Genomic DNA, 255,582 nt, shown 5'->3' with positions numbered 1-255,582 from the left:
CCAACAGTCTATGGGAGTTCCAGTTGCCCCACACCCTTGCTACCACTTGCAATTGTCAGCTGTAAATTTTAGCCATTTTGTTGGGTGTATATTGGTATTTTATTGTGTTTTTGATACTCATTGCTCCCGCAATCGTTGAAGTTGAGCACGGTTGTATATGCTTATTGGCAATTTGGATACTCTCTTTACATTTTCAAAAATTGGGTTTTTGTGTTTTATTGATTTGTAGAATTTCTTTATTCTGAATTTGAGTTCTTAGTTGTGCTTTTGTGTGTACACATAGTAAACAGACACACAGGTTAAAATAATTAATTGGGAGATCATTAGACCAAGATGGCCCCAGTGCCTTGGGTTTCAACTCAAGCAAACCAAAGTCCATCTCAGTGTACATGGTTATAGTTCAGGTAAGCAGAAACCACTGGCTGATCTCTAACACGGGGCTTTCCACTGGAATGATTTCTTTCCCTTTCTTTCTCTTTCTCTCTTCCTCTCCTCTTTCTTTTTTTCTTTCTTCCTTTCTTTCCTATCTTTCTGCCTTTCTTTCCTTCCTTCCATCCTTCCATCTGTCTCTTTCTTTCTTTTTCTTTTTTCTTTCTTTTCTTTCCTTCCCTCTCTCTTTCTTTCCTCCCTCCCTCCCTTTCTTCCTTCCTTCCTTCTTTCCTGCCTTCCCTTCCTCCTTCCCTCCCTCCCTCCTTCCCCTCCCTCCCTAAAATTCATAGAATAAAAAATGCCTGAATAGCCAAAGTAATCCTAAGCAAAAAGAACAAAGCTGGAGACATCACATTACCTGACTTCAAATTATCTTACAAGGCTATGGTAACCAAAACAGCATGGTATTTAGGATTGTTTTTCCAATTCTTTGAAAAGCGATGTTGGTATCTTCATAGGAATTGCACTGAATCTGTAGATTGCTTTGGGTAGTGTGGTCACTTTCACAATATTGATTCTTCCAATCCATGATCATGGGATGTATTTCTATTGGTTTGTGTCATATACAATTTCTTTCAGCAGTGTTTGCTAGGTCTCCTTGTAGAGATATTTCACCTCTTGGTCAAGTTATTTCTAGTTATTTTATTTTACTTTTTGCAGCTATTGTAAAAGAGCTCAAGTTCTTGATTTGATTCTCAGCTTGGTCATTATGGGTGTTTAGCAGTGCTACTGATTTGTGTACATTGATTTTGTAACCTGAGACTTCACTGAATTCATTTATCAGCAATTCACTCATTTTTAGAGGATATTTGGTCCATGCACATGTCAGAGATTGTTGTAATGTTTCTTTCTTGCAATGATCTCATCACATTTTAATCACAAAGTCAGGCTAGTCTTTTAAATAAAGTTGCAAAGCATTACTCATTTTTTCTCTTCTCTGGAAGAGTTTGTGTAAGATTGGTGTTTTTTGTCCCACAAACATTTGGAAGAATGGTTTGCTGGTGGAGCCAACTGGACCTGAAGTTTTCTTTGTGGGAACATTTTAAATAAGATTATTCAGACTCATAAATTTTTCTTGCATCAGTTTTGGCAAGTTGTGTTTTTCAGAGTTTGTTCAATTTTTCTAAATTGTCAAATTTATTGGCATAAATTGTTCAGCATATTCTTTTATTATTAACTTAGTATCTGTGGGATCTTTAGTGATGTCTCCATTTTCATTTTTGATATTGTTAATGTTGGGAGAAAAGCTGAGTGTTGGGAGAAGCGGCGGCAGGGCTTGCATGTCTGACATAATGTAAAAGAGTCTTGGAACATGTCTGGGGTCCAGGGTCTAAAACTCCTCGTGGCCTTTGGAACACCAAGCTCTGTGCTAAAGGGTGGAAGGCTACCCTGATGCACCATAATCTAAGCCCAGGGCATAAAACCCCTCGTGGCTTGGATAGAATCCAGGGCTCATGGCTCTGGAATGTGTATAGACTTGCTGGCTCCTTGCTCCTTGCTCCTTGCTCTCCCAGGATTGATTGTATCTTGAGTTAAAAGAACCTGCTCTCCATTATCTCAGGTAGCAGAGCATATGCTAAACCATCACAGCTGTAAATCATGTGCTTAATGCAACACTCCCTTTCAACCCCACATTCTCACCACCTGTTTCTTTGTTTGATCACCAATAAATAGTCTGGGCTTCCAGAGCTTGGGGCCTTCACAGCCTCCATACTCGCGTTGGCCCCCTGGACCTACTTTCTGTCTCAAACTGTCTTTTCTCATTCCTTTGACTCCGCCAGACTTCGTCGCCCCCACCACCTGGTGTTGGGTCTGATCACCCCAATGGTTAATTTGTGCTTCTTATTTTTTAATCAAACTTTTTAGGAGTTTATAATTTTATATTTATTATTTTATTTCTAGCAAACAATTTTTGGCTGTTGATATTTTTTCTCATGTATGTCTCCTATTTCATTAATTACCAACATTATCTTTATTATTTTCTTCCATCTAATGTATTGAGTTTGATAGTTCAAGTTTGTGTTCTTTTCCCAAGTTCTTGGGAAAAATACTTAGTTCTTTGATTTCAAGCATCTTTTCTAATATACACATTAAAGGCATGTGTCTTCTTCTCAACACTGCTTTAATTACATCACATAAGGTCCTTACTTCATATCGTTATCTTCATTCAGTTTAAGATATTTCCTCATTTTCACTGTGGTCTGTTTTTGACTAACGGATTGTTTAGAAGTTTATCACTTTATTTCCAAACATTTGGGATTTTTCTATGTATCTTTTTGTTCATGATTTCTAGTTAAATTTCACTGTGGTCAGAAACTACATTCTGTATGTTTTCAACACCACCAATTTTGGGGGAATCTTTAATGATCCAGTGGGCCATTAGTTTTGGTAATGTTCCTTGTCTACTTGGAGAAATTCATAGGCTGAAGTCAGTCCCCACACGTGGGGCTCTGTCCATGCCTACCAAGTCAAATTTGTTTATCATTTTTCCCAAACATTCTGCTGGTTTTCTGTTTGCATGAGACACCTTTCCTATCTGTTGGGAGCGGGCCCCCAAAATCTGGTCATAAACTGGCCCCAAAACTGGCCATAAACAAAATCTCTGCAGCACTGTGACATTTCATGATGGCCATGACGCCCACGCTGGAAGGTTCTGGGTTTACCGGAATGAGGGCAAGGAACACCTGGCCCCCCCTGGGCGGAAAACCGCTTAAAGGCATTCTTAAGCCACAAACAATAGCATGAGCGATCTGTGCCTTCAGGACATGCTCCTGCTGCAGTTAACTAGCCCAACCTATTCCTTTAATTCGGCCCATCCCTTCATTTCCCATAAGGGATACTTTTAGTTAATTTAATATCTATAGAAACAATCCTAATGACTGATTTGCTGTTAATAAATACGTGGGTAAATCTCTGTTTTGGGGCTCTCAGCTCTGAAGGCTGTGAGACCCCTGATTTCCCACTTCACACCTCTATATTTCTATGTGTGTGTGTCTTTAATTCCTCTAGCGCCGCTGGGTTAGGTCTCCCAGACTGAGCTGGTCTCAGCACTATCCTTCTGCCTTTAGGCACTTGCACTACCGAGTATCATCTAAAGGAACATAGCGTTTGTTTTGTTTTATTTTTATAATCCAGCATGACAATCTTTGTCTTTTAGTTGGAGTATTCATGTAATTTATATGACTACATTAATTAACGATACTTCTGTGCTTAGATTTACCACATTACAGTTTTCTTCATTGTGACCTCATTAGCTGTTTTTCATCTTTTCCTGTTAGTTTTTGATGAATCAATACTTTTTATTTTTCTCCACTAAGCTTTTAGTCATGTGCATTTTAAATCATTCTCTTAATGACTCCTCACCTGCATCGGTGATGTATCAAGAGTTAGCACACTTGCTCCTGGAGGCAAGCACGTTATAATTCTTTAACCTCATTTTCCTATCCTGGCTTTTGCATCGTTTTTCTGTATCCTAATTGTATGCATATTTAATTCTACAATATATCATTATTTTTATTGTTTTCAGTGGGTTTGCCCACACATTTACCTTTTCTATTGTTTTTCAAATTTTCTCCTATTTTCTTGTTTTAGAAAACAAGATATTTTTCGATAATTTGCCTTCAGCCTGAGAAAGTTCCTTTACATTTATTTTAGTGAAGATTAGTGATGATAAATTCCCTCAAATTTTTCATCTGAATACATCTTCAGTTCATGTTTATTTTCATAAAAATATTTTAACTGGATATAAGATTCTAGGTGAGCTGTTATTTTTAACGCCAGAATTTAAAAATACATCATTCAGTTGTCTTTCAGCTTCCATTATTTTCTGTTGAGAAGTAAACCATCAGCCTATTTACTGTCACAATTTTTCTCTTCCTTTTTATTTTTGACTGTAAGATGCCCAGGCATGGTTTTCTTTGCATTCATTTTGCTTCATGTTTGCAGAGCTTCATAGATATGTGGTCTGATGTCTTTCATTGGTTTTGGGAATGTCTTAACCAGTGTTTCTTTAAATATTCTTCTCCCCATTCTCTCTCTCCTTCTTCTGGGACTCCAGCCCATACATGTCATGCATTTGCATCATGTCTCATATGTTGTCATGCCCTTTTTTCTACTTTTTTCCTTTTAGTTTTGATTACATTATTCTTTATGTGTTCTACCTACCTAGCTTCTGGTTCACTGATCTTTATTCTGATGTTCAATCAGTTGCTAACCCCATCTTTTAAGTACTTTCAGTTAATACAGTTCTTAGTTCTAGTATTTCCATTTGATTTTCAAAAAACAAAAGACTTCAGTTATCCTGTAGTATTGTTCATATTGTCATGTGATTTTAATTAAAGTTAATTTAAAGTCATATTTGGTAAGTCCAACATCTGCTCCTAGTCAGTTCTGTTTATATTTCCTTTTTGTCTCTTGGTGGTTGGCCTTGTGGTCTTTGGCATAGCCAGAAGTTTGTATTTTGGATGCTATACACGAAAATAGAAGTTGTGGAGGATGCATCTTCCTCCAGAGGTGATTAAACCCACTTGTAGAGGAAGGTGAGCTCTTGGGTCAAGGGAACTAAACACCCAAGCAATTTAAATATCACAAAAGAGAAAGCCACAGACTGGAAGGTGTATAACATCTGAGCAGGTGTGTTAGAATAGACACATGACTTAAAATGAGTAGGATGCTCATATTTAACATGATAAGAAAAGATGTTAGCGGTGTGAAAAAGAAAAATGTCCGAAAAAAGAACAAAGTGGAAATAGTGGCTGTAAAAAAATACGATAGTTGAAAGAAAGAAGTATTTTGAGGCTATAATAAAAATAGTCTCATAAGCCTTCAGAAGATTTGCCAACAAAACCCACAATGAAAACACTTATGGAGAAAACCTCAAAATGAAAAGAAAAACAAATCCAGGAAAAGCTGTAAGAGATATGAGAAGAGAGAAAGAAAGATGAAAACTAAACTCTTGTAAAGTTTGTTGCCATCATTAAAAAAGGCCAGGACCAAAGAAATGTGCATAGACAAACACACAGACACATACACACCACACACTACACACACACAGACACACACACACCACACATACACACACCACACACACCACACAGACACACCACACACACCACACACAAACACACCACACACAAACCACACTCACACAGACACACAAACACCACACAGACACACCACACACACACTACACACACACCACACACACACACTACACACACACCACACACAGATACACACACACCACACACACACAGACACACACACCACACACACACTACACACACCACACCCAGACACACACACACCACACACACAGACACACACACCACACACACACACTACACACACAGACACACATCACACACAGACACACACACACCACACAGACACACCATACACACCAAAACCTAAAAACCACACATTGCCCCTGTGATGCACATGGGCTGCTGGACCCCTGGGATCTGGTGGGATGGGGCAAGGCTGCTGGACCCCCCTCTGTCCCCACTTGGGCTGCTGTCCCCCCACAGCACGTTCCATCTCCCATGTGGAATGGGGTCCGAGCCTCTGCTGTGGACGAGCGGCGTGGGTCAGTGGTGAGGGGTCCTTCTGCTTGCTGCCATGCCCCCGCCCTCACCCTGGACCTCTTCACCAGCCAGCTCCCCTCCCAGAGGCCCCAGACTCCAATTTGGAGCCTCCTCTATCTCTGCCCTGGCGCCCATGAGCATGTCCCCTCGAGCTCACAGCCAATGCCTCACGTCCCTCTCAGGGCTCTGTCCCCCAAACCCGCGGCCAACTCCCTGGGCTAGGAGGAAAACCCTGGACCCCACCTTCCCCTCCCACTCCACCCCCAGCCATCCAGGTCCCCCTGCTGCCCCCAGACCTTTCTCCAGGGTGCCAGGGGCTCTGAACAGGCAGAGGCACAGGGAAAGCATGGGCCAAAACAGCAAGACCCAGCCCTGCGCAGCCCACATGGCGCCCCCTTCCTTGCGGGCGGGAGTCCCACAGTGCCCCGGCCTTGGCCTCTTTGTAGCCCTGCTGCCCATTCAACTCGAGCTGCGGGTCCTGCCTCTGGGCCTCTGCCCGCCAGCCCCTCCCTGGAGATTCCTCGACGGCCTGCTCCAGGGCTGCTGAGTGGCCGCAGCTTCTCATCCTGGCCAGCACAACACTTGCAGGGTGGGCACCCAGTGCGAGGGGTCTTTCCCCTCCCCGTATCCAGCTCCCTCTACCCTCCCTCAGCCTCTGTGACCACCTCCCCCAACATCTCTGCATCAGAGACACCGTCCCGGTCCGCTAGGGGACATCCCTGGCCCCTCCCCACAACACAGCCCCAGCCCAGGTGCCTCCTCCACACCCGGGCATCCTCGCCAGGTTACTGCCTCTCTCCATGGCACGGGCCGAGGGAGGCCTGGACCTCACTTGCAGCTGGACCTGGAGCTGGGGAAAGGCCCTGGCACAGGAGTGCTGGGAAGCTGTGGAGAAAGGAATGGAGACCAATGCAGTGAAGGGGACGGGTGGGCTGAAGTAGGCCGGGGGCTCTGGACTGGTGGGGCTGATGCTGGCAGGGATCTTGGGGTCTCTGCTCAGGGTGGGGCTGAGGCAGGCAGGGGTCTCTGGATAGGTGGACTGAGGCAGGCCGGGGTCTTGGGGTCTCTGCTCGGGGTGGGGCTGAGGCAGGCAGGGGTCTCTGGACAGGTGGACTGAGGCAGGCCGGGGTCTTCGGGTCTCTGCTCGGGGTGGGGCTGAGGCAGGCAGGGGTCTCTGGACAGGTGGACTGAGGCAGGCCGGGGTCTTGGGGTCTCTGCTCGGGGTGGGGCTGAGGCAGGCAGGGGTCTCTGGACAGGTGGACTGAGGCAGGCCGGGGTCTTGGGGTCTCTGCTCGGGGTGGGGCTGAGGCAGGCAGGGGTCTCTGGACAGGTGGACTGAGGCAGGCCGGGGTCTTGGGGGTCTCTGCTCGGGGTGGGGCTGAGGCAGGCAGGGGTCTCTGGATAGGTGGACTGAGGCAGGCCGGGGTCTTGGGGTCTCTGCTCGGGGTGGGGCTGAGGCAGGCAGGGGTCTCTGGAGAGGTGGACTGAGGCAGGCCGGGGTCTTGGGGTCTCTGCTCGGGGTGGGGCTGAGGCAGGCTGGGGTCTCTGCTGGGGGGAATGCGATCTGGGGGTGGTATGTGGTTTTATTGTTGCTCTTGTCCATAAGTTTTCTCTGACCCCAGGCAAAAGGCTGCGCTGTGCGGCGCCCCTGGCTGGCCCTGGGGGAAGGAGCTCCGATAATGAGGGCGATCAAGAGGGCCCTAGATCCTGGCTGGGCCCTGGCGTCTGTTCCAGCTGCCTTCTTCCCACTCTGCCCCCTCATATGGAAATAATATTGGACCTCATAAAAGATCCAGGTTCTTGTTTCAAATTATGAAACAAACATTCTCCTTGGATAGTACCATGTCAAGCCACCAGTGAGGTTTTTAATTCCAACTTCAAGGGGAAGTTAAAATTAGTTCTAAACCATTGCATGTAAGTTTGTAATAAATTGGGGGCCGTATTCTGCTGCCAATTAAAAGTAACTGTTGGATCCATTTCTTGGAATTTTTTGGATTTACGCTTATTTTATGCCCTTCACAAAGTCTTAGAGTTGTGAACAAAAGTATAAATTTCAAAAATAATTAATGCAATTTAATGACAATAAATAAACTTCAAAGTCCCGCCAAAACCAGCAGAACCTCATCAAAGCAAAAGAAACAAGCTTCTTTCCAGCTCAGAGGTGAAGCGCTGCAGATGGCCGGCGTTTCATCTCGAGGGGAGGGTTGGGAAAGGCTGTGGAATGAGGGGTGTGGCTGGCGCTTTGTCCTCTCCCCACAGTAACAAAACTGTCATATGGAGACGCTTTGTGTCCGGATGGAGTACTTAATGTTTTTAATTTTCTGAAAAGAGAAATGCCTCTTGGAGTAAGCAGACCTCAGACAATAATTTAGGAGTCCACGTGGAGACACCTCCCAGAATGTAACAACCTGGTGTTTAGGTTTTTGTTTTAGTTCTGCTACTTTTAAAAGCAATCAGCTTCTGAATTTTTAGACGTTTCTGATAACTGCAGCTCCAGGCTTTGCCGTGACAAATGTGCCTAAACAGAAACGGAAACCAGAACACTAAAAATATGCTGAAAAGATGATTCTGATTTTATGAGATATTTGTTAAAAAGCATAGAGATTGATTGTAAATGTTTAGAATCTGGAACCTTATGAGACCATGTCCTGTGTTTTGTGACTGGCTACTATTCTAGAAAACACGCAGAAATCATGGTTGTGATTTAGTGCACACATAAATTGGGCAGTGGGCCGTTGCTTTAGTGGCCTCTGGTACCCCAAATCGCCCAGCCTCAGAGGCCCCCGGGACGCCTCCCAGCCTCTTTCTCTGGCCACGGAGGGGACTGCCCAAGGCTCCCCCAGTGGCCTCCTTTCTCCTTGGGAAGAACAATGCCGCTTTCTCTCGGCGCCCTCCAGGAAGTGTCTCCATGACATCCACACAACACACAAAGTCAATTCCGCAAAAACCGAATCACCCGCCCACATGTTGTGTCTGTGTGGGGCTGAGCAGCTGTGGACTGGCGCTGCCAGGGACGCGAGGCTTTGATTATCACTGTCCTCCTAGACCAAGTGTCTCAACAAGCGCTCCTTGGATGTAACCTGGACCGGTTTTTCTTCCCCCAAGTTCAAAAGGCGAATACTGAGCCCTGGGGCCCTCGCGGAGAGTTGGCTTCTCTGTTGCGGCTGAGGAAATGGGAACTTGAGAAGTCTCAGGACGCCCAGGCCTCGTCCACACTCACACCACAATCCCTTGCCCAGGCTGGGCGGGAGGACCTGTGTGGTGAGCGAGGAGGCCCCACGGTGGCCAGGAGCTCTTGGCTGAGGCCCGAAATCTCTCCTCTTTATGGCTTCTGCCCTTGCCGGTGACCGTTCACTCCACCAACATTTATTGAGCGCCCACTGTATACCAGGCACTGGGATGGGAGTGAGGTCATCAGGAAAGACAGTTCCTGCTGCAAACAATCAGGAAGCTCAGAAGGAGAAAAGCAAAGAAAGGAGGGAGAAAAGGGTGGGGCCCTGCCCGCCTTTGCCCGCCTCTGCCCACCTCCTTGTGCGGTGGCCCTGCACTGCGCCCAGCATCTCCTGGACCGCTTCCACCGCGGGAGGACCAGCACCATCCAGGGTCCCAGCCACAGCTGCTGCCCTTGACAGCCCGGAGTCGACTCACTCACCCCTTCCTGGAAGCAAACTGAAGAGGTTTCACTTTGAATCCTCCCTGCAATGTGGGGACACCTGCTGGCTGTGCACCCCAGTCCCCTGTCATTACGACGTCAGGCCAGAGGAGTGTTGGGCTCTGCCAGGGCGGGGCGAGCTGGGCACCCCCAGCCCCGGTCAACCCGGAAGGGCTGCTCCTACCTCGGGCACATCCTGATGGCCGGTCACACAGCTTCCCAGTCAGCATCCTTCAACTGGTTCCTTGTCAGGAGGATCACACAACCCATCACACAATTGTGTGGCTGCAGACTTACGGTTGTGTGGCTGCAGACTTACAGTCATGGAGACAGAACTCAAACCTCCCGGGCTTCTCATCCAGCTCACTTTTGACAAAGTGGGAAGGGGAGGTTGGAGTTCCTGCGTGTGCGTGTGTGTGTGCGTTTGCGTGTGTGTGTCTGTGTGTGCGTGCGTGTGTACGTGTGCGCATGTGCATGTGTGTGCGGGTGTATGGATGTGCGTGTGTGTGCATGTGTCTCCGTGTGTGTGTGCGTGTGTGTGCATGGGTGTGGGAATACAGTTCTTCTGACACTTGCTATCCATTTGCTGTTATTTCACAGCCAGCCCACTTTCCTTTGTCACAAAGGCCACCAGATGAGGGTTCATGGACACCTGGCTGTCGGGGGACAGTGAAGGCCGCCGTGTCACTGGGTTTCCTGGAGGCCTGGGGTTCCTGTAGGGAGTCACAGCAGAACCCAAAAAGGTGTCGTTGCCAGGGGTTCTGGCCTTCCTCAGTGCAGGCATCATCCCACCCACGTGCTCCCAGCTCCTCTCTGTCTTCCCTTCCCCTCTTCTCACCTCCTCTCAGCTCGCGAGGGCCTGGAGCCCACATTGCGGATTGTAGCCAATCTGTCTGTTTCCTATCTTCTTCTAGACTGTGTCTCTTGGGGGTGGGAACAGGGACATTCCCCATTTCCCTAAGGAGACCCACAGGAACCTTCCATAAGCTGTGTCTTCAAATCCCGCCTCCCCAGAGCATGAGCCAGCCCCACCTACTTCCACCCAAAACAGCGACCCACGCCTTCAGCTTACAGGGAAACAGTCACAGCGTTCAGAGGTTTTCTTCAAGAACTGCTTCTAAACCCAGTTTTACAGACTTTAATAAAGCGATTTAAAAAAAACAGAAAATGTGCTGGCCGGGGTGTGGAGAAAGGGGAACCCATGAGCACCTTTGGCAGGGAGGTGACGGTGTGGAGGCTCCTCAGAAAACTAAAGACTGAGCTCCCACAGGGCCCAGAAATCTCCTGCTGGGCACCCATCCAAACGAGAGAAATCCGTGGAGGGATGTCTATGCCCCTGGGTTTACTGCAGCCTAATCTCGATAGCCAAGATGCGGAATCAGCCTGGGCGTCTGTCCATCAGCAGATGCGTGGACAGAGAAAACGAGGTGCGTGGATGCTGTGGGGTACTCTCCAGCTGAAAAAAGCGAAATCCTGCCGTTCGCGGCAGCGTGGATGGAACTGGAACGAAGCCAGGCGCAGAAAGACGAACGCCCCATGCCTCCCTCCTGCGGGAGCTGAGAGTGGGTCTCATGGAGTAGATTGGTGGCCACGGAGGCTAGGAAGGGAAGGGGGAGATGAAGGGCTGCAGGCATGCTGCCAGGCTGAAGAACTAGGACCTGCTGTTTGGTGGTACGGTAGGGTGACTATAGTTAATAATTTATCATTTATTTCAAAATAGCTAGAAGAGAGGATTTGGGATGTTCCTGACAGAAAGGAATGATCAGCGCTCGAGGTGATGGGTAGCCCAGTTTCCCTGGCCTGATCGTTAGGTGTTATGTGCACACATCACAATAGCACACATACCTCATAAATATGTACAACTGTTATGTATCCAAAAAATTAAAAATAATTTTAAAAGGCATGGTCCTCCCTTGGGTCCTCTGGGAAGGATGGGAAGGGGAAAGTCTGGAGTGGGGGCATGGGGATGGGGCAGCTCCCAGCCCGCCCGTGTGCCCTGCTCTGACCACCACTTCCCTGCGTGCAGAGGGCCAGAAAGAGGGGCTGCAGGTGAGGTGGCCTGTGGGGGCCTGGCAGCCCCTGCCTCACTTCCTGGGACCTGACCCTCCCACTGAGAGCTGTGCTCAGGCAGCCGATGCCACCCCACATGCCACAGGCTCCACCAGGTCCAAGAGGGAAGGGCCGGCCCCTGTGCTGACCCCCACAGAAGAGGGTGGCCTGAGCCCAGGGCCTGTGTCCACAGAGCCACCACCCTGGCCCGTGGCGGCTCCTTCACGCGTGGTATGTTCTGGAGCTGGCCTTTCCCGGTCAGTGATGTCGGTGTCATTGAGACGTGCTTCAGGTTTCACTGCAGGGAGTGGCTCTGTGGGCTTCACTGGGGGTCACAAGAGCCACAGCTGGAGGGTGGGCTCAGCCTCTGGTCCTGGGCAAGGGACCAGCGCCCACGCTGAGGATGTGTGTGGACGGAGTGAGTCCCTGGTGGAACCAGGAGTGAGTCCCTGGTGGAACCAGGAGTGTGGAGTGGGCCGTGGGGCCTCTGTGGAGAGCAGGCAACAGTGGGGCCATGGAACCCCTGAGTCACATCCACGGCTGCTTCACGCCCTGGGCCCTAGTCCTCTTTCTCCAGCCACACAGCCCACATGTCCTCGCAGGGCGAAAGCCTCCCAAGGACCCAGCAGTCCAGGCCCGCGCAGCACAGCTGCCCAGAACCCCCAGCCTACCATCTCCCAGTGCCTCCAGCTTCCCATGCTGAAAGACGCTGCCCGATGTAAGGAGGTCCTAGAACCTGGGAACCACCCACCAGGCCCCAGAGGAGGGGCCACTGCCTCAGCTCCATCCTGCTCTGTGGGTCCTGGCCCTCCTTTCAAAGGAGAATTCAAATGGACCCGGCTCCTGGGCCCTTGGCTTGCTGCCCCCAGAAACCCTGTTCCTTGAATAGCCTATGGCCCTCAATCAGACCTTGTCATTTTCTGTGTAGAGGAAAGTTTAGCTAGATTTACCATAGCATTTTATGCAGCTGAAAATGTGATATTTTCCCATTTTTTAAATTTTGGTAAAATATACATAAACATAAAATTTACCATCTGAATCATTTTTAAGTACACAGTTCAGTGGCATTATTATTCCATGCAACCATCACCAACAACCATCTCTAGAACATTTTCGTTTTGCAAAACTGGAGCTCTGTCACCATAAATGCTAACTCCCCATCCGCCTCCCCAGACCCTGGCACCCACTATTCTACCTTCTATCTCTGTGAATTTGACAACCCCAGGGACCGCCTGTGAGTGAAATCATGCAGAATTTGTAGTTTTGTGACTGACTCATTTTACTCAGTATCATGTCCTCAGGGTTTGTTCATGTGGTAGCCTGTGTCAGAATCTCCTTCCTGTTAAGGGCTGAGCAACGTTCCATTGTGTAAACAGACCACAATGCACGTACCCATTCATCCATGGATGGAGAAGGGCTGAGTGACATTCCATTGTGTGAATAGACCACGATGCGTGTACCCATTCTTCCATTGATGCAGAAGGGCTGAGTGATGGTCCATTTGTGAATAGACCACGATGCATGTACCCATTCTTCCACTGATGGAGAAGGGCTGAGTTACGGTCCATTGTGTGACTAGACCACGATGCATGTACCCATTCATCCATGGATGGAGAAGGGCTGAGTTATGGTCCATTGTGTGAATAGACCATGATGCGTGTACCCATTCTTCCACTGATGGAGAAGGGCTGAGTGATGGTCCATTGTGTGAATAGACCATGATGCGTGTACCCATTCTTCCATTGATGGAGAAGGGCTGAGTGATGGTCCATTGTGTGAATAGACCATGATGCGTGTACCCATTCTTCCATTGATGGAGAAGGGCTGAGTGATGGTCCATTGTGTGAATAGACCATGATGCGTGTACCCATTCTTCCATTGATGGAGAAGGGCTGAGTGATGGTCCATTGTGTGAATAGACCATGATGTGTGTACCCATTCTTCCATTGATGGAGAAGGGCTGAGCGACATTTCATTGTGTGAATAGACCATGATGCGCATACCCATTCTTCCATTGATGGAGAAGGGCTGAGTGATGGTCCATTGTGTGAATAGACCATGATGCGTGTACCCATTCTTCCATTGATGGAGAAGGGCTGAGTGATGGTCCATTGTGTGAATAGACCATGATGCGTGTACCCATTCTTCCATTGATGGAGAAGGGCTGAGCGACATTTCATTGTGTGAATAGACCATGATGCGCATACCCATTCTTCCATTGATGGAGAAGGGCTGAGTTACGGTCCATTGTGTGAATAGACCACGATGCGTGTGCCCATTCTTCCATTGATGGAGAAGGGCTGAGTGATGGTCCATTGTGTGAATAGACCACGATGCATGTGCCCATTCTTCCATTGATAGAGAAGGGCTGAGCGATGGTCCATTGTGTGAATAGACCACGATGCGTGTACCCATTCTTCCATTGATGGAGAAGGGCTGAGTGATGGTTTATTGTGTGAATAGATCACGTTGCATGTACCCATTCATCCATTGGTGGACACTGGGGTTGCATCCATCTTTCGGCTATTGCAAGTACTGTTGCTATTAACATGGGTGTGCAAGTTCTGTTCTAGACCCTTCCTTCAATTCTTTTGGGTACAGACCCAAAGCAAAATTGCTGGATCATATGGCAATTCTATTCCTAATTTTTTGAGGAGCTGCCATACTGCTTTTCACAGAAGCTGCACCATTTGACATTCCCAGGAAATGTGCACGAGGTTCCAGTTTCTCTACTTCCTCCCCAACAGGTATTATTATTATTATTATTATTTCTTGCCTTCTAATGGGCATGAGGTTGCATCTCATTGTGGCTTTGATTGAGTTTCCCTCTTGACGAGTGAGGCTCAGTGTCTTTTCATGGGTTCACTGCCATTTATAAAACCTTACATTTTAAAACACTTTCTGTTTGCTTCTGCTCATCTTTAAAAATACACCTTGTATGTTGACCTTGTACTCAAAAACCTTGCTAACTGTATTAATTCTGAGGATCTGTAGATTCATTTGGATTTTCTACTGGCACGGTTGTGTTTTCAACAAGTGCTAGTTTTATTTTGTGCTACTTCTTTTTCTCTTTGTCTTACCTGTCAGCACTGGCCAGGACCCCAGCACCCTGCTGGGTGGACTAGGTGAGAGCCGACCAGTCTCAGGGAAAGCGCTCTGTGTCTTCCCATCGCACCTGCTGCAGGGCTTTGTAGGTGCTTTTTATCAAATTAAGGCAGTAACATTCTATTTCTAGTTTGCTTAACATATTTTTCATGAGTGGTGTTGCCTTGTATTAAATGCTTTTTAAAAATCATCAGTTGACATGACTATATGATTTTTCCCCTCTAGTCTATTAATATGTTAAATTGCCAACCTTGAATTTCTAGAAAAATATGTCTTGGTTATTATATATTATGCCTTTTATGTAAATCTGACTTCGGTTTCCTAATATTTTGTTGAGGATTTTTGCATTCATGTCCATGAGAGTGATTGAGCTGTAATATTTTTTCTTATAATTTGTCTAGTTGTTGGACATGGAGGTATGTGAGCCTCATAGAATTATTTGGGAAATATTTCCTGCTTCTGTTCTGTGGAAGCACTATTCAAGTTTGGTGTTACTTCTTTCCTAAATGTTTAGAAGAATTCACTAGTAAAACCACTTTGGTCTAGAGTTTTCTTTGTGGTAAAATTTTAAATTACAGATTCCATTTCTTTTCTTTTCTTTTTTTCTTTTTTTTTTTGAGATGGAGTCTTGCTCTGTCCCCAGGCTGGAGTGCAGTGGCATGATCTTGGCTCACTGCAACCTCCACCTCCCAGGTTCAAGCAATTCTTTTTTATGGCTGTATGTCTTCTTTTGAAAAGTATCTGTTCATGTCCTTTGCTCACTTTTTAATGTGATTGTTTGTTTTTCTCTTGTAAATTTGTTGAACTTTCTTATAGATGCTGGATCTTAGATCTTTGTGGGGTGCAAAGTTTGCAAATATTTTCTCCCATTCTGTTGGTTGTTTATTCTGTTGTAGTTCCTTTTGCTATGCAGAACTACCAAGTTTAATTAGATCCCACTTGCAAATTTTTGCTTTTGTTGTGATTGCCTTTGGTGCCTTTGTCATGAAATCTTTGCCTTTCCTATGTCCAGGATGGTATTGCCTAGGTTGTCTTCTGGGTTTTTATAGTTTTGGGTTTTACATTTAAGTCTTTAATCCATCTTGAGTTGATTTTTGTGCATGGTGTAAGGAAGGGGTCCAGCTTCAATCTTCTGCACATGGCTAGCTAGTTATCCAACATTCATTTATTGAATAGCGAATCTTTTCCCCGATGCTTGTTTTTGTCAGCTTTGTTGAAGATCAGATGGTCGTAGTTGTGTGGTCTTATTTCTGGGATCTCTCTTCTGTTCCATTGGTCTGTGTGCCTGTTTTTGGATCAGTACTATGCTGTTTTGGTTACTGTAGCCTTGTAGTATAGTTTGAAGTCAGGAAACGTGTTGCCTCCAGCTGTGTTCTTTTTGCTTAGGATTGCCTTGACTATTCGGGCTCTTTTTTTTTGGTTCCATATAAATTTTAAAATAGTTTTTTTCTGGTTCTGTGAAGAATGTTGTTGGTAGTTTGATGGGAATAGCACTGAATCTGTAAATTGCTTTGAGCAGTATGGCCATTTTAATGATATTGATTCTTCCTATCCATGAGCATGGGATGTTTTTCCACTTGCTTGTGTCTTCTCTAATTTCTTCGAGTCTTCTTTTATTCAGTTTTGAAATAAACAGTTCTGAAAAACTGTTTATTTGGAATTCATTCATTTCCTCTATATTGTCAAATATAATGGCACATTATTTCAAAATAAGCTCATTATTTTTAAGTATCCTCAGGATATACAGTAACATTTCTCTTTTTATTTTTAATATTAATACTTCATGCCTTTTCTCTTTTTCTTTTATTACTTTTGGCAAGATTTTATTAGTGTTTTTGTTCTTTTCAAAGAATCATCTTTTATTTTTAAGTTGCTCTATTGTGTCTCCTTTATTTTATTAGCTTCTGTTCTTATCTTTATTGTTTCCTTCCTACTGCTTTCTTTGCTTTCTTTATCTTTTTAATCTACTTTTTTTTTTTTTTTTTTTTGAGACGGAGTCTCGTTCTTTCGCCCAGGCTGGAGCACAGTGACACGATCTCCGCTCACTGCAAGCTCCGCCTCCCAAGTTCATGCCATTCTCCTGCCTCAGCCTCCCGAGTAGCTGGGACTACAAGCGTCCGCCACCACGCCCGGCTAATTTTTTGTGTGTTTAGTAGAGACGGGGTTTCACCATGTTAGCCAGGATGGTCTCAATCTCCTGACCTCGTGATCTGCCTGTCTCGGCCTCCCAAAGTGCTGGGATTACAGGCGTGAGCCACTGCGCCCAGCCAATCTAATTTCTTAAGATGGGTAATAGGTCACTATTTTTAAATCCTTTTTTTCCCCTAAATATTTATTTAAGGCTATAAAATCACTACATCTCTCAAGTTTTAATTTGTCATGTTCTTATCGTTTCATTCAAATATGCCTTAATTTCTGTTGTGATTTATTTTTTAACCCTTGAACTATTTAGAAGGTCATTGTTTAATTTTCAAACACTGATTTTTTTTTATGGTTTTTAAAAATTAGGTTTTCATTATTGCATTGGGATCAGAGAAAATATCCTAAATGGTTTTAATCCTACAATGTCGTCTTGCTTCGTGACCAGATTGTTGTCATTTAGTTTAAATGTTCTGTGTGCACATGAGCATTTCATTTGATGCATTCAATACAGGGCCTTATATTTGTTGATTATGTAAATGATGTTTTACAAATCAGTATCTTTTGGCAATTTCTTAGCAGGTTTAACAGTTACTGAGAATCCTGTGCTTAAAACTCCCATAATGATTGTGGATTCTGTTAAATTTTACATCCTATAATAAGGCTACGTGATTAGGTGCACACGGCTTGGAGATTGCTATGCCTTCCTAGGGTACCGGTCCCCCATCACCATGAATGCCTCTTGTCCTAATGTCAGCTTGGACAGTGGTGCAGCTGTGCCAGCTTCCCTTTGACTGGAATTTGGATAGCATGTCTTTTTCTACCTTCTTACTTTTCGCCTTTAATATACTTATATTTAAAACATATCTCTCAAAAGCCATGCATAGGTTTTTGTTTTGTTTGAAGTCCAACCTGACCTTGGAGATGTTTACCTCTTAAAGAGAGTATTTAGTGTAATTCCTAATATATTTGTATTTAAATTGATCATGTGACTTTACTAAGTAGAAAGAAACTCTGTCATGTTTTACATATTCCAGTTTCCCTCCGTGAACTCATTAGTTAAACACAGCTTAGTGCCTTCTTCACAGAGCCCGGCTCATGCAGTTGAGCTCATGGTGTCCAATGTGTGCAGCCCCTTTCGTGCTTTGGTGGCTGTGTGCTTTAACTGCCCCATTTCTGCTCTTGGGGAGCCTCCATCAGTCCAAACGCCCCTTTGTAGTTAATGTGCCTTAAAACAATTGTGTTTTTTTGCTTGAAAGATCTCAGTCTTCCATGTTTTGTGGTTTCACTACAATGTGTCTGGATGTGAGTTTGTCTGTCTTGTTCTACCCACTTGGACTCTGATGCACAGAGTTGCTTTGGAGCTCTCGCCAGCGTGTGGGTTTGTGGTGCATTTGTCCTCCTGCGCTTTGCAGTCCGTCTAGCACTTTCTTGCTTCCATCTGTGATACATTTCCTCTGCCTGAGTAACTTCATATCGCGTCTCCTTCAGCGCAGGATCTTGCCAAAGAGTTTTTTCTGTTTTTTGTTTTGTTTTTTAATCTGGAATGTCTGCTTCACCTTCACTCGTGAAGCCTGTTTGTCTTGGGCAGGGAAGCCTGGCTTGGCAGTTGTGTTCTCTTCGCGTTAGGAGGATGGAGGTCCATTCTCTCCTGGATTCCATTATTTTATTGCTCCTTATACAATGGCATTTCTTTTCTTTGAATGCCTTAGGGATATTTCCCCTGGCCTGTGGTTCCCAGCAGTTCTCCTGTGATTTGTCTACGCTGTTCTCTCTGCTCTTATCTGGCTCAAGGATGGCTACACTTCCTGGCCGTCTTTCCAGGATGCCACAAACACTTCGCTGCTGCTAGTCGTTTCCAACATGTCTTCCATCTTTTAATTTGTTGGATTTTATTTTAGGGTTTAGGTTTTTCTCTGTGTTCTTCTGTCTGGATATTTTCCACTGCCTCATGGTCTGGCTTCCCAGTGTCCTCTTCAATTGTGTCAAATCTGCTGTGAAGCCTGTCTGTTAGGGTTTGTCTTTCTTTTCTTCTTCCTTTTTTTTTTTTTTTTTTTTTTTTTTTACAGCCCTTATGCAGGAACAACTGGCATACAAAAGCGATTATATTGAAAGGCTACAATTTGGTAGGTTTTGAAATATAGATATAAACCCATGAAACCATTATCACAATCAAGATAATGAGAAAAACCTCTCACCCCACAAACCAGGTGTCGAATTTGAGGCTCACTGCCATTCCCCCACTGTGTGGAAGGGACTTTGCGTCTCTGTCCTGCTTCTGCCCTTGGGAAGCCTCCATCAGTTCAAATGCCCCTTTGTAGTTAATGTGCCTTAAAACAATTGTTTTTTGCTTTAAAGATCTCAGTCTTCTGTGTTTTATGGTTTCATTGCAATGTGTCCGGATATGAGTTTATCTGTCTTGTTCTATTATTGCCAGCCCATAACATTTGATTTCCTGTTCCCCTGTGAATCCCGTTAACAACCAGTGGCAGCTTTTCATTCTCTCCTCTGTGTGTCTTCATCTCTCATTTGTCCGCACCTCCTTCACTCTCTGTGTGGACATTGTGGGCTATTTTGTAGGCGAAATCTTTCAGCTATGCTGAATCTGTTGCTTTTCCTATTAAAAATCACAGGGAAACTGCTGAAAACCCACAGACAAAGGGAACTACCCCCTTCAGCCATTCAAAGAAAAAAAGAAATTTCAATAGCTGTACACTTCGTTTTTAGAAGCTTTATTTTATTCTTTTAAAATTCTTTGTATTTTTCATGGTGTCCCATGTTTTCTCCTTTGATTTTGGACCCTTCTTCTACAGTTAATAACTTTAAAGATGGTGACTATAGATTAACTCTGGGGCTCATGTCTGGGCACAGGCGGCTTCTGGCAGCTGTCACTCCTGGGGCTGGCTTCCCTGGGTGTTTCATCACTAGGACTGTAGGATCGTCTTCAGGGGAACTCTGACTGTGGGAATCCCAGGAGGCAGGTGGGGGAGTCCCCCTTTGGAGCAGGTGGCCCTGGTTTTTGGCAGGCAGTCTTGGCTTGTCACCAGCCTGGGACCGTTTCTGTTTGTCTTTTTACCCTGGTAGTTCTGGCTTCACAGAAATAATGTAAATATGGATCCCAGACTGTGTGACGAGCAGGTTCATCTGTGGTCAATTTATCTCATTTTATCTACAGGTGGGTATTTTTTCAAAATCTGTTCTTTCTTTCTTGTAAACTTAGAAGTTTGTTTTAAATGTTTGCTTTTGTTTTGCTTTGAGTCATTCAGCATTTCTCCTTGCCTCTGGGTGTCTCTCCGTTTTTCATGTGTCACAGCGATGTACACACAGGAAAACACCAAGAGGCATAGCCCCTGCTGTAAGTTAGATACATGTTCATTTACATTTAAATTATTTCTTACAAGGAGGAAGCGTCATACTCAACATCCATCTTTTGAGTATTTTGAATAATTCCTCCTTCATTCATTCCGTCATTTACCCATCAATAAATATATATTAATAATTATAGGCTAATTTGCTATTCACATTTCTCTTTGCTCAGCGACACCCCAGCAGCAATGAGCACAGTTAGTGCCCTGACCTTGGTCTCTAAAGCTCATTCTCCAGTAAAAAAGAGCAGGGATCCTTGGAGAAGTGATGGATTCCAGGGCTGGGGGAAAAACCAGGGCAGCCTGGGGTTATGCTGGAAAGCGAGAAAGTGCTCCCGAAGGATGGGAGGGTCCCAAGGGCCCGCCTGGAAAAGCCCAGCGGCCAGAGCTGGGTAAATTTTAGCAACTAAGTAAATAATGACAGTGTGGGATGATCACCCGAAGCATAAATATGCACAAGTCCACATGGAGAGACACACAGGTGATTGAATAAATCAGTGAGGGGAGGGTGGTCCTTCCTTCAGAGGAATTCCAGCAGAGTAGCGAGGAAACAAATCATCTTAGAACACCACAGTAGTAATTGTTGCAGACAAAACCCACCAACCCATGCTAAAATTAGCAGAAAAGACTTTGAGGAGAAATAGGATACTCTTGTAGTCTCAAAGTATCTTCCCCGAGAGGCCAAGGCGGGTGGATCATCTGAGCTCAGGAGTTTGAGAGAAGCTTGGGCAACACGGTGAAACCCTGTCTCTAAAAAAATACAAAAATTACCTGGGCGCAGTGGCACATACCTGTAGTCCCAGCTACTTGGGAGGCTGAGCGAGTGGATCGCTTGAGCCCGGGAGGTAGATGTTGCCGTGAGCTGAAATTGCACCGCCGCACTCCAGCCTGAGGGACAGAGAGAGACCCCATCTCAAAATAAGTAAATACAAATAAATAAATTACAAATGAAGAATAGTAACGTTACAGTGGGGGAAGCTGGCAGATCCCACCATAACCAGGTGACCAGGGCCAAAACAACCCATAATGAGGCGAAGCACAGGGCCCGTGAGTCGCTACTATGGATGCTGAGCAGGGCATGGGGCTTCTGCCAGCTTCTTGGCACAGACACGTAACTTCGATCCAGACATGATGAAATAACAAACTCAAACTGAGGGCTGTTCTTCAAAACTCCCAGCCAGTGCTCTTCCAAGTGGCCACGGGAGGCAAGGAAAGACAGGGCCTGTCGTGGGCTGGAGCCCACAGCGAGATGACACCTGCGTGCTCATGGAACCCAGTGTTGTGTCTAAAGCAGGAGGTGGATGTTACCAGAAACTGGAGGAATCTGAATCAAGCTACTGTGTGGTTAATTGCCCCGTGTTAATTCTTAGCCTCAATCCTTGTGGTCAAGATCGGGTACGCAAGGTGCTGACGCGGGAGGAAGCTGCCTGAAGGGGGCGGGGACTCCTGGATGATCTTGGCAACTCTTCCATAAGTCTAACATTATTTCAGAAAAAAAAGTAGAGTGAACATAGGTTTAAAAAAAATAAGTGTAAAAAAGCTGAAAAGCAACAGTTAATCCTATGTGAGAGACAACCATGGTTGACTGTTTCTACACTTGGTGTTTCCCCAAGAATGAAGATCCTGGATGCCAGGGTCCTTCCCGTTCTAGACGTCAGCACGAGGCCGCAGCTCGCTCCCGTCATCCGGTTCTAGACGTCAGCACGAGGCCGCGGCTCGCACCTGCCATCTGGGAGTTTCTCCCGCCTCTCCTGCCCACAGGACAACTTCTACTTCCGCTTTGGAAGTTCTGAACACAGGAGGCCCTTCTCAGAAGCTCAGCTCTGCCTTCGCCCGCCAGGGCTGTTTCTCCCCTCGAGCCTCTGCCTCCACACCTGTGAAACGGGACGATAAGGGCCCCTTCATGGTGCAGAGGGAGGGCTAAGTTCATAAACGCGTGCAAACGAGGTGAGGACTGGCCGGCACGTAGATACCCGGTGATGGCTGTCGGCCACTAAACAGACATTGTCCGTGCTCTTCATGCTCTTGCTTATGAGGAGAGACGCTGTGAAGACAAGTTTAAAAATGGCCATGCCATGACAGTTCACAGATAATATGACTCCGTCTGTGAATGCCCTTACCTTCTCTGATGACATTTGTTTCCTATCACCATCAATTTCTGTTGGCTTTCATGCCACCCTCTCTGAATAAGAATTGGGAAGACCAATGGCTGTTTTTAACCCCATATTTTTCTGTTCTGTAAACTTCTGTTCATTGCCAGGCTTTGTATCTTCCTTCTTTTAAAAGTGAAAGTGTTCTTTCTCTTCTTGTTTGGAACCTAGAATTGTGTATCGATGCATTTTTGGTGATTTCCCAATAACTAGCTGTGATCCTGCTCCACAATTTAGAGCCACACAGACCTAACGCTTGAGCTCAAACTGTCCAAACCCAAACTGCACTCCTTGGAGAAAATGAATGCAGCCTGAATTCTGCTGCTGAGAGTGCCTGGCCATCCTGGCAGTCACTGGCTCACCAGGGTCTGGCCGTCCTGGCAGCTCCTCAGGTCACCGGACTCTGGGGAGGCACAGTGCTGGTGCTGCCTGTGCCCAGTGGGACTCCCTGGTTCCTGGCACTATCTGGGCCTCATTCTAAGAGATGACTCCTTCTCACCATTGGTCACCAGACCTGGGCCCTCGGCCACTCGTGGCGTGGCTGAGATTTCAGGTCTCAGGGTACTGTCACCCCCTTCCTCCTATTCAATTTCTGCATGAAGTCTCTAAATCAATAACAGAGAAGGGGAGAGGAAAAAGGAAAGAAAAACTCCCACCTAATGGCCATTTTCAGAGCAGCCACAGAACCATGTGACACAGCTGACCGAGGCAGCATTGCAGATGCATTTGTGTGCCTGCAGATCTCAGGCACACGGACCCATCTCCATGCTCAGGGGGCCTCTACAGGGGGTGCAGGCTTTGGGGGCAGAGCAGAGGGGTGTAGGATTCTGGGGAGGCCACGACCACCGAGGGAAGGACCTTGCTATCTCACGAGGCCGAATCCTCCCCAAGGTGGCTGCTGTCTCCCTGGACCCTGCGTTCTGCACCCCCGGGGAGTAGGGAGTTGGATCTCGTACCAACGATGAATGCGTGGACACGTGTGGATGCCGTCCGCTTCCCAGAGTCCCCAGCCGGGCTCCCCAGGGCTCTGCGGGACCCTCTTCCGTGCACCTGTGCTGTTTGCTCTCAGGTGGCTGCAAGCAAGTCCCTTTTCCCAGCCAGGCAGGAGGGAGTGGAGGAAGGGCCTGTGTGTCTCCTCAGTTTCGAAGAAACTCCCACGGCGGAGCATGCTCTTGAACTAAAGCTTGAACGAATCAGAAACATCTGGGCTGTTTTTTCTGTGCTTAAGATACAGGAAACAGGCCCATCCAAAGCCGTTTGGGGTTTTATCAAGGGGTCATTTAAGATGCAGAGCAACTTGAGATCGTCCATCTGTTGGAGAGCCGTGCGTGCTGACGGAGGGTAAGAAACTACAGCCCGCGCAGCCGCGGTTTTCACATGGTCGCTGCGCGTGAGGGTTTGCCGTTATCTGTTGCTTCCAAAGGCAAGGGTGAAGGGAGCGGAACTGGGTGTTGCCTGGATCTGCCGTCAGACCAGGCACTGGGGAGGGAGTCCTGTGGGGAGGTGGGGGCCAGGCCTTGTCTTTGTGAACGTCCCTGTCCATGTTGGTGTTTCTCAGACAAGCCACCTCCTGCCACCCCCGCGGTGGTGCAAGGGGAGGCTTTAGTCCAGGATAACAAATTCTGAACCAGCTGCTGCATCTGGAGCCCCCGAGGGCTTATGCACTGGTGACCAGGGAGTTTCCTGGCTTATCACATCCAAGGCCGACTTTCGGGCTGCAGAGGGGCGTGTGAGCCCCTGGAGTAGACAGGGGAACTGCTTCTCTGCCAGGCGCTGTGTTGAGGTGAGAGGGAGGGCAGGTCCTTCGGCTTCTGAAACATGAAACAACCCCACACCTAGGGCAGGGCGTGCAATGCCACCATGGTCTGGAAGACCCACGAGTGATGAGTGCTGAGCGCAGGCCAGGCCCGGGGCTGTCATGGGCAGAGCCGCTGGCCCGGCGTGCGGGTGGGAAGGAGGTCTCAGTAACTCAGCATTCGCATGATTCTGTCCTCTGAGGACTGGGGCAGGTGCTTCCTCTACCTCCCAGCAGCCTCCCTAATTCCAGAAGAATAAGAACAGAGGAGAGGAAGCCAGTGCAAGGGCTCCCATCTGCTCCCTCCAGGCCAGAGGTGCTGCCTCGGTTCTTCACTTCCAGCCAGGCCATGCCTAGCAGGCCTTCGTCCAGTCCACGTGTGGCAGCACTTGGCCTGCCTCAGGCCTGTGTCCTTGGGCACTGTCCCCTCCTGTGTCTGCCCTTGTCTGGGGAGTGTTTTCCGTCCTCGCTTCAAGTCCCTGAGAGTCTGCCTGGCACCCTGACCCATTCTGCCAGCCCAGCCAGTCCATACCAGGGAAGCTCCAAGGGTGGGCCTGGGTGGGCCGCGCCCTCGAGGAACACTTCTCGTGGCCTAGATGAGAGCCGTGGGTGTGGGGGCCATGTGGACGGCGGTGGGTGAGGCCGGGGTCCCCACAGCAAGGGCTTGCAGGTCTTGGTGCTGCTTCCATGTGGAGGGGAACTGAGGTCCAAGGTATGGCCCAGGCCCCAGGCTGGGTCACCCCCATTCACCCTGCCTGTCTGCTGCATGCTTGGAGAAGTGGAGACAGCCCTGCCGAGGCCCCCATGTCCTCTGTCACCTTTGCAGACTTTGGCACCCCGTGATGCTACCGTCCTGAGTGCCCCGGGGCCTGGCTGGTGTAAGCGTCCCCCTGAATTCCCTCTTTCATTCAAGCTCTAGAATTGGGCGCCACTCTGTGCCAGGCAGCTGGGGCTGGACCCCGCTCCCCAGCTGACACTGTCCTGCCCCGGGGATGCCTGGCCAGGTTCTTGCTGTGCCGACCACGCTCCATCCACACCCCCCATCACATTTCACCAGGGGCCCGGGCCAGAGACGCATCCGAGATCCCATCAGGGAACAATGGCCTCAAAGAATGGGGAGCAGTGAGGGCCGCCGGACACCAAGTCCTGGATCTTTCTGGCCAGGCTTCTCCCCTGGCATCTGGGCTCAGTGGGGGGTGGTCTACCCCCGCATTCCCGCAGACCCTGGCCCCTGGTAGGGGCCCCAGTCCCACCTGCCCTGTCTGTTTCCTCCCCAGCGTAACTATGCTTTAGAAATATATTTTGGCCACGCCCTGCATGAAGGTTCCAGTCTCTGTGTCTGTGGGAAGGGCTAACCTGCAGCAAGAAGTGGTCCCTGGGAAGGAAAGATCCAGACACAGTGGAGGTTTGTGTCCTGCTCATGAAACGGCTCTGCCAGGTGCGAGCCTGGGTTCCTGGCACTCACACCCTTGCGGTTTCTTCCACGTTGTCCCAGGTGAGTCTGTGCAGCCAACAGCGTGGGTCACTTCCGAAACTGGGCTGGACACGCCAGGTCTCCCTCTTGGTTGCTCTGTCTCCTGGGTCATGGGCTTTGGGTGAAGCCAGCAGCCATGCCGTGGGAACTCAGGCGACGCGAGAACAGAGCGATCTCCCAAGGTGCACGGGACTCCAGACAACAGCCCCCAAGGACCAAAGCCTGCCAGCAGCTGCGCAGGACCCTTGGAGGGTCTCCTGGGGCCAGTGGAGCCCTCGCGCGGCAGCAGACTCTGGGGGCCTTGGGAGGAGTGGCTGCGTTTTGCTGGGAGAATCACAGACTCTCTGGGGCCTGAGGGCCTGGGATGGCCCAGAGACAAGGAGGTACTCAAAGCTGTGTCTCGTCCTCCCATGCCGGGCCAGGTGTGTCAGCATGCAGAGCACAGGTGGATGCCACTCCCGAGTCCAGAGCCTGAAGGACCCTGTGGCTTCCCTCTGGGTCACTCTCTCTGCCTTGGGTCACTCGTCCTGAAGGAAGCCAGCCACTGTGTGCGGGGCCCTGCGTGGAGAGGCCCTCATGGTGAGACGTCCGGCCCACAGCCACGAGGAGCCGCGACCTGCCAGCACTGGAGGTGAGCTTGGACCTGCCCCTCCAGCCCTGTGGAGGCTTCAGAGGCCATGGCCTGGGACAGCTGCTCAGCTGAGCCAGACCCACCCAGCCAAGCCCTTCAGAAACCCTGTTGAGTTTGGGAGTCATTTTTATGTAGCAGTGGACCGCTAGGAAGGACATCCTTCACTCAGACCCGCCATGGCAGAGGCTTCACAGTCTCTGGGGCTGTCGTCTCCCCACCAGCTGGCCCAAAGATCCCAGAGGGACATGCAGGAAGACTCTTTCGCCCGTCGGGAGTGGCTCACCTCCCGTCCCCTGGCTTCTCTGGAAGGACAGTGGCCTCATGGCCATGCCCCTGTGTGGAGGCTGCTGAGGAGAGCAGCCTGGCTGGGTTCCAGAGGACGAAGCAGGTCAGGAAAGAGACGGAGAAGGGAGAGCAGCTTGGCAAGTGGCCCCACGGTGGGCCCCCAGGGATCTCCCTGGAAGCTGCGGCAGCTGTGCCGCCGTGGAGGGTGCCTTGTCCTCACCAGACCCTGTGGCCTCCCTGGAGGGTGGACTGTGTGCTGGCACCAAGGCGATGGAGCCTCCCTGGAGGGTGGACTGTGTGCTGGCACCAAGGCGATGGAGCCTCCCTGGAGGGTGGAGTGTGTGCTGGCACCAAGGCGATGCAAAGGCCACCCTCCATTACAGCATTGCACACATTTTTAATGGGAAGATACAAAGTGGTGTCAAAGGCCCACTGAGAAGACAGCTGAAGCTTGGCCACCCCATGTCCCACGCAGAGCCAGGCACCAGGTCGGAGGCTCCGGCTCTGAGTCCTGGCACCCCTGGGCCCTCCGTCATCATCACATGGGTGACATGGGAGGAGGTGGCCGAGGTGAGAAGCCCAGCCCATGTGGCCACTGTGAGTTGTGGGTGGGGAGGAGGCCTCTGCAGGAGCGGCACGGCAAGGGCAGGCAGCAGCAGAGTCGCAGCCCCGGGGGTGGCGTGAAGCAAAGCAGCAAAATCACATTATTCAGTTGTTTTAAAAAATAACAGCATTTACAGGGCAAAACGGGGTGGCCCAGGTTTAAAAGAAACCACCTGTCTGTTCTGACAGTCAAAGCCTGAGGGAAGCCAGTGGTCCAAGCAGATGGAGGTGTCCGGGTCTGGGCAGGAACGTGTCTGCCACGTGCGGTCTGGGCTCAGGTGAATCAGGGAAGAGGAACCCCAGGGGCAGGAAATGCTGGGGATGCCCCTGTGTGGCTCTGGGTCCAGCCTGCTGAGAAGGGGGTTGTCAGGGGCTGGGGCAGTTGCCTGGACTCCCTGAGAATCCTGCAGCCCAGCTGACCTGGGTGCTCACACCAGGCAGGGTGGGGTGGGGAGAGCACACTGGGCGGGCGCACACCCAGCGGGGAGGGCACACAGGGCGGGCGCACACCCAGTGGGGAGGGCGCACTGGGCGGGCGCACACCCAGCAGGGAAGGCACACTGGGCAGGGCAGGCACACCGGGCAGGGCAAGCACACTGGGCAGGGGGCACTCACCGGGCAGGGCGGTCACTTACCAGGCACGGCAGGCACACTGGGGGGGCATTCACCAGGTAGGGAGGGCACACCGGGGGGGGACACTCACTGGGCAGGATGGGCACACTGGGTGGGGCGGGCACACCAGGCCGGGTGCGCATGAGACAGTGGCCGCTCTGGAGAAGAGCAAAGCCTTTAGCATCTTAGCGTGATCTCACGTGTGGGTTCACGAGTCCTGTCCCATCCTGGTCATGGTGTCCAGAAAAACAGGACGGTACGTAAGTGGCCCTGTTGCTTTTGTGAGGATGAGGGAGCTTCAGGGGGTGAGAAGGGAATGGTGGGTGTGGCGCAGGAGATGGGCCAGCAGAGGGGTGTCCAACCTGGGCAGCAGGCAGGAGAGCCCCAGAGGTCACCTCCATCGGAGACGCAGGCACGCCCTTCCCCACCTGCAGCCCTGGGCTGTCTCCCTGGCATCGGAGTGTGAGGGGAAGAGCTGCCTCTGAAACCCCCCACTGGCCCCACCATCTTATGATGGTCCCGCTGACCACTGGGGCCATGGTGCCCCAAGCCTTGGCCTTCGCCTTCAATTTGGGCCCGGCTGGCAGTGCCCTGACTTGGCAACGAGACGCTGCCCAAGTCTCAGATATTCGATGCCTCACATTGCCAACATGGAGCCATTTCCCACATGGGGAAACTGAGGCACAGGGGAGCACCCGGGCATTGGGGCACCTTGTGACCCAAGTCCCCATAGCGACTTGAGGTCTACAGTCATCTCTGTCCTAGCCCCATGGTGGGGAAGTGGCCACTTGGGCTTTGGAAAGGGTGCTCATTTGGAAAGAGGCTTGCCTGCTGTGTGAGTGTGAGGTCAGATGGACTTGGGGGCCGATGGGGCCTTGTCATGTGGGGGGCAGGGCTGGGGGTGGGGAGCCGAGCTCGGCCCTTGGCAAAATGCCCAGAGATTTGTCAAGCGCCAGTACTGGCGTTCTCTGTCCGTTATGTTTACGTTATTTGAATAGAAGAAGTCCAATCACATCGCTTCCCCAGGTGTGAATCACTGCCCACTTGGCAGGGACCGCAGCCTCGGTTTGGCCTTTGGACACCACACGCAGGTGTCATGACCCTCCTGGCTTTGGGAATGTGGTGTCTGGCTTACGGCTGAGGGTCCCCGTGCCGGGGAGCACTGAACGCAGCCGCCCACATGTGGATTCATCGGACAGAGCGCAGCTGCTCCGTTTCCCATCCACGCTGTTTTTTGTTCCCCTGGACAGCAACGCCATGGCGGGAACACCCAGTCCCTCCAGAACCGCCGAAGCCTTCCCCCGGCGCCTGCTCCCGGCCTGCGGGCTCCCAGCGCCACATCCTCCCCCAGGCATGGCGAGGCCCAGCTGGGTTGCCAGGCATCTGCACGGCCCTAGTCCTGAACCAAACCACAGCCGCAGAGCTGAGCACGTACCTGCGTCTGTTTGGTTTGTTTCCCAGGAGTCTGGCTCCAGATTAAAGAACCGTGTGATGCCGCACTTTGCTTTTCGGGTACACGCCTCTGCACACTGTGTGTCTGGTGGAGGGCAGGGTCCTGTGGTTTCCAGCAAAGCCGACCTCCATGGAAACGCAAGTGGAAAATGCTTTCTTGAGAAAGTTCCAGTCAATGACAAAATGGCCCTTCCCCAAGTGCCGTAGTCTCTCGCTGAGACCCTGTGCCAGTGTGGGGAGGTGACCTTCCCTGAGTGCCGCAATGTCCCCTGTGCTGAGACCCTGTGCCAGTGTGGGGAGGTGACCTTCCCTGAGTGCCGCAGTGTCCCCTGTGCCAGTGTGGGGAGGTGCCCTTCCCTGAGTGCCGCAGTGTCCCCTGTGCCAGTGTGGGTGTCCTCAGGGCTGAGCAGGGGCCCCGTGGCTGGAACTTGGTCACCTTTCGAGCCAGACAGCCTGCGAGGGAGACGCCCGTGGTCACCACCACAGCAGGTGGCAGCCGTGCGCCAGTTCTCAGCCCCGTCCACACCTCATAGTGTTAGGCATGAACTCTTCATCCTGCTCCAAACAGAATGAGAATGTCATGTCGCAGCCTTGTCTAGAAAGCTCACCAGAGAAGGAAGGTAAAAGCAAGCCCCCGAAAAGTCACAAGAAGACGACCCTGTGTGAGCGGTCCCTGACCCACTGATTTGACGTCCAAAATGGCTTCCACACTGGATTTCCTGCTTCCCCACACCCTCGGTTTTGGCTTAGGGCCAAAGCCATTCTAGCCAGAGCCATGGGTCCTTCCCATTAGCAGGCCTTGCTTCCTGCTTCCCGCACTTCAGAGATGGGCGCCGACCACACAGGGCAAGGGACACGCTGGGTGCCCTCAAGAGGAGTGGGTGGAATGGCCCAGAAATACCCCAAATAAATAAGGCTGGGCATCGGTGGCAAGGATGGCAGAGGGGCCAATGAGCCACTGCTGAGCGCAACCCGGGCTGGGCTGGACAGAAGCTTGAGGGGGCCAGGCGGGCAGGGACGGGGGACACAGAGGAGGCTGCGGTGCTCAGGGAATGAAGCCAGCATGACCGGACGTCACCCCTTGGCCAGGCTGCACTGGGCCCCCCGCCACATCCCCTGCGAGGTCAGACCACAACCCAAACAGTTGTTTGATCTTAAAACTAAGCCTGTGTTTGTAACAGGAAACCAGCCCCAGCATGGCTGGGGTGAGTTGGATTCAAATGTGGTGAGTGCCACAGAAAACCTCACAGGAACGAGGGTACAGTCCAGGGATGCTCCCTGCTCGGAACAGGAGCTCCGGGCCGGGGTGCGCAGGCAATCCCAGAGGCGTCCAGAGGAGGCGCCACACCTAAACCGACCCTGGCGGGGTGACCTCAGCCTTTGAGGGTTCTCTTGGCCCCGAGGTCAGTCCCAGGGCACAGATCCATGGGGCTGCCCCGAGCCAGCTCTGAGGATTGGATGGGCTTCCCCCATTGTCTGGGGACCCTGACGAACACCACAGTCATAAAGCGCCTTTCATTCTCCTTTCAGGTCTTTTCGCTAAAATGCCACAAGAAAGGGGACTACGGCCCAGTCCCAGGCTAAGCGCGCTGCACAGCCCCCACCGGGCCTCTGCTTGGCCCAGACAACTGGAAAACATTCCAGGAATCTCAGCATTGCAGTTTTGTTTTCTCTTGGCTTTGCGAGAGTTTAAGGAATGTGTAATTATTTATGAAATGCCAGCGTCCTGGCTGCGGAAGCACCGATTGAAGAGAGAACCAGGCAGATGCAGGGCCGTTCCTGGCTGGAGCTTTGAGCCCCACCGACTTTCCCTGCCACAATGCTGGGAATTTCTGCTCCACTCATGGGCATCGGAACTCCAAGGTGGAGCAGGACCTAAACAAACTGTAAAGGGAGGTGGAACCGAGATCTGTGTGCGTGTTCAGAATTCAAGCAGGGTGAGTGGGTTTCCTCCCTTCATGTCCGCCCCCAACCCTGAAGAGTCCTTTGAGGAGTGCCGGTGTTTCCTGCAGGGAGCCCGCCTCCCCTGGCCCTTCCGAGGTCCTGAGCCATGCCGGAGGGTCTTCAGCCCTCAGCCCTGCTGGGCTTCAGCTACTGTGGGACTGCAAGGTGGGGTGGAGTCGCCCTCAGAGGGTGCCAGGTCTTCACGGGTGAGTTGAACACCCCGTGGACGCCTCGTGTCAGAGCCCTGGGAGGGGGTTTCTGAGGTTCAAGATCTCAGTGGAGCTGCCGTCCTTTCTGGGACATCTCTGGGTACTTGGCGAGAGAGCAGAGGTCAGTCAGAGGCGCCTTGGCCAGCACCAGCCCCTCACTCCCCGGCTATGCGGTAGGTAGCCCCTTCTGGTCCCCCGCTGTCACCTCCACTTGGGGCCCAGCTGGCACTGCCCTGAGTCCCAGGTCTCCAGCCCAGATCAGCAAGATGGACCCTTTTCCAGATGAGGAAGCCAGGGTGCAGAATGGAGCCGGACGCAACGTGCTTTGTAAACGGTGCCTTCCAGGCGGGCTCAGCGGTGAACACAGACAGACCCGCCTTCCTGGAGCTCACGCTAGCAAAGTCAAGAAGAAAACCACGTGGCCACCTTAGCAAACACAGAACAACATCTGGGAACATTCAACAGCCATTCATGAAAAGGTTCTCAGCAGGCTAAGAATAGAAAGGAATTTCCTTAACTGGATAAAGGGTCTTCAAAAAACCTTCAGCAAATACAGTACGGCACTAAATGGCAAGACAGAGAAACTGTCCCTGTCAGACCAGAACACAGTAGACAGGCCTTCTAACAACATTTCCGTTTAGCATCCTAAGAGAGGCTATGGCTGTCATTCATAGGAGGGAGAGACCGAGAGACAGAGACAGAGACGTAGGGAAACAGACAGAGACAGAGAAATACAGAGAGAAACAGAGAGATAGAGAAAGACAGAGAGAAACAGAGACAGAGACAGAGAGAGAGAGAGACACTCACAGAGAGAGACAAGGCATTTGCAGGGAGATAATGAAACTATCTGGAATAAAAGAGAAATGTTCTTCACAAATGGCATTTGCTGTGGTTAGAATGTCTCTCCCAAAACTCATGTTGAAACTTAATTGCCATTTTCCAGATGAGGTGCAGAGTGGAGGCAGACGTGTTAAGAGGTGAGGCCCTCCTGAGGAATTAATGTGGTTGTCGAGGGAGCTCGATAACAACTACAGCAGTATAGTTATAAGAGGGAGAAAATGAACAAAATGAAAAGAAAATAACACAGATAAGAAACGAGAGATAAACATAGAAATTTAAAAGGATTTACATGTATATTATTAGATATAATAAAAAGTAGCAGCTGGGCGCGGTGGCTCACGCCTGTAATCTCAGCACTTTGGGAAGCAGAGGCGGGCGGATCATGAGGTCAGGAGATCAAGACCATCCTGGCTAACACAGTGAAACCCCGTCTCTACTAAAAATCCAAAAAATTAGCCAGGCGTGGTGGCAGGCACCTGTAGTCCCAGCTACACAGGAGGCTGAGGCAGGAGAATGGCGTGAACCCGGGAGGCGGAGCTTGCAGTGAGCCGAGATTGCGCCACTGCACTCTAGCCTGGGTGACAGAGCGAGACTGCGTCTCAAAAAAAAAAAAAAAAAAAAAAGGTAGCAAGTATGTTGGATGCAAACCCAGCATTCACAATCCATCAATCATAATTCCGTCATCCAGAAAAAAAAGCTTTTTTTTTTTTGAGATGAGGTCTCGCTCTGTCACCCAGCCTGGAGTGCAGTGGCACAATCTCGCCTCACTGCAACCTCCGCTTCCCAGGTTCAAACGATTCTCCTGCCGCAGCCTCCTGTGTAGCTGGGATTATAGGCACCCGCCACCACACCCAGCTAATTTTTGTATTTTTAGTGGGAGACGGGGTTTCACCATGTTGGCCAGGCTGGTCTCGAACACTTGACCTCGTGATCTGCCTGCTTTGGACTCCCAAAGTGCTGGGATTACAGGTGTGAGCCACCGCGCCCAGCTGACAAAAGCATTTAAAATTTAAAAATCAAATAAAAGATGCACAGAACAATTGAGGAAAACATCATAAAACTTTACTGAGAGACCTATTCACTGTCTGCCCTCCCTCTACCACATCACTCCTGACTGATGGTGTGGATGGAGCTCCTGTCTATTGTCTGAGTTTTCTGATGTGGAGCGCGTCATCTCCACCAAAGCATGACTTTGCATCTCTTTTCCGCGTCACCAGCTGTTACCGAATGGATGAAGGAATTAATTTTAAGCGACGCTTGCTCCTTCTGCTGTGGGTGCTGGTACTCTGGCACAGCCCATCTACGTTTTTTGCTCTTTTGAGTCGAGGGTCAGCCCTGTGCCGTGCGAGGTCGAGTTGTTTTGTGTGTGTGTGTGTGTGTGTGTGTGTGTGTGTGTGTGGTGTGTGTTGCATTCTTACTCTTTACTTTATCCTATAGTCTGGGCCTCTGCTTCCCACACATGTCCCCTGACTCACCCTGTGGAGAGGGGCGAGGGTCCTCCAGAGTATGGGCTCACTCTTTGGGGGACCCATCTAGCTCAGGCTTGGTAGCCAGGCCAGCACTCTCTCCACCTCAGCCACATGTTCTCAAAGACCCTCCATGATGGCAACCTCAGGGTCCCACAACCCGAGAGCGTCTCTAACTCATCAGAGAACATGAGAGGACTTGGCTGGGGGCGCCTGCCTTCTCTCCTAGTCACCCCACTTGAGTCTTGCAGAGCCTGAGATGGAATCAGCAGCCCTGGGCATGGGCTCCCCTTGGGTTCCCTTCCTTGGAGCCTCTCAGCAAGGCCGCGTGCTTGTGGGCCCTGCTTATCTGACTGCCCTGGACACCCTGCAGGGGAAAGTGTGTGCACACTCCCTGCTGGCCAGCCTTGCCTCAACGTACAAGTTCTTATGAAAGTGCACATAGCGCTTGCATCGTAGTGAACTTGTGCCAGGAGTTTCCAGGTGGGACTGCACACCCTCAGCAAAGCCTCCGTGCTTCCTTCCTGCTGTGTCCCTTCACCCACAAATCACAGGTGAGGGGGATTCGATGCTGCCCAGATGGTGTTTCTGCTGCACTAGGATTCATCCAGTGGAATATGCACTGCCAGCTACATATGAAATTTTACATTTTCTAGTAGCTAAGTAACACTAAGAAAAAAGAAATAGGTATTAATTGTAATATGTGTTGTTTAACCCAATGTAACAAATATTATTCCAGCATGTAAGCAAAACGTAAAGGGTGTTGCTGAAGCATTTTGCCTTTTCTTCCCCCTCCTGCCTCTTCCCACCCAGGCCTCTGCTTTGCACTTGTAGAACCTGCAGCTTTGAGTAGCAGTTTCAGGGGCCAGCAGCCCCCGTGTCTTGTGGCCTCCACACTTGACACTCAGGCCTAGGCTTGTAACCCCAGACTCAGGAGCTGCTAAGCCAGCCGCAGGCTCTCTAAGTTGGCTTAGGGGGCCCTGGCTGGGAGACGAACTCTGCCTTGCACTGAACATTTTGCTCCCTGGCATGGCCTGTGAGACCCAAACCTCCACTCGTGCCCAGGATGTGCGCCTGTTCCCTGTGCAGAGACCCTGCAGGCCTGTCCTGGCTCAAGGACGCCTGCCCCTGTGGTACATTCTGCATGCTCAGAGCCACAGGGCTGTCCTCCCAGAGCCCTCTGTGCTTCCAGCCCCGGGCCTGTGTTCACTGGACAGGAGGGCCATTGCCATCAGGGGTGTCTCAGCTCCTGCCCTAAAGAGGCCCCAACGCCCTGTCCAGGCGTCTGTGCTGAGTGTGAGTGACAGTCTCTGGTTCCCTGCCCATGTTTAGAGGGGAACAGGCAAACGAGAACAGGGCTGAGGAAGTAATCATGAAGACAGAGTGGGCATAGAAGGTGGAGCCGCCTGATCTTTGCAGGGCAAAGCCTCGGTGGGGGGCAGACCCTGGACCCCAGAAAGCAGGTGGAACCGCCCTCGGCTTCTCCACAGGACGTCCAGGGCAGCAGGCCTGTGCTCTGGACTCAGCGGCACCAGGTTCAGGGAGGCCCTACAGGGGCAAGGTCTTTCCCACCACTCGCCTGGGACCTTGGGAAGAGGATCATTCTCACAGCTACCCACAGCCACAGCCGAGGCCCTGGGAACTGCAGGTGCAGGGTCAGCTCTGGCCCAGGCTGCAGGTCAGAAGGGCCCGTGTGTGGAGGAACCACCAGGAGATGTGGAAAAGTCAACAGCAGTGCTAGGGAACAGCCAGGGGCAGGGGGAGGTGGGAGGTGGCCAAGACTTCTCCTGTCCTGCTGCCAGCTCTCCCAGGGCCACATGAGCCCATGCAGGGGTCAGGGGCATGCCAGGACAGCAGTGCACACGAGTAGCTCAGCCCCAGTCACGGTGTCTGAAATGAAGACTCCTCAAGCAAGCCTGTGGGAAGAGCCCGTGTCCCTGACTCTGCCCAGGGAACGCAGGGGGTGGGAGCGGGGCCTGTGGGAGGGGGCTGGCAGCCTCTGGGCTTCCTCCCTCTCCTCAGGAGCTGACCGTTAGGAATTCACAGGGAAGGGGCCAGCTGAGCCGGGAGGGGGCTCGTTTTCCAGAACATTGTCCAAAATTCTGGGATGAACTTTCCCTTCAGCTCCAACACGTAAAGAGCTTGGAAACCACAAAGTGAGAATCATCAATTTGTCTTGGACCCATCAAAGAACCAAGGTCAAAGGGCAGAGTGCCAGCTGACACCTGGAGAAACAGGTGAACACAGAGTGTCACAGCTGAGATCTGCCCACCTAAAGCCAAAGCCACTGGACCCAGAAACTAGTGCACACATGTAAATGATGGCTTTGAGGAGGTGGCAGAGGCCGGGCGTTGGCCATGTGAGGGTGACCATCTCCCTGGAGCTGCAGTCCTGGGGCTCTCACATTCATGAGTTTTACTTTCAGGAACCCCACTGGGTTCTCAAAGATCCAAAAAGACCCCCTCTGGGTCTGGCAGGGGAGGAGAGGAGTAATCACTGTGGAACACAGCCAGGGCATCTGCCACAGCATCCACCTTTCCAGGGCAAACAGACCTTACCAGGGCCTTATCCCACCTGGACAAAAGGCACTCCTCCCACGCCAGCTCCCTGGAGCTTTCCTGTCTCACCCCAGTGGGGGACCCTATGCCACTGAAAAAACACTAGTGAAGGTCACAGGCCAAGAAGCAGACCCAATGAAAGACAGAGGCTTCATTATAAGATTGTATAGCATGCTCCCTTCCCACACACCTGACTACCACACAACCAGGGTTCTATTATGACCAGGTTGCAGTGGATTACAGCTGAGTGAGCTACCAGATATGGATTCTATTTAAAGAGGAGGACCTAGGGAAGTCCAAAGTCAAAAGAGGAGACACACGCAAGGACATTAGGGGAATTTGAAGTCTCTGGCACCTAGAGCTATGGAAAATATTACACGTGGCCTAACTCTAGCCAGATTAAAATAAAACTTCAATCTAAATCCCCACTTTCCGCCATTCCTATTACTCAATGCATCACGTATGGCTTTCAACAAAATATTGCAAGGCATGCCAAAAGGTAAGAAAAAACTGAAGAGCAAACACAATCATCTGAACAATACTCAGATGTGGCAGAGGTTTTGGAATTACCAGGCAGGGAATGTAAAGTAATACGTTAAAGGCGCTCATGGAAGAGCGGACAGCATGCAGGAACAGGTGGAAGCTCTAAGAAGGAATCATAAGGAAAGGCAGGAATCAGCTGTAACAGAACCAAAGAAGGCCTTTTCTGGGCTCATCAGTAGATGGGACAAAGCTGAAAATGAATTAGTGCATTCGACAATAGGCCAACAGAAATGTCCCAAACTGCAGTTTAGGAAGAGAGACAAGAATGGGGAAAATTCAGGACATCCGAAAATTGCAGAAGAATTGTAAAAAGTGTAGCACATGCATAATTACAATACCAGAAGGAGAAGAAAGAGAGAAGGGAGAAGAAACATTTGAAGTAATAATGGCTGAGAACAGTCCATAACTAATGAAAGACACCAAACCACAGATCCAGATCCAGGAAGCTCAGAGATCAACAATAAATCAATAAATCTCAAGAAATCTACACCTTGGTATATCATATTCAAATGACAGAAAGCCAAAGACAAAGAGAATATGGTGAAAGAAGCTGGAGGGGAAAATGCCTCACCATTAGGGGGACAGAGGCGGAAGCGACGCTGGACTTCTCCTCGGATGATGAGACGTAGTGAAATTGGCACTCGCCTCTCGGGTGTTCCCCCTGAAAACACTTACCTCTAGTCTAATCATGAAGAAACATCAGACAAATCTTATTTGAAGACCATTCTACAAAACACCCAACCAGTACTACTCACAATCATCAAAAACAAGGAAAGCCTGATAAACTGTCACTGCCACAAGGAGCAAGGAGCCTAAGGAGGCGTGACCACGACGCGTCACATGGGATCCTGCACGGGGTCCTGAGGCAGAAAAGGGACATGAGGTGAAAACCAGGGGAATGTGAATGGGCTACGGACTTTTGTTAATGGCAGCGTGTCAATATTAGCTCACTAATTAGGACACATCTAGCAAATGAATGTAAGACGTTAGCAGTAGGGGAATCCTGAGTGCCAGGAGTATACAAGCTCTCTGCAGCATCCTAGCAGTTTTTCTATAGCTTCAAAACTGTTTTAAAATAAAAAATATATTTTTAAAATATCAGAGAAAAAATATTTTTAAATATATAGATGAAAAGTTGGCAAACTATTTTTAAAGAGAAATGAACGAGCTCAAAAAGAAATAAAAATTCTAGAAGTGAAAATGAAATAAATGAAAAAATATGTTTAAAATTAAAAATTAGAAAAACAACCCTTAGGATAACCAAGATGAGGCATGCGCGGGACTGCGCTGGGTGAGATAGGCCACCTGTCCATATGGAAGGAAAAGGCTCAAACAGAGCAGTGGACAGGAGGACCCAGGCCCTGGGTCCAGTCGTGGGACCTTGACAGCATCTCCCAAGCCCCTTGGGCCTCAGGTTCCTCATCTGTGGAAAACGATAACTGGATAAGCTGGTCCTTGGGCACCCGTCCAGCTCTGACCCTGGATCATGCTAAATGGCTGCCCTGACCCACCAAGGTATTCAAAGCATGCCGTTCCTTACATTTAATTTCTCCTCCCAGGCCAAGCCTTCTTTTGCTCAGTTTACCTCTTGGGGGAGCAATCATCTGCCCCCTCACCTGGGAACCAGGTATCCCCAATACTGGAGCCGCCCTCAGGCCTGGTCTGCCTGGTCCTTAGCCCTGCTCAGAGCTCCCCACCTCCTGTTCACTCACCCAGGTGCTCTGAGGGGTGACTTCACTCGGCTCTCCTCAAAGCCCCACTTCCATCCCTCCTGTCTCTCAGCCATGGGCGTGGTGCCTGTTCTGGGGGTGCAGGTGGTGGCAGAGGCACCGGCCAGTGAGGAGGGGCCCACGGGGGCCACAGCTCTGCATCCAAGGATCAGGAGAGGATCACGCACGGCAGGGCCAGCTCAGGGACGTGAGGTAATGGGAAACGCAGTGAGAGACCAAGGCCTGTGCCAAGCTCATGTGTGGCTCTGGATGAAGGGGCCTAACTGGGGGCAGAACCTGAACCTGCACTATCCACTCCTCACCCCCTGAAAACCCGAAGTTGAGCAGAAGATGCTGGATCCCACAACATGCGTCAGCCCCCCGCCTCCCATGCTTCAGAAGGAACTCTGAGCCCCACTGGGATTTCGTTTTAAAACCATGGTCTTTGGGCCGATGATGCAATTCAAGACAAGAAAGGGCAACTTTCTGAGATGATGACCAGCCTGGGAGGCCCAGCAAGTCCCCCAGCTCCAGGCCAGGGTGAAGGATGCTTATGAGAGAAACAGGCATTGCCGGCCTGCCTTCATCAAATAGGATCAGAATAACTTGTTGGTCGTTATTTTGATAGAGCAGAGAGGTTTCTCTGGCTCCCTCTGGAGTCTGCTAAGAGACCTCGAGATCGGAGAAGAGCTGTTGCCATTTTCCACTGAGAAGCCTGCATTCCTGGGTGCAAACGAGTGACGCCCACAGTGACACCCCGTGGGGCACATCCAGTTCCCACCAGGCGCTTTCCTTGCTGTGTTTTAAGTGCCACTGGTGAAGACCCGTAGGGGCCCTCTGGGGGTGTGGGGGTCCCACCCCTCTTCTGACACTGGGCTGCCATCTGTCAAGCCCAGCCCTTCTTCCTCCTTCCCACGCCTGGGCCGCTCCCTCAGGCAGGACCACACGAGGCAGGACCCTCATCCAAGCCCAGCCGTGGGAACCCAGGCCCCCCTCCCCGCCCCGCCCTTTCAATCCATCCTCAGGGCAGCTCGGAGCCACCCTGCTCCCCCCAAAAGCCTCACAGTATGAGGAATGAAGCTTTTCACATCCTCCTGGTGTGTGTGTTGACGGGGGGAGTGGTGGGGGTGGGGGGTTGCCACAGGTCTTGGTGGCTGAACCAGATTCCTGGGAGGGATCTGTGTGGTTTCTGCAGAGGCCACAACAGGGAAGCGGTTATCAGCAGTGCCCATCACAGTCCCCTAGAGATTCAGGCGCTGTAGACATGTTCTGCCACCCACACCCGTGTCTGGAAACTGGCCCAGATTTTGAGGACCAGATGTTATAACTGAAACATTCTCCTATCCACTCCCAGGCTGTGTGGCCCCAGAAAAAGTCGATCAACCTCTCTGGACCTCCATTGACACCAGAAAGATACAATCTTTGAACTAAATCAGCCTGCAGTCCCTGCCTGCCCCAGTATCCCGTGGTTCCTCTTGAGTTTTGATCGGACCCCAGCCCTGCCCCTGGTGCTAACTCACTCCTGTGGGGAAGAGAGTTTGGACTGTGGTGGACTCGGGGGTGTAACCTGCGGGGCTGGAAGGGACCTGAGACAGCAGGCATGGCAGAGACTCGACGGTCCTGGACCTCAGAGAGCCTAGGGAGCCCAAGGCTCTTGTCCTGGCTGTGTGACCACAGGAAGCCACGTCTGTCTCCAGGCCCCACACCCACGCCTGGAGGGTCAGTGTGTGTCCAGTGCTGTACACACTGTGTGCCAGGAGTCAACAGAAAGCTCAGAGCAGGCTCTGGGGCCCAGCAGACGGCTTCCACCTGTGAGTTCCACGCTGGATTTTACAAGAGGCTGCGGGGGCACAGGGGAGTCATACAAGGCACCAGAGCCCACAGAGCCAGCAGGCATCCAGGCTTGAAGGTCAGCCCGGCCCTGAGCTGGATCCTCCATGCCTACTGCCTGCTTCACTTCTGAGACATCAGAACGGGGACTGGGCTGGGGCCAGGAGCGCAGAGCTGGAGCTTTCTCCATCATCCCTGCTGGCCTCGCTGGCTTGACCAAGGTCACGCTGAGGAGCGTGAATCCACATGCAATCCTAACAGCACGGAAGCTGCCGCCTGCCCTCACGAGACCCAAAGGCACAGGCTGAGCACAGGCGGTTTCTGCAGCAGCTGCAAACCTGACCCGAGAGAAACACAGCCTCAGATGCCCACCTCCTGGTGGACCAAGGGGACCCCAGAGCCACTCCCAGCATGGCGCTGTAAAGACCCCTAGAGCTGGAAGGAGAAGCTGAGTCCCAGGAGGGCTGAGGGTGGTTCCCTTTGAAAGGCCCTCCTATGGCCCTCATTTGGAGAAAGAGGCTTTAAAAACCATATAATTGGATGCAGGAGTCTATTTTCATTAAAGCAGTTTCCATGATGTAGCAAAGAAGCACTACAGCTCTCCAGTTACCAAAGCAGCCTGGGAACAATGGGATCATCTTAAAAAGTCGCCAAGGTACATTTCAGTGCCTGCAGCGGGCTGAGGACAACAGCTCTCAGAACACATGCCCCCAATCTGCTTTGTGTTTACCCAGGTTTACCCACCTCCAAAACGGTGCAGAACAACGCCTGGCTCTAGCGAGGCGAGGCTGCATCCGCCAGCTCTTGTTATTTCCTGTCCCAAAGCAGCCTATGGTGGAGGAACCAGGGAAACCAGGCTGTCCCGTGCATCTCTCCCCAGGAGAGCAGCCCTTTGCTGAGCATGACAGGGGAAATCAGTGAGACCACATTTTTTATTGAAAGCTCTGCGTCTGGCTGCTGTTTTCTGCCCTGCGATTGATTACAGAGCCTACTGGACGCGCCGGACAGCTCCAGGGTGGCGGGTGTGTTCCTGGCACAGACATGTGAGCTTGGGGTCATGAGGTTTAATGAACACTTTGCACCCTGTTGGCGCCTTGAAAGTTGATGCTTTCACAGGCGGCTGGGGCATCTGCCGGCAGGTTTTCCAGTTCAGCATTTTTCATTTTGCAGTCAAGGCAGGAGATGGGGGGAGAAGTGATAAAGTGGGACCTGGGGCATCTGCCAGAGCTATGCTGATGCTCCTTTCTATGCTCCTGGCAGAAGCCACAGCCAAGGGGGACACTGGTCAGCCGGCCGCCGCCCTGCACCCTGACAAATGGAGCTGAAGCCACAGAACACGTGGGCTGCTGTGTGGAGCTGGCATTCCTGCCGGGCTGTGTCTCCAACCCAGTAGCTCAGGCTCCCCAGGAGAGTTCCAGCAGCAGCGGCCAGCCAGCCTAACTCCATCCTGGAGCACACCTGGTCTCAAATCTCTGCAGACTCACTCTCCGAGAGAAGCGCCTTCGTGGTGGGTTGAATCGATGCCATTGGGACGTCACCAACAGCAACACACAGTACATCAAGTTGAGAGGAGGGCTGGTGCCCCACTTTTGGAGGCTGATGCCTCCAACAGACTGCCCTTGTGGTCAGCACCCTGCAGTCTCTGTGGGTTCCCTCTCTCAGGGTCAGCGTGGCCAGGAAGCATCTGCCAAGCCCTGCGCAGCACCAGCCAGATCCCCAATCTGAGTCTCAGATAGCAATGTGGAGTCCACATTTTCCTAATAACCTTAGTTCACATTAATGGCGATTGACCCTTTGGAACCTGCTTTTTATGGGGCATTTATGCAAAACCACAAAGACCAGAGGCTGCACATGTGCAGGTCCTGGCAGGGACCTTAGCAAAGTGTTCCCATAGTTACATCCTGGTGATGAGCAAAAAAGAGAAATTTTAACCAGAGTCAGACAAGACCGCACTCTCCTTCCACTCTGATTCCTCCCTGGTCCACATCCCCTGTGGCAGGAGCAGTCAGAGTCAGAGGAGGCTGGAGGGGCATGGAGAGTGATCATGGGAACACAAGGAGCATGGGGCGAACAGGGAGCATGAGGAGTATGTAGAGCACAGAGAGCATGGAGAATATAAGGAGCACTGGAAACACAGGGCACACGAGGAGTATGGGGAGCATGAGGAGTACGAGGAGCACCAGGAGCACAAGGAGCAGGGGAGCACAGACAGCACGTGGAGCATGAGGAGCATGGAGAATGTAAGGAGCCCTGGAAGCACAGGGCACACGAGGAGCATGGGGAGCACAGAGCAGGGAGCACGCAGAGCAGGAGTGTGCAGGGCACTTGAGGAGCACAAGGAGCCCTGGGGTTGCCCAGGTGGGGAACATGAAAAGCACTAGAAGTTACAGCCCTGGGCACATGTGTGTCCTCCACCACCCGGAGGGCACAACAGCTGTGGCCTTGGGGACCCTCCCCACTGGCCCCAGGCAGTTCTCTACAGCCCATGGCCCTCCTGATCCCCAGATTGTGAGGGCTGCTCATCCGCCCGGGTGACACCTTCCCAGGGCCCCACTGAATTCTGCTTCTACCTTGAACCTCTGTGATTTGAGATTGTGCTTTTCTCTCAAGGAGCCAGATCCTTAAACATCAGAGGGAGTTTCTTCTGAATGAGCACAAAGTTCCCTGAATTTTCCTGCCATCCTCCCTCCCTCTCTCTGTGTCTGCTTCCTGCTTCTCCGGAGCCACCTCCGCCCCTTGTCACTAATGAGAACCTCCAGATGCCTGCTTCAGGCCAGGTCACCCTCTTCAGCCGCTTCTTAAACTCTCTGCTTTGATTCTGTCAGTTCTGAATTATTTTTGTGCTTCTTTTCTTGGTTTGCTATAACCTCTTTATGCAGATATTTTCAGTAGAGTTTCTTCTTCTCAGAAGCATTTACTCTTGTAAGACAGTTGCTTCTTCCTGTGCTGCTTGTTTCTTGAACTTAGGAAGGAATGTCTGGTCAGGATGGCTTTGATGGTCTCTGCTTTCAGGATGCCATCTGTTTCACAAAAAATGCCAACAGCAGATCGAATTTCAAAACATTAAGCCATGAGAGACTTTCATTCATGCACTATTACGGACTAGATATCTAGAAAAACACCCCTGGTATAAAACATGTAAAATACTGAATAAAGTTATTTTTTTCCTGTTTTAATGCATGGCTGAGCGGGCAAGAGTGAGCAGAAGTCCAGAGAGGGAAGTGGGGTCAAGGCGAGAGGAGCCAAGGCAGTCCCCTGTGGCCAGGCGCACTGGATGCAGAATGGCATCAAAATCTGAGACCACGCAGGATGGAAAATCAGGCCTGAGAGTGCCACAGGGAGCTGGCACCTCCACAAGGTGAAACCCTCCATGAACAACTTAATAAAAAATGCTTATCAAGGGAGATAATAAGGAAACTTGCCTGCCTTAGCCCTGGCTCTGGGAAGGTGCAGGGAAGGTCTTTTCTAAGAATTCCTAACTATAAGCCCATATTCATGCAGCTGCGCATCAGAATTTAGGTTTGCTGTGTGTCCTAAACTCAAGCTGAGAATGAGGCTAATAGAAGCTCTAGTTTGTCATGTTCCAAGGCATCCGGCAGCCTATGTGAGTTGTTTCTGGAAGAACCCACCCCAAGCCAGACTCATAGACTCTTACAAACAGAACTCTATTCAACAAGAATTCCTCTTCAAAAAAATCACAAAATACATTGATAAACTGCCCAACATGAGTGAGATTCACCAGAAGGAGCAAACAGCAGAATAAGACCTATGAACATTGGATACAAATTACTTTTTAAAAAATAAGTATACTTTATATATTTACACGTGGGAGGGGATATAAAAAATATGACTAAGGAATACAAGACTATCCAAAATAACAAATCAGATTTGAAAGAGAGATAAATAGAACTTACAACAACGTGTGTGTGTGTGTGTGTGTATGAAGAAATTATAGCTGAAATCAGAAGTGAAATGGTGTGTTTAACAGAGGATATGACACTGTTTCAGGGAGAACTAGTGAACTGGAAGACAAATCTGCAGGACAAAGAGACTTCTAAACAGGTTCAAGATAAGCGGCATGAAGAACAGAGCAAGGAGGTAGAACGTGCATTTACTCAGACTTCTAGAAGAAAATAGAGGATAGCCATGTTGAAGAGACAATGGCTGAGAATTCTGAAGGTTGATAAACCCCAAACAGGGTAAATAAAAGAAAGTCAAATTTAGACACATTTTAGTGAAATTACAGAATACAAACAAAGAGAACATCTTAAAAGTAACCATAGAGAAAAGACACAGACCTCCTGGAAAGAATGCCAATTAGACTGACAGCAGACATTTTTTTTTTTTTTTTTTGAGACAGAGTCTGGCTCTTTCGCCCAGGCTGGAGTGCAGTGGCTGATCTCGGCTCACTGCAAGCTCCACCTCCCGGGTTCGCGCCATTCTCCTGCCTCAGCCTCCTGAGTAGCTGGGACTACAGGCGCCTGCCACCGCGCCCGGCTAATTTTTTGTATTTTTAGTAGAGACGGGGTTTCATCATGTTAGCCAGGATGGTCTCGATCTCCTGACCTCGTGATCCGCTCGCCTCGGCTTCCCAGAGTGCTGGGATTACAGGCGTGAGCCACTGCGCCCGGCCAACAGCAGACTTTTCAACAGAAAAAACAGAGGTCAGCATAATACCTTCAAGGACTGAAAGGAAATGCTTTGACCTTGACCTCTATATCCTGCAAAGCCATTTTTCAAGAATGAGCGCCGAAGATAATTTTGTTTTTCAAAAAAAAAAAAAAATGCAAGTTTACTATCAATAGATATTTCATAAAGGAGTTTCCAAGGGCAAACTTCAAGAAAGAGAGAAAGATCCCTAAATGATAATTGAGATATCAGAAGCAATGGCAAAGAATAAAATTGGAAACTGGGAGAACTGGCTAGTCATACGCAGAAAATTGAAACTGGATACCTTCCTTACATCTTATACAAAAATTAACTCAAGATGGATTAAAGACTTAAATGTAAAACCCAAAATTACAAAAAGCCCAGAAGAAAATCTAGGCAATACCATTCAGGACATAGGCACAGACAAAGACTTTATGATGAAATTGTCAAAAGCAATTGCAACAGAAGCAAAAATTGACAAATGGGATCTAATTAAACTAAAGAGCTCTGCACAGCAAACAAAACTATCATCAGAGCAAACAGACAATCTACAGAATGGGAGAAAATTTTTGCAATCTATCCATCTGACAAAGGTCTAATATGCAGAATCTACAAGGAACTTAAGCAAATTTACAAGAAACAAACAACCCCATTAAAAAGTGGGCAAAGGATATGAACACACTTCTCAAAAAGAGACATACATGCAGCCAAGAAACATACGAAAACAAGCTCAACATCACTAATCATTAGAGAAATGAAAATCAAAGCCACAATGAGATACCATCTCACACCAGTCAGAGTGGTGATTATTAAAAGGTCGAGAAACAGATGCCGGTGAGGCTGTGGAGAAATAGGAATGCTTTTACACTGTTGGTGGGAATGTAAGTTAGTTCAACCATTTGGAAGATGATGTGGCTATTCCTCAAAGATTTAGAACTGGAAATACCATTTGACCCAGAAATTCCATTTCTGGGTATATACCCAAAGGAATATAAATCGTTCTATTATAAAGATACATGCACGTGTATATTCATTGCAGCACTATTCACAACAGCAAAGACATGGAATCAACCCAAATGCCCATCAATGATAGACTGGATAAAGAAAATGTGGTACATATACACCATGCAATACTATGCAGCCATAAAAAGGAATGAGATCATGTCCTTTGCAGGGACATGGATGAAGCTGGAAGCCATTATCCTCAGCAAACTAACACAGGAACAGAAATCCAAACACCACGTTCTCACTTATAAATGGGAGCTGAACAATGAGAACACATGGGCACAGGGAGGGCAACAACATTTACTGGGGCCTGTCCGGGGAGGGTGGGTGGGGAGAGCACTGGGGAAAAGAGCTAATGCATACTGGTCTTAATACCTTGGTGATGGGTTGAAAGGTGCAGCAAACCACCATGGCACATGTTTGCCTCTGTAACAAACCTGCACATCCCGCACATGTAGCCCAGAACTTAAAAAAAAAAAAAAGAGAGAAAAAAACCCACACATGGTCAATGTCATTAAACATTAGCTGTACGGCCAGGCACGGTGGCTCATGCTTGTAATCCCAGCACTTTGGAAAGCTGAGGCAGGTGGATCACAAGGTCAGGAGTTCAAGACCAGCCTGGCCAACATGGTGAAACCCCGTCTCTACTAAAAATACAAAAATTAGCTGGGCTTGGTGGCAGGTGTCTGTAATCCCAGCTACTCTGGGAGGCTGAGGCAGGAGAATTGCTTGAACCCAGGAGGCAGAGGTTGCAGTGAGCTGAGACCATGCCACTGCACTCCAGCCTGGGCAACAGAGCACGACTCCATCTCAAAAACAAACAAACAAACAACATTAGCTGTACAAAACAATAGAAATTAAACATATTATTGGAAGTTAAAGAAAACAAAATAGAACTAAAATACTGGACATTAACAGCATATAACTCAAGATGAGTCGATTGGAAATAAACAAGGGAGAGAATTAAAATATACTTTTTTAAACCTCAGAATGCTCAAGTTATATGTATCTTATAATGAATGTTAGAGTAGGATTTTACAAGCAGCTCGGTAGTATCTTCTCATGTTAAATATATGCATATTCTATGACCCAACAACTCCGTTCTTTAGGTACATCCCAGTAAAAACCTTTATTCACCAAAATACTGTGTAAGAACGTTCATAGGACGACTCCTAATCACCCCATACTTAAATAGTCCAAATGTCCATCAAAGGCAGAATGGATGGATAGCCACGTATTCACACCACGGCAGCTTTGAGAATGAACAGAACCCACTTACATGCAAAACCATGGCTGGATCTTACAAAGGAGCAAAGGAAGGTTTTTGCATGACCCTGTTTACAGACAGCCCCAAGCAGGCCACACCCATGGACAGTGTCAGAAGTCAGAGGGGCGCTCCCCTCACTGCGGGGTGGAACAGGACCACGGAGTGGGCTGGGCCCTCCAAACTCTGTGTGCTGACTCCCTAACCCAAAATGTGACTGTCTTCAGAGACAGGGCTTTTGGGAGGTAACTGACAAATGAGGTCATGGGGTGGCCTTAACCCTATAAAACTGGTGGTCTTATAAGAAGAGGAAGAACTCTCTGTCTCTCCCCACCCTCCACGTGCCACTGAGGAAAGTCCTGTGAGGCAGGAAGAGGGTCCTCACCATAACCCAACCCTAGCAGACCTAGACCTGGGACTTCCAGCCTCCAGAAACAGGAGAAAATAAATTTCTGCTGTCTAGAAGTCCCCCAGGTGTATTTTGTTATGGCAGCCCATGCTGACTGAGACAGATGGTGACCGGTAGGAAGGCTGGGGCAGGGGCTTGTAGGGGGCCAGTCATGTTCTCTTTTGGGTCTGGTTACTACAAGTGTGGTTAACTTTGTGAAAATTAAACAAGTTGTAAACTTGGGAGATGTACACTTTTTTTGCTATGTATATTATACTTCAAAAAAGTTTACTTTTTATTTTAGAAAAACATAAACAATCCCTGAAATATGGTAAAGAGACAAATTTCATATCTCTATATTGCTCCCATGGACCAAATTCAGAACAATTTGGGCAACAGAAAAAAAATGAAGATAATGGATTATAAAATATTGAATTTCTAAAAATCTATGCATTCCTAGAGATCCAAGAGGGGAGAAGTAGAGGAGAGAGAGGAAAAGTGTGAAAATGAATTGCAAAAATAACTATTTGAAATGCTTTCTGAAATCGTAAAATACATTCAAAATAACTCCTGGATCAAAGCGACCATAGTGGAAATGAGAAGATTCTGGAATTGAATGATAGACTCCCCCACTCTCGGGCATGTGGGAGGCAGCAGGAATGGCTCTGAGAGAAATGTGTTAAACACTCACATGGAAAAGAAGAAGAGAGCTCAGTGAGCAAAGCATCTAAGTCAAGAACCCAGAACAGGAGGTTGAGCCCAGGAGACGCAAAAGGGGTAGACCGCGGCAGAGGCGACCTGGCCTCCCTTCTCCCTGCCTGGTCCTCTTCAGTCTTGCTCCAGCTTTGGTCTGGCATTCGGTCTTCTCACAAGAACGTGGAGCTCTGGCCACCCGCCTCCATCCTCTGTCCCTGCCCTCCCCCTGAGCCTTCCTCTCCTGACGAGAGGCCTGGTCCAGAGGAGGTGGTCTGAGTGCCACACCACGGGTGGGTGGGCTGCCGCCAGCCTCAGCCCTGACCCCAAAGCCAGGGCCACGGGGCTGAGGTCTGTGCTGGAGGTTGTGGGTCCTGAGTCCTGGGCCTGGAGTCAGGCATACATTCCCAGCCCAGCTCAGAACATGGGGCCACCTCTCTGCTTGTTCAGCAGTGACCCTGCTGGGCCAGACACCTCCACGGACAGGCAGTGGCCCCGGCATGCCAAGAACATGGACATGGGACAAAAAGGAAACTTTTTCTTTTTTTGAGACGGCGTCTTGCTCTGTCGCCCAGGTGGAGTGCAGTGGCACCCTGTCAGCTCATTGCAACCTCCGCCTCCCGGTGTTAAGCAATTCTCCTGCCTTAGCCTCCCGAGTAGCTGGAATTACAGGCACGCGCCACCAGGACCAGCTAATTTTTGTATTTTTAGTAGAGACAGGGTTTCTCCACATTGGCCAACTGTTCTCGAACTCCTGACCTCAGGTGATCCACCCACCTCTGCTTCCCAAAGTGCTGGGATTACAGGTGTGAGCCACTGCGCCCAGCCACAAAAGGGAAACTTTAAGTGAAACAAAACATAAGCATCCACAGTTGATCCTGCTTTGGGTCACCAGAGTGAGAATCTTCAAGTGTGCTCCACACCTGGGAGCTGCAACCTACAGCTGTTGGTCAAGGAGCCTCTCCTTGGGTCCTGGTGCTGCCCTGGGATGCCAGCCCCTCCTCCCCAGGGGTGCCAGGTCTCGGACACTCAGTGGCCAGGTGCAGTCCTGCCACCACCCGCCATGCTTACAGTGTGTGCTCAGGGGTCCCCTTGGCCCAGATGACCTCTGACTTTACTTCTGACACCCAAGCCCTGGCCCTTGCCCCAGTTTGGGAGGATCTCAGCCCCGCTGACTTGATGGCTTTCAGCTGCCTGAACTCTCCCCTAAAACTCTGCCTTAAAGCTCAGGGTGGCTTTGCTGAAGCAACACCCTCCCTCTTGAGGAAGGAGCCAGTCTGTCCCCTTTGTTTTGCCAGAGGCTCTGTGTCACCTAGCGTGGTGTCTGGGATTATGGCGGTCAAGACACTGAATCCTCCAGCCTACTCCGGGCGGATCAAGGCACAGGCCCACTGGCCCCAGCAACCTCACACAGCCTCTGTTTTCCCTTCAGCACGATGGGAGAGATTGCAAAGCTTCCCGAGAGCTCAGGTCCAAGCCTCTCCAGGAAGTCAACCACTGAATGTTTTTTCTGGAACAAGTTCCCACTGCACTCCTCTTTTATCACCCCTCCCCAGTATCTTGTTTTTCCCATCACAATCCCCAAGCTGGGGAAGAAGCTTTTCTTCCTGAAAGGCAGCCTGAAGTAGAAGCGTGGCCTGCTGAGCTCTGCAGAGCCTGGGTGTGTTTCAGCATACGACGGAGGGGCCATGCAGCGGCCATGGGTGCACCAAGGAGAGGGCCACAGACATGCCACGGGAGGCGGAGGCTATGGGGATAGGGGCCCACAAAGCGAGCACCGAGGAGGCCTCAGACATACCATGCGGGGGCTGCAGATGCACCAAGAAGAGCGTCATGGACGTGGCATGGGGGGCACAGGCACACATGTGGGAAGCCACCAACACACCACGAGGCCACATTCTGGAGCCACCACAGAGGGGGCCTCTAGGGGGCCACAGAACCACCTGTGGGGTCGCAGACTCCACCTTCCTCTCGCCAGAGAATTCTGTTTCACTTCATTTACAGGGTGGGCTTCTAGGTAAGACTTCTTCTAAAGGAAGTTTCTGTGGATTTCAGGAAAACAACTGGCATGAAGGTGACAAGCAAAGCTATCCAAAGACGTCATAATTCCCACCCTAGCCTCTCCCTGTAATGGCACCAGCTTGAGAGGGCAGCCAGGATGCCGACTGGCCCTCTCCGTGCTGGGGTGGGGTCAGGGCTGCAGCCCACAGAGGAAGCCAGAGGGATAACTTTAAAGTGGGGCAAAGTCCCAGTTCCCCAGTCCCATGGGAATGAACCCCAATCGGGAGAAACAAGAAGAAACTTTCCTAGACGCCTTCTCATGAAGGTGCAGAGCAGGACCCAGCAGCGGCTGGAGACAGGCAGATCCAGCGTCAGGGCACAGGCCTCGTGACAACAGACCACGGGCAGGAGAGCACACAGGAATGAGGGTGAAGTGGAACATTCCAGAAACACCACCGCTTGCCACCATGGGGGACAGTGTGGGACTGCCAGCGCCAAGCATCTGTGAGGAAGGGTCCAGGCTGCCCCTGGGCTTAGAGGCTTCCAACTTCCTGAGGACCCGACGACTAAAGTGTTAGAGCCATATAATAGGTGTCAACTCCACTTCTTCACGCAGGCGAGAGAGGGTCTGCTTGTAGTCACACACGCAGTGTAAGACCAAGCCTTTGACTGTGTTGAATGGACAGCTTGTCATCTGCTGGCTGGAAGTTTAAGTTGCAGCAATTCACTCATTCCTCAGGCTGTGCAAACACTGAGCTGCTGATCTCGCCACAACGGAAGATTAGTGATATGGTTTGGATTTGTGTCACCCCCTAAATCTCATGTCAAGTTGGAAGAGGGGCCTGGTGGGAAGTGATTGAATCCAAGGGGCCAACTTCCCCTTGCTGTTCTCATAATAGTGAGACCTCACGAGATCTGACGGTTTAAGTGTGTGCAGCATTTCCCCCTTCACTTGCTCTCTCCTGCTCCACCACAAGAAGATGTACCTTGCTTCCCGTTCTGCCATGATTGTAAGTTTCCTGAGGCTTCCTACCCATGCTTCCAGTTAAGCCTGTGAAACTGAGTGAATTAAACCCCTTTTCTTCATAAATTACCCAGTCTCAGGTAGTTCTTTATAGCAGTGTGAGAATGGATGAATACAGAAAATTGGTACCAGGAAAGTGGGGCATTACTACAAAGATACCTGAAAATGTGGAAACAACTTTGGAATTGGGTCATGGGAAGAGGTTGAAACAGTCTGGAGGACTCAGAAGAAACAGGAAGATGTGGGAAAGTTTGGAACTTCCTAAACTTGTTGAATGGTTTCAACCAAAATGCCGATAGTGATATGGACAATGAAGTCCAGGCTGAGGTGGTCTCAGATGAAGATTAGGAACTTATTGGGAATTGGAGTAAAGGTGACTCTTGCTATGATTTAGCAAAGAGACTGGTGGCATTTTGCCCCTGCTCTACAGATCTGTGGAACTTTAACTTGAGAGAGATGACTTAGGGTATCTGGTGGAAAATATATCTAAGCAGCAAAGTGTTCAACATGTAACCATGTGACCTGGCCATTTCTTTGTTTTATTATATTTATTTATTTATTTACTTATGGAGATGGATTCTCGCTCTGTCGCCCAGGCTGGAGTGCAGTGGAGCGATCTCAGCTCACTGCAACCTCCACTTTCTGGGTTCAGGCAATTTTCCTGCCTTAGCCTCCAGAGTAGCTGGGACTACAGGCACACATCGCCACACCCAGCTAATTTTTTTTTGTATTTTTAGTAGAGACAGGGTTTCACGTGTTGTCCAGGCTGGTTTCAAATTCCTGAGCTCAGGCAATCCACCTGCTATGGCCTCCCAAAGTGCTAGGATTACAGGCATGAGCCACTGCACCCGGCCAACCTGGCTGTTTCTAAAAGTGTATGCTCATATGCGTGAACAAAGAGATTATATAAAACTGGAATTTATATTTAAAAGGGAAGCAGAGCATAAAAATTTGGAAAATTTGCAGCACAGCCATGTGGTAGAAAAGAAAACCCATTTTCTGGGGAGAAATTCAAGCTTGCTGCAGAAATTTGCTTGTAAAGATGAGGCAAATAGCCAAGACAACGAGGGAAATGTATCCAGGGCATGTCAGAGACCTTCATGGAAGTCCCTTCCACACAGGCCCAGAGGCCTAGGAGGGAAAAATGGTTTCATGGGCCAGGCCCAGGGCCCAGCTGTTCTGTACAGCATCAGAACATGGCATTCTGCATCTTAGTCGCTTCAGCTCCAGCTGTGGCTAAAAGGGGCCAAGGTACAACTTGGGCCATGGCTTCAGAGGATGCAAGGCCTAAGCATTGGTGACTTCCACATGGTGTGGGGCCTGCAGGTGCACGGAAGTCAAGAGATGAGGTTTGGGAACCTCTGCCTAGATTTCAGAAGATACATGGAAATGCCTAGATGTCCAGGTATAAGTCTGCCTACAGAGCCCTCATGGAGAACCTCTACTAGGGCAGTGCAGAGGAAAATGTGGGGTTGGAGCCCCCACACAGAGTCCTCACTGCAGCACTGCCTAGTGGAGCTGTCAGAGGAGGGCCACTGTCTTGCAGATCTCAGAATGGCAGATCCACCGACAGCTTGCACCATGCACATGGAAAAGTCACAGGCACTCAACACCAGCCTATGAAAGTTGCCATGGGGGCTGTACCCTGCAGAGCCACAGGGGCAGAGCTGCCCAAGGCCATGGGAGCCCACTCCTTGTGTCAGTGTGGCCTGGATGTGGGACACAGAGTCAAAGGAGATCACTTTGGAGCTTTATGGTTTAATGCCTGCCCTGCTGAGTTTTGGACTCGCATGGGGCCTGTAGCCCCTTTCTTTTGCCCAATTTCTTCCATCTGGAATGGGAGCATTTACCCAATGTCTATACCCCCATTATATCTTGGAAGTAACTAACTCTTTTTTATTTTACAGGCTCATAGCTGGAAGGGACTTATCTTGTCTCAGATAAGACTTTGGACTGTGGACATTTCAGTTAATGCTAAAATGAGTTAAGACTCAGGGACTGCCCGGCCGCCCCCTCTGGGAAGTGAGGAGCGCCTCTGCCTGGCCGCCACCCCGTCTGGGGGGAAATGAGGAGCGCCTCTGCCTGGCTGCCCCATCTGGGAAGGGAGGAGCGCCTCTGCCCAGCCGCCACACCGTCTGGGAAGTGAGGAGCGCCTCTGCCTGGCCACCCCGTCTAGGAGGTGAGGAGCGCCTCTGCCCGGCCGCCCAGTCTGGGAAGTGAGGAGCGCCTCTGCCTGGCCGCCACCCCGTCTGGGAGGAAGTGAGGAGCACCTCTGCCCAGCTGCCCCATCTGGGAAGTGAGGAGCACCTCTGCCCGGCTGCCACCCTGTATGGGAAGTGAGGAGCGCCTCTGTCCGGCCGCCCCATCTGGGAGGTGAGGAGTGCCTCTGCCCGGCCGTCACCCCGTCTGGGGGGAAGTGAGGAGCACCTCTGCCCGGCCGCCCCGTCTGGGAGATGAGGAGCACCTCTGCCCGGCCACCCCGTCTGGGAGGTGAGGAGTGCCTCTGCCCAGCCACCACCCCGTCTGGGAGGAAGTGAGGAGCACCTCTGCCCGGCCGCCCCCTCTGGGAAGTGAGGAGCGCCTCTGCCTGGCCGCCACCCCGTCTGGGAGGAAGTGAGGAGCGCCTCTGCCTGGCTGCCCCATCTGGGAAGGGAGGAGCGCCTCTGCCCAGCCGCCACACCGTCTGGGAAGTGAGGAGCGCCTCTGCCTGGCCACCCCGTCTAGGAGGTGAGGAGCGCCTCTGCCCGGCCGCCCAGTCTGGGAAGTGAGGAGCGCCTCTGCCCGGCCGCCCAGTCTGGGAAGTGAGGAGCGCCTCTGCCCGGCCGCCCAGTCTGGGAAGTGAGGAGCGCCTCTGCCCGGCCGCCCTGTCTGGGAGGTGAGGAGCGCCTCTGCCCGGCCGCCACCCCGTCTGGGAGGAAGTGAGGAGCGTCTCTGCCCGGCCGCCCCATCTGGGAAGTGAGGAGCGCCTCTGCCCGGCCGCCCGGTCTGGGAAGCGAGGAGCGCCTCTGCCTGGGCGGCCCCGTCTGGGAAGCGAGGAGCGCCTCTGCCCGGCCGCCCCGTCTGGGAGGAGAGGAGCGCCTCTGCCCGGGCGGCCCCGTCTGGGAAGTGAGGAGCGCCTCTGCCCGGGCGGCCCCGTCTGGGAAGCGAGGAGCGCCTCTGCCCGGCCGCCCTGTCTGGGAGATGTACCCAACAGCTCCGAAGAGACAGCGACCATCGGGAGCGGGCCATGAGGACGATGGCGGTTTTGTTGAAAGGAAGAGGGGGGGAAGTGTGGGGAAAGGAAGGAGAGATCAGATTGTTGCTGTGTCTGTGTAGAAAGGGGTGGGCATAGGAGATTCCATTTTGTTCTGACTAGGAGAAATTCTTCTGCCTTGGGATGCTGTTGATCTATGGCCTTTCCCCCAGCCCCATGCTCTCTGAAACATATGCTGTGTCAACTCAGGGTTAAATGGATTAAGGGCGGTGCAAGATGTACTTTGTTAAACAGATGCTTGAAGGCAGCATGCTCTTTAAGAGTCATCACCACTCCCTAATCTCCAGTACCCAGGGGCACAAACACTGCAGAAGGCCGCAGGGTCCTCTGCCTAGGAAAACCAGAGACCTTTGTTCATGTGTTTATCTCCTGACCTTCTCTCCACTATTATCCTATGACCCTCCCATATCCCCCTCTCCGAGAAACACCCAAGAATCATCAATAAATACTTCATAAATTAAAAAAAAAAAAAAAAAAAAAAAGACTCAGGGACTGTGAGAAGGGATAATTGCATTTTGCAATGTGAGAAGGACGTAAGCTTTGGGAAGGGCCAGGGGTCAAATTTTGTGGTTTAGATTTGTGTACCCACCCAAATCTCATGTTGAATTGGTGAGAGGCCTGGTGGGAGGTGACTGAATCCAGGGGGCTGACTTCCCCCTTGCTGTTCTCATGATAGTGAGTGAGTTTTCATGAGATCTGAAAGTTTTAAAGTGTGTGGTACTTCCCCCGTCACTCTCTCTCTCCTGCTCCACCATAGGAAAATGTGCCTTGCTTCCCTTTCACCTTCCACCATGATTATAAGTTTCCTGAGGCCTCCCAGTCATGCTTTCTGTTAACCCTGCAGAACTGAATCAGTTAAATCTTTTTTCTTCATAAATTACCCAGTCTCTGGTAGTTCTTTATAGCAGTGTGAAGATGGACTAATATAATTAGAAAGTACACAGAGACCTAACTTTAGGTTCATTTCCAGAAGAGGGCCTGACCTGCTCCTCAGGGGTATTTCTTGCTTAGTCTTGTCTTTCTCATGGAGACACAGGCATACACAGTTTCTCCATCTTCACAGCCAACTTCACTAATGGGTCATACTTTCCTTTCATTCTAAAATTTAAGCCAAATAAAAACTAGCCAGAACATTGGGCAATTGTTCTCCAAAAGGGAAATAAAAGAAGTCATTTACCTCAGCAGAAAGTATAACAACTCTGTTATGAGTTTATGGGTGAACCCAGGAATTGGCTTCCCTTTGGATCACCCCTCATGGCTCTAGCTCTGCCCAGAAACAGAAGGTTCAAGCCCTGGCCAATCAAAGCCAAGAGCTGCCCTCAGTCCTCATTCCTTGCTGGAAAACGGGCAGCCATATCCTTTTTCACAGAGGTGCAGAGGTCAAGTTAGTCACAGCTCAGCTCAGGATGTGGTCCTGAGGAGGCGACTGACAGGTGGCAGTCGTCACTGATGCCTTGTTGCTGTTCTTCTCCAATGACCATCGTCAGCCTCTGATTTATTCCCAGGCACCAGCAGCCAGGCTTCAGTCATCAGCCTCGCCCAGCTGAACGCAGCTCCTGCTCTTGGACGGAGGAGGGTGGGTTTCAGGAGGGTAGCCACTCAGTCCCGCAACTCGAGCCCAGGCTACCGTGCTTCCTCTGGGCAGAGCACTCTGTCCCTCGGTGAGCAGAGGGCTGGCATGTTAATGTCCCACTTGGAATTACTGAATTGACTCCCATCACCCTCCTATTCCTCTCTCTGTTCCTTCCCAGGACATAGCAATGCCTGAAGGGAGGAGCCTGTCCATGCCATCTGCCCCCCAAATACCAGCTCCGGCAGCGTGGATGCTGCTGCCTTCCAGGTGGCTCGGAGCCCGCTCTCATGTTTGGGGGTTAATGTCTGTGGAAATGGAGAGTGCCCAGTTCACATGGGATTTTGCTCCCCTGACAGAGAACACAAGGATGCTGTGAGCTGAGAGTGAAGTCATTGTCCACCTCCCAGGGGCCACACTGCAGGTCCAAGTACAGAAAAGAGAGTGTCTTAAAGGAAGCCTTTGACTCTCTTTGGCCGAGTTTACGGAAAGGAAAATGAATCAAGCCCAAAATAGCCAGTAATAGCAGGGTCATTATTCCTTAAATGAAGCTCCACCTGCCTTTCCAACGAGGCAAGAACCAAATGCATCCTTTGAAAGGAGGGCTCAGAGGTGCGGGTGCAGAACCCCATGCTCTCTTGAGGGGGTGTGGCCTGTCCCCAAACTGAGAGTCCCCATCTTCAAAATGGAGAGTTTGGTCACTTGAGTTTTGTTGATATTTCTTACCTTGGGAAGCAGCCGGCTTTGTGTTGTTCGAAGTTGACCTCCTTTGCTCCAGATGGGAAGTGCCCCCAAAGCTGGCATGAACAGCTGTCACTCCCTGAGAAACTGCAGGTTTTTCTGAGGGCAGGAGCAGGTGCTCACCGATTTCCTTTTGTGGTGTGATCCTGAAGGAGCTAAGAGCCCGCCACCCCAAATGCATTGCTCTGGCTTCAAGCTGATCTCCATTCCGTTTCTTAAAAGCAGGAGATGAAATTCTCATGGGAAAGATGCTCTCCCCATACCTTTGGGAAAGCATCTTTCTTATCAAGAGTGGGAGGCCCAGACCCAGAGAGATTTCAGCATAGACCTCCTTAAAATCACTCTTCTTGCAGCCTCCACACACAAAGTATTTTTCACAGCTTACTACTCCACCTCCAATTCTGGGTGCACAAAAGTTCTTTGAAAAGGAATGTAGAGGAAAGACTATTCCTATGAACAGTTTGTGAAGTGGGAGATGCTGCCTTCAGCGTAAAACCAGGATGCTTTCCAGAGAACAAAGAGAGGGTCCAGCTTTTATACCAAAAGTTCTCACATAGGTTCGCTTATGCAAATGAAAGATTCAAACTTCCTGTGTTCTGATGGGTTGGTTCAGGTGAGCTCTGGAAGTCCCAAAGTTTAACAGAGGTATGGACTTTCAAGGAACTCTGGGTATCCGTGTGACCTCTAGTCAGCAAACGGCCACTGGGCTCTATGAGGATTTAGGCCCGGTGAGCCACTAGAGATCCACCCGTCCACTTCTTGCAAGTCCTGTTTGCTCACATGGGTGTGAGTGTCCAACTCTGTGGCTTTAGGGCATTCCTTCCATGGGAGGCTCTCCCACCATACAGAGCTTCCCTTAAATAAACTTCCGTGCTTTCCTCCTGTTGATCTTTCTGTGTCAGTTAAATTCTCCAGTGCAGCCTGCGAGTGTGTACACAGGTGATCATATTCACAGGTTAATGTGCTCACAGGTGAATGTACGGGGAGGTGAATGTGTTCACAGGTGAATGTACTGGGATTAAATGTGCTCACAGGTGAATGAATGTACTGGGAGGTGAATCTGTCACAGGTGAACGTACTGGAAGGTGAAGGTGATCACAGGTGAATATACTAGGAGGTGAAGGTACTCACAGGTGAATATACCAGTAGGTTATGTGCTCACAGGCGAATGTACTGGGAGGTGAAGGTGCTCACAGGTGAACACACTTGGAGGTGATGGTGCTCACAGGTGGAAGTATTTGGAGTATACCTGTGTATTAGTCTGTTCTTGCAGTGCTCTAAATAAATACCTAAGAAATCTTACAATCATTGTGGAAGTCTAAGGGGAAGGAGGCACATCTTCTCTTGGCCAGAGCAGGAGAAGAAAGAGAGGGTAGGTGCCATATGCTTTTTAACAAGCAGATCTCATGAGACCTCGATGAGAACATCAGCCAAAGAAGAAATCAGCTAGCAGGATCCAATCACCTCCCACCATGCTCCACCTCCAGCTTTGGGGATTACAATTCAACATGAGGTTTGTGTGGGGACACAAATCCAAACCATATCATTTCACCCCTGGCCTCTCCCAAATCTCATGTCCTTCTCATATTGTAAAATAAATCATCCCTTCCCAACTGTCCCCCAAAGTCTTAAGTCAGCACTAACTTAAAAGTCCAAGTCCAAAGTCTCATCTGAGACAAGGCAAATCCCTCCTTTCCATGAGCCTGTAAAATAAAAAACAAATTAGTTACTTCCAAGATACAACGGAGGCACAGGCACTGAATAAATGCTCTCATTCCAAGTGGGCTAAATTGGTCAAAAGTAAGGGGCTACAGGCCCAATGCAAGTCTGAAACCTAGCAGGGCAGTCATTAATATATTAAAGCTCTGAAATGATCTCCTTTGACTCCATGTCTGACATCCAGATCATGGTGATGCAAAGGGTGGGCTCCCATGGCATTGGGCAGTTCTGCCCCTGTGGCTCTGCAGGGTACAGGTCCCATGGTTGTCTTCACAGGCTGGTGTTGAGTGCCTGCAGCTATTCCAGGTGCATGGTGCAAGCTGTTAGTGGATCTACCATTCTGAGATCTGCAAGACAGTGGCCCTCCTCTGACAGCTCCACTAGGCAGTGCTGCAGTGAGGACTCTGTGTAGGGGCTCCAACCCCACATTTCTCCTCTGCACTGCCCTAGTAGAGGTTCTGCATGAGGGCTCTGCCCCATACCAGACTTCTGCCTGAACATCCAGGCATTTCCATACATCTTCTGAAATTTAGGCAGAAGTTCTCAAATTTCAACTCTTGACTTCTGTGCACCTGCAGGCCCCACGCCATGTGGAAGTCACCAATGCTTGGGCCTTGCACCCTCTGAAGCCATGGCCCAAGTTGTACCTTGGCCCCTTTTAGCTACAGCTGGAGCTGGAGCAGCTGGGACACAGGGCACCATGTCCTAAGACTGTACAGAGCTAGCTGGGCTCTGGGCCTGGCCCATGAAACCATTTTTCCCTCCTAGGTCTCTGAGCCTGTGATGGGTGGTACTGCTGTGAAGATCTCTGACATGCCCTGGAGACATTTTCCCATTGTCTTGGTTATTAACATTTGGCTCCTCTTTACTTATGCTATACAAATTTCTGCAGCAGGCTTGAATTTCTCCTTAGAAAATGGGTTTTTCTTTTCTACCACAAGGCTGGGCTGCAAATTTCCCAAACTTTTATGCTCTGCTTCCCTTTTAAATACAAGTTCCAGTTTCAGATAATCTCTTTCTTCACACATATGAGTGTACCCTTTTAGAAACAACCAAATCACTTCTTGAAAGCTTTATTGCTTAGAAATTTCTTCTGCCAGATACCCTAAATCATCTCTCTCAAGTTCAAAGTTCCATAGATCTCTAGGGCAGGGGCAAAATGTCACCAAGTTCTTTGCTAATGCATAACAAAAGTGACTTTTTCTCTAGTTTCCAATAGGTTCCTCATCTCCATCTGAGATCATCTCAGCCTGGACTTCATTGTCCATATCATTATCAGCATTTGGGTCACAACAATTTAACAAATCCCTAAGAAGTTCCAAACTTTCCCTCATCTTCCTGTCTTCATGTGAGCCCTCCATACTCTTCCAACCTTTAACTGTTACCCAGTTCCAAAGTCACTTCCATATTTTCAGGTATCACTACAGCAGTGCCCACTCCTAGGTACCAATTTTCTGTATTAGCCATTCTCTCATTGCTATAAAGAACTGCCTGAGACTGGTTTATTTATTTATTTATTTAGAGATGGAGTTCTGCTCTTGTTGCCCAGGCTGGAGCACAGTAACATGATCTTGGCTCACTGCAACCTCTGCCTCCTGGGTTCAAGTGATTCTCCTGCCTCAGCCTCCTGAGTAGCTGGGATTACAGGCATCTGCTACCACACCCAGCTACTTTTTTGTATTTTTAGTAGAGACAGGGTTTCATCATATTGGCCATGCTGGTCTTGAACTCCTGCCCTCAGGTGATCCACCTGCCTCGGCCTCCCAAAGTGCTGTGATTACAGGCTACAGCCACCATGCCCGGCCAAGACTGGATAATTTATAAAGAAAAGCAGTTTAATTGGCTCATGTTTCCACAGGTTGTAGAGAAAATATGGCTGGCGAGGCCTCAGGAAACTTACAATCATGGTGGAAGGTGAAGGGGAAGTAGGCATGTCTTCACATAGCCAGAGCAGGAGGAAGATGGGGAGACAGGCACGTACTTTTAAACAAGGAGATCTCAGGAGAACTCTATCAGAACAGCACCAAAGGAGGAAATCAGCCCCCATGATCCAATCACCTCCCACCAACCCCCACCTCCAACACTGGGGATTACAATTCGACATTAGAGTTGGGTGGGGACACAAATCCAAAGCATATCAACCTGTCTGTAGTATTCCGCTCCCCGCACATCATGAAGGCAGGTGTGAAATTCTAACACTAAAGGTGGGTGATGGTCTTCAAGGACTCGCCTGTTGGTTGACTGGAGCAACTTTTAAGCATTGTAAATAGAGATCTGTTGAGGATGTCAGCGATGACTTTACCCAGTACTCTCTCTAGCCCCAAACACAACTGGATATAAGTTTTATAAGTTCTTAGATGGCTGTTGAGCAGCAGCAGTAGTTAAGATATCCTAAAAAGGCTCCTGGCTTAAGCACATTTTTTAAAAAACTAACAAATCAATGTAAAATAATATTTTGTTAGTACTCATCAGTAGCTAAACCGGCTCTGAGCGGATTCTCCCAGTGAAGGCATCCTGCTCTGGCTCCCGAGAACGTGAAGGCTGCGGGGGCAAAGGCCGGAAGGAGAGGCTGCCAGAAAAGGCCAGCGGAGAGGCTGGGAAGAGGGAGGCCAGGAGGGGCTGGAACAGCATTGCCGGTGCAGTCAGTCGCTGGCCCAAGGGAAGCCCCAGGTTGCTGGGCTAGGATTGTGTCTTGGATTTGGGGTCCTGGCCTGGATTTGGGGTTGCAGGTTGGATTTGGGGTCCTGGGCCGGATGTGGAGTCCTGGCCTGGATTTGGGGTCGCCCCAGCGCCACCCGCGCCCACCCAGAGCCGCGGAGAACAGGGCTTCAGGACAGGTCTGGAAGCCGGTGAGGCTGGGGGCGAAGGCTTCGTGGACTCGGTGCGCGGGGTGGGGCCAGTTCCGTGGCTTCCAGGGTCCTTGGCGCGGGTGTAGACGCAGCCTCCCGCACTAGGGGGCGGTCACACCCTGCCTGGCCTGGGGCAGGGCCCGAGTCCCCGCGAAGCCGCCCTCAGAGCGGCGCTGACGCACCCCCAGGCTCGCCCGGTCCCTCCTGGCCTCGGGCACACGGGGCTGCCAGGCGCAGGCGCCATCCAGCCATTCCTCCCTTTCCGCCGGTTCCCGCCCGGTGCCTCGCACGGCGGCAAGTCCGTGTTCCCGGGGAAATATTCGGAGAGCGCTTCTCCAGCTGATGGCAAAAAACACAAAGTGAGGAAAAAATAAACCTGTGCGACAGGGAAGCCGAGGGCGCGGGAACACAGCGCCGCGTTCCTCCGGAACCATTGGGTGCCTTCCTTCCCCAGGAAAACGCCGTCGAGGTAGGGTAAAAACATTAAATAAAAACCATGTGTGGAGCGTGAAGAGCTCTGGGAAGGTTTTCATAGAGGACACCAAGATGACAGACGCAGCAAAGTTTCAGTCACAAAGCTCGGGTGACAAGGAAGGGGGACGCGAGGGGGCCGGAAGGGCGGGCGGGGAAGGAGCGGGCACGGCGGCCCCTGCAGGGCAGGAGGAGGAGGCTGCGGCCGCGAGAACAGCTCGGACGGGGGAGAGAAAGGAGGTTTCCAGTAAAAATAATAACGCCAGAGAGAAAACCATAACTCACGTGACACAGACAGAAATTTCCAGTAATAATAATCAGGTGATAGAGAAGGAAGGCTTCCAAAATGAAGAACAAGTGAAATAAAGGTTTTAGTCATGAATTTCAGCACGTGCGATGGATGAGTGGTGATTTGTCATCATAAATGGTAACTCAGGAGATAGAGAAAGGTGTCCAGCCCTAAACTACAACAGGGTTTGGAGAGAGGTGCTGTCATAAAGCAGAACTCAGGGGATGGGGAAGACGGCCTCAGTCCCAAATGACAACTCAATGACAGAGAACAAAAGATCCAAACTAAAGTGATAGAGAAAAAGGGTTTCCAACCACACACAAATGAAGAGAAAGACTGATCACATAATGAAGTACTCAGTCATTAATACATGATAAACCCGGTGATAGAGAAAGAGGTTTAGTCATAAATTACTCAGATAATGGAGAAAAAAGCCTTATTCATGTATCACTCAGGTAAATACATCAAGGCAGGTTTCCTGCCATAAAGGATAACACAGCTAAAAGAGAAAAAAAGGTTTTAGTAATAAGTGACAATTCATATAACAGAGAAAGAAGGCTTCTGGCCATAAGGATAACTCATGTAATAAAGAAAAGTTTTAGTCATAAATAATAGAGAAAGAAAAGTTTCTGATAGAAAATGGTAGAGATAGAAAGGTTCTAGGTAACAAATGGTAACTGAAATGATAGAGCAAGGTCACAAATAATAACTCAGGTAATAGAGAAGAAAGATTTCTAGTCATAAATAATACATCTGCTACAGAAATAAGGGTTTTGATTCATAAAGTTATGTCATAAGTGATAGGTGGTAGAAAAGGAAAGGTTTTAGTTATAAATTATGATTCAAGGGATAGAAAAACAAAGGTTTCAAGTTATAAATGATCATTTCAATGGTCAAGAAAGGTTTTCAGTCATGAATGAAAACTGGGTGAAGTTTTCCAGTCACAGGTTATAACTCAGGCAATGGACAGAGAAGGAAAGATTTTTGTCCTCAATCAACTCAGGTGGAGAAGGAAAGGTTTTTCAATAAGAAATAACTCAGTTGAGTGAAAGAAGGCTTGAGGTCATGAATGATAATTAGGTGATAGAGAAAGAAATGTTCCAGTCATAAGGGTTAAATCAGATGCTAGAGAAAGAAAGGTTTTTAGTCATAAATAAAACTCAGCTGCTAGAAAGAATAGGGCTACCAGTCATAATTGATAACTCAGGTGAGAGAAAGATTTCTGGTCATAAATTGTAACCCAGGTGACAGAAAAGGTGTCACTCACACATGATAATTCAGGTGATGAGGAAGGTTTCCAGCCACAGTTGTAACTCAGGTGGTAGGGAAAGAAGGTTTGGGCAATAATGATAACTCAGGTAATAGAGAAAAACGATTAGTCATAAATGACAGAGAAGGAAAGGCTTTTATTCATAAAGGATATCTAGGTGATAGAGATACAAAGTTTCAGTCATAAATGATAGCTCAGATGATAGAATGCTTCACTCAAAAATAATTCATGTAATACAGGGAGAAGCCTTCCATCATAAGCAACTCAGGTGAGAGAGAAGGAAGTTTTCCTGTCATAAATGATAACTCAGGTAACAGAAAGAAGGTGCCAGTCATAAATGGTAATTCAGGTGATAAAGAAAAAGTGGTTTTGTAAGGCTGGGCACAGTAACTCACGTCTATAATCCCAGCACTTTGGGAGGCTGAGGCAGGAGGATCACTTGAGGCCAGGAGTTCAAGACCAGCCTGGGCAATATAGCAAGACCGTGTCTCTACTAAAAATAAAAGGATACCCAGTGTGGTGGCACAGGCCCCTGGTCCAATCTATGCAGGAGGCTGAGGCTGGAGGATTGATTGAGCCCAGGAGGTGAAGGCCAAGCTGTGATGGCACCACTCACTCCAGCCTAGGTGACAGAACAACACCCTGTCTCAAAAACAAAACAAACAAACAAAAAACACACACAAAAAAACAACCCCCCGCTGCCACCCAAAACCCAAAAAGGCTTAGATAGAAATTTGGTGGTAGAGAAAAAGGTTTCCATTCATACATTTTTCCAGTCATATGTGATAATTCAGGTGATAAAAAGAAAGGTTGTAGTCATAAATCACAATTCAGGTGATGGAGAAAGAAAAGTGTCCAGCCATAAGGAACTCAGGTGACTGAAAAAGGTCTGAATCATGAATGACAACTAGATGATGGGGAAAGACATTTTCCAGTAATAATTCAGTTGATAGAGAAGGAAAGGTTTTAGACATAAATGATACCAGGTGAGAGAGATGCAGGGTGGCCAGTCATAAATAAATGATAACTCAAGTGCTAGAGAGACAGATGCTGTAGTTGTAAATAAGTCCAGTAATACAGAGAAGCCTTCCATTACAGGTAACTCAGGCGAGAGAGAAGAAAGTTTTCCAGCCATAAATGATAGCTCAGGTGATAAAGATAAAAAGATTTCACTCATAAATATAACTAAATTGACAGATAAAGCTGCAAGTCATAAATGATAATTTATGATTCTTGTAGGTATGATAAAGAAAAGATGTTTCAATCAAAATTAAATAACTCAGGTGATAGACAAAGGTTTTCAGTCACAAGTGATAGCTCAGGTGATAAAGGTTTTAGTAAAAAATGACCCAGAGGCAGTAAGAGAAAGGTTTTAGTCATAAATGGTAACTCAGGGGAGAGAAAGAAGGCTTCCAGTCACAGATAACTCACATGAAAGACAAAGGTTTTGGTCACAAATCATAATTCAGACGACAGACACTAGGACTTGGAGCTGAGGCCGCTGCAGAGTCAGCGCAGGGTCAGGGCAGGGTCAGGGCAGGGCCCGGGCAAGGCCCAGGGCCACTGGTGCTGGGGCCTTGGCTGAGCCGCCGGCTGTGTGTCTCTGGGGCGGCGCCGCCCTCTAGCGGGCAAGGGAAAGGGGTCCTGCGGCAGAAATGCCACAATGCGCTTCCTATCTGGGCCTGTCGGGGTCCGCCTGTCTGTCCGCAGGCCCCTGTCTCTTCCTTCCTCCCCTCAGCCCCCAGGCCTCCTCCTTCCACCTGAGTTCTAGGACCTGGGCAGTGTGGGGTACCCCTTATCTCCTGTGAGAGCCCTCAGACCCCTCTTTCATTCCCTTGGGGGGCACGGGGACCCCCCCCCGTGCATCCCATTTGTTCTCTGGCTGGCATCACTGTCCTCACAGGCGGCAGTGCCAGGGGCTGGCCATTGGCTGGGAGGGCCTGGGTGCAAGTTGGCTCTGGTCCTCAGGCGCATGCATGGGGACCTGGGGGCTGGCCCTGCCTTAGAGCCCCCCAGCACCCCCTTCTCCTCCCCCTCCTCAGGGCACACCCACCTCCCTCTCAAGGGCAGCCGCTCTGGACTCCTTCCGGAACTGCCTGGACATCCCCAGGCCACTCTGGCAGGGCCTTCCTTAAGGACCATGGCCTCAGCAGCGTGTCCCTGAGGTCTGAGGACGTGACCTTGTCCCTGACCAGGGACCACAGGGCATGGTGGGAAAGGTGTGGCTCACCCTGTGCACTCCAGGGCAAATGGTGCAGATGGGCCTTGGCTGCAGTGGGAGGTGGAGGGGCCGGGAGGGAACGGGCACAGGTGTGGCTCTGGATGGCAGCTCTTCTGAGGCCACGCTGAGGAACGGGTGCCCAGTGGTCGCCCACGGCCTTCCGTGACTGTGAGCATTGTTTACCAGGTCTCTCTCTCTGTGGTCACAGGTATCTACCGACTATGAGGGCCAGCTGCACACCTCTCTCCATGGCAAAAGTAACCCGGCAGAAGCATAACCCTCAGGGCCTCAGGTCTGTTGGAACCAGCACTGCCCCCGCCCTCCGCACCACCTGCCCAATCCCCATGCCCCAGACCTGCCCAGTCTTCTGACCGTCTGCAGTGAGGATGGCACAGGAACAGGCCCAGTAGCTGACCTGGACCAGGGGAGATGTCCTAGAGCCTCTGGAGCATCACACAGAAATCCTCACCCTGGTCCTGGAGTTTTGGTTTGGAGTCCCCCTCTGCCAGCATGTGGACATGACATCTCTGAGCGTCAACCATCCCGAAAGTGCACAGGGCCTCACCAGTGAGGTTTGGGACGTCAACCAAGGAGCAGAGGACCCCTGACCCCATGGTGAAATCCCACTAAGAGCAGGCGAGCTGGGCAGAGGTGGTGTTGGAAGAGGAAACCGTGTCTTCAGAGGCCCTCTGTGGCCTGGCCTGAGAGGGGTTATGGGAACCTAAGTTACAGGAACTGGGACAAGGGACCCCTGGGCTGACCAGGGTCCCAGGAGCCACCAGAGGCCTCACTGCCCTGACCCAACCTGGCTCACGGCCAGGCCACCCACCCAGGCGAAAAGCTGATACTGAGAAAAGCGGCACCCACAGAAGGTACCTGGAACCTGTCTGTGCTGGGGTCTCCCTGAGATACTGGGGTCTCCCTGAGACACTGGCGTGAGCAGTGCATGATGGGTTTCTCTCAGTGTTCATGACATCCCATCCTGTCTGGTAGGCCATCCACTTCTGGGAATTGGTCAAGCCTGGGTTTTGGCAAATGTTTCTTTAAAGAGCCAGACTGCAGACAGTTTAGGCTTTGTGAGCTGTGGCTTCTATCAGCCCCTCAACCCTGCTGCTGTTGTCCAAACGAAGTGTGGCTGTGAACAGAAAACTTTGCTCATGGAACCAGCTCCACCCTGGAGTCACCCAGACAGAGAAGCTACTTGAGACTTCCCAACAAGGCTTGAAAACAAGACTTAAGGGCATACACGGATCCACAAGTAACCAAACTACCTGCTAAAACTAAGCTGAACACTCTTTAAAGGAAGACAAAACTAGCACTCAACAATATAAGGTTCACAATGTCTGGCATCCAGTAAAAAATTACTAGATATGTGAAGTAGCAAATTGTGATATGTAAACTGAAGGAAAGAAAAATCAGTCCGTAGAAATAATCCAGAAATGATAAAGATGATGAGATTAGAATACAAGAACATTACAGAGTTTAGAGAAATGCTTGTTTTATGCTCAAGGATATAAAGGAAAACATGAATGTAAGTAAAAAGGGAGATATAACAAAAAACCAAACAAGTTCTAGAAATGAAAAGCAAACTACACAAAATGAAAATCTCACTGACTTACAAAGCAGCAGATTAGACATTGTAGGGAGAAAAAAGATCATGAACTTGAAGACAGGAATAGAAAGTATTCACACTGGAAGCAAAGAGAAAAAAGACTAAAAATAAATGAACAACATTTCAATGACCTGTGTGACAATATCAACTGGTAGTTGTCAGCCACATGTGAGCATTTCAAGTGTGGCTAGCATAACAGAGAAATTGAACTTAAATTTAATTTTAATTAATTTATGCAGCTACCTGTGGCTAGTGGCTACCACATCAGACAGTATAGTCTTAGAGCAACCACGAAATAATACAACAAGATTTATAGGAAGTAAATCCATAGTAGAGATAAAATGGAATACTTTAAAATATTCAATTAATACAGAAGGCAGGAAAAGAGGAAAAAGGTAACAAAGAACAATGAATAGCAAAACTGGTGAAAAAATAAAAGGCAGTCTGTCAGACTGGATAAAAATATGAGACCCAACTATATGCTGTCTACCACAAACTCACTTAAAATATAAAAGCACAGATAGGTTAAAAGTCAAAGGATGGAAAATGAGATACCATGTAAATGCTAATCAAAAGCCAGCATGGCTAACCTAGTATCGAAGTAGACATCAGAACAAGGGATAAAAGAGGAAATCCCTTGATAAAGCACCAATTTACAATGAAGACAATAATCCCACAGGTTTATGCCCCAGCAGCTCCAGAATACAGTACAGGGCTCACAGCGCTGAAAGAAGAGGCAGTCAAGTCCACACTAACAGTGGAGGTCCCAGCTACTGACAGAGTAGGGAGAAGAAAATCAGTGACAGGTCATGAGACCGGACTGGCACGTAGAAACCACTGTGCCCGACTGCAAGAGGTGCATTCTTTCCAGAGCACACCACGTGCTGAGCCACCAAATAAGTCTCAATTCATTTAAAAGATTTAGAGTAATACAACATATGTTATTTGACCAGAACCAATTTAAAGAAAATCAGTAAGAGACAGCTATCTGGAAAATCCCCAAATATTTGGAAACGAAACAGTTCTCTTCTAAATAACCCATGGGTCCAAGAAGAAATTACATGGGAAATTAGAAAATATTTTGAACAGGATGAATGAAAAGTCACACATTTCCATCTATCTGTGGGAAGCAGCTATGCAATGTGCAAAGAGAGAATGTTTTCAATGCTGAGAAACAAAGCTCTCAACCAAGGGGCTCAGCTTCCACTTTAAGAAGCTGGGAAAAGGACAAATCTAACATACGTAGAAGGAAGAAAAGAAAGTTAAGTGCCAAATTAATAAAATAGAAAACAAATAATAGATAAAATCTGTGAAACCTAAAGCTGGTACTTGAATGAAAGTGGCACATTGCTCCAGAGCTCACAGACAGAAGAGGCCAAGACATCCACTAAGGCATTTTTACTCCACCTCATACTTGCCATGGCCTGTGCAGCAAGGCAAGAAAACGGGGGAAAAGCACACAGATTAAAACAATAAGCAAATTGTCTTTATTCACAGCCGGCACAATCAAGTGCAGAAAAAATCCTAAGAATGCTATCAAAAAACTACTAGAATTAATATGTTTAAAAGTCGTATTTCTATACTGAAATTGCCATTTTCAACCTCTATTTCTTAGTAAGGTTGTGCAAGTACTTTGTTATCAGCTGATCTCTTATCCCCATTTTGCAGAAGTCACGCAGTTAAACACAACAATCATCCTACTGTTGACATGTGAAATTCCCTGAATTCTCACTCTGGTTAATAGCCTGAAGGGACTTCAAGGACACAGCCTGGTTTCTCTACCACAGGTATCTTATTTTCAGGAACTTGACACCTGCGATGAGTCCATGAGAAGTCCTTGCCACTGCCAAGTCCCACCACATCCAGTGGGCCTGCCTGAGACGCATGAGCCAGCGGCCTCCAGAATTCAAGTGTGGTTTCAGAAGTGGTGTAAATGAAATGGCACGTTTATCACTTATCTATCTTTTGATTGATTGATTTTATGTAACAAGCAAATCAAACAGCACAAACTCAGATGGCCTGAGCTGTTTGGACCCACAGATCTCATCTGAGTGCAGCATGGGCTCCATAAGGCTGACCTCCGTGACCTTGGTGTCCTGTCAAGACTTGCCCAGTGATACTGGAGCTGGGGTCCACAGCACCTCACCCATACTCATCCTCCACAACTGCAGGGAACCTTCTGTCATGCCTTCCAAGCTATGTCCTTCACGGCAATTAAGGTTTGGCGATTTTTTCTTTTCTTCTACAGCAAGAATATTGTACCTTTTGTCTTCTAGACATGTATCTGCCTGTGATGGTTAATACTGAGTGTCAACTTAATCAGACTGAAGGATGCAAAATATTGATCCTGGGTGTGTCTGTGAGGGTGTTGTCAAAGGAGATTAACATTTGAGTCAGTGGGCTGGGAAAGGCAGACCTATCCTTAATCTGGGTGGGCACCATCTAATCAGCTGCCAGTGCGGCTACAATATAAGCAGGGAGAACAATGTGAAAAGGTGAGATGGGCCTAACCTCCCAGCCTACATCTTTCTGCTGTGCTGGATGCTTCCTGCCCTCAAACATCGGACTCCAAGTTCTTCAGTTTTGGGACTTGGAGTGGCTCTCCTTGCTCCTCAAGCTTGCAGATGGCCTACTGTGGGACCTCGTGATCGTGTGAGTTAATACTTAATAAACTCCCCTTTATATATGTATCTATCTATTCCATTAGTTCTGTCCCTCTAGAGAACCCTAATACACTGCCTTTACTCTCAGATGAGTCTTTTGCCTTATTCACTATACCCCACCCCAACTGTTTTAAAAAGCTCAAATTGTTTCTTGAAGAACTTTTGAGTACAAGGGCCACATGCCACTGTGGACCCCAAGCTGACTCCCGGAGAGTGGAGGTGGGGGAGCTATTAGGGTTTTGCCTACTGGTGAAAAGATCCTTTAACAGCACTGACATGCAAGGACTGGGCCCACTCCTCAACCTGCCACCCCCAGAGCCAGGCTCTGCTTTCCACGGCAGGAGTGGCTCCAGGTTCTGAATCTGGAGTTAAGGCCCAGCAGATGACGCGGTGACCAGAACCTGCATATGCCTTAGCCTTGGTGATCCTCCTCCTGAATCTGCACCTGGGCCACTGGCACCTTCCCAGTTTCTTCTGGATGACGCAGTTACACCATAAGGTCCTCACAGCATAAATTAGGCTTAAAGTTAAGTAATCATGTGAGTAATTTTTAGTAAAATTAAAAGCACTTGGAAGAGATACTTAGAATCAAAACAAGAAAATTCTAAAAAATATTTTAATACTTAAAAAGTTCTAAAACAAAAGGTAAGGTAATATGTTCTTTCAAAAGCGAATTTCACATGCAAAGTATTAATTATATTTATTTTACTGTGAGATAAAAGCAAAACATAGTATTCGGAGAAAGAGACCAGTAACTGACCTATTTATTTTATATTATACTAATGTGAATCCTCATTAGAGATGTGATAACGTTATTGCACAAACAAAACCATGGGCAGAAACGTTCCAGCAATGCAGGGGCGCCCATACCGGGTTACAAGGGACGTCCAGCATGTGTTTCCTTGGAACAAAGTCTGCACTTTTCCTGCAAATGGGACCATGTCTGATTATTTATTATGAAAGAACACTTTACCGACCATTTTTTTCTCAGTTGGTATAATGTAGAAATAGGCTTTTTTAATCCATTAAATAGTCTTGAAAACATTTTTGCACTAAATCGAACGAGCTGATATCAGAAAGCAATTGCCACCCTCGACCTGGAGTAATGTGTGCATTTTTTAATGCTATGATTATATGCTTCTTTAGGGTGACACAGTTTCTCTTCTGGCTTCTATAACACCTGCATTAATCTTCCTTTTTTGCTGTTAAACAAAACTTGCTGACATTATACATCCCATCCACTGGGGGTGGGCTGGGAACAAACAGGTTTCGATGGTTCTTCACAAGGAGACAAACAATCTGAATTATCTTTTACAAACAGTGAAAATGACAAGATGTTTGTCTCTCAGTATGCATTTTAAAACAACATAAATAGAACACACTTCTTTTAACAAAGCCTGGCCTTGGTGGCTTTCTAGCTTGCAGTCTAAGTAACGTTTGCAGAAGGGATTCCCTGGGAGACGGCTGTGTGGGGCCACCTCACTTACTGGTTGTGTGTTCTCCATGGGAAAAGCACCAGATGGGGAAGCCCAGGATCAGATGTAAGCCGCAAGCTTCTTTCTCTCTTCAAACTGCTTGTCCACTGCCAGAGATAGGGCCTGGAGGAACCCCTCTATGGTGACGGTGGGGGCCTAGAAGGTACACGGTCATTGCTGGAGGGGCTCAACTCATGTTTGGTGGGGCCATCTGGCATCCACAGCCCCTGCCGCCACCCACAGTGCAGACAGCACAGAAGGGGGTGGTAGCTGATGGGCTGAGCAGTGAGTGTGCACCACACACGTGCAGGGTGCAGATCAGCCAAGCTCTTTACTTCAGAAAAGGCAAACAAGGTGGCTGCGTGACCCCCCATGTCCTGCATGTCAGAAACAGCTGCGGGGGTGGGCAGGGGGGCACCAAGGCAGCCACCCACACACTGAGAAGGATAAGAAGCTGTAGGGAGCAGACCCTGGAGGGCCCACCCTACGTCCCAGGCTTATAACCAGAGAATTCCCATGGCCCAGTGCCCAGAGCTGTCACGGGCCCTGCAACGAAAGGCTCCCACTCATGACCCACGTCCACGGCCACCTCTGTACTGAGCACCGTGTCCAGCGCAGAGGCTGCTACTGATCAGACAGAGCCCGAGTCACTTCTGATTGGAAAGGAACCATTCCAAGATGGGGGTTTTCTCTTCTCAGATGTAAGTGTATCTGCTCTGCCAGACACTCAGTCCTTACCCCAACCAGCTGCTGGGGACAGTGCAGGGGAGGAGTGAGTGCCCCGGGCCGAAGCGTCTGCAACAGGCCCAGCACCCAGTGGGTGAGGCTGTGGATCCAGGTCACTGTTCTACATGAGCTGAACCCAGACTGAAAGAGCACAAACCTCTGGTGAGGCCAGCGAGGGCCCTGGCCACGAGTTCAGCACACCACAGAGGCGGACGTGCATGTGTGTGCATGCATGCGTGTGAGCAGAGGCACGTGGCATAGCCGCCTCCTCCCAGAGGACTCGAGACAGCCCCTGTGTTTCAGTGCCAAGGTCAGCTCCTCCTCCGGCCCCAGGACCCTGTGGTTTAGAAACTGAGATAAAATAAGGCTGATACCCTAGGGCTACTAAGTGGAATCTCCAGCGAGGCTGAGACCTGTGGACAGGGTGGGTGCTGGAGGACAGCAGTGGAGACTCACCTGGACATACAGCGCATGAGCCAGAAAGGGGAGTTTTCTCAGGACCCGGCCGCTGAGGCCTTCGCTCTTCCTGTGTAAAGAAAACCCAGTTCAGAGACAGCAATTTATACAATCACACGTTTCAGGACTAATTTTCCTCATTGGCCGAGGCATCCCTGGGAACACAAGACGAAGCGTCCCAGGCACACCCTGGGTTCACAGGGCACTTCCTGCCCCTCACCAGTCTCCTCAGCCTCGTCCTCTGAATATCCCTTTGCCCCCCGGCCTCTTGTATGGGGCCGATCTCTCCCCATCCTCAGCTCCTGCTCTGGGAGGCAGTGTCCTCACTGCTCTGAAGCACACCCAAGGCACACCTTTGTGCTCTGCCCCAGGGCCAGCATCCTTGCGCTCAAGGAATGCATCACCTGCCTGGGAGCACCAGGCATAGGGCACGATGCAGCGGGCACATGGTCAGTAGGCACAGATTCCCCAAATAATGGGTGGGTTCACATCTTCAATTTTTGTAGAAGTCTCCGAACTGTTCTTCGTTCCCATCTTAACTGATTTAAATCTCTTCAACAGATAATCCAAATCCTTAAAAAATACTACATTCTTCATGTTATCCCTTGTTTAAAGCCTTCCACACTCTTGCCAACTTCAAAATAAAATTCAAACTCTGGCCAGAAACCTGAGGCTCTGTCCACTCCACCCCTCGCCTCTCCGGCACCTCCCCAGCCTCCGCACTGCAACCCACTAGAAGGTCACCTGAACACACTGCTCCAGCAGCCTTCCTGATTTCTCTCCAATTGGAACCAAATTCTATCCTTCAAGGCACCGTTTGATTTTCCTACCTTCCCTTCCACCCTCCCCGGACCCCCAAAACCATTTCCTTTCTGGGGACTCTGTGAATCCTTGTAAGTGTTGTCAGCCGTAGGGTCGCAGGCTTCCAGCACATGAGCCAGCGCCCTCCCTGCGCAAGGGTTACATCTCCTTTGGAAGGAGGTGGCTGTGCTGCGTGTTTCTACTCATATGCACACACACACACGTGTGTACATGCACCTATACTGTTCGCACCTATACTGTGTTGAGAGTTCACACCCAGAGCCCTCTCTGGTCTCCTCAAAGGAAACAATGACTCCCTAGTTAATATCATAAATGGATTCTTCTTGATTACAAAAATGAGGTCAATTTGCACCTTGAAATTTCATTCAAAAGAAGGCTCAATTTTGACACGTTGTTTTCAATGAAGCCGATCATCTCCAGCTCTCGGAGGGTCAGCAGCTGCTGGCGAGGGTATATGATCTGACACTGAGGAGACAGAAGCACAGGCGGTTAGCTGAGTCCAGAGGCCTGACCGTAGGCACCGTCAGCAAGAGGGACAGCACCTGCAGGTCAAATGTCAACCACGTCACGTCTCACAGAAATCCAGACAGTGACGACTCAAGATGCACGGGTGCACTAGGGAACAAACTTGCTCTCTCATGCCTCTCAGCGTACACATTCTGCTTTTTCAAACAAATACAAATAACAGAACATGCCTCAGAAACCAGTAGCAACATACCCTCTTCTGTGTTTCGGGCCAAAACTTTTCCTCCCTGTGTGTCAGGAAGGGAAGGGACCTGGAGGCACCCAGTCCAGTCTGTTATGCCACCTTCGGAGACGTCAAAACCCACAGTGGGCAGAGGTGGGACTTAGAGCCAGGACTTCCACTGACTTCCAAAGCAGGATCCTAGTTTGTCTGTTTTAAAGGTGAGGCTTGTTTGGCAGCACGACACAGTGTCTGACTGACCGAGGAGCTGGGCACCAGAAGTTCCCCTCAGAGATCATTTGTCTGGAAGTCATGCTTTTCCAAGCAGCCTTGCCAACAGTCAGGTGGGCACACTGACTTACTATGACTGAATTCTAATATGAACCGTTCTGACTCAGGAACCAGGAGAAGGAAGAAAATAGCATTGTCTGAACATTTTGGAGGTTTGTTGAGGGGTGTGAGCAAAATTAAGACACAGTTTGTGCTTGTGCTTGAGGGGATATTGAGCTTTTGAGACCAGTTCAATATCCACCGTGACATCTGCATGTCTTAATTTCATATAAACTGCCTAAAATAAGAAACTACCCCTATCACTGGGGGCGGTGGCTCACGCCTGTAACCTCAGCACTTTGGAAGGCTGAGGTGGGCGGATCACTTGAGGTCAGGAGTTTGAGACCAGCCAGGCCAACATGGTGAAACCCTTTCTCTACTAAAAATACAAAAATTAGCCAGGTGTGGTGGCACGCGCCTGTAATCCCAGCTACTCACGAAGCTGAGGCACGAGAATTGCTTGAACCCAGGAGGCGGAGGTTGCAGTGAGCCGCGATCACACCACTGCACTTCAGCTCTAGGCAAGAGTGAGACTCTGTCTCAAAATAAACAAACAAACAAAGAAAAAACTACCCCTGTCCTACACTGTCCCAGAAAAAGTCATCCCTCTTAGCTAAAACTTTAAACATCCTCTAGATTCACAGCACAAGTGTACAAGTGTATAAATGTCACATTGCGAGGGCTGGAACCCACACTGAAGGTGCGTGAGGACCTCCAACACACACGACTTCCTCGCAGGATCTGCTATCACGTGGGGCTCCTTGGCAGCAAAACTGCTGTAGAATCAGTCTTCAGATCACTGGCATTCTCCAGGCAAAGCTCCACAGAGCTCCGTCTCCTTTCCCCAACCCCCGAGAAAACCATGCCTGCACAGTGCTGACCCGGGCAGGCCCAGTGGGTCCATGGCTGCTGAGACCAGCTCTCCCATCCCCAACCAAAGCAGGCTGTGCCATCCCTGTTAACGCCCCTGCTCTGTGGTACCAGCAGGTGGCAACAACTGCATTAAACTCATCACTGTTTAAATCCCCATTCACTGGTTTGCTTGGTTACCACCCAACTACCGTAAACAAAGTCCCCTGCAGGATGATTTGTCTGGGACAGGTCTGGGACAGCCCCACAGGGGCTAGAGCAGCAGAAACACAAGCATGGGGCAGGTCCCTGCTAGCCTGACACACACACACTGCACGCGTCACTGCCCATGGCGACGGCGTTCCTGACACACACACACTCCCCGCACGCATCACTGTGCCCATGGCGACGGCGTTCCTGACTATCATCACAACAGGCGACTCAAGAACATGACGTCACATGGACCCCGTGACCACAACCACCAGTCCATACTACGCCCATGATGTTTCCTCTTTCAGGCCCCCGAGAGGCAGGGCATTGGAAAAGCCCGGGGTAAGCTGAGAACTAGGATTTGTGCAGCCAGCCAGGTGAGCACAGCCGGTCACTGACGTCCCCTACACTGATTCGTACCTCAAATAATGAACAATGATGACTGTATTGTGCCAAAAGAACAAAAATATTGAGTCAGTGGCCCTAGTTTCAACTATCAGCTCAACCTGTCACATACAAAACTAGTTTTCAATTTAAGAAGGGAGTTAATGTGTATGGTGAAATCCTCCATACTGGAACAAGCTTATTTTAAGCTATCTTAATTAATTAAGAACATATAAGAAATCCATTTGTATCAAGAGGAAAAAAAAAAATAAAGGTACCTTCATCAGTTCTTCCAAACAAGAGAGGTAGATTTTGAAGATGGCTGCTACAGAGGGCGGCCCAATGTACTGCTTGATGTCAGCCCTGTCCACGAAGGCCACGTCGATCTTCTCAGTGATGTTGGAAGTGGTCAGAATCACGACATTGGAATGCCTGTTGTGGCCGAGAAGCAAGCACCACAGTCGTCACGGCTGTCGGTGACCCAACTCTATCCTGCCCTATCTGGCAAGGAGGTTGGCAGCACGATGGCCAGCAGGCTGCCAACAGGAAGGAAAGGGGCCTTGTGCCCACACAAGCCACACGGACCCCCCAGTTTTTGCTCTCGCTGCTCCTCGGCCTTCCGGGAATTCTCCTACAGCCCCACTTGGCTCATTCCCTCACTGCCTTCAACCTTGGCAAGGATCTCACTTTCTTTTTTTTTTTGAGACGGAGTCTCACTCTTTCACCCAGGCCGGAGTGCAGTGGCGCCATCTTGGCTCACTGCAAGCTCCGCCTTGCCAGCTCACACCATTCTCCTGCCTCAGCCTCCCAAGTAGCCGGGACTACAGGCACCCGCCACTGCGCCCAGCTAATTTTTTGTATTTTTAGTAGAGACGGGGTTTCACTGTGTTAGCGAGGATGGTCTTGATCTCCTGACCTCGTGATCCACCCGCTTCGGCCTCCCAAAGTGCTGGGATTACTGGTGTGAGCCACCGCGCCCGGCCTAGCAAGGATCTCACTTTCACACAGCGTTCCTGACCGTGCCACCTACCGTAGGCTCTGGTGCCCACCACCACCTGGGTATGGCCACTCATCATCCCTAGACATACTCTAGAGCTGGGTTACTTCCCATGTTCACGATCTGCTCTCCCCTCTAGCGTCTAAACTCCATAGAGAGAGCCCCTGTTGTCTGGTCTGTTGACCAATGTCCCCCAAGGGCCCAGCATGAGTCAGCACAGAGCAGGCACAAGATGCCCCCAGGGAGCATGCTGCACAGGCCCGGTGGGGCTTGGCTGCACGTGTGGCAGTGCTACCATTGCTGCCTGGGGAAGGTCAACTTTACCTAGACCCTGGCCAAGGGAGGGCAGGCCCCGTACCTGCGAGCCGGGGTGAGCTCAGCAGAGACAGGACAGGGAGCCTGTGGGTCCCGGCAGAGGAACAAGGCACAGAGGTCGGGTGAGCTCACAGCTGCCCAGTCCAGCACCAGGAGGGTGGGGCTGAGGAAGGGCCGGAGGGAGGCCTAGGCCTGGAGATCACCACCCAGGGGTTGACAATCCAGAGATGCAGGAGTGGATAGGACTGCTGGGGGACAGAAAGAGTCCTCTAGAGAGGGGCTGGAACCAGGAGCACGAGGGAATGAAGGCAAGAGAGGCAAGTGTGTCTCCTTGTTTCTTCCTGAGCCACACGCCCTTGTGACTGACAGGGAGATGTCACGGTGACCTCCATCCTCTGGTTTGAGTGGTAGGTGCACAGTGAGGCCATCAGTGTCATGCGGAATCCCAGGAAGTTAGGGATTTGGGGCCCAATGAGCAGTGTGGGAGTGTGCCTGGCATCCCGGGCATCTAAGCCTGATGTCTGGTCACAGGTGGATGTGTAGGTCTGGGATTCCCCCCACAGAACCCTGAGCTATGCTGAAGGGGCACAGGCCAGGAGAGAAGGCCACAGACAGGCTGTGTAGACCCCAGACCCCCCCCGTGGAGAGATGCCAGCAGCATAAACCGGGGGGACAGGAGAGTGGAGGCCGGGGAGGGAGGCTCAAACAGATTCAGGGAAGGGGCCATCAGGGTGTCAGCGCTGTGCAAAGTTCCAGAAAGAGAAAAGTGAACACTCGTGTGAATGCGGGGCTCCTGGGCTGCGGCAGGAGTAGGAGCCAGATTGCAGCAGACTGAGGCACAAGCCACGTAGGGATGGAAGTGGACAAAAGGAGAAGGAAGCCAGAGGCAGGGGAGGCCCCCCTCCAGGACCTGCACACTTGTTGGGAACAAGCCCCCCAAAACTGGCCATAAACAAAATCTCTGCAGCACTGTGACATTTCATGGTGGCCATGACGCCCACACTGGAAGGTTCTGGGTTTACAGGAATGAGGGCAAGGAACACCTGGCCCCCCCAGGGCGGAAAACTGCTTAAAGGCATTCTTAAGCCACAAACAATAGCATGAGTGATCTGTGCCTTCAGGACATGCTCCTGCTGCAGTTAATTAGCCCAACCTATTCCTTTAATTCAGCCCATCCCTTCATTTCCCATAAGGGATACTTTTAGTTAATTTAATATCTACAGAAACAATGCTAATGACTGGCTTGCTGTTAATAAATACGTGGGTAAATCTCTGTCCGGGGCTCTCAGCTCTGAAGGCTGTAAGACCCCTATTTCCCACTTCACACCTCTATATTTCTGTGTGTGTGTCTTTAATTCCTCTAGCGCCGCTAGGTTAGGGTCTCCCCAACCGAGCTGGTCTCGACACACACTTCTGCAGCTGACCCCAAGACGAGCGCTTCTCAGGAAGCCAGATACGCTCTCTGTGTTGAGACAGTGGTGATGGCCTGGACAAAACGTTCCTCTGCACAGTTCAGTTTGCTGTCACCCCACACTCAACAATCCAGCTTCTGAGAATGCCAGGGACTCCCCAGGCACCCTGAGGGCAGAAAGAGCATTTCAGAGAAGGAACCTGAGTCCTGGCTGACCACCACACAGGGACAGACAGGTTCTGGCTCACCCATCACTTCCTTGGGATTTGGGCCAGCAGCTGTCCCTCCTTAGGCTTGATCAACTTGGGCTACAATGACAACAGGCCCTGGCCCTGCGAGGCTGGACTGTGGAGATGTGGACCATCTGCCCACGAAGCTGTCTGTCCTGGGCCAGCAGGGCGAGCAGGGGAGAGCCATTCACCTACGAGCAGCACTGGTTGGTGCTGACACTGGGTGGGATAGGAGAGAAGTGGGTGGGATAAGGCCTGAATGCAGCAGTTCTTCATTTTATGCTTTTCTGTGCTACGTAAGATTCTTACCGTGCCTGAGTTTTCTTTCACATTTTTTTTTTCTGAGACGGAGTCTTGCTCTGTCACCCAGGCTGGAGGGCAGTGGTGCGATCTCGGCTCACTGCAAGTTCCGCCTCCTGGGTTCACGCCATTCTCCTGCCTCAGCCTCCTGAGTAGCTGGGACTACAAGCGCCTGCCACCATGCCCAGCTAATTTTTTGTATTTTTAGTAGAGACAGGGTTTCACCGTGTTAGCCAGGATGGTCTCAATCTCCTGACCTCATGATCTGCCTGCCTTGGCCTCCCAAAGTGCTGGGATTACAGGTGTGAGCCACTGTGCCCGGCCTTCTCTTACATTTTTAATAAACTAAAAACAATTTCTTTAAGAAGCATTTATGATATGCTGCTTCCAATGTGGAAAAGGGGTCAATACTCAATGCCAATGCACTTTTAGGTAAAAGAGCTGGGCACTAAGATCTAGAGTTGTACAAGTATCACGCATTTCTTTGGGACAAACTTCTCATCACTTCTCAGGGAAAACTGCTGCATGTCCTGCTTACCTTTTAATCTGATCGATTTGGGTCAAGACAGCATTGACCACGCGGATGGCATCTGATGGCTCGGTGCCCGCCCTGCAGGCGTTTCGGGCGGCTGTGAGACTCTCCACCTGTTGGGAGGGAGCAATGGGGTCAAAAAGGACAGGGCCTGGCACCTCACAGGCAGCTATCGGGATACGTCCCCCTGAGCACGTGAAAAAGATGAATGAATGGGTGTTCCCATGCCTAGCCTGCGGATGCTGCAGGAAGGTGGAAAGGCGCACAGTGCAGGGAGGGCTAGAGGGCAGCCCGGCTGTAGGAGGGGAAAGCCGGGGCATCAGCAGTAGGCTGTGTCCCCACAACGGCAAAAGGCGATTCTGTCATGAATTTCCTTATCTGGAAATGCCTACCTCATCAATCAGCACGAACACCAGAGCGTCTTTATCATCAATCAAATCCTGAATCTTCTGAAACATCTTGGTTACCAGCTTGCCACTCTGGAACCCAAACACCCTTTTAGTGTCAACGTGCAGGGACCACACTGCCAGGTGCACAGGGGGACCCTGACGTGGCCTGCTTCCCCGGTTGTCCCCACAAGCCCAGTGTCTCCTGACGGCCCCTCAGAAAGCTCCCTAAATCAGAGAAGCCAGGGCAGCATGGGAGGAGGTCAGCCTAACACTCTTCCCTCTGCTTTGAATGCCAGGGTGCTGAGACCTGAGACCACACCTGACCTGCCTGGGGCGGCACAGTGAGGGTGACCTGTACCTCTGCTTTACCTGTGTGTCCTCTCTGATGAGGAAAAGAGGCAGACCACAGATGCAAACAGGCTGGGATGCACTCCTCACAGGCTCTCCTGTGCCCAGTGTGCCTGGTCCCACCTCACCTCACCAGAGGGATGTGCGGATGCCAGGTGACTTGGGCACAGCTCCTCAGAGGTAAGAATCACATGTGACATCACCTTGTCTGACTCCCTCAGCTCACAGACAGCGCTAGGGCACATGAGCACCAAGGGCATGCATGGCAGGGCTGCAGTCCCGAGTGCCAGGCCTGCCCTCCTGAGAGTCCATCGATTGTCCTGTCCCACCCAGTCATAGGTCTGGGGAGAACCAAGGGAGGGTCCCCATGGGCCCCAGCTCCAGAACCTTCTCTGATCACAGTCAGCCCCAATCCTTACACACCCTTCCCACCCAGTTCTCTCCTGAAGCTTCTGGAGGAGGATTTGCCTAACATACAAGACATTTTTTCAGCTATACAATCCAGACAATTAGAATTAATATTTAATACTTACTTCCGAAAACCACTTAGAAAAGAGGCTGTGGCTGTTTATTTCAATTAATTGGCCATATCGGTACCTGAGATAGAAAAAAGGAGTTGAGAGAATTACTAATCGGTCCTGTGGATCCTCAGTGGCAGCCATTCATGCATCTTGAATGCAACATCTCAAGTGCCCAGCATCGGGGGAATTACAATTACTGACAAAGAATTGAGGAATCCAGCCCTCCGTGTACTAAATAATTATGAAAAAGTCTAACAAGATTCAATCAGTAGTTCTAGACTGTATCAACTGAATTAAAGAGTAAAAACTCCCATTTTATATCTATTTACAAATTATATTTCTGTTTAAAAATATTAGCAGTACTAAGATAAGATAGAAAACAAAACAAAATAGAAGCATCAAGAGCTTTTGGCAGGAGCTGAGCATTTTCCCCTCCTTCCGCAGAACCCTAAACAGCACAGACCCCAGAGCCCAGGAATGCTCAAAGTTAACCTTAACACACACAGACTGACCGGAACCCAGAAACACTCCTCTATCCATTCAGAAGCCCGCAGACAGATCTGGACGCTTAGCTGCTGACTAAATCACCAGAGAACAAGACTGAGGCCAGAGAGAAACTGACTTCCAGGTCCTCTTTTCAGTTGCTTCCATGTCAAAAGTCCACAAAAGAAAAAGAATTACGTTCAAGAAGCATCACTGGCATTCCACGTAAAAAAGAGAGAGACCATTTACTGATACTGTTTATAAAACAGTGGAGGGATGCAGACAATCTAACAAAATATAGACTGGGTCGAATATTAAACAAAATTAATTATAAAACATTTTGGTTCTTTGATAGAGTGAGGAACAAAGGCTTGCTAAGACTTCTTTTTGCCATTTCTAAGCCATAAAACCAATGCATATTTCCAGATCTTTGTACTGGAAAAAGCTATATTCCTTATAATAACATTTTCCTTCTCTTGTGTTTCCCTCTCTGCCCCTAGAGATCTTTTTTGGTTATTCTTTGGAGGCAGGGTCTCACTCCCATCACCCAGGCTCACCACAGCCTGGACCTCCTGGGCTAAGGTGATCCTACCACCTCAGCCTCACAAGCAGCTGGGACCACAGGCATGTGCTCCCACACCCAGCTAATTTTTTGTATTTTTTTTATAGAGACAGGGTTTCTCCATGTTGGCCAGGCTGGTCTCAAACTCCTGGTTTCAAACGATCCACCTGCCTCAGCCTCCCAAAGCGCTGGGATTACAGGCATTGAGCTGCCATGCTGGCATGCCCCTAGAGATCTTGACAACACACATGTATTTCAATATGTCAAAGCAAAGGGCAAGTTGCTAAACATAAGCTAAGGGGTCAAAATAAAGCAATTTCCCTATGTAAAAACATTTACGAGACATTTTTGAAGAACAAAAATTATGTATATGAAATTAAACCTCACAGGATTTCCGCTAGTCATACTGGAGTAACAGGAAGCAGATTTACCATCTAATCTTAAATGAGAAAACCTCATTTAAGGCAAAATAGATGAAATGACATCTGGTAAGGTTGCTGTACACAGGGCAGTGAGGACTGGGACTCCTGAGTCGGAAGACCAGGGACCCTCTACAAATGCTCTGACTTTCTGCCGGGAGGCGTCTTCCAACCACAGGCACGGGAGGGAACCCAAGTGGAGCACAGCCACTCGCTGAGTCGAGGAGACAGAGACTGGAGTTCAGGGAGTCTGAGGTGACTGAAGGCTGCAGAACAGAATTCCAGAAGGGAAGGAAATATGAAGAAATACCTCAGAAGGAGTGCCCAGGATCTTCATGGCACCCCTGATGTCCTGGATGAATACTCAGGTGTGTGTGAGCAGGGGACATTCCATGCAGCTATGTAAAGGGCACCCATGGTCTGTGAGCTGAAGGGCTCCTGGACCTCACACAGGCTGAGAAGAGTGCATACTCCAACTGCCATGGTGGAGAGTGCTCATGGATCCTTCAGCGCACTCAGTGGAGACCCCAGAGGACCACAATTTAGTGTTAAGACCAAACCTAAAGCCCTCCCAATCAAAGCTTAAAAAAACCAAACCTCAAAGGATCACACCAAATCACAAGTAATGGAAATGCCTAACGGAACAAAATCTAACACTCACTAAAGGAAGACGTAATCCACACACTTCAAATCACAATGTTCAGCAGCTAATCAAACACTACCTAACATGCCAACAAAGCAAAACCATGTGACCCATAACCAGAAGAAAAACCAGTCAACAGAAACACATCAGAAATGACAATCATGATGGAATTAGCAGACAGAACATTAAAACAGCTATTATAGGGTTGTTCAAGATGTGAACGAGAACATAATGAAAAAACAGTATAAAAAGAATCAAATAGAACATTCAGAGCAGAAAAATACATTATCAGACATAATAACTTCACTGAATGGAATTAAAAGCAGATTAGACGATGTAGAAAATCAGTCAACCTGAAAATACAGCAATAGAAACTTTCGAATAAAACATATTTCTAAAGAACTGAAAAAAAAACGAAAAAGCACAGGAGTGGCCTGTGGAACAACATCAAACAGTCTAACATGAAAACAGACAAAGTCCCAGATAAAGGGGAGGGGAAAGGAAATTCGGTGAGGAAACAATGACCAGGTATTTTCCAAATGTGATGAAAACCATAAGCCCCAAACAGACAGAACTCAAGAGGAAAAGACAAATCCATAATTAGAGACGAACACTCCATCCAGCAAGGGGAGAAAGTATAGTCTTCTGAAGTGCAATTCACCAGCACAGATCGTGTGCTGGCAACAAAATTAAGTCTCAAATCTTAAAAAACTGAAACCATAACTCAAAACTATGCTGAATACAGAGGAATCAAGTGACTTACAGTGAAGGAGAGGAACATATTATTTGTGTAAAATGATTTAGAAAAAAACAACCTCCTGTTATAAATCCCATTTCCATAGCTCTCTTCTCATAAATTACCGCAAGTTACCTGCTCGAAAGTCTAATCGTCAATTTCTGGGCTAACGCTTTACACAGGGATGTCTTTCCAGTGCCAGGAGGACCTGTGACAAAGATACAAGCAAATATATTTTTAAGTCAGTGCTGCAACAAATTTCTTAAAACAATAGTAACTTCCATTAGCCATAAAATATAAAGAACACAGTTAAAAGCTATTAATATTACTACAATGAAGTCTGCTTAGAAACTTAAATGCTATGAAATATTACCAATACACTTACATCTCCCCCTTTCTTACTAATTTGTACTGAACTTCATATTTCTGGTCTCAGCCTCCATCGCCTCCTCACTCCCAGCACTGCTCCCAGCTTCCCGGCCTGCAGTCTCACTTAGCATCAGGAATGAACATTGCATTTTCTAGCCTACATCTTTGCCAACACCTGTCCTTGTCCCCACAGTTCCTCTATGAAATCCACCCATCAAGGCACCTTTCAGAGGTCAAACACACCTTTCTTGATAAATGGAGGTAGAGGAGTCATGTGTTGTTCCCGTTGCCCCCAGAACCACCCTCTTTCCTAAGACAATTCTCAGTGGGCTCATACCCCATACTAAACTCGAAGAGGCAGAGGCCAGCACTCTTCTTGCACATCTGCCTGCCAAGTGTCCCCTAGCACAATGTGGGCGGCAAGCAACCCAGGTGCCGAGGCAAGAGACCGAGGGCACGAGCTGTTCCAGTATAATAAAATAAATAAAATAAGAATAATTATACTAGATATAGATCTTAGATATAATTATATATGAATATTAATCATTAATTTGTAGCAATTACTCTTTATGCCAATATTATAATAATCCTCGCTCTACAATCATAACCTAGGAAAAACCAGGCCATACAGAGATAGGAGCTGAGGGGACATAGTGAGAAGTGACCGGAAGACAAGAGTGTGAGCTTTCTGTTATGCCTGGACAGGGCCACCAAAGGGCTCCTTGGTCTAGCAGTAACGCCAGCGTCTGGGAAGACGCCCGTTGCCAAGCGGACCGTGGTCTAGCGGTAGCATCAGTGTCAAGGAAAAACACCCACTACTTAGCAGACCGGGAAAGGGAGTCTCCCTTTCCCCGGGGGAGTTTAGAGAAGACTCTACCCCTCTACCTCTTGTGGAGGGCCTGACATTAGTCTGACTAATTAGCCTGACTAATGTCAGGCCCGCCCGCAGTCATCCAGAGGCCTGTCTCCCTGTGATGCTGCGCTTCAGTGGTCATGCTCCTAGTCTGCCTTCATGTTCCATCCTGTACACCTGGCTCTGCCTTTTAGATAGCAGTAGCAAATTAGTGAAAGTACTAAAAGTCTCTGATAAGCAGAAATAATGGTGTAAGCCGTCTCTCTCTCTTCTCTCTCTCTGCCTTGGCTGCCAGGCAGGGAAGGGTCCCCTGTCCAGTGGACACGTGACCCACGTGACCTTACCTATCATTGGAGACGGCTCACACTCCTTACCCTGCCCCTTTGTCTTGTGTCCAATAAATATCAGCGCAGCCTGGCATTCGGGGCCACTACTGGTCTCCGCGTCTTGGTGGTAGTGGTCCCCCAGTCCCAGCTGTCTTTTCTTTTATCTCTTTGTCTTGTGTCTTTATTTCTACACTCTCTCGTCTTTGCATACGGGGAGAAAACCCACCAACCCTGTGGGGCTGGACCCTACAAACAATGCCTCACAGAAGCTGTGAGGTGACCAATATGGAAAAAGGAAAGCATCTAACAGAAAATGGAGACATGACCTCTAATTTTCTGCAGGCATTTTCAAGAATTAAAGAGGAAATACGTGACTGGTTCCAAACAGAAACAACTTATTTCACTAATTAAAATACCTGCTGCTTACTCTGATTGTGCTATGAGGGCAGTATGCGGGGCCTATCTGCTCTTTAAAAGAACATTGTGTTTTAAGGTCACTTCGTCACGCAATCTTAACTGACTTAAAGAAGCTAAGTACTCTTCAAGCTTCTATTTAACACTTTGCTACAGTTTCATACTGTCGAGTCCACTCAATTCCTGTGTCCCCATTCTACCCGGTGATATTGAAAACAAAACAAAACAACAAACCATTAGTATTTTCTCCTGAGAAGAACCAGACAGAATTTCTTTAAAATATGGCTTTTTCAGTTTACTCCTCACAAAGTAAAACTCTGAGTACTACAAAGAAATATGAGTCAGTTTCTGTCCTAAAGAAGAGTTACAATCACCCGGGAAACAAGGCAGAATTCTAAAGAGTTACAATCAGCCTGGAAACAAGGCAGAATTTTTGGAAAAGTTTGATAACACAATAGTCCCCCCTTATTCAAGATTTTACTTTCCAAGGTTTCAGTTACCTGCAGTCACCCCCAGTCCAAAAATATTATATGAAACGTTCTAAAAATAAACAATTCATAAGTTTAAAATAACTTTTATAAGTTATTATAATTGTTCCCTTTTCCTATTAGCTATTATTGTTAATCTCTTACTGTGCTTAATTTATAAGTTAAGCTTTATCATAGGAATGTCTGTACAGGAAAAAAAAGTCTACATAAGGTTTAGCACTATCCACGTTTGGGGCATCTGAGGACGTCTTGGAATTTGGCCCCCCACAGGAAGACTTGATTAAGTGCCAAGTAATCAATGCCCCAAGGGCCAGGCGCGGTGGCTCAAGCCTGTAATCCCAGCACTTTGGGAGGCTGAGGCAGGTGGATCACCTGAGGTCAGGAGTTTGAGACCAGCCTGGTCAACGTGGCGAAACCCCGTCTCTACTAAAAATACAAAACTTAGCTGGGTGTGGTGGCGCATGCCTGTAATCCCAGCTACTCGGGAGGCTGAGGTAGGAGAGTTGCTGGAACCTGGGAGGAACCCAGGAAGTGGAGGTTGCAGTGAGCCGAGATCGGGCCACTGCACTCCAGCCTGGTCGACCGCGAGACTCCGTCTCAAAAAAAAAAAAAAGTCCCAACTGTCATGAGCTGGATCTGCTTCACAGAGAGGGGACATTCTAGGACGGCTGTGGCTGCTTCAGAAAACGAAGAGCAGTAACTCCTTGCAGAAGGACAAAGGTACAAGTAAAGGCTAAATTTCATGCCACTTATCTGGTCAAATAAAAGCCTGCATAATTTACCGTGGAGCAGCACCACCCGGTTCCAGGTGATGAGGTTGCTGTTGACGTTCTTGTCTGAAAACAGTAAAGTTGTCATCACATAATCGAGGAGCTGATAGAGAAAAAGAAAAAGAGCTTGATAAAGGTACCAACAAGGCAAAGGTCCCCAAGAAATGTGCCCTCCCCCAGGGCTTAATCCTACATGAGAAGAGGGAGCACAGGGAGAGAGGCCACCTCCTAAGAGATCATCACCTCCAAATGCTTTCATTTCAGAAGAGAAGGTGCTTCCAAAAGGGAAAAGTAAAAACACTGGCTATTACTGTTATAAATATAAGAAGAGAAACAAAATGATCACTTTTATTTAAAGTGCCAACATTAAACAAAACCACTAAGGGGTTTGTTTATCAAGTAATGAGTAAGCTCCTTCCTCTAGAATGATACAGCAGTTATTAGCAAAATAACAACAGCCACAATGTGGAGGAGCAGCCTAGGACAGCTGAGTGATGGTCTTCTAGCGAGCTGCCGGCATGGGAAAGACCCTTCCTGTTGAAGAGGGTGCAGGGGTTAAGACACACCGGCCTTTCCTTTGTGCGGACCAGGCCTGCTCACCTACCCTCCTCCCATCTCCAGAGGGTTCAATTCTCTAAGTTGCCTTCACATTCTCCCTTTCCCTCTTTTCCCTCAGGTAGCTCCTCAGAGACCAGCTCTACTCTGGAGCAATCCTGGAGGACAGATGTCCAGGACAAGGGCTGCCAGCAGACAGAGGCTCCCAAAAACCCATCTGCATCAAGTTGCTCAGGGGTGTTGGAGAGCAAAACAATAATGGTTCCTCTTCAAATAACAGGGCATTCTAGGAGAAGGCACAGCAACTTACGTGGGATTTGACTTCCACATCATACACCAAGCTGTCCCAAAGCCCATGGAATTCAGCTGTGACAGAATTAAACAAAGACCTGATCTCAGGAAGGCAAGCAATCACAGCCACCCCCAGTCAGTCTCCCCTGAGCCTAAGCCTGAGCTTCCCATTGTGTTGCTCCAGGTAAGACTATGATTCTGATTACAAGAAAGTATGAATTCTGCAAATTTTTCTTCAAATTTTGATTTTTATTAAAATCAAAGATGCAAAATAAATGCCAGTCACATGTAACTTTTGGCAGACAATTGGATGGAGTCAAAGAATTACACTTTATGTCTCATTATCACGTGCAATAGTCTTTCAAAAAAACTTTAACTTCCCACCCTTCTTTATGATATTGTTGTCATTTATTTTACATTTATGTATAACATAATCCCCACAATATGTTTTCATTAAATTATCATTTTTTTGGTGGTAAACAACACATTATAAAATTTATGATTATAACCATTTACAATTGTCTTTTACCCATGCTTCAACACAAGTTCAGACGCCAAATGCCCGTTTCTCCACATGCTGACTGAATGAAGCCCTGGGCTGGGCCTGCTAGAGCCCATCAGCAATGCCCATGGAGAAGCATCAAGCACACAAGGAGCCACTCAGCAGGACAGACCAACTGAGCATGTGAGAAGAGCACATGAGCACTCTCCGTTAGCCATGAACTCTAAGGTACCCACCCAAAGGAACAGTATGGTCCCACACTGGGGGACCATACTTTCCTCTTTTGTGATATACTTTCCATTTCATAAGAAAGAAAACATCCTAAAATCCTACAAAACAAACGGACAAACAGAACCCCCCGTGAACTGACATGGCATGGAGTATGCAATCCTCTGACCTCAGCCTCCCCCTCAACTCCCATCACACCCCATACCTGCAGGTAGAACCCAGTGATTTGCTGCAATTATGTTTTCTGTCTCTTCCTCCAGATTTTCACTGCTGGGGCCATCTTCATTCAGCTGGAAGATGTGAAGTGCAACAGTGCATGCACTCAAATCGATGGGCTAAAATGAGGGAAAAGCCAAATAAATCGACACACATTTCCAACTCTCACTTAACTCCAACCATACAAATTAGATGTTAAAGTCTACAAATAAAAACTGAATGTATAGTATAATCAAAACTAGTTCTCAGATTAGATGAGAAGGCTATTATTTTATTTCAGATTGAGGATTAGCTCTTTTGAAAGCTAATACCCATCCCTTGCCCTTTGGGCCCTACATTTACTTACAGAATGAAAAAGTGCCCTAAATCCAACCTCTGGGATGTTATTATAGTCTATAAATACACTCACACAGATGTGACCAAAAACTGAGTTTTACCACATAAGGTTTCTTTGTTTTTTTTTTTAATTAACTTGTTTTCTGAGACGGGATCTTGCTCTGTCGCCCAGGCTAGAGTGCAGCAGCACGATCACAGCTCACAGCAACATTAAATTCCTGGACTCAAGTGATCCTCCCACCTCTAGCCTTCTGAGTAGCTGGCACTACAAGTGGTGCACCACTGCACTGGCTAATTTTTTAAAACTCTTTTTAGAGACGGGGTCTTGCTATGATCCCTGGGCCAGTCTCTAATTCCTGGCCTCAAGTGATCCTTCCATCTTTCTCCCACAGTGCTGGGACTACAGGCATGAGCCACCTTGCCCAGTCAGTTTCCTAATTGTGTCTTTTTACATTTGTTATTAACTCAGAGAAATGTTTACATCGGTAGATAGAAATCTATTTCATTCTTCTTAATGGCTATATTGTACGTAGTGTAGACATATGGAATTCATACATTTATTAACTGATCTCTGGTGGACAGTTAAAATATTTCAAATTGTTGGCTATTATTAACAGCATCTAACAAACATCTGTTCAGAAAGAGCTACAAAATTGCATAATTATCAGCGACAATAAATTCCTACAAGTGAATCTGCAGTCAGAGAACATTAGAACTTTCCCTGGGCAGCCCATGCCCTCCAGTTAGGGTGTCCATCCCTCCACAACAGTGGGGAAGCTCTTCCTTCCCTCAGACTGGCCAAAACCACGGCAGTATCAGATCTCAGTGTGCACAAAGCTCTGAGCATGCACAAACATGAGTCCTAACGTATGAATGGGGAGGTCCACCTCACGAGCAGAACTTAGTACCAAGCCTGTTCTTCACAGCTGGTTCTTACAGGGCAGGAATTGTACTGCTGTAAGTGATAAGTCTTCCTTAGGAATGTTTCCGGTGGTTTACTGGTGCCAGAATCGCCCCAATGCCTCCACGTCCTCACACAAAGCTCCTCTGACCCATACACATGAACTCAGATGGTGGGTGAGGTGGCCACGCATGGGATGAGATGAAGGAATTCTATAGGCAAGCCCATCTTCTCACCTCCTATGGCCCTAGCACACACTGAGCACTTTCTAAACATTTGCTGATTGAAAGAACGAGGCATGGTACACAGGCCTTACCAGCGCAGCCCACTATGGTACAGCACTGCATTCTCATTCCTGGTTTCCAATCTGCCCCTGCTATACTGACAGCACCCCGATATCAGGGCCACTTCCTACTCCCAGCACCTGGCTCCTGACAGCTGGTGAAAAGAACTTGTCTAGCCACCCAAACCAACAGAGAAGTGAACCTGTTTCTGACAACAGGCTATGAAAACAGCAAGACATTCATGATACAACCTTTGTATTCAGCTAACGTTCCTTGGCCCAGCAAATTAGTAACTTACCTGTGAGTCTTTAACCTTTAATTCTGTGTCAACAATAGACACAGACTGCACATTTCTGGTCAAAAAAGGTTCATCAAACTCAGTCCATGTGTAATCCCCAAACACAATATTATGTCTGTTGAGTAGCTTTCTAACACTCAGGGTTATGTCTTCTTTCTTTGCAGTGCTAAAAAAAAGAAGCCAAAACACACACAAATGATCTTAATTCAAAAACAAAATGTTAAAATTAAGTGTTTTGCAAAAACTCAGACAATACATAAGAAAGCGCAGTAGTTAACAGGGTAGGTTGGGGTTGGCCTGCCTGGGACCAAATCTAGAGCCACCCCTTGCCTGTGGGTCCTCTACCAGCTGTGCCCTGAAGAAGCTGTGCCTCAGCTCCCAGTTAGAAAAAGGGGACAACAGTAAGAGTTCTTGCTATGCTGGGCTACAGTGAAGTCATTAATACATTCAAAGTGTTTAGGACGATACCTGGCACATAGTAAGCACCCAATAATGTTGGCTTTCACTATTATTAATGAAGTTCCACAGCTGTGGGGTCAGGCCTGGGGTCTGAATTGTAACAAGTCTCCAATAGCTGTGATTCGTGCTGAGAAAATCTAATGCTTTAAGCTTGGTATCCAGGGCTTCCCTCGGCCCCCCTTGCTGCAGTCCTCCTGACACCTCCCCTTTCTACAAAAGTGACCTGGTCCTGGATCACACCTCTGTGCCCTGCTGCGCACTGTCCCAGCTTACTGGGCTGATCAACTGCAGTCACCCTTTAGGTCCTATTCAATGTCTGCCTCCCTCTGAGCCCTCCTGGACAGGCCCCTCAGAGCCAGGCAGGTGATCTGTGGCCCCTTTGCAATCGTCCCAGCACCCTACAAGCAGCGACCACCATGCATAGTGTGGTTGTGTGCAGGTGTCTATGAACTCTGGTGCAGTTGTACGTAGGTGTCTGTCCTCCAGGTGCAGCTGTGCTCTGGTGTGATTATGCCTAGCGTCTCTGGGCCTAGGTGTGGTTGTACATGGGGTGTCTCCAGGCTGCGGTGGCACTGTGTACAGGTGTCTCTGAGCGCTAAGGTGTTTACACAGGTGTCGCCAGGCTGTGGTGGGGCTTTGTGCAGGTGTCTCTGGGCCCTGGTGCAATTATGCTGACGTGTCTGAACTCCAGCACCTAGAAAGTGCCCAGTCAACAGCTGTTCTGTTAAAGGAACGGTCTCTTCCTCTGCATCCCCTCTGAGGCTGGTGGTCTCACCTGACCTCAATCCACCCTCCATGGACATAAGGAGGGTCTGTGAAGGTCTGGCCCCGCTGCTGAGCTCCCCCCACTCCAGGGAGCAGCACAGCCCACAGGCCCCACCGTACCATGAACTGACTTGGTCACAAATGAGTGCGATTTGCTTTGAACCCTAAAAATTTCACACCAAGTCCGTGAGGAACGGGAACAATTAAAGGCTCTGAGAAACAGTGGCTCAAAGAATAACCACCCAACTTCCGGCTGAGACTTTAGAGCTCTCTGTAATGCGCAGCCATCCTATTCTCCACCGTGGGACTCAGGGTCAGATCAGTGCACTGGAGGACAGCCGGGCAGGGTCAGGGCCAGGTCCGTGAGCCGAGGTCGGGTCGGGGCTCAATCTGTGAGCTGGGGTCCTGCGCGCAGGGCTCGGGTCGGCCGGGTCGGTGCCCTGCGGTGGGGTCGGGTCATTGCGCTAGGATCGGGTCGGGGCCCGGCGGCCTGTGCGCCGGGGTCCAGTCGGGCCGGATCAGTACCCTGGGGTTCAGTAGCATCAGAATCGGTGCGCTGCGGTCGGGGCTCGGTGCACGCGCTGGGGTCGGGGCGGGTGGGTGCCCAGAGAATGTGTCGGGCCGCCCCGGCTCACCTGCTGCCGCGCTGATGCACCTCCACGTGGACGGTCGGCGACTCGGCCACACAGGGAAGCGCCTGCTTCAGGTCGCCCACGGCCTCGTCCATGACGCCCCCGAGAGCCGTGGAGACCCAACCGGGGCGCGGCCGCCGCCACCTCACGCCCAGCGTCGCCGCCACAGCCGCTGCCTCAGCCCGCGGGCCCTACCCTAGCTTCGAATCTGCCGCGCGAGGCGCACCACCTCCTGACCCGGAAGCGCTCCCGCCCGGCAGGGCCACTTCCTGCGGCGGCCCCGCCTCGCCCCGTTTCCGGCGCGGCCCCGCGGGCTCGGCCAGCTCGGCGCAGCGAGCGCGGGCGGCCAGCTAGGGCCAGGGGGCGGTGGCGGCCACGGTCCGGCCGGGTGCCCGCTGTTCCCGGCCCCCGCCTCGGGCCCGCCGCCGGCGCCGCCATGGGCAAGAAGCACAAGAAGCACAAGGCCGAGTGGCGCTCGTCCTACGAGGGTGAGGCGGCGGCGCTTTGTGACGCGCGGCGGGCGGGGTCCTGGGCACGGGGGAGGAGTTCCGGGCACGCGGACGGGGGTCCTGGGCACCGGGCGAGGTCCTGGCCTCGGGGGAGGGGTTCTGGGATTTCGGTGAGGGAACCGGGCACACGTGAGGGGTCCTGGGTGGGCGCTTACGTTCCTGGTAAGAGGGTTCTGGGCTCGAGGCTGCAAGTCCACTCACCCCGGTCCTGGAGACTAGGGAAGCATCTGTGCTGGCTTTTGTGTGGAGCTCAGGGAGAAGCTGGGCAGCCCTTTCTCCCGCCTTTCCCTCCGTCTCCCTTGCTCCCGCAGCAGCTCCACGGGTGTCAGCGGGCAGCACGGGCGCCTGCAGGAAGTTAAGCGAGAGTGAACCGAAGTGCTGGGGGTTTCTAGGAGGGAGATCGGGCTCCGGGGTTCCAGGTCCCTCTTAATCCATCATCTTGAACGAGTGATGTGAACAACATCCCACAGGGCCTCCTCTGGTGAGGACACCGTGGCTTGAAAGGGACCTGAAGCTCCCTGTGGAGGGGAAGGGAGAACAAGGAGGCAGTGACATGCCGCCACTGTGGTCTTCCCTTCCGTCTTTCCCTGCTGGTTGGCAGCCCCGCTGTAATCCTTAGGGAGGCCTTTCCCTCTTAGCCCCTTCACGTCTCACCTGGCTGCGTGGCGTTTGCACCTGAGCACGAGGGTAGAACTCGGTCTGTGTCTGTGCAGATTATGCCGACAAGCCCCTGGAGAAGCCTCTAAAGCTAGTCCTCAAGGTCGGAGGAAGTGAAGTGACTGAACTCTCAGGATCCGGCCACGACTCCAGTTACTATGATGACAGGTCAGACCATGAGCGAGAGAGGCACAAAGAAAAGAAAAAGAAGAAGAAGAAGAAGTCCGAGAAGGAGAAGCATCTGGACGATGAGGAAAGAAGGAAGCGAAAGGTAAAGGAGCAGCGGCGGTGGCCGGGACGCTGCCCACGAGGAGCCCATGGGGAGCCGGGTCCCAGGACCCAGGCAGAGTGCGCCTGCGTGGCTGGAGGAGGGGAGGGGGTGTTCCGTTGGTAGCAAAACGCAAATCGCTGAGGCCCGCAGACTCAGTTCCAGGATCCTGGGTGTGTTGTTCCTCCCCGGACCCTGCCAGGGTCTCTGTGAGGAGGGGGTTTCCCTTAGCTCTGTCCCTCTCCTGAGAACTGCGAGGGGATTGGGCAGACCTGTCCGGATCCCACCTACTCCTGCCGTTCTCACTCCCTTGACTCTGCCGCCCAGGAAGAGAAGAAGCGGAAGCGAGAGAGGGAGCACTGTGACACGGAGGGAGAGGCTGACGACTTTGATCCTGGGAAGAAGGTGGAGGTGGAGCCGCCCCCAGATCGGCCAGTCCGAGCGTGCCGGACACAGCCAGGCAAGGGTGCACTTTTAGAGACTCTCCTGGTGTTCACAGCTCATCGTTGTAAATGAGGGGTCGGCACCGTGTCCTCTTGCTTTGGGGAGAAGCATGGGAGGGAGGAGAGCTGGTATTTCCAGGGCCTCATCCCAGGTGTCCTCTGGATCTGAGGTTTCCTCCGGTGTCTCTGAATGTCTAGAGCGAGGCGTGGCCAGTTACTATTGGTGCCCTTCAGTTTTGTTTTTTAACTTATTAGCTAAGGATGGCTTATATGTTTTTTAAGGGTTCATAAAAAGAAACAAAAAGCCATCTCCACAGAGACCAATCGTATGTGACCCGCAAAGCCTAGACTGTTTTTTGTCTGGCCTTTATGTAAAAAGTTTGCCAGCCCTGGGTCTTGAAGTTTGGTTTTGTCTGCACTTAAGACAGCATTGGAACAGTAGCCACACCTGGGTCAGACTGGTAAGAGAGATGCATGTCAGTGAAAACGCAGGTAATTCCCCTTGGGAAGAAGGGACCTCGAGGCCCAAATGGTGGGTCTGAAGTTGCTGAAAGTGACCATAGGCTGAGACAAAGGAAACTGGAGGCCTTCAGTAGAATTTCTGTCGTGGGCACCATCTGCCAAGGATGGCATTTGGCTGGAATTTCCAGCTGACAAGGACTTGCCCTCTGAGTTCTCCTTATCCCCAGCCTTCCTGTGCAGAACTCACAGTGATGAGGCATTTGTACGTAAGACAAGGGGTGTCTCTTCCCAGCAACTCTCAGCATCCAGTGGTTCCTGGATTATAGGGAAACTTAGACGGCTGGGCTTTGGGAATGGGACACCAGGGAGTAGGGAGGCTAGTGCTGCAATCATTCAGGCCATCAGAAACCGTCTGAGGCCTGCTGGCTCCACTGAAGGAAAGTTCTGGAAAGCTGGTGGCCTTCTGAGCTTCTGTGGTCATTTGGCTCTTCAGGCACTTTCTTTTTTTAATTTATTTTTGAAACATGGTCTTGCTGTGTCGCCTAGGCTGGAGTGCAGTGTCGTGATTCACTCCTGGGCTCAGATAACCCTGGGCTCAAGCAATCCTCCCACCTCAGCCTCCCAAGTTGCTGGGACTACAGGCACGCACCACCATGCCAGCCATTTATTTACTTTTTGTTGAATTTTAAGGGACCTCAAGTGAAATAATAATCGGTGAATTCAGGATCAGCCTCTATTCCTTGTCTAGAGTAGTGGTATGAGCTGAAAACATTGATAAGTGATCACCACATATTGTTGATGTAAGGGCTACCGGTTATTATAAGAGGTTTTTATGACTTCTGCTGTGGGGGGGGGGTGCCCTTACCACCCGGCTGAGCTTCTTGGGAGCCAAGGCTGAGTCGGGTGTATCTTTATATCCCCAGTTCTCGGTGGAACTTAAAATGCTGTGAGACACCAGACAGACAGATACTGTGAACTTGGAGCTCTCTAATGAAGGGATACCAAAGTCTTTGTATTCAATTTTTTTTTTCCTTAAATTGTCAGCTGAAAATGAGAGCACACCTATTCAGCAACTCCTGGAACACTTCCTCCGCCAGCTTCAGAGGTAAACCTGGGCGTTTCTGAAGAGCTAGTGTCTGGGGGTGTGTGGTGTCATCTTTACTGAGGCCTTATTCCCCACCCCAGCCTTGTCACCTGTGAACAGACCCTGCACCTTCTCTTGGTGACTCCCAGTCCACTTCAGGGTGGGTAGGAAGAGTTCGTGAACTCATTAGTGGCTCACTCTGAAGTCAGAGTAGAGTGAGGGAAGTCAAGGCTAGAGCTGGGACATTGACGGCTGCCAGGATGCGTTGGGGGAATTTTTATTGTATCTGAAATGCCTATCACAATAAAAGATGCTCGTCAATTTTTTATTTTTAAGAAACAAAATTCGGTCAGTTGTATCCAGTTTTTGGATTGTAAGAGATTTTGTATCATTTAGAAATCTAGATTTTCCACTTTAAGATGTCTTTGCTTTCAGAAAAGATCCCCATGGATTTTTTGCTTTTCCTGTCACGGATGCAATTGCTCCTGGGTATTCGATGATAATAAAACACCCCATGGATTTTGGTACCATGAAAGACAAAATCGTAGCCAATGAATACAAGTCAGTTACGGAATTTAAGGTAAGTTACTTCCATTGCCCGAAGTAATCGTGGCATAGTTCTGTGTATTTATGTCTTGTGAAGACTTCATTCACCTTAGATCATTCCTAGTTTTTGAGCTTTCACAGGTGTTTCTGTGTTTGAGTGATGTTTTACAGACACAGCATTAAGGAAATGATTGGTCGTGAACGTTTTCTCTGTGCTTTGGTCTAGAAACTGGGTCAGGTTGCACGCTGTTAGAAGTCTGTTTCTTTTCTAAGTTACTGCGCTGGCGTAAATAGGACGTGTTGTTTCAAGCAGTGAGTTGTGCAGTGTGGCACGGCTTGAGACTAGACATTTTTAAAAACATACTTCTTTTTAATTCTTAGTTTTGTCTTACACTAATTGAGCATTTAGTTTTTTTAGCATAGTAAGTTTTTCTGTCTCCTGAGTACTTTGCTCTTAACCTGTTTCTTGCTACTGGCAGTGAGAATTAGCAATTGCTCATTGGTTTTGCAACCCAGGGGAAGGAAGCAAAACAGATGCTTGATAAAATTGGCATTAGTGTAGTTTAGAAAGGCATTAGATTTCTCTCTTAGGTTCCATTCCCCTGGGGAAAGCTTGACTTTTCTATTTTTATTTTACGTTTACTGAAGGGTTTGCTGACTCACAGAAACACAACAGAACAGATTTAAAGGAGAGTGAGAGAAAAGGAAACTTGATGAGAGGATCAGGCAGCGCCTGAGGGCAGATGTTAAGAGCACTCTATGCCTGAAAGCCCTCTGTATTCCCTGCCCCAGTCTGGCCATTCCTAGCAACAAAGTGAGAAGGGGAGCAGCATTCACTCCGTGGAGTGTCCGCAGTGGAGTCTTCAGGGGAGGGGCTCCACAGCCTTGGGCCGGGCCCTGGGGCTGCTGGCTCTGGAACCGGGGCTTGGGGAGGGTCCAGATGGCACATTCTCAGTTAGGGTGGCTGGCCTCCGGGGTCATGCTCCAGCCTGATGTTAGTACTCACCTTTGAGAGGCCTGTGCTGAGGAAACTGCTTATGATACTAAAATACTGATGTTTCCATATTTTTACCATAAATTACGAAATAAGGTGGTCCTTTTGTGGGGCAAAGTCTTTTTCTAATAGTTTGAGGGAACCATTTGGTGGCAGAATTTTAAATTTGATTCTGTGGAGAAATTCTAGAGATAGAGGATATCACTGTGCCGCGCGCCTGCCTTTATCTCTCGACTTTCACTTGAAAGAATCAGATCGTTGCTTCTCGTTCCTATTTATGTTCTGGAGAAATGCAGGAAGCGCAGGAAATGCTCCTTTTTCCTCACACAACATTTGTATGTGATGCTTAGAAAGAAGTTACAGGCTTGGCCAAAAATATTGGCTGTAATATTTTTCATGCAAGACCAACGTGCAACTAAGAAAACTTCTCTAAGTTCTTGAATGTTATTTTTAGATCAGAGAGCCCAGTTGAATTCTACTCGATTGTAGCTTTTTCTTTTTGGTCTCTTGATAGTCATCTAGAGCTTTGCTGTTGTCTGTGGCATTTCAAACTTGGTAAGTCTTTCCTGTTTTCTTTTCAGGCAGATTTCAAACTGATGTGTGATAATGCAATGACATACAATAGGCCAGATACTGTGTACTACAAGTTGGCAAAGAAGATCCTTCACGCAGGCTTTAAGATGATGAGCAAAGTAAGAAACTCACTGGCATCAGCGAGCTACGGAAAGCAGGGGCTGTGCCCCCCGTTGCTTGTGCCCGAAGGGAGCCTCACAGTGAACACATGCTCCATCCACCCACCACCCTCATGGTGTTGCCCCCTTTGCTCTAGGGTAGACGTCCCCGGCCGCCCTCTCTGCTCATGACCTAGCTGTAACGTCTCATTTAGGGTTGGTGGAAAGTTCCGCATCTCTTGATCTTAAGCCTGGGTGTCAGGTGTCAGTCTTGCTGGATGGCAGCCAGCATTGCGGGCTTGTTTTTCGTGGCTGCCTCACTGAATCCAGACGGGACATCCTTGTCTTCCTTGGCCATCCTGAGTGGCTTCCCAGATCTGTGCCGTGAGCCAGGCTGCATGCGTCCCACGTAGGTGAAGGTAAAGGGGAGGTGTGGCACCTGCCGCGCTCTGGCGGTGGGTCAAGCCCCCACAACCACCTCCTGATGCTCCGCCGTGGAAAGTTAGCTCTTAGGCCAGGTGAGGCTGTGACCATCCCCATCCCATCCCATCGTCACTGCACCCTGGCTGTGAGGGAGAGGTAAATCCCTGCTGCTCTGTCCTTTCTGATTCTAGGAGCGGCTGTTAGCTTTGAAGCGCAGCATGTCGTTTATGCAGGACATGGATTTTTCTCAGCAGGCAGCTCTTTTGGGCAATGAAGATACAGCTGTTGAGGAACCTGTCCCTGAAGTTGTACCAGTACAAGTAGAAACTGCCAAGAAATCCAAAAAGCCGAGTAGAGAAGTTATCAGGTAAAGGCTCTGTGGAAACCGCATTTGCTTTTGGAGTTTAGCACCACAGCCAGGAAAGCAGGTGCCTTGTAGGGGAGAGTGAGTGAGTGAGAGAGCGGATGTCATGTCATGTAGACGTCCTTGGTGTAGCTTATTCTGGCAGGAGGAGTGTGGCCAGACAGCCCCTCCTGCCCACCAGCCACGTGCGTTCTCTGACCCAGGTGTGGTACCCAAGCCCATCCGGTCACCCCTGCCCCCAACTGCTACTGACTGGTGGTCTCTGTCTCCACACGCCGTTAAGATCATGGGCCCCTCCCTCCCTGCACAGCGCCTGCCGGCAGCCAAGGCTGTGCCCTTGTCCCAGATTGTGCCGCACAAGTGGGCCGACTTTGGGCAGCCAGCATTGGCAGGGGGCTTCTTTCTTGCCGTGGGGCAGATGCACACTCCTGAACTGTTCGCTTCTGTGTCTGTGTAGACGCTGGAGTGGAACAGGTGCAGGCCTGTGGTCAGGAAGGTGTGGATGCTGCGGGGGAAGCAGGTGAGGACTGCAGGCCACAGCTCCCTGTAGCTCTGCTCCCTCTCACAAGGAGCAGCTGACTTGGCTGGTCCTTCAGGGAACCTTCTTCCTTTTTTTCTAAACCCCAGAGTGGTTTTCATGGGGGCTCTTTGTCTCATGGTGGCTGAGCATTGAGATTGTATCAAAGTCTGTATCACACGTCATTCGTGTAGACGCTCCTCTACCTATGTGAGGTGGCCGCCTGATAGGACCAAACAAAGCGAGAGTATTGCCAGGGGCCTTAGAGGCACCAAGAGCACTTACCATAGCCTGCAGCGGGCAGAAGCGCCTGGCACAGAGCCTGCTTCATCACATGTCACTTGCTGAATGCAGGCCCCAGAGATCGCAGTCTCAGGACATCCACCCTCGTGGCGGTGTGTCTGACAGCACTGTGGTTCGCGGTCTTCCCAGTGTCCTGAGGGGACTGTGGCCTGTTGCCATCCTGGGGACAGATCAGATGTGAAGGATGGTTTCTGCTGAAGCGTATTGCTTTTGTGCCATCTTGTGGGAAGTCAGGGACCGTCTGGAGTTGCTACTGAATGTCCTTGAGGCAATTCTGATGGTCACGGCCCTCCATTGTTTGTTTCCTTCTCACAGTGTGTATGGGACTCGCGTGGATTTAACAGGTGGGGCGGCAGCGGTGCTGGGCTCGGTGCTTCTGCTCTGAGCAGCTCCCTCCAACAGTCAAAAGGGAGAGTGGTCTTGAGACCAGACCCTCAGGTCCTGCAGCCTTGGCTTAGGAGACAGAGGGTGCTCTGCGTGGCCAGAGTGTGTTGCTTGGCAACGGACGACAGTCTCCTAAGGTGGTCTCCCCCACGTGCATTGCGTTTCCCACCCCGCCGCCGTGTGAACACTCACTGCGTGGTTGGCTGGTGGCTGTGTCCGGCCTCAGCCCCCGACTTGAGTGCACTGCTGGCCTTCAGGGGTAGGGGTTTCACGGCTGCCCTTTGCCGCCTCATGGTGACTGAGCATTGAGGGGGAATTGAAGTTGGTGTTGGTCAGCGTGCTCAGCTGCGGTGGGGTTGTGTCCTGGCAGACCCACCCCAGTTTGGTTTTGGGTGTTTCTGGTGCTGCGGCTCCACCCTTGCCTGTGGGATCCAGGCCCTTTAGATGGATCCCCAGCTCTGTCAGTCTGCAAGCAGGACAGCGTGCCGAGCTCCGGCACTCACCTTCACCTGGTGTCACAAGCAGTGTGCATCGGTAATGGGCTCACGCAGGTGCCTGAGTGGAGCCTCTCCCTGCGGAGCTCATGGGGCTCTGACTCCTGTGTAGGGTTGCCAGGTTGTCACTGTAGGTCAGGCAAGGGCAGGGCCGCTCTCATGGGCAGGGTTTGTCCTGGGCCTGCACCTGGCCCTAGGCCATTCAGACCCACGCCCAGGCAAGTGCCCAGGGTGGGAAGGAGCCCACTCCCTTGCTTCTAGAACCTTCCACACTCCTTGGGTGCTACAGCCTGTGCCCCTCGGCTGTTGGAGAACTGCTTCAGGTGGAACCTGGGGCCACTTGCTGACGTCCTTGTGTGTTCTTTGTGCCACCCAGTGGCCACAGCAGAGGGGGCTGCTCTCCACCCAGCCCAGGAGCACCAGACCTCACCCGAGCAGCCCCGCCTGTCCTGCCTTGCTGTGAACCCTGCGTAGTCACGGGGGGCTTTTCCAGTCACTTTTCTGTTGGGGCCTTTAATGACTAACCAGTGTGGGCATCTGTTACTTTGTTGCTTTTGTTGCTAAAGCACTTTAACTGAGTTTTCACTGCGTTGAAAAACAGGGAGTCTATCTACTTGGCTTACACTTACTCTTTATTTTAATAAAAGCGTCTTAATTTGTTATTTGGATAGGGTGAAAAGGGATGCTTTGAGACCTAAAAGGAGTTAAGTATGCTCTGCCAGCTCTGTGTCTGAGGGCAGAGTTGGTAGAAGCTGGGTTAGGTGCCGATGCATGGGGAGCAGGTGTGCGGTGGGGACGCTGCCTCCAGGTGACTTGGTTGTCCCCACCTCACAGCTGCATGTTTGAGCCTGAAGGGAATGCCTGCAGCTTGACGGACAGTACCGCAGAGGAGCACGTGCTGGCGCTGGTGGAGCACGCGGCTGACGAAGCTCGGGACAGGATCAACCGGTTCCTCCCAGGCGGCAAGGTAGTGCTCTGTGGCCACCGAGAGAGGGTGCAGCGTGGCCCCAGACTCTCCATGTGCCTCTCCTTCTGGGTTGGTGCTGTGTGATCCAGCACAGCCACCGGGATCCAGAGGTCAGCGTGGGGCCCTGACGGGAGGTCTGGATCAGACATACATAAGGCTGGTCTCTTCAGTCAGGGTCCGGGTGCCTCTGGCAGGACTGCCGCTGGTGTTTCACGCATCGTGGAGGCCATGTGGTCACTGACCTCTCATTTCCTTGATGGAAGCCCTGCTGCAGGCTAATCCTTTCTCTTGGAGTGAATACTGACTTCTGTGTCTCTGTCACTGGGTGTTGACATGAGGCACCGCCCTTGTTATTCCAGTGGGGGCGCTGGTGTTGGATCCGACAGATAGTCCATAATAGGCCACCGACCGTGTTCACGTGGCTCCTGCCACAGATGGTCTTTGTGGTGTTGGGGCCCACTCAGCTGACCACGCTCTCCTTTCTGGCAGGAGACGTTCTAGACCCAGTGTCTCCAGTGGAAACAGCACAGGCTGTCTGCAGTCTCAGGCTTCCTAGCAGCCCTGATAAGAGAAGTAGAGCAATGCAGGTGACATTAATCCTGGCAGATTTCATTTCATCTCTATATCCAATGTTTTATCTCAACATGTAGTCTGTAGAAAACATGTTAGCTTAATTTGAGCTTTATGGGTTTTTTTCATATTAAGTCTTCAAAATGCACATGGGATGGAAAGTAAAGAACGCTGAAGTGGGGGCATTTCAGAGGTGTCTGCTTCTGTTTGCCTGCACCTGCTGGGAAGTTGCAGTGGTCTGCGTGGCTTGTGTGTTGGGAGGTTGTGGTCTGCATGGCTCATGTGTGGGGCGGTTGCTTGGCTCGCGTGTTGGGAGTTTGTGGTTCGCGTGGCTTGTGTGTTGGGAAGTTGCTGTGGTCTGTGTGGCTTATCTGTTGGGAGGTTGTGGTTTTTGTGGCTTGCATGTTGGGAGGCTGTCGTCTGTGTGGCTCACGTGTGGGGCAGTTGTCTGCTTGGCTTGTGTGTTGGGAAGTTGTGGTCTGCGTGGCTCATGTGTTGGGAAGTTGTTTATGTGGCTTGTGTGCTGGAGGTTGTGGTCTGCGTGGCTTGCACTGTAGTTCTTTTGGACAGCCTTGTTCTGCACTCTGTGCTTCAGCCCTGGAATTGCCACATTCTCCAAGAAGCCCTGGTTTCTTGACTAGAGAGCCTTGTTTAGAAGCCAGGACCTGGGTTCTGGGTGAAGCCCTCTGCAGATAGAGCTGGGAGATGCCTGTTGTGTGTGTCTGTACCACATACATGGACACTGTGCAGAAGGGTTCTGTTGGCACCTGTGTTTACATGGGTTGAAAACTGTTTTTACATTGAAACTTCCAGTTCCCCCCTGCCCTGTGGGTTCCCCCAACTTCTTCCCTTTCAGTTTTTTATCTGCGCCATGAGGACTTGACTCTTAATCTACGTATCAAATCCGTGTCCCATTGTAGCTGATCTTCCACCTCTCCCCCAGGGCCCTGGTCATCCTGTGGGCTCTGATACTTCGCATGGATCGGCGGTGGGGAGCTGCCCCCACACAAACGTCTGGCTCTTCTCAGGCCAGGTGGCTGCCCTGACCGCAGCATGGACATCACCCTTGCACTGGAGCCCAGCCAACCACTGCATGACAGCCCTCTTCCCCCTTGACCCCCAAGTCTGCACACACCAGTGCCTCCTCTTCCTGGATCCTCCTAATGGCCTGTACACAGAACTGGGGTGTGGGTGGTGGGTTTTTAAATGAAAACCAGTCCACACATGCTTGACAGCTGGAGCCGCCCGCCGTCAGGGCAGTGCCATGCTGACCTGCCGACCATTCCATTTTGTCAAGGCTCATGAGCAATTTTAAATGTTTACTTGTGGGTGAAGGTTTTTGTTTCAGCTGTACCCCCTATAGCAGGGCCATGGGGAGCCTAAGAGGTTCTCCTTGGCACCTGTGTGCGCTCTGCTGTTGCCGTGAGTCTGAAATTCCAGGGAATGCCGTGAGGGGCCCTCTGGTGTTTGTTCTTGGACAAATGTGTTTTCACCCCCATTAAGCCTTGCTTGTTGGCCTTCATTTCATTTGTGCTGCGCTGCCCCTCCTGAGGGACAGACGCTCAGGCAGTGCTTCCTTCCAGATGGGCTATCTGAAGAGGAACGGGGATGGGAGCCTGCTCTACAGCGTGGTCAACACGGCCGAGCCGGACGCTGATGGTGGGTGCCCGCTCAGGGCTAGTTTTATGCTCTCCGTACACGATTTTTCGGGCCTCCGTTGATATTCTGTGATGAAAAGCTGAGCCATTGGCCATGGGGCAGCATGAGAAGCTGCCTGGCTTCCCGACCCTGCTCGCACCCCAACGTGACACGTGCGCTGAGTGGAGGCATGGACGGCCATCTCGCGGGGCGGGGATGCTGGTCAGAGCTCGGTCAGGGCTCCTTGGGAGCAGCGGGACTCAAGCCATATTCCTGAAAAGCTGCCGAGAGGCCTCTAAGGCCAAACCTCACTAGCATCAGGAAGGGTTCACATCCCGAGCTCAGTCTTCAGCAAAGACCGGAGTGCTGGCCCAGCCTGCTCCTTGAATCTGGAAAGCAGTCTTAGAAAAAGAAGAGCTGTTAGATGATTATGTCCAGGACAGTGTCGAAGGATGGCGCGCACTAGGCCTGTCCAGCCCGTCAGGGGCGCTTTGTTGGCCTGGGAGTAATTAAGAGGCTTGTCCTTTGAAAGTGTGACTCACTTGGGTTTGAAACGCACTCGCGGGCTCACATGAGGAACGCGCAGCCTGGCAAGGGTTGCCTCTAGATTCCTGCTTCCCTCGCTCTCACCCGCATGCCTGCTGGTGGTCTTTCACCCAGCTCCACTATGCCAGCGTGGTTTTCTCCAGTGTGTGAAGGATAAAAACGGGCTGATCTATTTAATCTTCAGCTTATTTTCCTAAAGAGGATAGACTGTTGATCCATATTTAGCTTAAGAGAGTGTTGAGACCGAGGCATCGGTTGGGAACTGAGGAACTCCTGCTCTGATCCCATGAGTGGTATGTGGGTGGTGACTTGAGCGTGGCAGACGTGCTGTCAGATTCATGCGCTCCGGGTGCACACGCCACCGTTTCGCTGTTAGAGCACGCAGGACAAGATTTCTTCTTGGAATTGTTGAGTGATCCATTTGAAAATGTTCTCAAAGTATTGCTGGTGTGGTGGCCAGCGATGCGGTATTTTTTATTGCGTTGACTTTGGGGTGATAAAGAAATTGAAATGCAGTTAGTTTTGAGAATGGTAGTTGGCTTTTGCAAATTTGTTTTCAGGTGATCATTATAAAATCCCCCCACCCGCACCAATCACATCCACTGTGATGTGGAGAAAGGGCTCATGGCACTGCACTGGGGCACCGCGTTGGGGTCACGCCTGCCGCTCACGGCCTGCCATGTCCGTGTTGCAGAGGAGGAGACCCACCCAGTGGACTTGAGCTCGCTCTCCAGTAAGCTGCTCCCAGGCTTCACCACGCTGGGCTTCAAAGACGAGAGAAGAAACAAAGGTAAATCCATAGTCCCGTCCTAGGAGCCGGCCGGAGCAGGGAAGGTGGTGGGGCTTTAGTGGAGTGATGGCAAATGCTGCTGATTCCTACTTCAGGGTTTCCTCACTGTACCTGGATTCATATTTTCGCATGGGTAGGATTGAGATCAGTTACAGTGACAGGAAGGAAACTTGTGTTGGATGGGGACACACACAGCGGGGACCTTGGTTGCATCACTGGACTTCACCTTGGTCAGTGTTTTGGGGTCCTTGTGTTTCTGTCCCTGTTGCGTTACAGAACATCCCTTCAGGGGTCAGAATGTGTGGCCCCTGGGCCTTGGGTCTGGCCTGTGTGTTCTCCTCTCCATCTGCACTGCTGCCTCCTGGCTGCGCTGCTGCTGGGACCTCCTGCACAGCCCCACCCTCCACTTCTCCACCTCTGCTGGGTCCCTCCCGTGCAGACAGCTGCATGGACACTGCTTCTGCCGGCCCTTTCTCCCTCAGCCACTCACGCCATCTGCTAATGGGACAGCTCACTATTCCCTCCAAACCATGGCCTTGGCTCAGGAGCTTCCTTGTTTCTGGAATGTTCTTTCCTCCAGCTGCAGGTGTTGGAATTCTGCCTGGTCTGGGTCTCCTGTTGAAGGACGCCCTCCACAGGGAAGGATCCTCTTGCCTTCACCACTTGCCTTCACCAGCCCCTGCTCCCCTCTTCCTCTTGGGGCTGTTGTGGTGGTTGTTACTTTTTTTTGTTGTGTTTGACACACTCCTTGTTCTCACCCTCTAACACAGTTCTCAACCACAGCACTTTTGTCCCTGGGGATGTTTGGCAGTGTCCAGAGACGTGTTGATGGTCCCACTGGGGTTGGGGGTGCTGCAGGCATCTGGTGGGGAGACGCCAGGGGTGCTGCTCCACGCCCTATGGGATACCGCACAGTACACCTGGCCCGTGTCCCCCACAGCGAGAGCTGGCCCTGGGCAGGCGTGGTCCCTGTGGTGTGTGTTGGTTGGGATCCTCCACAGTGACAGACAGTGCCCTCTGCCCACGTCTCCACATAGCTCTTTTGCTTGTGGAGCTCACCCCTTTGCAGAGAGCTCATTTCCCTGCCGTCTTTGGCCTGCAGAAGTAAAATGAGGGGTGGTGAATTACACCCCTGCTGGTTACACATGGAAAACTCAGGAGCAAGAATTTTGTGGAGAGCAAGAGAGGCGAGACTTGGGTGCTGGCTGCCAGCCAGGCGGTCCCTCAGCCCCTGGAGAAGCGGGGTGGGGCCTGCACACCGAGTCCTTCCAGTGAGTCCAGTGATGCTCTCTTTCTCCTCTTCCTCCCAGTCACCTTTCTCTCCAGTGCCACTACTGCGCTTTCGATGCAGAATAATTCAGTATTTGGTGACTTGAAGTCGGACGAGATGGAACTGCTCTATTCAGCCTACGGAGATGAGACAGGCGTGCAGTGCGCGCTGAGGCAAGTGTCGGCCCCGGGGAGCCCTTGGCTGCTGTGCAGCTTGAGCTGTGTCCTGGTGTGGGACCCGGAGCCCCACATGTGTGCGGGTGGGGAGAGAGCCATCTTGCAGCCGTCCAGATGGCAGCCCGGGTCTTCTGTTGCTTTCAGTCATCCACCCAGGTCTGCCACAGGCCAGTCCTGAAATTTGGGTAACTCAGTCAGAGTTGCAAGAAAATGGTGATCAGGGTGTAGCTTGTGAAGGGATTGGGGGTGTGTTGAGCGCACTGGATCGTATTGAATTGTGTTTCCTAAGTGGCCGTGCTAGCTCAGGCTGCAGTGACAAAGCACCACAGACTGGGGTTTTACTCCTGGGGGCGGGCATCTGCCATGAAGGTGTGGGCAGGGCTGGTTCCTCCTGAGCCTTCTCTCCTGGGCCTGCTGGTGCCGTCTTCTCCCTGTGCCTTCCCGGGGCCATCCTGCGCATGTCTGTGTCCTCAGCTCTCCTGGAGACCTTACCGTTCTGCAGGGACCCTGGTCATATTGAATCAGGGCCATCCTAATGGCCTCATGTCACTGCAGTTACTTCTAAAGGCCGTAAAGGCCCCAGCTCCAAGTATAGTCACATTCCGAGGCACTGGGGTCAGGATTTCAACTTACGAACTCTGAGTGGGGGAGACAGTTCAGGCCATGGCAGGCTAAAGTATAATACTAAAATCACAAATGTAGTAGCCTGCTTTTCTGTAGAATGTTGCCGTGTGTATTTTTTGTTTTCTGTGGCAAAATAAAAGTGGGTCACTCTTGTAAAATTTTGGCAGTTTTTAATGGAGAAAGCAACTTAATTTTGCTAGCCTTTAAGAAATGGCATCTCAGGTCTTCATTTTATTCCAACAAGAATGCAGAATATGTTTTAAAAATAAACAAGAATCCCGTTAGTGCTTCATAAAATAAGTGAAAACCTGACTCCGATTTTTGTAGCAAAAAACGAAGTAAATGCGGAAAATGAAGAGGAAATTCTAGTAGGAGATGATGGGGTCATAAGTCAGAAATTAAAGAGTTGTTTGCTCCCCGCCCTCCTGCCAGCCCTCACCTCACCCCTGCTGTGGGGCCTCTGCCCAGCCTGGGCCAAGGCCGCAGCTCCCCTGGTGCCATCCTGTCCTCAGTCGGCTGGCTCCCCTGTCCACAGCTTGTGGCTTCTTCAAGACATCAGTCACCTGTTGTCCATGTGGTGCATCATCAGGGGACTGTGCACACCCCCTGCCTTCCCCAACTGTCTGTTCCTAGAACGCGTCAGGTTCCACGTTGCTGTGAAGAAAGATCATTCCGACCCCGCCTGCCTCGCGGCTGCAGGGGCAACACTCAGAAGCACATCTCCTAGGGCCTGGCATGAGGCTACGTGGTCCCATGCCAGCCTCAGCGCACAGACACCCGGATCCTCTACCCGAGTGCTTCTCCCATGCACACTGCGAGTGCCGAGCTTGGCCTGTCCTGGGCGGTGGGTGTTTTAACAAAGACATGGAGTCTCCTTGTTGCCTCCTGTGACCGTGGTTCAGCTTCTGACCAGCAGCCATCCTTGTTCCTCTCTGCGAAGGTCTTTGGAGTCTGGGGAGCCCTTCTGAGGCCCTTGCTTGGTGCTTTGATTCTAAGACTACGCATTTTTGTTCCTGGCCTACTTTTTAGATTGTATTATATTTTATTTTTTAAGCTGTTTCATTTATATGGCCAAGAATCAGGATGATACTAAAAGGAGTGCCTTGGAAGTGTCGGCCCACCCCTGCCCCACGTGCCCCTTCCTCACCGGCAGGCGCTGCCCACCAGCGTGCTTCCGTCCACACCCACTTGTGTTTTTAAACACATAACGAGTAGAAAGATAGGAGTATCCTTTTACAGATGATAACACAGCACACGTGTGTTTCTAGGCTGTGTGCGTGTGTATTCATGCTTTTCTCCCCCTCCCCACTGAGATCTTTTTAACCTTTTTGGGTCATGGACCACTTTGAAAATCTAATGAAAACTATCAGCCACTCCTCCCAAAATACCCGCTCTGGGAGGGTCACGGGGACTGAGGAGCTGCGCTGGCACGGCAGGCTTCTGTGATCAGGGCCGCCGCGAGGGCCAGGTGACAAGGGCTTGGCGTGGAGCACACAGCATGCCTTTCAGCGTGCCTTCTCCCGCGGCCCCTCTAGCCTGCAGGAGTTTGTGAAGGATGCTGGGAGCTACAGCAAGAAAGTGGTGGACGACCTCCTAGACCAGATCACAGGCGGAGACCACTCCAGGACGCTTTTCCAGCTGAAGCAGGTGGGCTGCACTCGCACCGGGGTGGGGGGGCAGGTGCCCTTGGAGTGCTGCTGGTGGGAAGAGCCTGCAGCCTGACCAGGCTCTCGTGGACGAGGAGCTGTCGCAGGGACTCTGCTGCCGGCTCCTCATCAGGATCTGTGTGCTTCTCTACATGGGCAGGTGTCCCCCGGAGACCGTGACTGTGTGCTCACCACTCCCAGTGCACTCGTAACTCTCTATTCCCATCTTCATCTTTCATCTCTGTCACTTTCCTTCATCCTGAAGAATTTTAAAAAATATTTCCTGTAGTTCAGATTTACTGACAGTGATCTCTCAGCATTGGCTTCTCTGAAAGTCTTTATTTCATATTCATTTTTGAAATTCATTTTCCCTGTGTATGGAATTTTAGATGACCTTTTTTCCCATCTACTGTAAAGTAGGTTTGACTTGCATTGTTGCTATAAAAAAGCATCTGGGCCAAGCATGGTGGCTCACACTTGTAATATCAGCACTTTGGGAGGCCGAGGCGGACACATCACAAGGTCAGGAGATCGAGACCATCTTGGCTAACACGGTGAAACCCCGTCTCTACTAAAAAATAGAAAAAATTAGCTGGGCATGGTGGCAGGTGCTTGTAGTCCCAGCTACTCAGGAGGCTGAGGCAGGAGAATGGCATGAACCTGGGAGGCGGAGCTTGCAGTGAGCCGAGATCATGTCACTGCACTCCAGCTTGGGCCACAGAGCCAGACTCCATCTCCAAAAAAAAAAAAAAGCATCTGAAGTCATTCTCATCTTTGTTTTTCCACATGCGATGTGTCTTTTCGGCAAACTGCAGCTCACAGGCCAGATCTGACCTGAAGTCTGCTTTTGTACAGACCACAAGCCAAGAATGTCTTTTACATCTTTAAAAGGTTGTTTAAAGAAAAGAAAAGGAAGAAGAAGATGCTGCAGGCAGCATGTGGCTCACAGAGCCTCGGCTGCTCACTCCCGGGCCTTCCACAGGACGGGATCTGGCCGGTGCTCTAGGAGCTTTTAAACTTCTATCTTTATCAGTGATTTTCAGCATTGTATTTTCCAGGTGCCTTGGTGGGCTTTTCTTTGTGTTCTACTTAGCATTTGTTGTTTCTTGGATCTGTCTGTAGTTTTCATCATATTTGGAAGATTTTTAGCCATTACTCAAATGTCATTTTCCACCACTGCCTCTCCTCCTCCTGCTGGACTATGGCACGCTGAGGACAGCTCGTGTCGTCTCACATGGCACTGACACTGTGCGGCTGCACCAGGCTGCTGCAGATTAGTTTCTGATGCTGTTGGCTAAGTTCACTAACCTGTTCTCTGGCCACACCTGAACCTATTATCCCAGATCAGTTTTCACTGATGATGCCGCCCCGCGCTGCTCATCGCTGGGGCTCCATTTGCTGCTTTTGTGTATCTTCTCTTCTCTCATGTTGTATCTTTTTCCTTACATCCTTGAGCCATGTTCATATTTATTGCAGCTGCTTCTGAAGACCTCAGTCACTGAGTCTGTCGCCTCTGCCGTTTCCGGTTCTGTTTCTGTTTGACACTTTGCTGCACTTGGAGCCGTGGGCTGTTGCGCACGCGCCTGGTGGACAGTCCTGACCCTCGCTGTCTGATAAAACAGCACTGGCCACATGGCCGCTGGGAAATTTGAATGTGGCCAGTCTGAATTTAGATGTGATGTGTGAACTACAAACTAGATCTTAAAAAACCAATACAAAAAACGTAAAAATGTGAGTAACGATTTCTCATGGCCCACATGTTGGAATAAAAACATCTTCAATAAATTTGTCTAAAGTAAAATGCATTAGTTAATTGAATGTTAGAGTAATTTTAATGTGGCAGCTAGAATTTTAAGAGCTGGGTACAGTGGCATGCACCTGTCATCAGCTCCGCAGGAGGCTAAGGTGGGAGGATCACTTGAGGCTGGGAGGTCAAGGCTGCAGTGCGATTGCACCACTGCACTCTAGTCTAGGCAATAGAGCAAGACCCTGTCTCAAAAAAAAGATTAAAAAAACATTTAGAATGAGGTGTGTGCTCGCGTTATGTCTGCTGGGCAAGGCTGATCTGGGTTCTTGCTCTCTTCCAGAGAATATTGATGATCATTTTGGCAGTTGTTACTTGTAGATGATGGCCTGATCCTACCAGGCTTGTCTGGGGTGGGTCCAGGGCAGCCTTATTCTAGGGTTCGTGTGGCCTTAATGCTAAGGAGTGGCCCTTTGGGGAGCCCTGACTTTTCAACATGGTCTCTGCTGTGGGTGGAGTTCGGATGAGTCTCTGTCCTGCCCAGGCTCTGAGAACGTTTGGCTCATGGCTCCCGAGGAGTGGTCAGTCCCTTGACCTGACGGTTTCATCTGTGCTTGTTACAGATGAACTGGGGTCCACATGCCTGGTGCAGTAAACCCAGACACCTACGCCGAGGTTTCATCATAGAAAGGACACGTGTATTTGCAGGGCGCCAAGCCAAGGAGGGCCAGGAAGCTCGTGTAAATCCTGGTCTCCCCCACTGGCTACAGGCAAGGCTTTTAAAGCAGGGGTGGGTCTCAGGAAAGCAGAACTGAAAGGCAGAATCGTGCATAAGGACACAGAGGTCACACGTCAGCTTGGCCTAGAAGGGCGGTATCTGCAAGCAGGGCCTTATAGGTTATAGGTGGATTCAAAGGTTTTCTGATTTGCAGCTGGTTAAGGAGGAGAAGCTTTGTTTAAAAATTTGGGGTGAAGAGAAAAGAATGTTAGCTTAGGCTTGTGGGTGTGGCTCCCTCCAGGCCCCTCAGGAAGAAATTCAGAACAAAGAACGGGGTCAGAGCTCAGTCTTCAGTTTCTCCTTATCTGAGCCCTTCATGCTAATAGATTAGTTTGGTGGGGAGGTCCTAGGTGGAGGGTCCAGGTTTCCGAAAGACAACTCAGGGATATACATTAAGATGTTATCTTTACTTTCTTTTTTTTTCTTTTTGAGACATAGAGTCTCACTGTCACCGAGGCTGGAGTGCAGTGGCGTGATCGTGGCTCACTGCAACCTCTGCCTCCCCGATTCAAGCGATTCTCCTGCCTCAGCCTCCCAAGTAGCTGGGATTACAGGCGTGCGCCACCACACCCGGCTGATTTTTGTATTTTTAGTAGAGGTGGAGTTTCGCCATGTTGGCCAGGCTGGTCTTGAACTCCTGACCTCAAATGATCCATCCACCTCAGCCTCCCGGAGTGGCAGGATGTTGTCTTTTCTTTCTACAGGGAACAGTGCTGGGAGGTTGTCTTTACTTTCTACAGGGAACAAACATCTGACTCCAGCTTCCTTGGCTGTTGTTTTAGGATACTGTTACCTTCTTGCTTATCAAGTCACTGATTGACTTCTCGGAGTTATCTAAGTAACTGGAATTTCCCTTGAAGGAACTCAAGATTTTCCTTGATTTCCATGCTTGGGGGGCTCGCAGGCCCCTGAAGAGAGGGTTGCAGCCAGGCGGGAGTCCCCACACAGATTTCTGCAGCTCTGAGGAGCAGCCCCCTCTGCAGAGCCTGCCCCACCAGCTCGTGGTTCTGACTCTGAGCTCTGGTCACCCTCCTGTGTTGTGGCCTGCAGGCTCCCTCCAGGCAGGAAGCCGGCCCCCCAACACAGCATTAGAATCAGGCATTGCTGTGGGGGAGGGAAAGTGACCCCCTCAGAGCCCGGAAATGGGATGGCTCTGTGGTTTCCTCTCTGGGTTCCAGTTAGATTCCTTTTGGGAAAGTGAACTTGGATACGGAGTTGAGTGACCCCGAGTGCGTCCCCACAGTAAGTGATGCTCAGGACTAAAGTGACTGAAGGCTTGTGGGGAAACAGATGCGAACAAAACAGCAGTATTCATTTTATAATTAAAAGCTTGTGAAAATTGATGTCATTGAATCTGAGAAACATTATTTCGAAGAAAGATCACACATGATAGAGTGCGTACTACAGCACTGCTCCACCGGAGCACAGGACGGGTGTGCCATGGAGGCCGACAGTTGTGGAAGGAGACAATGTATGGCCTGGCCCACCTGCTGCAGGCACCGCCAGGAGGTGTCTGCCTCCTTCGCTCCTGTGCCCACGGCAGGCTCACGTGCCGCAAGCACTGCCAGGAGGTGTCTGCCTCCTTCGCTCCTGCACACACCTGCCCCTGCGGGACTCGAGCTGGTCTCAGGCACCTGGTCATATTCCAGGTGGAACCCACCAGGCCCCTTTTATCCTAAGCTTCCCATAGGATCTAGGCATATCTTTTTTCTTTTGTTTTAAGCCGCCCAAGGCTGCCGAAACAGCATCGGTGTCCTCTCTCTCTGTCCTCTCCATCTCACCCCGTGGAGCGCTCTCCCCGGCACCCAATCCTGGCGCTGAGGAGGGGGCTGGCCGTGGTTGGGTCAGTGACTGGTGATGAAGGAGGTTTGGAGGACCCCCAGCCTTAATCCATTAAGATGGCGTGACTGGGGAGCACAATTCGCAGAAGCTCACAAGCCATTTTTACCTGTGTGTAATGTCAGCAAATTGTCCGTTTCTATGAAATCACTCTGGAAAAACTAGTTTCTGTCCTCGTTTACTTTTCAGAGAAGAAATGTTCCCATGAAACCTCCAGATGAAGCCAAGGTGAGTTTTTGAACATGGAAGGGTAAGCCAAATGTTATTCTCGCAGGGAAAGTTGTGTCCAGCCTTTGAGGTGGGGAGGTCTGTGTGTATGACGGCATTTAGAAACAGAGTCCGTTTCTGATCAGTAAGATCAGTAGTGTTTCTCCTCCTCTTTTCATGACTTGAGATGAATGGTGTGAAGCCGCAGTACGTTCTTCCAAATCCAGAAATGGGTAGTTTCAGAGCCGTTGGCCCCACTGGGTGCTGTCCTTGTGGGACACCCTTGCAAGGGGTGGGCGGGATGGGCCTTCTCGGGACCTGCTTGGTGAGTAGCAGGTGTTGTCCCAAGCACAGTGGGCTCTGGGGCCAGTGCTGGCAGGGCAGTGCTGTGAGCCCAGACTGCTGTACCTGCCAATTGGCAGGTGTGTGTGTCTGACAGTCAGCAGGCATGGGCTTTGGTCCAGGGTCCCTGGGAACCTGGAGAGACCCCTTAACATTTGTCTGAGGGCAGAGGCCGGGCTGCAGGGAGCTGATGAGAGAGTGTGTGTTAGGGTGGCTGTAGTCTAGCCCTGAGGACACGCCTTGCTGGGAAAGGAAAGGGAACGTTGTGTGCTCTGTGAAGTGCCTGAGAAATAGTCCTGGACCCTAAAATTCCGTATGTCTTCCTGTTGCATAATGTCCCTCCCCAATTTCTTTAGCCCCGAAAAGTTAACAAAGGTTTGTTAGTTTGCACTGTTGGTCTGAGTAGGTTTTTCCTTGACATGGATTTGCATATCCATTCATGAGCTCCAACCTGACAGTCCCTTGAACAGCAGCCTCAGTGAACAGGGCTTGGTCTTGTCACTTACTGAGGGGTGGGTTCACGTTTAGCAAGTAATTAGAGTGATTTCAATAGCGAGTGTGAAGTAACATTTCGTTTTTCGTTTGATGTTTCATTTGCGCTTGGTGCGTGTTTGTCTCCACAGGTTGGGGACACCCTAGGAGACAGCAGTGGCTCTGTTCTGGAGTTCATGTCGATGAAGTCCTATCCCGACGTCTCTGTGGATATCTCCATGCTCAGCTCTCTGGGTGAGTTGTCACAGGCGCTTTCCCACAGGACCCGGTGAAAGTGTGATAGAGGAAGAAAACACATGGCCTCCTCCATCTCCTCTTCCTCCCTGACTAGACAGGGATGCGAGGAAAATCTTTTTTGACAGTATTTGGTCTTTGTCCCAGGTTTTTGGCCCATAGTTCCTAAAACCCTTGGAATCTCCTGAGTGTTGTGTCTTTTTTAAGCTAATGAGTAGCGGTTGCAGCCCCTGGGTAACCTCAGGATGGGGTCTGGCCGATCCCCAGTGGCTGTGGATTTCATCAGTGTTGCCTGCCGCCTCTGTGAAATCCCAAAAGGTGGGATTCCCTTGGGAGCCTCCTCATTGCCAGATTCCTGGAGGCTCTGGGAAGAAGGCAGCCCCTTCCCACGGGTCCCCTCTGCATCGCTCCTACCTGGGGCCCATCCGTACTCTGGGTGACAGCCCGCAGAATAAATGGGTAAATGTCAGCCTAGCGTGTGGACAGAAGAGTCAAACTCTGCAGGGTATTTAGAGAGGTTTCTTCTGAGTGAAATATGAAGACCGTGGTTGTGACACAGTCCCAGGAGGTCCCAAGAACATTTGCCGAGGAGGACTGGTCTGCAGCTTGTTTTGATATGTTTTAGGGAGACAGAAGACATCAGTCAGTACATGTCAGTTGTTACAGTGGTTCGTATTGGAAAGGCGAGACAACTTGAAGCGAGGAACGTCGGGTCATTGGTGGATTCAGAGATTTCCTGATTGGCATTTGGTTGAAAGAGTTAAGCTCTGAAGAGCTGAAGTCAGAAAGAAATGTGCGTGGTTAACATAAGTGGTTGTAGAAGCCAAGGTTCTTGTCACATAGATGAATTCAGCCTTCGGGTAGCAGGCTTCAAAAAGAGTAGAGTGGATGGCAAACATCACTCATGAGGCCCTCGAAGGTACCAGATTGTTAAATCTCTCGGGTCAGGAAGAGACTTGGAAAGGGCAGGAGATTTTCTACAGAATGTAGATTTTTCCCACAAGAGACAGCTTTGCAGGGCTATTTGGAAATATGTCAAAGAAATATATTTTGAGATAAAATACTCAGTTTCTTTCAGGGCCTGCCATCTATCACGTGATGCTGTACTAGAGTTGGATCGGAATTTGGTGTCTTATTACCGCGGAGTCTGCTTTGTCAACCTTCAGATCTCTGTTTTAAAGTTAAAGCTGGTCAGCTGTGCCTGAATTCCAAAAGAGGGGATAATGAGGCAAGTCCATTCCCGCTTCACATCGTGGCCTGACCTCATTTTCCAGGTTGACTTTGGAGTGCCCTTGGCCAAGAGTGGGAATCCGTTCAGTCCATGGGGCTTAGAATTTTATTTTTCATTTACAGATGTTTCCCTGACTTCTGTGAGTCACTCTAGAAAATTCATAGAGCTCAAGTCTGGTCTTGTGGGAACCCCATTTGATAGCTGGTTAGTCGGAAGCACAGACCACAGCCTGGGGCTTTCAGTTGGCATCAGCGGTGGGGCCGTCCTGGAGACTGAGCCCTCACCTGAGAGGCTGCCTGTGCAGCGCCCCCCAGCTGTTCTGACCTCCAGCAGCATTTGTGGTGCCTGGATCCATGGGTCCCACTGGTTCGCATGGTGACATTCCACCTCTCTCTGCTGGCTCTGTTCAGACACTTCTGGCCGTGATTTATTATAGGGGAAGGGTGCCAACAGCAGCAGAGGGACAAGAGTGCAGGTGACATCCAAGGAAATCCAGCGTGAGGCCCAGATCCACTCCCAGCAGAGGCACATGGGACACGCTTAATTCCCAGGAGTGAGCTGTGACAACACGTGTGAAATGCCCACCAGGGAAGCTCATCAGAGGCTTGGTGCCCAGGGTCACTGGGGTCTGGTCACAGGGTACCCCCTTGCCAGGCAGGTACCAAAATCCAGACCCCGGAGGGAAGGTGAGCTTTAGCATAAACCACTCTGTTCCTGTCGTTGGAGCTGTGAACAATCCCTAGCACTGGGGGGGATGCCAGACGCCAGCCGTGGCTGGCCTTGCCTTCCAGGGGACCCTGGCCCCAGCCTGCTGTGACAGCACTTTTCTGCACAGCAGCTGTTTTTCTCAGTACTTCTAAGATTTTGTCCTTATTACTGCTTCTCAGCAGCTTGGTGCTGGTGTGCTGTGGTGTGTTAGTCTGTCCTCACACTGTTCTAAATAACCACCTGAGACTGGTCATTGGTGAAGGAAAGAGGTTTAATTGACTCACAGTTCCTAGGCTGTTTGGGAGGCATGGCTGGGAGGCGTCAGGAAACTTCCAATCATGGCGGAAGGTGAAGGAGAAATATGCACATCTTCACATGGCGGAGCAGGAGAGAGCGCAAAGGGGGAAGTGCTTTGAAACACCCAGATCTCATGAGAAGTCACTCACTATCATGAGAGCAGAGAACAGCAAGGGGGAAATCCATCCCCATGATCCAGTCACCTTCCACCAGGACCCTCCCCTAACATTGGGAATTACAATTCAACATGAGATTTGGGCAGGAATACAGAGCCAAACTATATCATTCTGCCTCTGACTCCTCTCAAATCTTTTGTCCTTCTCACATTTCAAAACACAATCATGCCTTCCTAACAGTCCCCCAAAGTCTTAACTCATTCCAGCATTAACTCAGAAGTCCGCAATCCAAAGTCTTATCTGAGACAAGGCAAGTTCCTTCTGCCTGTGAGCCTGTAAAATCAAAACCAAGTTAGTTAATTCCAAGATACAAATCGGGTACAGGCATTGGGTATATAGACCCATCCCAAGAAGGAGAAATCAGCCAAAACAAAGGGGCTGCAGGCTACAAATCTGAAACCCAGCAGGGCAGTCATTACATCTTGAGGCCCCGAAAGAATCTTTGATTCCTTGTCTCACATCCAGGCTACACTGATGCAAGGGATGGGCTCCCACGGCCTTGGGCAGCCCCGCCCTTGTGGCTCTGCAGGGTACAGCCTCTGTGGCTGCTTTCCTGGGCTGGTGTTGAGTGCCTGCAGCTTTTCCAGATGGCATGGTACAAGCTGTCAGATCTACCATTCTGAGGTCTGGAGGACGGTGGCCCTTTTCTCACAGCTCCACTAGGCAGTGCCCCAGTGGGGACTCTGTGTGGGGTGAGGGCTTCAACCTCACATTTCCCCTCTGTACTGCCCTAGCAGAGGTTCTCCATGAAGGGCCTGCCCTTGCAGCAGACTTCTGCCTGGACACCCTGGCTTTTCCATACATCCTCTGAAATCTAGGTGGAGGCTGCCAAACCTCAGCTCTTGCCTTCTGCCTACCCACACACCCAACACCATGTGGAAGCTGCCAAGGCTTGGGGCTTGCACCCTCTGAAGCATCGACCCTTTTAGCCCTGTACCTTGGCCCCTTTTGGCTATGGCTGGGACACAGAGCACCATGGCACATGTCCCAGTGCTTCACAGAGTAGTGGGGCCCTGGGCCTGGCCCACGAAACCATTTTTCCCTCCTAGACCTCCAGGCCTGTGATGGCAGGGTCTGGGCAAAGGTCTTTGAAATGTCCCTGAGGTATTAACATTTGGCTCTTCTTTACTTATGCAAATGTCTGCAGCCTTCTTGAATTCCTCCCCAGAAAATGGGCTTTTCTTTTCTACCACATGGCTGAGCTACAAATTTTCCAAACTTTTACATTCTGCTTCCCTTTTAAATGTAAGTTCCAGTTTCAGGTCGTTTTTCTGTTTATGCAAGTGAGCATAGGCTTTTAGAAGCAGCCAGGTCACCTCTTGAACGCTTTAGTGCTTAAAAATTTCTTCCACCAGGTGTCCTAAATCATCTCTCTCAAGTTCAAAGTTCCACAGATTTCTAGAGCAGGGTCACGATGCTGTCAGTCTCTCCTAAAGAATAGCAAGAGTGACCTTTACCCCCATTCCCAATGAGGTCCTCATCTCCATCTGAGACCACCTCAGCCTGGAATTCACTGTCCTTATCACTATCAGCATTTGAATCATAGCCATGCAGGAAGTCTCTAGGAAGTTCCAAACTTTCCTTCATCTTCCTGTCTTTAAGCTCTCCAAACTGTTCTAGCCTCTGCTCATTACCCAGTTCTACAGAGCATGTCTGTAGTCACTGTTCTTACACTTTGTCTACTGATTCCCTGATGTCAGCTTTGAGTCTCCTCTGGTTTGGGGCCGTGTTTTCCTGCCCCTTTGTGTGTGTGGGAATCATTTACTGGATACCAGGTGGAGTTTGTAGTTGATGCCGTTGGGTGATAGGTCTGCTTACACACCTTCGAGGCCTGGTGGCCTTTGTTCTGAGTTTGAGAAGTGGCTTAGACTCTGTGGGACCTTCCCCAGGCATTGTCAGGGTAAGCCCAGAGTCACCCTGGGGAGGGTGAAGCTGGTCCCCTGGCTGGTGGGGCTCAGGTGACCACAGACCTGTGTGCAGGCTCTTGGCATGTCTGGTGCACGGTTCAGGAGTGGGCCAGGAGCTTGTCCTTTCCACCTCTCAGCTGGACGTGCTGGGTCCCCGATATCTGTGGCCTGGAACCTGCTCCACAGTGAGCTGGGTGGGTACCAGGGTCTGCCGGCCTCTTGCACCCTCCATCCAGCTGTCTGGCCTTTGTGTGTTGAGGACAGGAGCCCACACCAGGCCCATCCTGGGTTGTGGCTACATCCCTCCGTGGTGTCTGTGCATGACATGATGTGGTCTGTGTGTTGCTGGGTCTTGTCTGATGCTTTGCTGGGTCTTGTCTGATGCTTTGCTTGAGCAAAGGACCCTAGGTGTCTGCCTTCCCTTCGCTCACTGCTAAGGGTAATGTCTGTCCTTCAGGCCTGTCCACCTGTCTGCTGTGAGCTCGTCCACTCAGCTTCCAGAGCAATTATTGTCCTGAGCGGAGAGGCCTGTCTGGATGGGCAGTGCGCTCCTGCGCTTAGGGTGGATGGGCTGGCCGAGCTCAGCCGACATGGGGACATGTCCTGTTTACATAGGGAAGGTGAAGAAGGAGCTGGACCCTGACGACAGCCATTTGAACTTGGATGAGACGACCAAGCTCCTGCAGGACCTGCACGAAGCACAGGCGGAGCGCGGTGGCTCTCGGCCGTCGTCCAACCTCAGCTCCCTGTCCAACGCCTCCGAGAGGGACCAGCACCACCTGGGTGAGACGCCTCCAACCACGCCGCATCCCCAGAGATCCCAGCACAGTCAGTGTGACGTCTAGACAAGGTAGTGGGCAGCATTGTAGTTGTGGAAAAGCTGGAGGCTGCAGAGGCAGCTGCGCTGTTGTGCAGGTCGGTTTCCACAGACGTCCTCGGGTCGCGGCCTCAGGGTGCAGAGCCGGAGCGGAGCTGGGATGCTGGCCTGGCCGCACGCTGGGTTACAGGCTTTCTGCCAGATCCCATCCCCGGTTCTGTCTACCCCTCTGCCCTCTGTGGACCCTGGTTCCAGTGTTTCTGCTGGGGAGAGAGTATGGCTTCCTTGGCCATGTGTCCTGCAGTGGTTTTGGTTGGCGGGGGGGTTTGTTACCACTTGTAAACACTGAATCACTCTATCGGCAGAGTGAATCTTGACAGTTTTTCAGCTGCAGAGGTTTAGCTGCAACCATCTGGGAAAAGACCAGTATTTTCGATCATATTAACCTTGTGATCAGGGTGTTAACTAAACAGTGCATGGAGCAGGCTCTGGAGGGCCGTGGGTCAAAGTCTGAGACCCCCGATATCCCAGTATGACTTTGGGAACTGCCCTGAGGTCTGGGCTGTGTCTGAGGGACTCCTGGCCGAGGAGCTTTCTCTCCTTCAGGAGCAGCATCCGTGCTGTGTGCCGGGTCAGGGCGACCCCTGGCTCCAGGGTCTCTACACACAGCTCTCCTTGGCAGGGAGTGAGAGGTGTCCCTGTGTCCTGGGAGTCCCTGAGCCCTGGCAGTAGGTCCTGAAGCAGACCTTGGGCTCCAGGAGCCCCATGTGTGCTGCGGGTCTGTCCTGTGTGTTGAAGTCCTGTGTTCTGAAAATTGCAGGAAGCCCTTCTCGCCTGAGTGTCGGGGAGCAGCCAGACGTCACCCACGACCCCTATGAGTTTCTTCAGTCTCCAGAGCCTGCGGCCTCCGCCAAGACCTAGCTCTAGACCACCTTCAGCTCTTTTATTTTATTTTTTAAGTTTTATTTTGCACATGTAGAGTTTTTGTCATCAGACAAGGACTTTGATCCTGTCCCCTTTGGCATGCGGGAAGCAGCCCCGGGGAGGTAATGAATTGTCTGTGGTATCATGTCAGCAGAGTCTCCAAGCCCCATGAACCCTGAGGAGTGGAGTCATACGCGAAGGCCGTGTGGCCAGGCCGCAGAGCTGCGTGCTGTCTGTGTCCGAGCATCACGTGTGGCTCCAGCCCTTGTTTCTGCCAGTGTAGACACCTCTGTCTGCCCCACTGTCCTGGGGTCGCTCTTGGGAGGCACAGGCATGGGTGTGTCTGGCCTCATTCTGTATCAGTCCTGCGTGTTCCTGTCATAGTTTGTGTTTCCCAGGCAGGCCATGGTAGGGGCCTTGCAGGGGCCAGTGGGGAGCACGGGGCCAGGCTGGGGTGAGGAGAGCTCCCCTGTTTTCTGTTTAATTGATGAGCCTGGGAAAGGAGTGTGTTCTGCCTGCCCGTTACAGTGGAGCGTTCCGTGTCCATAAAACGTTTTCTAACTGGGTGTGTTTACTGAGTGCCCATTTATGTTAGTATTTGCAAAATACCATAAACACAGCTTCCAATCACAAGACACAGAGCACCAAAGCGCACCCGACTGCTCCCAGCACGCGAGGGTGCTGTGTCCTGCCAGCTGGTGGTGGTCCTCCCGGCCCAGCTGTCGTGCCCACAGTGATGTCGGGTGCACCTGTGCGCCCAGCAGCACCTCCTGCAGGGTGCCCTGCTCTGTGACCATGGAAACTTGAAAGTGAAGAAGCCACACCTTCCAGAGGCTGGGCATGGATGGGAGCTCAGTCGTCCTGGGGGCAGCAGCATTTGTGACTCTGAAGAGGCCCCGGGGGCAGGATGCAGTGCCTGGGCCCTCACACCACGGGACCACAGGGCTGACCCTCGCAGGCCATTGACGCTGGGTGGGCAGGGTGGCGGGTGCTCTGTACGGCATGGGTGAGCATTCTCAGGTCCTTCCTGGGCCCTGGTGGAAGTAGGAGCAAAGACAGAGCATGAGGAAGCCACAGCAGGTGACTCACAGGAAGAGTGTGTGAACAGGGCTCAGAGGAGGGACAGAGCCTAGGCTGCACCCTCCGTGGGGTGCTGGCTAGGAAGCAGACTCCACAGTTGTCCGCACAGCTGCACCTGCCGTCCTGTCCCTGGATGCCACCAAGTGCACCGTTCCAGTGGCTGCCTGTAGGCTCTGCTCCCCACCCCCAACTCTGGGAGGGTGCCCTTGCTGCAGGGAGGCTGGGAAAGGCAGCATCTGCAGTCCCAAGCTCAGTAGAGCTGTGTACCGCACCCCGCTTCCACTGGGGCTCCAGAGGCCAGGATTCCCTTAACAGGACAGACACTTCCCACAGCTGGGTCCCCAGGGTACGGCCTTGGAGAGCTTGGGCTCAGGAACAACGTGGCTCCTGAGAGCAGGTTGCTGTGGAGTCTGGTGTCCTCCCACCATCCGAGCTCTGAACAACTCGCTCCACATCCACTGTGAGTGGAGGAGCCCTCGCCACGTGCTGGGGCCCTGTCTTAAACTTCGCAGCCCCGGGACCATGAGCCAAATAAGCCTCGTGTCTTTCAGGTTACCCAGTCTCAGGCGTTCTGTTACAGCAGCACAAAGCAGCCTGCATCGAGATGACACAGCTGTGCCCTCATGGGGCAGCAGGCGTGGGCGGCCATCCCTCCGGGCTCTTAGCACTCTGAAGCAGTTTCTGGGTGGAGGTCAGGTGCAGCCCACAGGCAGTGCTGAGCTGCGGGAGGCAGCCACCCTGCCCGGCTTCCTGGTGGCCTGGCCCTTGTTCCTGCACCCCTCACTCCCCGAGGCCCCCGAGACTGGCTGTCCCTCTGGGCGGCATTGTTGGTCCACAGGGTCCCAGCAGCCACCATGTGGCTTCAGTCTTAGTGTGCAATGAGGGGACATCTTGAAGAGGCCTATGGGTGACCTACAGGCCGAGAGGCTCCCCTCGGGTCAGGAGATGGGAGTGGGGTGGAGGGTCCAGGGCTCCTCCCACTGCCCCTTGGGCTGCACAGATATGGGGCCACCCTGGTCAGCTGATCCTGCAGGACTTAGAGGGCCCTGGTGGTGGCCGGAGCTGTCCAGGTAGGTCATGCGTGGCCTCCCGGGATTCCGGCAGCCTCTGTTCTTGCTGGCAGCCCGTGGGCCCCTCCACCCTCTTTTGTAGGTACACCACCTGTGGGTATCCCCAAGCCCACGTGCCAGGGCACAGAGCAGCCACGGTGGAGGGAGCAGGGGCTGGGGCCTTCCCTGAGCTCAGCATCTCTCTGGTCCCTGGACGCTTCCTTCGTGGTCACGCAGTGACTGCTGCTGTGGCAGCCGTCTCACGTTGAGGCCAGAGGAGGGGTAGAGGGGAACAGGCCGCCACGCCTGTGCCTGATGGGACACAAAAGCTTTCCAGGGAGGCCCCACAGACATGGCCATGTCTCAGCCTGGGGAGCGGCTAGGGGTGCAGCTCCAGCTCTCCCTGTGCAGGCAGGGAACAGCCACTGGTCCCCCTACCCTGCTCCCTGGCTGATGGGAGCAGAACCTGGGTAGGGGAGGGGGAGGTAGCTGGGAGCTGAGGGCGACAGTGACAGGGGCCACTTGCAGACTGTGGGGCTTGAGGGCCAGCAGCTGTGCATCCCCAGCCAGGGCCCTGCAAGCCTGTGCTTGTCTGAGCCAGGAAGCAGGAGGGTGGTGGGACCTGCTGTGTGGGAGGTGGCATCCTATGGGTTTGGCTTGGGCCACATTTCCAACCTCTGTCCAGCCCCTCCCACCCTTTGCTTGCTCTGGGGCCTGCAGAATCCAAGATCCGCTCACCCTGTGGTGCCCTCAGGGCTTTGTTGCAGGTGGGGAAACTGAGGCAGATGCCCAGTCACCCAGAACTACCCTAGGTCCTCTGAGTGTGGCTGAGCCTCCCCCACCATCTGTTAACCTTGGGCACTTGTCAACTTTTAGGTGCCTGACCCCTCCCCAAGCTCACAGCCTCCTGTTCTGAATCGGGAGGCAGAGGAGGGGCAAAGGGGTCTCCTCCAAGACCTCAGTCTGGGCAGGGAGTGTACGTGTGCATGGGGTGCAGGTGTGGGGGTGTACAGGTTCGGATGGGCTGCAAGTGTGGGGGTGTGCAGGTTCGGATGGGGTGCAGGTGTGGGGGTGTGCCGCTGTGGATGGGGTGCAGGTGTGGGGGTGTGCCGCTGTGGATGGGGTGCAGGTGTGGGGGTGTGCCGCTGTGGATGGGGTGCAGGTGTGGGGGTGTGCCGCTGTGGATGGGGTGCAGGTGTGGTGTGTGCAGGTGTGTATGGGGTGCGGGAGTGGTGGGTGCAGGTGTGGATGGGGTGCGGGTGTGGTGGGTGCAGGTGTGTATGGGGGTGAATCTATGGGGTATATGCAGGTGCGTGTGAAGGTGCATGTATGGGGGTGTGCAGATGTGTATGAGGTACAGGTGTTGGGTGTGTGAGTGTGTAGGGGTGCAGGTGGGTGTGTGGGTGTGCGAGTGCATGATGTGTTTGGTGTGAGGGGTCGGGGTGTGGGTGTGCTGTGGTTTTTGTCTCCACCAAAATTTAAGCGTCGTAACTGAATGGCCAGTGTGATTGTGTTAGGAGTGGTTAGGCCGTGAAGGGGATGAAGGTCCTTGCAGACCAGGCCTCAGTCAGCAGAGACCTCTCACCCTCCCAGCGCCTCCACGTGAGGACAGTGTCTGTCCCCTCTGTAGGATGCAGCAGAAAGGTACCACCTTGGAAGCTGAGCGCCCCCCTCACCAGACACCAGACCTGCTGGCTCCTGAATCTTGGACTTCCAGCCTCCAGAATGGGGAGAAATAAGTTTCTGTTCTTTAAAATTCCTTCGTCTCAGGTATTTTGTTACAGTAGCACATGGGGACTGAGACTGGGTGTGCAGTTGGTGGGGGAGGGTGTGCAGGTGTGTTTGAGGGTGTTTGCCTCAATCTTTAGACGGCATCAGGGCCACAATACCTGCAGGTGTCGGGACATTAACTGCAGACCTTGGTGAATAAAAGCCAGTTGTCCTTAGTTTGGCAAGAAAACCTTTGGAAGAGGCCTCACAGCCACTCCATGCTACAAGACGGGGCGTTTGTCCTGGGGGACCTGCTGTCACCCTTAGTGGTCTAGCAGCACCGTCTCAGCCTCTCTGGCCAGAGCAGCTGCCCTGCAGGGGCCCCCGAGTCCTGGAGAGCTACGTCAGGTAGGCTTCCCTGCCCCTTCCCCCATGTTGTCCTGGGCACCCGCCCCAGCCCAGCTGTTCCTCTTAATTGTGTACCTCGTGTGTGCCCCTGACAGACAAGATGTCCTTGGGCAGCAGACCTCTGGCCACTGCAGGCTCCGGGCACCAGAGTGAGACTCAGCAGGCGTCAGCCGGCAAGAGGGCCCCTGACTGTGGAGGACTCCCTCACGGTGGTGGTCTTGGAGGGACCCCTGCTAACAGAAAGGGTGCATCCCTGTCCACCTTCCCGTCCTCACCCCCAAAGTCAGCGTCAGCAGCTGGCCCGCATCGGAGGCATTCAGATAGGAGTCCTTGGGGACTCCCCTCCCACCGACAGGAACTGGAAATGCCTTGAGTACTGAGGGAGGAGGGCTGCAGGGACAGGAGGGAGGATGCCCTTAAACACACTTGCTGGCGCTTCTCAGGAGAAACCCTGCCTTGGCATGGGTCATGGTGAAGCTGAGCCCCGAGTTAAGCCAGTGACCGAATTCCTGAGCTCAGAGGACGGCCAATGAAACAACTTGCTAAAATGCTGAGACTCCCTCCACCTGTGAGACGACGAAAAAACGTGCTCAAGTCAGTTAGAGCCACGGTGGCCAAAGTCTGCTCAGAACCAGCTGCGCAGGTCCCTCCTAGGCCGAGTACTGTGGGGTCGCAGTCTTCCTGGACGTCGCCTATTGGTTGTTGGGTAGGGGTTTTAGGTGTTTTTTTTTAGGGTTGTCTTGCTGCATTTTGTGGACCACAACACGTTGCAATCCTAGTCAGCTCAGGGGCTTTTCAAGTATTTGACTTATGAGCTGAGTAGCTGGGCAGGCTGATAAGAGCAGACAAAGGGAGCTCTTTTGCAGGCTAGTAAACTTTCATCTTAGACTACTTTGGTTCAGGTGAGGGCAGCTAAGCAGATGGGAAGGCAGGGAGGGGGAGGCCGACAAGCAGGCATTGGGGCCCATCCAAGCATCCAAACATCCTGTTTTTCTGTAGTTTGCTGACCTAAACCGGATCAAGGCACCTTATCTTGGAAATGGACCACTGCGTGCATTATTTCACCTCCACCCGAGTCCATTTCACGCTTTCCTCCCTCCTCACGCCCCCTTGTCCCCTCATCCTCCCAACTGCCATGGCGTTGTGAGGCGTCCTGGGTTCCGTGGCTACCGTGTCGACCAGAGCAGCCCACCCACTTCTCACTTTGGTCTGGAGTGAGTGAGAGCGACGCTGCTTTTCTCTTGCTCTTCAGCCTGGACCTGTGATGTGATAGGCGTGAGAAGGAACTGTGGGTTCAGGCGGTAAGGAAAGTGGGGCCTTACTTTCCCGTGTTCCCAAAAGGCAGATGCAATCCCTGCACTCCTGAAGGAGTCAAGCAGTAAAGGCAACACAGCAAGACTGTCCGGGACTCAGGCTGTGAGGATTTGTCTCATGAGGGGCCTCAGAAAAGGCCGTTTCCACTGTAGGGAGTAGGGGAATGGAAGGTTTCACCAGGGTGGGGTGGCTTCCAGAGGGTCCCCACGGAAAAAGTGTGGCTGAGCAGGCCCAGAGGGGGATGAGGACACGTTTGGGGGGCTGGAGGAGAGTGAGGACATGCTCAGGGGTGCCAGAGTGTCATAAGGGCAGGGACGGTGAGGACAGACCCAGGGACCACAGTGTCATAAAGGCAGGACAGGGCAGACTTGTGGGACCACGGTGTCATAAGGACAGGATGGGGACTCGGACCAGGATAGATTCAGGGACCACGGTGTCATAAAGCCAGGACGGGGACCAGGACAGACTCTAGGGGCCTGGTGTCATAAAGACAGGACGGGGACCAGGACAGACTCAGGACCACAATGTCATAAAAATAGGGCAGGGACCAGGACAGACTCTAGGGGCCTGGTGTCATAAAGATAGGACGGGGACCAGGACAGACTCTAGGGGCCTGGTGTCATAAAGACAGGACGGGGACCAGGACAGACTCTAGGGGCCTGGTGTCATAAAGACAGGACGGGGACCAGGACAGACTCTAGGGGCCTGGTGTCATAAAGATAGGACGGGGACCAGGACAGACTCTAGGGGCCTGGTGTCATAAAGACAGGACGGGGACCAGGACAGACTCTAGGGGCCTGGTGTCATAAAGATAGGACAGGGACCAGGACAGACTCAGGACCACAATGTCATAAAAATAGGGCAGGGACCAGGACAGACTCTAGGGGCCTGGTGTCATAAAGATAGGACGGGGACCAGGACAGACTCTAGGGGCCTGGTGTCATAAAGACAGGACGGGGACCAGGACAGACTCTAGGGGCCTGGTGTCATAAAGACAGGACGGGGACCAGGACAGACTCTAGGGGCCTGGTGTCATAAAGACAGGACGGGGACCAGGACAGACTCTAGGGGCCTGGTGTCATAAAGACAGGACGGGGACCAGGACAGACTCTAGGGGCCTGGTGTCATAAAGACAGGACGGGGACCAGGACAGACTCTAGGGGCCTGGTGTCATAAAGACAGGACGGGGACCAGGACAGACTCTAGGGGCCTGGTGTCATAAAGACAGGACGGGGACCAGGACAGACTCTAGGGGCCTGGTGTCATAAAGACAGGACGGGGACCAGGACAGACTCTAGGGGCCTGGTGTCATAAAGACAGGACGGGGACCAGGACAGACTCTAGGGGCCTGGTGTCATAAAGATAGGACGGGGACCAGGACAGACTCTAGGGGCCTGGTGTCATAAAGATAGGACGGGGACCAGGACAGACTCTAGGGGCCTGGTGTCATAAAGATAGGACGGGGACCAGGACAGACTCTAGGGGCCTGGTGTCATAAAGATAGGACGGGGACCAGGACAGACTCTAGGGGCCTGGTGTCATAAAGATAGGACGGGGACCAGGACAGACTCTAGGGGCCTGGTGTCATAAAGATAGGACGGGGACCAGGACAGACTCTAGGGGCCTGGTGTCATAAAGATAGGACGGGGACCAGGACAGACTCTAGGGGCCTGGTGTCATAAAGATAGGACGGGGACCAGGACAGACTCTAGGGGCCTGGTGTCATATACACAGATTGGGAACAGGAAAGACTCAGGAGGCCATGGCATCTTAAAGACCTTATAGGGTGGGATGGGCACCTGTGGTCTCTGGGGTCCGTGTCAGGGGCTGGTTCTCGTGTGGTGGTGCAGAGAAGGATGGAGTCCCAGTCTGAGAAGGGGGCTGTCTCCACATCCACAGATGGGGGCAGACAGGAGGCGCCTGGGGTCCACCACACAGGATTGCGCTGCAGGCCCCGGTGCAGGGCAGCCAGTTCCCCGGGCATCAGTCCAGTTGTCATAACACAGGGGCCCATCCAGCCTTAGTCATGCTAAGGGGACCTGAACCCAACATTACAAGTCTTCAGTGTGATGACTCACAGATGCTGCTTTCACTTGAATTGTGTGTGGAGTGTGTGTGCATTGTGTGGTGTGTGTGGGAGTGTGAGCATTGTGTGTTGTGTGTTTGTGGTATTTTGCGGGGGTTGTGGTATGTGTGCGGTATGTGGTGTGTGTGGTTTGTGTGCTGTGTGTGTGGTATGCGGTGTGTAGTGCAAATGGGTGTGCTCGGTGGTATGTGGTTTGTGTGGTGTGTGGTGTGTGGTTTGGTGTATGTGTGGTATTTTGTGGGGGTTGTGGTATGTGTGCAGTATGTGGTGTGATGTGTGGTGTGTGTGTGGTGTGCGGTGTGTAGTGCAAGTGTGTGTGCTCTGTGTGTGGTGTGTGGTTTGTGTGGTGTGCTGTGTGTGGTGTGTATTCTGTGTGCGTGATGTGTATTGTGTGGTCCCTGTGTGGTATGTGGAGAGTGATGCGTTTGTGGTTGGTGTCTGGTACTTGTCATGTGGTGCATGTGCAGTGTGGGGTGTGTTTGGTGTGTGTGTTTTGCTTCTGTTGCTTATGTGTGGCGTGAGGTGTGTGCGTGTGGTTTGTGTGGTGTGTGCGTGTGGTTTGTGTGGTGTGTGGTGCATGTGTGGTGTGCGTGGAGTTTGTTGTGTGGTGTGTGTGATCTGTTTTGTGTGTTGTGTGGTGTGTGGGTGGTGTGTGTTGTGGATTGTGTGGTCTCTGGTGTGTTTCGTGTTGTGTGGTGTGGTGTGTAATCTGTATGATGTGTTGTGTGTTGTGTGGTTTCTGTTGTGTGGTTTGTGTTGTGTGTATGTGATATGTGTTGTGTGTGGTCTGTGTTGTATGTGGTGTGTATTGTGTGGTGTGTGGTGTATGTAGTGTGTGTATATCGTGTGTGGTGTGTTGTGTATGTGTTGTGTTTTGTGTGTTGTGGTTCCTGTTGTGTGGTGTGTGGTCTGTGGTGTGTGTGGTATGTGGTCTGTGTGGTGTGTGGTGTATGTGGTGTGTGTATATCGTGTGTGGTGTGTTGTGTATGTGTTGTGTTTTGTGTGTTGTATTGTGGTTTCTATTGTGTGGTGTGTGGTCTGTGGTGTGTGGTGTGTGTGGTACGTGGTCTGTGTGGTCTGTGGTGTGTGGGGTGCGTGGTCTGTGTGGTCTGGTGTGTGTGTGATACATGGTGTGTGGTGTGGTACGTGGTGTGTGTGGTACGTGGTCTGTGTGGTGTATGTGGTGTGTGTATATCATGTGGTGTGTTGTGTTTTGTGTGTTGTATTGTGGTTTCTGGTGTGTGGTGTGTGTGGTACGTGGTCTGTGTGGTCTGTGGTGTGTGTGGTGTGTGGTACGTGGTCTCTGTGGTCTGTGGTGTGTGGTATGTGTGGTACGTGGTCTGTGGTGTGTGTGGTGTGTGGCGCGTGGTCTCTGTGGTCTGTGTGGCATGTGGTGTGTGGTGTGGATTGTGTGCTGTGGTATGTGAACATGCTTACAGGCCACGGTGGTATCGAGGCTGAGCGTGGGCCTGAGGGGAAGGCGCTGTCCTGGAGTCTTCTCTGGCTGATGTGAGGTCCGTGTCCCCTGCTCGCTGTCCTCCATGGGGTCTGTGCCCCTCACTTGCTGTCTGTCCTCTGTGGGGTCTGTGCCCCCCGGCTCGCTGTCCTCCGTGGGGTCTGTCCCCCCGTCTCGCTGTCCTCTGTGGGGTCTGTGCCCCCGTCTCGCTGTCCTCCGTGGGGTCTGTGCCCCTGGCTCGCTGTCCTCTGTGGGGTCTGTCCCTGCTGCTCACTGTCCTCCGTGGGGTCTGTGCCCCCGTCTCACTGTCCTCCATGGGGTCTGTGCCCCTGGCTTGCTGTCCTCTGTGGGGTCTGTCCCTGCTACTCACTGTCCTCCGTGGGGTCTGTCCCCCGTCTCGCTGTCCTCTGTGGGGTCTGTCCCTGCTGCTCACTGTCCTCCATGGGGTCTGTCCCCCCGTCTCGCTGTCCTCCGTGAGGTCTGTCCCCCCGTCTCACTGTCCTCCGTGGGGTCTGTCCCCCCCGTCTCGCTGTCCTCTGTGGGGTCTGTCCCCCCGTCTCGCTGTCCTCTGTGGGGTCTGTCCCTGCTGCTCACTGTCCTCCATGGGGTCTCTCCCCCCGTCTCGCTGTCCTCCGTGAGGTCTGTCCCCCCGTCTCGCTGTCCTCCGTGGGGTCTGTCCCCCCGTCTCGCTGTCCTCCGTGGGGTCTGTCCCTGCTGCTCACTGTCCTCCGTGGGGTCTGTCCCCCCGGCTCGCTGTCCTCCATGGGGTCTGTCACCCCATCTCACTGTCCTCCGTGGGGTCTGTCCCCGCTGCTCACTGTCCTCCGTGGGGTCTGTTCCCCTGGCTCGCTGTCCTCCGTGGGGTCTGTCCCTGCTGCTCGCTGTCCTCCGTGGGGTCTGTCACCCCGGCTCGCTGTCTTCCGTGGGGTCTGTCCCCGCTGCTCGCTGTCTTCCGTGGGGTCTGTCCCCGCAGCTCGCTGTCCTCCGTGGGGTCTGTCTCCCTGGCTCGCTCACATTTTCACTGGTGTGGATGTATTTCTTTTTCCAGTCGTCTTTTCCGGCCCTTGGTGCACAGTGTCGACCTGAAGCCTTCAGTCTTCTCAAAGTTCTTCAGTGTTTTCTTTTCTTCTCTCACAGACTCTCCTCCTTCCTCTTCTGAAATCCTAACAGATGAACGTGGTGTCTCCAGGCTCAAGGCTCCAGGCCGCTGAGTGATTCCCCTCTTCTCCTCTCTAAGATCTGTGGTCCTTCCTCGATTTGATCTTCCAGGTTTTACCAATGTGACTTTTGGCGACATCATTTCTGCTTATTGGCACTTTCATTTGGGTTTTGTTTTTAACTGGGAATTGTGTTTTTAATGTACAAGGTTGTCTTTCTGTGTTTCTATTTCCTTCGTTGGCAACTTGGACTTTTCTTTTTTTTTTTTTTTTTTTTTTTTTTTTGAGATGGAGTCTCCCTCTGTTGTCCAGGCTGGAATGCAGTGGCGCAATCTCGGCTCACTGCAGCCACGACTTCCCAGGTTCAAACGATTCTCATGCTTCAGCCTCCCGAGTAGCTGGGATTAGAGGCATGTGCCACCACACCCAGCTAATCTTTGTATTTTTAGTAGAGACGGCGTTTCGCCGTGTTGCCCAGGCTGGTCTTGAACTCCTGACCTCAGGTGATCGGCACGCCTCGGCTTCCCACAGTGCTGGGATTACAGGCATGAGCCTCCGCGCCTGGCCAAAGCACCATGGTCTTGTTTCATAACTGTGAGTCTCCCGGGTATCCCGGAGACGTTCTCGTGTGACTCAAGCCCCAGGGCCCCGTGGCCCCGCATCTGCCTAGTGTCACATTTAGAGGACCAGGGAGGAGCCACCAAAGGCAGCACAGAGCCACTGAATTGTAGACGTTCACGACTGCAAGAAAGAAGAACTGTTAACTTTCTCAATGTCTCTCTTCCCAAAGAAATACATTTAATATCAACTTCATTTTCTGAAGGTTTTTTCCCAAGGAGACGACGAGGACTTTGCGCGCGGCATAATGTGGGGAAGCTTCCTAACCCTCCTCTGTAGAGACCGCCCGGCCCCTCAAGAGCCCCCCGCACCCCGTAGCGGCCGTTGAGTGTCTTTCACTGCCCCTCTGTGACAGCACGTCCCTCCCTCCCCTGCCACCCTCCCCACCTGACTGGCCAGGAGCGACCGCAGGGCGTTCAGAACCTCCTAGCCACTGTCCACCCAGGCAGAGGCCCCAGCCCCGCGTGGCTGGACGGGCTTCCCTGTCCTGTGGAAGGGGAGACACACAGGACCCTGTGAAGTGAGCTCTCGGGTCCTGCTCCTCTGGGAAGCTCAGAGAAGCCTCTTGGGGAGGATCTGGCAGGTTTCAGTGTTGCAGCGGTGAGTAACGGCTCACAAGCTCTTCCAGCATTGCCTCAGTTTCTCGCAGGCGCACCCCTCTGCTCAGTGTGGCCTCTTTCTGACATGGGTTTTCTTCTCGCCCCTGGAGAGTCTTGGGTGAGCCTGTGTATTCGTGAACGGGTTCTGGGACCTATCGCTGTGTGGGGGCTGTCGAGGGCTCCCCAGAACGTAACAATTCCTCGAGGGAACTAACGGGCGGTCGCGCGGGCACCTGGGGCCTGGCCAGGTCCTCCGCCCAGGGTCCTCCACACCCTGGAGAGCTGTTTTCCGTAGCCACGCGGCTCTGGCCAGGGTCAGATTCTGCAGCATGGCTGTTCATTCCGCTGGGCAGGGCCCTGCACTGACTCCAGCCCAACCCCTGCTCCCTCTGCGGGGAACTTGGCCCCAGGCAGTGCTGGGCCATTGGCTGTCAGTGCTGGTCCTGGGGGCCACGTTCCCAGTCCCCGTGGTCTCCCTGACAGTGGGCGGGGCTGGCCCTCCCTGGAGCTGACGGCGCAGGTCCTCCCCTTCTGTGTCCTGCAGATGGACACCCGCTCCGGGAGCCAGTGTTCCGTCACCCCAGAAGCCATACTCAACAATGAACAGCTGGTCTTGCCGCCCCGCATCTCCAGAGTGAACGGCTGGTCGTTACCCCTGCACTACTTCCAGGTGGTGACTTGGGCTGTCTTCGTGGGCCTTTCCTCGGCCACCTTCGGGATCTTCATTCCCCTCCTGCCTCATGTGTGGAAATACATCGCCTACGTGGTATCCTCTTCATTGTGGCATGGTCTAAGCGGGAGGGGTTCCTGGAGAACCCTGCGATGGACCTGGCTGTGGGGTCTGGGCCATGGCTGCCCGGCGGTACCAGTCACCTGCCCTGGGCCAGACTATATCCCCCGAGCCTGCAGGTGGGCCCAGTGGCCACTCGTGCTCTGTGCAGCCCCTGCTTAGGGTCAGGACAGGACAGCGTTGCCTGAGGGGGCTCCGGAGAGGGGCTCTGTCAGGAGGGACAGCAGCCCCCTGGCCTGGCGCAGGACCCGCCCTGCTGGCAGCCTTCTGCTAAAATCCCTACGTGGCTTTTTGCACATGGCCAGCACCTTCTTCCTTGCCCCTGGTGCCAAGGAGGAACAGCGCCGTGCCCCACAGGTCGGCAGCCTGCGTTTCCATGCCAAGCTTAGGCCACACTGCGAGGGCCTCTGGGCTGCCCTGCGGAGATAGCTGTCAACCCTGAACTCCTGGCTAGAAGGCGGTCCAGGGCCAGGCAGGGTGACGGGAGGGCCCCGCACTCCACCCCCTCTATTTGGTTGCCATGGGGAGTCTGTGTTGGTCCCAGGGTGAGAGGAGGAGGGAGCCAGGATCTGAGGGCGGGAGCTGACGTCCCAGTCACGGGGAGCCCAGCTTCTCCTGGCTCCAGGGGACAAGGACCCTCTCCCCAGTGCCCCCGCAGCCAGGCTCCGAGCCCAGAGGGCCCAAGACAGGGGCCCAGGGTCCCTGAGTGAGTCTGGGGTCCCTGAGAGAGTCCGGAGGGGCCCTGAGTGAGTCTGGGGGGAGGTTTCCCTGAGCTATTCTCGGGGAGAGGGTCCGTGAGCGAGCCATCTGGGGTCTAGAGGGAGCGGGTAGGTTGTGCAGCTCCCTCCCTCCTTCCCCTGCTCCTCCTGTCTGAGGCTGTGCTGCTCTCCCAGTGCTCAGGGGTCTCTGGTATGAAAGAACCCAGGCTCCTCCAGGGCCTTTGGGGCTGCATCTGGCTGTGTTTACACCTGGGGCGTCCCTCCTGTGGCCCTGCTCTGTGCCTCGAGCTGTAAAGGGTTTTGAGGTCACTGTGTGTGGCTGGGCTGGCCGAGCCTCTGGGGGTGCGGTGCATTCTGTGGGGGATTTGCCCTGTGTCCAACAAGGATGAACCAAAAGGGGCATGGGGGCAACCTTCCCGGTCCCCGACTGGCACAGGGCTGTGTGTGCAGGGCTGATGGGTGGCCTCATCTCCTCTAGGCCTGGGTGAGCAGGGCTGTGTGTGCAGCACCAGGTGTGCAGGGCTGGGTGTATAGGGCTGTGTGTGCAGGGCTGGATGAGCAGGGCCATGTGAGCAGAGCCGGGCATGGGTGAGCTGGGCTCGGGTGAGCAGGGCTGGCTGTGCAGGGCTGGGTGTGCAGGCCCAGGTGAGCAGGGCCAGGTGAACAGGGCTCAGGTGAGCAGGGCCAGGTGAGCTTGGCTCAAGTGTGCAGGGCCAGGTGAGCAGGGCCAGGCCCAGGTGAGCAGGGCCAGGTGAACAGGGCTCAGGTGTGCAGGGCTGGGTGTGCAGAGCTGCGTGAGCAGGGCCATGTGAGCAGGGCCAGGTGAACAGGGCTCGGGTGTGCAGGGCTGGGTGAGCAGGGCTGACCGGCGGCCGCGCCTCCTCTGGGCCCTTGGGCCTCACGGGGACGCCTCGTGCCAGGCTGACCAGGCCCTGGGCCAGGTTCTTCCTTGACATGCCAGGTGACCGGGGGGATCTTCTCCTTCCACCTCGTCGTCCACCTGATCGCCTCCTGCATCGACCCGGCCGACTCCAATGTCAGACTCAAGAAGAACTATTCTCAGCCCATGCCTATCTTCGACAGATCAAAACACGCACACGTGATCCAGAATCAGTTCTGCCACCTGTGCAGGGTCACCGTGTGAGTGCCCGCCCTCGCCGAGGCCCCACGGTGTCAGGGTCACCTCCAGGGGTCCAAGAGCTCAGGCCACTGCTGGCCCCTCAGGGCCCGTGCCATGGCCGCAAGCTGATGCTAATGGAGGTTCCAAGGCCCGGCCCTGTGGCTGCGGGTGGATAGCCCCTCATCACGCTGTGAACCGGGCGCAGTGCCGGGCCGCCCCAACTCTTCTGCAGGCCGGGCTGAGACTGGAGGGCTGGGTCTGTCACCTGCAGGTGACCCGCTGCTCCCCTGGAATGAAACGCAGCAGCACTCAGGCATATTGGGTTCTCAGTGGATTTTGTGCATGAGGTCCCTCCCCTGAGGTCCCGGGGCAAGAGAGCACTGTCTTTCTTGGGGATTTTCAAGACAAGCCCCTAGGAAAGAGGGAGGTAAGGGTTCCAGTATCTCCAGGGGCCCTGGAGGCCTCCATGATGGCCTAGGGGGTGACTACAGGGCTGCTGTCGGCTGCAAGGGAGGCCCTGTAGGCACAGGTGGGATCCAAGTCCCCGGCCTCAACTCGTGGAACCATGGGGCAGGCGCGGCCTCCTCCAGGGCCATGGCTCAGAGTGAGGCTGATGCAGGAAGGCTGGTGGGGGGTCTACGCTCAGGGCGGCCACAGACACAGCTCCTCCTGCTCTGTGACTACCTCTGCCCGCAGCTGCCCTGCTTCTCCTTCCCACAGACCTCAACACCCTCCCCCAGCCTCCCATTCCCCGTTGGACGCCCACTCCCCAGGCCACACAGGGCTGGTTCCTCCAAGGCACCTGGCTTCCAGTGATGGACCTCTGGCCCTGCCCCAACCTGTGCACTTGGGGCCTGACAGGCGTTCTCCGATTCATCCCTCCAGGAACAAGAAAACCAAACACTGCATTTCCTGCAATAAGTGCGTGTCCGGCTTCGACCACCACTGCAAATGGATCAACAACTGCGTGGGAAGCCGGAATTACTGGTGAGGGGCACAGCGGGGACGGCCGGCACGGGCCAGGCTTGGGGGAATTCGGAAGGTAGGGGTCTGTGGGCAGGGGTCCTCGTGTTGAAAGGGTGGAGGGTCCTCTTGGGGCCGCGTCCCTGTCCTGATGTGGTGGCGCTTGGTGCCTGTGTGCCCTGGCCTCCTGTCTGGCTCTGGGGCTGTGGTGCCGCGGTCCCTGGACAAGCTCATCCGCACAGAGTAAGTCCCTGGAGGCCCCCTGTGGGCACTTGCGGGGCCACGCTGGCTGAGGCCTCCTGACCGCGCTGTCCTGGACTGGGCTGCCTTCTCTCCACCCAGGCTGAGGCTCATCCAGCACAAGGGTGGGGCCACAGAAGGGAAGTGGGCACCCAGCACGGACGGATGAGAGGTGTTTCCCCTGAGCGCGGTGGAGGCGCAAGGACGAGAGATGTTTCCCCTGAGCGCGGTGGAGGCTCATAGACGAGAGGTGTTTCCCCTGAGCGCGGTGGAGGCTCATAGACGAGAGGTGTTTCCCCTGAGCGCGGTGGAGGCGCAAGGACGAGAGGTGTTTCCCCTGAGCGCGGTGGAGGCGCAAGGACGAGAGGTGTTTCCCCTGAGCGCGGTGGAGGCTCATAGACGAGAGGTGTTTCCCCTGAGCGCGGTGGAGGCGCAAGGACGAGAGGTGTTTCCCCTGAGCGCGGTGGAGGCGCAAGGACGAGGTGTTTCCCCTGAGCGCGGTGGAGGCGCAAGGACGAGAGGTGTTTCCCCTGAGCGCGGTGGAGGCGCAAGGACGAGAGATGTTTCCCCTGAGCACGGTGGGGGCTGATAGACGAGAGATGTTTCCCCTGAGCACGGTGGGGGCTGATAGACGAGAGGTGTTTCCCCTGAGCACGGTGGAGGATCCAGGGACTCTCAAGGCCCCGTGTGCTGAGCCCCGGCTGTCCGCAGCACTGAGTTGTGAAGATCACCAGGGAAAAGAACCACGCGTGCTCCGCAGCTACTCCGTGCTGACCTGAAAGAGGCCTTGGTGTGGGCGGGAGTGGGGACCAACGTTGCCTGGTGTCACAGGACGTGCCGGGGGGTCCCTGCCCTGCCTCCCTGCCATCCCGTCTTGAGCACAGCATGTGTCCAGAGTGGCTGAGCAGCCCGGCAGGGACAGAGAGGCTGCGTCACTGCAGAGCGAGTCCAGAGGCTGCGTGAGATGGTAGGGGCCGGGGAGACCCACCCGCCTCCTCCCCCGGAGAAGAGCAGCTCTAGGATGGCCAAGGTGGGGCCAGCTCCTCTGGCTCACGCTAGCCCCAGGTGCCACTTCCTTCTGGACTCATTCTGCTCTGGTGCCTCGAGCTGGCTCAATCCGGCGGGCCCTGGCAGTGAAGATGAGGGGGTGAGGGCCCACAGGCAGGTGGCAAGGAGAGGGTCTGCCTTCCTCAGGAGGGGCGCTGGAGAGGGACCACGTGGGCACCAAGTGTAGACACTGCCTGTGTGTGGGAAAGGGGCGCCAGGAGAGCAGGGCTGGGGTCATGGGCGCCCTCGGCTCCGGGCAGCAGCCAACGCCGGCATCTGTGCCAACCTCGCTTCTGTCCCTTCATCCGCCAGAGGCGGAGAGAGCAACGGCATTGAGAGCAAGATGAGGAAAGTTGAGGAGCTGATGGCAGAGCCCCCACAATGGTGGCTGAGCTGATGGCAGAGCCCCCGCCAGGGAGGCTGAGCTGATGGCGGAGCCCCCGCGGGGGAGGCCGAGCTGATGGCAGAGCCCCCGCCGGGGAGGCTGAGCTGATGGCGGAGCCCCCGCGGGGAGGCCGAGCTGATGGCAGAGCCCCTGTGAGGGAGGCTGTGTACTTCGTAGTGATAAGAGAGGAAGGGGGACGGAAAGAAGGCAGGCGGCCCTGGTGTCCTGGGAAGACTGCGAGTGCTGGCCTCGGACTCTGCAGGTTAAACACGGGCAGCAGGGGCAGGAGGCTGCACTAACCAAGAGGAGAGTGGCCCTGGGCGGCTGCGGGGAGAGGAGGCCCCGCGTGAATGGCTCTGCCCCATCTGTGGGCTTTGGTCTCTGTGGTCTTAGAGACCCGCCTTCTTTCCTGGATGAAGAGGGGAGTCCTGTCCAGACAGTAGGATGATGATAAGGGGTCTTTACTCCCCACAAGTGGCCTCAAGCCCAGGAGGACCGGGGGTAGAGTAGGTCGTGTCCGCTGCCTGGAGGGGCTGCTGCTTTGGAAACCTAAGCTGTGAGAGGGAAGGCAGTATGAGGGAGCAGCAGTCAGGGAGCCCCTCACGCCCGGAGCCACCCCTCACCCCTGGCTTATCCAGAAGACTCTTGGAGGGAGAAGGAGTGCCCGGAAGGTGGCTTTCCCCTAACCGCCTCCTCGGAAGACTGTGGCATCCATGCTCTGACCTCCAGTTGAAAATAGAAAAAGGGATTTAAACAAGCTTAGGTGAACGTAACACAATGGGAAAGATTAAAGGAGGTTAAAGGATACTTTTTAAAAATATCATAATGGCAGACCAGGGGAAGATGGTTTAGTCAAAGTATGTTCCAGGAACTGCTGCCCAGAATTGGTTTTTCTGGATGGATTATTCTCTGCATCTTTTGAGCAAAGACGACTGGGAGTGGTTTTGGTCTCACGTCTACAGCACGGACATCGCTTTTGGCTCAGATTTGCACGAGACCCCTTGGAGAAGGGGGGACTGCAGCCGAGGTGTGGCCGGGCTCCTCCAGGGCCTCCTCAGCCCGAGTTCCCTTTGGGTGCAGAGATCCAGGTCTCTGAGCCTGCAGGCCCTCCTGGGTGCCACGGCACTGTCATGGCTCTCGCGTTCCCTGGCTAGCATGGTGCCCTGGAGACCCCAGCACAGACCATGCTCAGGGTCCCCTGAGTGGACCCAGCCCGCGTGCTCCTTGGCTGGTAGGGAGCCCTATCTGAATGAGGTGGAGTCAGGAGGTGCGGGCAGAGGCCCCAGAGCTGTGACACTAGAGATGCCGTGTGACCCTCACGCTCTGCTGCTAGGCCTGGGCGAGTCACACCGCATCTCTGACCTCACTTTCCCCACTCGTGAGAAGGGCCGGTTCCCCCTCCTCACAACCTCCTTGTTCCTTGTGGGGATTAAATGCAATCACGTTTGCAAGAAGGGCTGCCTGAATTGTCGGGCGGTGTGATGGTGGGAATGTCCCACGGCCACCCCTCTCCAGCGAGAGGCCTGGAGACCTGGGGGGGGGGGGGGCATCACAGGATGGGACAGAGACGGGAGCCTGAGCTTCCAGGCGCGGTCAGGAGCGGGGTTTGAGGCCAGCGTCGGGTGGTGGCCAGGTGCCCTCTCTCAGTGGACGCCCACGCTGACCTGTCACCTCCACCCTGCGGGCTCCAGATGCCCTGCGCGTCCCCACCCCTGCCCCTGCACCCCCCACCTGCCCTGCACGCCCCTGCCCCTGTCCCATATGCCCTGCGTGTCCTCACCCCTGCCTCCCCGCCCCCCCCACCTGTCCCACACGCCCCCTGTGCCCCTGCACGCCCTACACCTCCCCTTGCGTGCCCCCTGCCCCCGTGCCCCCCACACCTGCCCGCGCTGCTCCCGCGTCCCCACCCCCATGCCTGCCTGTGTGTCTCCCGGCAGGTTCTTCTTCAGCACTGTGGCCTCGGCCACAGCCGGCATGCTCTGCCTGATCGCCGTCCTGCTGTACATCCTCGTCCAGTACCTCGTGAACCCCGGGGTGCTCCGCACGGACCCTAAGTACGAAGGTACGTGGCTGCCGCTCTCGGGGGGCCTCATCTTTGCCTCCAGCCGTCTTTCCGGGCAGTAGTATCGGGTCTGGGGTGGTTGGTCCCTGTTGCCCCAGGCAGGCTCTGACCTGGGCCGATGGCAGCAGCCCAGTATCCACACAGCCCAGCAGCCCCCAGCACGCAGGAGGCAGGCTCGGGGAGGGCGCTGGCCATGCTGCTCTGTGGATGCTGCCAGGTCGTGTCAGGCGAAAGACGGGGGGGTCCACCTCTGCCCCCGCCGTCTGCAGTCAGCCCTGTAGCACCTGTCACACCGTCCTGTGGGGCCATGTAGTTGTGGGAGGGTGGGGGTTCCCGTCCTGCAGGAGCAGCCCGTGGGGAGGGAGAGCGGAGGCAGCGCTGAGGGTGCTGGGCTGTAGGCTGCGGGGCGCTGAGGCTCTTGGCCAAGAGGGTCTGGAGCCTGGGCCTCGGGAACCGATGCCCACACTGAGCGACTGGAGACATGTGGCGGTGAGGACTGTGGGCTCCAGAGGCGAGTCCACGCCTAACCCAGATCCAGTGATGCCAGTGTCCTCAGGAAATGGGCCTGCGGCTGTGACTTAAGATCTGAGGTGGGAGGGTCGTGCTGGGATGTCCCAGGGGGCCCAAATCCAGCCATGAGTGTGCTTGTAAGAGAAAGGAGAGACGCAGAGGGGAGGCGGCCCCGTGAGGATGGAGGCAGGGGTGGAGTCACACAGCCACAGCCCAGGGTTGCCCAGAGCCACAGGAGCTGGCAGAGGTGGGAGGACCTCCCTGGACCCTGCAGAGGCAGCGTGCCCACCTGTCCTGCAGCTAGACGTCAGAGCCCTGCCTCAGACTGCAAGAGTCTGCTGTGGAAGCTGCCCCCACCCACCACCACTTGAAGTATTTATCACAGCAGCGCTGGGACCCTGACCAGGAGGACCTGGGCCAGAGAAGCCCCTTGGGGTGCAGGTCCAGACTGCCAGTCTTGGCCCCAGGCGTGTCTGCGCCCACACTGCACACGGCCCGGGTGGCGAGAGAGGGAGGACTTCCTGCCCCTCGTTCCAGAACATTCCGGAGCCAACACGGTGTGACATTTTTTTCAAGGATGAGCTTTGCCAGCTCCATGTGGAAGGCCCTAAAGCTCCTCCTTCCACTTGGAAGCACGACTGATGCCTCCAGGGCCTCACAGCCACTTCTGAAGCTTTCTGAAAGCCAGCTCCACCCTGGTGAGGCCCTGACCTCAGCGGACCCAAGCCCAGGACAATGCCTGTTGCATTCTTCTTCCCCTGTAGCAAGTCACTTTCCCCAGCAGCCTCCACGTTGTCTGGGCTCTCACTTTGGGGGATGCCAGGGGAGAGTGAGAGGGCAGAGTTGGCCGAGATGGCGTGTGCTGACTTCTCTCCTGGAACATGCTGCTTCCACACAGCAGTGCCAGTGTCTCCATGTGAGTTCATTGATTGTGGCCTGAGCGAATTCCTGAGTTTGCTGTTCCAGATGATTCTGCAGGGCTTCAAAACCAGCAGGGCACTGAGCAAAGCAGCTCCTTGTTCTCATGGGCTGAACTCATCGTGATGTCACTGGCTAAGGGGGGCAGCATGGGGTCCAGCCCAGCCCAGGCACATGGAGCTGCGGTCCCGTCAGGCCAAGTGTGATGTTTGCCTTCTAGGATGGCCCCCGAGGCTGCCAGTTCCAGAGAGGGTCCGTCACCCAAAGACATCCACACTGAATCCAACCCTCTGCCGTTCTGCCTTGCCCGGCCCTCTGCCGTTCTGCATTACGCCTGATTTTTGGAAGTGTTGTGGTTTTGAGTGTTGGCAGCCCAGTGTCACAGAGGACCATATCTTAGAAATGACCCCAGGCGAGAGCTGTGGCTTTCCTGTTCTGTTTGAAGGCAGCTGTTTTAGGGTGCAGAGGGTCCAGGGACACAGCGTGGGCCATGAGGAAGGGATGGGTGCTGGGGCCTGGCAGAGCCGGCAGGCGCTGTGACCTTGGTACTTAGTGAGGAAGGGGTGGGTGCTGTGACCCCAGTAGTTAGGAAAGGATGGGTGCTGGGGCCTGGCAGAGCCGGCAGGCACTGTGACCTTGGTACTTAGTGAGGAAGGGGTGGGCTCTGTGACCCCGGCACTTAGTGAGGAAGGGGTGGGCTCTGTGTCCCCAGCACTTAGGAACGGGTGGGCACTGTGACCCCGGCACTTAGTGAGGAAGGGGTGGGCGCTGTGACCCTGGCACTTAATGAGGAAGGGATGGATGGGTGCTGGGGCCTGGCAGAGCCGGCAGGCACTGTGACCTTGGTACTTAGTGAGGAAGGGGTGGGCTCTGTGACCCCGGCACTTAGTGAGGAAGGGGTGGGCTCTGTGTCCCCAGCACTTAGGAACGGGTGGGCACTGTGACCCCGGCACTTAGTGAGGAAGGGGTGGGCGCTGTGACCCCGGCACTTAGTGAGGAAGGGGTGGGCGCTGTGTCCCCGGCACTTAGTGAGGAAGGGGTGGGCGCTGTGACCCCGGTACTTAGTGAGGAAGGGGTGGGCGCTGTGACCCCGGCACTTAGTGAGGAAGGGGTGGGCGCTGTGTCCCCGGCACTTAGGAATGGGTGGGTGCTATGACCCTGGCACTTAGTGACCCTGTTGGAGCCTCACCTCCCAGATCCATAAAGCAGGGATCATGAAAACCAACTGCAGGCAGCAGGGCCTATGGGGCACTCAGGTAAGGGAGGCGTCCACCCGGGCAGGGAGGCATCCCTCGCACTGGCTGTCCCCATGCCGCCCCATCTCCAGCAAGCTCTGGTCTGCGACGTCCACCTGATGTGGCACCCGTCAGCAGGTGCTGGACACACTGTCTCTCCCTTGTCTCCACAGATGTCAAGAATACGAACACGTGGCTGCTGTTCCTCCCCCTGTTCCCGGTGCAGGTGCAGACCCTGATAGTCGTGATCATCGGGATGCTCGTGCTCCTGCTGGACCTTCTTGGCTTGGTGCACCTGGGCCAGCTGCTCATCTTCCACATCTACCTGAGTATGTCCCCCACCCTAAGCCCCTGATCCCCACAAGCCTGGGTGGTCAGAGCTGCTCATTTTACACCTCTACTTGAGTATGTCCCTAACCCTGAGCTCCCCACGACTGGGGCCAGAGTCTTTGTCCCCCGTGTGCGCATGTGTTCAGGGTCAGCCTCTCCCAGAAGTGAGATCATGGACAAAAAGGGCAAATCACAGGAAGAAATTAAATCCATTAGGGCCCAGCAGGCCCAGCAAGAAGCTGAACTCATGCCGAGACCTGCAGGAGTGGTGCCGGGTGCTTGAAGTAACAAGTTTAAAATGTTCAGAGACAGTGGAATGGGATCTACTAGGCGAGAACAGGACATTATGAAATAAGAACAATGGAATGGGATCTATTAGGCAAGAACAGGACATTATGAAATAAGAACAGGTGGACTTAGAAAAGCACAAGTAGAAATTCTAACAATGAAAAATATTACAGGCAGGTCACCCACTAACCAAACAACTGAAGCGAGAGCTGGTGGTCTTGCTGAGTCTCACAGTGGACAGAGCAGTAGGCGGTCAGTCATGTTGCTGAACGAGGAGAGTAAACTCCCCAGCCCCAAGGAAACCTGTTGTTGGAAGTAACAACAACCTCCCTGCTCCTGGCACCAGCCGTTTAGGTCATGGTGGGCCAGCTGCAAAGCATCTTCGTTCTCTGGGCAGTGGTGGCCCCAAGGCTGTGGCCTCTCAGGGGGTTTCTGTGGATGCGGGCAGCAGAGTGTGTCCAGGCCAGCCCCCAAGAATGCCCTGCTCCTGACAGCTTGGCCAACCCCTGGTCAGGGCAGAGGGAGTGGGGTGGGTCAGGCTCTGGGCTCACCTCCATCTCCAGAGCAGCCCCTGCCTGCAGTTGTGGCAAGAAAACCCAGCTCAGAAGGAACACGCCTCACCAAGAGGCTCCTTGTTCATAACCACAGGTTACCCTACAAACCACCATCCCCACACAACCCTGGGAATGTTTTAAAACACACACCTCTAACGCACATCTTACAGTTACTGTTATTTGCCTGAGGGTTGAATTTTTTTCAATGAAAGTGCAATGAAAATCACGGGGTTAAATCCTACGGACACAGTGCTGAATGTGATGTTTTCAGAGTTTTAATTTTAGATGTCAAGGCCAGTGCCTGTATAGAGTGGGTGCTTAGGATATGTTTACTGAATGGAATGGAACTAAAGCCTCAGATGTAACTTCATGGAGATGCACGTCTGCCTTGTAGAATGTTACAGGCTGCCTGTTCCTGAAGCTGAAACCCTTAAGAGTGAGAAGTCATTTGGGCCTCCTTCAAAACTCTCCACCCCTCTTAGAATCAGGAATATTTTTAAAAGTACTTTCTAGAATTATCTAGCAATCTCTCATCTTTAAATATTTTTGGGTTTACCACCTATGAAGGCTTTTCTGGAGTTTCACTCCACCGAGAATTCATCATCTCTCCTTATCAGGAAATCTCTCACCCTCAGGTGCTCAGTCAAGGTGAGTCCCCCACAACAGGAGAATCAGCTGAGGTTGGGCCGAGGCCACATGGTCTTATCCACATGTGCCTCAGATTAACGGATGCTCAAACTGCCCAGTAATACAAAGTCCGCACTTGTCATTTTTTTCCAACGTTGTGTACAAAATGTTTCCCCGGGTTAAAATAGTCTGCCCACTGTGTGCTGAGCACGTGGGGGGCTGCAGGCTTCTTTGGGTGAGGCATGGTCACCTGCACGCTGCGGGGAGAGGATGAAGAATGAGACACAAACAAGTGTGGATGGCACTTGTGCTGCGGAGAAGCTGGCCCTTGCCTCAGGCGGTGGAGGAGCAGGGAAGGGCAGTGGGCCTGAAGCCATGCGGGGCTGGGGGAGATGGCCTGGTCTGTCCTCTGAGCCAGGCACTGCACTTGCCAACGGGCTCCTTGAACACAAAGCCCAGACCAGGTGTGGCAGAAACATGAAAGGACAGGCAGGCGGCTGCTGTGGGCGGGAGGCAGGATGCCTGGAAGCACGACGCCCAGGCCTGTCCCCACCCCCGTGACCCAGAGCCTCCCTGGGCAGTGACTCCAGGACGGCCAGGAGCTTCTTCTCTACCTCACAGGACTGGAGAAGCTGTGGTGAGACGCATCCTGTGAGGGCTGGGCTGGCCGCAGGCAGCTCCCCAGGGCGCCAACCGCCATCTGCTCCTCACTGCAAATAGGCCTCTGTGGGCGGCCGCCCCAGTCTCCAGAAATAGTCACAAGACATCGGCTCTCACGGTGTTGGAGTTTAGGGAAAGAAGCATGGAGAGCTTGTCCCCTGCATGGAAGCTCGTGGCTGAAATAGGTGCAGAGCCCATTTTATTAACGTTTATTAAGACGGCTCTTTTAGATAAACGGGTGTCTCAGGATTTGCTTTGCTTCTCTGGGCTGCTTTGCTGCCCGCAGGGTGGGCCGGGTGGATGGGGCTCTGGCCAGCCTGCTGAGCTGTCCTGTGGGCACTGTGCAGGGCTGCAGGAATGGTGACCTGTCTCAGCCCCATCAGAGGCTGTGCTGAGTGGCACTCACAGCACTCGTGTTCACCTCCTGGGCCTGGGGCTCTGAGCACCTTCAGGAGCGTGTGGTCCCAGGACCTGCTAGCCAGCACCTTGGGGTGGCCACCGTACTGTGTGGTCCTCCGAGTTCGGGGTCTCTGTGCATCCCCCAAGGTGTGCCCCACCCGGTGTCCAGATGTGAGGAACCCCGTAGGCTACCTGGACGCTCAGACCGAGCGGCCCCTCCTGAGCTGGCCTCTTAACCCTGCCAGCGATCCCAGGGGATCTGGAGCAACCTCTCAGGCTGCATGGTATGGGGGACGCAGGTCTGTGAGAGGCAGCTCGTCTTCTGACACCACTAACAATGCAGCTCAGTGAGGCCTTGGCAGGCGGGGGGGGCGTGGATCAGCACCGGTCCCCAGGTGACAGCTGCAGACCCCTCCTGCTGACCATCAGCGAGCTGCAGCTCTGGGCCCACAAGGCGCCTGCACCCATCCTGGCCTCACAGGGCCTGCATGGTGGGTGGAGCCGGGCTCCCTGTGCAGGGGCCGGATCAGTGGCACTGGCCGCCCTGCTGAGCTGTCCTGTGGGCGCCGTGCAAAGCCGCAGGGCTGGTAACTTGTCCTGTTCCTCCTTTTCCCTTTCCAGAGGCCAAGAAGATGACCACCTTTGAGTATCTCATTAAGACCTGCAAAGAAGAGAGTTCAAAACATCAAGCAGTGAGGAAAGATCCATACATGCAAATGGAGGAAGGATTTCTCCAGGTACCACCTGTCTCTCTGCTCCATTTCTCGAGGCCTGGGACAATGTCTAAGGTCACTCTGTGGTTGGGACCTCTCAGCCACGCTCCTTTATTTCAGGGCTGATGCAGCCCGTGGACTCTGCTGTGAGTGTGTGTGTCTGTGTGTGAGGCTCTGTGCATGGGTGTGTCTATGTGTCTTTATTAACATAAACACCAGTCATGCACCAATGACTTCCTAGTGCAAAGATAGGAAAGGAACTGAGTCTCCTGGACATTTCTATACTGCATTATACATCTTCCAAAGTTGAAATGTGCTTTTTGCATCTTTTTTTTTTTTTTTTTTTTTTTGAGACAGAGTCTTGCTCTGTTGCCCAGGGTGGAGTGAAGTGGTGAAATCTCAGCTCACTGCAGCCTCCACCTGCTGGGTTCAAACAGTTTGCCTGCCTCAGCCTCCCAAGTAGCTGGGATCGCAGATGTATGCCACTACGCCCGGCTAATTTTTGTATTTTTAGTAGAGACGTGGTTTTGACATGCCAGGCTGGTCTCAAACTTGTGGCCTCAGGTGACCCGCCCGCCTTCGCCTCCGAAAGTGCTGGGATTATAGGCATGAGCCACTGTACCTGGCCTGAAACATGCTTTTTAACCTAAGGAAGTTAGTTCCCTCTCCAGTTAAGTGACGTGAATTATTATAACTAACTCAAGAAGACATAGAAAGTCTAAATAGACATAGAACAGCGAAGAGACTGAACTACTAATTTAAAATCTCCCAGTGAAGAAAAATCCCAGGCCCTGTAGTCTTCATGCATGAATTCCAGCAAAGATTTTAAGAAAAAATACAATACCACCTACACACAGACTCTTTCAGAAAACAGAGAAGGAAGCAACACTTCCCAACTCATTCAGCAATGCCACTATCAACCTGACACCAAAGCCAGATATTCATAAGCCAGTACATTCAGGAAACACAGGCAAAGATCACTGATAAGACCTTGGCAAACCAAATGGAGCAGCACGGGGCACAGCATCACTGTGCACTGTGGCCAAGTGATGTCACTCCAGGGGTAAGCAGTGGCTTAAGGCCTAGAAATCAATTACTACAGCTCAGCATGTTAGTCCAATAGAGAACGGTAACCATGCAATCTTGCCAATCAATGCAGAAAAGGGTTTGTTAACAGCAAGTTCCCATTCATGATTTTTAACAACTCTCAGTGACCTAGGAATGATAGGAAAGCACCCTGTGTACCTGACATGACATTTCCTGGTGAAAGTCTGGTGACCCTCTCTTGGAGGCTGGGTACAGGTGATGACGCCCCTTCCTCCCACTGCTGATGTCGCCGGAACATTCCGGCCAGCCCAGCGCAGCAGGGAAAATGAAGGCACACAGAATACGAAGTAAAACTGTGTTTATTTGCAGGCAATGAAAGCTAAAAAGTATGTTTTAAGACCTAGTTAAGATAATAAAATCGCTTAACAAGGTTGTGGGGCACATATTAAAATACACACTTGCACATCTCTATCCACCAGCAATGAAAAATCTGGGTTATGTTTTTAAAACTTCCTTTCACAATCTAATAAAAAAAGAATAAATTTAATAAACCTTGTGCAAATATGTACACTGAAAGCTACACACCATGACTGAGAGAAGTCAGAGACGCTCTATTAAGTGAAAAGGTATACAACATTCATAGATTGGAAAAAAATACTATTGAAAGAGCAATTTTCCCCAAAACTTATCTACAGAGTTACCACAATCCCTGCTGAACCCCAGCAGGCTTCTGTTTTAGCAGAAATGACAAGGTGATCCTAAAATGTATATGCAAATTCAAAAGACCTAGGCTACTGTACTAGCCAAAATGATTTTGAGAAAAAATAAAATTGGAGAACTTACACAACCAGACTTTAAATTTTGCTATAAAGCTGTAGCACTAAAGAGAGGTGGCACTGACATAGAGAGCGACATAAAGGTACAGTAATAAAAACAGTGTGGCGCCAACAGAGACAGATATAGAGAAATGGACCAGAAGAAAGGTCCAAAGTTAAAGCTTTCATATATGGTCAATTGACTTTAAATAACGCTACTAAAATCATTAAATGGGGAGAAATTATAGTTCAACAAGTGGTACTAGAACAATTGGATATCCACATGGAAAAGAAAAAAGAATGATTGAGTTCTTCATACCTGTACAAAGATTACCCAGGATCACTTCATTCCCCACAGAAAAATTAGCCCCAAATCCATCTGACACCTCAACTTAAAAGCTGATCATAGAACACTTCTAGAAACAAGCATAGAATGCAATCTCTGTGATCTTTAGTGAGACAAAGCTTTTCTTTGATCTGATACCAAAATCACTGCTTATTAAAGAAAAAAATCATAGTTTGGACTTTACCAAAATTGAAAATATTTGCTCTTCAAAAGTCACCATTAAAGAAAATAAAAATACAGGCACACCTGAGAGATATTGCAGGTTTGGTTTTAGAAAGCCACAACAAAGTGAACATCTCTGTAAAACAAGTCACATGAATTTCTGGTTTCCCAGTGCTTATAAAAGTTATTTACATGACATGTGTGTAACAGCATTATGTCTAAAACTATGTATCTGAATGAAAAGTGCTTTATTGCTAAAAGCTGCTTACACAGACGCTTGAAGTGAGCACACACTGCGGGGAAAATGGCGCCGACATACTTGCTGGACCAGGGTCACCACAAACCCTCAATTTGTGAAAAAACACAGTATCTGTGAAGTGCGGTAAAGCGAAGCACAATAAAGCCAGGTGTTCGTTCCTGTGCAAGCCACACGCAAAACAAAATATTTTCAAGTTTTAAACTGATGTCCGGAATACACAAAGACACAAAGACACAAAGAGCTTTCAAAGTGCAATTGTAAAAAAAACAACAAACAAAAACATAAACAGAAAACCCAGTTTTTCAAATGGGCAAGAGGGCTGGACACAATGGGAAGCACCTATAATCTCAGTGCTTTGGGAGGCCAAGCAAGAGGATTGCTTGAGGCCAGGAGTTCAAGACCAGCCTGAGCATCTCTACAAAAATAAATAAAAATACATACATACATCTAAAAAATGGGCAAAAGATTTGAACAAACTCCTTACCAAGGTAGATGTAGATGTATAGCTACATGGATGCCACATAAGCACATGGAAAAATATGCTCCACATCATTCTACATCAGGCAGCTGCAAAGTGAAACCACAATCAGACACTAGCACACACCCAGGAGAATGCCTGTCATCAAAAAGACAGACACCACCGAGGGTTGGTGAAGTTGTAGAGAAATTGCAAGTCTCCTGCATTTTTTGCTAGTGGGAGGTAAATGAGGGTGTAAAGTGCTACCACATTGGAAAGCAGTTTGGCATTTCTTTAAAAGATAAATGTCTAATATATGACCAGAATCCCACTCCCAGTTCCTCACCAGAGAGAAATGAAAACGCGTGCACACGTAAGTGGTTCTGAGATCTAAACTCAGGACCCAAGAGAACTCCAGGTACCATTCCTCAAAACCCAGGAATAATAGACGTGACTTTTACGTAAGAATCAGCTGCATGTCAACAACTTCTTTTTTCATGTGACGAATTTTCATTTTCCCCACAGCAAGGAGACGGCGCCCTGGACTCATCTGCACAGGGGTAAGTTGCAAGCTTCCTGCAGTAGCTTGGTCACTCTGAAGAATAGCTGTATTCTTTTCTTAACTCAAATGACTTTGGAAAATAATTCACCTATGATGAGACATTTTGAAATCATGGGATGATGCAGTAGAAGATAAAATAGTTTTGGTTAATGTTGCTAAATTATACCAAATTATCTATCTCAATGTGCTTGTCTTACTTGCAGAAACTACGTTCTTCACTCCCTTCTTCATAACTAACATCTAAACTAACACACAACAATAAGACCCACTTATTTATTTCTACATCTCTCCATGAACACATGTGTAGTTGTGAGTCTGAATGTATTTCTTATGATCTCTAATAGCATTTCGTAGAAATTGTAAGGAGATTCCAACCTGTTCCTGAGTCAAGGTGCTAAGTAAATGGGAGCACTGGGGGTGCCTTGACCCCAGAGCCCCACCCAACAGGGCCAGGGCTGGCTTCACAAACAGGGTTTCAAGAAGCGTCTTTGGGCCAGTGTTGTGCAGTGCAGTTCGTTTTATTTTGGAAGCTAAGAGTCAAAGGGCACGCGCATTTTCAATCTTCACAGACTCTTTCTGACGACTTTCCCAAAAGGGTGGAGCAGTTCACACTTCATTCAACGCTGTCGCTCTTCTCAGTATGAGATACTAATAGTGTGCTTAGTTTTATTCAAAGAAAATATATAATATTTTAATATGCATTTCCTTACTACAATTACGACTGAACATTTTTTCATGTTTTGACCATTTTACAATTTTTGTTGTGTGAATTAACGTTCAACAGTTGGGCTATTTGGATTATCAAACGTAACAGCTCTTTGCATATTAGGAACCCTATGGGATCTTTCACAGTGTGGAGGTTGTGAACTTTTCTGAAGCCAAATTTGTTAACATTTCCTTTTGTCTTGCTTTAAAAAGGCTTCATTACTCTAAGGTTATACAAATATCCTCCAATACTCTTTGCTTATATAGTTATAACTTTCTTATTTTTATTTTTATTTTTTGAAATGGAATTTCGCTCTGTTACCCAGGCTGGAGTGCAGTGGTGTGATCGCGGCTCACTGCAAGCTCCACTTCCCGGGTTCATGCCATTCTTCTGCCTCAGCCTCCCGACTAGCTGGGACTACAGGCGCCGGCCACCACACAGGGCTGATTTTTTTTTTTTTTGTATTTTTAGTAGAGATGGGTTTCTGCCTGTTAGCCAGGATGATCTTGATCTCCTGACCTCATGATCTGCCCACCTTGGCCTCCCAAAGTGCTGGGATTACAGATGTGAGCCACTGCGCCAGGCCTAGTTATAATTTTTATTTTTATTTTATTTCAATAGTTTTGGGGAACAAGGTGTTTGGTTGCATGGAAAAGATTTTTAGTGTTGATTTCTGAGATTTTGGTGCACCCACCACCAGAGCAATGTATGCTGTACCCAATGTGTAGTCTTTTATCCGTCACCCTCCTCCCATCATTCCCCGAGTCCCAAAAGCCCCTTACATCATTCGTATGCCTTTACATCCTCGTAGCGTAGCTCCCACTTATAAGTGAGATACTACGATGTTTGGTTTTTCATTCTTGCGTTCCTTCACTTAGAGTAATGGTCTGCAACTCCATCCAGGTTGTGTGAGTGCTGATATTTCATTCCTTTTTATGGCTGAGTAGTATTCCATGGGATTTACATATATACAGATCACAAATATATATCACATTTTCTTTATCGACTGATTTGTTTTAGGCTGGTTTCATGTTTTTGCAATTGCAAACTATGCTGCTATAAACATGTGGGTGCAAGTATCTTTTTCATAAGATAACTTCTTTTCTTCTGGGTAGATAGCCAGTAGTGGGATTGCTAGATCAGATGATACTTCTACCTTTAAGTTCTTTACAGAATCTCCGTACTGTTTTTTATAGTAGTTGTACTAGTTTACATTCTCACTAGCAGTGTAAAAGTGTTCCCTTTTCACCACATCCGTGCCAACATTTGTTATTTCTTTATTTTTTAAATTATGGCCATTCCTCTAGGAGTAAGGTGGTATTGCATTGTGGATTTTATTTGCATTTCCCTGTTAATTAGTGATGTTCAGCATTTGTTCCTATGCTTGTTGGCCATTTGTATATCTTCTGTTGAGAACTGTCTCTTCATGAACGTTGCCCATTTTTTGATGGGATTGGTTTTATAGTTTGTTTGTTTGAGACAGAGTCTCACTCTGTCACCCAGGCTGGAGTGCAGGGGCATGATCTTGGCTCACTGACGCCTCTGCCTCCTGGGTTGAAGCGATTCTGCTGCCTCAGGCTCCCAAGTACCTGGGATTACAGGCACCCACCAGCATGCCCAGCTAATTTTTGTATTGTTAGTAGAGACAAGTTTCACCATGTTGGCCAGGCTGGTCTTGAACTCTTGACTTCAAGTGATCTGCCTGCCCCAGCCTCTGAAAGGACTGGGATTACAGGCATGAGCCACCACACCCAATTGGATGATTTGGTTTTTTTCTTGCAGATTTGTTTGAGTTCCTTTTAGATTCTGGATATTTGTCCTTTGTCAGATGTACAGATTGTGAATATTTTCTTCCTTTCCGTGGGTTCTATTTAGTCTGCTTATTACTTCTTTTCCTGTGCAGAAGGTACTTATTTAAAATAAAGATAAATTAAGATAAATTTCATCTATTTATCTTTGTTCTTGTTGCATTTGCTTTTGGATTCTTTCTCATGAGCTCTTTGCCAAAGTCAATGCCTAGAAAAGTTTTTCTGATGATATCTTGTAGATTTTTGTATGCTTTCAGGTCTTAGATTTAAGTCTTTTATCCATCCTCAGTTGATGTTTGTAAAAGGTGCGAGGTGAGGATCCAGCTTCATTCTTCCACATGTGGCTTGTGAATTATCCCAGCACCATGTATTGAATAGGATGTCCTTTCCCCACTTGATGTTTTTTGTTTGTTTGTTGAAGATCGATTGGCAGTAAGTATTTGGCTTTATTTATGGGTTCTCTATTCTGTTCCATTGATCTACACACCTATTTCCATATTAGTACCCTGCTGTTTTGATAACTGTAGCTTTGTAGTATAGTTTGAATTCAGGTAATGTGATGCCTCCAGATTTGTTCTTTTTGATTAGTCTTCCTTGGCTATCTGGGGTCTTTTTTGGTTCCATATGAATTTTAGGATTGTTTTTTCTAGTTCTGTGAAGAAAGATGATTCTGCTTTGAGGGGAATTGCATTGAATTTGTGGATTGCTTTGGCAGTATGGTCATTTTCACAATAGTAATTCTACCCATCCACGTGCCTGGGATGTGTTTCCATTTATTTGCGTTTTGTATGATCACTTTCAGCAGGTTTTTGTGGTTTCCATGTAGAGATATTTCATCTTTTGGGTTAGGTATATTCCTAAGTTGTTTTTTTTTTTTTTTCAGCTGTTGCAAAAGGGGTTGACTTCTTCATTTGATTCTCAGCTTGGTCATTGTTGGCACACAGCAATGTTACTGATTTGTGTCCATTGATTTTGTATCCTGAAACTTTACTGAATTCATTTATCAGATTTAGGAGCTTTTTGGATGAGTATTTAGAGTTTTCTAGGTATACGACCATATCAGTGAACAGGGACAATTTGACTTCCTGTTTACCAATTTGGATGCCTTTTCTTTCTCTTCTGTGATTGCTCTGGCTAGGTCTGCCAGTACTGTGTTGAAAGGAAGTGGTGAAAGTGGGCATCCTCGTCTTATTCCAGTTCTGAGGGGCAATGTTTTCAACTTTTCCCATTCAGTATAATGTTGGCTGCGGGTTTGTCATAGAGGGTTTTTATTACCTTCAGGTATGTCCTTTCTGTGCTGATTTTGATGAGTGTTCTATTTATAAAGGGATGGCAGAGCTTGTCAGATGATTTTTCTGCATCTATTGAGATGATCTCTGATTTTTTTTAATTCTGTTTATGTGAGGTATCACATTTGTTGACTTGCATATATTAAACCATTCCTGCATACCTGGTATGAAACCCACTTGACCATGGTGTTATTATCTTTTTGCTATGCTGTTTGATTTGGTTAGCTAGTATTTTGTTGAGGATTTTTGCATCTATATTCATGAGGGATATTGGTCTGTAGTTTTCTCTTTTTGCTATGTCCTTTCATGGTTTGGGTATTAAGGTGATACTGGCTTTATAGAATGATTTATGGAGGATTCCCTCTTTATCTTTTCTAATAGTTTCATAAGATTGGTACCAGTCCTTCTTTGGATGCCTGATAGAATTCAGCTGTGAATACATCCCGGATATTTTAGTTGGCAATTTTTTTATTACTGTTTCAATCTCACTACTTGTTATTAATCTGTTAAGATTTTCTATTTCTTCCTGATTTAATCTAGGTGGGTTGTATATTTCCAAGAAGTTATCCGTCTCCTCTGGATTTTCTAGTTTGTGTGCATAATGGTGTTCCTATTGGCCTTAAATGATCTTTTGTATTCCTGTGGTATCAGTTGTGCTATCTCTCATTTCATTTCTAATTGAGCTTATTTGGATCTTTTCTTTTCTTGCTTAATGTTGCTAATGTTCAATCAATTTTGTTTGTCTTTTCAGAAAACTGGCTTTTTAATGTATCTTTTGTGGTTTTTTTGTTTTTTTGTTTGTTTGTTTGAATTTCATTTAGTTCTGCTCTGATGTTCGTTATTACTTTTCTTCTGCTGGGTTTGGGTTTGATTTGATCTTATTTCTCTGGTTACTTCAGGTGTGACCTTAGATTGTCTGTTTGTGCTCTTTCAGTCTTTTTGATGTGGCCATTTAATGCTGTGAACATTCCTTTTAGCATCGCTTTTGCTGTGTCCTAGAGGTTTTGATAAGTTTTGTGACAGTTATTCAGTTTGGAGAACTTTAAAATTTCCCTATGGATTTCATTGTCGACCCAAAGATCATTCAGAAGCCATTATTTAATTTCTACATATTTGTGTAATTTCATGGGTTCCTTTTGGAGTTAAATACCAATTTTATTCCCCTGTGGTCTGAAAACATACTTGATGTAATTCTGATTTTCTTAAATTCATTGAAACTTGTTTTGTGGCCTATTATATGATGTATCTTGCAGATACTGATGAAAAGAATGTACATTCTGCAGTTGTTGGGTAGAATGTTCTGTAAATATCTGTCAAGTCCTTTTGTTCTGGGATATAGTTTAAGTTCATTGTTTCTTTGTTGACTTTCTGTCTTGATGACCTGTCTAGTGCTATCAGTGCGGTATTGTGTCCGTCACTATAATTGTGTTTTCATCAGTCTCATTTCTTCTGTCCAGTAAGAATTGTTTTATAAATTTGGGAGGTCCCTCGTTAGGTGCATATATAGTTAGGATTGTGATATTTTTCCTTTTGGAGTGATTCTTTTATCATCGTATAATGTTGCTCTTTGTCTTTCTTAACTGTTGTGGCTTTAAAGTCTGTTGAGTCTGGTATCAGAATAGTTCCTCCTGCCTGCTGTTGGTTTCCATTTGTATGGAATATCTTTTCCGCCCCTTTACCTTAAGTATATTTCAGTCCTTATACATTAGGTGCATCTCTTGAAGACAGCAGATACTTGGTTGGTGGATTTTTCTCCATTCTTCCACTCTGTATTTTTTAGATGGTGCTTAGAGGCCATTTACATTCAGTGTTAGCGTTTGGATGTGAGGTACTGTTTTATTGATCATGCTAGTTGTTGCCTGAATACCTTGGTTTTTTAATTTGTGTTACTGTTTTCTCAGTCCCGTAAGATTTATGCTTTAAGGAGGTTCTGTTTTGGTGTATTTTGAGGTTTTGTTTAAGATTTGGAACTCCTTTTAGTGTTTCTTGTAGGACTGACTTGTTAGTGGCTAGTTCTCTCAGCATTTGTTGTTCTGAAATACACATTATCTCTACTTCATTTAGGAAACATAGTTTTGCTGAATACAAAATTATTGGCTGTTAATTATTTTGTTTGAAGAGGCTAGAGATAGGACCCCAATCCCTTCTAGTGTGTAGAGTTTCTGCTGAGAAATTTTCTGCTAATATGAGAGGTTTTCCTTTAGAGGTTACCTGATGTTTTGCCTCCCAGCTGTTAAGATTGTTTCTTTTGTCTTGACTTTAGATAACCTGATGACTATGTGCCTCGGTGATGATCTTTTTGCAATGAATTTCCCAGGCATTCTTTGAGCTTCTTGTCTTTGGATGTCTAGAACTCTAGCAAGGCCAGGGAAGGTTTCCTTGATTATTTCCTCAAATAAGTTTTCCAAACCTGTAGATTTGTCTGCCTTGTCAGGAACACTATTTTTAGGTTTGGCTGTTGAACATAATCCCTAAGTTCTTGGAGGCTTTGTTCTTTTTTAAAATTATTTTTTTCCTCTTTGTCTGGCTGGGTTATTTAAAAAGTCTTGTTTTTGAGTTCTGAAGTTCTTTGTTCTACTTGTTAGATTCTGCTGTTGAAAGTTTCCACTGCATTTTCTATTTCTCTTAGTTTGTCTTTTGTTCCAGAAGTTGTGACTGTTTTCTTTAGGATCTCTCTTTCCCTGGAGCATTTTTCATCTATATCCTGTATTGATTTTTAAATTTCTTTAAGTTGGTTATCACCTTTCTATGGTATCTCCTTGAGTAGTTTAATAATCAACCTTCTGAATTCTTTCGGGCAATTCTGATTTTCTCCTTGGCTTGGATCTCTCACTGGGGAGCTAGTGTGGTCTTTTGAGGGTGGAATAGAGCCCTGTTTCATAATATTACCAGGATTACTTGTTTGATTCCTTCTCATGTGTGTAGATTATTTCAGTGGGAAAATCTGGAACTCAAGTGCTGCTGGTCAGATTCTTTATGGCATCTTCCAAAGGCTCTGTGCCTTTTTTTGTTTTTTCTGGTGTGCTGCTGTGGTGGTTCCTGGAATGAAAGGCCACAGTATGAGTCTCCAAATGCTGTTCTGTCTCTCCATGTGGGAGCTGCACATCAGACCTGTCTCCCATCTGCCATCACTCTTCAGAACCTGTCTTAGGCACTGGTGCAGGGCAGGTCTCACACGGTGGGTGGAGGCACTGCTTTGCATCGTCCCAGTGGCAAAGAGTCATAGTCCTTTACATGAGAAGCTTCTTACGTTTGCCACTGTGCATAACTCGACAGCACTCAGACAACCTCCCAGGAGCTGCTGGTCTACAAGTTTCTGAGACACATGCGCCCCACAGCAGTGGTGCTGACACGACGCGGTGCAGCCTCCAGTGCCACCCTGAGCACCCCCTACAAAGCTGAGATGAGTTTCTCTCCTCCTTCCTGTCCCACCAGAGTCAAGGCTAAGAGCTCCCTGCTGATTTACAAGTGCCCATGTCACTTCTGCACTTCAGTAAACCCGGACAGGGGTTCGACGGCACGGGTAAGTTGCAGTCACCAGCGATGCACCCCAAGGACAGGGCCGTGTGCAGAATGTGTGGTCCGAGGTCCCCCAAGCTGAGGTTAAGGTAGTATTCAGAATGGAAGCACTCTGTGTCCAAGGGTGCTGCTCACATGGGAATGATGGTGGGTGGCGCACAGAAGAGCGATGGAGTGAGAGGAGCTGTGGGTGACAGAGACAGACGGGTACCAAAGTGGGAGCCCCCAGCACTGGAGCGCCACCATCAGGCTGCGGTGATGGGCAGATGCCCAGGGCAGGCTCTGAAGTGCCCAGAACATGCGGTGAGGGACCGTGCTGTGATAAAGGATGGAGGGAAATTGGTAGCCATGGCAGAAGCCACGTGCTGTGGTTTTAAAATAAAATGCTCAGGAAAGACTGTGTGTAGGAGACAGATGGGAATAGACATGTGTGTGTGGTCCCGTGTGCACATATGTGGGGATATGTGGTTATGTGGCTGTGGTTTTGTGTGTGGTATGTGGTCACATGTATATGTGTGTGAATGGTGTGTGTGTGTTACATGGACTCTGTGTCCGTCCTTCACGGGAAAAGCCCTGTGTAGCTACCAGCTTTAGGGCCACATATTTCTGTTCCTGCTCTGGGGTCAGCTTGCAGCGGTTTCTACTGGGTCGTTATTTATTTTTTAGAGATGGATCTCACTCTGTCACCCAGCATGGATTACAGTGGTGGGATAATGGCTCACTGCAGCCTCCACCTCCTGGGCTCAAGCGATCTTCCCACCTCAGCCTCCCGAGTAGCTGAAACTACAGGCATGTGCCACCACACCCAGCCAATTTATTTCTTATTTCTTAAGAGATGGGGTCTCACTCTGTTGCCTGGGCTGGTTTGGAACTTCTGGTCTCAAGCAAGCCTCTGGCCTCAGCCTCCCATAGCAGGGGGATTACAGGCATGAGCCACTGTGCTAGTCTGTGCGGGAATCCATTTGAGCAGGCTTTGTGAGGCGGCCAGCTTCTGGAGGTTACAGGTGTCTTCTCCTTCCCTGTTGGGGCAGGGTCGCCTCACCACACTTCCCCAGGACTTCAGGGAACAGGCTCTTGAGACTTGGAAATGAAAAGGGATCAGCCAGCCTGGAGGAACAGTGATGCTGGCGTCCAAGCCTTGCCCCTTCCCTGCACTTCCAGCGAAGATTTGGAGACACACTCAGTGGAAACCGATCGAGCCCCCAGCCTGCCCCCACCCAGACTCGCCCATCAAATTTCCCTCACTCTGTGTGGCACGTGGGCTCACAGGATTTTCTCTGCCTGCAATCGTCCAGGTGCACACCTGCTGCCGGGGTGCAATTGTGAGTCCCCTCGGTCTCTCTGTAGCGTCTCGGTGTAGATGACGATTTACAGTCACCCTTGCGTGAAGCCACATGAGGCCTGGTCTGAAGCAGAGAAGATCCGCTCAGCATCACGTTGAATCCCAAGCCTGCATCTCCGTGGGCTCCAGGACAATCCTGTGAAAACAACTCTGTTGGTTCATTGTTAACATCGGGGAGGAGAATTCTGTCTGAAAATGAGCGTGATTTCACTGATACCTGCATCCGTGGCACAGCCCTGTGCTGAGCTCCACAGACCTACAGTCCATCGCCTCCCCTTCGAGTGGGCCCATGGCTGCAGACAGCGTTGTCCAAAGAAGACACCCTGACTAGATGAATGGAACAAACTGGAAACTCCAGAAACAAGCCCTTCCTTACATTTCTGGTGTTTGGCTTAAATGGAAGGTGGCAAGGCGAGGCAATGGAAAGAAATGGAAGCGCTTGTAATGAGTGTGCTGCAGCAGCTGCATAACCGCATGCCAAACACACACACACAGCTCAGTACCACCTAGAGAGCAATGCGGAATCAGAGACCTCATATATAGAGAGGAACGTTTAACCTCCCTAGAAAACTCACAGAATATGTTTTTTTAACACTAAATATACAGTTGTCCTCTTAAATTGGTTAAGAGCACAAAATGTAACAGGCAGAAGGTCTGTTTCAAACAAATTAAAAAGCTACGTGTTTTTAAAATGTGTTTTTAAAGTTTTCCCCAAGTGAGATATATACATACCCACAAAAATAGTGTGTGAAGGAAAGCTGTCATACGGAAGGAGTTGTGTCCTGAATTCTTCAAGGAAACACATGTGGAAATAGGAATTAATAGAGACAGCGACACATTAATAATTTTTAAAAATTGAATCTTAAAATGCTGCATGGCACAAAGCTATGGTATATAAAGTATTGGTAGGTACAAAGGGAAAAGTCTGTACAGCTTTTAGCAAAAATGCTTTTGCAGAAAAGCAAATTAAAATAATGCAAACAGCATACTGAGGTTACCACAGCTAGACATCAGAGCTACAACTTCTCATAGCTGTGTCAGAAAATCCTATGTATCCAGAATAGACTAACATTTCAGGACAAAACATGGACTTTTTAACAGTTCTTTACCCATTTTAAGTTCTTTTTATCTCCCCCAACCCCCAGTTCAGTAATTCAGCAAGATCCAGCAGAAAGAGGGCTACCTTTAGAATTGGCTATTTGATGTTTCTTCCCATGGGGAGACTGTCATGCAGCCTGGACATTTCAGGCTCATGCATCCATGACCAGTCTCCCACTAGGGTCAAAAAAATTCAGCCATAGACTTGGTGAACTCGGCTTCCCACTGCTGCTTTGTTCTCCCGCTGATGAAGGTGAGCTTCAGGGTATATCTGCCATCAAACCTTTTAAGACTGGAGGGCAGCTCCCAACTAGCATCAGAATCCACTCTTGTAGGCTCTTTTCTGTGGGCCACGAGAAAGATGATCTTCTCCTTAGATGAGGTCTAAATGGTCAGAATTCCCATCATCACAAAGCCAAAACGGGCTTGGATTCTGGAAAGGGATGCATATAATCCCAAATCACAGCCACTATGGCAAAGCAACAGGACATTGTACAGATGGTGAGGTGACCGTCAATTACATAAAAATTCTCCACGTATATATATTTTTCCAGAAGTATCTTTTTGGCAGAATCATCCAGAGTTTTTCACAGCTGATCCATCCCACTTGTCAGTTTTTACAGGCATATCACCTATCTTCCACTTATGCAACATGCCGCTACGGCCACTGCCTGTCCCGCAGCTGGAACCCCCGCCAGCCCCACCGCCGCCTGCGCTACCGCCCCTCCTCCAGCCCGTGCAGCTGCTGCTGCCATCTTTTCCGCCTCTGAGTCTCCCTCCAGAGAATATCTTTGTGATCTTCTGTTAAGCAGTGTCTTCTTTGATAGATGCCAAAAGCACTATTTCCGGAAAAAAAGAATAAATTTGACTTTAAGCATTTAAAAATTTCCCTTCGATTGATACCATTAAGAGAATGAAAATATAAGCCACAGACTGAAATATTTTCAAGTCATATACTTGTGTCCAGAATATTGAAAGAGTTTTCAAAACTCAGTAATAAGAAAACTCTGTTTTCAAATGGGCAAAAGGTTTGAATACAAAACTTCCACAAGGCAATAATGTGAATGACAAAGCACATGAAAAGGTGCTCAACCTCATTTCCCATCAGGGATCCACGAGCTAAAACCACAATAAGATAGCATGGCACCCATGTTAGAAAGGCTACAATAAAAATGATTAACAAGATAAGCCAGGCCCAGTGGCTCACGCCTGAAATCCCAGCACTTTGGGAGTCCAAGGAGGCAGAAGGATTGTTGGAGGCCAGGAGTTGGAGACCAGCCTGGGCAACCTATCTTTAAAAAAAATAATTTTTAAAAAGATGAACAATACCAAGTGTTGGTGAATATGTGGGAGAATTGGAAGTCTCATCCATTGCTGATGGGGATGGAAGATGATGCCACATCACCAAGCAGTTTGGCAAAGCTTCTGATGCTGAGTAGGTACTTATGATATGACCCAACACTCTCACCCCCAGATTCTTACCCAAGAGCAATGAAAGCAAGACTCTGTCTCTAAAAAAGATAATTAAAAAGAAGATGAACAATACCAAGTGTTAGTGAAGACATGGGAGAACTGGAAGTCTCAGCCGTTGCTCATGGGGATGGAAAATGATGCCACATCGGCGAGCAGTTTGGCAAAGTTTCAGATGCTGAGCATGTACTTATCATATGACCCAGCACTCCCACTCCCAGGTTCTTACCCAAGAGCACTGAAAACAACATGTGTGTGCACATGTAGCAGGTGTTTTTCTTTGCTAGAGATTCCACAAGCTGGGACCACATATGGGGTGTTGGAACAAGAAATGTATTTTCTCACATATCTGGAGGCTGGAAGTCCCAGAGCAGCGTCTGCAGGGTTGGTTTCTCCCAAGGCCTCTCTCCTTGCCTTGTAGATGGCCACCTGTTCTCTGTGTCCTCCCACAGTCTTCCCTCTGTTTGTGTCTCTGTCACCATCTCCCCTTCATAAAAGGACACCAGTCACTCTGGATTAGGGCTCACTCTAATAGCCTCATCTAACATCAGTTACCTCTTTCAAGATCCCGTCTCCACATGTAGTCACGTTCTGAGGTACTGGGTGTCAGGATGTCAACCTATGAATTTGGAGGAGGATATAGTTCAGCCCATAATACAAGGATTGGGAGGAAGGGTGCTGTGCCACCACTGAAATCCTATTCCATGATCCAGGCAACCTTGAAGTACCATTACTCAGAACTGACTAGTAATGAACTTGAATTTCGTTTAAGAATAAGTTTAAAGTCAACAAGGTCTTTGTTCATCCTATGAATTTTGCTTCCCTTTCCCCCACAGGAAGCAGATGATGCCCCGAGTACATCTACACTTGGGTAAGTTTGTAAGTTTAATGGGAATGTTTTATCTGTCTGTACACTTGCCTTAACTCAAATTACTTAGGAAAATATGTCCTCTATTTAACGTGTTCAAATAATCTGATGACATAATGGAAAATAGACATGCTTCACTCAACATTTATAGCCATTCATGGAGCTTATTGCACTGATCTTACTTGAAAAAATTATAGAATTCTTTATAACTAACATTTGAACTTATGCACAAAAATAAGGCCAAGCGTAGTTATTTTCTTTCTTTAAACACATGTAATGTTGTGAGCCTGAATGTTTTTTAGTGTTTCTAATAGTGTTTCACTGAGAGTCAGATCTTGTCATTTCAACTCTAAATACATCCACTGATGACAGCTCTGCCCCAACACTGCACAATTCCAGCCCAACTGCACACCACTTTTTCACCCTCCAAACTACAAAGCTGAAAGAAGACCCTTATAAAGAGGACCATGATCCAGTTTTAAGCACACATTCTAAAGGGTACCCTGTTCCCATGATGAAATAAAATTGTGCAGCCATGACAAATGCATATTCTTCCCGAGAATCTCAAGTACAGGATACACTTCTCACAGAACACAGAGTGATAAGAAATCTACTCACACATGATGCTGAGTAAATTATTTACTCTTTGTTTGCTATTTCATTTTCCTTTCCATAAAATGAACACATATTAACTTTATATTTTAAAAAGCAACTTTATACAATATTTCCCAGAGTTTCAGGGTTTAGATATTGCACTCCTACACTCTACAATAAGTTTCATCTAGAACCATTTAATACAATCTAAAATAAAATAAAATGGAAAGGTAAGAGTCATCGGCTCAAACCACCCCAGGTGCACAGACACAGGACGCGTGCACACACACACTCGCACACAGTCACATGCACACTCACACACTCTGTCTCACACTGACACAGCCTCCTTCCTGCCTTCACCTCACATCCCAGTCCCCACCCTGCCTGCCATACTCCTCTCGTCACTGCAGTGAGTCCTAGCTGGCCCCACAGGGGAAGCGCCCGCACCAGCCTGCACAGAACAGCCCCATCCTCTCTGGGCACCCAGCAGCTGCAGCTGTCCTGGCCCAGGACCTCTGGGGTCTCTGCCACCATTCCAGTAGGTCATGCTGCTCAGGGGGGCCAGATGGCCAAACCAGGGAGGGCCCAGTGGACGTATGCCCAGAGACATGGCTGACATTATTCAGGGAGGGTGTGTGAGGGAGGCTGCTCGTGCTGGGAAGAAGGAGCACCCACACCTCATGGCTTGGAGCTGCTCGGGGTTCCTCTAGAGGCACCTGGGACCCCAGACTGCTGAGGTCACCGCATGTCTCCCGGTCTCCCCCTCACAGATGAGTGCACCCAGCTGGCCTCATCCTCCCAACCCAGCTGCCCTGGATCATGGAGCAACATTTATTTTTTATTTTTTATTATTTTTTTGAGACAGGGTCTTACTCTGTCACCTAGGCTGCAGTGCAGTGGCACAATCTCAGCTCACTATAACCTTTGCCACTTGGATTCTTGCAATCCACCCACCTCAGCCTCCCAAGTAGCTGGGACCACAGGCTTACGCCACCACGCTGAGCCGACTTTTGTAGAGATGGGGTGTCACCATGTTGCCCACGCTGGTCTCAAACTCCTGAGCTCAGGCGATTTGCCTGCCTCAGCCTCCTAAAGTGCTGGGACTACAGACATGAGCCACTGTGTCTGGCCATGGAGCAACATTTAGATGGGGGAGAATTTAATACCTAACTTATACTTAGAACTTATAACCTTATTACATGCTCATTGTATCAGTTTGAAGACGATAGTATAAGTTAAAAATATTCTGCACCTCCCTTCCTGAATTTTAATTTCTTCAACAATATGGCATGGATTACACTCATGACGTTTCATATAGATGTGTCTTCTTCTTGTCAGGAACTTCACCCTCTCATGATGTGCATATGCCATGGCTTAGTCAACCGTTGTTCACTATGGGATATTAAGTTTATGACCAAGTTTAGGTTTTGCAAACAAAATTGCAAGAAGCACCTTTGTGCCAAGGTTGTCAGATACTGACAATATTGTTTTGTTTCTGTAGAACACTTAAAAGTCAAAGGGCATTTGCATTTTAAATCCTCATAGTTTCTTTTTGCTTACTTTACCAAAAGGTTCGAACAACGCAAATTTCCTTCAATTTCCTCACTCTTTTCAGCACCAGATATTAGCAAGGTATCTTTAGTTTTATCCAAATAACACTTTTAATTGTTTCAATGTGCATTTTCCTCATTACTAATGAGACTGAACATATTGTCATTCGTTTTTTTACCGTTTCACAGTTCCTCTTGTATGAATTAGCTTTTCAAATGTTTGCACACTTTTAAATGGAGTTGTTTGTATTGTCGATATTAAGTGGTCTTTGCACATTAGGGATAGTAATTCTCTGATCTGTGTGTTTCCAACGTATTTCTTTCAGTCTGTCTTTTAAAATTTTGTGTTTATCATGTCTTTTACAATGTGAAGGTCATAAATTTTTGTGAAGTCAGTTGTCAAATGTTCCTGTCTTGCTTTAAAAAGTCTTTCTTACTCCAGGGTTATACAAAAATCATCCAGAACTCTTTGCTGATATTTTTGTAATTTTTCTGTTTTGATTTTCCTTATATTTTGATTTTCAAGCCATCTTGAACTTATTTTTGCATACAGGGAGAGAGCTAAGGTTACTTTATCTTGAAGACTTAACTAATGGTTACCACCTCATTTATGAAAGAATACACCTTTCCATCTAATTCAGAGGCCCCCTTTTCTAGTGCTTGCCATAAGCACTAGACTCAGATCTGTTTCTACACGTTTATTTCTGCCTTGTTGATCTGTGTCCTAAACCATGCTGTTTTAATTACTGGACCTTCCTGAGCTACATTGTAATGTCTGACAGTCACATTCTCAGGTTTTTTCATTTCTAAAAGTTTTGACAATTTTTAAACTTTAATTTTTTCATCTAAGTTTATTTAAAATTTATATGGAAAATACATTTTGTTTCCGTTCCAGGAAACCTGGAATTTGGAGCAAAGTTGCATTAAATATACACCTCATTTTGAGAGTGGCCGATAGTGTTTCCCTGGCATCCCAACTCCACTGGGAGCCACATAAGGACCCAGAAGTCCGTCTCCCCCAGGTGGGCAGAGGATGGAAGTTCCTGCCTTGCTCTTCCTGAGTTGCCCCAGAAGCTCCGCCCTTCACAGAAACGTGCTGGGGTCAGTGCCAGAGTTCCAGGCCAGGGAAGGCCAGCTGGGTTCTGCAGCTCAAGAGGCAGGCAGCTTCCTGGGTCAGAAAAAGGTAGCCCAGGAGAAGTGCCCCATTCATCAATTTCTCAAACCTGAGAATTGCTGAAGAGTTTTGCCTAGTTTCAGCAATCAAGGATTACATATCACTTAGTGTGAAAATGCTCTTTCACAAAACCCATTAATTTTCCTTGTAAATTGGTTTTCTTTGATTTAGTGAATCCAGGTTATTTTGAATTTTACTTCAAAGTATAGCCTATGGTTCTAATATTAGATAAAAACTAAGACATTTTCTCTTTTATCCATTTCTGGCAAGAATGATAGAAAATTAATTGTGACCAGGATTGTAACCTTTCACTTTGAAAAAATATATATGTTTTATCAGTACACATTCGAAATAGAAAATAGGGAAGTTGCAAAAATTCTTGATGTAAAAACCTAAGTCACTCACGGTCCCCCCACCCACCAATGGCTACTGCAGGCATTTTGATTGGCACTTCCTGCAGCTTCCCTTTTCACATTTTTTCTGTGTATTACACCCATTTTCTAAATGAAATGATCATTTAATACACCTCTTTAGGCACCTGCGTTTTAAACTCTACATTGTTCCGTTAAAAGATAAGATATTGATGGGCATAAACCACTCCATCTTTAAATCATATTCCTCTTTGTTGGAAGCCTTCTTCATTTCATTCAAGTCTTCTCCATAAGAGAATGAGCTAACCTTGTTGAATGTGAAAAGTGTTACACCAACACCACATGAGTTTACAAAGCCTCTAGATGCAACAGGTGATAAATTACCATTATAACCCTTTTTTTGGTCACAGAATATGCTTCCAGGGTCACCTAACAGTTTGGATCCAGCTGGTCCACCTTATAGACTCACTCACAGCCTTTTACTTCAGGCTCTGCCTGCTGGGCACATTACAAACGTCTGTTTCTAGCGATCAGGGACTTTGTTTAAATCATGTCATGCTTTGCCACAGGGGGAAAGTCCATTCATTAAGTGCCTGTGAGGTGTGATGTTGCTAATCACAGGTCTATTTTGTGGGAAATGTGTAGGAATTTATGGTATGTCTAGTGGTGGATATTAGACAAACTTATGGGGGGTATTCTGGTCTGCGTGTTTGCTGTGGGATGTCGAAGGGAATGGGTGGATGTAGCTGACCAGCTGGAATGAAAGTGGGAACAGGGAGCAGGATTTCCCATGTGAAGACCCTAATCCCCAGCACCTCATTCAGTGGCTTGTATTAATTTTCCAGTGGAGTCTGGAGCTGTTCCTTTGCATCATCCCCCTACCAAGCATCCAGGGTGCTTTCCATGTGAGCGTCATGCCCAGGTGGTGTCTGTTGTGTAGCACACTCCTAGCACTCACACAACCTACCAGGAGCTGCCTGTTCCTGGGATCTGCTGACAAGCAGAAACCATGGTAGTGGTGCTTGTCCGGAACTTTGGAGCCTTAATGGCCTGTTGTGAGCTCCTCCCCAAAGCGAGACCCTGCTTTGCTGACACATGGTCTTTCCTTCCTCCTGAGCTTCCTAGAAGAGGGGATCATGAAGAGCTCCTGTCTCCCTCCCAGGGCTTGAGCCTGAGCCCCGCCACTGTTTGGCATCTAGAAAGGACCTCGTCATCTGGGGTATCCCTAAAGCCACTGGCCTCTTCCCTCCAGTGAGCAGCACAGAGTCTTCCTCCACAGCGGAGGTTACAACAATATTCTGAGTTGCTTGTTTGACTAATTGTGAGCATTCATAGGTGTTTTAGTCTGTTCAGCCTGCTTCAACAGAAATACCACACACCGGGGGCTTAGGCAACAAACATGTATTTCTCACCATTCCAGAGCCTGGGAAGTCCCAGCTCAAGACACTGGCAGATCGGGTGTCTGGTGAGAGCCCCTTCCTGGTTCTCCAATGGCCTCCTCTGGTTGTCCTCACATAGCAGGGAGTGGAGAGTGAGATCTGACTCACATGCCTGTTCTGAAGGCACTCACAAATCCTGTCATCCGGGTCCCACATTCGGGAGCTGACACCAAAGGCTCCGCTTTATGACACACAACGCTGGGGTTAGGACTTCAGCCTGTGAATCTGGGGGACACAGGCACACCATCTACAGGAAGGGTCCTGAAGGGTGCTGCTCCAACAGCAACAAACGCGGGTGTGGGATAGAAGAAAAAGTCAGGGACAGAAAATATTTTCAATTATGAAACACATATGTGTGTGTGTGACGGAAGCAGACAGAACACAAAAATAGGTGCTGCATTGCCAGAAGTGTCATGTGTGCATCTCAGCGAGGTGTGCAGATGTCTGCAACCAGTCTGAAATGCGGCAGACCAGAGCGATGGGCAGACAGTTATGTCATGGGGCAGAGGACAAACATTAGCCCTGGTCGCTTGCAGGTGCTGGGTTCAGGTTTTGTTTGTTTTTTATTTTTTTGTAAAGCCTTTTCCAGTCTTGTTTAGGTTTGAAATTTTAATAAAATGTTGGGAAACTGTGCATATAGGAGACAGGTGAGGAACAAATAGTGTGCGTGTGTGTGTGTGTAACTGATGGTCAAAAGATGGAGCATGTGGGGAGGCCAAGGCAGCAGATCAAGAGGTCAGGAGATTGAGGTACTGTCCTGGCTAACACGGTGAAACCCTGTCTGTACTAAAAATACAAAAGGATTAGCCAGGTGTAGTGGCAGGCACCTGTACTCCGAGCTTCTTGGGAGGCTGAGGCAGGAGAATGGTGTGAACCCAGGAGGCAGAGCTTGCAGTGAGCCGAGATTGTGCCACTGCACTCCAGCCTGGGTGACAGAGCAAGACTCTGTCTCAAAAAAAAAAAAAAAAAAAAAAAATTAGCTGGGTTTGGTGGCATGCTTCTGTAATCCCGTTACTCAGGAGGCTGAGGCAGGAGAATCGCTTGAACCTGGGAGATGAAGGTTGCAGTGAGCCAAGATCATGCCACTGCACTCCAGCCTGGGTGACAGAGTGAGACTACGTCTCAAAATAAGTAAATAAAAAGATGGAACATGTAAGTGTGTTGGAGACACATGCAGACGTCCAAGGGGAACTGAGTGAGGGAGCCTGGAAGTGGGGCATGGCTGGGAGCATGGAGGACACAGCACAGGATGTGAGGACAGGTCTGAACCCACACCCAGAGGGCAGCTCGGGCAGAGCAGAGGAGCTAGGAGAGGAGAGAAGGGCAGATGCAGCTACCATAGGGCTGTCTCTCTGCACTGAGAGCTGAGCACTCATACAGCCAGCAAAGGGTCTAAGGCTAAGGGAGCAGGTCCTCTCAGATGTCCTGCGTGCTCCCTCCCAAGAGGCTGCACAGCGAGAGGGAGGCTGCACAACTTGACCCCTCCCATCCCCATCGGGCTGCAGTGCCCAGTTTTCCTTCTGTGGCACCAGAGATTCAGAAGGACCCACCTGAAGATCTCGGGTTTGTCTTTCAGTCCACTTAGGAGAGCCCCATTCTGACCATGGAAGGTCACACCCTGGCCCTTAACCCCAGTGGCCACAGTCACTGAGAGTCTGATGGGGACTGGCCTGCACCCAGACCCGGCCTGTGGCCTTCTCTTAGCTGCAGGCTCAGTCCAGGACCTGCGTCTGATCCTGTTGCTCTGATATCCCCCAGAGGCATCCCAGGCCCACCTCTCTCACTCTTCACAGGAATCCAAAGCTCCTCTTAGCAGAGCGATCCGAAACTAATTGGCATCGTAACCTGCATTTAGACTTTGGCATCAGACAGACCTTGGTTTGGGGCCAGTGTGGAGATGCTGCTGGTTCTATAACCTCATAAGTTTTTAAACCACTCTGAGCCCCTATTCCTCACAAGGAAATGGGGGATATTAGTATCTCTTCCCAAGAAGGTTGTGTGTGAGCTCCTGGAGTTGTGAACGTCACTGCCCAGGGTCTGGCTTTGGGATGCCCAGTGAATGCTGGTTGCCTCTTTCCCCTTGTTTTGGATCCCAGGTGCCCAGAGTCACACGAATCCCAATCCTCGGTGGGAACAGATTCATCCTTGATCTGTGAGTGACCTGCTTCGTTCATTGACTCCGTATTTTGTTTATTTATGATAGTGGAGGAAGCACCAACAACAAAAGCAGAGTCTGACATCGTCTTTGTCTGCTGACGGGGCCCCCATTCCAAGTCCTTGCACCCCGCTCATGTTCTTCATTGTCTTGCTTTCCTTCAAATTTTGTTCCTTAGATATCTATATAGATATAGATGTATATTCCTAAAGAGTACATATGTACGTGCAATACATTGGTTACTTTTTCTTTTTTCTTTTTTTAACAGAAAGGACATTGTGTGTATGTAGTATCTGAAATCTTTGGGGAATCACTTTTTTCACTTAGTACTAAATTGCCAAGGTCTGTCCACATTGTGTGTCGCTGTAGTCTGTTTGCGTTTGCTTCTGTGGCTGTTCCACCCTGTACCACACTTAATTACCCCTCTGGTATGGTTGGGCATGGAGATGGCTTCCAGTTTTTTGCTACCCAGCTGTGCTGCTCGATCTTGACAGATCTCCTGTTGTACAGGTGCAACCATTTCTCCTGAGGCTATTCCTAGTGGTGCAATTGCTAGAATGTCCAGCTCTCAGAGATAAGGCCACAGTTTTTTAAAGGTGTTGCACATGTTACACTCTCACAGCAGGGTATAAGAATTCCTATTGCTTCGTGTCCTCTCCAACACTTGGAATTGACAGTTGAGTAGTGTGAACTGGTGGCTTATTGTGGCCTACTTCAGTATTTCCTTCATTATTAATGAATCTGAACACATGTGAGCCATATGAGTTTTCTCTTCCATGAAGCACTTGCTCATGTCCCTAGTCCATTTTTCCATTGGACTCTTTGTGCTTTTCTTATTGATTTATATGAGTTTTTATATATTCTTTATACAAACCTTTTGTCAGTTGGGTGAATTACAGATAGAGTCTGTCCATGTGCAGCTTAACTCCATGTTTAATTTAATATACCATTCTAGAAACCAGATCATGCATGACAATATAGTCATGTTTATACATATTGTATAAATAATGCTTTTTGTTCTTGATTAATGAATCTTTCCACCAAAATATCCAAAAGATAGCCATCTATTATTTCTACTAAGGGTTTTCAGTTTTGATTTTGAGAGCCAAGTCTTTATCTTTGGTTGATTTCAGTGTATGGTGTGAGGTAGAGATCTAACTTCATTCTTTCCTCTACGGATTTGTATTGTTTCCAGCTCCATTCATTGAGTAGGTCCTCTCCCCACTGGCTTAAAAAGCTGCTTCTGTCCTGAATTCCATTTATGCACGTATTTGAGTCGATTTCTGGGCTGTCTAGTCAATTCCACTCATCAGTTTGTCTATCCCTGCACTAATTTCTTATCATCTTACTTCCCATAGCTTAGTAAGTTCTGAGACGTAAGTACTCCCTCTCCCACGAAAGGCTCTAGTTATTCAGTATTATGGTCACTAGCCCCACTCTTTCCTTTCCAGCACCTCCCCCATTCTCCCACCTGCCACACCTCTGGTGTCCTGACGTCAGACCCTTCTTATCTCCTGTGGGGTGGCAGAGGCTAGCTGCTTGCTGTGTGGGGTCAGCAACATGTTCCATATATGGACACTTAGCTACAACCCTTGTGCTTAACCTCACATCCCACCCCCATCCTCGCTCCTCACCCTTGCCCCTGGGACCCTCCATATCTTGTGGCCCGGGAGCTTCTCTGTTACTCAGTAAGGAAGACAATCTCCTTTAACTCAGCATCTTTGTCCACAGGCACTTCAGCTTTTTAAAAATCCAATCTGCCAATCTCTGACTTTTAATTAAAAAGTTCAATCTATCTATCTGTGTGTGTGTGTATATATATATATATATATGTATATAGTTTAAAGTAATTACTGATAAGAAATGATTCACTTCTGCTATTTAGCTTTTTGCATTGTCTATATCATATATATTTTTATTTCTCAATTCCTGCCCATTTAAAATATCTTTAGTTGAATGTTTGTAATGTTCCATTTTGATCCCTTTGTTCTTTATTTTTTGTACATTTTCTAATTATCTTCCTAGTGGTTACATTGGGGATAATAATTAATGTCTTAAACTTATAACACCCTAGTTTGAATACCAACTTAGATTTTTTTTTGAGACAGGACTCACTCTGTTGCCCAGGCTGGAGTACGCAGTCATAACTCACTGCAACTTCCTACTCCTGGGCTCAAGCAATCTTTCCACCTCAACCTTCCAAGTAACCAGGACTACAGGCACACATCACCACACTTGGCTAATTTTAAATTATCTTTTGTGGAAATGGGGTATCACTATGTTGCCAGGCTGGACTTGAACTCCTGGTCTCACAAGATCCTCCCACTTTAGCCTCCCAAAGGCTGGGATTACAGGAGTAAGCCACTACAGTCAGCCCCAACTTAGTTTCAATAGTACACAAACACTGCTTTTATCCATCTCAATCCCTCACCCTTTATATTGCTGTTGTCATTGATTACATCTTTATACAGTGTGCACCCATTAACAATATTTATAATTATTGTATTATGAATTTGGCTTTCAAATTATATAGAAAAAAAGAGTTACAAACCAAAAGTACAATATTATTGACTTGTATATTTACCTATGTTCTTTATTTCTTTACCAATGTTCTTTATTTCTTTGTATGGTTTTGAGTTACTGTCTAGTGTCTCTTCATTTAAGACTAAATAATTTCTTTAACATTTCTTTTAGGGTAGGTCTACTGATAATGAATTCCCTCAATTTTTGTCTATCTGAGAATGTCTTCGTTATTGCTTTATTCTGGAAGGATAGATTTGTCACATATAGAACTCTTGGTTGACAGGTATTTTCCCCCTTCCAGGGCATTTAAATATGTCACCCCACTGCCTTTGAGCCTCCTTAGTTTCTAATGAGAAATCACCTGATAATTTTGTTGAGGATCTCTTGATTCTGGTTAGTCACTTCTCTCTGCCTGCCTTCAAAATTCTCTCATTGTCTATGTCTTGACAATCTAACTGTAATGTGTCTTGGCGTAGATCTTTTGGTGTATAGCCTGCTTGGAATTCATGGAGCTCCTTGGATGTGTAGATTCATTTCTTTAATTAGATTTGGAAAGTTTTCAGCCATTATTTCTTTAAATAGAGTAGTCTCCTGCTCCCCCATTATCTGTGGGGGATACGTTCCAAGACTGCCAGTAAGTATCTGAAACTGTAGATAGTACCAAACCCTGTATACACTATGTTTTTTCCTGTACATTAATGGGCAGATAGTGTATACAGCATAGATACGCTGGACAAAAGGATGATTCATGTCCTGGATGGGCACAGCAGGGCAGAATGACATTTCATCATGCTACTCAGAACTACACACAATTTAAAACTTGTGAATTGTTTATTTCCATTTAATATTATTGGACTGTGGTTGCCCAGAGGTAACTGAAAGTGCAGAAAACACAACTGCTGATAATGGGGGAACACTGTATTTTTTCTGCCTCTTTCCTTTTCACTTCTCCTTTGGAGACTCCTATGTTGCATATGTTGGTACCCTTGATGGTGTCTAACAAATCCTTCAAGCTCTGTTCATCTTCCTTCATTCTTTTTTTTTTTTTTCTGGTCCTCAGACTGGATAATTTCGGTTGTCTTCAAGTTAGCTGATCTTTTCTTCTGCTTGTTCAAATCTGTTGAATTCTTCTAATGAACTTTTTCTTTCAGTTATGTACTTTCCAGCTCCAGTTTGTTTTTGGTTTTAAAAATATATATAATTTCGATCTCTATTAATAATCTAATTTGCTCATATGTAATTTTCCTACTTTATTTAATTGTCAGTGTCTTCCTTTAGTTCACTGAGCATATTTAAGACAGCTGATTTAATGTCTTTGACTAGTAATTCCAATGTCTGAGCTTTCACAGACATAGTTTATGCCAAGTCTTTTTCTCCTGTGAGTGGCCCATATTATTCTTTTTCTTTATATGTTCTATAATTTTTTGTTAAAAACTGGATATTCTGTGTATCATAATGTGGTAACTCTAAAAATCAAGTGCTTCTCCTCCTCTGGGACTATGAATTTTCTCTTGTTAAAGGCTGGAACCATCAGTTTGTGCCCTTTTCAAACTAGTTTTGCAAAATGTGTATTTCTTGTCACTGAAGTTGCTCTTCCTTTATCTCTATGACCAGTTAGTGAACTATCAAAGATTTCCTCAAATATCTAGCTACAAACAAGGGAGAATATCTGTCTCTTTAAATCTTCCAATGGATGCTGCTGGAGGAAGCCACTGCTGCCAAGTGGATCAAACACCAAGGCAAGCCTCTGTATTGATCCCTCAGGGCACCACCAGACTAACCAAAATGTACCACCTGAAATTTATTGAGGACAAGGTCCCTGATGCTCACTCTGACATCAGCCAGCTGCTCCAAGAATGTAGGTTGCTGCCCTTATAGCCACAGGAAGACTAAGAAATCGAGGCGGTAGCTGGCTCATGTACACCATTCATGAAAGACCAGCAGCTTCTCCTTTTTTTTTTTTTTTTTTGAGACAGAGTCTCACTCTGTCGCCCAGGCTAGAGTGCAGTGACACAATCTCCGCTCACTGCAAGCTCCACCTCCCAGGTTCACACCATTCTCCTGCCTCAGCCTCCCGAGTAACTGGGACTACAGGCACTCGCCACCACATTCAGGTTTTTTTTTTTTTTTTTTTTGGTATTTTTGTATTTTTAGTAGAGATGGAGTTTCACCATGTTAGCCAGGATGGTCTCGATCTCCTGACCTCATGATCCACCCACCTCGGCCTCCCAAAGTGCTGGGATTACAGGTGTGAGCCACCACACCCGGCCCAGCTTCTCCTTTCTTCAAGCACTCTCCCATACATGTCTGACCAGGTTCCAGAGTTTCCAAATAATTCATTGCAATTGCTCTTTATAGCTCAATGGTTGTTCCAGTGGAAGGACCAGCCTCTATAGCTTTCTACAATACCATTTTGTCCTTGGATAAACTTCCTCTGCTTTTTTATATACATACTTGAACACACTTTTACAACCCAGTTATCTACATTCTTCCCCAGCAACCTGTATGTCACAATCCTCCACCATTTCACCTACCATACTTTGTCATGCTTTTATTTTCATTTGAAATTAATATTTTATTTTCTCTTTATTCTCAGTAATTTTTGGATTCGCTTGGTGATCCCTTAGCTCTCCTTTGCTTACTGAGTCCTGTCACTTCCTTGTGTGCATTTTTTCCTTGCACTTTCCTGTGTCTACCAAGACTACTGCTCCCCCTGCAATAATCTGGTGGTAGACACTCCCGTGTTGCCTATGGTTTGAGAAGTTTTGCAGCAGCAGTCAGTGCCTGGCTGCTCAGCCTGCAAGTCCCCCAGCTCACCACCCCATCAGGAGCCCTGCCCAGCTGAGCATCCACTGCTCCTCTGTGGTGATTCCTGGGGGCCTCTTCCAGGTTCTGCAGCACACTCCTGACCATGGCCTTCTGCATCGGCTCCCATTTGCATGCTTCCCTTCTAGGAGTCATCATTTCTGATCCAACAAAGGTTTCCCTCTTGCTTTTCTTTGATGTCTTGTTCTTACTCATTTATGGATCCGTTTATATCCTGATTACAATTTTTAAGGATTGGATCAGAGAAGGGAGACTATAACATGTGATGGATATGCTGTTTTGATTCAGAAGTCTCCTAGTGACTTTTTTGCTTGTGGGTCTTTCAAAACCTTTCAAAGCAAAATTTTGTGCATTTCTGGTCTCTAATTCCTGACACATTCAGCGTTGCAAGTTAAGCCGGATCTCCAACCCTCTGGAAAGTCTGGGCAGCAACACGGTCACTTCTCCTGCCAGCTGGCCAGCATGCATAAACAATCAAGTCATTGGCTGGCTGGGCTAGTGTAGCATCAGGGCAGAGAACAAAACACCTGTACTCAAGATGTGGTTATAAAAACACTTATGGCTCCCTGATAGCCAGAACTCACCACAATCAAGCAAGAGTTGTGAGAAGAAGGTACCAGGCATGAGCTGACCTCCTGTGGGCCCCACATTTCCCCACTTTTCATGCTGGAAATCCAGACGAGCCTCCTTGGCTACCACAAGACCCTCTTATTTCTCAGGGAAAGCACTCTTTGTCTCTATATCAGCACACAGGCAGAAGAAAAAAGCAACATTCTTTCAGCAGTGCGGTCATATTACTATCTTCACAAAAATGAAGGCTCTGAAACTCAGAGAGGTGAAGTGATTGCCCACGTCACAAGCTAATCTCTAAAATGTACTCCTGTTTACACGTTTTGTGCGCTTTGGCAGTATAACAAGTATTACATCATGCGTTCTCTGTTGTTTCTCTTTCTGAATATTGCAAACAGGCTGCAACAAGAAACAACAGAGCCCATGAAAACCGACAGTGCTGAAAGGAAGACTGAGATTCAGGTAAGATACGTGGTAGTGCGGGTCATGTTGAAATCTACCCAAGTTTGGTTCTCTAGAGGGTGAAATACCTTCTTTAAAAAATGACCAATGCAAACTCAAGGGCTGGGCTGCTTGTCGTTTCCTTGTCTCTTGATGTCAACAGTAACCCCAGAACAGGAACCGTGTGTCCATCTTCAGAAGTAGTGCATGGCAGCCGAGCTGTGAGAGTATCAGTTCATCTTTATTTTCTAGGCAGTAAACAATGTATAGATTGTACACTGCTCATTTCCATACTTGCCTTTAAGTCTAAACTAAGAATTATTTTCACCCAATTGTACTGATCTAAGAACTTTAAATAATGAACACCTGCCATTTTGAGATGGTTTCTGATTAGATGCCTCTGACCCTACCTATCCCTGCTTTCTGCTCAAACATTTAGGACCATCCATAGAATGCAGTGAAATTTAACTGTGAAACAAATGATCATTTACTTCCAGAATCAGGGGGAAAGTTTACTCACTAGAAGGCTAAAGGAATTTGTTATCAGGCCCACACATGAGTTGGCAAACCATCCAGACATGCTCTGCCATCAGAATAGGAAGACTGAGCACTTGAAAACAGAGGGGCATGCTCTCCCTCCACTACTATATCCCCTCAGCTAAGAAATGTGAGACATGATTATACCTTAAAATGAGACTGCAACACTTTCTCTAAGGTGTTACCTTGGCTTTCCAAGGCAAAGCAAGCTCCTTTCCACCCTGAACTCTACCATTGAGTACCTGCCTTCTCACAATGCTTGAGAGAGGCACCTCCCAAAAGCTAGCTGGACAGGAAAAGGGTATAGGGCACACTGTATCCTGAAAGGCAAGATCCATACAAGAAAAGCCCAATGATTGGGCAAAACATCAAAAGCCCTGATATCCTCAGAGTTCCTGTGCTCCAGGCAGCTTCCCACAGCCGTCTGGGTGCCATAGAGCCCTGAGGAAGGTCAAGGTCTCCCAGCAGCACAGTCCTGACCAGCACCCTAGAGGACAAGAGAGCAGGACTCATGGTTCTGTGTATATCCTGTGAAAATTTTGCAGAACTGGGAATAGACATCACCGTGAAAGCCCAGAGAGACAGCAAACCTGTGAAAATTGTTCTCTAGAAAAAAAAAGTGTTTGAGATGCATAGCACAGGGTCTTAATGAGGCAGGAGTCAAACTCATAATTGGAGACAAGTTGAGATGAGAAGACAAATCCACTGAGATTAAAGGGGAGATGAATGAGATATGGAAAGATTGCAAGAAACGGACCATGAAGTTGCAAAATTAAAATCTTTCAAGGAAAGAAGAATTGGTGCTGTAAAAAATTGTCTCAGTGATATGGAGGACAAACTTAAGAAGCTACAACTTGAGCTCATGTAGAATGTCTACAGAACAGCGCCTGAGTCTACGTGCTGCTTCCACCATTTCCTTTGTGTGCAACAGTGAAACGGCTGAGGAGTAGCAGAGCCCGAGAAGTGGAGCTGGACACTTGGGTGAAGCGTCAACTTGCAAATAATCCGCAAACAACTGACAGCTTCTGTGGACATCCTTCCATGTGAGCATCAAATGGAGCTGTGGACTCCCTTCCGTGAGCAACAGTGACTAACAGTGATGGACACAAGGGATGTCTTAGTCCTTTGGTGTTACTACAAAGAAATACTTGAACCTGGGCAATTTATAAAGAAAAATCGTGTTTGGCTTATGATTCTGATGGCTGAAAAGTTGAAGATTGAGCTCTGCATGTGGTGAGGGTCTCAGCCTTCTTGCACTAACAGCAGAAGGGGAAGGGAGCTGACATGTGCAGAGATCACATGGAGAGAGAGGAGGCAAAGGGCTGGAGGAGGCCCCGGGCCCTTTTGAACAACAAGGTCTCATGGGTTAGTCAGAGCAAGAACTACTAGAGCATGAACTCACTCCCTTCAGAGGGAGGGCATTAATCTGTTCATTAGGGGTCCACCTCCATGACGTAAACACGTCCTATGAGGCCCCATCTCCAACACTGGAGATCAAATTTCAACATAAGGTTTGGAAGGGTCAGATGGTCAAACCATAGCAAAGAGCAAGCTCCCATGGCAGAGCTTGATTAGTGATTGAAACAAGATGGTTCAGTGTGTTTTGTAGAAGCCCAAACTCAGCCAACCACAGCTTGTCTGCTGAAGTTGCAGATAATTTCAGGTCACATTCTTTATCATTTGCATGTTCTTTATCATTTGCATGTTCTTTATCATTTGCATTATTTTTGAATGAGGCTAAATCATTTCAAAGGCATCTGGTCTTCCTAGAGTGCTTTGGAAATGATTTAGCCTCATTCAAAAAAAAAATATTCACCACTAAGGTTTTAAACAGCAAATGTTTACTGTGATAACGTCTTACAGTTGTGAATTACTGTAGACCACACGAAACACTTCTTCAGTATTACACCTTACCCTTCCAAAGTGCCTGTGGTGTAGGAGTCAGTCACTCCTATCTCTAGAAAAGGAGATGGTGGCTAGGAGAGTTGTCTGATTTTTACATAATCCCAGAAAGGACTTAAGGTAGATTTTACAGATCGTGGAATACAGACTGATGGCATAAAGGGAAAAGGGAGGGGAAAGAAAGGAGTGAAATGAAGCCGGAGGTTCTAGTCATGTGGCAAGTTACTTACGAGAATCGGACAATGCTCTGAAACTGAGCAAGTTAAGGATGTGTGTGTGCACATGCATGCGTGTCCGTGTCCCTGTGAGTGCGAGTGTAAGTATTCTTAAAGGGATTAATGAACTGAGGAGACATAAGGAATTCTCAGGCCAGGGTTGAAGGCACAGAGGAACCCAAAGAGAAATCTAGTGGGGAGTGCAGCTGGCCCTTGCCCTGAGGGCATTTGCAAAACCTGGTGAACTTCATTTTCAGCTTTACAAGAGGTAGAAAGGGAAGATCAAGCTGAGAGCACTGCCAAAATGGCAAGCCAATCAGTAATCTCTTAAAGTTAGGACCCCCAGAGGGTGGTACTCTCATTGCAGTGGCAAACTAGAAGCAACTCACTTCTCCACCCGCAAAGGAATCAGGAGGGATCAGTCATCTCAAGCCCTAGAGCTGTAAGGAAAAGAGAAAAATCACTGCCGAGTATTTGGAGCAACAGGTTCTCCCTAACTTTGTGCGAGGTGGGTGACCAAAAGTCCCCAAGCTGAGAATTTAACAGAGAGTGATTCTGAACTGGTCATTCCCAGGGGCCGAGCATAGTTCCTTCTGAGTAACAAACCTTCATCCTAAGCCTCAAAGATTTCTCACAAATAAAACTACAAAGCAAAGAAGCAATTCTCAATGAAAAACAACCCACCACACGTGAAAATAAAGCACTATGAGTGAGAAGCAGCAGAAACCATAGTAGAAACAGACACATAAATATTTCAGATGTTGAATTTGGCAGACCAAAACATAAAGAAAGAAAACACAAAGTCAGAAATACGTGAAGAGAACAGAAAACTATTTTTTAAATTACAAAGCAGATTTGGAAAAATACCAAATAAAACTTATAGAAATGAGAAATATCACTGATATTTTTTAAAGTGGATGGATTTAACAACAAATTAGACACAGTTGAAAAGTGTATTAGAGAACTCGAATCTAGAGATGAACAAATTACTGAAATAGATACAAAGTGACAAAAATGCAAAATGTGAAAAAAATTAATGAGAATACAGTTTGAAGGCTATGTTATGTTTAGAGTCCCAGAAAGAGAAAAGAGAGAAAATTGGGAAGAGGTCGTATTTAAGGAGATTTGGCTGAGAATTTGCCAACATTGTTAGAAGACACCAACTCACAGATTCATAAAGCCCAGTGAATCCAAGAAGGGGAAATAAAATTCTAGACACAACATAATTCAATTGATAAATGCCATAAACAAAGAATATACATATATATTTAGACGGAGTCTTGCTCTGTCACCCAGGCTGGAGTGCAGTGGCCCAATCTTGGCTCACTGCAAGCTCTGCCTCCTGAGTTCACGACATTGTCCTGCCTCAGCCTCCCAAGTAGCTGGGACTACAGGTGCCCGCCACCACACCCGGCTAATTTTTTGTATTTTTAGTAGAGACGGGGTTTCATCGTATTAGCCAGGAAGGTCTTGATTTCCTGACCTCGTGATCCACCCGCCTCGGCCTCCCAAAGTGCTGGGATTACAGGCGTGAGCCACCATGCCTGGCCACAGAAAATATTTTTTAAAATATCTAGTGATAAAAGACGGGTTATCTTTCAAAAAGATGTATTTCCCAAGAAGAAGAACAGAAAATGGCCTCTGTCGGTGATGTCCTCATCTCTAAGCTTTCTGGAAGGATGGGGAGGGCAGGAGCCTGGCTCAGGAGGACTCTCACTAGACCCAGCTGGGAGTGGGGCTCTGTGTCTAAGCCAAGCTGATGATCTGCCCAGAAAGCAGCCCTGCCTCTCCAGGCAAGAGGGTGGGGTAAAAGCCACCGGTGGGTTTCCATCCCAAGTAGAGCTGAGCTCCCTCCCTGGTGGCTGCTCAAAGAGTGACTTTGTTTTGTCCTGCAGGAGCTGAGGTGCCCCTGTGATCCAGGTCTTCCACCCTGAAACCCCACCCCTCCATCAAGGTCCTGCCTGTAGAGTCTACCTTGCAAAGCTTCCTGCTCCTACCCATGCTACAGGCCAGCAACCAGAGCCCATCATCTCAGAGGCCCCTGGATGTCCTTCGAAGGAACCAGGACCCTCAGAGCCCAGCATCCATCTCTGTCATCATCTTCATCACACCCAAAGAAGAACCAGCCTTGCAGGAGGGTTTCCATCTCCAGGATGATGGGCTGCCAGCAACTGCAGAGGATGCAGCCACCTGCTTAACTGTGCTGTCCAGCCAGCCAGCCCACTGTAGGGCCTCTTGCTGCTTAAGAAGAGCTGATGGGCTGGGCATGTTGGCTCACACCTGTGAGCACAGTACTGAGAAATGGGAGCACAGTACTGGGAAATGGGAGTACAGAGTACTGGGGAATGGGACCACAGAGTATTGGGGAATGGGAGCACAGTACTGGGAAAGAGGAGTACACAGCACTGGGAAATGGGAGCACAGGACTGGGAAATGGGAGCACGGTACTGTGAAATGGGAGCTCACAGCACTGGGAAATGGGAGCACAGTACTGGGAAGGGGGAGCCCATAGTACTGGGAAATGGGAGCACAGTACTGAGAATTGGGAGCACAGTACTGGGAAATGGGAGCACAGTACTGGGAAATGGGAGCATAGTACCTGGAAACCCCAGACCTGGATTCTGAGTTTTTCAGCCTAGCCCAGACTTCTTATCTTAGTAGACAAAAGGAGTCAATACCAGAGAACCAGAGGCATCCTCTGTATTTTAATGAACTCTGCCTTTTAGTCTGTTTAGTAGTCATATTTTAAAAGATAATCAGTTTTCCAAATATATGTATAATTTACCATGTGCATTGGGCTGTTTTTGTGTTTCTATAAAGAAATACCTGAGGCTGGGTAATTGATTTAAAAACATAGGTTAAACTGACTCACAGTTGTGCAGGCTGTACAGGAAGCATGGTGCTGGCATCTGCTTGGCTTCTGGTGAGACCTCAGGAAGTTTCCGTCGTGGCCGAAGGTGGGGTGACAGCCAACACATGGTGTAGTGAGAGCAGGAGCAAGAGAGTGGTGGGGTTGGGGGGCGCCATACATTTTTAAATGACCAGATCTCAAGTGAACTACCAGAGCAAGGACTCACTCATCACCAAGGGGATGGCACTAAACTATTTATGAGGAACCTGCTCCCGTGATTCAAACACCTCCCACCAGGCCCCACCTCCAACACTGGGGATTACATCTCAACATGGGATTTGGAGGGGACAAACCTCCAAGCTATATCATTCCATCCCTGGTCCCTCAGATCTCATGTCCAGCTCACCTTGCAACATATAATCATCCCTTCTCAATAGTCCCTGAAAGTCTAAACTCATTCCAGGATCAACTCAGTCAAAAATGCCAAGTCCAAAGTCTCATCTGGAGATGAGTTCTTTCCACCTATGAGCCTGTGAGATCAAAAACAAGTGATTTGCTTCCCAGATAGAATGGACACAATGATGGCACAGGCACTGGCAAACATGCCTATTCCAAAAGGAAGAAATTGGCCAAAAGAAAGAGGCTGCAGGACACAAGCAAGTCTGAAACTCAGCAGGGCAGACATTAAACCTTAAAGTTCCAAAATAATCTCCTCTGACTCCATGAGGCACACTGGTGTGAGGCGTGGGCTCCCAAGGCCTTGTACAGCTCCACCCCTGTGGCTTTGCAGGTTGTGGCCCCTGCAGCCTATCTCATGGGTTAGAGTTGAGTACTTGTGGCTTTTCCAGGCTGAGGTTGCAAGCTGCCAGTAGATCAGACATTCTGGGGTCCGGAGGGCAGAAGCCCTCTGCTGACAGCTCCACTAGGCAGTTCCCTGGTGGGGAGTCTGTGTGGGGCTCCAACCCTACATCTCCTCCCAGCATTGCCCTCATAGAGTATCTCTGTGAGGACTCTGCTGCTGCAGCAGGCTTCTGCCTGGGCACCCAGCTTTTCCCACACATCCTCTGTAATCTAGGGGGAAGCTGCCAATGCCCCTTCGTTCTGTGTTCCTGCAGATTTCACACCACTTGGAAGCCACCAAGGCTTACCCTCTAGAGCAGCAGTCCACACTGTACCTGGAGACTGTTGAACCACCAATGTAGCTGAAGAAGTTGGGATACAGGGACCAGTGTCCCAAGACTGCACAGGGCATCAGGACCCTTGTCCTGGCCCATTAAGCCATTCTTTTCTCCTAGGCCTCTGGGTCTGTGATGAGAGGGGCTGCTGCAAAGATCTTTGAGATGTTTTCAAGGTCTTTTTCCCATTGTCTTGGATATTAGCACTTGCCTCCCTTTTAGCCATGCAAACCTCTCTAGTAAGTGGTTGCTCTGCAGCCTGTTTGGATTCCTCTCCTGAAAACATTTTTTTCTTTCTCTACCACATGGCTAAGCTGCAAATTTTCCAAACTTTTACACCCTGCTTCCTTTTAGGTATAAATTCCAACTTTAAGTCATTCATTTGCTCTCATATCTGATCATGGGTTGTTAGAAGCAGCCATGCCACCTCTTGAATGTTTAGCTGCTTAGAAATATCTTCTGCCAGATACCCTAGGTTACCATTCTTAAGTTCAAACTTCCACAGATCACTAGGACACGAATACAATGCAGCCAAGCTCTTTGCTAAGGCACACAAGGGTGACCTTTGCTCCAGTTCCCAATAACTTCCTCGTTTCCGTCTGAGACCTTGTCAGCCTGGCCTTCATTATCCATATTTCTATCTGCATTTTGGTTCCAACCACTTAATAAGTCACTAAGTTCCAAACTTTCCCTCATCTTTGTCTTCTTCTGAGTCCTCCAAAGTCTTCCAATCTCTGCTCATTACCCAGTTCCAAAGTGGCTATCACATTTTCAGTATCTTTATAGCAATGTCCTGCTCCTCAGTGTCAATTTTCTGAATGAACCCATTTTTGCATTGCTATAAAGAAATACCTGAACCTGGGTAATAATTGCTGACAAAAGATCTGAATTCACAGGTATATGAGGAGTAATTCATGACAAGCTGCACGAATAAAAATAAGAAATCCAGGCCTAGATACATTGTAGGGTAAGGTGGAACACAAAACAAAATCTAACTTTAAAAACCAGAAAGAAACAACAAATCATCCACAGAAGAAAAGCAGTTAGACAGCAGATGGATTAATCATAAGAACAGTAGATAGATAAATAATATTCACAAAGTGCTAAAAAAAAAACCAAACTTTTGATCTGGAATTATGTACCCAGCAACACTATCTTTAGGAAAAAGAGCAAATTAATCATATTTTCAGAGAAATCAAAGCCAAGTTTACCAGCAACAATCCTACACTAATGGGACTTCAAAAAAGATGTATTTATTGAGGGAAAATGTGTAAAGGAAACACAGAGCCGACAGGGAATAATTTTTAAAAATTCACTATCACTTGTGGAAGTTTTCAATGCAACTCTCAATTACAGTTAGGTCAATCATATTTTTAAAATAATAAAAACATAGACTTGGACAACACCATTAACAGGCTTGAATTATGGGACATCTGTGGAACTGGAAGCTCATTTATTAATAGAAAATGTGCATTCTCCTTAGGCACACAAGGAATATTGCCCAAAACACTGCTTACTAGCCTCAACAAGTCTCAAATAACTTCTATGGGATGGACCAGTGTTCCCCTTTACATACTTTGTCTCACAATTTTTCCTGTCTGCTTTTAAAGTTTCTATTTATCACTGGGATTGAGCAATTTGATTATAATGAGACATGATGTAATTTTCTTCAGTGGTACTTGTGCTTGAGGTACATTGAACTTCTTGCATCTGTGGGTTTATAGTTTACATCGAATTTGGAAAAAGATGTTGTCATTATTTTTCCAAACAGCGTTTTTAATACACTACCCTCATTCTTCATGTTTTCTTCTCTCCTTCAGGGACTTCAATTAAACATATATTAAGCCAGTTGAATTTGTCCCACAGATCACAGATAATTTGGCTTAAATTTTTTTAAATCCTCTTTTCTTTTGGTTTCATTTTGGATAGGTTATATTGCCATGGTTTCACAATGAATAATCTTTTCTTCTTTAATATCTAATCTGCCATTAATACCATGCATTGCCGTTCTGATTTTATACATTGTAGCTTTCATCTCTAGAACACTGATCCAGTATGTTGTTATATCTTCTGTGCCTCAAATTACCTTTTACAATATGTGGAATACAGTTTTGATATTGTTTAATGCCCTTGTGTCCATTCTCGATAAGTTTTAATAGACTAATTTGTCTCCTTATGGCTCCTATTTTCCCACTTGTTTGTGTGCCTAATATTTCTGATTGGATGTCAAAAATTGTTGCCTTCTTTGGTGTTGGATATTTCTGTAGTCCTATAAATATTCCTGAGGATTTCACAGAACTGACAAAAGATACGAATCCACAGGTATATGATGAGTTGATTTATGACAAGCTGCATAAATAAAAAGAAGAAATCCACACCTAGGTAAATCTTATTTGTGGATGCAGATAAGATAAAATCTTATTCTGAGATGCAGTTATTTAAGAACAGAGTTTTAAAATGTTTATAGATGTAAGGGGTAGAAGTGCAGATTTCTTCCATGCATATATTGCATAGTGGTGACATCTGGGCTTTTAGTGTACCCATCGCCTGAATAGTGAACATTGTACTGAAGAAGTAATTTTCCAACTCTCACCCCCTTCCAACCTCCCACCTCTTGGAGTGTCCAGTGTCATCTTATTCCACTCCATACGTCCATATGTACACATTATTTAGCTCCAACTTATATGTGAGAACATGTGGTATTTGACTTTTTGTTTCTGAGTTATTTCACTCAGGATAACGGCCTCTATCCATGTTGCTCAAGAGATATGATTTCATTCTTTGTTATGGACGGGTAGTATTACCTTGTGTATATATGCTACATTTTCTTTAACCAGCCCTCCACTGATGGATGCTTAGGTTGATCCATTTTCTTTTCTGTTGTGAATAGTATTGTGATAAACATACAAGTGCAGATGGTTTTTGATGTAATTAATTCTTTCCCTTTGGGTATATACCGAGTAGTGGAGTTGCTGAACCAAATAGTGGTTCTATTTTTAGTTCTTTGAGAAATCTCCATACTGTTTTCCAGAAAGATTACACTGATTTACATTCCCACCAACAGTGCTTCAGCATTCCCCTTTCTCACATCTTCACTAAAATCTCTTGCTTTTAGACTTTAATAATAGCCATTCTGACTGGTCTAATATGGTATCGCATTGTGATTTTAATTTGCCTTTCTCTGATAATTAGTGATGTTAAGCATTTTTTCATGTTTTTTGACACATGCACACAGACACATGCACACACACGCAAACAGATACAGGCACGTGGACATAGAGGTGCAAACAGACATGCACACACATACAGAGACACAGGCACACGCAGACACACTCAAACACAGAGACAAATAGACACACACACAGCTGAACATACACAGCTGAACACATACCAACATACATACACCGGCATGCATACTCACACATACAGGTACACATTCACACACAGGAATGCACAAACACACGCATGCATGAGCACACACTCTTACACTCTCACATACACGTGCACACACACATCCCGGCAGACATTTTACCTAAGCTGCCAAGGACCCGTGGGAGCTGCTTCAACACCCCCATGAGCCTTCCCAGGCCCCACACCCAGGCAGGCACGTCGTTACTTCACTGACCACCCCCTCTGACCTCATGCACCCAGGCTGTAGCTTGTCCCCAGCCCAGAGCCCACACAGGAGCTGGTTGGGGTTCTCAAGAGGACCTGACTGCTCACCTGCTGTGGGACACACCCCCACGGGGCCCAAAGAAGCTGCTCAGCCCATAGACCATCAAAGGACATTCAGCTGCCAGGGGTGGGTGGACACCTGACAGGTCCAGCTGCAGGCCTGGTGGGAGCGACCCCACCTCAGTGCTGGGACCCGGCATCCCCACACTTGGCCTCGGAGGCCTTTTCATGTCTGCTGCTGTCCCCGTGAGTCCATTGCTCCACCCGCTCCCCGTGCCTCCATCTTCAGCATGGGGCCTCCCAATGGACCTGGGCTCCTGTCCTGGTCCCCCACTGCAGACCCAGATGGCCCAGCATCTCCCGCCATCCCTTCCACCCAGGGCTTCCAGTGCCATCCACCATGCTGCGTCTGCCCTTCCCAACCTCCACTGTCAGCCTAAGCCTCTGCCCACAAAACCCAACCCCAAACCCAGGCAGGGGTGGGCACGGGTGCCGGGCAGCAGGGGCTTGTCCCTGAGAGCTGTCCTCCTCCTATGTGACAGCTGCCTGGCCTGGTGCTCCCAACTGCGGACACAGAACCTGTGCAGAAAGCCGTGGAAACAGCCGCAGGCAGGCGTCCCGGTGAACGCTCCTGCTTACTGACACGGTGCCACAGGTGGAGCTGGGAAAAGCATTGGTGCTGGGGCGGTAGTGACCCCCACCCAAAAAATTCACATCGACCCAGAACCTCAGAGTAAGACCTTACTTTAAAATAGGATCTTTGTAGCTGTAATTCAATTAAAGATTTTGAGATTATCCCAGCTTATCCTGGTGGCCCTTAAATCCAGTGACAGGTGTCCTGATAAGCAAAGGAGGAGACAGACACAAACTCGGGGAGGAGGCCCCGTGAGGACAGGGGCAGGGGTGCAGCCATGTGGCCACCGCCCAGGACCGCCTGGAGCCACGGAAGCTGGAAGAGGTGGGAACCTCCGGAGCTCACAGGCCTTGATGTCGGACTTCTGGCCTCCTAAGCCAGAAGAGGAAAGCCCTGTTGTTCAACCCATGTGTAGTGATGTTCTAAGGAGCCCCAGGAAACATCTTATAACGGGACACTTGGCGTGGATCACATCATTGGCTGTGAGTCGGTTTTCAGTAACTGCAGGGTAAATGGAGGCTGTCCAGGTCTGGCAGTGGAGCAAGAGCTGGGGGCCAGGAAGGGGCACTGGACAGGCAGCCATGGCCAGGTGAAGAGCCTGGAGTCCCGAATCAGGATCCACCTCTTCCTGCTGAGCAAGATCCTGTGCCCCTGTTTCTGGTGATTTTGTAAGTGCTGACTGAAACGACTGTCGCTGGGAAATAACACACCTGTGACCCCAAGTCAAAATTTCATCCACAGATAAAGAAACAGACTCCATGAACACGCCGACTCCCAACGGTAGAAGCAGGGTGCCCACCCCAGCCCTGGTCACTGTGTCCTGCGCAGGGGCCAGGTCAGCCCAAGGCTCAGCTCTGTCCTCCTGCCGAGACCTCGCTCAGCCCCCTGGACGCCGCCCGGCGCCCGCTGTCTCTCCTCTCCCCTCCTCCCAAAGGCTCCAGGACCATGTCTGCCTCTGAAGCCTGACGTTACCTCCCACTGCGATTTTACTGTAAACTCACTGCATTTATGTCAAGAGAGTTTGTACAGGTTTGAAAAATGCACTGAAGAGTCCCCTTGTGCCTAATAGGACAGTCAGAACACACCAAGGAGAGATTTTCATTATTTCATTGATGCTGTTAGTAGGATCGGCCCGAGTGGGAGGCGCTCCGGGCTCCGCGGGACGAGAAGGCGGCCAAGCCCTCACTCTCACCTGACCAGCCTCCCTGCTCAGGTCGATCCGCGGCCGCGCTGTCCTCACCTGGACGCCCAGTCCCCAGGGTGCGCCTCGCCTTGGGGTCCGAGCACCCTTACAGCCCGGCCCTGCAGCTTCCCTGCACCGTCTGCCGCTCCTTAAAGAACTGGAGGCGGTCGGGGGTCGCCCCGCACTGTCCTCGAGCCCCCGTCGCCAACCCACCCCACCCCAGGAGGCCGCGGCCGCGCTCATCCATCCCCTGCCGCACCGTCAACGCGCGTCCTGCGGGGCGCAGAGATCGGGGTTCGGTCGTCCCCGGGGGGGCCCCAGAGCCAGGTGAGGGGCCCCGCCGCCCCTGCCCAGCGGTTCCCATGGCCCGCGGGTCCGCCGCGCCCTGCGCTGAGCGGATACCTGGCGGCCGGCGGGGCCTGAGCGGAGCCGTCCTTGTAAGGCAGAGATCTCGGTGCGCCCCGCGCATTCCCGGGGCGGGGCGGGGTGGGGCGGCGGGGGCGGGGTGGGGCTGCCAGTCAGCGCGCGGGGCGGGGCGCTGGGCGGGCGCCGGACGCTGGGGGCCGGGGGCTGGGGGCGGTCCGGGGCGGGGCGGGGCTGGGCGGGACGCGCGGGCTCTTGGCGGTGGCGGGAGCGCTCCGCCGAGCAAGGTCGCGAGCGGCCGAGTCGCGGAGGCGCCTCCGCTGCAGTCGCTGCGTCTCCAAGGTAAGCGGGCGCGGGGCTCGGTCCTGCGGGCGCGGCGCGGGGGCACCCAGGGGCGCAGACTGGGCCCGTCAGCCCCAGCAGCCACCTGCGCCGCAGCCCCTGCCCCCGGCGCTCCCCCGAGCCCCCTTCCCGGGCCGCCCCGCGCGTCCCTGAGCCCCCGGATTGGGATGCCCGGAGTTCGGCGCTGCGGACTCGGTGCCCGGAGGCTGCAGGGAGGCTTCTCAAAGGCCACGGGCGGGGGTCACCGTCGGCCGCGCCAGGGACAGGTCTGTCACTTTTTCCGGGCCCTGCGCCTGGCGCTTTGGCCTTTCTTGGCGGCCACGGACGCCCCTGCAGCCCTTCCCTCCAGGCCCTCCCCAGCCCAGGGCTCGAACCGTTTCCCTATTCCCAGGCCTAGGGGGCCGCCGCCTGTGTGAGGCGTGGGAAATTAGGGCGTGGAGGGCTGGAATGAAGCCACTGCCCGCAGCAGGTTTTGAGATCCCTGGCCACAGAAACGGCCCAGAATGAGCGGGTCTCGGGGTCCTGACACCACCGCGTCCTGGCAGGTGGGGCTGTCAGACCGCCCCCCGCAGAGCCTCCAGCTTCCCCGGGCCTTGGCTACCGTCCGCGGGCCTGTGGCGATGGAGAGGCGCTGCCGGGACACCTTCCCGCACCCCTGAGAGCAGCGCCCGAGGATCTGAGGAGCCCTTTATTCTGCGGTTTCGGTTACGTAAACGGAGCCCAGGGAGGTGAGAAGCGCGTTCCTCCCCGGCCGTGGCGGGGCTGCTATTTCGATAAGGGTTTGAGGGGACTGCTGTTTTGATGAGGGGTTCGGGGGCTGCTGTTTTGATGGGAGTTGGGGGGCTGCTGTTTTGATAGGGGGTTGACGGCTGCTGTTTTGATGGGGGTTGGGGGCTATTGTTTTGATGGGGATTTGGGGGCTGCTGTTTTGATAGAGTTTGGGGCTCTGCTGTTTTGATAGAGTTCGGGGGTCTGCTGTTTTGTAGAGGTTGGGGGGCTGCTGTTTTGATAGAGGTTGGGGGGCTGCTGTTTTGATAGAGGTTGGGGGGCTGCTGTTTTGATAGAGGTTGGGGGGCTGCTGTTTTGATGGGGAGTTGCATTCCCTCTCAGTGTCACCGCTGATCCACCTGGCATGTTTATTGGCTCTTCTGCGTGCAAGGCCCCTGGGGGACCGATAGAGGACCGGGCCCCTCCGCCCACCCCGGCCACCCCTCCCCGCCTGACTTCTCAGGGGGAGAAGTCTCCCCCCGCGCCCAGCCAGCCCCTGCCCCTGGGAGGTGACCCAGCTCCCTGTGGCCTGGGAGTAGGAGATGGGGCTGGACCAAGGCCGGGAAGGGGCAGGAAGTGGAGGGGAGTGAGGCAGCTGCAGCCTGATGCCGGCGCCTTGAACTGGGCTCTCGCGCCTGTCAGCCGCTCGGTGCCAGCCCCTCCCCACCACGTGATCCTCGGAGGGCCTGCGGGGGAGGGGCGGGCTCCGGGAGCGGCTGCGGAAGGCGAGCTCCAGGAGCGTGTGTGCGTTTTCCCGGGAGGGGTCTGCAGCTTTCATGGTTTCTAAAGGGATCTCTGATTCAGAAAGGCGCCGGCATGAACTCGCTCTGCATCTTCACAAAACATGAAGTCATGGGGATTGGACCGCGTGTGCGTGGAGGAAGCTCCGCTGGTCACTGGCTGCATTTTAATCTTAGAGCTGCGGTTGGTCCATCTTCCCGAATTCCCTGAAGTTGCAATAAATGTTTTAGCGATTATACAAGGTTATAAATGGTCATTGTGGAAACGAGCATAGAATGCTCATAGAAATGGTCAAAAGGGGCTTCCTTTTGACCCCCTACCCTAATTTGCAAGCCTCACACTGGCAGTGGCTGCCCTAGGCCTGGGAATCAGTAAACAGGGTTCGTGCAGGGGCTGGGCAGGGCGTGAAGGGAGGGGCTGCAGGGGGCCTCCGTGGGCACAAAGGCCAAAGCGCCACACGCAGGGCTCAGGAGAACTTCCTAAAGAAAATTAGGATCACCCATCGCAGATGGAGACTAGGGAGCTCTCTGGAGAGTCAGGCAGTCTGTTCCCTCCCAGGTCTGTGGGAGCCACTCCCTGCAGAGGACACTGAGAATTAAAAGCTTCCTCGGGAGAGGCCGTGCCAGCAGAGAGCTGAGTCTATTTATAGCTGGTGGTGAGACAGGAGGAGTGTGTGAGAGGGATGCCATCTGGGGCTCTTGGGGCCCCCAGGCCAGTGCTGGTCAGCGCCCTGCAGTACGTGGCCCAGCCTGGTGCCCTCAGGCAGAAGCGCCTTCGGGAAGACACTCTGGGTGAGGAGAGTCGCTCAATGCCTCCGCCTGGGCTGGGGGAGCCAGAAGGCTGTGCCCAGGAGGGTTGTGGCTGGGTGTCAAGTCCCTCTGAGCCCACAGACCCTCAGTCAGGAGCCAGGATCAGGCAGCAGAATCTACACACGCCTAGTTCCTACTGCTCGAGCAAAAGGTGTTTCCTGGGAAGGAAGGTGTTGAGCTGCCTGGGTCAGGCCCAGCCACATCTGGGGCTCAGGCCTTGTCCCCAGCATGCACGAGCCAAACCCCAAGGTGCCCTGTGTGGATCCTCCTCCTAGGGAGACCAGCTTCTTCTTGGTGTGTGTGTGTTTGGGGGTGCCACAGGGCCATAACCCACCACATCCCCCTGATATGATCTTCTACCCAGGGCAGCCCCCACCCAGGGCAGCCCCCACCCAGATGATCCCCCACCTGGGGCATCCCCAACCCAGATGGTCCTCCACCCAGATGATTCTCCACCCAGATGATCCCCCACCCAGATGATCTGCCACCTAGATGATCCCCCACCCGGGGCAGCCCCCACCCAGATGATCTCTCACACAGGGCTTCCCTCCTAGGGCATCTGCAACAGGCTTTCCCCCTAAGGGCTTTCCCCCTTCCAGGACATCCACATCCCAGAGCCACCCCCTAGGCCATTCCTTCTCCAAGGCTGCACCACCCAGGACAACCCCCACAAGGATTCCCCACCCAGGGCATCTTCCCCACATGGCATCTCACGTTTGACTTCTTGGCATGATAAAAGGTGCTTGCCCATGTGGGCTCCACGTGATCACCCAGGGCACGTGGCATCACAGACCACATTTCCCAGATCCTGTAACCCCGACCTGCTCATTTGTTCACAAATGTCCAACGTGGCCTCCGCCCAGGGAATGCCACCAACAGCCGCACCTGCCAGGTGACTTCACACAGCTGCTGCCTCCCTCTGGCCATCAGTCATCAGTCAGTGGGGCCAGGAGCAGTGAGCACCGTGTATGGGGTATGGATGTGGCTTCAAACTCAGGCCCTGGTCCAAGTGCCCTCATGTCTGACACAGGCGAGCTCCCAGCACCCTCTGCCTTGTCAGGAAGCATGTGACACGCCTTCCTGGCCCACAGAGGTGGGCGAAGTGTGCTTACCTCAGCGTGCCCATGGCCACCACTCACTGTTCACCCGCTCACACTGGATCCCCGCCCAGAAACACACCAGGCCAGTCCCACCCCACTCAGAACTGCTGCTGGTGCCTCAGGGCCAGGGAGCCATTTTCCAGGCCCCAGCCAGCCCCGGGGACCTGACCCAGCCCCTTCCCCTGAGCCCAGGGCACCGCTGCACAGCTACCTGCATCTCCCACCCGTGGCATCTCACAGGTGACCTGGCCACCGTGGCTGCTTCTGGGGCGTCCACCCTCTCCTGCGCACACCGGCCCCCGCTTCTTCTAAGGCTGCCCAAGGGCCGGTTTCCTCTGCCCCTTGGCGGGGTGCCACCTCTGCCTTCTCAGTGCCAGAAGAGCCTGGGCCGTGGATGGAGCCACTGGGGTGAACCTCATCTCAGCCTCACCTCCCACCAGGCTTGTTCCTGCCACCTTCGCCAGTGCCCACGTGTCCCCAGGCCGCCTGCTGTGAGGGCCCCACCTGGCACCTGGCACAGTCCACCTGCAGTTCTAGTGCCAGCTGTTCTGGGCTGCCTCTCTTCGTGTTCTGGGAGTGGGATGGGGTCTTACTCACCGCCAGTTTTCCCGTGGAAGCTCCAATTCCTGAGCACCGTGCTGTGGCTTTGCCCATTTTTAACGTTTAACCAGAAGCCACGAAGTGGGCACCCTGCTGTGCTGGCTCACGTGGATCAATAGTGTGTGCGAGTGGTCCGTCCACACTGCGTCGAGGAGCCCCAGGCGCTCGTGCTCAGTGCTGCCCACACTCCCGCGGGGATGCCCGCTGTCCCTCAGATCGCCATACTGTCAGCAGGCACGTGTCCACGCGGTTCCCCTTTCTTGGCAACTAGGGATGAAGCTGTCGTGGGCATCCCTGGGATGTTCTTTGGGGCACGTGGGCACGAGTCTCTTGGGTCAATCTGGAAGTGGAGCCATTGAGTCTGGGATCTAGTGTGTCTTTACATTCATCAGATGATGCCAAGCAGTTTCCCAAAGAGGTTAAAGCCATTCACCCCCACAGTTTCCTGTTGACGCACGTCCTTGCCCGCACTTGCCACTGTCAGCGTTTGCAATGTCTTAGCCTTTTCTAAGCCTGTGTGGAAGCCTTATGATTTGCATTTTCCTGGTCATACTAACGAAGCTGAGTGCTTCCCACCAAGCACTGGGCACTTGGATACCCCCGTCCCCGAGGGGCCTGTTCAAGCCGGCTGCCCTTTGTGTATTGAGTTCCTATTCATCTGTAGAGGTTCTTTATATATTCTGGAGACAAGCCAACATTTGTTGTGTGTAGCAAACATCTACTACCCTGGGGTTTGCCTTTTCACTCTCTTGATGATGTGTTTTCAAGGAACAGAAGTTCTTTCTTTTAATCTGGTGCCTTCTAAGAATCTTTTCCTGCAAGGCAAGGCTTTCTGTGTCCGTGTAACAAATTTCCCCCACGCCAAGGATATCAGAAATTCTTTTGCATTACCTTCCCGAGGCTTCTTGATCTGATCTGGAGGACAGCCCTTTAGCATACAGATGCAGCTGAACCTTTCCTTAAATCAGGAAATTCCCGTCAACTGACTTTTCCTCACGCCAACCACGTATGCAGCCTTCATTTTCTCCACCTAAAAATGGGCAACCAGAGGCTGGATGGGTCTCAGAAGGCAGGTGCTGTTGGCAGCCCTGGCCTAACACCCATCCTTGCTTAGGCAGACCCCCAAGGGCCTCTGGAGCCCCCTGTGGCCTCTCAGTGCCACCTGAGGGCCTCCAAAGACTTTGTTCCCTGTGAGGGGTGCTGAGCCTTCTGGTCCCACCTGCTGTGTCACTGTGTCCAGAGGCTTCTGACAACTGACACAGTCCGGGGTTAACACAACAGGAATGCATTCCCCCACCGTCCTGGAGACCAGAAGCCTAGCGTCCAGGCATCTCACAGGTCAGCTTCCTCTGGAGGCTTGGGGGGACCCTTCCTGCCTCTTCCAGCTCTTGGTGGCTCCAGCTGTCCTATGTGTATGGCTGCATCACTGCAGTCCCAGCCTCATGGGACTGTGTTAGTCCGTGTGTGTTGCTGTAACAGCACCAGGCATGGTAATTTACGAAATGATATGTTCACTTCTCACAGTTCTGGAGGCTGGAGAGTCCAAGATCAAGGTACCTGCAGGCTTGGCGTCTGACAAGGGCCCTTTCCTGCTTCCAAGACAGGGCCTGGTTGCCACGTCGTCATGCCCCAGCCCTTTGATAAGGGACTCAGTCATTCCCCGGAGCCTGGCCCCCGTAGCTCAATCTCATCCCCCAAAGGCTCTGTTAATGCCACCACAATGGGGATTAGGTTCCAGCATGGATTTTGGAGGGGACGAATTCAGCCTGTTGCACCTTCTCTTCTCTCTGTGTCTTTTCTTCTGCCTCTTCTAGGTAGAGACACTCACCATTGGATTTAGGGCTCAGCTGTGGATAATCCAGGATGATCTCATTTCCAGATCCTTTCTCCAAACAAGGTCTCGTTCACAGGTTCTGGGGATTAGATGGGGCCACCGTTGGCCCAGACCTAGCCTGGTCCCAGCTGCCTGCAGGTGCCCCGGACCTGGAGCCCCGAGGGTAACCCCAGGGCAGTGAGTGGGCTGGGGCGGGGCAGGGCAGGGTCCTTGTGCGTCTGGCGCTCAGTGAAGCTGCGCTGGATGAGGGACCAGCCCCTGGTTCTGCAGTGTTCTGTAACCTGCTCTGCCCCCCGTGAGAGCCCCGGCTGTTTTCTCCTGTAACCCATTATGCCTCCCGTGAGAGCCCGGCTGTGTTCTCTAACCTGCTGTGCTCCGCGTGGGAGTCCTGGCTGTCCCCACGGAAGGTGCCTTTAATGGAGGCAGGTCCCACCGCATCTGCAGGCGCCGAGTCTCCCACATGGTTGATGGGATGAGCCAGCCGGTATCTCTAGTTTATTCCCTTTTGGGATGCTCCGTTGGTGGAATGTCCTGTGCCGTGCTTTGGAGACATGGTGTTGGCCCGGGTGGTGAGCACTGGCTGGGCATGTGGTTTAACTCTCACTTGGGCCTTGGACAGCCGTCTCAGACCCGTATCAGTCTCCGCCACAGCATCCTTTGCAGAGTCCGGGAGCCCTGTTGCCCCTCCGTCCCACGGTGGCTGCGGAGGGTGCGCCGGGTCCCCCAGCACTGCCGGCCCGCCTGCGCCATGCTGGAATTCTCGCCGGGCCTCAGCCGCCTCCCTGCTGGGCAGGACTCGGGACCCGCTGCCGCCATGCGGAGGTCCCGCCCCCGCCCCCGGGCTCCCGCCCCCGCCCCCGGGCTCCCGCCCCCGCCCCCGGGCTCCCGCCCCCGCCCCCGGGCTCCCGCCCCCGCCCCCGGGCTCCCGCCCCCGCCCCCGGGCTCCCGCGCTACTGGAGCCTCCCCGAAGGGCGCCGCCCCCGACAGGTCCCATCGACCGCCCAAGGGCTGAGGACTGCGGGCGCGCGGGGCAGCACTGGCGGGCAGCTCCCCCTGCTGCCCCGCGCGGGATCCACTGGAGAAAGTTAACTAGACTCCTGAGTGGGGTGGGGTCTTGGAGAACTTTTATGTCTAGCTAAAGGATTGTGAATGCACCAATCAGCACTCTGTCAAAACGGACCAATCAACTCTCTGTAAAACGGGCCAATTAGCTCAGTGTAAAATGGACCAATCAGCAGGATGTGGGTGGGGTCAGATAACGGAATAAAAGCGGGCAGCCGCAACCCCCTGGGCAACTCTCCTCCGTTCTCTTCTGTGCTGTGGAGAGTTTGTTCTTTTGCTCTTAGCAGTAAATCTTGCCGCTCAGTCTGGATCCGCGCCGCTTTTCTGAGCTGTAACACTCAGCAGGGAGGTCTGCAGCTTTGCTCGTGAGGCCAGCGAGACCACCAGCCCCCGGGAGGGAACGAACAGCTCCAGACGCGCTGCCTTTAAGAGCTATAACACTCACCACTAAGGTCTGAATTGAAGCCAGCGAGCCTAGGAACCCACTGGAAGGAATGAATAACTCCAGAGGCGTCACCTTGAAGAGCTGTGACACTCACTGCGAGAGTCCGCGGCTTCATTCTTAAGGTCAGCGAGACCATGAACCCACCAGAAGGAAGAAACTCCAGGCACATCTGAACATCTGAAGGAACCAACTCCAGGTACGCCATCTTTCAGAACTGTAACACTCACTGTGAGGGTCCGCAGCTTCATTCTTGAAGTCAGCGAGACCAAGAACCCACCAATTCCAGACACACTGCGTCTTGTGCTGCAGTGGGATGTGCACAGACTCGAAAATGCCAGCTTTGGTCTGATTGGGAGCTCTGACTGCCTGACAGGCGCCCAGGGGTGAGAAGAGTGGGGCCGTTCACAGGAAGAATCCGGGGGAGCAGGAGTGATGTGCGATGATAGTGAAAAACAAGAACCGTCTGCCAAAGGGCTGTGCTGCGCTCAAATGGGCTCTGAAATAAGGAGTGGGGGCTGAGCTGCTTTGTTCCTTGACCCTGTTTACTCGGGGCAGCACCTCCTCGGCAGGAAGGCAGGGCTCCCGGGTCCTAGGAGGCCCTTTGGAGGGACAGGAGGAGTGAGTGAGCTCCACGGGGGCTCTGTCCACTCCTTCCTCTGTGAGGGTGGCTTTTGCTTTTGGGGCTTTGGGTCGCTGCGGTCCTTGATGTTGCTGTCCTGTTCACCAGCGAGGGTCTCTGGAGCTGAGAGCTGTCCAGGCTGAATGCCCAGTGGGCAGCGTGAGGACAGGACCACACTGCGTGGGCCCAGCAGGCGCCTTGCAGTGGGGACTTTCCCCTCAGCCCTGCTGGCCAGGCACCTACAAGGTCTCCCTTAGGGCTGTGCCATGCCTGTGCTTCAGATTTACTGGGAGGCTGCTTCCCCCTGGTCCCGATCCCCTCCGCTGCCTCAGTCAGCGTCCTGGGGCCAGGTCATGATGGAGCACTGGGCGTTCCAGAGGGGCCATCCCAGGGCCTCGGCAGCAATGTGGACCTGTGGCTGTGGGGCATTGGAGGGTCCATCAGGCCCTCGGGAGCTTTGCCACCTGCAGGCGCGAGAGGGTCCCGTTCCGGCAGTGAGGTCTGGCCCTGGGGTTTCCTAAACAGGAGTGGGGTTTAATGACAACAGTCTCCAGGGACTGTGGGCAGGATTGAAGGCTGTGATGGCAGCCGGCCCGGGGTGGAGGGTGCTCCCCATGGACAGGACTTGGGCGTAAAGGTTCTGAAGAGCCCAGCGGCAACACACCCAGCTGAGCCTGCGGAGGCCGGGGTATCTGCATGGGAATCTGCCCATGGAGAGAGGACCAGGGACCCCAGGAGTTCCTGGCATGCAGGCCCACCTGCAGGGCCTGGGACAGCTCCTGTCGCCAGCTGAGAGATGCCTGAATACTGCTGAGCGCCTTGGCCCCCACTCCCCCAACCTGTTACCCAATCAGCTTGCAGCACGGTGTGCCCCTCACAGCTTCCTGGATGCCAGTGCCCTGAGGGCATGGAAGGAAGGGGTTGGTGAGAGGCATCTGAGCCAGCATGGCCCCTGCCAGGGGCATCCATCGGTCACAGCACGTTGGACTCCTGGGCAGCGTGTCCAGGGGTAGAGGGAGCAGCTCGCACCCAGGCCCCAGGCCTCCAAATCACCAGGGAACGCCTTGTCATCATTGAACAGGGAGTTCTCCAGGGCACGAGCGCCGGCTCCTGCCAGGGAGAAGCACGCAGGGCTCCCGGGAACCTGAGCTAACAGAAGGTTTGGGTTGAGTGTGTGGCGTGCGTGCCGGATGCTCCGAGCCTGGTCACTTCCCGAGGAATGCTTGCCTTCGGGATCTGGTGGAATCCAGTCGGCTGCCATCACAGAGTGTCTTTCTCCGCAGAGACAGGTTCTCCCTCGGGCTGTGCCTGCATGAGGCCGTCGGGTGTGAGGGAGATGGGGAGGGGGCTGCACCCCTTCAAGGATGAGAAGACTGAGGCGCAAGCAGCTGTCCCACCATGGGCACTTGCCTAGGAGCGAGCTGGAGGGTGCAGCTGGAGAAGCTCCTGGTGGCTTCTCCAGGGCAGGTGGAGCTGTCAGAGATCACACCCTGGCCTGGTCCAGCCCAGCACAACCCAGGGGGCCTGCAGGACACTTGTGACCAGGACAGAGGTTCTCAGGGAGGCCAGAGCCTGACGAGGGCCGAGGGCTGACTCTGAGGTCTCAGGCGCCAGGGAGGGGTGATGAGCTGAGAGGGGTGGTGACTCCCACTGGCTCCGTGGCTCCTGCCTCCACCTCTGACCCGGCACTGCTGTTGACCACCAGCCACTGCTGCCTGTCCACCAGCCTCCTCCACCAGCAAGGCTCAGCCACCCCACAGCCGTCCATGTGGAGAGTGATCATGTAGGCTCTGTTGGTGCCACCCCAGCGTGGGCGTGGGCAATGAACAAGGGAGCACCGAGGCTGCTGCTACCTTTAGAACAGCAGCTGGCCCTAGTGACAGAGACCCCAGGCCCTAGTTACAGGCTCCAGGCCCAAGGGGCCGACCCCTGGCCCTAGTGAGAGACCCCAGGTCCTAGTAACAGGCTCCAGGCCCAAGGGACAGGCCCCGGCCCTGGTGACTGACAGACCCCTGGTCCTAGTGAGAATCCCGTGGCCCAAGTGAGAGACCCCCGTTCCTAGTGACAGAGCCCTGGTCGATCCTAGTGCCTGGCCCCTGGCCCTGCTTACTGATGCCACAGGGACACCCAGGTTTCCAGCCCCTGGACAGCTCCGTGATCAGAGGCTGGGGCTGCTGTTTCTCCAGCCCTGTCACTTCTGTTCTGGCAGCTTTTCTGTAGGTTTGGCTTCTGGCAGTCCAGCGTCCAGTCTGAAGGCATTTCCCAGGAGATTCATTCTGACAAATGGGGCCCAGGTGATTTTCCCTGGGGCCTCTTGGGAACAGGGACAGCACGTGGGGTTGGGGCTAAGGTGGCCTGGGGTGTCTGGGACAAAGCCCCGCCTGGGTGGCCGAGTCCTTGGAGCTGGTGATGCACCTGGGACAGGTGTTCCCCGGCCAGCGAGGACGCTTCGTTCCCCAGGACAGCCACCCTCTGGGGTCTGCCTCTGCCTGTCCCACTCTGAGGTCTGTGGTGCCACCTCTGCCCTCGTCTTCTGCCCTCTCCAAGCCTGTTTTGAAGATGCCAGTTGGACCACACAGTCTTGCCCACACCCGTGGGTGAGCCCATAGGCGCCATCCTCCTGACTTCCTGGGGAGGCGCTGGGGGTGGGTGGGAGTGGGGTGGGCTCAGCCTCCAAGCAGGTCCTGGCCCTGGGGGTGGGGGCGCGAGTGGGGTGGGCTCAGCCTCCAAGCAGTTCCTGGCTGGGCCCCACTTGGGCTCCTGTGGGGCCTGGCCAGGGAAGGGGCATGTGCTGTGAGCAGGCACCTGGGTCAGGGCAGGGCTGGGCACGTCCCTCCTACCTGGGAGGTGCTGGCCAGTGGGAGAGGGTGCAGGTGCACACCTGGATGCAAGCCACAGGCCTGGGAATGCAGGGCACATGTGGGATGGTGGGCACAGGTCTGGGAGTGCAGAGGGACCCCCTGGGGGCTCAGGGCACACGCGTGGAGATGGTGGGTACATGCCTGGAGCTTGTCCTTTGACCCCTGGGTGAGCAGTTTGTCTTCCTGGAGTCTCTTCTGCTACACAACCTTCTTTTCCCTCATGGTGAAAGAGCAGAGCCTCTGGGGGAAATGGTGTGAGGGTCTGCACTCAGGGCTCAGGTGCGCTGCACCCAGAAACTGGGAAAGTGGAGGACGCCTGTCCAAGGAGAAGCAGCTGGCACAGCTGCATGCCATGCTCGGTGGAGAGCACCAAGGGAGAGGCGCCCGCCCAGGCTCGTTGTCCATCTGACACCTCCATGTTCTCTTAAAATTAAATGTATTCTTATTACCGTCATTGTGGAAACAGCACATGGGTCTAATGAAGCGAAACAGACAGCGCGGCTCCCGTCTCCTCCGCTCCTGCTTCGGGTCTGTGGCCCGCGTCCTGCTCCTCCAGACCCAGCAGCAGCCTGGCTGTCTTCCCACAGCGGCACGTCGCGCCTAATTCATTCTGTCATTTTTAGTTTAAAAACCTGTTAAAAAAATGTTTTGTTAAGCTAATCCATGTTTGAGGTAAAACAAAACTACAAGAACCTAGAACAGTGAAGCTCGGATGGGCTCTGAGGCGAGTCCCCGTGTGAGACCCCTCAGCACACACCCCACGCAGAGGCGGGCTTTAGAAGCATTTCTGGCAGCTGGCGTCTGAGGTCGGCACTGCTCTACCCCTTGGTGCAGAAAGGCCGGGGCTGAGTTGGAACGGGTTCCACTTTTCCCTCTAGAAGCTTCTGGGCCTGGTTCTCAGCCCTCCAAAGCGCCCGTGGCCTCACTCCCGTGTGATGGCCATGGGTTCCTGCATCTACTCCTTCTTCTCGGCTGTTGACGGCTGTCACCCTCGTCTTCCTGGGAAGCCCAGAGTCACCAAGCACCCTCCGCAGGGGTGTGGCCACATCTCTGAGCTCACACCCACTGCAGGTGGCCTCACTCCCCTCAGCGTGAGTGGGACAGTGGACGTGGGTATCCAAGTCCTGGCCCGAAGCATTTTTCATCAGAACGTTTGAAGCCAGTGTCTGTCTTCGGTAGATCTGGCGATGGCCTGACCCGTTCCTTTCTGCCCTGTCCCCCACGGCCCCCACCGTGCTTTCATGCATGCCATCTCATGCTGCTTGCTGTGCTGAGAGGGGCTGAGCCCAGCACAGGTGGTGCCTGCCCAGCAGGGGCTCAGGGACACCTTGGCGCAGGGGCCGCAGGCTGGACCGTTCTCATGCACCGTGACTCTCACCTGCCCGCATCTCTGCTCACGCACGTTCTCTTCCGCCGGGTCTGAAATTGCCTGCTGGCCTCCCTCTGACCTGCCTCAGTTTCTCCTCTTCACTCCTCGCTGCCTGATGTTTCATTGCCTTGTTTATTTATCACTTGTCCCAACTGATAGGCCTCATGAGGGCAGGACGGTTTCTGTCCCGCTCAGCCCTCCAAGGCCAACCTCCAAGCTTATCCAAAAACTCGTGCAAAGCATGTGCTGATGGGCTGGGACGTCCTGCGTGAGCCCTGAAGGTGGCTCCGAGGGGCTTCCCTCATCCCTTTGCTCCCAGACGGGCCCCACGGGGTGCAGGTTCTCAGATGACTCGCTGAGGTGTATGAATAAGGGTCTCTGTTCAGGCGCGTCCCCACAGGAGATGAGACCACAGAACGCAGCCCTGAGTTTGAAGCATCCCAGAAGGTTCTTTCTCTCTGACCCGCACGCCCACCACTGTTCTGGGTGCTCACAAAACCCGCCATTGCTTCTGGTAATTTCCCAACCGCTCCTCCTGTCCAGCGACCCCTGCTGCAGAGGCCCAGGGGAAACACAAGCCAGGCCTGTGAGAAGCTCCTGTTTCAGACAAAGAAATGGTGTCAGCGATAAAACTGGAAACTGTTCCTGGCTCGGACACCTGACCCGGCCCTTCCATCCCCAGGATCCCGCCCCTACGCGGCCCTGCCCCCACCAGGATCCTGCCCCCAGGCGGCCCTGCCCCAACCAGGATCCTGCCCATGCGTCCTCCACTGGGTTGGCATCTGCATTTTTGGTGCCTTCCAGGGAAAAGGGTGAGTGGGTGGGGCCTGAGGCCCTTAAGGTCCTCTGTGTAGGGAGTGCCCCTGGATTTTTTTCCGGCTGTTTTGGGGGAATTTGTGGGATCTCACGTTCAGCAGGGGTCACACTCAGGACCCCCACGATGACAGAGCCACACTTTGGCCATGACTGGTGCTGAGAACTCCAAATCTGAGAGGGCTTCATGAGTCCCAGAGTTGGGACACCTACCTGTGTCCTCGGCACGGACCCTCCCACCGGCTCTTGTGTCTGTGGGCAGAGGCCGTGTTCAGCTCTCAGTGCAGTGCTGACGGCTGAGCTGGCGTCCAGGCCCCTTGCGGAAGCAGCTGTCGTGCCCTGAGTCCAGCACCTCACTCTGAGTCCTTCAGGGCCTGACTGGGTCTTACCAGAGCCCATGTGTGGTGGGGAGGCAGCCTCGGCAGCCCTGCCCTGTGGCATAGCCCTGCGTCCCCGAGCCCTGCCTGGGTGGCACCCCTCAATCTTAGCCCCACGGCCCAGCCGCCTGCTCTGGGGGCGGGCGCCTTACAAAGTCCAGAGGGCGTCCCTGTGCCCTGATACCGGTGCCCCCACCACTGCCTCAGCCCTGCACACTCACAGTCCCCTCCCCTGGCCGGGGCCACCGTGGGCTCGGCAGGCCCAGGGCTCCTGGGAAGAGCATCCTGAGGTGCCCCCAGGGCCATCACGCACCCTCCCCAGCCTAAAGCTCCATCTAAGGTCAGAGGCTCTGCACTGGGGAGGGAGCGGCTGTCACACGACTGCTGTGGACCCTCCCAGAGGATGGTGCCCTGTCACAGACCATGGGGAGGGTGTGATCCCGAGGTGTCCTCCAGAGCTGCAGAGCGGGCGTCCACAGGAGGGACAGTGGAACTGTGGCAGGGAGGGGACCCGGGATAGGCTCTGATGCTGCCAGTCACACCCTGAGCCTCCTCGGCCTGGAGCCCCTGGCACCCAGCTCAGCTCCCACCCTGGGCTCTGCGTGCTGCTGGCTTTATCTGGCTTAGGGGGTCCTTGCCCCAGTGACGGCAGTGGGCAAGACCTCGCTTGGCTCTGCTCTGCCCAGGGCTGGACACGTGTGCCTACGGGGCAGCTGGCTCCACGTGTCTGAGGGGCCCCACGCCCAGCCCCAGGAGGGCCTGCCCATCTCAGCCCTCGCCACATCCTGGTGCTTGTTGGTATGGCGGGGTCTCCTGGGCTGCACCCCGGTCAGCTGGGACATGGCCCAGGTGACACCTTTCTCTTCTCCTTCCTCCACAGCAACATGGCTGACAAGGCCAAGCCCGCCAAAGCTGCCAACAGGACCCCCCCCGCCCCAAGTCCCTGAGGTACCCCTCGAAGGACTGGGTGGCCAAGAAGCTGTCGCTGGAGTTGGAGGACATGTGCACCGAGTGGAGGTGTGGACAGCCGTCTCGCAGGGCTGTGGTGCTGGTCAGACCTCAGTCAGGGCTCCTTGTGAGCAGCGGGACTCGAGCCACGTTCCTGAAAAGCTGCCAAGAGGCCTCTAAGGCCAAACCTCACTAGCATCAGGAAGGGTTCACATCCCAAACTCAGTCTTCAGCAAAGACCGGAGTGCTGGCCCAGCCTGCTCCTTGAATCTGGAAAGCAGTCTTAGAAAAAGAAGAGCTGTTAGATGATTATGTCCAGGACGGTGTCAAAGGATGGCGTGCACTAGGCCTGTCCAGCCCGTCAGGGGCGCTTTGTTGGCCTGGGAGTAATTAAGAGGCTTGTCCTTTGAATGAAAGTGTGACTCACTTGGGTTTGAAACGCACTCACGGGCTCACATGAGGAACACGCAGCCCGGCAAGGGTTGCCTCTAGATTCCTGCTTCCCTCGCTCTCACCCGCATGCCTGCTGGTTGTCTTTCACCCAGTTCCACCATGCCAGCGTGGTTTTCTCCAGTGTGTGAAGGATAAAAACGGGCTGATCTATATAATCTTCAGCTTATTTTCCTAAAGAGGATAGACTGTTGATCCATATTTAGCTTAAGAGAGTGTTGAGACCGAGGCACCGGTTGGGAACTGAGGAACTCCTGCTCTGATCCCATGAGTGGTATGTGGGTGGTGACTTGAGCGTGGCAGACATGCTGTCAGATTCATGCGCTCCGGGTGCACACGCCACCGTTTCGCTGTTAGAACACGCAGGACAAGATTTCTTCTTGGAATTGTTGAGTGATCCATTTGAAAATGTTCTCAAAGTATTGCTGGTGTGGTGGCCAGCGATGCGGTATTTTTTATTGCGTTGACTTTGGGGTGATAAAGAAATTGAAATGCAGTTAGTTTTGAGAATGGTAGTTGGCTTTTGCAAATTTGTTTTCAGGTGATCATTATAAAGTCCCCCCACCCGCACCAATCACATCCACTGTGATGTGGAGAAAGGGCTCATGGCACTGCACTGGGGCACCGCGTTGGGGTCACGCCTGCCGCTCACGGCCTGCCACGTCTGTGTTGCAGAGGAGGAGACCCACCCAGTGGACTTGAGCTCGCTCTCCAGTAAGCTGCTCCCAGGCTTCCCCACGCTGGGCTTCAAAGACGAGAGAAGAAACAAAGGTAAATCCATAGTCCCATCCTAGGAGCCGGCCGGAGCAGGGAAGGTGGCGGGGGTTTAGTGGAGTGATGGCAAATGCTGCTGATTCCTGCTTCAGGGTTTCCTCACTGTACCTGGATTCATATTTTCGCATGGGCAGGATTGAGATCAGTTACAGTGACAGGAATGAAACTTGTGTTGGATGGGGACATACACAGCGGGGACCTTGGTTGCATCACTGGACTTCACCTTGGTCAGTGTTTTGGGGTCCTTGTGTTTCTGTCCCTGTTGCGTTACAGAACATCCCTTCAGGGGTCAGAATGTGTGGCCCCTGGGCCTTGGGTCTGGCCTGTGTGTTCTCCTCTCCGTCTGCACTGCTGCCTCCTGGCTGCGCTGCTGCTGGGACCTCCTGCACGGCCCCACCCTCCACTTCTCCACCTCTGCTGGCTCCCTCCCGTGCAGACAGCTGCATGGACACTGCTTCTGCCGGCCCTTTCTCCCTCAGCCACTCACGCCATCTGCTAATGGGACAGCTCACTATTCCCTCCAAACCATGGCCTTGGCTCAAGAGCTTCCTTGTTTCTGGAATGTTCTTTCCTCCAGCTGCAGGTGTTGGAATTCTGCCTGGTCTGGGTCTCCTGTTGAAGGACGCCCTCCACAGGGAAGGATCCTCTTGCCTTCACCACTTGCCTTCACCAGCCCCTGCTCCCCTCTTCCTCTTGGGGCTGTTGTGGTTGTTGATACTTTTTTTTGTTGTGTTTGACACACTCCTTGTTCTCACCCTCTAACACAGTTCTCAACCACAGCACTTTTGTTCCTGGGGATGTTTGGCAGTGTCCAGAGACGTGTTGATGGTCCCACTGGGGTTGGGGGTGCTGCAGGCATCTGGTGGGGAGACGCCAGGGGTGCTGCTCCACGCCCTATGGGATACCGCACAGTACACCTGGCCCGTGTCCCCCACAGCGAGAGCTGGCCCTGGGCAGGCGTGGTCCCTGTGGTGTGTGTTGGTTGGGATCCTCCACAGTGACAGACGGTGCCCTCTGCCCACGTCTCCACACAGCTCTTTTGCTTGTGGAGCTCACCCCTTTGCAGAGAGCTCATTTCCCTGCCGTCTTTGGCCTGCAGAAGTAAAATGAGGGGTGGTGAATTACACCCCTGCTGGTTACACATGGAAAACTCAGGAGCGAGAATTTTGTGGAGAGCAAGAGAGGTGAGACTGGGATGCTGGCTGCCAGCCAGGCGGTCCCTCAGCCCCTGGAGAAGCGGGGTGGGGCCTGCACACCGAGTCCTTCCAGTGAGTCCAGTGATGCTCTCTTTCTCCTCTTCCCCCCAGTCACCTTTCTCTCCAGTGCCACTACTGCGCTTTCGATGCGGAATAATTCAGTATTTGGTGACTTGAAGTCGGACGAGATGGAGCTGCTCTATGTAGCCTACGGAGATGAGACAGGTGTGTAGTGTGCGCTGAGGCAAGTGTCGGCCCTCGGGAGGCCTTGGCTGCTGTGCAGCTTGAGCTGCGTCCTGGTGTGGGACCCGGAGCCCCACATGTGTGCGGGTGGGGAGAGAGCCATCTTGCAGCCGTCCAGATGGCAGCCCGGGTCTTCCCGTTGCTTTCAGTCATCCACCCAGGTCTGCCACTGGCCAGGTCCTCCGCCCAGGGTCCTCCATACCCTGCAGAGCTGTTTTCCATTGCCACTCGGCTCTGGCCGGGGTCAGATTCTGCAGCATGTCTGTTCATTACCCTGGGCAGGGCCCTGCATCGACTCCAGCCCAACCCCTGCTCCCTCTGCGGGGAACTTGGCCCCAGGCAGTGCTGGGCCATTGGCTGTCAGTGCTGGTCCTGGGGGCCACGTTCCCAGTCCCCGTGGTCTCCCTGACAGTGGGCGGGGCCGGCCCTCCCTGGAGCTGACGGCGCAGGTCCTCCCCTTCTGTGTCCTGCAGATGGACACCCGCTCCGGGAGCCAGTGTTCCGTCACCCCAGCAGCCATACTCAACAATGAACAGCTGGTCTTGCCGCCCCGCATCTCCAGAGTGAACGGCTGGTCGTTACCCTTGCACTACTTCCAGGTGGTGACTTGGGCTGTCTTCGTGGGCCTTTCCTCGGCCACCTTCGGGATCTTCATTCCCCTCCTGCCTCATGTGTGGAAATACATCGCCTACGTGGTATCCTCTTCATCGTGGCATGGTCTAAGCGGGAGGGGTTCCTGGAGAACCCTGCGATGGACCTGGCTGTGGGGTCTGGGCCATGGCTGCCCGGCGGTACCAGTCACCTGCCCTGGGCCAGACTATATCCCCCGAGCCTGCAGGTGGGCCCAGTGGCCACTCGTGCTCTGTGCAGCCCTTGCTCAGGGTCAGGACAGGACAGCTGCTAACCCCACATCAGGCCATTCCTGCGTGGCCCATGGTCGGATGGACAGAGCAGCCACTGACCCTGTGTCAGACCTTTCCCGCATGGCTCAGGGTGAGGTTGGACAGGGCAGCTGCTGACCCCATGTCAGGCTGTCTGCTCCCATCTCCCAGCAGGTGGGGGACCCGGGTCTGCTCCCATCTCCCAGCAGGCTGGGGGCCCGGGTCTGCTCCCATCTCCCAGAGGGCAGGAGGCCTGTGTCTGCTCCTGTCTTCCAGTGGTTAGGGGATCTGTGTCTGCTCTCACCTCCCATCAGGCGGGGGCTCACGTCTGCTCCCATCATCTTCCAATGGGCGGGAGCCTGCATCTGCTCCCATCTCCCAGGGTGCACGTCCATGGGGCATGTGGGCTCTGCACTACCCGCAGCCGACCGTGGCATTCAGTCGAGAAACCCCAGGCCCCCTAGGATTGCTAAGACATGGATGTGTGGGGACAAAGGGGCCTGGGGACAGTTGGCCTGCGTTTGATGTCTTGGGGCACTGGAACCATATTTCTGAAAGTAGATGTGTTATTCCTCACTAGAGCCTTCCTCAGTGGAGAAGTGGTGACACTGTGTCCAGAATTGGTGGGTTCTTGGTCTCACCGACTTCAAGAATGAAGCTGCAGACCCTCACGGTGAGTGTTACAGTTCTTAAAGGTGGCATGTCTGGAGTTTGTTCCTTCTGATGTTTGGATGTGTTCAGAATTTCTTCCTTCTGGTGGGTTTGGGGTCTCCCTGGCTCAGGAATGAAGCTGCAGACCTTCACGGTGAGTGTTACAGCTCATAAACGCAGTGCGGACCCAAAGAGTGAGCAGCAGCAAGATGTATTGCGAAGAGCAAAAGAACAGAACTTCCACAGTGCGGAAGACGACCCAAGCAGGTTGCTGCTGCTGGCTCAGGCAGCCTGCTTTTATTCCCTTATCTGGTCCCACCCACATCCTGCTGATTGGTCCCTTTTACAGAGAGCTGATTGGTCTGTTTTGACAGGGTGCTGATTGGTGTGTTTACAAACCTTCAGCTAGACACAGAGTGCTGATTGGTGTATTTACAATCCCTTAGCTGGGTAACTCCCCACCAGATTAGCTAGATACAGAGTGCTGATTGGTGCATTTACAAACCTCGAGCTAGACATAGGGTGCTGATTGGTGTATTTACAATCCCTTAGCCAGACATAAAGGTTCTCCAAGTCCCCACTAGACTCAGGAGCCCAGCTGGCTTCACCTAGTGGCTCCTGCACCGGGGGGCAGGTGGAGCTGCCGGCCAGTCCCGCGCCATGTGCCCGCACTCCTCAGCCCTTGGGCGGTGGATGGGACCGGGCGCCACGGAAAAGGGGGCGGTGCTCATCGGGGAGGCTCGGGCTGCCCAGGAGCCCATGGCGGTGGGGAGGCTCAGGCATGGCGGGCTGCAGGTCCTGAGCCCTGCCCTGCGGGGAGGCAGCTGAGGCCCAGTGAGAACTGAGCACAGCTCCAGCAGGCCGGTACTCCTGGGGGACCTGGCGCACCCTCCACAGCTGCTGGCCCCGGGTGCTAAGCCCCTCACTGCCCGGGCGCTCCGAGTGCAGGGCCCGTGGAGCCCATGCCCACCCCGAACTCGCGCTGGGTTCCCGCCCACGCCTCTCCCTTCACACCTCCCAGCAAGGGGAGGGAGCCGGCCCTGGCCTCTGCCGGCCCAGAGAGGGACTCCCACAGTGCAGCGGTGGGCTGAAGGGCCCCTCGAGCGTGGCCAGAGTGGGTGCTGAGAGTGAGTGAGGGCTGCCAGGGCTGCCAGCATGCTGTCACCTCTCAACACCACTGCGTGGTCCTTGGGCTGGGCCATCCCCGGCAGGTCTCTGGTAAATGGTGAGCGTGGTGTGTATCACTGTGGTGCGGGCAGGGTGGCGTAGGGGCTGGATGCAGCGTGAGCAGGTACCCTGAGGACCGCAGCCTGCCAGCCTGAGCGCCTCAGCCACGGGCAAGGCCATGTCTCTCCTTCCCGAAACTTGCTCCTGTGGCGTCTTTCAGTTTATAGAGAGGTAGAGAGTACAGTCAAGCGGACCCACGGGTGCCAGTCACCTGCTTCAACAGTGAAGCTTTTGCTAACCTTGTTTTATATCTCACACGCATGTGTACCCGAGTAACCTTAAAAAATCTCGGACATCGGGAAATTTCACCTGTAAATGCTCCAGTTTGTGTCTAACAAACTTTTATTTTTATAACACCATGTTTTATCTCACTTAAAAATTATATAGCCATTTCTTTACATTATAAATTCGTTCTTATCCATATGGCCATTTCCCCAATTTTCGAAACAAGTCTTTCTACAGATGCGTGGCTCACATCAGGAGCCCACGTGCCATGGGGCTGCTGTGTCCCTGAAGCCCCCCTTCCTCCATCCGTTTTGCTCCCAGGCCTTTGACTGTTCAGAGAAACTGGTGCCTTTGCCCGCAGGAGGCCCCTCAGTCTAGACTTGGCTGGAATTTTCCCCAAGTGCAACAGTCTCCCTTATGGGAAGGCTTTTGATAATGAATTCAGTTTCTTTGATAAAGAGCTATTCTGTTTCTCTGTTTTCTTGTTTCTATTTTCATAGGTTGTATTTTTCTTCTTCTTCTTCTTTTTTTTTTTTTTTTTCCCTGGAATGGAGTCTCACTCTTGTCACCCAGGCTGGAGTGCAATGGTGTGATCTCGACTCACTGCAACCTCTGCATCCTGGGTTCAAACAATCCTCCCGTCCCAACCTCCTGAGTATCTGGGACTACAGGTGTGTGCCACCACGCCCAGGTAATTTTTGTATTTTTTCAGTGGAGACAGGATTTCACCATATTGGCCAGTCTGGTCTCGAACTCCTGACCTTGTGATCCACCCACCTCGGTCTCCCAAAGTGCTGGGATTACAGGCGTGAGCCACCGCGCCTAGCTGATAGGTTGTGTTTTTCAGGAAATTGGAGTATTTCATGTAAGTTGTCATATTTCTTGGAATACAGGTGTTTACAGTGTTTCCCGCAATCCTTTTCCCATCTGTAGGGTCTGAGTGCTGCGCCCTCCTTCCTCACTATGCTGGCCATTTGTGTCTTCCTCCCTCTTTTTCATCAGTCTTCCTGGGGCTTATCCCTTTTATTGATCTTGAAAAGAGTCAGCTTTTTAATTATTAATTTTCTCTATGGTTTGCCTGTTTTTACTCCATTTAAAAAAAAATTCTGCTTTTATTTTTACTACTTCCTTCAACTGACTTTGGGTTTACTTTGCTCTTTTTTCTATCATCTTAAGATGGAAACTTAGGTCATTGATTGTAGACCTTTCTTACTTTTTAATGTGTGTTTAAAGCTATGGATTTTCTGTGAGCACACACACAGACCCAGGCATGCACAGACAGGCACACACTGCCAGTAAGGCTTTTGGCCTCTCATTCAACCACCCTATGTGGCTTGGTGATTCAAGGGTGTCTCCCCAGGGATTTGGAGCTCAGTCTCTGGGTCTTGGGTGCCTTGTGCAGCTAAAGTTCCCTTGGGAGGTCAGGCCACACCCTATCTACAAGTCTGAAATGGGCTGGTCCCAGCTGGTCTCGCAGAGAGCCTTGCCAGGGGTCCAAGGATGTGCTTCAGTGAGAGACGTGAGTGCTGACTGTGGCATACACTCATCCTGGGCGCTCTTTGGCTCCATCCCTCTTGCAACCTGCATCTTGTTTGCAGGTGGCTGTCTGGGGCTGTGAGTGGCCATCTGGGGTTGTGAGTGGCTGTCTGGGGCTGTGAGTGGCCTTCAGGGGCTGTGAGTGGCCATCCAGGCTGTGAGTGGCCATCCAGGGCTTTGAGTGGCCATCTGGAGCTGTGAGTGGCCTTCCAGGGCTAGGAGTGTCTGTCTGGGCTGGGAGGGTCTGTCTGGGCTGGGAGGGTCTGTCTGGGCTGGGAGGGTCTTTCTGGGGCTGTGAGTAGCTGTCCGGGGCTGCAAGTAACTGTCTGGGGCTGGGAGTGACTGTCCAGGGCTGGGGATGGCTGTCCGGGGCTGGGAGTGTCTGTCTGGGGCTGGGAGTGTCTGTCCAGGGCTGTGAGTGACCCTCCAGGACTGCGAGTGACTGTCCAGGGCTGGGAGTGTCCGTCTGGGACTGGGAATGTCTGTCTGGGGCTGTGAGTGGCCGTCCAGCTGTGACTGGCCATCCGAGGCTGTGAGTGGCCATCCGGGGCTGTGAGTGGCTGGCTGGGACTGTGACTGGCTAGCCAGGACTGTGAGTGGCTGCCCAGGGCTGTGAGTTGAGTGGCCGTCTGGGGCTAGGAGTGGCTGTCCAGGGCTGTGAGTGGCAGTCTGGGGCTATGAATGGCCGTCTGGGGCTGGGAGTGGCCGTCTGGGCTGTGAGTGGCCATCCGGAGCTGGGAGTGGCCATCTGGGCTGTGAGTTGCCGTCCAGGGCTGTGAGCAGAAGACTTTGTGTCCCCCTGTCTGCTCCGTGGCCTTCCCAATCCTAGGGGATTTAGGGAAGCAGTGCTCACTTCCCAAGAGGAGGCCTTTTCTGAGAGGCCCTGAGTGTGCCCAGTCACCAGAGTGGGGGTTCCATGGGGGTCTAAGGCGTGGACACACATGTGGGGGTTCAGGCTTCTACCATGGGGGGTGCTGGAATGTGGCAACCCATGTGTCCACCCGGCACACACTGCCAGCCTTGCGCCCCTCCACTCGTCAGGAGGACAGATCGTAGTTCTGAGTAGTGGCCTGTCTCTGCCAGGCCCAAGGTTTTACCCTGTGGCCCTGCTGGCGTTCCCCAAGATCCCCTGCCATTGGCCCAGCTTCTGCTGTGGCCCAGCCTCCGAATTCTCCACCTACGTCCCCGAGTTCCCACACCCCAAAGTCTGGGTCCTAGATGGCCCCCTCCACCTCCAGGGCCCAGAAATCCACAGACCCACAGAGCTGCACGGCAGCCCCATTGGCCCCGGGTGTCCTGCAGTGAGGGGTGAGGATGTCACTGAAGCCCACAGTCACTAACCCCGTGCTGCATGGCCCGCCGCCCTGCTCCAGTACATGCCCTCCAGACACAGGTGTCCTCCTGTATTGTACCTTCATGGCAGGTGAGAAGACAGGCCGTGATCGGACCGTGGCCGAGGCAGTCCACGTCAACATTCTCCAACAGCCGCCGGATGTGCCTGAGAGGATTTTTAATCCAGAATCCAGCCAAGGTTCTGGGCATGTTGCGACGGAGTCTCTTGGTGTGTTTAGGTCAGCACAGCGCCCGCCTACGTTTTCCTGGCAGCTGCTGGTATCTTCTTGACCACAGTGTCATGGCATATCCAGACCAGTGTCTTGCTCCACCACCTGGGGGTCTGTGTGGTTGAGGCTGAGCAGTTTCAGAAGAACGCTGCACGGGTGGTGTTGGCCTGTCCCACTGCACTGTCAGGAGGCCCTGTAGGTGGGGACGCAGCGGTTCCTTGGGAGGGTGGACCGGGTCCCTGCCCCTGCCAGTCCGGAGTGGTGCACATGTGGACTCTGAGTCTCAGGTATGTCGCTTTTTGTTGCAACCCTCATCTGAATCACAGTTACGCTGGGGGTGTAAAATGCGGTGTTTCCATCTGTGATTCTACCGCATGGCCCAGTGCATGCTCTGCAGAGGAAGGTAGCCCCTCCCCTGCTGCTCTGGCTGCCATCTGTCTCTCTCCCTCAGCATCACCAGGTGGCCGCGGCGTGTCCTGGGGCTGCCATCACAAAGGACCAAAAACTGGGTGCCTGCAACAGCAGACATATCTGGTCTCACAGTTCTGGGGCCCGGGGTCTGGAATCGGGTACTGGCTGCACCCTGCTCCCCCTGAAGCTGCTGGAGGGGACGGTTCTGGCCGCTCTCTGTGGCTTGTCTTCTCGTGTTCACACTGTCTTTTTTCTGCGTGTGTCTGCTGCCGTTGGGTTCCCATTTTTGTAAAGTTGCCAGTCATTGGAGTAGGGCCTACCCGAAAAGACCTTGCCCTAACAGGATTATCTGCAAAGACCCTATTTCCAAGTGAGGTCACATCCACAGGTGCTGCGGGTTAGGGCTTGGACCTATGTGGGGGATCGCGTCGACCCTCCACACCTGGCTGTTCCTTATGTGCTGTTAGAATCCCTTCTCTCCACTCTTCCTTTGGCCCATGGCTTGGCCACGCGTGCCTCTGAGCTGTCGCCTGCTCTCTGGTAGGTGAACCCTCTGTGGCTCCCCTGTACCCCCCACTCCACACTTGGATCTCCATTTCTAAAGGAGCCCTTGGTGTCCCAGCCCTTGTCTGTGCTGCCCCTCCTGCTGGCCGGCACTGGGCTCAGGACGGCATCCCCGGCTGCACTCCCCGTGCCCGCGCCTCAGTGACCCCCTCGGGCCCCTTGGCCAGCAGCATGTGGCTTTGCACTGTGGCCACTGGAGGGTGCCTGTGCTATCTGGCACCTGCAGGGACCCAGGCGGGTCTGGGAAGTGACCACCCAGGCCCCGTGGCTGCAGCCCCTGACCCCAGGGGAGGTCAGGTGCAGGGTGAGGGATGCTGTGTTGTGGAAAGTGGGGAAGAAATGGAATAAAGACCCCAGGTTAGGCGGACATTTGAGTGCCAGGCTTGGTCAACCATCCAGCGGCCTCGTGTATGGGCCCTTCCAGAGCATGCCTCAGTGCCCATGTGCCCGTGTCTGTTCTTCTGCAAAGGGAAACAGGCTCCGCCGCCGCCGCAGCATCTGTAGGGCCTGTTGTGTGGAATGGATTGGAATCTGGGTAACTCTGTTTAATCTGGAGAAATCTCTTCCCAGCAAAGTCCTGTGCTGTGGCCCAGGGCAGCACGAGCTTGGCAGCCGCAGTGGAAGATTCACCAGCATGGAGTGGTGCTGCGCCTTTGGTGGCAAGTGTCAGCTTTGAGCCCCGCAGGGATTGATAAGACAATAAGGCGTGACCGCGCTGGGCCCCAGGAGTAGGGGCTGTGGGCTCACTCTCCACCTCCTCTCTTCCTGCCTGCAGAACAGGGCGGGGGAAAGGTTAGCAGTGTTACAAAGGGTGCAGGGCGTGTGTCCTGGGCTGGGGCTGCGGCCCTGTTTATTTACAAAATACAGATTGTTGCTAGGGGAGGTTCCAGCATAGCTACGGTTCTCATGACAGCTTGAGACCGAAACTTCCAGAGGGCAGGCAGTTTCGGTGATGAAAGGGAGACACTTACTCTACTTCTTTTACTTTTTATTGCTCATTGGAACATGAAACATTACCGGGATAAAATTAAATGTGAAAGTAGAAGCAGAGAAAATTGAGAATATGGTGCTCCGTGTCATCTCTATCCCGGGGCTCCCCGCCAGCTCAGGAAGGGTTACCCGAGGGTGATGGGCAGAGTGGCTAGCTGGGTCAGTCTGGGCAAAACATAGCCAATTTAAGGTCACCAGCATCATTCCTGTGGGTGACGGATGTCCCAGTAGGATGACCCAAGCCCACCCGCAGAGCGCGGACCTCGCTGGCCAAAGTGCGGCCGATGGACAGCAGGGCACCCTAGTGTGCGGTGAAAGATTTACTTCAACCTGGTTCTCATGAAAAAAGCTTTGAGTCCCATGGAACTGTCCAGGTGAAGACACTGCCCTGGAATCTTGGGGGGATCCCTTGCCAGCTAAACCCTTGTTTCTGGGTGGACGCCTTCAGGGTGACTGCCTGGCCACGGTGCCCGCAGGTTTGGGGACTGGCTCGGGAATGGGCTCAGGCAGCTCCACGGGGTTTGCCTGGCAAGTTGAGGCTCAGGACAGCCCTGAGCTCCTCCACAGGGAAGTCAATGGGTCCCGGTTAGGGCCACACCATCCCCAGGCTGTCTCCTGGTGGCCCCCTGCAGCAGCACCGTCTCCCTGGCAGTGGGCTTCTGTGTGCGAAGCCCGGAGAATGTGAGGCTGCAGTCGGATGTAGTGACCAAGGGCCTGGGGGAGCGTCCTCAGCCTGAGCTTCACCTGCTGCCTGTGCAGAGGCCCTGCCTGGCCCCACCCTCCCTGCCACTGGTTTCCAGTGAGGGAAGTGGTGCTCCAGCTCTGCAGAGGAAGGGGCTGCCCCTGGACCACAGTGCAGCTTCCTGCCTCGTCTCATTGTCCTCAGCTGCCACCGATAGCGTCCCAAGGCTCCAGACGAGATCCCTGTTGCCCCGGCGACCACATAAATAGTGCAGTGTCCCCAGCTCAGCCTGCAGGGAGCGGGTACACCGGGAAAACAGCCGGGATGCAGGCTCGGTCTTGTCAGTGTCACCAGCTGGACAGTGAGCTATGTGCCCGGCCCGGCTGACCCACACCCTTTACAGCCCCTGCAGCCTCAGTCCACTCCCCACTCGGGTGGGGCCCCTGCAGGCCTCTCCTCTACCATGATGGGATCAGAGTGGCAACTGCAGGTGTGTGATCAGTCCTGGCCCCCATGTGAGTCCCCCAGGGCCTGGCTGGCCCCGTTGCCGCACTGCCCAGCTCCCACTGCACCCCAGCCTGGGCAGCAGCTCCCCAGTCCCATCCCCTTGGCATCCAGATCATTCTCGCCTATCCTCCTTGCAGCCATGTTTGCACGCACAGAGCCTCCTCCGTAGCTCACACACAGAAGCACCCAGGGCCCGGGGCCGCGTGGGTGCCTGGAAGATGCAGGGTGTGCGGCGCATCCTGCTGAGGGCTTCGGCACCTGTGTCTGCATTTCGGTCGGAACCAGCTTCACACTCAGGCTTCCCACGCATTGCAGCACACTTCTTACGGGACCCTCGTGAGGGAAGGACTGCTGCATAAAAACCCTAACCCCATGCCCCAAGGTGGTGCCAGGATGAGGCTGAGGGTGAGCCCAGCAGCAGCGAAGCTGTCCCAACGTTAGCCTGAGGGGGCTCCGGAGAAGGGCTCTGTCAGGAGGGACAGCAGCCCCCTGGCCTGGCGCAGGACCCGCCCTGCTGGCAGCCTTCTGCTAAAATCCCTACGTGGCTTTTTGCACATGGCCAGCACCTTCTTCCTTGCCCCTGGTGCCAAGGAGGAACAGCGCCGTGCCCCGCAGGTCGGCAGCCTGCGTTTCCATGCCAAGCTTAGGCCACACTGCGAGGGCCTCTGGGCTGCCCTGCGGAGATGGCTGTCAACCCTGAACTCCTGGCTAGAAGGCGGTCCAGGGCCAGGCAGGGTGACGGGAGGGCCCCGCACTCCACCCCCTCTATTTGGTTGCCATGGGGAGTCTGTGTTGGTCCCAGGGTGAGAGGAGGAGGAGGGAGCCAGGATCTGAGGGCGGGAGCTGACATCCCAGTCACGGGGAGCCCAGCTTCTCCTGGCTCCAGGGGACAAGGACCCTCTCCCCAGTGCCCCCGCAGCCAGGCTCCGAGCCCAGAGGGCTCAAGACAGAGGCCCAGGGTCCCTGAGTGAGTCTGAGGTCCTCGAGAGAGTCTGGAGTCCCTCAGAGAGTCCAGAGGGGCCCTGAGTGAGTCGGGGGTCCCTGAGTGAGTCTGGGGGGGGGTTTCCCTGAGCTAGTCTCACGGAGAGGGTCCCTGAGCGAGCTGTCTGGGGTCTAGAGGGAGCGGGTAGGCTGTGCAGCTCCCTCCCTCCTCCCCCTGCTCCTGCTCTCTGAGGCTGTGCTTCTCTCCCAGTGCTGAGGGGTCTCTGGTATGAAAGAACCCAGGCTTCTCCAGGGCCTCTGGGGCTGCATCTGGCTGTGTTTACACCTGGGGTGTCCCTCCTGTGGCCCTGCTCTGTGCCTCAACCTGTAAAGGGTTTTGGGGTCACTGTGTGTGGCTGGGCTGGCCGAGACTCTGAGGGTGTGGTGCTTTCTGCGGGGAATTTGCCCTGTGTCCAACAGGGATGAACAAAAAGGGGCATGGGGACAAACTTCCCGGTCCCCGAGTGGCACAGGGCTGTGTGTGCAGGGCTGATGGGTGGCCTCGTTTCCTCTGGGCTTGGGTGAGCAGGGCTGTGTGTGCAGCACCAGGTATGCAGGGCTGGGTGAACAGGGCCAAGTGTGCAGGACTGGGTGTGTAGGGCTGTGTGTGCATGGCCGAGTGTACAGGGCCAGGTGTGCAGGGCTGGGTGAGCAGGGCTGACCGGCGGCCGCGCCTCCTCTGGGACCTTGGGCCTCACGGGGATGCCTCGTGCCAGGCTGACCAGGCCCTGGGCCAGGTTCTTCCTTGACATGCCAGGTGACCGGGGGATCTTCTCCTTCCACCTCGTCGTCCACCTGATCGCCTCCTGCATCGACCCGGCCGACTCCAATGTCAGACTCAAGAAGAACTATTCTCAGCCCATGCCCATCTTCGACAGATCAAAACACGCACACGTGATCCAGAATCAGTTCTGCCACCTGTGCAGGGTCACCGTGTGAGTGCCCGCCCTCGCCGAGGCCCCACGGTGTCAGGGTCACCTCCAGGGGTCCAAGAGCTCAGGCCACTGCTGGTCTCTCAGGGCCCGTGCCATGGCCGCAAGCTGATGCTAATGGAGGTTCCAGGGCCCGGCCCTGTGGCTGCGGGTGGATAGCCCCTCATCACGCTGTGAACCGGGCGCAGTGCCGGGCCGCCCCAACTCTTCTGCAGGCCGGGCTGAGACTGGAGGGCTGGGTCTGTCACCTGCAGGTGACCCGCTGCTCCCCTGGAATGAAACGCAGCAGCACTCAGGCATGTTTGATCCTCAGTGGATTTTGTGCACGAGGTCCCTCCCCTGAGGTCCTGGGGCAGGAGAGCGCTTTCTTGGGGATTTTCAAGACAAGCCCCTAGGAAAGAGGGAGGTAAGGGTTCCAGTGTCTCCGGGGGCCCTGGAGGCCTCCGTGATGGCCTATGGGGTGACTACAGGGCTGCTGTCAGCTGCAAGGGAGGCCCTGTAGGCACAGGTGGGATCCAAGTCCCCGGCCTCAACTCCTGGAACCATGGGGCAGGCGCGGCCTCCTCCAGGGCCATGGCTCAGAGTGAGGCTGATGCAGGAAGGCTGGTGGGGGGTCTACGCTCAGGGCGGCCACAGACACAGCTCCTCCTGCTCTGTGACTACCTCTGCCCGCAGCTGCCCTGCTTCTCCTTCCCACAGACCTCAACACCCTCCCCCAGCCTCCCATTCACAGTGCTCCATTCACAGTGCTGAATGTGATGTTTTCAGAGTTTTAGTTTTGGATGTCAAGGCCGGTGCCTGTATAGAGTGGGTGCTTAGGATATGTTTACTGAATGGAATGGAACTAAAGCCTCAGATGTAACTTCATGGAGGTGCACGTCTGCCTTGTAGAATGTTACAGGCTGCCTGTTCCTGAAGCTGAAACCCTTAAGAGTGAGAAGTCATTTGGGCCTCCTTCAAAACTCTCCACCCCTCTTAGAATCAGGAATATTTTTAAAAGTACTTTCTAGAATTATCTAGCAATCTCTCATATTTAAATATTTTTGGATTTACCACCTATGAAGGCTTTTCTGGAGTTTCACTCCACCGAGAATTCATCATCTCTCCTTATCAGGAAATCTCTCACCCTCAGGTGCTCAGTCAGGGTGAGTCCCCCACAACAGGAGAATCAGCTGAGGTTGGGCCGAGGCCACATGGTCTTATCCACATGTGCCTCAGATTAACGGATGCTCAAACTGCCCAGTAATACAAAGTCCGCACTTGTCATTTTTTTCCAACGTTGTGTACAAAATGTTTCCCCGGGTTAAAATAGTCAATGCCCACTGTGTGCTGAGCACGTGGGGGGCTGCAGGCTTCTTTGGGTGAGGCATGGTCACCTGCACGCTGCGGGGAGAGGATGAAGAATGAGACACAAACAAGTGTGGATGGCACTTGTGCTGCGGAGAAGCTGGCCCTTGCCTCAGGCGGTGGAGGAGCAGGGAAGGGCAGTGGGCCTGAAGCCATGCGTGGCTGGGGGAGATGGCCTGGTCTGTCCTCTGAGCCAGGCACTGCACTTGCCAACGGGCTCCTTGAACACAAAGCCCAGACCAGGTGTGGCAGAAACATGAAAGGACAGGCAGGCGGCTGCTGTGGGCGGGAGGCAGGATGCCTGGGATCACGACACCCAGGCCAGTCCCCACCCCCGTGACCCAGAGCCTCCCTGGGCAGTGACTCCAGGACGGCCAGGAGCTTCTTCTCTACCTCACAGGACGGGAGAAGCTGTGGTGAGACGCATCCTGTGAGGGCTGGGCTGGCCGCAGGCAGCTCCCCAGGGCGCCAACCGCCATCTGCTCCTCACTGCAAATAGGCCTCTGTGGGCGGCCGCCCCAGTCTCCAGAAATAGTCACAAAACATCGGCTCTCACGGTGTTGGTGTTTAGGGAAAGAAGCATGGAGAGTTTGGCCCCTCCATGGAAGCTCGTGGCTGAAACAGGTGCAGAGCCCATTTTATTAATGTTTGTTAAGACGGCTCTTTTAGATAAACGGGTGTCTCAGGTTTTGCTTTGCTTCCCTGGGCTGCTTTGCTGCCCGCAGGGCAGGCCGGGTGGATGGGGCTCTGGCCGGCCTGCTGAGCTGTCCTGTGGGCACTGTGCAGGGCTGCAGGGATGGTGACCTGTCTCAGCCCCATCAGAGGCTGTGCCGAGTGGCACTCACAGCACTCATGTTCACCTCCTGGGCCTGGGGCTCTGAGCACCCTCAGGAGCGTGTGGTCCCAGGACCTGCTAGCCAGCACCTCGGGGTGGACACCACACTGTGTGGTCCTCCGAGTTCGGGGTCTCTGTGCATCCCCCAAGGTGCGCCCCACCCAGTGTCCAGATGTGAGGAACCCCGCAGGCCACCTGGACCCTCAGACAGAGCAGCCCCTCCTGAGCTGGCCTCTTACCCCTGCCAGCGATCCCAGGGGATCTGGAGCAACCTCTCAGGCTGCATGGTATGGGGGACCCAGGTCTGTGAGAGGCAGCTCGTCTTCTGACACCACTAACAATGCAGCTCAGTGAGGCCTTGGCAGGCATGGGGGGGCGTGGATCAGCACCGGTCCCCAGGTGACAGCTACAGACCCCTCCTGCTGACCATCAGCGAGCTGCAGCCCTGGGCCCACAAGGCACCTGCACCCATCCTGGCCTCACAGGGCCTGCATGGTGGGTGGAGCCGGGCTCCCTGTGCAGGGGCCGGATCAGTGGCACTGGCCGCCCTGCTGAGCTGTCCTGTGGGCGCCGTGCAAAGCCGCAGGGCTGGTAACTTGTCCTGTTCCTCCTTTTCCCTTTCCAGAGGCCAAGAAGATGACCACCTTTGGGTATCTCATTAAGACCTGCAAAGAAGAGAGTTCAAAACATCAAGCAGTGAGGAAAGATCCATACATGCAAATGGAGGAAGGATTTCTCCAGGTACCACCTGTCTCTCTGCTCCATTTCTCGAGGCCTGGGACAATGTCTAAGGTCACTCTGTGGTTGGGACCTCTCAGCCACGCTCCTTTACTCCAGGGCTGATGCAGCCCGTGGACTCTGCTGTGAGTGTGTGTGTCTGTGTGTGAGGCTCTGTGCATGGGTGTGTCTATGTGTCTTTATTAACATAAACACCAGTCATGCACCAATGACTTCCTAGTGCAAAGATAGGAAAGGAACTGAGTCTCCTGGACGTTTCTGTACTGCATTATACATCTTCCAAAGTTGAAATGTGCTTTTTGCATCTTTTTTTTTTTTGAGACAGAGTCTTGCTCTGTTGCCCAGGGTGGAGTGAAGTGGTGAAATCTCAGCTCACTGCAGCCTCCACCTGCTGGGTTCAAACAGTTTGCCTGCCTCAGCCTCCCAAGTAGCTGGGATCGCAGATGTATGTCACTTCGCCCGGCTAATTTTTGTATTTTTAGTAGAGACGTGGTTTTGACATGCCAGGCTGGTCTCAAACTTGTGGCCTCAGGTGACCCGCCCGCCTTGGCCTCCGAAAGTGCTGGGATTACAGGCATGAGCCACTGTACCTGGCCTGAAACATGCTTTTTAACTTAAGGAAGTTAGTTCCCTTTCCAGTTAAGTGACATGAATTATTATAACTAACTCAAGAATACATAGAAAGTCTAAATAGACATAGAACAGCCAAGAGACTGAACTACTAATTTAAAATCTCCCAGTGAAGAAAAATCCCAGGCCCTGTAGTCTTCATGCATGAATTCCAGCAAAGATTTTAAGAAAAAATACAATACCACCTACACACAGACTCTTTCAGAAAACAGAGAAGGAAGCAACACTTCCCAACTCATTCAGCAATGCCACTATCAACCTGACACCAAAGCCAGATATTCATAAGCCAGTACATTCAGGAAACACAGGCAAAGATCACTGATAAGACCTTGGCAAACCAAATGGAGCAGCACGGGGCACAGCATCACTGTGCACTGTGGCCAAGTGATGTCACTCCAGGGGTAAGCAGTGGCTTAAGGCCTAGAAATCAATTACTACAGCTCAGCATGTTAGTCCAATAGAGAACGGTAACCATGCAATCTTGCCAATCAATGCAGAAAAGGGTTTGTTAACAGCAAGTTCCCATTCATGATTTTTAACAACTCTCAGTGACCTAGGAATGATAGGAAAGCACCCTGTGTACCTGACATGACATTTCCTGGTGAAAGGCTGGTGACCCTCTCTTGGAGGCTGGGCACAGGTGATGACGCCCCTTCCTCCCACTGCTGATGTCGCCGGAACATTCCGGCCAGCCCAGCGCAGCAGGGAAAATGAAGGCACACAGAATACGAAGTAAAACTGTGTTTATTTGCAAGCAACGAAACCTAAAAAGTATGTATTAAGACCTAGTTAAGATAATAAAATCGCTTAACAAGGTTGTGGGGCACATATTAAAGTACACACTTGCACATCTCTATCCACCAGCAATGAAAAATCCGGGTTATGTTTTTAAAACTTCCTTGCACAATCTAATAAAAAAGAATAAATTTAATAAACCTTGTGCAAATATGTACACTGAAAGCTACACACCATGACTGAGAGAAGTCAGAGACGCTCTATTAAGTGAAAAGGTATACAACATTCATAGATTGGAAAAAAATACTATTAAAAGAGCAGTTTTCCCCAAAACTGATCTACAGATTTACCACAATCTCTGCTGAACCCCAGCAGGCTTCTGTTTTAGCGGAAATGACAAGGTGGTCCTAAAATGTATATGCAAATTCAAAAGACCTAGGCTACTGTACTAGCCAAAATGATTTTGAGAAAAAATAAAATTGGAGAACTTACACAACCAGACTTTAAATTTTGCTATAAAGCTGTAGCACTAAAGACAGGTGGCACTGACATAGAGAGTGACGTAAAGCTACAGTAACAAAAACAGTGTGGCGCCGACAGAGACAGATATAGAGAAATGGACCAGAAGAAAGGTCCAAAGTTAAAGCTTTCATATATGGTCAATTGACTTTAAATAACGGTACTAAAATCATTAAATGGGGAGAAATTATAGTTCAACAAGTGGTACTAGAACAATTGGATATCCACATGGAAAAGAAGAAAGAATGATTGAGTTCTTCATACCTGTACAAAGATTACCCAGGATCACTTCATTCCCCACAGAAAAATTAGCCCCAAATCCATCTGACACCTCAACTTAAAAACTGAACATAGAACACTTCTAGAAACAAGCATAGAATGAAATCTCTGTGATCTTTAGTGAGACAAAGCTTTTCTTTGATCTGATACCAAAATCACTGCCTATTAAAGAAAAAAATCATCGTTTGGACTTTACCAAAATTGAAAATATTTGCTCTTCAAAAGTCACCATTAAAGAAAATGAAAATACAGGCACACCTGAGAGATATTGCAGGTTTGGTTTTAGAAAGCCACAATGAAGTGAACATCTCAGTAAAACAAGTCACATGAATTGCTGGTTTCCCAGTGCTTATAAAAGTTATTTACATGACATGTGTGTAACAGCATTATGTCTAAAACTATGTATCTGAATGAAAAGTGCTTTATTGCTAAAAGCTGCTTACACAGACGCTTGAAGTGAGCACACACTGCGGGGAAAATGGCGCCGACACACTTGCTTGACCAGGGTCACCACAAACCCTCAATTTGTGAAAAAACACAGTATCTGTGAAGTGCGGTAAAGCGAAGCACAATAAAGCCAGGTGTTCGTTCCTGTGCAAGCCACAGGCAAACAAAATATTTTCAAGTCTTAAACTGATGTCCAGAATACACAAAGACACAAAGACACAAAGAGCTTTCAAAGTGCAATTGTAAAAAAACAACAGACAAAAACATAAACAAACAGAAAACCCAGTTTTTCAAATGGGCAAGAGGGCTGGACACAATGGGAAGCACCTATAATCTCAGTGCTTTGGGAGGCCAAGCAAGAGGATTGCTTGAGGCCAGGAGTTCAAGACCAGCCTGAGCATCTCTACAAAAATAAATAAAAATACATACATACATCTAAAAAATGGGCAAAAGATTTGAACAAACTCCTTACCAAGGTAGATGTAGATGTATAGCTACGTGGATGCCACATAAGCACATGGAAAACTATGCTCCACATCATTCTACATCAGGCAGCTGCAAAGTGAAACCACAATCAGACACTAGCACACACCCAGGAGAATGCCTGTCATCAAAAAGACAGACACCACCGAGGGTTGGTGAAGTTGTAGAGAAATTGCAAGTCTCCTGCGTTTTTTGCTAGTGGGAGGTAAATGAGGGTGTAAAGTGCTACCACATTGGAAAGCAGTTTGGCATTTCTTTAAAAGATAAATGTCTAATATATGACCAGAATCCCACTCCCAGTTCCTCACCAGAGAGAAATGAAAATGCGTGCACACGTAAGTGGTTCTGAGATCTAAACTCAGGACCCAAGAGAACTCCAGGTACCATTCCTCAAAACCCAGGAATAATAGACGTGACTTTTACGTAAGAATCAGCTGCATGTCAACAACTTCTTTTTTCATGTGACGAATTTTCATTTGCCCCACAGCAAGGAGACGGCGCCCTGGGCTCATCTGCACAGGGGTAAGTTGCAAGCTTCCTGCAGTAGCTTGGTCACTCTGAAGAATAGCTGTATTCTTTTCTTAACTCAAATGACTTTGGAAAATAATTCACCTATGATGAGACATTTTGAAATCATGGGATGATGCAGTAGAAGATAAAACAGTTTTGTTTAATGTTGTTAAATTATACCAAATTATCTATCTCAATGTGCTTGTCTTACTTGCAGAAACTACATTCTTCACTCCCTTCTTCATAACTAAAATCTAAACTAACACACAAGAATAAGACCCACTTATTTATTTCTACATCTCTCCATGAACACATGTGTAGTTGTGAGTCTGAATGTATTTCTTATGATCTCTAATAGCATTTCGTAGAAATTGTAAGCTCTGAGAGTCCAACCTGTTCCTGAGTCAAGGTGCTAAGTAAATGGGAGCACTGGGGGTGCCTTGACCCCGCAGCCCCGCCAAACAGGGCCAGGGCTGGCTTCACAAACAGGGTTTCAAGAAGCGTCTTTGGGCCAGTGTTGTGCAGTGCAGTTCGTTTTATTTTGGAAGCTAAGAGTCAAAGGGCACGCGCATTTTCAATCTTCACAGACTCTTTCTGACGACTTTCTCAAACGGGTGGAGCAGCTCACACTTCATTCAACCCTGTCGCTCTTCTCAGCATGAGATACTAACAGTATGCTTAGTTTTATTCAAAGAAAATATATAATATTTTAATATGCATTTCCTTACTACAATTACGACTGAACATTTTTTCATGTTTTGACCATTTTACAATTTTTGTTGTGTGAATTAACGTTCAACAGTTGGGCTATTTGGATTATCAAACGTAACAGCTCTTTGCATATTAGGAACCCTATGGGATCTTTCACAGTGTAGAGGTTGTGAACTTTTCTGAAGCCAAATTTGTTAACATTTCTATTTGTCTTGCTTTAAATAGTCTTCATTACTCTAAGGTTATACAAATATCCTCCAATACTCTTTGCTTATATAGTTATAGCTTTTTTATTTTTATTTTTATTTTTTGAGATGGAATTTTGCTCTGTCACCCAGGCTGGAGTGCAGTGGTGTGATCTCAGCTCACTGCAAGCTCCACTTCCCGGGTTCATGCCATTCTTCTGCCTCAGCCTCCCGAGTAGCTGGGACTACAGGCGCCGGCCACCTCACGGCTAATTTTTTTTTTTTTTTGCATATTTAGTAGAGATGGGTTTCACCCTGTTAGCCAGGATGATCTCGATCTCCTGACCTCGTGATCTGCCCGCCTTGGCCTCCCAAAGTGCTGGGATTACAGACGTGAGCCACCACGCCAGGCCTAGTTATAATTTTTATTTTTATTTTATTTCAATAGTTTTGGGGAACAAGGTGTTTGGTTGCATGGAAAAGATTTTTAGTGTTGATTTCTGAGATTTTGGTTCACCCACCACCCGAGCAATGTATGCTGTATCCAATGTGTAGTCTTTAATCCGTCACCCTCCTCTCATCATTCCCCCTGAGTCCCAAAAGCCCATTACATCATTCGTATGCCTTGCCATCCTCGTAGCGTAGCTCCCACTTATAAGTGAGATACTACGATGTTTGGTTTTTCATTCTTGAGTTACGTCACTTAGAATAATAGTCTGCAACTCCATCCAGGTTGTGTGAGTGCTGATATTTCATTCCTTTTTATGGCTGAGTAGTATTCCATGGTATATACATATATACAGATCACAAATATATATCACATTTTCTTTATCCACTGATTTGTTTTAGGCCGGTTTTGTATTTTTGCAATTGCAAACTATGCTGCTATAAACATGTGGGTGCGAGTATCTTTTTCATAAGATAACTTCTTTTCTTCTGGGTAGATAGCCAGTAGTGGGATTGCTAGATCAGATGATACTTCTACCTTTAAGTTCTTTACAGAATCTCCGTACTGTTTTTTATAGTAGTTGTACTAGTTTACATTCTCACTAGCAGTGTAAAAGTGTTCCCTTTTCACCACATCCGTGCCAACATCTGTTATTTCTTTATTTTTTAAATTATGGCCATTCCTCTAGGAGTAAGGTGGTATTGCATTATGGATTTTATTTGCATTTCCCTGTTAATTAGTGATGTTCAGCATTTTTTCCTATGCTTGTTGGCCATTTGTATATCTTCTGTTGAGAACTGTCTCTTCATGAATGTTGCACACTTTTTGATGGGGTTGGTTTTGTTGTTTGTTTGTTTGAGACAGTCTCACTCTGTCACCCAGGCTGGAGTGCAGGGGCATGATCTTGGCTCGCTGACACCTCTGCCTCCTGGGTTGAAGCGATTCTCCTGCCTCAGGCGCCCAAGGACCTGGGATTACAGGCACCCACCAGCATGCCCAGCTAATTTTTGTATTGTTAGTAGAGACAAGTTTCACCATGTTGGCCAGGCTGGTCTTGAACTCTTGACTTCAAGTGATCTGCCTGCCCCAGCCTCTGAAAGGACTGGGATTACAGGCATGAGCCACCACACCCAATTGGATGATTTGGTTTTTTTCTTGCAGATTTGTTTGAGTTCCTTTTAGATTCTGGATATTTGTCCTTTGTCAGATGTACAGATTGTGAATATTTTCTTCCTTTCCGTGGGTTCTATTTAGTCTGCTTATTACTTCTTTTCCTGTGCAGAAGGTACTTATTTAAAATAAAGATAAATTAAGATAAATTGCATCTATTTATCTTTGTTCTTGTTGCATTTGCTTTTGGATTCTTTCTCATGAGCTCTGCCAAAGTCAATGCCTAGAAAAGTTTTTCTGATGATATCTTGTAGATTTTTGTATGCTTTCAGGTCTTACATTTAAGCCTTTTATCCATCCTCAGTTGATGTTTGTAAAAGGTGCGAGGTGAGGATCCAGCTTCATTCTTCCACATGTGGCTTGTGAATTATCCCAGCACCATGTATTGAATAGGATGTCCTTTCCCCACTTGATGTTTTTTGTTTGTTTGTTGAAGATCGATTGGCAGCAAGTATTTGGCTTTATTTATGGGTTCTCTATTCTGTTCCATTGATCTACACACCTATTTCCATATTAGTACCCTGCTGTTTTGATAACTGTAGCTTTGTAGTATAGTTTGAACTCAGGTAATGTGATGCCTCCAGATTTGTTCTTTTTGATTAGTCTTCCTTGGCTATCTGGGGTCTTTTTTGGTTCCATATGAATTTTAGGATTGTTTTTTCTAGTTCTGTGAAGAAAGATGATTCTGCTTTGAGGGGAATTGCATTGAATTTGTGGATTGCTTTGGCAGTACGGTCATTTTCACAATAGTAATTCTGCCCATCCACGTGCCTGGGATGTGTTTCCATTTATTTGTGTTTTCTATGTTCACTTTCAGCAGGTTTTTGTGGTTTCCATGTAGAGATATTTCATCTTTTGGGTTAGGTATATTCCTAAGTTGTTTTTTTTTTCAGCTGTTGCAAAAGGGGTTGACTTCTTCATTTGATTCTCAGCTTGGTCATTGTTGGCACACAGCAATGTTACTGATTTGTGTCCATTGATTTTGTATCCTGAAACTTTACTGAATTCATTTATCAGATTTAGGAGCTTTTTGGATGAGTATTTAGAGTTTTCTAGGTATATGACCATATCATCAGTGAACAGGGACAATTTGCCTTCCTATTTACCAATTTGGATGCCTTTTCTTTCTCTTCTGTGATTGCTCTGGCTAGGTCTGCCAGTACTGTGTCGAAAGGAAGTGGTGAAAGTGGGCATCCTTGTCTTATTCCAGTTCTGAGGGGCAATGTTTTCAACTTTTCCCCATTCAGTATAATGTTGGCTGTGGGTTTGTCATAGAGGGCTTTTATTACCTTGAGGTATGTCCTTTCTGTGCTGATTTTGATGAGTGTTCTATTTGTAAAGGGATGGCAGAGCTTGTCAGATGATTTTTCTGCATCTATTGAGATGATCTCTGATTTTTTTTAATTCTGTTTATGTGAGGTATCACATTTGTTGACTTGCATATATTAAACCATTCCTGCATACCTGGTATGAAACCCACTTGACCATGGTGTTATCATCTTTTTGCTATGCTGTTTGATTTGGTTAGCTAGTATTTTGTTGAGGATTTTTGCATCTATATTCATGAGGGATATTGGTCTGTAGTTTTCTCTTTTTGCTATGTCCTTTCATGGTTTGGGTATTAAGGTGATACTGGCTTTATAGAATGATTTATGGAGGATTCCCTCTTTATCTTTTCTAATAGTTTCATAAGATTGGTACCAGTCCTTCTTTGGATGCCTAATAGAATTCAGCTGTGAGTACATCCCGGATATTTTAGTTGGCAATTTTTTTATTACTGTTTCAATCTCACTACTTGTTATTAATCTGTTAAGATTTTCTATTTCTTCCTGATTTAATCTAGGTGGGTTGTATATTTCCAGGAAGTTATCCGTCTCCTCTGGATTTTCTAGTTTGTGTGCATAATGGTGTTCCTATTGGCCTTAAATGATCTTTTGTATTCCTGTGGTATCAGTTGTGCTATCTCTCATTTCATTTCTAATTGAGCTTATTTGGATCTTTTCTTTTCTTGCTTAATGTTGCTAATGTTCAATCAATTTTGTTTGTCTTTTCAGAAAACTGGCTTTTTAATGTATCTTTTGTGGTTTTTTTGTTTGTTTGTTTGAATTTCATTTAGTTCTGCTCTGATGTTCGTTATTACTTTTCTTCTGCTGGGTTTGGGTTTAATTTGTTCTTATTTCTCTGGTTACTTCAGGTGTGACCTTAGATTGTCTGTTTGTGCTCTTTCAGTCTTTTTGATGTGGCCATTTAATGCTGTGAACATTCCTTTTAGCATCGCTTTTGCTGTGTCCTAGAGGTTTTGATAAGTTTTGTGACAGTTATTCAGTTTGGAGAACTTTAAAATTTCCCTATGGATTTCATTGTCGACCCAAAGATCATTCAGAAGCAGTCATTTAATTTCTACATATTTGTGTAATTTCATGGGTTCCTTTTGGAGTTAATTATCCATTTTATTCCCCTGTGGTCTGAAAACATACTTGATGTAATTCTGATTTTCTTAAATTCATTGAAACTTGTTTTGTGGCCTGTTATATGATGTATCTTGGAGAATGTTCCATGTACTGATGAAAAGAATGTACATTCTGCAGTTGTTGGGTAGAATGTTCTGTAAATATCTGTCAAGTCCTTTTGTTCTGGGATATAGTTTAAGTTCATTGTTTCTTTGTTGACTTTCTGTCTTGATGACCTGTCTAGTGCTATCGGTGCGGTATTGTGTCCGTCACTATAATTGTGTTTTCATCAGTCTCATTTCTTCTGTCCAGTAAGAATTGTTTTATAAATTTGGGAGGTCCCTCGTTAGGTGCATATATAGTTAGGATTGTGATATTTTTCCTTTTGGAGTGATTGTTTTATCATCGTATAATGTTGCTCTTTGTCTTTCTTAACTGTTGTGGCTTTAAAGTCTGTTGAGTCTGGTATCAGAATAGTTCCTCCTGCCTGCTGTTGGTTTCCATTTGTATGGAATATATTTTCCGCCCCTTTACCTTAAGTTTATTTCAGTCCTTATACATTAGGTGCATCTCTTGAAGACAGCAGATACTTGGTTGGTGGATTTTTCTCCATTCTTCCACTCTGTATTTTTTAGATGGTGCTTATAGGCCATTTACATTCAGTGTTAGCATTTGGATGTGAGGTACTGTTTTATTGATCATGCTAGTTGTTGCCTGAATACCTTGGTTTTTTAATTTGTGTTACTGTTTTCTCAGTCCAGTAAGATTTATGCTTTAAGGAGGTTCTGTTTTGGTGTATTTTGAGGTTTTGTTTAAGATTTGGAACTCCTTTTAGTGTTTCTTGTAGGACTGACTTGTTAGTGGCTAGTTCTCTCAGCATTTGTTGTTCTGAAACACACATTATCTCTACTTCATTTAGGTGACATAGTTTTACTGAATACAAAATTATTGGCTGTTAATTATTTTGTTTGAAGAGGCTAGAGATAGGACCCCAATCCCTTCTAGTGTGTAGAGTTTCTGCTGAGAAATTTTCTGCTAATATGAGAGGTTTTCCTTTAGAGGTTACCTGATGTTTTGCCTCCCAGCTGTTAAGATTGTTTCTTTTGTCTTGACTTTAGATAACCTGATGACTATGTGCCTCGGTGATGATCTTTTTGCAATGAATTTCCCAGGCATTCTTTGAGCTTCTTGTCTTTGGATGTCTAGAACTCTAGCAAGGCCAGGGAAGGTTTCCTTGATTATTTCCTCAGATGAGTTTTCCAAACTTGTAGATTTGTCTGCTTTGTCAGGAACACTATTTTTAGGTTTGGCTGTTTAACATAATCCCTAAGTTCTTGGAGGCTTTGTTCTTTTTTAAAATTATTTTTTTCCTCTTTGTCTGGCTGGGTTATTTAAAAAGTCTTGTTTTTGAGTTCTGAAGTTCTTTGTTCTACTTGTTAGATCCTGCTGTTGAAAGTTTCCAGTGCATTTTCTGTTTCTCTTAGTGTGTCTTTTGTTCCAGAAGTTGTGACTGTGTTTTCTTTAGGATCTCTATTTCCCTGGAGCATTTTTCATCTATATCCTGTATTGATTTTCAAATTTCTTTAAGTTGGTTTCACCTTTCTATGGTATCTCCTTGAGTAGTTTAATAATCAACCTTCTGAATTCTTTCCGGCAATTCTGATTTTCTTCTTAGCTTGGATCTCTCACTGGGGAGCTAGTGTGCTCTTTTGAGGGTGGAATAGAGCCCTGTTTCATAATATTACCAGGATTACTTGTCTGATTCCTTCTCATGTGTGTAGATTATTTCAGTGGGAAAATCTGGAACTCAAGGGCTGCTGCTCAGATTCTTTAGTCCCCTGGGGTGGTCCCTGATTTGTGCACTTCCCCTTCCCCTAGAGATGGAGCTTCCTACAAACCAGACAGCAGTGATTGCTAATGTTCTTCTGGGTCTCTCCACCCAGCAGGGCTACCAGGCTGGTGCTGGGGAATGTCTGCACAGAGTCCTGTGATGTGATCCGTCCTCAGGTCTCCCAGCTGTGGATGCTAGCACCTGCTCCAGTGGAGGTGACAGGGGACTGAAGTGGACTCTGCGGAGGTCCTCGGCGGTCGATAGGTTTCCTATGCTGACTTTCTCAGAGGCTAGTTATTCTAGCAGTGAAATTGTCACATGGGCAGACTCGGGACCTCTGGTTATCCAGGATGTTGCAGGAGGTGGAATAAGCTCTTGTTTTCTCCTTCCTAGGAGCAGGGTTGTTCTGTCATGAGTTGCTGTCATGTCCTGAGCTGATTGGCCTCCAGCCAGGAGGTGGCGCTTTCGAGACAGCAGCAGAGTTGTCACCTGTTCTGTGGAATTTGCAGTGGCCTATGGCATCTTCCAAAGGCTCTGTGCCTTTTTTTGTTTTTTCTGGTGTGCTGCTGTGGTGGTTCCTGGAATGAAAGGCCACAGTATGAGTCTCCAAATGCTGTTCTGTCTCTCCATGTGGGAGCTGCACATCAGACCTGTCTCCCATCTGCCATCACTCTTCAGAACCTGTCTTAGGCACTGGTGCAGGGCAGGTCTCACACGGTGGGTGGAGGCACTGCTTTGCATCGTCCCAGTGGCAAAGAGTCATAGTCCTTTACACGAGAAGCTTCTTACACTTGCCACTGTGCATAACTCGAGAGCACTCAGACAACCTCCCAGGAGCTGCTGGTCTACAAGTTTCTGAGACACATGCGCCTCACAGCAGTGGTGCTGACACGACGCGGTGCAGCCTCCAGTGCCACCCTGAGCCCCCCTACAAAGCTGAGATGAGTTTCTCTCCTCCTTCCTGCCCCACCAGAGTCAAGGCTAAGAGCTCCCTGCTGATTTACAAGTGCCCATGTCACTTCTGCACTTCAGTAAACCCGGACAGGGGTTCGACGGCACGGGTAAGTTGCAGTCACCAGTGATGCACCCCAAGGACAGGGCCATGTGCAGAATGTGTGGTCCGAGGTCCCCCAAGCTGAGGTTAAGGTAGTATTCAGAATGGAAGCACTCTGTGTCCAAGGGTGCTGCTCACATGGGAATGATGGTGGGTGGCGCACAGAAGAGCGATGGAGTGAGAGGAGCTGTGGGTGACAGATCCAGACGGGTACCAAAGCGGGAGCCCCCAGCACTGGAGCGCCACCATCAGGCTGCGGTGATGGGCAGATGCCCAGGGCAGGCTCTGAAGTGCCCAGAACATGCGGTGAGGGACCGTGCTGTGATAAAGGATGGAGGGAAATTGGTAGCCATGGCAGAAGCCACGTGCTGTGGTTTTAAAATAAAATGCTCAGGAAAGACTGTGTGTAGGGGACAGATGGGAATAGAGATGTGTGTGTGGTCCCGTGTGCACATATGTGGGGATATGTGGTTATGTGGCTGTGGTTTTGTGTGTGGTATGTGGTCACATGTATATGTGTGTGAATGGTGTGTGTGTGTTACATGGACTCTGTGTCCGTCCTTCACGGGAAAAGCCCTGTGTGGCTACCAGCTTTAGGGCCACATATTTCTGTTCCTGCTCTGGGGTCAGCTTCCAGCGGTTTCTACTGGGTCGTTATTTATTTTTTAGAGATTGGATCTCACTCTGTCACCCAGCATGGATTACAGTGGTGGGATAATGGCTCACTGCAGCCTCCACCTCCTGGGCTCAAGCGATCTTCCCACCTCAGCCTCCCGAGTAGCTGAAACTACAGGCATGTGCCACCACACCCAGCCAATTTATTTCTTATTTCTTAAGAGATGGGGTCTCACTCTGTTGCCTGGGCTGGTTTGGAACTTCTGGTCTCAAGCAAGCCTCTGGCCTCAGCCTCCCATAGCAGGGGGATTACAGGCATGAGCCACTGTGCTAGTCTGTGCGGGAATCCATTTGAGCAGGCTTTGTGAGGCGGCCAGCTTCTGGAGGTTACAGGTGTCTTCTCCTTCCCTGTTGGGGCAGGGTCGCCTCACCACACTTCCCCAGGACTTCAGGGAACAGGCTCTTGAGACTTGGAAATGAAAAGGGATCAGCCGGCCTGGAGGAACAGTGATGCTGGCGTCCAAGCCTTGCCCCTTCCCTGCACTTCCAGCGAAGATTTGGAGACACACTCAGTGGAAACCGATCGAGCCCCCAGCCTGCCCCCACCCAGACTCGCCCATCAAATTTCCCTCACTCTGTGTGGCACATGGGCTCACAGGATTTTCTCTGCCTGCAATCGTCCAGGTGCACACCTGCTGCCGGGGTGCAGTTGTGAGTCCCCTCAGTCTCTCTGTAGCGTCTCGGTGTAGATGACGATTTACAGTCACCCTTGCGTGAAGCCACATGAGGCCTGGTCTGAAGCAGAGAAGATCCGCTCAGCATCACGTTGAATCCCAAGCCTGCATCTCCGTGGGCTCCAGGACAATCCTGTGAAAACAACTCCGTTGGTTCATTGTTCACATCGGGGAGGAGAATTCTGTCTGAAAATGAGCGTGACTTCACTGATACCTGCATCCGTGGCACAGCCCTGTGCTGAGCTCCACAGACCTACAGTCCATCGCCTCCCCTTCGAGTGGGCCCATGGCTGCAGACAGCGTTGTCCAAAGAAGACACCCTGACTAGATGAATGGGACAAACTGGAAACTCCAGAAACAAGCCCTTCCTTACATTTCTGGTGTTTGGCTTAAATGGAAGGTGCCAAGGCGAGGCAATGGGAAGAAATGGAAGCGCTTGTAATGAGTGTGCTGCAGCAGCTGCATAACCGCATGCCAAACACACACACACAGCTCAGTACCACCTAGAGAGCAATGCGGAATCAGAGACCTCATATATAGAGAGGAACGTTTAACCTCCCTAGAAAACTCACAGAATATGTTTTTTTAACACTAAATATACAGTTGTCCTCTTAAATTGGTTAAGAGCACAAAATGTAACAGGCAGAAGGTCTGTTTCAAACAAATTAAAAAGCTACGTGTTTTTAAAATGTGTTTTTAAAGTTTTCCCCAAGTGAGATATATACATACCCACAAAAATAGTGTGTGAAGGAAAGCTGTCATACGGAAGGAGTTGTGTCCTGAATTCTTCAAGGAAACACATGTGGAAATAGGAATTAATAGAGTCAGCGACACATTAATAATTTTTTAAAATTGAATCTTAAAATGCTGCATGGCACAAAGCTATGGTATATAAAGTATTGGTAGGTACAAAGGGAAAAGTCTGTACAGCTTTTAGCAAAAATGCTTTTGCAGAAAAGCAAATTAAAATAATGCAAACAGCATACTGAGGTTACCACAGCTAGACATCAGAGCTACAACTTCTCATAGCTGTGTCAGAAAATCCTATGTATCCAGAATAGACTAACATTTCAGGACAAAACATGGACTTTTTAACAGTTCTTTACCCATTTTAAGTTCTTTTTATCTCCCCCAACCCCCAGTTCAGTAATTCAGCAAGATCCAGCAGAAAGAGGGCTACCTTTAGAATTGGCTATTTGATGTTTCTTCCCATGGGGAGACTGTCATGCAGCCTGGACATTTCAGGCTCATGCATCCATGACCAGTCTCCCACTAGGGTCAAAAAAATTCAGCCATAGACTTGGTGAACTCGGCTTCCCACTGCTGCTTTGTTCTCCCGCTGATGAAGGTGAGCTTCAGGGTATATCTGCCATCAAACCTTTTAAGACTGGAGGGCAGCTCCCAACTAGCATCAGAATCCACTCTTGTAGGCTCTTTTCTGTGGGCCACGAGAAAGATGATCTTCTCCTTAGATGAGGTCTAAATGGTCAGAATTCCCATCATCACAAAGCCAAAACGGGCTTGGATTCTGGAAAGGGATGCATATAATCCCAAATCACAGCCACTATGGCAAAGCAACAGGACATTGTACAGATGGTGAGGTGACCGTCAATTACATAAAAATTCTCCACGTATATATATTTTTCCAGAAGTATCTTTTTGGCAGAATCATCCAGAGTTTTTCACAGCTGATCCATCCCACTTGTCAGTTTTTACAGGCATATCACCTATCTTCCACTTATGCAACATGCCGCTACGGCCACTGCCTGTCCCGCAGCTGGAACCCCCGCCAGCCCCACCGCCGCCTGCGCTACCGCCCCTCCTCCAGCCCGTGCAGCTGCTGCTGCCATCTTTTCCGCCTCTGAGTCTCCCTCCAGAGAATATCTTTGTGATCTTCTGTTAAGCAGTGTCTTCTTTGATAGATGCCAAAAACACTATTTCCGGAAAAAAAGAATAAATTTGACTTTAAGCATTTAAAAATTTCCCTTCGATTGACACCTTTAAGAGAATGAAAATATAAGCCACAGACTGAAATATTTTCAAGTCATATACTTGTATCCAGAATATTGAAAGAGTTTTCAAAACTCAGTAATAAGAAAACTCTGTTTTCAAATGGGCAAAAGGTTTGAATACAAAACTTCCACAAGGCAATAATGTGAATGACAAAGCACATGAAAAGGTGCTCAACATCATTTCCCATCAGGGATCCACGAGCTAAAACCACAATAAGATAGCATGGCACCCATGTTAGAAAGGCTACAATAAAAATGATTAACAAGATAAGCCAGGCCCAGTGGCTCACGCCTGAAATCCCAGCACTTTGGGAGTCCAAGGAGGCAGAAGGATTGTTGGAGGCCAGGAGTTGGAGACCAGCCTGGGCAACCTATCTTTAAAAAAAATAATTTTTAAAAAGATGAACAATACCAAGTGTTGGTGAATATGTGGGAGAATTGGAAGTCTCATCCATTGCTGATGGGGATGAAAGATGATGCCACATCACCAAGCAGTTTGGCAAAGCTTCTGATGCTGAGTAGGTACTTATGATATGACCCAACACTCTCACCCCCAGATTCTTACCCAAGAGCAATGAAAGCAAGACTCTGTCTCTAAAAAAGATAATTAAAAAGAAGATGAACAATACCAAGTGTTAGTGAAGACATGGGAGAACTGGAAGTCTCAGCCGTTGCTCATGGGGATGGAAAATGATGCCACATCGGCGAGCAGTTTGGCAAAGTTTCAGATGCTGAGCATGTACTTATCATATGACCCAGCACTCCCACTCCCAGGTTCTTACCCAAGAGCACTGAAAACAACATGTGTGTGCACATGTAGCAGGTGTTTTTCTTTGCTAGAGCTTCCACAAGCTGGGACCACATATGGGGTGTTGGAACAAGAAATGTATTTTCTCACATATCTGGAGGCTGGAAGTCCCAGAGCAGCGTCTGCAGGGTTGGTTTCTCCCAAGGCCTCTCTCCTTGCCTTGTAGATGGCCACCTGTTCTCTGTGTCCTCCCACAGTCTTCCCTCTGTTTGTGTCTCTGTCACCATCTCCCCTTCATAAAAGGACACCAGTCACTCTGGATTAGGGCTCACTCTAATAGCCTCATCTAACATCAGTTACCTCTTTCAAGATCCCGTCTCCACATGTAGTCACGTTCTGAGGTACTGGGTGTCAGGATGTCAACCTATGAATTTGGAGGAGGATATAGTTCAGCCCATAATACAAGGATTGGGAGGAAGGGTGCTGTGCCACCACTGAAATCCTATTCCATGATCCAGGCAACCTTGAAGTACCATTACTCAGAACTGACTAGTAATGAACTTGAATTTCGTTTAAGAATAAGTTTAAAGTCAACAAGGTCTTTGTTCATCCTATGAATTTTGCTTCCCTTTCCCCCACAGGAAGCAGATGATGCCCCGAGTACATCTACACTTGGGTAAGTTTGTAAGTTTAATGGGAATGTTTTATCTGTCTGTACACTTGCCTTAACTCAAATTACTTAGGAAAATATGTCCTCTATTTAACGTGTTCAAATAATCTGATGACATAATGGAAAATAGACATGCTTCACTCAACATTTATAGCCATTCATGGAGCTTATTGCACTGATCTTACTTGAAAAAATTATAGAATTCTTTATAACTAACATTTGAACTTATGCACAAAAATAAGGCCAAGCGTAGTTATTTTCTTTCTTTAAACACATGTAATGTTGTGAGCCTGAATGTTTTTTAGTGTTTCTAATAGTGTTTCACTGAGAGTCAGATCTTGTCATTTCAACTCTAAATACATCCACTGATGACAGCTCTGCCCCAACACTGCACAATTCCAGCCCAACTGCACACCACTTTTTCACCCTCCAAACTACAAAGCTGAAAGAAGACCCTTATAAAGAGGACCATGATCCAGTTTTAAGCACACATTCTAAAGGGTACCCTGTTCCCATGATGAAATAAAATTGTGCAGCCATGACAAATGCATATTCTTCCCGAGAATCTCAAGTACAGGATACACTTCTCACAGAACATAGAGTGATAAGAAATCTACTCACACATGATGCTGAGTAAATTATTTACTCTTTGTTTGCTATTTCATTTTCCTTTCCATAAAATGAACACATATTAACTTTATATTTTAAAAAGCAACTTTATACAATATTTCCCAGAGTTTCAGGGTTTAGATATTGCACTCCTACACTCTACAATAAGTTTCATCTAGAACCATTTAATACAATCTAAAATAAAATAAAATGGAAAGGTAAGAGTCATTGGCTCAAACCACCCCAGGTGCACAGACACAGGACGCGTGCACACACACACTCGCACACAGTCACATGCACACTCACACACTCTGTCTCACACTGACACAGCCTCCTTCCTGCCTTCACCTCACATCCCAGTCCCCACCCTGCCTGCCATACTCCTCTCGTCACTGCAGTGAGTCCTAGCTGGCCCCACAGGGGAAGCGCCCGCACCAGCCTGCACAGAACAGCCCCATCCTCTCTGGGCACCCAGCAGCTGCAGCTGTCCTGGCCCAGGACCTCTGGGGTCTCTGCCACCATTCCAGTAGGTCATGCTGCTCAGGGGGGCCAGATGGCCAAACCAGGGAGGGCCCAGTGGACGTATGCCCAGAGACATGGCTGACATTATTCAGGGAGGGTGTGTGAGGGAGGCTGCTCGTGCTGGGAAGAAGGAGCACCCACACCTCATGGCTTGGAGCTGCTCGGGGTTCCTCTAGAGGCACCTGGGACCCCAGACTGCTGAGGTCACCGCATGTCTCCCGGTCTCCCCTTCACAGATGAGTGCACCCAGCTGGCCTCATCCTCCCAACCCAGCTGCCCTGGATCATGGAGCAACATTTATTTTTTATTTTTTATTATTTTTTTGAGACAGGGTCTTACTCTGTCACCTAGGCTGCAGTGCAGTGGCACAATCTCAGCTCACTATAACCTTTGCCACTTGGATTCTTGCAATCCACCCACCTCAGCCTCCCAAGTAGCTGGGACCACAGGCTTACGCCACCACGCTGAGCCGACTTTTGTAGAGATGGGGTGTCACCATGTTGCCCACGCTGGTCTCAAACTCCTGAGCTCAGGCGATTTGCCTGCCTCAGCCTCCTAAAGTGCTGGGACTACAGACATGAGCCACTGTGTCTGGCCATGGAGCAACATTTAGATGGGGGTGAATTTAATACCTAACTTATACTTAGAACTTATAACCTTATTACATGCTCATTGCATCAGTTTGAAGACGATAGTATAAGTTAAAAATATTCTGCACCTCCCTTCCTGAATTTTAATTTCTTCAACAATATGGCATGGATTACACTCATGACGTTTCATATAGATGTGTCTTCTTCTTGTCAGGAACTTCACCCTCTCATGATGTGCATATACCATGGCTTAGTCAACCGTTGTTCACTATGGGATATTAAGTTTATGACCAAGTTTAGGTTTTGCAAACAAAATTGCAAGAAGCACCTTTGTGCCAAGGTTGTCAGATACTGACAATATTGTTTTGTTTCTGTAGAACACTTAAAAGTCAAAGGGCATTTGCATTTTAAATCCTCATAGTTTCTTTTTGCTTACTTTACCAAAAGGTTCGAACAACGCAAATTTCCTTCAATTTCCTCACTCTTTTCAGCACCAGATATTAGCAAGGTATCTTTAGTTTTATCCAAATAACAGTTTTAATTGTTTCAATGTGCATTTTCCTCATTACTAATGAGACTGAACATATTGTCATTCGTTTTTTTACCGTTTCACAGTTCCTCTTGTATGAATTAGCTTTTCAAATGTTTGCACACTTTTAAATGGAATTGTTTGTATTGTCGATATTAAGTGGTCTTTGCACATTAGGGATAGTAATTCTCTGATCTGTGTGTTTCCAACGTATTTCTTTCAGTCTGTCTTTTAAAATTTTGTGTTTATCATGTCTTTTACAATGTGAAGGTCATAAATTTTTGTGAAGTCAGTTGTCAAATGTTCCTGTCTTGCTTTAAAAAGTCTTTCTTACTCCAGGGTTATACAAAAATCATCCAGAACTCTTTGCTGATATTTTTGTAATTTTTCTGTTTTGATTTTCCTTATATTTTGATTTTCAAGCCATCTTGAACTTATTTTTGCATACAGGGAGAGAGCTAAGGTTACTTTATCTTGAAGACTTAACTAATGGTTACCACCTCATTTATGAAACAATACACCTTTCCATCTAATTCAGAGGTCCCCTTTTCTAGTGCTTGCCATAAGCACTAGACTCAGATCTGTTTCTACACGTTTATTTCTGCCTTGTTGATCTGTGTCCTAAACCATGCTGTTTTAATTACTGGACCTTCCTGAGCTACATTGTAATGTCTGACAGTCACATTCTCAGGTTTTTTCATTTCTAAAAGTTTTGACAATTTTTAAACTTTAATTTTTTCATCTAAGTTTATTTAAAATTTATATGGAAAATACATTTTGTTTCCGTTCCAGGAAACCTGGAATTTGGAGCAAAGTTGCATTAAATATACACCTGATTTTGAGAGTGGCCGATAGTGTTTCCCTGGCATCCCAACTCCACTGGGAGCCACATAAGGACCCAGAAGTCCGTCTCCCCCAGGTGGGCAGAGGATGGAAGTTCCTGCCTTGCTCTTCCTGAGTTGCCCCAGAAGCTCCGCCCTTCACAGAAACGTGCTGGGGTCAGTGCCAGAGTTCCAGGCCAGGGAAGGCCAGCTGGGTTCTGCAGCTCAAGAGGCAGGCAGCTTCCTGGGTCAGAAAAAGGTAGCCCAGGAGAAGTGCCCCATTCATCAATTTCTCAAACCTGAGAATTGCTGAAGAGTTTTGCCTAGTTTCAGCAATCAAGGATTACATATCACTTAGTGTGAAAATGCTCTTTCACAAAACCCATTAATTTTCCTTGTAAATTGGTTTTCTTTGATTTAGTGAATCCAGGTTATTTTGAATTTTACTTCAAAGTATAGCCTATGGTTCTAATATTAGATAAAAACTAAGACATTTTCTCTTTTATCCATTTCTGGCAAGAATGATAGAAAATTAATTGTGACCAGGATTGTAACCTTTCACTTTGAAAAAATATATATGTTTTATCAGTACACATTCGAAATAGAAAATAGGGAAGTTGCAAAAATTCTTGATGTAAAAACCTAAGTCACTCACGGTCCCCTACCCACCAATGGCTACTGCAGGCATTTTGATTGGCACTTCCTGCAGCTTCCCTTTTAACATTTTTTCTGTGTATTACACCCATTTTCTAAATGAAATGATCATTTAATACACCTCTTTAGGCACCTGAGTTTTAAACTCTACATTGTTCCGTTAAAAGATAAGATATTGATGGGCATAAACCACTCCATCTTTAAATCATATTCCTCTTTGTTGGAAGCCTTCTTCATTTCATTCAAGTCTTCTCCATAAGAGAATGAGCTAACCTTGTTGAATGTGAAAAGTGTTACACCAACACCACATGAGTTTACAAAGCCTCTAGATGCAACAGGTGATAAATTACCATTATAACCCTTTTTTTGGTCACAGAATATGCTTCCAGGGTCACCTAACAGTTTGGATCCAGCTGGTCCACCTTATAGACTCACTCACAGCCTTTTACTTCAGGCTCTGCCTGCTGGGCACATTACAAACGTCTGTTTCTAGCGATCAGGGACTTTGTTTAAATCATGTCATGCTTTGCCACAGGGGGAAAGTCCATTCATTAAGTGCCTGTGAGGTGTGATGTTGCTAATCACAGGTCTATTTTGTGGGAAATGTGTAGGAATTTATGGTATCTCTAGTGGTGGATATTAGACAAACTTATGGGGGGTATTCTGGTCTGCGTGTTTGCTGTGGGATGTCGAAGGGAATGGGTGGATGTAGCTGACCAGCTGGAATGAAAGTGGGAACAGGGAGCAGGATTTCCCATGTGAAGACCCTAATCCCCAGCACCTCATTCAGTGGCTTGTATTAATTTTCCAGTGGAGTCTGGAGCTGTTCCTTTGCATCATCCCCCTACCAAGCATCCAGGGTGCTTTCCATGTGAGCGTCATGCCCAGGTGGTGTCTGTTGTGTAGCACACTCCTAGCACTCACACAACCTACCAGGAGCTGCCTGTTCCTGGGATCTGCTGACAAGCAGAAACCACGGTAGTGGTGCTTGTCCGGAACTTTGGAGCCTTAATGGCCTGTTGTGAGCTCCTCCCCAAAGCGAGACCCTGCTTTGCTGACACATGGTCTTTCCTTCCTCCTGAGCTTCCTAGAAGAGGGGATCATGAAGAGCTCCTGTCTCCCTCCCAGGGCTTGAGCCTGAGCCCCGCCACTGTTTGGCATCTAGAAAGGACCTCGTCATCTGGGGTATCCCTAAAGCCACTGGCCTCTTCCCTCCAGTGAGCAGCACAGAGTCTTCCTCCACAGCGGAGGTTACAACAATATTCTGAGTTGCTTGTTTGACTAATTGTGAGCATTCATAGGTGTTTTAGTCTGTTCAGCCTGCTTCAACAGAAATACCACACACCGGGGGCTTAGGCAACAAACATGTATTTCTCACCATTCCAGAGCCTGGGAAGTCCCAGCTCAAGACACTGGCAGATCGGGTGTCTGGTGAGAGCCCCTTCCTGGTTCTCCAATGGCCTCCTCTGGTTGTCCTCACATAGCAGGGAGTGGAGAGTGAGATCTGACTCACATGCCTGTTCTGAAGGCACTCACGAATCCTGTCATCCGGGTCCCACATTCGGGAGCTGACACCAAAGGCTCCGCTTTATGACACACAACGCTGGGGTTAGGACTTCAGCCTGTGAATCTGGGGGACACAGGCACACCATCTACAGGAAGGGTCCTGAAGGGTGCTGCTCCAACAGCAACAAACGCGGGTGTGGGATAGAAGAAAAAGTCAGGGACAGAAAATATTTTCAATTATGAAACACATATGTGTGTGTGTGACGGAAGCAGACAGAACACAAAAATAGGTGCTGCATTGCCAGAAGTGTCATGTGTGCATCTCAGTGAGGTGTGCAGATGTCTGCAACCAGTCTGAAATGCGGCAGACCAGAGCGATGGGCAGACAGTTATGTCATGGGGCAGAGGACAAACATTAGCCCTGGTCGCTTGCAGGTGCTGGGTTCAGGTTTTGTTTGTTTTTTATTTTTTTGTAAAGCCTTTTCCAGTCTTGTTTAGGTTTGAAATTTTAATAAAATGTTGGGAAACTGTGCATATAGGAGACAGGTGAGGAATAAATAGTGTGCGTGTGTGTGTGTGTAACTGATGGTCAAAAGATGGAGCATGTGGGGAGGCCAAGGCAGCAGATCAAGAGGTCAGGAGATTGAGGTACTGTCCTGGCTAACACGGTGAAACCCTGTCTGTACTAAAAATACAAAAGGATTAGCCAGGTGTAGTGGCAGGCACCTGTACTCCGAGCTTCTTGGGAGGCTGAGGCAGGAGAATGGTGTGAACCCAGGAGGCAGAGCTTGCAGTGAGCCGAGATTGTGCCACTGCACTCCAGCCTGGGCGACAGAGCAAGACTCTGTCTCAAAAAAAAAAAAAAAAAAAAAAAAAATTAGCTGGGTTTGGTGGCATGCTTCTGTAATCCCGTTACTCAGGAGGCTGAGGCAGGAGAATCGCTTGAACCTGGGAGATGAAGGTTGCAGTGAGCCAAGATCATGCCACTGCACTCCAGCCTGGGTGACAGAGTGAGACTACGTCTCAAAATAAGTAAATAAAAAGATGGAACATGTAAGTGTGTTGGAGACACATGCAGACGTCCAAGGGGAACTGAGTGAGGGAGCCTGGAAGTGGGGCATGGCTGGGAGCACTGAGGACACAGCACAGGATGTGAGGACAGGTCTGAACCCACACCCAGAGGGCAGCTCGGGCAGAGCAGAGGAGCTAGGAGAGGAGAGAAGGGCAGATGCAGCTACCATAGGGCTGTCTCTCTGCACTGAGAGCTGAGCACTCATACAGCCAGCAAAGGGTCTAAGGCTAAGGGAGCAGGTCCTCTCAGATGTCCTGCGTGCTCCCTCCCAAGAGGCTGCACAGCGAGAGGGAGGCTGCACAACTTGACCCCTCCCATCCCCATCGGGCTGCAGTGCCCAGTTTTCCTTCTGTGGCACCAGAGATTCAGAAGGACCCACCTGAAGATCTCGGGTTTGTCTTTCAGTCCACTTAGGAGAGCCCCATTCTGACCATGGAAGGTCACACCCTGGCCCTTAACCCCAGTGGCCACAGTCACTGAGAGTCTGATGGGGACTGGCCTGCACCCAGACCCGGCCTGTGGCCTTCTCTTAGCTGCAGGCTCAGTCCAGGACCTGCGTCTGATCCTGTTGCTCTGATATCCCCCAGAGGCATCCCAGGCCCACCTCTCTCACTCTTCACAGGAATCCAAAGCTCCTCTTAGCAGAGCGATCCGAAACTAATTGGCATCGTAACCTGCATTTAGACTTTGGCATCAGACAGACCTTGGTTTGGGGCCAGTGTGGAGATGCTGCTGGTTCTATAACCTCATAAGTTTTTAAACCACTCTGAGCCCCTATTCCTCACAAGGAAATGGGGGATATTAGTATCTCTTCCCAAGAAGGTTGTGTGTGAGCTCCTGGAGTTGTGAACGTCACTGCCCAGGGTCTGGCTTTGGGATGCCCAGTGAATGCTGGTTGCCTCTTTCCCCTTGTTTTGGATCCCAGGTGCCCAGAGTCACACGAATCCCAATCCTCGGTGGGAACAGATTCATCCTTGATCTGTGAGTGACCTGCTTCGTTCATTGACTCCGTATTTTGTTTATTTATGATAGCGGAGGAAGCACCAACAACAAAAGCAGAGTCTGACATCGTCTTTGTCTGCTAACGGGGCCCCCATTCCAAGTCCTGGGGCCCCCATTCCAAGTCCTTGCACCCCGCTCATGTTCTTCATTGTCTTGCTTTCCTTCAAATTTTGTTCCTTAGATATCTATATAGATATAGATGTATATTCCTAAAGAGTACATATGTACGTGCAATACATTGGTTACTTTTTCTTTTTTCTTTTTTTAACAGAAAGGACATTGTGTGTATGTAGTATCTGAAATCTTTGGGGAATCACTTTTTTCACTTAGTACTAAATTGCCAAGGTCTGTCCATATTGTGTGTCGCTGTAGTCTGTTTGTGTTTGCTTCTGTGGCTGTTCCACCCTGTACCACACTTAATTACCCCTCTGGTATGGTTGGGCATGGAGATGGCTTCCAGTTTTTTGCTACCCAGCTGTGCTGCTCGATCTTGACAGATCTCCTGTTGTACAGGTGCAACCATTTCTCCTGAGGCTATTCCTAGTGGTGCAATTGCTAGAATGTCCAGCTCTCAGAGATAAGGCCACAGTTTTTTAAAGGTGTTGCACATGTTACACTCTCACAGCAGGGTATAAGAATTCCTATTGCTTCGTGTCCTCTCCAACACTTGGAATTGACAGTTGAGTAGTGTGAACTGGTGGCTTATTGTGGCCTACTTCAGTATTTCCTTCATTATTAATGAATCTGAACACATGTGAGCCATACGAGTTTTCTCTTCCGTGAATCACTTGCTCATGTCCCTAGTCCATTTTTCCATTGGACTCTTTGTGCTTTTCTTATTGATTTATATGAGTTTTTATATATTCTTTATACAAACCTTTTGTCAGTTGGGTGAATTACAGATAGAGTCTGTCCATGTGCAGCTTAACTCCATGTTTAATTTAATATACCATTCTAGAAACCAGCTCATGCATGACAATATAGTCATGTTTATACATATTGTATAAATAATGCTTTTTGTTCTTGATTAATGAATCTTTCCACCAAAATATCCAAAAGATAGCCATCTATTATTTCTACTAAGGGTTTTCAGTTTTGATTTTGAGAGCCAAGTCTTTATCTTTGGTTGATTTCAGTGTATGGTGTGAGGTAGAGATCTAACTTCATTCTTTCCTCTACGGATTTGTATTGTTTCCAGCTCCATTCATTGAGTAGGTCCTCTCCCCACTGGCATAAAAAGCTGCTTCTGTCCTGAATTCCATTTATGCACGTATTTGAGTCGATTTCTGGGCTGTCTAGTCAATTCCACTCATCAGTTTGTCTATCCCTGCACTAATTTCTTATCATCTTACTTCCCATAGCTTAGTAAGTTCTGAGATGTAAGTACTCCCTCTCCCACGAAAGGCTCTAGTTATTCAGTATTATGGTCACTAGCCCCACTCTTTCCTTTCCAGCACCTCCCCCATTCTCCCACCTGCCACACCTCTGGTGTCCTGACGTCAGACCCTTCTTATCTCCTGTGGGGTGGCAGAGGCTAGCTGCTTGCTGTGTGGGGTCAGCAACATGTTCCATATATGGACACTTAGCTACAACCCTTGTGCTTAACCTCACATCCCACCCCCATCCTCGCTCCTCACCCTTGCCCCTGGGACCCTCCATATCTTGTGGCCCGGGAGCTTCTCTGTTACTCAGTAAGGAAGACAATCTCCTTTAACTCAGCATCTTTGTCCACAGGCACTTCAGCTTTTTAAAAATCCAATCCGCCAATCTCTGACTTTTAATTAAAAAGTTCAATCTATCTATCTGTGTGTGTGTATATATATATATATATATATATATATATATGTATGTATATAGTTTAAAGTAATTACTGATAAGAAATGATTCACTTCTGCTATTTAGCTTTTTGCATTGTGTATATCATATATATTTTTATTTCTCAATTCCTGCCCATTTAAAATATCTTTAGTTGAATGTTTGTAATGTTCCATTTTGATCCCTTTGTTCTTTATTTTTTGTACATTTTCTAATTATCTTCCTAGTGGTTACATTGGGGATAATAATTAATGTCTTAAACTTATAACACCCTAGTTTGAATACCAACTTAGATTTTTTTTTGAGACAGGACTCACTCTGTTGCCCAGGCTGGAGTACGCAGTCATAACTCACTGCAACTTCCTACTCCTGGGCTCAAGCAATCTTTCCACCTCAACCTTCCAAGTAACCAGGACTACAGGCACACATCACCACACTTGGCTAATTTTAAATTATCTTTTGTGGAAATGGGGTATCACTATGTTGCCAGGCTGGACTTGAACTCCTGGTCTCACAAGATCCTCCCACTTTAGCCTCCCAAAGGCTGGGATTACAGGAGTAAGCCACTACAGTCAGCCCCAACTTAGTTTCAATAGTACACAAACACTGCTTTTATCCATCTCAATCCCTCACCCTTTATATTGCTGTTGTCATTGATTACATCTTTATACAGTGTGCACCCATTAACAATATTTATAATGATTGTATTATGAATTTGGCTTTCAAATTATATAGAAAAAAAGAGTTACAAACCAAAAGTACAATATTATTGACTTGTATATTTACCTATGTTCTTTATTTCTTTACCAATGTTCTTTATTTCTTTGTATGGTTTTGAGTTACTGTCTAGTGTCTCTTCATTTAAGACTAAATAATTTCTTTAACATTTCTTTTAGGGTAGGTCTACTGATAATGAATTCCCTCAATTTTTGTCTATCTGAGAATGTCTTAGTTATTGCTTTATTCTGGAAGGATAGATTTGTCACATATAGAACTCTTGGTTGACAGGTATTTTCCCCCTTCCAGGGCATTTAAATATGTCACCCCACTGCCTTTGAGCCTCCTTAGTTTCTAATGAGAAATCACCTGATAATTTTGTTGAGGATCTCTTGATTCTGGTTAGTCACTTCTCTCTGCCTGCCTTCAAAATTCTCTCATTGTCTATGTCTTGACAATCTAACTGTAATGTGTCTTGGCGTAGATCTTTTGGTGTATAGCCTGCTTGGAATTCATGGAGCTCCTTGGATGTGTAGATTCATTTCTTTAATTAGATTTGGAAAGTTTTCAGCCATTATTTCTTTAAATAGAGTAGTCTCCTGCTCCCCCATTATCTGTGGGGGATACGTTCCAAGACTGCCAGTAAGTATCTGAAACTGTAGATAGTACCAAACCCTGTATACACTATGTTTTTTCCTGTACATTAATGGGCAGATAGTGTATACAGCATAGATACGCTGGACAAAAGGATGATTCATGTCCTGGATGGGCACAGCAGGGCAGAATGACATTTCATCATGCTACTCAGAACTACACACAATTTAAAACTTGTGAATTGTTTATTTCCATTTAATATTATTGGACTGGTTGCCCAGAGGTAACTGAAAGTGCAGAAAACACAACTGCTGATAATGGGGGAACACTGTATTTTTTCTGCCTCTTTCCTTTTCACTTCTCCTTTGGAGACTCCTATGTTGCATATGTTGGTACCCTTGATGGTGTCTAACAAATCCTTCAAGCTCTGTTCATCTTCCTTCATTCTTTTTTTTTTTTTTCTGGTCCTCAGACTGGATAATTTCGGTTGTCTTCAAGTTAGCTGATCTTTTCTTCTGCTTGTTCAAATCTGTTGAATTCTTCTAATGAACTTTTTCTTTCAGTTATGTACTTTCCAGCTCCAGTTTCTTTTTGGTTTTAAAAAAATATATAATTTCGATCTCTATTAATAATCTAATTTGCTCATATGTAATTTTCCTACTTTATTTAATTGTCAGTGTCTTCCTTTAGTTCACTGAGCATATTTAAGACAGCTGATTTAATGTCTTTGACTAGTAATTCCAATGTCTGAGCTTTCACAGACATAGTTTATGCCAAGTCTTTTTCTCCTGTGAGTGGCCCATATTATTCTTTTTCTTTGTATGTTCTATAATTTTTTGTTAAAAACTGGATATTCTGTGTATCATAATGTGGTAACTCTAAAAATCAAGTGCTTCTCCTCCTCTGGGACTATGAATTTTCTCTTGTTAAAGGCTAGAACCATCAGTTTGTGCCCTTTTCAAACTAGTTTTGCAAAATGTGTATTTCTTGTCACTGAAGTTGCTCTTCCTTTATCTCTATGACCAGTTAGTGAACTATCAAAGATTTCCTCAAATATCTAGCTACAAACAAGGGAGAATATCTGTCTCTTTAAATCTTCCAATGGATGCTGCTGGAGGAAGCCACTGCTGCCAAGTGGATCAAACACCAAGGCAAGCCTCTGTATTGATCCCTCAGGGCACCACCAGAGTAACCAAAATGTACCACCTGAAATTTATTGAGGACAAGGTCCCTGATGCTCACTCTGACATCAGCCAGCTGCTCCAAGAATGTAGGTTGCTGCCCTTATAGCCACAGGAAGACTAAGAAATCGAGGCGGTAGCTGGCTCATGTACACCATTCACGAAAGACCAACAGCTTCTCCTTCTTTTTTTTTTTTTGAGACAGAGTCTTGCTCTGTCGCCCAGGCTAGAGTGCAGTGGCACAATCTCCGCTCACTGCAAGCTCCACCTCCCAGGTTCACACCATTCTCCTGCCTCAGCCTCCCGAGTAACTGGGACTACAGGCACTCGCCACCACATTCAGCTTTTTTTTTTTTTTTTTTTTTTTTTGGTATTTTTGTATTTTTAGTAGAGATGGAGTTTCACCATGTTAGCCAGGATGGTCTCGATCTCCTGACCTCATGATCCACCCACCTCGGCCTCCCAAAGTGCTGGGATTACAGGTGTGAGCCACCACACCTGGCCCAGCTTCTCCTTTCTTCAAGCACTCTCCCATACATGTCTGACCAGGTTCCAGAGTTTCCAAATAATTCATTGCAATTGCTCTTTATAGCTCAATGGTTGTTCCAGTGGAAGGACCAGCCTCTATAGCTTTCTACAATACCATTTTGTCCTTGGATAAACTTCCTCTGCTTTTTTATATACATACTTGAACACACTTTTACAACCCAGTTATCTACATTCTTCCCCAGCAACCTGTATGTCACAATCCTCCACCATTTCACCTACCATACTTTGTCATGCTTTTATTTTCATTTGAAATTAATATTTTATTTTCTCTTTATTCTCAGTAATTTTTGGATTCGCTTGGTGATCCCTCAGCTCTCCTTTGCTTACTGAGTCCTGTCACTTCCTTGTGTGCATTTTTTCCTTGCACTTTCCTGTGTCTACCAAGACTACTGCTCCCCCTGCAATAATCTGGTGGCAGACACTCCCGTTGTTGCCTATGGTTTGAGAAGTTTTGCAGCAGCAGTCAGTGCCTGGCTGCTCAGCCTGCAAGTCCCCCAGCTCACCACCCCATCAGGAGCCCTGCCCAGCTGAGCATCCACTGCTCCTCTGTGGTGATTCCTGGGGGCCTCTTCCAGGTTCTGCAGCACACTCCTGACCATGGCCTTCTGCATCGGCTCCCATTTGCATGCTTCCCTTCTAGGAGTCATCATTTCTGATCCAACAAAGGTTTCCCTCTTGCTTTTCTTTGATGTCTTGTTCTTACTCATTTATGGATCCGTTTATATCCTGATTACAATTTTTAAGGATTGGATCAGAGAAGGGAGACTATAACATGTGATGGATATGCTGTTTTGATTCAGAAGTCTCCTAGTGACTTTTTTGCTTGTGGGTCTTTCAAAACCTTTCAAAGCAAAATTTTGTGCATCTCTGGTCTCTAATTCCTGACACATTCAGCGTTGCAAGTTAAGCCAGATCTCCAACCCTCTGGAAAGTCTGGGCAGCAACACGGTCACTTCTCCTGCCAGCTGGCCAGCATGCATAAACAATCAAGTCATTGGCTGGCTGGGCTAGTGTAGCATCAGGGCAGAGAACAAAACACCTGTACTCAAGATGTGGTTATAAAAACACTTATGGCTCCCTGATAGCCAGAACTCACCACAATCAAGCAAGAGTTGTGAGAAGAAGGTACCAGGCATGAGCTGACCTCCTGTGGGCCCCACATTTCCCCACTTTTCATGCTGGAAATCCAAACGAGCCTCCTTGGCTACCATAAGACCCTCTTATTTCTCAGGGAAAGCACTCTTTGTCTCTATATCAGCACACAGGCAGAAGAAAAAAGCAACATTCTTTCAGCAGTGCGGTCATATTACTATCTTCACAAAAATGAAGGCTCTGAAACTCAGAGAGGTGAAGTGATTGCCCACGTCACAAGCTAATCTCTAAAATGTACTCTTGTTTACACGTTTTGTGCGCTTTGGCAGTATAACAAGTATTACATCATGCGTTCTCTGTTGTTTCTCTTTCTGAATATTGCAAACAGGCTGCAACAAGAAACAACAGAGCCCATGAAAACCGACAGTGCTGAAAGGAAGACTGAGATTCAGGTAAGATACGTGGTAGTGCGGGTCATGTTGAAATCTACCCAAGTTTGGTTCTCTAGAGGGTGAAATACCTTCTTTAAAAAATGACCAATGCAAACTCAAGGGCTGGGCTGCTTGTCGTTTCCTTGTCTCTTGATGTCAACAGTAACCCCAGAAGAGGAACCGTGTGTCCATCTTCAGAAGTAGTGCATGGCAGCCGAGCTGTGAGAGTATCAGTTCATCTTTATTTTCTAGGCAGTAAACAATGTATAGATTGTACACTGCTCATTTCTATACTTGCCTTTAAGTCTAAACTAAGAATTATTTTCACCCAATTGTACTGATCTAAGAACTTTAAATAATGAACACCTGCCATTTTGAGATGGTTTCTGATTAGATGCCTCTGACCCTACCTATCCCTGCTTTCTGCTCAAACATTTAGGACCATCCATAGAATGCAGTGAAATTTAACTGTGAAACAAATGATCATTTACTTCCAGAATCAGGGGGAAAGTTTACTCACTAGAAGGCTAAAGGAATTTGTTATCAGGCCCACACATGAGTTGGCAAACCATCCAGACATGCTCTGCCATCAGAATAGGAAGACTGAGCACTTGAAAACAGAGGGGCATGCTCTCCCTCCACTACTATATCCCCTCAGCTAAGAAATGTGAGACATGATTATACCTTAAAATGAGACTGCAACACTTTCTCTAAGGTGTTACCTTGGCTTTCCAAGGCAAAGCAAGCTCCTTTCCACCCTGAACTCTACCATTGAGTACCTGCCTTCTCACAATGCTTGAGAGAGGCACCTCCCAAAAGCTAGCTGGACAGGAAAAGGGTATAGGGCACACTGTATCCTGAAAGGCAAGATCCATACAAGAAAAGCCCAATGATTGGGCAAAACATCAAAAGCCCTGATATCCTCAGAGTTCCTGTGCTCCAGGCAGCTTCCCACAGCTGTCTGGGTGCCATAGAGCCCTGAGGAAGCTGAAGGTCTCCCAGCAGCACAGTCCTGACCAGCACCCTAGAGGACAAGAGAGCAGGACTCATGGTTCTGTGTATATCCTGTGAAAATTTTGCAGAACTGGGAATAGACATCACCGTGAAAGCCCAGAGAGACAGCAAACCTGTGAAAATTGTTCTCTAGATAAAAAAAGTGTTTGAGATGCATAGCACAGGGTCTTAATGAGGCAGGAGTCAAACTCATAATTGGAGACAAGTTGAGATGAGAAGACAAATCCACTGAGATTAAAGGGGAGATGAATGAGATATGGAAAGATTGCAAGAAACCGACCATGAAGTTGCAAAATTAAAATCTTTCAAGGAAAGAAGAATTGGTGCTGTAAAAAATTGTCTCAGTGATATGGAGGACAAACTTAAGAAGCTACAACTTGAGCTCATGTAGAATGTCTACAGAACAGCGCCTGAGTCTACGTGCTGCTTCCACCATTTCCTTTGTGTGCAACAGTGAAACGGCTGAGGAGTAGCAGAGCCCGAGAAGTGGAGCTGGACACTTGGGTGAAGCGTCAACTTGCAAATAATCTGCAAACAACTGACAGCTTCTGTGGACATCCTTCCATGTGAGCATCAAATGGAGCTGTGGACTCCCTTCCGTGAGCAACAGTGACTAACAGTGATGGACACAAGGGATGTCTTAGTCCTTTGGTGTTACTACAAAGAAATACTTGAACCTGGGCAATTTATAAAGAAAAATCGTGTTTGGCTTATGATTCTGATGGCTGAAAAGTTGAAGATTGAGCTCTGCATGTGGTGAGGGTCTCAGCCTTCTTGCACTAACAGCAGAAGGGGAAGGGAGCTGACATGTGCAGAGATCACATGGAGAGAGAGGAGGCAAAGGGCTGGAGGAGGCCCCAGGCCCTTTTGAACAACAAGGTCTCATGGGTTGGTCAGAGCAAGAACTACTAGAGCATGAACTCACTCCCTTCAGAGGGAGGGCATTAATCTGTTCATTAGGGGTCCACCTCCATGACGTAAACACATCCTATGAGGCCCCATCTCCAACACTGGAGATCAAATTTCAACATAAGGTTTGGAAGGGTCAGATGGTCAAACCATAGCAAAGAGCAAGCTCCCATGGCAGAGCTTGATTAGTGATTGAAACAAGATGGTTCAGTGTGTTTTGTAGAAGCCCAAACTCAGCCAACCACAGCTTGTCTGCTGAAGTTGCAGATAATTTCAGGTCACATTCTTTATCATTTGCATGTTCTTTATCATTTGCATGTTCTTTATCATTTGCATTATTTTTGAATTAGGCTAAATCATTTCAAAGGCATCTGGTCTTCCTAGAGTGCTTTTGAAATGATTTAGCCTCATTCAAAAAAAAAATATTCACCACTAAGGTTTTAAACAGCAAATGTTTACTGTGATAACGTCTTACAGTTGTGAATTACTGTAGACCACACGAAACACTTCTTCAGTATTACACCTTACCCTTCCAAAGTGCCTGTGGTGTAGGAGTCAGTCACTCCTATCTCTAGAAAAGGAGATGGTGGCTAGGAGAGTTGTCTGATTTTTACATAATCCCAGAAAGGACTTAAGGTAGATTTTACAGATCGTGGAATACAGACTGATGGCATAAAGGGAAAAGGGAGGGGAAAGAAAGGAGTGAAATGAAGCCGGAGGTTCTAGTCATGTGGCAAGTTACTTACGAGAATCGGACAATGCTCTGAAACTGAGCAAGTTAAGGATGTGTGTGTGCACACGCATGCGTGTCCGTGTCCCTGTGAGTGCGAGTGTAAGTATTCTTAAAGGGATTAATGAACTGAGGAGACATAAGGAATTCTCAGGCCAGGGTTGAAGGCACAGAGGAACCCAAAGAGAAATCTAGTGGGGAGTGCAGCTGGCCCTTGCCCTGAGGGCATTTGCAAAACCTGGTGAACTTCATTTTCAGCTTTACAAGAGGTAGAAAGGGAAGATCAAGCTGAGAGCACTGCCAAAATGGCAAGCCAATCAGTAATCTCTTAAAGTTAGGACCCCCAGAGGGTGGTGCTCTCATTGCAGTGGCAAACTAGAAGCAACTCACTTCTCCACCCGCAAAGGAATCAGGAGGGATCAGTCATCTCAAGCCCTAGAGCTGTAAGAAAAAGAGAAAAATCACTGCCGAGTATTTGGAGCAACAGGTTCTCCCTAACTTTGTGCGAGGTGGGTGACCAAAAGTCCCCAAGCTGAGAATTTAACAGAGAGTGATTCTGAACTGGTCATTCCCAGGGGCCAAGCATAGTTCCTTCTGAGTAACAAACCTTCATCCTAAGCCTCAAAGATTTCTCACAAATAAAACTACAAAGCAAAGAAGCAATTCTCAATGAAAAACAACCCACCACACGTGAAAATAAAGCACTATGAGTGAGAAGCAGCAGAAACCATAGTAGAAACAGACACATAAATATTTCAGATGTTGAATTTGGCAGACCAAAACATAAAGAAAACACAAAGTCAGAAATACGTGAAGAGAACAGAAAACTATTTTTTAAATTACAAAGCAGATTTGGAAAAATACCAAATAAAACTTATAGAAATGAGAAATATCACTGATATTTTTTAAAGTGGATTGATTTAACAACAAATTAGACACAGTTGAAAAGTGTATTAGAGAACTCGAATCTAGAGATGAACAAATTACTGAAATAGATACAAAGTGACAAAAATGCAAAATGTGAAAAAAATTAATGAGAATACAGTTTGAAGGCTATGTTATGTTTAGAGTCCCAGTAAGAGAAAAGAGAGAAAATTGGGAAGAGGTCGTATTTAAGGAGATTTGGCTGAGAATTTGCCAACATTGTTAGAAGACACCAACTCACAGATTCATAAAGCCCAGTGAATCCAAGAAGGGGAAATAAAATTCTAGACACAACATAATTCAATTGATAAATGCCATAAACAAAGAATATACATATATATTTAGACGGAGTCTTGCTCTGTCACCCAGGCTGGAGTGCAGTGGCCCAATCTTGGCTCACTGCAAGCTCTGCCTCCCGAGTTCACGACATTGTCCTGCCTCAGCCTCCCAAGTAGCTGGGACTACAGGTGCCCGCCACCACACCCGGCTAATTTTTTGTATTTTTAGTAGAGACGGGGTTTCATCATATTAGCCAGGAAGGTCTTGATTTCCTGACCTCGTGATCCACCCGCCTCGGCCTCCCAAAGTGCTGGGATTACAGGCGTGAGCCACCATGCCCGGGCACAGAAAATATTTTTTAAAATATCTAGCGATAAAAGACGGGTTATCTTTCAAAAAGATGTATTTCCCAAGAAGAAGAACAGAAAATGGCCTCTGTCAGTGATGTCCTCATCTCTAAGCTTTCTGGAAGGATGGGGAGGGCAGGAGCCTGGCTCAGGAGGACTCTCACTAGACCCAGCTGGGAGTGGGGCTCTGTGTCTAAGCCAAGCTGATGATCTGCCCAGAAAGCAGCCCTGCCTCTCCAGGCAAGAGGGTGGGGTAAAAGCCACCGGTGGGTTTCCATCCCAAGTAGAGCTGAGCTCCCTCCCTGGTGGCTGCTCAAAGAGTGACTTTGTTTTGTCCTGCAGGAGCTGAGGTGCCCCTGTGATCCAGGTCTTCCACCCTGAAACCCCACCCCTCCATCAAGGTCCTGCCTGTAGAGTCTACCTTGCAAAGCTTCCTGCTCCTACCCATGCTACAGGCCAGCAACCAGAGCCCATCATCTCAGAGGACCCTGGATGTCCTTCGAAGGAACCAGGACCCTCAGAGCCCAGCATCCATCTCTGTCATCATCTTCATCACACCCAAAGAAGAACCAGCCTTGCAGGAGGGTTTCCATCTCCAGGATGATGGGCTGCCAGCAACTGCAGAGGATGCAGCCACCTGCTTAACTGTGCTGTCCAGCCAGCCAGCCCACTGTAGGGCCTCTTGCTGCTTAAGAAGAGCTGATGGGCTGGGCATGTTGGCTCACACCTGTGATCACAGTACTGACAAATGGGAGCACAGTACTGAGAAATGGGAGCACAGCACTGGGAAATGGGAGTACAGAGTACTGGGGAATGGGACCACAGAGTACTGGGGAATGGGAGCACAGTACTGGGAAAGAGGAGTACACAGCGCTGGGAAATGGGAGCACAGGACTGGGAAATGGGAGCACGGTACTGTGAAATGGGAGCTCACAGCACTGGGAAATGGGAGCACAGTACTGGGAAGGGGGAGCCCATAGTACTGGGAAATGGGAGCACAGTACTGAGAATTGGGAGCACAGTACTGGGAAATGGGAGCACAGTACTGAGAATTGGGAGCACAGTACTGGGAAATGGGAGCACAGTACTGGGAAATGGGAGCACAGTACTGGGAAATGGGAGCATAGTACCTGGAAACCCCAGACCTGGATTCTAAGTTTTTCAGCCTAGCCCAGACTTCTTATCTTAGTAGACAAAAAGAGTCAATACCAGAGAACCAGAGGCATCCTCTGTATTTTAATGAACTCTGCCTTTTAGTCTGTTTAGTAGTCATATTTTAAAAGATAATCAGTTTTCCAAATATATCTATAATTTACTGTGTGCATTGGGCTGTTTTTGTGTTTCTGTAAAGAAATACCTGAGGCTGGGTAATTTATTTAAAAACATAGGTTAAACTGACTCACAGTTGTGCAGGCTGTACAGGAAGCATGGTGCTGGCATCTGCTTGGCTTCTGGTGAGACCTCAGGAAGTTTCCGTCGTGGCCGAAGGTGGGGTGAGAGCCAACACATCCTGTAGTGAGAGCAGGAGCAAGCGAGAGTGGTGGGGTTGGGGGGCGCCATACATTTTTAAATGACCAGATCTCAAGTGAACTACCAGAGCAAGGACTCACTCATCACCAAGGGGATGGCACTAAACTATTTATGAGGAACCTGCTCCCGTGATTCAAACACCTCCCACCAGGCCCCACCTCCAACACTGGGGATTACATCTCAACACGGGATTTGGAGGGGACAAACCTCCAAGCTATATCATTCCATCCCTGGTCCCTCAGATCTCATGTCCAGCTCACCTTGCAACATATAATCATCCCTTCTCAATAGTCCCTGAAAGTCTAAACTCATTCCAGGATCAACTCAATCAAAAATGCCAAGTCCAAAGTCTCATCTGGAGATGAGTTCTTTCCACCTATGAGCCTGTGAGATCAAAAACAAGTGATTTGCTTCCCAGATAGAATGGATACAATGATGGCACAGGCACTGGCAAACATGCCTATTCCAAAAGGAAGAAATTGGCCAAAACAAAGAGGCTACAGGACACAAGCAAGTCTGAAACTCAGCAGGGCAGACATTAAACCTTAAAGTTCCAAAATAATCTCCTCTGACTCCATGAGGCACACTGGTGTGAGGCGTGGGCTCCCAAGGCCTTGTACAGCTCCACCCCTGTGGCTTTGCAGGTTGTGGCCCCTGCAGCCTATCTCATGGGTTAGAGTTGAGTACTTGTGGCTTTTCCAGGCTGAGGTTGCAAGCTGCCAGTAGATCAGACATTCTGGGGTCTGGAGGGCAGAAGCCCTCTGCTGACAGCTCCACTAGGCAGTTCCCTGGTGGGGAGTCTGTGTGGGGCTCCAACCCTGCATCTCCTCCCAGCATTGCCCTCATAGAGTACCTCTGTGAGGACTCTGCTGCTGCAGCAGGCTTCTGCCT

General features: G+C 50.1%; 4 protein-coding genes, 2 long non-coding RNA genes and 3 pseudogenes across 39 annotated transcripts; 5 read left to right on the top strand and 4 right to left on the bottom strand.

The window, feature by feature from the left end:
- Positions 1 to 41,338: 41,338 nt before the first annotated feature.
- On the bottom strand, positions 41,339 to 92,910 carry TRIP13 (thyroid hormone receptor interactor 13). 4 transcript variants are annotated; one of them, XM_054555355.1, is made up of 14 exons: positions 92,622 to 92,877; positions 90,763 to 90,928; positions 88,933 to 89,062; positions 88,017 to 88,072; positions 87,164 to 87,254; positions 84,067 to 84,139; positions 81,101 to 81,164; positions 80,223 to 80,309; positions 79,837 to 79,943; positions 76,324 to 76,477; positions 73,940 to 74,052; positions 72,766 to 72,835; positions 71,596 to 71,739; positions 41,339 to 43,445 (listed from the first exon to the last, which is right to left on the bottom strand). In XM_054555355.1, exons 1-13 carry the CDS (start codon positions 92,711 to 92,713, stop codon positions 71,644 to 71,646), a joined length of 1,299 nt encoding a protein of 432 aa, XP_054411330.1. In that variant the 5' UTR covers positions 92,714 to 92,877; the 3' UTR covers positions 41,339 to 43,445; positions 71,596 to 71,643. The 4 variants fall into 4 exon arrangements, with proteins under 4 accessions (XP_054411330.1, XP_054411329.1, XP_063580101.1 ...); XM_054555354.2 differs by lacking the exon at positions 92,622 to 92,877 and adding an exon at positions 91,997 to 92,198; XM_063724031.1 differs by lacking the exons at positions 41,339 to 43,445; positions 92,622 to 92,877 and adding exons at positions 58,664 to 58,717; positions 91,997 to 92,198.
- Positions 61,634 to 70,195, top strand: LOC134761370 (uncharacterized). Its single transcript, XR_010139896.1, has 2 exons — positions 61,634 to 62,051; positions 66,042 to 70,195. It is a non-coding gene; the product is annotated as an uncharacterized LOC134761370 (long non-coding RNA).
- Positions 76,710 to 79,828, bottom strand: LOC134761369 (uncharacterized). Its single transcript, XR_010139895.1, has 2 exons — positions 79,017 to 79,828; positions 76,710 to 78,935 (listed from the first exon to the last, which is right to left on the bottom strand). It is a non-coding gene; the product is annotated as an uncharacterized LOC134761369 (long non-coding RNA).
- A 1-nt stretch (position 92,911) lies between the features above and the next one.
- Positions 92,912 to 121,226, top strand: BRD9 (bromodomain containing 9). 11 transcript variants are annotated; one of them, XM_054555353.2, is made up of 17 exons: positions 92,920 to 93,106; positions 93,841 to 94,055; positions 94,380 to 94,512; positions 96,002 to 96,062; positions 96,477 to 96,621; positions 98,163 to 98,273; positions 98,867 to 99,042; positions 101,572 to 101,704; positions 103,218 to 103,307; positions 103,858 to 103,933; positions 105,153 to 105,248; positions 106,559 to 106,691; positions 108,854 to 108,965; positions 113,515 to 113,553; positions 114,498 to 114,600; positions 119,535 to 119,702; positions 120,557 to 121,226. In XM_054555353.2, the coding sequence occupies exons 1-17, from the start codon at positions 93,055 to 93,057 to the stop codon at positions 120,655 to 120,657; spliced, it is 1,944 nt and encodes a 647-aa protein (XP_054411328.1). In that variant the 5' UTR covers positions 92,920 to 93,054; the 3' UTR covers positions 120,658 to 121,226. The 11 variants fall into 11 exon arrangements, with proteins under 11 accessions (XP_002815427.3, XP_054411319.1, XP_054411324.1 ...); XM_002815381.6 differs by lacking the exon at positions 103,218 to 103,307 and having other exon boundaries at positions 92,912 to 93,106; positions 98,927 to 99,042; XM_054555344.2 differs by lacking the exon at positions 103,218 to 103,307 and having other exon boundaries at positions 92,917 to 93,106; positions 98,930 to 99,042.
- A 2,828-nt stretch (positions 121,227 to 124,054) lies between these two features.
- On the top strand, positions 124,055 to 180,531 carry LOC100460604 (probable palmitoyltransferase ZDHHC11B). 14 transcript variants are annotated; one of them, XM_054555327.2, is made up of 13 exons: positions 124,061 to 124,559; positions 124,685 to 125,613; positions 132,682 to 132,903; positions 134,608 to 134,786; positions 135,652 to 135,753; positions 139,339 to 139,463; positions 142,300 to 142,455; positions 145,606 to 145,721; positions 149,309 to 149,343; positions 156,425 to 156,671; positions 161,414 to 161,448; positions 175,046 to 175,109; positions 179,638 to 180,531. In XM_054555327.2, the coding sequence occupies exons 2-13, from the start codon at positions 125,437 to 125,439 to the stop codon at positions 179,674 to 179,676; spliced, it is 1,497 nt and encodes a 498-aa protein (XP_054411302.1). In that variant the 5' UTR covers positions 124,061 to 124,559; positions 124,685 to 125,436; the 3' UTR covers positions 179,677 to 180,531. The 14 variants fall into 14 exon arrangements, with proteins under 14 accessions (XP_054411317.1, XP_024103242.2, XP_054411302.1 ...); XM_054555326.2 differs by having other exon boundaries at positions 124,658 to 125,613; XM_054555325.2 differs by having other exon boundaries at positions 124,061 to 124,907; positions 125,003 to 125,613.
- LOC129059305 (signal peptidase complex subunit 2-like) lies at positions 159,014 to 161,157 on the bottom strand (annotated as a pseudogene).
- Positions 179,742 to 182,919, top strand: LOC129059315 (uncharacterized; annotated as a pseudogene).
- Positions 182,920 to 187,876: 4,957 nt separating this feature from the next.
- Positions 187,877 to 253,735, top strand: LOC129059314 (probable palmitoyltransferase ZDHHC11B). 8 transcript variants are annotated; one of them, XM_054555318.1, is made up of 15 exons: positions 187,877 to 187,965; positions 188,511 to 188,693; positions 202,244 to 202,380; positions 203,437 to 203,532; positions 204,843 to 204,956; positions 205,448 to 205,669; positions 206,436 to 206,528; positions 210,918 to 211,065; positions 218,931 to 219,046; positions 222,624 to 222,658; positions 230,415 to 230,502; positions 235,246 to 235,280; positions 237,443 to 237,503; positions 248,916 to 248,979; positions 253,504 to 253,735. In XM_054555318.1, the coding sequence occupies exons 5-14, from the start codon at positions 204,948 to 204,950 to the stop codon at positions 248,958 to 248,960; spliced, it is 852 nt and encodes a 283-aa protein (XP_054411293.1). In that variant the 5' UTR covers positions 187,877 to 187,965; positions 188,511 to 188,693; positions 202,244 to 202,380; positions 203,437 to 203,532; positions 204,843 to 204,947; the 3' UTR covers positions 248,961 to 248,979; positions 253,504 to 253,735. The 8 variants fall into 8 exon arrangements, with proteins under 8 accessions (XP_054411293.1, XP_054411291.1, XP_054411296.1 ...); XM_054555316.1 differs by lacking the exon at positions 188,511 to 188,693; XM_054555321.2 differs by lacking the exons at positions 187,877 to 187,965; positions 188,511 to 188,693 and adding an exon at positions 194,814 to 195,520 and having other exon boundaries at positions 206,448 to 206,528.
- Positions 232,846 to 234,720, bottom strand: LOC100456725 (signal peptidase complex subunit 2-like; annotated as a pseudogene).
- Positions 253,736 to 255,582: the final 1,847 nt, after the last annotated feature.

Source organism: Pongo abelii, chromosome 4 (assembly GCF_028885655.2).
Source record: "Pongo abelii isolate AG06213 chromosome 4, NHGRI_mPonAbe1-v2.0_pri, whole genome shotgun sequence".
Classification (NCBI taxonomy): domain Eukaryota; kingdom Metazoa; phylum Chordata; class Mammalia; order Primates; family Hominidae; genus Pongo; species Pongo abelii.
The sequence above is the reverse complement of the archived record's forward strand: the minus strand, read 5'-3'. Positions and strand labels throughout refer to the sequence as shown.

Bases quoted from the DNA above. Each gene is read 5' to 3' on its own strand.
- TRIP13 (XM_054555354.2), bottom strand. From the start codon at position 92,109: ATGGTACGGTGGGGCCTGTGGGCTGTGCTGCTCCCTGGAGTGGGGGGA. The intron at 88,073-88,932 runs GTATGGGGTGTG...ATTCTGTCACAG, and splicing joins TCACTGGGTTCTACCTGCAG to CTGAATTCCATGGGCTTTGG. The intron at 79,944-80,222 runs GTAGGCATTTCC...CCCTCCCAACAG, and splicing joins TGTTCGTGCTGATTGATGAG to GTGGAGAGTCTCACAGCCGC.
- BRD9 (XM_054555353.2), top strand. From the start codon at position 93,055: ATGGGCAAGAAGCACAAGAAGCACAAGGCCGAGTGGCGCTCGTCCTAC. The intron at 108,966-113,514 runs GTGGGCTGCACT...TTTACTTTTCAG, and splicing joins CGCTTTTCCAGCTGAAGCAG to AGAAGAAATGTTCCCATGAA. The intron at 113,554-114,497 runs GTGAGTTTTTGA...TTGTCTCCACAG, and splicing joins AACCTCCAGATGAAGCCAAG to GTTGGGGACACCCTAGGAGA.
- LOC100460604 (XM_054555327.2), top strand. From the start codon at position 125,437: ATGAAACAACTTGCTAAAATGCTGAGACTCCCTCCACCTGTGAGACGA. The intron at 132,904-134,607 runs GTATCCTCTTCA...TTGACATGCCAG, and splicing joins GGAAATACATCGCCTACGTG to GTGACCGGGGGGATCTTCTC. The intron at 134,787-135,651 runs GTGAGTGCCCGC...TCATCCCTCCAG, and splicing joins CACCTGTGCAGGGTCACCGT to GAACAAGAAAACCAAACACT.
- LOC129059314 (XM_054555316.1), top strand. The intron at 205,670-206,435 runs GTATCCTCTTCA...ATTCCTCACTAG, and splicing joins GGAAATACATCGCCTACGTG to AGCCTTCCTCAGTGGAGAAG. The intron at 235,281-237,442 runs GTAAGTTTGTAA...CTTTACCAAAAG, and splicing joins CCGAGTACATCTACACTTGG to GTTCGAACAACGCAAATTTC.